The sequence below is a fragment of the Platichthys flesus genome, chromosome 12 (genome assembly GCF_949316205.1).
Source record: "Platichthys flesus chromosome 12, fPlaFle2.1, whole genome shotgun sequence".
Classification (NCBI taxonomy): domain Eukaryota; kingdom Metazoa; phylum Chordata; class Actinopteri; order Pleuronectiformes; family Pleuronectidae; genus Platichthys; species Platichthys flesus.
Genome location: NC_084956.1, coordinates 10,445,058 through 10,696,268, shown reverse-complemented (window position 1 = coordinate 10,696,268; position 251,211 = coordinate 10,445,058). Strand labels below are relative to the sequence as shown.

Genomic DNA, 251,211 nt, shown 5'->3' with positions numbered 1-251,211 from the left:
GACCTACAGGTCCACACCTCGTTTGGATGTACGGCAAATGCATCAAAAAAGAAGTGCGGTAAAGGGAGGAGAGAGCAGCAGGAGGGAAAGGAAATCAGTGCCAACAGGAGATGCTGTGCACTCTTAATGGGCCACTGTAGTCAACAGGAGATGAGCTAAATAAAACATTAAAGCCGGTATTATGTCATTTCCACCGCGCCTTCAAACCTCTGCGTGCCATAAGACAGTGGGCGTGAGGATACTAGGCCACCGCTCCACTTAGCCCACAGTAGGGTACGATATCTTGCCTCGTCCATATTCATGACCCTATCACTGTAACCCGACATTCTGCTGGGATGCGTTTCTGCAGAGGTAATGTCTCTACAGTAGGTGCAGTTAACCACTGGGCTCCTTGAACTCGTTGTTTCGAAACGCTCGCATGCGCGACCTCGCTGTGGCGTTCACACCAAATTAGCTGCGATAAGTGATTGTGCAATCATCCCCAAAACACACGCGAAGGAGGATCCGTAAATCACAGTAATTGTACCGAGAGAGCGAGTAGATGGGAGTTTACGGCTTCCTGTGTGTGATACTCGCACAACCGCATCATTATGAGAAGCATTTGTTGAAAATGTCAGCGAGTAGATTCGTCTTCGGCTGACATTTTAAAAAGGACGGAAGGGGGCTCAGGGGTCGCACAAAACAAAATCTCTTCCACAGGAGATAGTGTGTTGTGATGATTTCATACTGTTCGGCACGGCCTCTAAATGAGTACGAGGCACTTGTACATACTGACTCACCCCGCCTTACAACTGGTAGATGAACAAACAGGGACGGCTTTCAGAGGAGAAACAACACAGGCTGTTCAATGTTCTAAAGTTCCCTATGATTCAATTGTGCTTTCATTTAGTAGAATAGCAACAATGTGTGTGTGTGTGATGGAAAAGGTTACAGCAGAGTGGAGGTAGAGAGAGATAATAATTTAGAAAAACAAAAAACCTCTTGCACTGATCACAAAGAACAAAGAGACAACAAGCACAGCACAATGTCTCTTTTTGTCTCGCTACCAGGGGCGTACAGTAAAACAGCCGGGGCTGAGCCCAGAGCCCAGGGGCCATGTATCATAACATTACATCATGATGTACGTTTAGAGAAACCCAAAATACCCTACGAAGACGAGTGTCAGTTTCACTACATTCCAATGTCAAAATAGGTCCAAACTATATGCATATATAACCAAGAAGTAAACCTTGATATTTGCCACCAGTATATTGATAATGGTATTTCTATGATACTTTGTCCCACCCCTACTTGTTACATAAATACACAGTTCCAAGATAGGACAAAAGACGTATAGTTTAGACTTCCCTAACTCCACCTGTCACATGTTGTGTCTTCTCGCCTCCAAGCCGACTGTCATGCAACAGTGGGGATTTAACCGCAGACAGCCCCGGTAGCGACGAGTTTCCACCGCGCCGCTCTGCTCCATGCAGCAGGCTGTTCATTGTCAGAGACTGTCAACGCGTCACTGTCAGGAATCATTGTCGCCATCACGATGTTCAGCCCCACAGCCCCTGCTGGCATTTGAGGCAGTGGATCGCATGCTGCCGGGTGGTGACACAAGCAGCTGCAGACGCACATGCAGCACTGAATGCATCTTAGTTCCCAAACGAACATCATCTTATTAACACAAAGTCATGATGGGAATGGATCGGAATCTTTCCTCCCGATTTTGTTGAGATTATCCAAATGTGAACCAGACAAAAGACGATTTATTGCGTTGAGGACACTGGCAGATATAATGCATCTGAAACAACACTAGCTCCTCAATCACATAGAATGTGTCCACCTCTTTCAAAGGATGATATGTTCTTATCTACATTTGTTTGTGTATTGTTTAGCAGAATTGCACAAAATCGACTCAACCGATCTCATTGAGATTTTGTGGCGAGACGGGCAATGGCTCTCATAAGAGGCCATTCGATTTTCAAAGCACATCGTGGTTTTTAATATTTTTCACTTTTTTCTAACGCGGTGAGATAAAGCTTTAGCCTTGACGGGAGGTATGCGCTCTCTTGTCACCCTTCAACTGATTTGTCTCATTTTTTATTCCTCTAATGTGTCAGTCAAGGATAAACTGGATATTTGATATTCAGCTATTTTCTAAAGTTAATGACAGAATACTGTTAAATTTCCTGACAGTTCAGAAATGAACCAGCTCCAAGTTAATAGAATGTTGGTATAATTTTGGTTGATTGTTTTTAGAGCTTGTTATTTAACAGAAGTTGCAAAAATTGTGCCAATTTCTCAAACATATTGGTATCTGCCTTTCTTTGCCCACATAAAAACAAATTCAAATTCCACATAATTGCTATTTTTTTATTTATGTCATTTATTTTAAAGTTCATATTAAAACTGTAAAATATTAAGCCTCAATTATTAATAAGGACATCATAGGATTCATTTAAAAAATGTATATTAGCCAATATATTGGTTTCATTGTTTTACTTCCTATTATCACTTTTATGAAAAATATTATACATTGCAGTCACTAATAAAAGTTAGACTTAGAGTTCAAGGTAAAAAACACAACAAATTAGTGAAACAACACTTATAGTGTTCAACAGTGTACGTGGACATCCCTGTTGTAAATTGTCATACTATCTGCTTCTGTGACCGAGACCAGTGGTTAGGTAATAATGAAATTAAACCATGAGTAACCCTGGCAGATTACTCCATTATTTTTAACCTTGTTTTCGGCTAAAAACAACAAGGCCGTAGCTCCAGTCAAGCAGACACAGTTTGGCTTCTGCTTTAATCCAAATATGTCTCTTGCCGTTTTTCCAAATGAGGGAGCTTTGCCAAGTGCCAAACACTCTTTCGGTAAAAAGCCTTTTGCTGTTTATGCTCCACGGCCGAAGATTTAATTAAAACTCTGATCCGACACGATCGTTGTTTCAGCCCCTGACTGCACCAACATACAGAGGGGAGTGTGTGTGTGTGTGTGTGTGTGAGTGTGAGTTTGTGTGTGTGTGAGAGAGAGAGAGTGTGCACTTACAGGTGGGTGTTTTGCAAACTGTAGTGTATATGTAGATTTATCTCTGTGTGCATTTATGTTTGAGAGATTTATGTGAGTGTTTTAGCAAAAAGTGTTTTACGGTGTGAAGGAAACCAAAACGATTCATTACACCTGGAAATCATTTCACCATCTGGAGACATTCACGGCAAATCAATCAAAAACGGTCATTCAATTTAAATAAAATGGTTTCTCTTCCCAAACTGCCGGCAGGTTGACACTTAATTTAAAAACATGACATTTAATTTGTGATTTATCTGATGTAGTTGCTCTATTGCCCCATTTTGTAGAAACAACATTCCTACGTAAAGTGGATTGGGAGTGTGAAGGGATGTGAAAGGGATGTCCCACAATCTCTACACTGCTCCTAACTAGGCTACACACAAACTGGGCCAGTGAGGCAACATTTGGCCTAATACCGTATGTATCTGGGCCTCAGCTCAGGAGGGGGACAGAGAACACATTAAGCCTATCTGTCCGCTGACGGCTACATCTGATGCTTCCCCCCTCTGCGACTGCTGTCATCTCAACATCCTGCTCCCTTCCTGCAGAGCACACCCCACACCACCGATCTAAATCTGTAACCATGCACACAAACACATGCACGGACAGCAGGCTGCAGCTGGAATTGGGCTGTCAGAGGCAGCAGGTAGCAAATCGGCTGCGGTTTTCCCCCTCTCCTGTCAACCGACTGCCCTGCATGTCCATTTGTAATGAAGAATCAATAGCTACCACTGCTGAGGCCAGTGTGCATCGGCCTTATGTCTGTGAATGTAAAGGAGTAGATTGAAGTTGTGATGGAATTCATTTTCTATAGGTCTAATCTCCTGTGCGACAAATCCAGACGCTACTATTCTGTACAAAACACTTACTTATCTTTATATTATAAATGATGGAAGATATGCGTTAGGATGTGCTTTGAATTACACTTATTTCAAAAATATCAGGTTTTTGAGTCTTGATGAGGCTGTTTATGAAATACTGCTGTATTGCAGCCTGTCTTCATTTTTTCAACAGGAAGCCGTGCTCCATTTCCAGTCTTAATTGCATCTTGAGAGAATAGCGTCAATCAACACCAGACTCTAGAGCCTGAGTTTGCATATAAGCACGTCTTTAAGTATGCTTCATTCTGTCCCTTTTCTAGTGTTGGCACGATAAATCCCAAAATGTACAGCTTGAATTGGGACACGTCTTCGAGTGTTGAACATCCTATTTTTGATAAATTAACCTTTTTTAATTTGACACATGCAAGATCTACCTAATATATCTAGCTAAGATCATATTACTTGGAGCCTACTCTCTCTTCTTCCACTTCTGACTGGTTTTCACACCTGGTAAAAGAAACGGCAACAACCTTGATACTGATAATGGCAAGTTTTAATCAAAATTTGAATTGAGCAATGACACAAAAACAAATCGAAATGAGTCGTATAATGTTCTTATAGGTTCTGTTCAGATATTTAGCAACCGTTTTGGCAGTGCTGGCTTCCCCAAAGGCAACCCTAACAACCCCTACCCCCGACTCCATACTATTTTGCAGAGGCACTGTTTGTTGAATCCTAGATTTAGCATTGCCCAGGACAGTTGTGATTGGTTAAAGCCACAGCCTGTATTACTACAAAAGCAGTGTGATTATGGATGCAGCCAGACCACTGCCGCCAAAGCGCTGAGGAAATGCAAAAGTCTTTGCTCCAGATCATGTCGAATGTCAGAGAAATCAAAACGTAAAAAAACTGATCCTCGAGCGGAAACAAGAAATCTTGTGTCTCAATTAAGAGTTTCAGCTAAGCAGAAAATTACCTTACATGAAGGAACACAGACCAAACCAAAGAAGAGCTCAGTACCAGAACAAGACTGCAACTTTGGAATGTATCAGCATCATGGGAGCGTGTTAGAGAAAGAGAGAAAAAGGACAATGTTCATGCATAGAATGAGAAGGTCTGATTGTATAATAAGTATAATTTGAAAACTTCTTATTTTCAAAAACAAATACAATGAACTCATATAGTGGCATATTTTCTCCTGTTTTCAAGTTTGCATCACAACATAAATTGAATATAAATATTTTATGTACTGCATCAGAACTGTGAATTAAAAGAGAAAGTTTGCACTTTAACCGAAGACTAGTTTAATTAAATTTGACGTACATAGCCATTGGAATAAAAATGGTGTCATTGTTTCTGCTCCTTTAATGGGCATTTTTACCATGACTGCAGAAAGAGCTTTGTTTTAGTCCCTCATTCTTTATTTGTGCGTCATTGTATTCACTGTTTTGAAAGGTGCCATATAAATAAATGTATTTTTAAAAAGCCATTCTATGAAGCATAGTGTATAGTCCATAAAAGATTTAGTAAAATAAATCATTGCAGTGAGTCAGTGTGACGCCCTATACAATGTGGCCCATATGTTTAGGGCCTTAAAAGTTGCATGATATGAATAATTAAAGAGTAAAATGGATGAACCCTGGTCACCTCCTCTAACGATACACAACCCCACTCCTGTTTAAAAGGAGAATATCAATGGGTCTTGGCCGTAATCAGTCACTGTTGTGTAAGTGAACAGGATGAAGGGACGAGTATAATACAGAGCCATTACAACACTAAAATGCACTTAGCCTTCATTAGAGGAGGAGAAGTGGGAATGAACGCCTGCAGAGCAAGCTCGTCTTTTGTGCTGTAGAATGTAAAAGGCCGAGGAGTTAAGTGGGGCTGCGGAGCGATATGTAATCTTTTAGGTCACAAACCAGAGGGCGGCTGTCATCGCAGTCACTGTGGGGTGAAAAACACTGCGAGGGTTTGAATGGGCGGCTAATATATCTCAGATCCCAAGGGGGGGGTTGATGCCATTCGTCCTTAAAATCTGCGACCGTTTTTGACGTCCGTGCGAGGCAGTTGACAGTTTGCACATGTGACTCAGCACCCCAAACCAAAACAAGATGGTGATTCTGTTTGGGACTTTATTAGGCAAGAAGTCTGCAAAATATCTTCCTTCAAAATAACGGCAAATGAAATCAGCAAACTTGCACTGGAACACACATACACACACACAAACACACACAAACACACACTCTCTATGACAGGTGCCCTCTTTCTCAGTAAAGAGATCCTCGGAGAGCAAATCCGACCGCGTCAGCTTAGAGGTGTTATGGCAACCTCGCTGTTCAAAGCTCCAGCAAGGTCACCCCCACCTTGAACAGCAGCTGCACTCACATTAAAGTAAGTCTCATTTGTCACGTATTCTAAATCCTCTTGTGACACGATTCAAATTTGTACAATAGCGATCGTCACTGACAGCATGTTGATGTGATTAGATCCTACTTCCAGCACACACAGGACTAATGGCAGGTATGTTTGGCAGATCAGCTCTTTCATTTAAAAGATATCCGTTTGTCAGGGGGCAGTAAACAGATGCATTAATCTGGATAGAAACACGGCCTCTAATCTGCTCCCCAGTCCAAACCTGCTTAAGAGGCTGATCACACAATTGGGGGAAGTTGCATCACATGCCGAACGCCTGACAGAGAGACACGGAGTCAGATGGATGGACGTGGACGCCAGCGAGCCGCCAGTGATTGGGCCGGTTGTCCTGCGGGCACCAACAGTAGCCGGGAGCGAGCCTGCGAAGGGAAAAGGAAAGTATGTTTTCGCATTTCGGTCTCGGGCCACACGACGGTTTTCTATTAGAGGACAGATGACACGCTTCACACCCTGCATACCACAGATATCACTCAGCAAAGCCTTCACCTCCTCCTCCACCTCCCTTCTCCATCTGGCTACTGCCTCATCCTAATTTTACCCCCTACCCACCACCGCCGCCTATACACCACCCCCTATACACGCATCCGTACATAGTGTGTTTCTTGTGTCGCTCTTTCCGGCAGTGAAGCTCCTGACAGGTGTATTGATGAAAGTAACCGGATTGTCGCCTGCAGGGACGCAGCACAACTTTCAGTGAGTTCCCGGTTAATTTTACCTTAATTCAATCAGCAGCTGCCTGTCTATCTGCACTGAGTGTGTGTGTGTGTGTGTGTGCTTGTGTGCGTGTGCGTGTGCGTGTGCGTGTGCATGGCAGAGCACAGGGTGTCTGAGTGCTCGTGTCTATGCATTTGGACGCGTTTCTCTCCCGAAGCCGTTTTACCAGCAGTTTTGCAGAAATTAGCGATTATCGTATTAGCCGCTCTCCCTCCTCATGTGCCGCGAGCATCAATACGGGACAGAATTAGCAGCAAGTTTCCTTCCCAGTTATCTCACGGCCGTGATCGACTCTCCTGACAGACACAGCAGCCTAAACGAGACCTCTCTCTCAAAAGGTTGTGTAAGCGCTGAATTTTGACACTTGAATTTAATACCACTGAACTGGCACTCAAGCCATTTGAAATCTCCGATGAGATGACCTTGTCTGGGCCTGTCACCGCAGCCAGTCGGTAATGACATGAAGATGTCAGAGGTGACGAGACGGCGGCATTAACGCCGACACGCTGCCATACATCGCTATGAGGGAACAGGACCCCTGTGAGGATAATGTGGCCGTGAGAAATGGGTGTCACATATTTCAGTCAGTCATAGGTCACCAACAGATCCACACAGCATACCATTGTCTCACCATGGTCCTTCACCCTGTGGCCTTGGATTACTGTGTGTGTGTGTGTGTGTGTGTGTGTGTGTGTGTGTGTAACTGAGGGAGTTCACAGCTTGCCACAGATTAGAAGCACAAGCAGGTCCCCCCATATTTATTCTCCACTGATGGTGACATTGCTGCGCAGCCTCCACACTGTCTCCGCCTCTGAAGTGAGAATGCCAGCGCTGTCGGGCACACACACTCCTCACCGTCCCCCGGCGCCACCTCAGGGAACATTGTAACGAGCTCCGTTTTGGCAATATGGGACAAAAGACTGTCTTTAATACTGTCCTGCACCACGTGAGAATAGACAGTGGTAGCAACTTCAGTTCAGCTGATCTGTAGATGAGCAAAGAAAGAAATTAATTTTTTTGGAGTAGCACAATGGCACTCAGAAGAACACATACCGCCACCAGGGCCCAACAGTCCCCTTGACCTCAATCCAGCTCCACCGAATTGTACTCACTGAAAAAAATCAGTAACCTAAATATGGCTTGAAATTATGGAAAACAGCCATCAATGCTATAGAGCAGGGGTGTCCACACGTTATAGGCTTGTGAGCTACTTTTGAAATGACCAGCTCAACAGGACCGACCGTTTTTTTCGCTGCCGCCTTTCATCCAGGCAGAGGCGCAGAGAAGACGATGCAATCTGGCGAATGAGTCTCTGGTAGTCAATCACAGAGCAGGATGATCCTTGGCTGCAGAAATGAATAAATAAAAAAATGTAATAAAATAAATTTGACAACATCGGAGCAAGGATTGTGAGTCATTTTAGAGATTCATACTTAAATCGAAAGAGCTTTGGGTCTATCTGTATTAATGGTTTGGGAAAATGTGAGAACCATATAAAAACGGTGAGCCCATTGTTAAGAAAAATAATCTGCTGTGTTGAAGATGATGAAGATCAAGTGGATCCAGTTTCATCAATTGTGATTTAGCAGTTTAGAAAAAACTGTAAGGATGAGATGTATTCATACAGATCTGTTAATAGAATAGCATTAAAGTTTTGTTAGAATCAAGTCAGTACTTTATACAACAGCATCAGTTGTAGTCTTAGTGCCTCAGTGCTTAAGAGAGAATATCTGAATTCATTTTCAGTGGGTATCAAGTCAATTTCCGAGGCTGAGTGAAGTAGACTAAAATTCAATTATCCTTATTCAGATCTGAACTTAGTGCTTACTACTTCTGATTGAATCCCTCTGGGTGGATGTTAATACCTTTGAGGGCCCCAACATAAAGCCCCCTACTCTGATCTAAACCAGAAACATGGCAGCCAAGAAAACATCTAGTTTTTGTCCATTTAAAACCAAGGACAGGCAAAGTGATAACAACAAATTCAAATTCAAGTTTCCCTTTTTCCTGTGAACCAAGAACGGGCCAAGTGCTGATACTGAAAATAAATTAAAAATCAAGTATCCATTTTTCCTGTTAACAAAAAGGACAGGGAAAGTATCAGCAATAAAAACATCAACAAACAAAACTTCAGTCTTCTTCGGACTGCATATTTGTAATTAACAAAGACGTTTGTCAGGCAATAGGATAACATTACGCTCTTAAACTTGTTAAAAAAGTTTAAACCATATTTTTGAAATTGATTCTAGAATCCTGCGCACAGGTATATAAGTTTATATAGCAAGCTAGCTAACACGCGCTATGATGTAACCAACGAATCATTGATGAGTAAAATCGTCGGCGACTATTTTTGTCATCGATTTTTCACAACTTCTTTGACTAATTGTCGCATCCCTAGTCTGTGTGTGTACACCTGTGTAATACTTACCGGAAAAAGATCTGCTCTGCGGAAGCCAGCAAACACTGTTCCACAGCCTCCTCCACCGAGCTGACCCAGCTCCAAGTATTTGGCCTTAAGTTCAACTACGCGACACAAATATTTAGATTAACTACAGTTGTAAGCAACATTAAATACACGTGACCTAATTTGACTTATTAATCTATTAATCACTTCCTACTCACCTCTTGGGTTGTCTCCTGAGGCATCCGGGGTCTTCATCTCCACAACCCCCCTCTTTCTGTCTCTCACTTTTACAATTTTCTCTCCCTGCTTATTCGACTCACATCAGCCTCCACTAAGTCGTGTTCATTCGAGTCAAAGACAGGTCGTCTCTTCCTCTTTTTGGTTTTCCCTCTTCATCATCTCTAATTTGCCTTTCCCTTACCCTGCCAACCTCATAACAGGGTTCACCTGCAACTGAGATAGTCGATATCATCAGTTTCTCGGGATTGAGCTATAAACTGAAACAACTGCCATTTTATCTGATCAATAACATTGGTGAAAACAGGTTCTTGCCTGAATTTACTCACCTTGATGTTTCCTGAGGACCATATAGCAGACACGAATCATCTTGGAGAAGTCAGCACAACCAGGGAAATGTAGTTTAAATCACGAATATCAATCCATTGCTTGTAGGTGTTCGTATCTTGGACTTATGTATGCCATCCAACCAGAGTGGCTGACATTTGGCAGCCGCGGTAAAAAAAAATGAGGGGGTACGTAGCTGCAGATTGAATATCTGCAGGGGTACGGGACTGTAGACAGCTCTTGTGAGTATGGTGTTACGGGCGCGTTCATAAATTAGCTCTGAGAGCTCCGGGGCGTCCACGTGACTGCCTCTTGTCCAATCGTGCATGCATAATGCGATCTACCCACACTACCTTTGCGATCGACCGGTAGATCGCGATCGACGTATTGGGCGCCCCTGCTAGAGAGTGAAATAAATATTCCTGGGTCCTGCCCCTGATCCAGATTCGCTCCATTATTTAATGGGTTCATCCTTGACCAGGCGCATTTCTGTCAGTACTAAGGAAGAATCAAGGTTTGAAAACCATTCCAGTGCTGCAGAAAAACATTTCCCTTATCTGTCCACTTTTAACTGAAGTTTAATTTGTTGTGTCCTTTATTACTCAGAGTTTTGCTGCCAAAAGATGTTCAGAGAGACTTGGCATTGGAGCATGTTCATGGATCTGCAGCAACAGTGAGATAGTTGTGCCAGCTGTTTGCAGTCCAGGCATACTGAAAGACAAGCTTTCAGGGAATTAGTGGTCACACTGGCATAAAACGCACACACGTACACACACACAGAAACATTCCTCACAGCAAAGTCTGAGACACTCAAAGAGGATTAACTGTTGCTGTGTCAGACCTGCTTCCCTTTCCCCTGAACTTTCTACAATCTCACACATGAACACACACAAATCTCACGCATGCTCACACCCACACGCACACACACACACAAACACAATAAAAACTGCATCTTAAAAGGTGGTCGATCAAACATTTAATTTTCCTCCAGTGCTGACAAAGGCCTCTCACTGGAGAACAGAGACAAGCTGCTTTTATCGACTGGCGTCCACAGGGCCACAGCAGCTATAATAGCAGCAATGAGTGACTGGCCCAGTCAATAGACTTTCTATTAGCGGACTGTTCCCTCAGTCCCATGCCAGCACGCACACATGGAGAGTGAGAGAGAGAGAGAGAGAGAGAGAGAGAGAGAGAGAGAGAGAGAGAGAGAGAGAGAGAGAGAGAGAGAGAGAGAGAGAGAGAGAGAGACACTTGGGAGCTGTATGAAGGTCAGGAAGGAGCAGCATGTGCCCTGAGGGAAATACGTTGTGTGTGTGTGTGTGAGAGAGGACCAGGAGTGAATCAATAGGAGGAATAAATAGGCACCATCACCAGGCTCAGATATCAGAGACACGGAAGCTTGTATCTGCTAAATACGTGGTTAGTCCTTACTCATCACACATGCATTTAAAAACACTAATTATTCAGTTATGATATAATAGATAAATATATTCATCCACAATATCATGTATTAGAGTTCCGCAACACCAACGACCTCAGCTCTTATATATATTTATATATTTATATATAGCACACAGTATGCAAATGTGATGGCAAGGCTTCAGTGACCTTGGTCTAGCCAGAGGCTAATTTAGACGGATCTAGTCTCGCTGTGAGGTTCTCATGCTGCTCCGCTCTAACAGAGGGAGTAATAGTCGAGGCAAACACCCTCATTCATCTCTGCACATCTCAGTACCACCTATCATCGATGACGCTACACGGCTTAAACAGACTGAGATTAATCTGACAGCACCGGAGAGAAAGAGGAAGTAACAGAAAAACTTCAGACTTTGACTTTGCAGTAGTGTTCAAGATATTTTCTGTTTGTTTGGATAATTCAAGCAGTAGTGTTTCAGTCCACGTGGAGATAAGCTGGCTACAAGCACTTGTTTACTAATCCAAAGAAACGCTGCAAGTTCAGCATCAAGCTTCTTCCCTTTCGCTCCACACGCCAAGAGCTGTCTCCGGCTGTGGAAAGCAACATCATTTGTTTTGCTTCATATTTGATCAGCTCTCTTGAATTTTTATTTATTTTTGGGCCATTTCAATGCCTGCAGTGAAGGACAGAAAGCGAATGAGATCAAGTAGTCTGGCCGGCCGAGAGTTGAAAAGCAGAGACCTGCTGCTCAAGGCGAATGTGCCCATATGGTCTACGCCCTAACCCTTCGGCCTTCGGGTCGCCCCATCAACTCATTTCATTGTTGCCAAACACGCTTTCTTGCCGGGACCAGGTGGTGATGGTGGTGCCAATGGTCCCTTGCCAAGCGCTTCAGCCATCATTTAATTTACAAGCAAGAGGTTAGAGTATGGCCTCTAGGCAAAGCTTTGTCTTCCTCCTCTCATGTTGGACTGAAGCCACACTGGACGCTAGAGAGACTCACGAGAAGGAATTCACGAGAGACACAAGTCCCAGTTATAATCCTGGATATGTACGCCGCCATCTTTGATATTTCGAGCCAGAGTCTGGGCAATCGGGGGATGGAGCAGCTTGAGATCTAGCCGGTACACATGCTGGCCCAATAGTGAGTCAATCTAGGCTGTCAATCATGACTTTTTATCATGTTTTTAATAGCATCCAATGACTAATTACAGCCAAACACCCCCCAACCATCATGAGATAAATTCGTTTTGACATGCATTTTGAATTTGTAATGTGGTCCATGTCCCATCCACTAGCATGGAGGAGGCATTACTGCAACAAGCCAGCAGGGGGCTACATATTTGGGAAGCAGTTATGCTGTCATCTTTACCAGCTCAAACACATAACAAACGTTATAATATACAGTTTGAAATGTAACGCACATTAAAAAGCCAATCTAAGTATTAGAGAGGCACGGAAACATGACTTGTGAAGTAGATGTGAACATTTGGAAAAACACAGATCGGCTGACTCCTTGTGACACTGCCGTCTCTCTGCAGCTTCTTGATCTCGCTGTGTTCAAGACAGATGACTAAAGTCTGACCAACGCTTTTAGTCTCTAGCTTTACAATGTCGAGGGGATTAAGATACAAAGACACAAGCATCTTGATCTCCTTGTAGTTCCCTTCCTCTCTGAAGCCTGAAACTCCGAGCAACGAGCACTGAGATGTCACAAAAAGCCCATTTCTTATCATTTCTTTATACATTTTAACCGCTGCTTACTTCTGTGTGCAGTGTTCAGTCTAGTGCCGACAATGGGAACACAACGACGATGTTGTTTTTGATGTAATAACAAAGAATATGCATTTACTTTCAAATGCCATGTGTGTTCCTTTCACGCATAATCGGTTGGGGCAGCAGTGTGGCTGAACACAAGGACAAAATAAAAACGAGTGAAATTAGGAAAGACGTGGAGGGGAAAGCTTTCACTTTCATTTAAATTTGTTGCGACAGCCACCAAGAGCTGAGAGGCTGTGCATGTACAGCTACACTCAGGCCTCGCTCTATTCTAAAAGAGCAATTCACCATCAGAATAAAAGGCAGTCATGCGTTTACTAACTATCCACAGTGAATTAAGTCCACTGAACTTTATAAAACCAATAAATGGTGCCTTGACCCGCAACATTTGATCGCATGCTCTGAAACTCAAGCTGTAATGAGGAAACATCTAAAGTTCATCAATATTACATGATAGGTTTTTTTTTGTTGTAAAAATATGAGATGTCTGAATAAATCAAATCATCTTTTTTTGGGGCTTATTTGGGAAAGTGAAACAAAACCCCAGTAGAAAACATTGGATCCAGCTTCCGCAGCATCGACTAGTATACATTTCTACAGGTACTTTTTGAAAACTTCTGTGCTCTTCAGTGTCTGTCAGATAGTGAAACCACAAAATCCACATTTGCACAGCGCCTGAGGGGAGCTGGGGGGGGGGGGGGGAGAAAGAGGACAGGAAACACGGCCAAAGGTGGCAGAGACCTGACAAGTCTGTCACAGCCGAAATGCTGTTTTTTTTAAACAAATCATTTCAAGGGCGCCACAAGGTCATTCATTAATAACGTGTGATTGTCATCTGACTGGATTTTTCCAAGTTGATAAACTAAATGCCATTGATTGTTCTTCTGGAGATATTCCACATCCCTGCTGCCAGGGGAGCTCTGTTTGGGTTCAGAGAAAGTTCAACACGAGATCACAGACTCACAGAGGAAGAAGTGAGTCTGTTTACCGAACTTATCTAGAATCCCCAAAACAAACACGCATTCCAGCTTCTATAATGACTTTCCTGCACATGGTGATTTGGCTCCGACTTAGGGACGGCGGAAGAGTGGATATTAGGTACGTGTCTAATTAGTCAGTCAAACAATTAAGCATGGCTACTGTTGATAGTAAGCAATGGAAATATGTCCATAATGTTTTTACCATCCCTGACTGTCTCTTTACATCTACCTTGCCAGCTCCTGCATATAACCAGCACTCACAACACTGGCACATGCATGTACACAAACACAAACTCCAACCAGCATTGTTCAGAATGTAAGTTGTGTTTATAGTTGCCCCACTGATACAGAAATGGAGCGTAGACACACAGACAGAACATATAAGCTGGCTTGCATTTCATTTTTCAGTGTTGTAAATATCGCTTTTGCTCCTGATTGCGAATGAATGGGCAGTAAACAAGACAGAGAGACAGAAGCCTTTTAATATTCTCCACCAATGAGCAAAACAGAGACACGCGATAGTATCAGCTATTTTCAGCTATTTGCTGTGTGATGATAGGAGGATCGGACTATGGAGAACATTGCTTTTAGTGGAACTGTTTCACAGGGTAATTCCGCATTAGCTCTGAGCTTGTCCCAGTTCAGGAGCATAATCTTTATTTTTTTTCTGTTTGTCCTTTACTTTCAAAGCTATGTTTCAAGACAACTGTGAAGCCATAACATAATGACATAATAGGGACATGTTTATCTTATATTTTCATTTTATTTTAACTTCTTTTTCCATCCCGTTGTATGTTGCACTGCCAGGATTTTTTTTCTGGCTCAAAAAAGCTAAATACAGCAGGGAGAAATGTGGAACTGGGTATTCATCTAATCACAGAGGTGCCAGTTGGACCGCTCTGTTGTGATTGGCTCAGGTTTAAAAGGAAAAGGCAACAGAGGAAAAGGACAGATGAAGATGGCTGACCAACACAATGATGTCCTCAAGGTTTTGTTCATTCAAGTCACATTACTCTGACGGATACGATGGTAAACACACACACACACATCCGTACCCGTGAGAAAAATACAACCTTGGGGAAAGTGGTGTGATTGTCAAGACATAAAATATTCACATTCAAATGTTTTTCACATCAATTCACAGGAATAAATCGCAATGTTTCAAACACAATGTAGCTCCGAAAGGATTGTGTTGTTGTCGTTAACGAGCAGAAAGCCTAAACTCTCACTCCATTTCCTCTTTTCTCACAAAAACTCACTTTCACTCCACCGTCCCTCTCTTACCCGCGGTGTCGTTTCTGTGTGTGCACATTCCTCCGGGCGGAGACACTGGCAGCAACTTTCTGACAGTCAAGCCATGTGCACACAAAATCTGACAGACTCAAATTTCAAGGACAAGCCAGGAACACAGGACTTTTCAACACGTCAGTTGCTTGCGCTTCATTAACACAGGCACTTTGGCAAATGACTTTCACACACTTGCACCACTCGCTCTTTCTTTGAACATTTACAGCATTTGTCTTGTCACTTCAAGGACACTGAATGGAGTCTTTTTGTCCTGAGGAGGTTTAGAGAGCTCAGGGTAAGGATTGGGGTTTAGACTTATTGTACTTTAGAGGACTACTATGATTGTCGAGTACGGAGAAGGTGATTTCTGACCAGGACGCCATTCAGTGACAAATTATATCGAACAAAGCCATGCAGAAAAAATGAGGAAAAACGTTTTTACTTTTTATATATGAAATAAAGGAAATTCATAAAAGCCCAGGGGGTGAAGACGAGTTCCCGATGTTCTTGCTAGCACAATGTCAAGTCATAGCACACCTCATTACTTTCTCCTGCCTTAAGGTTTTTTGCAAAGTCATAATTTTAAGTGCAAAGTCAGCACATGGAAATAACGCAGAGCAGGCAGTTTGGAAATAAAATTCAGGGATAGAACATTTTCGGTTTAGCATTGAAATAATTTTGAACAATTGCAGACAGTGCAATACAATATTTCTCCCATCTTAAATAAGTTCTTAACCCCAAAACAATGAGTGGGGGGGTTATATCTCAGGCTTTTGCAGATATCAAAAATGTTATAAAAAATGTAACTGACGAGGAGGAGTTGATTCAAATCTGCAGTATACTTTCTATCTAGTCTATTTAGAGGAGAGTGGTCGTTCATAACCTGCAATATGATTTACACAAGTAAGATAATTATTGTGGATTATCTTAAACCAACACTGTGGTGAGTAAACACACAGTTTTGATTGGAGAAAGTCTCTCGCGGTTTTCTAAATTGTCTCACAAAGAGGAGAGAGGTTAAATTAAATGATAAAACAATCTTGAAATAAGCGCATCAACTGGGCTGAGCGAACTGGAGACTGTGCACGGCAGTAATCAAATTAAAAAGCCGATCAAAGGTAACAATCAGTATTCAAAGACCAGAGATGTCAGCTGTCCCTCAATCCAGTCTCAAAACCCAACTTGGCAAGCTGATGAGCGTTGAGCAGTCATCATTGCCCCGTTCTTGTGGGATCACATTTGAGTTTTGAAAACAATGAATGCCATAAAAAACAAGTTGAAAGGTTCATTTGGGCAATCGAACCCTATGAGGCCATGGCCATCATCTGCAGGCTGCGTTGTGTTCAGTGCAAAACAGCAGCCTCTCCCTGTAACAGCTGATCCCAACCACTGCTTGATCAGATCTGTTATCAGTGATCAAAAACACGAACAACAACAGCCCGGCCAGAAAACAAACAACTGGCCGACACCGGGGGCTGCCATGGAGAACACAAACACACGGTCCAGAGTGTCGGACCGCAGGGCCCCCTCTGGAGCTGGGCTGTGACCGCGGCACATTTAACAGAGATAGCCCTGCGCTTCTCGAAGAGGCAGAAAACACCATCGCTAATCATAAGTCCCTCCTCAGCAGCTCAGCAGCTCTCTCATTATGGGACACTAGCAGCTTTTGTGCCCTGCTCGGGAAAGTTGGGGGTAATAGCTGTGGGTGTGGGGGTAATCCTCGCGCTTTTGAGCCAGTTTCCAAACCATGATTGGCTTGGCAAAGAGACAGAGACAGAGACACTGCGAGCAGGGTTTGTGTATGAGTCTGTAAGTGAAGGCGAGGAAGCGAGGGCAGGGAGAGCGAAAGAGAGGGGAGAGAGAGATGGGAGAAAGATGAAGCCCGGGCTCCAGAAGAGAGAGAGAGAATCTTAGAGAGGTGGAATAATGGAGGGATGAAGCATCAGCCAGATGGAGGGGGAGAAAGAAAAATATGAATAGGCGGAGAGAGCATGTGCCGCACACGCACGTGCCAGTGCATGTGAAGTGTGTTAGTCTGCGCTCGCTCGCCTGCTCTAGTGTGTGTGTGCACAGCAGACTGAGTAAACCTCCCTTTATTTGCTGTAAGGATTAAGGATTCGGACAGCTCCGACACATGCACATTCCTCGGTTTAACGCCGCGCCAGACTCACAAGCAAGGGTGTGTGTGTGTGTGTGTGTGTGAAAAAATAAATAAAAAACTGTGCACACACACACACACAGCAGCAGAAACGATGAGCACATTTAAAAGCTCTTGTTCAAGGCCGCGGCACAGGATCAGAAACGAGAACAAAGGGCAGTTTAATCCTCAGCGGGCGGCTTTGAAGGCCGAGACATACTGTTAACATTTCGAGAAGACTGATGTGATAAACAGCGGCGTCCGGGCGGAAATTACGTATCTCCGATTTTGAAAGTGGCGGCTGCAGAACAAAGTTTCTTTCATCGTCTCTGGTAATTTCGGTGTTTCCCTGAGGCAGACCTGTGTGCTGCCGCTGTGGAGATGGAGCTTAACCCACTGTGGTCACGCGGGTCAAACGCTATCATATCAATTCCCCGGGCTTGAGTAGCTGCTAATCTCAGATAGCTGGGGACTGGATTATCCAATTAAAAAACCCTGACCCCTGAAAGGACCCATGCAGCACGCAGAGCCCAGCACAGCGCCACATGTGACTGCCGCCACGAGCGATAAAAGGGATAACAAGTGGATGTCGGGGAGATTTTCAGTAATTACTTTCAGACAAAGTGGGTGAAATTGCACCTTAGTTTGTTTTATTTTGATTCTTGTCTTTTAATCTCAAATCAGTTCATTGCCCCCATTTTTTATCAACACCCCCTGGTCTCAGTTCAGTTAAATTTCATTTAAAAAAAATTCCATTTCAAAAGATACAGTGCTGGATTAAAGCTTTGAAATAGCACAGTTTGTTTGTTTAACTATTATTTTGCCAATAATTTTGACAATTAAAGTATGAATTTCAAGATTGCTGGTTCCCATTGGGGCAGATGGTTTTCCCTCTTTTTTAATTATATCATTTTAAATTGCACTACAAACGTAATGTCGTAAAACTAAGAATATGAAGATGTCACTTTAAGCTTCACTCCCCTTCAATTAAAACTGCATAAAATTACAAAAACTCATAGATATCAGTTCCCTAAATGTGCCTGACTGTTTTCATCAAGATCCATGAATAGTTTCCTGGGAAATTTATGAAAATGTCTGAAAAGTGATTTTCAACAATCCTGCATGCAAAACGAACAAACCAACAAACAGGAAATAATAAAACATAAACTTATTGGCAGATGAAATGTGCATGCATCACATCTGCGTCCTGAACTTGAACTCCAAATGAAAAAAAGCCCAAACATTCCTCTGCAGCAGATCTGTAAAGACACGAGCTGAAAATGTGGCAGCAAATCATATGCAGCAAACGTAATCAAAGAAAACAAATTCCAACACACAAATGCAATCTAGCTCTTATTGAACACATTAAGAAACCTAGATATCTGTGAAAGTTACTTCAACTTATTTATTTAAACAATTTAAATTCCATCTCTTCTTCAGTTTTTTTTTTAGTAGACAGTATCAGTCATCAGCTCTCACTTATTGGATCAGAGGAATTTGTTTTTCCATTTAATAATCAAAAATTTCTGAAGCCACCAACAGATTCACAGCGACGCTAGTGCACATCTTCACTGAGCACTGATGTTTGTTTACCACGCACACATCACAACAGAGATTCACCCCACTCCGTCAGTCGCACGCACGCACACACGCACACACGCACACGCACACGCACACGCACACACACACACACACACGTTATTTATATATAAACACAAACTCATGTCCCTGACCTACATATGAGTGATTTGGCGATGCAGCAAGGCTTTTACTTAAGATTCCAAACAGACTGAGGCAACGGCATCTCTATTTATAAAAGCGTTTCTGATAGTAACTTAAAAAGACTCTGGAATACACACGAGTAAAAGAGAGTGGTAAACACTATCAGTGTTTCCCATTAATTACCAAAACTGTGGCCGTCTGCCAAGTCTCATTTGTCCCACCAGTTTCATAATGGCCCAAAAATGCTTTTTACAACTCTCAGATTAAATAGAATCTCTCCAGCTTAGTGTTTTGTCCCATTTATTCTTTGTCGAGTTGTGTTCAGAATTATTTTCCCTTCTCTCTCTGTTTCTCTCTTTCTCTGTCTCTCTCTCTCTCTCTCTCTCAGCAGCACCAGGAGAAATCCTGCCATGTCTGTGGGCTGTCAAGTCAAAGTTTGTACCATCAATCTAAACACGGCACAACAATGATCAGATCTATAATAGTCCTGAACAGTGGTGACCAGTGATCAGCACTGACCCCTACTGACAGCAATAAGGTTCTCGGTTCAAATTCCAATGTGACCGAGAGTCTTCTCTGTGGGGTTTGCATGTTGACCCTCGCTGGGTCTGTTTGGCTTCTTCCGGTACTACGGCTTCCTACCAGATCCAGATATATTGTTATTCAAATATATTTCATGTCCAATTTATTGGAACTTGATTTTTGGAAAAAGTGAAAGTCCTTGCCCAGGGTATACCACCACACTTCCTTTCATAGCATCTTCAATCGCACAGGAAGTGCGGCAGCTGCACCGCCCTGAACCGTGAGGCTTTACAGAGGGTGGTGAAGTCTGCCCAGCACATCACCAACACAGCGCTATCATCCATAGAGGACCTCTACACCCAGCGGTGCAGGAAGAAGAGCAGCCGGATTATTAAAGACCCCTTTCACCCCAGCCATAAACATTTTTGCCTGCTGCCATCTGGCCGACGGTACCGCAGCATCCGGGCCCGCACCACCAGGCTCAGAGACAGTTTCATCCCCCAGACTTTTAAACTCCTCTGAACTGCAATAACCCCACCAAACTAGCACTGTGACATATTTGCATATTTGCACTTCTGTTGTTTTATTTTCTCCTCAGCTGTTTATATATATTTAGATATATATATATACATTATTTCCTATTTTGATATTCTATTTTATTCTATTTTATACTATTTCTATCTTATTTTATTGTATAGTGTGTAATTACTTGAGCATTGTTAGAAGAGAGCCTGAGACTCAAGCATTTCACTGCCAGCGACTGCTTAATGTTATTGTTGTGCATTGGACAAATAAAAAATCTCGAATCTTGAATCTTGAGGAAGTGGCGGTGGAAAAAAACTCTTGAGGCGTTCATTACATTACATTCCTTCCTGACTGTAATGAAGCGGACACCCCAGGATACCTTATTAGCACCCAACTCTACCTACTTCCTCTCATCACACATGCAAATATCAACGCCCACATGTTGTTCACTCAGCCCATATATGCAAATAAAGTTAGAAGGCAGTAGGGAGAGCGCAGACCTGCCAAGACTGAACAATTCTCCAGCACAACATCCCATAACTATTCATGTGTGTTCACCGTGTGTTTTCATCAGCAGCCGGGATATTTCACAATGTCAAACGTTTTCCCCGGCACCACCAACGCAAATAAAAAGATAACCAAATAATAGCAAAGATGCGGGATCCTAAACTATCAAATCTGGTCCGTTTCTCTTTCACACCAGCACAAACCGATGTAAATGTATCTGTTTTGTTTGTGAGCACAAATAGAAACACAACTGAGAAAAAGGGTGCGCACACAAAGATTGACCTCTTTGCTGCGGTAGACTGAGCGAGTGTGTGCGAGTGCGTGATGCAAGCGGGATGTAACCGGATCGGAAGAAGTTTGCTCTAACTCCAAGTATCATGCTGGCTTCTTGTCCCGCACCTTCTTGCATCAAAGACGAGCCAAGGAGAACAGACGCACGAGCGAACAGGGACGAGAGCCAAGCTGCAGAAAGACAAAGAAAAAAGAGGCGCTTCTTCCCCGTGATGGATAGCTTAACCTCCTCCTGTCACTTCTGCCAATTTTAGAGACAGACATTGCAAATACAGCTTCTCTTCATCCTCAAGGTCGATGCAACGGCTGCTCCATAACAGATGTGAAAGAACAGATATGTATAGTCTATTGAAGGAACAGCTAAAGTCGACCATAAAGGATGGAAACATTTTCTTCGAGCTGCTTTCAGACACTCATTGAACTCTGGATACTTGCCTGATAGTTTCCAGAGGGGCTGAGTGTGAGAATGCAAATGTCAGCGCTAGTTGATCCGAACATTTATCGTAACCTTTCCCGCCAGCCGCCCCGAGTAAAATATCCAGAGATTATCAGAGTGAGCCCATGTGAAAATAAAGCAGAAAAAACATCTGGGAAATTTCAAAGGAAGCAAGTGGGCATGTCGATGAAGTTTGTAACACGCTGTATCAGGGGAAAATGTGAAATGTATGAAAAAACAATGAGCATTATGGAATCTACAGCGCGTGTCGCCATTTTCCATGCTGCTCACTTCCACCCACACAGATTTCAACTGTTACATTGTGGTGGATGCAACATTTAAATAAAACAAATAATGAAATTAATTTGTCGCGATGAAAGGCAGGTGGCATGTGCGTAGAATATGTGACCTTGGGAAGAAGAAAAGATTAAAAAAACAAGACCTGACTCCAGTGTCCATGCGTTATACACAAAAAGATGAAATTTCCACAGCAGAACTTATACGTCATGTTGGCTGCTCCAAACGATGTCCTGCTGCGTTTTTCGTACGTGAAACGCGAACTTGTACGAACGGCCGACGAGAAGCACAAACAGAATTTTTGATTAAAGAGCAAGGCTTAAAACTCACAGGGCTCTCGCCTTCTCTCGAAAGGTCCTTCCATGCCTTTGAATTTGGACCTCTATAATAGATTATTATTGTTCTGAACGGAGCTCGTCACTTGCTTTCAAACCACTGGTCCCAACTGGAGGATTCCTCCCAGTGCTTATGCCTTTAACTCGCCGACTTTCAGTGAAGGTCACAGCTCTCAGAATGAGTTTCCACCACCACCTCACAAAGCACTCAAATGAAGTTATGGTTTCTCTATTTTTGGGGTCAGTGCTTTTATGAGCGCAGGTCTTTGGCCTGGAGAGAGAGACCCGGGAAGTTGGTGGACGGGGAACAAAGGAATGGGAGAACAAATGAATAGAGGAGCTGAATAATTTAATTTGGAGAGCAGAAATGTCATCTCAATTAGACCGTGAGATGAACTCGTCACCTCGCGGGGGGGGGGGGGGGGTAGAGGTGACCAGAGAAGGTGGAATAGATGGAAACGGAGCGAGCCATCTGCCTCCTGATTTAGTGCATTAGAAACTGCAGACTGGCCCCAAGAGAGCGGCGAGCAAAGATAAAACAAACTTTACACACTCATCGCTCTCCTCTGAGCCCCCCATCCAAATCAGGGAACAAACACACACACACACACACACACACACCAGACACAAACACATTGAATGACCCATGAAAGCATGTCTAGCCCTCCAGTAATAAGCCTCTATTTGACAGCTCGAAAACCACATTTACACCATCTCAGTCACTCCCTGCATCCCTGCCTGGCTCACAGAGCTCGGTGCTGTATATTTAGTCGGAGGGATGAGAGGAGCGGCCGAGGCTGAATCCTCTGATTAATGCAACTCTCATCCGCACTCTAATCCCCGATTCAAGCACCTGTCAAAACAGGAGCTTTCACATGCACTTGTGAGAACCTCCACTTGATTGCACACATAGGAGGCGCACGAAGGCCACGGCAGAGTTACTCAACCGAGATGCAGGGTTGCACAGAAGGCCCAAGTTTAAAGGCTTTGTAGAACAGAGACGAAGATGACATTGGATCCACATCTTGAGGCTACAGAGTTGAGTCCAGATGTCTGATCCAGCTGTTTCTTCCCCGACCCGTGGTCTTTCTGTGGAGCGTTGCTTCGTGAGCAGGTTCTGACACCGTCGCTTCCATCCCACTCAAGTCAGGAGGTTGCATGTGCAGAGCCCTGTGTGAGAGCGGGGTAACTCCCGAGCTCAGTGGCTGCTTATGTTGGCACGTCAGGGAGAAGACACAGAAAATCTGAGGCATCCACAGCCCAGCTGGCACATGTCATATCAGCCACGGCCTTGCACGAGAATTCGTCTGTCATCCAAGGGTGAATCATCGCCTGGCATCACAACAAGCGACAGCCGCCACCCACGTGAAGGCGAAGCTCATGGGGACGAGAGCAGGACAGGGAACAGAAAGAGGTTTGGAAGTACGAAAAAACCTGCAGTGCATCAAATGGTTAGTATCTCTTAAATGTCATGTGGAATTCAGTTTTATTTGTTCTGGTTAAAGGATCAAGAGATCAACTTTGGATTTCTGCTGGATAAACCTGTTCCATAAAGCAGGTTTACCAAGTTATCCATGTAACTCCCTACACAGCTGGAGCCTTAACTGGTATTTGAAGTCTCAAGTCAGGGCTTCATGGTGACACAGTGTATTGACAAAATCCCACAGCGTTGGACCGCCGGCCCGACCGACATCACCCCGATCAAGAGTAATGCAGACTTTTAGGGATTTGGTTTTACACTTAATCATAACAATAATTGGAGTACTCAAATAGCATAGAACATTACAGAAAATAATAAATAGAATTGCAATTTCTGCTAATAGACAAGAAGAAAACTAATTTATTAGCTGTACAAACCCAGAAGTTATATAATCATTTTGCAGGCTACAAACAGAATGCTCTGATTAGACAAAGGACAGAGATATACTGAATCTCAAGGAAAGAATGACTCATTTGATTCTCAAAACTTCTGTTCTGGGTATTTTTGTTTGTTGTTGTTGGGGGGGGGGGGGGGGGGGGCGCGGGGGGTTGTTTTTTTCAGATTGGAGCTACAGAGATTTCAGACCGGAAGTTGAGAGCGAGGGGTTCTTCAGAGAGGGGGATGAAGAAGAGTAGAGGGGTTTTATTTCATGACTTAAACAAGCCCCCCGGCCTCTCCAGATGCCTCATCTGAATAAATGAGTCCTTTTTATAAATAAGTAATCCACCCTCTGTGAAGAGTACTGCGGCTACACAATCATCCAAGACAAACACACAAACACATCGATGGACCTGCCTGCATTTAGACACATAATTACTTGTGAGAGAAACGGGCGAGAGAGAAACGCTGATTGGCAAAAACAGCGAAAAATTATTCTATCACGTTAAAAGCCTCAAAGATAAGGCTCCTATTCTCTCGTCTGTCTTTTATCTTTCCTCACGAGAAAAAACAAATCTTCAAATGATTTTAATCATAATCAAACTTTGTACAGAGCGTAACAATGGGCTCTGTTTATTTCAGCTGGAATTAGATGTGTATATGTACAGAATCATTTCACTGCCCCATGAAAAGGTTCAAATGGGTTGTTTACAGGTGAGTTCGAGCTGTGTCCGAAATCATAACCTCAGTCACAATATCTTGTATTTAACAGACACACAACACACAAGGGCAACTCATTTTCACATCTCTACAATAATCGCATTACAGTGTGGAATTGTTAGTAGAAAGAACTTAATTTCAGTGAAACTACTTTTTAACTCCATTGAGTAAAAGTTTGAGAGCACATTGTAAAATAATATATTGCCAATATATTTGTGTCAGTTCTCCAGTGAGATTATAAAGTACTATGTTAAAGTTATTGATCAGCAGTTAATAGATTATTCTAAGTCAAATTAAACTCAACTTTAAGATTTAATTCGACTTAAACTTTATATTGATTCGACTTTAAAAGTGAGAATACTACAAGAAATCTCGATCTGAAAGTTCTCCTGAATATATTTGGCTTTAATCAGACTTCAGGGACAAACAGGTGAAACACAAGGCTCTGAATGATCCCAGCAACAAACAGCAGCCAATCGCTGCCGGCCTGCCGGTAGCTACCATCAGGCTAATTAAAAGAGATGTGAGGATATTTACAAGGACTAACATACATTAAAATTAAAAGCCCCAGAGGATGATAAGGTCAAAGGTCTGTGAGAAACGAAGGTTTGGAGATAATGCAGTTGTATTAGGCTGGATACAGTATAACACGCAGGCGATGACAATTTATTTATTGAATTATTTTTTTCAGCCAGTAAAAAATATGCTTAGCCCATGAATCTTTTTAAGCCGAAAGCTCTTTGACATTTTATTCACCTTCAATGTGTCTGCCAAGTATTTTTCTCACTGCCATAGAGAGATCAACAGCAGGGCTAACGTCAAATTCGCCAAAAGAAACACGCAAAGAGGGGAAGAGGAGGCGAGAAAAGACAGAAGAGACGGTTTGAAAAAGGAGGAGGGGTACGAAGAGCTGGTCTGTCACTCGTGTTGTTCAAGACGCCAACTGGTACAAGAAGAGTCCGGCTGTCCTGAAACATCACAGACGGATGGAAGCTCGCGTCCAAATGACAACTGTTCTCTTCCACGTCCTCATCTCTCTCACTCAAAGAAAGCTCTCCATCGTCATGAATATTTCATTTTCATACTTATGTGCCATTTGTACTTCCGCTGCTCTGCATGCTAATGAGAAGCTCTTCCCCTTCCCGGGAATAAAAAATGATCTTGTGAAGTAAATGGACGTGATGAGGGAGGAGTATGAGGGATAGAGTACAGAAGAGCAAGAAGGAGCCTCATCTGTGAAAACAAATCTGCAGGTCGCACCGCTGATTGAACATCTTTGCAGTATTAATCTAATTTTATTATAAAGGGTTAGAACGTTTCAAATGGAGATTCGAACCTCATAAATCTCCCAGACTAAGAACAGTCAGCGAGGCTCTGAATGAGGTCCAGCTATATCTGTGCCAAGCACAAAGATGCTGAGGTGAGTCCCCACTGCAGTGGGAAACACTATTGAAATAGTCATCCAAAAATTGACCATGAATATATTTAAATATGTGTAAATCTCACATGTTTTAAAACACTATTGCAGCTATAATTCACATCCAGATTTCGTTTAGGCTTTAAAAATCATAAAAGGGTTCATTTTTAAAGATTATCTTGCTGAACAAAGTGGAAAAAAAAATTAAGCATTTGTTTGTCACAATGTCACAGCGCTTTTTTCTGCAGTAATTCTAAAGACAATGCCTAATTCTGCATGCAGATGACCGGACATGTTTAAATATACGTCATCTGCATGGAGAATTATTTAAATACCTCAAAAAGTGGTAGGAGAGATCAGATCTGAAAGTGACCTCACTGACTCTTGGATGCAATGACACCTGCACTTATCGCTGCCAAAGATGCCTTTAACACAACTGACCAGAGCAGCAATTCACCATTATTGTCATTATTGATAGAAAGTCTTCCAAGAGTACCAAGACCAAAGAGAAAGTTAGAGAAAAGCAACACATCCTAATAAGTGAGAAGGAGAAAGCAGAGAATTTGGCCCTGATAATCAATTAGATTAAAAAAATTGCTGAAAATAGAACTGGGTGTTAGCCTCATTGTGATTGAACATATGCAAGTGGAATGATTGGCAACGCTACCTTATCATACTCAAATGTATGTCAAGGTGCACAGTAATCTGAAGCTTGGCCTGTAACAACATACAGTTCCCTTCAGAACTATTGGAAAGGCATGGCCAGTTCCTTTGTTAAAGATCAAAGGACGAATAAGAAAAGTTCACAATCTCAGTTTTAGTTTCCTTACATTTACATTTAGTTAAAGGTTCAGTGTGTAGAATGAAGTGAAATCTAGTGGTGAAGTTGTAAGTTGCAGCTGATACCCATCCCTTCAGCCTCCCCTTCCGAACATGAAAGAGAACCTGTGGTAGACTTCAGTTGCCATGAAAAACTGAAACGTGTTTAGTTTGTCAAGTATTGACGACTGGCAGCCTCCATAGTGAGGACCTGCCCCCAATTTTGAAAACAACATTTCGATGAAACACACTAGTGAAAACATCACTAAGCTTATTATATATCAATTTCTGCGAAAAATCCATTTCACCTTAATCGTATATACTGCACCTTTAATGAACTTTCTCAAGACCGAGGAAATTGCACATAAATAGGAGATAAGATAAAAAGTAAATGTCAAGTGCGAAGCATTGTCCCTTGAATGTTTGATTACATTTTTAAAATCCAGTCCCAAAATATGCATAACTGCTGAATTTCAATTATATGAGCGACCAAAGGGTTTGATAGTCTGGTTTAAGAGGAGCAGCTTTTATTTTGGCTTTATTCTGCACTCTTTGCTTTGTTCTGTGTTCTCACTTTGATCCCCACATTTTACCTCCTTTATTGCTTTAGAAAAAAAGAAAAGGTAGAATGGAAGAAAACAATAAATATCTAACTAAAAAGAGGCATCGGAGTGTAGATAGAGTATTTTCAACATGCACAGAAAAACTGCTTCACTTTTATTAATTTTTTTAATGTATAGTGCATGTCGCAGGCCTCCAGGTGGCCAAGATTAATAAATGTAGTGCCACCTTTATCGGGTCTGACATAGCTCTGCTCCACTCACCTCTTTCATTGCAGACCAATGATGTAATTTCACATTTCATCCCCACTTTCTTCCTTCTCTTGCCGTTCACCATTCTTCGATTACTCCCTCTATCGTTCTGGACCTTAACTCCGGTTTTTCTTTTCTTTAAGTCTTTCATTTTTCTCTTTTCTTTTTTTCTTTATCTCTATCTACGTCTTTTGTCTGCACACTTTTCTTGCCAAGCACCCAGTTTATTCAGTTTGATTTATAAAACCTCCAAGGACATCACTGATCCTGCAGAGTGTTTGTGTATGTGTGTGTGTGTGTGTGTGTGTGTGTGTGTGTGTGTGTGTGTGTGTGTGTGTGTGTGTGTGTGTGTGTGTGTGTGTGTGTGTGTGTGTGTGTGTGTGTGTGTGTGCATGTCCAAGGAGAGGACCAGCGTGGTGCCGCTGAGGCCTAAATCTGTCTCTAACTCTTAATTAAACCCTGGGCTCCAGTGGCCCTAACTTATTATTAAAGATCCAGAGTATATAGCAGCCACAAACACACAGCGGGACACACACAGCCCCATGTGCTCACATACTTCCTTTAAGCTCACAACAGCCCACCTTTAAGCTACCAATGATTTAATGCATCTCAATATTTCACCTTCCGCAGCTGCTTAGTGACCCACTTGCAGAGAAATAAATTATTTCCCACACTCTTTCAGCTCTTGCTCGAAAGTACTGGAGGAGATCTGGCAGGATGGGTACCGAGCGGAATTTAAAGTTTTAACGGTAGATTTATTGGAATCTGTGCTTTATCACTTGACAGTAAAACACAGTTGGAAAAAGTGGCCAAGAAGTTTAGAAGAAAGAAAGGAGAACTGCTGAGTATACAACAACTGCGAGGGGGGGGGGGAGGGGGGGGCGCTAAACCAAAATGTCCAAAAATGTATAAATGTAAACTGAATGGTATAAAAAAGGAACAGGAGTACAACCCAGTTTGCTCTGCCTCTCTCTCGCGCACAAACACAAGGGCCACCTTTCACAGTCAGACTTACCATCAGCAGCACTAGGAGAAATCCTACCAATGTCAGTGGCGGTTAAAAAATCCATAAATATCTTTCTGTCCTGGGCACTGTAGGCAGGCTGGCGTGATTCAGCATAAACTTGGTCTACGTCACTGTTGCAGTGATCTTTCACAAAGGTTTACAACACTTCTCATGTTGCTGTATGATGAATTTCTCTCTGCGCCTCTATTTCAAAGTGAATGATGCCATTAAGGTAAATACTCGTGTCTGACCACAACTCACAGTGTCCTCTTTAATCAACATACAGAAAACCCACATAGCTGCTGTCATAAATACTGTCATACGCAGCATGTTATATTAATTTTCCCTCTGGGGCCACAGTGACGCAACATGTCAAAACAACACCAGCCTTACATAGATCATCAATTCCCATGAGCAAGGCATCAATAGTCATTTAAATATCATGGATCACGACAATCGGTAAAGACTGATTCCCCCATGATGTATCCTCCGTGTGCTTCTTGAGGGTTAGCTCTTCAGAAACCTGATACGTTTCCCTGGGAAATGTTTAGACTCTGGCGAACCGGGACTGAGAACCATTCAACATTTGTCTCATCTTGCTACGGCTTTTTTTCTGGGAGAAAATGTTCATAAGTGAACAGAGGGAGAAGGTTATATATCAAAAGAAAAACTATATGAAATAAAAACAAATATTTATTCAGTCACTTGGAGATCTGAGTACCAAAGTGTGAAAATCCGGAATCACTTGCCCAAACTTACTGCTTGTATCAATATTGTTTTGTCACAAAGACAAATTAATAAGCTGTGTATCAGAGACATAATTCAATATAGCTTTCATGATTCATAACACTGAAACAAAAGATGTCGATCACAGACTGTATTGAAGATGGACGACGCGTCTCCACGTCCTTCATTGTCCAACAAGAAAACACACACTCTAGATGTCGGGTGTCAAATCACACTGTGTGTATATCAGAACAGGGGAAGCTTCACTCATGAACACTAGTATCTAACACAGGATGTAAATGATAACTAGCTCCATGTTATAGCCACATCCATCAGTGTGACACCTGTAAACCTCAGGGACACAGACACCTGTAAACTATTTATCAGAGTTCATTACAGAGGCAGATTCTCCAGGACTCATAAAGCAGTAATGTGGCTGAGACACAGAGTGAGAGATTAAGCTCTTACCTGAGATCAGGTGTTGGCTCAGTCTGACTCTTCATCCATTTCTAATGTGCACGTGGTTGTTTCTTCACGTCCTTCATCTGAAATCAACCCGAACAAGAGGGTTACTGCTTAGCAGCGCCACCGTGTGGTGGCGGGGGGAGAATCAAACACAGGTGGAAATAATACATGAGGTCTGAACATGACTGAGTCTGAATCTGAGTTATCTTTTTGTTTATAGTATCAAAACAAGTTGTACAATAATTCCCTCAAATTAACTATTTTACAAGGCCAAGATAATCAACTTTATCATTGGATCACCTGCGAAGAAAAGAAGAAGAAGAAGAAGAAGTAGTAGAAGAAGAAGAAGAAGAAGAACAAGAACAAGAACAAGAACAAGAACAAGAAGAAGAAGAAGAAGAAGACTGTTGGAAGGTTTGTAGTTCCATTACTTTAATCCACAGACATCATCTGACAATCAGGTGTTGTCCTGCTACATTAAACAGTAAGTTGCAAAATGTCTCCTGATGGCTGCCTGCACTATATGTTATAAAGCTGCCTCCTCCATGTTAACATGACAAGGACCAATCTGAAAAGTAAAGATGGTTTCTCTCATTCACCAGATTTTGTGTAATTCTTTATCATCAACACTATTTTATTGTGAAACCCCATGGGGCTCATACAAAGCTAATTTGTGTTTGACAGGCCATACACATTGAACGCTCAAAGGAAAACTCCAATCTCTATTCACGAAAACAGGCACATTTTAGATCCCATTTAACTTCAGACAGATTTGCAGGTTCCCTGTTGAATTTCACTTTCTCAGTTAAAAAAATCAGAGACCCCAGAGAGAGCGGAGCCGCAGGAGGGAGCACTGAGTCAAAGGCCGAGGAGGAGACACACACACAAGAGATGAGTCCAGAGGGGAAATTGACAGACACCCAGAGACAAATCATCTTTGCACTCAGAATGAATTGACCATTTAGCTCTGTGTATGTGTATGTGTGTTTGCGTGTGTATGTGTTGAGTGGAGAGGTTGTTTCTATCTTGATGTGTGTGTATATGTGTGTCATGGCAGTGCCAGAGGAGACAGCAGCATTTGCCCTGTGACGAGATGGTGCAGATTGGTGTGAAGTGAGAAGCCAGTTCGGATCTGCATAGCAGCACTGTGCATGTCACATTGGATCTGATGGCGGCGAGTTAAAGGGGAAACGGCGGCGGGCCATCACATTTAACAGCCCCTCTGTTCTGCTGATGATGAGGGAAGGACGAGTCTCCCCCCCCTCCCACCACAACCAGGACAAGCCAGAGGTGTCGACTCCAGGTTCTGCACAGCACAAGGTCACGTCCATGGAATGAATGAGGCAAAAGACATATAAATCTATAATGGCTTGCAGTAAAGCACACACCTCTGCCAAGGCTCAACAATCGATATGCTGGATATTAATAATCAGGATCCATTAATTACTCCTTGAGAAATTAGTAAAATGTCAAAAATAAATCTTGCAATGTGAAGCGCTAAATTTGACTGGGTTCTTCCTACGCGTTTGTCCCATCACCAGGTTTCGTGGAAATCCCCCAAAAAAACTATAATCTTAATGGGAAAAACAAACAAAAGCATTAAACAATAAGTTAATTTGGATGTGTTTGTACTTTTGTAATTCTAGTATTTCCCTTTTTATTTTAAACTATAGAGAATATAGGTATCTGTGTGATGCTCACTACACACGTCTCAACACAATTGGAGCAAAACAGCCATGTTATTAAGTGTATAAAGTGATTTATGTCTTATCTCTGAATCTAGTTTTGCGCTGAGAACTCATACCAAGTGCAATTCTAAATGACAGATTATGATATAAGAGTTGGAGATTTGAAGAAAAACACAGATAAAGACGGGTAAATGCACATCTACGGTATTTATTTAAAGCTTAGCAGTCTGTGGGGATGGGCTGGGAAATTATGATGCAATTATTTGAAAGCTCACAGCTGTCAATCAAACCCGCTGACAGAGAGAAGATGAGTTTGAGCTGAGGTCTGAGAGAAAGACAGAAAGACGGAGAGAAACTGATTGAAGGGGGCGTAATGGAAGGTGGAGGGGCAGAGGAGAGCAGCAGTTGTTGTGATGACCATTCAAACAAGGAAAGTAATAATAGAATGTGAGGGTCTGAAATGAGGCAATGAGGCCTGGAGTCATTTCCTTCACGCTGGTGAAGGTAAAGCAGCGGCGCCGCTCTGCTGGTGTCGGTGATCGGAATTTGAGAGTTTAAGATCTTTCAAGTACCAGTAAGATAAATCACAGACTACAAGGGCAGACCGATCGTAGCTGCCAATGCTTCCCTTCGTCTTTCCTTTCTTTACGTTGTTGTTTGTCTGATATCTCGCTGGTTACTTTTGCTGTTTAGACCCATCAAATACCGACGTGAATAATAAAGCTGTGGGGGGGAAGGGGGGCATAGACCTGGTTAAAGTACCCACCCACATAGGACTCACAAAGGAGTAAAGCTAAAAAATGTATTTGTCATCACTAGGGATGTAGAGGGGTGGAAATTTCCAGAAACTTATTAAACACAAATTAAACGCTGAGCAATAAAAACATCATTCAATACTCTATTTTAAAGATGTATGGAATGCAGCACATGCTGCACGTTGATTTTCAACCCTCCACTGTGCATTCTTCCATCAAATGCACAGATAATTCCCAGCATCCCGCACACTACAGCAGGGCTATTGCATTAGTGTTTTTTTACAAGCTTTTTTCTCATCTTATTTTACAGAACAATGCCACGTGCACTATCTCATGTGTGGAGACATTTCAATGTCAATGTAGAAGGAAAGGCTGTGTACATTTGCAAATACTGTGCAAAGACCTATGTTAAGAATGACACAAAGATTGAGAAGCATATAGTCAAGTGCCCAAAGTTTCCTCAGGGCTCAAATCAGCCTTTGACAAAACAAAATGTTTATATATATGTCTTTATATGACACAGGGATTTTGACAGATTTGTTGTACAATAAACGTCAAAGTGCAGAAGAAAAAATCCAAAAGCAGATGTTTGACGCTCGCACACAAGCAGCGTCAGGGCGAGGAGGAGAGCTGAGGCTGGAGCGCAGGAAATCTGTTCAGCAACAAGATATCTGAGTGTAGGGGAACGGCTTGAGCTCAAGCGGAGCGCACAGCTGCACATATTGCACTATTTGCATTATTTGAGTGCACGTGCAGGGTTTTGTGTGAAAGCACGACAAAATCTGAACGTTAAATCGATTAGTCCTGCACTCAAACTGAAAGACGACGCCTTTGAATGAAGACAAGAAAATACTCAACATCATCATATTTTTGTCGTGTGCCCTCTCTGCCGTGAATGCACAAGCAAAGGAATGAATGAATGAAAGCAGCTTGTGAGTGGTTTTCATGACATCATTTTTGTGTGAGGACCCATGATGATGCGTGCCCTTCATCCGTCATTTGAAAACATCAGGGCCACTACCCAGACAGGAGGGGGGGGGGGGGGGGGGGGGGGGCTCTGAGATTTCCTGCTGTGCCCACAAATGTCACAGAAACCCCAGAGATTTAATTAAGCCTCATTTCCCTCCTGCTGCTTAGTGCCGTGTCCCCGTCTCTCTCTCTCCCTCTCTGCAATGAGGAGCAACGTCCTGCTGAGCGAGGCTGACACTGTGTGCGTGTTTGTGTGAAAACGAAACCAGCCTCCGTGCACGCATGAGCAAACCGGTGGGTTCACAATCACTGGCGTTGCGAGCATGAGCCACGAGTGGGAAGGAGGCAATTGAACCGATGTCTCCGACATAGTTACTTTACAAAGAACTATGTCTGCTCACAAGAGGAGAAATAAACAAACCTGTTTGTACGTTATTTAATCCTTGCTAACATAAATTGCACCTGTCATCCGAGCACAGGAGTTTAGACGTGACAGCGATATGCATGTAGCTCTCAGGGCTCTCCGGGCTTCCCATCACATTACAAGAAGAGGAGAAGAAGACGTGCAGGGAAACTTTTACTTTTACCACAAGTTACCTCAGTTGCTTCGACGCCTGCTGACCTCCAGCACCTGAGATACTAAAATATACTGTGATTTACAGTCAACTGCCCGGTGGCTTCTCCCCTGCATCCGTCTCTCTCCACCCTTTTGGCCTGTCGCCGCCGTCTCCAGCGTGGGGCCAGACTGAATAATTGAACGAGTGAGCGAAAGATTCATGAAAAAGTTTGGCTGCCAGAGCACTCGGGGGGCCTGCTGCTCGACACAAATCGGCAGAAACTGTGAGGGAGAGCAATAAACTCATCCATTTTTACCATCTCCTCGCATCCCCGTACACTCGGGGAGGGAGAGCGTCCCGCGCTTCAGTGGCTCGATGAACACGCAGGTGTTCCGGAACACAAAACAAGGCTGTGGTTGCTTTCGCGTGCTGCTGTGTCTCCAGCTTCTAGGATAAAACTGCTCACTTTACAACAGAGGGCCAATGGTGTTGAGAAAATGGAAATTTTATAGGCGACATGAGAGCAGCATGGTCAGAGTGAGAGACAAGGGACAGTGATAAAAAAAAGTGCTACAATCAAGAATGGCTCTTTGAAAACACTACATGTTCAATCAATGTAGTGAATCCAAGCATCTCCCTCTATATTATTGTCTGTGGACTTAAATAATGTCTTATTTGCGGAATTTACTTAAATAAAAGCAATAAAGTAAATTAGACTGGTGTAGATCTGCCCCTCTGGTGGTTCAACATAATCAGTGCAGACGATCGTGCATGGAGAAAGTTTCAAGTCCTCAGCTATACTGTTTATGTTTGAAGCACTGAGAAAGAGGTGGTGATACGATGGAGAGATCGTAGGGAAGGAGAGGAAGGGACTGCATGTGGAGCGAGAGAAGGCGTTAATATATTTATCGTCTGAATTCTCCTCCTTCAACCCCTCTCTCTCCTCCCCTCTGTTTACACCCCACTGGACTCTGCATAGAGCCCTGTGATCAAAGTTCAGCCCCCTGAGTCTAATCCACACACACACACACACACACACACACACGTACACACACACCCACACGCAGCATGAAGACCAGATAAAGGCCCTGAGCTTCAGCCAGTTTCTTCTGAAAACTCTGGTCTGATGAAACACAGTTGGTAACACTTAGTCACTCACAACACACTCGCTCACACACTAGTGGGTGGTACAATGGTCTCGCTCTGTGTAAATAGAGCAGATCTGGTTTGTAATTCCAAGGTAAAGTGAAGGTGTCTAAAATGGGGACACAGTTATTTAATCCTGCCAAATAAAAAGAACAGCATAAGCCAGACAAGATCATCATGTCTTAGGTGACAAAATATCGACATTGTTAAAAAGCCTCCAGTTTAAAATTATTTTAGACATTATTAAAGTGAGAAATCCAGTTTGCTAAGACTTCTTTTAAATGATTTGCAGATCAGTGTTAACAGATATTTCTAATACTTCCAATAAACCGTCAGTGAGTGAGCACATTCAGTGTTGCTCAGGCTCAAGGACACTTCGACTGAACCGATCGGCCTGAATCCCATTGTGTTATTGTTAATTCTGTTTGAGGCAAATAGCACAAAGTCCCCTCGCTTCATTCCGTTCATTTTTTGTGAAGTGCAGCGTGAAAATCAACAATTATGAAGCCACAAAGGTGCTATTAACCCAATCAAAACACTTGATTTTTGTTGGTTAATAGCACAATGTGTGTGCTCGCGTCCTGCTCTTCAGCCGCCCACTTGTTACTGTGTGAACGAGGGCATCAGTCGCACACTATTGTGTTTCACCCGGCAATTCAACAGAATTCAGTAACCATCACAAAAGTCTCCCTGGAGGTTTGACAGAATGAATTAAACGTGATTTGTTTTTTTGCTTTTTGATTGTCTGTAAAATAGAGGAATCTGATTACTTTTCAGCGGCAGAACAGTCAGGCGGGGGGGGGGCACAGTTATTGCTTGAGTTGGTATCAACACAACAATAAGAGATTTTCACAATAAGGTCGAATTGATGCTGCAAACAGGAAGTGAATAGAGACAAGAGACGCTGATAAATGCACATGGAGAAAATCGGTGAGCCGTGACCCCACTGCGAGACCCCCCACCCCCCACCACCCACCAAACTCTTCAGTCCCCGTCTCACTCCGTACATCTCATTACTAATGTCCTGATCAAGTTTAATATTGATGTCACTAAGAGCTACAGAAAGAGTAAGTAATAGTCATAATTAATGCACCGATCCATTAGGGCCGTCTTAGGGTGTCATAGCACATCATGACAGTCCGGAGATCTGGTGCATTAAACTGGGTGACGCACGTTGAAGCGCGACATGGCTCCCTGTCTGTTTCCGACTGATTCTCTAAAGCTTTCCTCGAGCTCCCCGATGATCCAACCTCGGAGTAAACCAGCCGCTGACGCACAGACTTTCTAACAAGGCTTCTCACTTCTCACAGGTTGAGCCCTTGTCCGTCAGTCATTTATACAACCACCGCTTTTTTTTTCTCCTCGTACCACATCAAACCCCTCACAACCGATTACCACTCTCCGGTACAATGCGTGACATTCTGCAAAGCGCTGCCCTTTTTCACCGTTGGTAAAAAGCCATTTTTGGCCACCAACAGCCCCCCCACTAGTGTCGTGCGCTGCGTCTCAAATAAATTCCCTTTCCCCAAAGTGACAATGTCTGTGGGGAGCCGTGCTCAGACATATTTGCATCTGTGGCATTTGAATTAGCCCCTTTTTGAAGAGACTGGTGGGGATGCAAAGTGATGGGATGAGGGAGACGTCCGCCAAGGTGCCGGAGTGTTTTATCTGCTCCACGCTCGTTCTTTGTGTCCTCACATCGGATCAGGGAGAGTAAAGAGGGCTGCAGGGGCCTTTTTTCCATTAAGGATCTCAGTCGGTTAAACCCGCCATCGTGTCCTCCCAGACAGATACCAACCGACTTCAAAGGTGTTGCTGGAAACAGCTTCAACAGAGTGCTTTTCTCCCTCCTCTTAAGAGCTGGCTGAGCATTTAATACAAAACACACACATACACTTACACAAATACACGTCTGTGAGTCTGTGGGGGGTCTAATTTATTAAATTAGTGGACAAGTATATGTAGCTACCGCCCCTGTAATTTATTTACAACAAGAGTAAATCGACAGGCTCATGTTAGCAGCTCCGTCAGGTTGTATTTAGGTACGGTGGAGACAGATGGTAGCATTTGCATGTTAATATTTGCTAATCTGCACAAAACACAGCTCATGCTGATTGGAATGTGATGAGTTTTATAGATAATGTATTTGTGTCATCATTCTGCCTGTGTTGTGCTTTTGAAGAGACTTTCATGGTCCTTATAAGATTTGTCTTTGTGAAACTTTGTGTTGGACAATTTTGTGTTGGACAAATTGATGGTATTGTGATATTTAGTCGGACCTATAATGTTTTTGTGTTTAGACTTGGGTTAAGTATCTTTTGATATTTACATTGTAATCTTCAGTAGTCTGTCCTTGTGCATGTCTCGTACTTTACTTCCTGTCTCTGTGCACCTGCCCTAATGTGTCATTCCTGAGTTAATTTATCCCTGCCTCCTTCTGAGTGTATAGTCTGTGAGCTCCACACTCTCTTCTGTAGTTTGGTTCTCAATTTCCCAATGTTTCAACCTCCCTGCATTGAGGTAATAGGTAACTGGTTTTCTTCCTTCTGCCTGTGAGCTGGTAAAGCCGAAAGATTAAGAAATTCATCCAGGGAGGAAACCATTTTTTAGTTTGTACTAATACGACTAATGCATCAAGTGATAATTAAATGATTTGTTTATCATATAATACAATTCAAGACTAGAGTCTGCTTTGTTCCTTTTGTTTTACTTCTTTAGTTTTTTTGCTCTACTTTATTTGAGGAGTTTTTAAGTTTGGTCTAAACAATAATATCTGTTTTCATGTTTGATGATCAGTGGCCTGAGAATGGAAATACGTCAGGCAGAGAACGGGGGTAAGTGATAGAACAAATATTTGAGGAGCTGCTCTTTGTGCCCTCCTTTCTTTTTGTTCAATAAAGTTAGATTCCAAAAATGAAGGAGAAGACAAGGCAATGAAAATGAGACACACCAATATATATCACTCGGGACTGCCAGTAAGCACTTTGAGTTTCAATTATTCAGCGCCACTTTTCCCCCTCTGAAAAAGACCTAAATTCTTACACCCTCTTAAGCAGTGCAGAGATCTTTTTGTACTTGTGTGTTTAGGTCAGTGCGAAAGCGTTTGCATCTGTGCACTTTTGTATATTTAGTGTTACAAAGAGTCCCCGGCCCCGAGGATCTGTGGCTGTACCAGAGTCACGGAATTCAAAAAGGTCAGTGAACAGACCGTGCGGTGCTGTCTCACATGCTCCTCTACAGGAGAAATCAAAGCTTGAGCAGGACTGAACCCTCACATGCGGCGTGGGGCATTGGCTGCATAATTTTAAGGCTGTGCACCCATGCATGCTGCTGCATGCGTGCAAGCAAGTCACAGATTTTGCATACATGGATGCGTGTCTTCTCACCACCTTCTATATTAACTCTAGGTTATTCCGAAATTTGTTTTCAACTGAATTATTCAGATGTGCTTCCCCTCTTAGTTCCAACCCAGTGGTACATGTAAATGTGCAATTAGTCCCACTTTATCCCGCTGATCTTTATGTGTACATGCTGCTATTACACATCACAATAAACCAACCCCTGCAACCGGATCTCTGAATAAATCAAGGTTGCATCAAATCAAGTAGTGCGAGTCAGCGGGATACTTCTCCTGGTGTCGCTCAACACAATTTGCACTGATTGTGCTGCATCAGCTCTGTGTGCACACACGGTGAAGAATGTTAACTGTGGTTGAAATGACCACAAACACATTAATGCATACATTAAACCAGAATAATACTAGGTACCGCTGCACTGCACTGCATTACAGTGTTCACAGACAGACTCTCTGCCAGCTCCTTTTAAGTTTAGCTAAAACAAAAGGTGACGAAGCTGGCACAATGTGACTGAATGTTTTTTCTGCCATTTCCCTAATTGAGCAGTGACATCTAAACCATTAAACACCTTGAACTATCACCAGAACTGAGTGTTTTAACGATATACCCCTTTTTATTCTTTAGTGTATCTTACACATGTTGATGTTTCGTTTTTACGGAAACTTTGCCTATTGCTACAAGAACCATGTATACGGCGGCGGTTCATTTACAGCTGTGGTTTTGTTACATGTCGTTGTTGTGATCAACCACTAGCTCTGGGCTGGATCTGACGTTTTTCTGTACTGGACGTGTCCTTCAGGCGACACAAACTATATGCAAACCTCCATAGTTATAAATCGTTAAAGGAATATTTCCTGTCCCAAGTGATGCCGGAGGCTAAGAATAATAAATGTGACACATATTTGCATATCTGCACATTGTCACGCCATTGTTTGGTTTAAATTTTCCAGTCATTGTACTTTGCACATTTGTGCTTTAACGCACCAGCACATTTGGACTCAGCCTGAATTTCTACTCCCTGTTCTAATGTTATGTTTTTAGTGTTTTTAGTGTGTTGCTGTTACAGTTGATGTTGTGTATTTGTGGAATGTTAAACCCTGGCTTCAAACATATTACAGAAAGAAAACAGGCCCCTTTAAACAGGACCTCCATTTGCCTGAAAAAGGAGGAAAAGTGGAGCTGGTGCAGCTCCAAGTCTGTTAGTTGTTTTAAAACTGTAAATTATTAGTATAAACCAAGGCATGACACATAAATTGACAGTCAGTGATCTTACAAAAACAAACTAGTTCTGTAAAAACCAAGAAAAATGAGGATTCTCTAATGTCGGTTCATTTAAAGGACCGAGAACAAAGGCGTGACATAATGATCTAACATCTATTCAATCTTATCTAGGTCTATTTGATGTCATGTTTAAAATCCTTTCCTCTCCTGCCTGTGTGAATGGTCCAGGCTGCCGCTGGTGTCGCCCTCGTATTATGATGTGATGTGAAGTCGGCTCAACGTGTGATTCTCCGCAGCCGGGAACAACCCTGGAGGCAGCGAAGCTTGTCAGCCAACAGAAAGGTCTCAGATGTGGAAGGCAGTTTGACCTTGTGTGTATACGGATTAAAGGCACCAGGGGTTGGTGTCCATTTTTATATTACTTACCCCAGAGAGAGGTTCAACTTTCATTTCATGACCGGCGCCACTAATTCATCTTGCAGCCGAAGTCTTCTTCTCATAGTCTCGAAGAAAAATGATCCGTCTTCCACCTCAATGAGGCAGTTTTTATTTTCCAAAGGCTCACTAAAAATAAAGTGCTGTTTGTACTCGAGTGCCTTTAGATAAAGGAAACGGAAAAGGTGCTGGCCCCGTGCAGCTCAGTGGGACGCTCTTGTTAAATCGTGTTTGATGTTCAGCGATCAGCTCAAAGGGGGCAGGGAGGCAGCGGCGGGCCTGTGCTTTGAGACTGCAGAAGCAAGCGTACAGTACTGAGACGAAGAACAAAGGCACACAATGACACAGAGGAAGGAATAACAATGAGTGCTGTGCCGCAGTGTTGTGCGATTCTACAGCGAACAAAGACACAAAGTGTGTGTGTGTGTGTGCGTGCACGTGCGTGTGCTTTTGCGTGTGCGTGTGTTGGGATTATTATCAGCAACGAGAAGCATGAACTGTATATATTATTTCACTAATTACAATTCCCTGCTCTAATTACAATGCAACAAGGACACATTCAGCGCGCAGATCCGTGCTCATGTAAAATGTCTGTAAGTCAATCATACTCAGATCCAGAGGCTGGGAAGAGAAAGTTTGCTTCTTCAGTCTGTCTCCTCTTTGAAACTCTGATCTGAATCCGGTCGCTCGTCTCTTTCTTCATCTGCTGTCAGCTTGGGCTTGACTTACTCTCACTAAAATGCCTGGAAAGATATACCCGAAAAAATAAAATCCAGAAAGCTGATTTGAAATAAGTTTCTGCTGAAACGGCATCATAAAGAAAGTTGACGTCCATCCGAACGACACTCATGAGGCTGATTTAGGAGACAGGCGGCAGAGTTAATCTACTTTACGATCGCCACAGAGGAGGATCTGATCAAGATGCAGAGTAGATCTAAAGTTGATGGCTGACTGAAGTTTATAAGGGATGATATGGAAAGCGGGCCGCCATCTGACCAGAGAAATGGGGCTACATATAGTTATGATAGCAAACACCATGAATGGTCCCAGCTCTGCTCAGAACAACAGAGTTCTGAGCGCAGTTTGCTAATCTGTAGCAGATTCTGGACAGATCAGATATGCGATATGCAACTTTGTAAGGTTTACATTGAACCATCTTTTAAGGGGCCGCTGTGGCTCAGTAGATAGAGAGGGTCGCGCACTAACCAGAATGTCGGTTGTTCAATCCCCAAAACCTACAGTCTGCAATCTGAAGGGACTATGGAAAAGATACTGAATATCCAGATACCCAAGTTTCCCCTGACGACTCTGAACGGTGTGTGATACAGAAGGTGCTGTGTACATTTGTATTATCAAAGCACTGTGTGAATGTGTGTGTGACTTGTGCTGTTAAGCGCTTTGGGACTTTTTACTTCAAAGGATACAGATTGTGACATTCACAAGTCCCCTGAAACTAAGAAAAGCCTACCTCTGTCAAATTCCGTTACTAATATCAACGGAAACGAGTTTGGTGAAGTATAAAGAGGATGATTTATATGCATATAACTCAGAAAACTGCTATGATGTGCATGTTTTCTCAAAGGCAACAATACATCAGCACATTACCATTGTTCCAAGAACCTAAAGATGATAGCTTCAAGTACAGCAGTCAGCGTGATTGCATTTTTCTGCAACTCTGTTATAATTTGACCTAGATTTAGATGCTAGCTTTGAAATTCAGATGTCTTAATGCAAGGTTTTCATTTGCTCCGGACCAATAATGTGATCACTACCAAGCACCACCAGGTCTAAAGATGATGATTCTAGAAGGTATGTGTCCAGTTTTGCGTATTCAGACTCAACCAAGGGTCATCCAGAAGTCACGTGCACACCTTCAGACTGTTTATAAAAATGTATATTGACTCCAGGTTCAGAATGTGAAGCCAATGCAGAACTGCCCTGAGGCCTACGTTCTCTTCAATGACCGTGAGAGGCGGACTCTGCCATTCTCTTAAGAAGTCTGTTTGAAAATGGACCTACATCTCACTTTGTTTATAACATCAGTGAACATACAGAGATTATGATCAATCTTTAGGTTCAAGTCTTCTCCAAAACAGCAAGATGTTCAAATCACCATTCATGGTCCAGTCTATAATAAAAATGGAGGATAAGTCATAGTATGCATTGGAGCTTAGTAGTGGCGCTGGCCAAAATGCCAGACTCAAAGCAATTGACAAACCAATGAGTGATGTGACTGTGGGTGTCCACTTGGTTCCCACCCCTGACTGGCTAAGGTGTGGGCCCCAGGGTCTTTTACTGGATCTGGGTCAGAAACCAGTTCAGGGGTCCGTATCGTGTCCAGGCTGACTGAAGCCCTCCCCTCAAGCCAATTTGCCATAACTAGTTGTGGTGGAAGTATTAAGATTCACTTGAGTAAAATCAACTTCTAGCAAAAATAAAAATACTTCATAACAATATTTTAATTTTGTAAACTTACCTCAGAATAAATATTCTGATTTACTGTCCACCTCTGATAATAATGGTGAAGAGTGAGCGCAGCCGCAGGCCAAACCATCTGGCTGCAGATGAGTTATTGATGGATCATCTCTTTGCATCTCATCTGTAGTCATACGATTCATGGAGTGAATGAGTGGTCCAGGGAATGTATAGCCTATAGACTCTGTAATGAGGTTTTCTGTGCGGCGAGTTTACTTTAACACAAGGTGACACGCTCAGCGAATTGAGGATTACCTCAGAGTCAATCTGACGCTTTCTCTGTATTCAGCGAATCAGCCGAGGTTTCAGCACACACCCCCCGTAAAGCTGCCCTACAGGTGCCTCGCTTTTTCTATCACACCACCAGCCAGGCACTGCTGAGCACATGCAGGAGACACAGGCAGGAATTTTTCTGCAAGGTGACCTGTCAGTTTCTTGGCATCACCCAGGAGCTGGAGGAAATTGATGGGTAGGAGGGCACCTGGAGGAAGGGCAAAGCTGGTCCACACATTCCACTTTAAATGTCATCAGGAAAAAAAAAAAAAGACTGTCCTGTCTGTCCCGATGTACTCAACGGTGTCTGGCGTCATAGTAACCTCACTGGACCGTAATGAACGTGAGTGGAGAATGGATGAAGCTATATTCATGGTGTAGCTATACTGCAAGTGTGAAGACAGCACCTCCATGAAGTCTGATGAGTTTCTCTGTTATGCTGTGACACTGCCTGAGGGAATTAGAGAGGGAAACTTTACAAGTCATCAGCCTTCACAATATATTCAGGTAACTCGGCAGGAAAGAAAAGTTTATGTTGATATAAACTGCATATAGCATATAAATATATATGGCATATTCTGAATAATAAACTGTTTTGGTCTTTGGTAAAAATCTGTCAAGTGTGATTTCTCCACTGACTTTCAAAATAAAACCCATGGTGCCATCTAGTGACTGCACGTAGGCCCACAGCTGATTGGCTCATGTATATAAACCGCCAGGAGGGCAGCATTTGTTTTTCAGACAGCTCTACCAAACTTTATCTGTTTATGTGAAAAGTAAAATGTGTGGAATATATGTGGAGAGGTGTCGTTTACATTTTATTCAAATCAATTTACATCCACACAAAGAGGGAAATGACTTGTAGACTCAGCTCCAGGCTCCTGTTGACTCATCCTGCAGCCGGTCTTTACTCGGCTCAATTACTGCAGGTCATTATTACAATTCTAGAAAAAAAGTTGCTACCAGCATCACCACAGAATAAGTAACCAGCCCATTCCAAACAGATGTTTTTTGTTTAACTTATTGTTTAATAATGAAAACATGTTTCATTTTTTTTTTTTTAAAACATCACTCATGTTAAAACCTTTTCAGTAGGTCTACTGTGACGGTCTGTGCCTCAAAATCTTCACTAACCTAACATGGTCATTGTGTTGTTGTGACTATATAGAAAAAACAACAATAAAATACAAAGACTCTTGTTTACTTTACTTAATGAGCATAAATCTACATATGACACATCAAACATTGTACTATCAGAAAAAGTTTCATCAAGTTTTCTGCAGTCTGATGAGGTTGGTGACATAATAGTCTATCCTAGGCACAGTGGCTTCGCACACTGTCACCATGTACATACATCAACAGCAGTTGGATTTCCAGTTCTTTCTTTCCCTGATCAAGTGAAGCTCACTTTGACTTTTAGGTTTGGTCTCAAGACAAAGTTGATGTTAAACTTTCACCTGATGAGAAACAGCATGAGAAACAGAGGGCGGGTACAGACGTCAATCAACATCTCAAAATGAGGAGTAGTGTATATAACTGGACGAATATCTAGCTCTTATTGTGGTCTTCCCCTTGTATAGTGTTGTGTAACATACCACAGACATAGCCAAGGACACAGTGGCTAAAATTATATCAGTTTTGGTACTTTTTGTGACTCGAGCTAGTGTGAATACAAAACATTCAAGAAGATAACAATATTTTAAAGCTACAGTGCATCATCTCAGTCATGTATGCACACATACATATGGCTTTGGGTATGGTACAGGACATAAAAAAGTACAGTATATGTCCACAGTGTAGCCATATATGACATTATTACCTGCAAGGAGGAGGTTGTGTTTTCATTAGTGTGTCTGACTTTTACTCCAAAGCTACTGAAATGCAAAGACATTTTGTGATGAACCCCGGGAAACACCCGTCACATTTGGATGCAGAAGGGGCCCGATCCAGGAATGTTTTTGCCATTGTCTATAGCATGACGAGATAGTGTGAGTGGTAGGAAACAAATAAGGCCATTTTTGAGAGCAGTAACCAGAGTGTAAAGTTGCGCAAACCCAGATTCAGGTCAGATTATCATGCTGTCTACATTATGTAGGTGGAGATGTGTTTGTGCAGCATCGTTACCATCTGTTCTGAGCCGTTTAAAGGCCAGAGTTTGTGTCAGTATTCTATTCTTTCAACTGCGACCGTTTCGGTGCTGAGAGCGATGTCGCTTCTCACAGGAGTTATTGACCCTCGCTCTAGCATCTGGACACTTCAGGACAGCGGTGGGACAATCCGGTTGTTAATCGCTGGTTAATACTCAGTCACGCAGTCAATCAGTGCAGTATTCGATGGAGGTATTTCTCTGGGTCCCTCTCTCCTCCTCTTCTCAGTCCTGAGCCGACCCTGACCGGTCTCCCAGAAGTCCCTGCTGGGCTGTGGCCCTCACCAAGTGCCCCCGTGGCCCCCGCAGCTCTTCCTGTGGTCCCTACAGGGGAGTGTAGATGTGGGTCTGGACTGCTGTGTGCTCCTGCCTCAGAATCAATCTCCTCTCCTGCTTCCTTCCCCTGGCCGCTTGCCGAGCTCTCCCCAATCCTTAACAACAATGATGGGTTTGTTAAAACAATATACAACTTGTAAAAGTATAAGAAATATGTTTTTGAAAGCAGCGTTTCTACCTGAGGTGATTGAAGGAGCGTAGCCAGCGTGACTCCAGAGCATCCCTCCCACTGCTCCTCAGCCCTCTGCGGTGGGTTCGGGACCTCAGTCCCATCAAGGCCTGAGCCAGCTCAGCCTCATCTCTTTGGCCCCAAACCAGCTCGGCCCTCTGCTCCGCATCCTGGTCCCCTGCTGCCCTGAACAGTCTCTGGAGCTGCCACAGATTCACGTTGCTGAAGATGTTCCCTGAACCGGTCTTCCTGCTCCTCCTCTCGGCCAGCCTCCACAGTGGGGGGGGGCCCGCCACCCTGGAGGACGGTGGGGAGGCGGGTCCAGTATCCATCCGGAGTAAGACAGGGGGAACGTGGCATATAAAGACTCGACTCTGTGCAGAAGAAGAAAGAGTTTCAGCTTGTTAGGATTGGTTTGCGACGGTGAAAAACACAAAAACAACATAAGAAGCCAACACGCGGTGAAGAGAACAGCACTGGGAAGGTGGGTCACCACACCAGCAGGAAACTGTCACAATGAAACACGGCCAATCAGCCGCAGGCCCTCTGCTCTGATTCTTTAATCCCACTTAAGGCAGCGCGATGAGCTGTGCTTCAAAGCCTATTAAACTGCAGATGGGAACGTCATCTCTCATCTCCCCTCAGAAGAGTTTAAGTGAGACATGAACAGAGACATTAGCTGAGTGACCATCATCACACTTTGATCATTTACACAGTCGAGGATGAACCGCTGTTCACATGAAATAAAATAAAACTGGAGACACTGAGGATGTAAAGCCATTGATTGAAATGAATGAATCTTCTCATGGGATCAGCTTGACATGAAGCCAGAAGGGTTCCCATGTCTCAGATGAATTTCCCAGGTTATTATTTCTACCCAACGTGTTCTGAACCATTTCATTAGCCCAAACGTCTGCCTCGGGATTCCTCCAGTTTTGCAATACGAGTCTTACAGCCGTGGTAAGGCCATCTTTAAAAACACTGACTTTGCTATTCATTGTATTAGGTATTATCATCAGCGTATCGATGTCACATAATTGTTATTTTAAGTTTAAAGACAGATTTTGGATTCAGAGTGAAGGTTGCTTGCAGTTCTAAACTCGTCTGTGTGAGCGGAGAACGACAAACACCTGATAAACCTGAGGTCAGTCATGTGTTATCTTTCCTCACTGCGCTCACACAATGAATAGGCATTAAACCAATGTATATACTGGACTTTTGTTATACTGCTATTGATTAAAATAATACTACAATAATTTCTGATATTGTTTTATCTTCCGGTCCAAGCAAAAATTCACCTATTTCCAGGTTACATATTCTTTGTTAGATAAGCCTCAGCCTATACTATATACATTAGCACAATTTGTACAGGTTTCATAACTGTTATGTTAACATCCCAGAATGATGTTAACACACTTCTAATACATATCTATATCTATCCAGCAATGTGAGGGAAAACAAGACAATCAACCTAAAGGCAGGAATTGATACGCTAATCTGGTTACTAGATGTCCATGCTTGTTTTGTTATAGCACACAGCCTGACACCCATTCCCAGACCGATTCCTCTGCGTCAGAAGTAGGTTAACACTACAAGTGAACGCCACGGGCTTCTCCATTCTCCCCCTCCCGCTGCGGTTTGGTCAGTCAGCTGTTTGCTGTGAGAACTCTACACAAACCCGATCCCCTGCAAAAAATAAGAATGTGCAAACAATCTCTCGAATGTTGCAGATCGTTGCATTTCCGATTTAGAGACATGCACCGATTGGAACAACTCACAGTAACCTAGACACTGCCGAGTTCCATTGTTCTGCGGATAAAAGGCACAGAATAGAAATCACGTGGGAGTCATGTGAGGAATGGAACTCACCCGAGGATCGAGCGATGTCTCCGGTCAACTTTGGTCCTATCGCATGGCCGCTTCTTCTCCAACACGAACCGACGGAAGAGACCAGAAGGTCCGTGTGTTTACCTGCAAACACTTTCTGTCCTTGAGTCCTCAGTCGATCACAAACCATGGTCATCGAATCACCAATCAGGAGACGGCTGCCTCCTGGTCCCACCCCCTGAGCCTCGGAGAGACGCTTCATTTCGACCAACCACGGACAGGGATTGGAGGAGGCGGGGTTTGTGTTTCTCGAGCACGTAGGGCGTGCGCGCGCTCTGCAGTCGCTGGAATCTATTGACGTCAATTGGGCCTGGGCTGGCACGAGGAGCGTCTGTCAATTATATGAGAGGGAAACATCACGTGAGCATCCTGCGCTCACAGGATGACGCACGATAGGCCCTGAACCCACCACTGCTGGAACAGAGCTCAATGTATTTTATAATAGTAATAATAAGGGCTTTATATTCATGTCTATTCAAAACAGCCATTACATCGATGTCGGATAAATAGACATAAACAAAACACCAAGAAGCAAATCAATACAATGCTGTTTTAAAAAAGACACAAATTATATTATAGAAAATACAGAAGACAATGTTTAATTGATTTGATTTGAATTATGAATATAATCTGGCCCTGTTTTCCCCCCCTAGGTGCGCCACTGATTTTCAGATATTGTTGCAATTTGAAATCTCAACGCTTGAATTGAGTTAATGTCTCATATAAAGTAAAACACTAAATATATATATATATATATATATATATATACCACAGCCCTCATGTTATTAGGACACTTGGCAGATGTCACAGTGGCGTTTGACACGGTCACTTCCCCACTCTATGCAAATTAACATGTATGTCATTAAGCATTAAGACCAAACAATGTTGTTTTGTGCCAGGCTGAGTTCACAGATGTGTCCGATGTCACTGTGTGAGTGTGTGTGTGTGTGTGTGCGTGTGCGTGTGCGTGTGGTTGGGAGACTTATTGAATCTTGTGCAGCTGTGAAGAAAGGTTTTACCAATTTAATAAAAGTATCGATCATCATGTGGTGATCAGTGTTATTGTGAAGGTGGTCACAAACAAATCAACGAGAAGAGAAAAAAAACGCTTGTTCTGCAGCAGCTCAGAGGAAATAGGCAGCTGAGTAGGAAGTCCTTCATATGTGGCCCAGGACAGATTTGCATTCACACTGCTAATAGAATGTGGACACATGTGGCCCAGACCACCTCCGAATGTGGTCTGACGTGATCGGATCTCTGTCCGATCTGAGTGCGTACCCACCTTTAATTAGATCTGTCAGCTTGTTATCGGATCACAAAAAACACATGTTAATACCACATGTCTACAGGACCTTAGATTGAGCCCTAAAGTTGCCCTGGCAGTCGTCTGTCATTGTGCATCTAATGGAATTGAGCATGGATGTTGGACGTTTCATTGGCCCCTCTGTGTAAATTGTGGCCCCTTTGCGGCCCCTGATCTAGAAAATCCTAGATCCGTCCCTGAAAGTCATATATTTTCTTTTTTCTTTAAAAACCATATATACTACAGATTTCATGTAATTTTGACTCTTAGTTTTGTTTTCACTGTGAAGTGTGAAAACCATTAACCCCGTGTTTTGTCTTGATAGACTTTCCCCATCACTTCTTACTTATTTACATAGAGCTCAGGAGGAGGGTCAGCACAGCAGCAGAGGAGGAGGAGGAGGGTCAGCACAGCAGCAGAGGAGGAGGAGGAGGTGCAGGCTTCAAATTACAGGCCGCCCCCTCTCTCTCTCCTTGTGACCCAGCCCCCCCAGCACACATCCAACAGAGGAAACGGAAAAGACGAAACACACAAGAGGCTTTTTCATTTCAAAATCCCGGGGCTGTGGAAAGAACAGAGAGTTCATCCTTTTCTTTTAAACCCAAACGTGTCCACTTTTAAGGAGGCAGGGGGGCTTCATCGTCAGACCTCAACCCGGACCCTTCCTCTGGCTTATTTATTTTCCCCACATCTGTTTCTTTTTCCCCCAGCTGTTTGCAGCTGGCAGAGCACCCGCCCTGTTTGGGAGGAAAAAAAGAGTGATCGGAGGAGGAGAGAGAGAGAGAGACAGAGATGGCACCCCAACCTCCCCAGCCTCCCCAGCCTCCGCAGGTGAGGAAGAACATGCTGAAGTTCCTCCGGAGCTTCTTGGGGATCAGCCGCATCCTGCAGATCGTGGTCGGCGCCGGGCTGTGGGTCACCATCGCCGCCAACAAGTACGAGGGCTCCATCCACTTCGTGCTCTTTGTGGCCGTGCTCTTCTGGCTCCTCACCCTCGGCCTCTTCTTCATCACGCTGCTGGACAAGCAGGACCTGGTGCCGCTGCTGGGCGGGGAGCGGTGGCTGTGCACCAACCTGGCGCACGACGTGGCCGCCGCCGCGCTCTACCTGCCGGCCATCGGCGTCATGATCTACAAGACGGAGCGCACCTCGTACTGCAACATGGATCTGTACAAGCACTTCTGTCTGTACAAGGTCTACCTGACGGCCTCCGTGTTCGCCTGCCTCTGCTGCGTCTCCTACCTCCTGTCGCTGGTGTACGGGGCGCGCAGGAGGTGCAGCGGCGAGCAGACGGTCATCTGATGCTGGGCCTGGAGAGGTGTGATGGAGGAGGGATCCACACCAAGATGAGGAATAGTTCACTTCACTGTAATTCAACCCAACGGCTTCTCCAAATCTCAGATCCATCCCTTTTGTCTCCCCGCAGCTCAGTGATGAGGCAGCATCAGCCTGTGGCCTTCTGTGTTTCTGTGTTGCTGACATGATAACATTCCAACATCTTCTGGTAAATGGGGCCTAGATACCCAGGATGAGAGGCTGACTGGAGTTAGTTGGTCAAAGTAGAACTCTTTTGAAATGTTTGTGTCCCCTCTTGCATATTATCGACTAACTTAATGTCTCCCCCCTCTCACAGAATCATTATAATGTTCCTGTCGGTATTTATTAGAGTTTTTTTATGCAGTGAGTTTACAGTAGAGCGCCTTAACACGATGTGTTTTGTAGATAACTCCTGGAATCCCAGGTTTCACACTTTAGTCTCCTAACACCAAACCTTTATCCTTAGTGATGTGACAGCATCACCCACAATCACTCTGTGGCCTTAAAGTCTGTGTGTTTATGGGTTTGTTGACTTGTAAACAGCCAAGCAGCTTCTGGTGAAGAGTCCTCGATACCCAGGATGGGTTTATGTAAGGAGGGCAAAGTATTCTTCTTCTCTGTGAAGGCACAAGTCTTTGTCCCCCAGTCGTTTATCATTACTTTTATCGACTAATCTAATCTCTATCCCCTCTTACAGAATCATTATAATATCTCCGTTGGGACTTATTATAATGTGTATGCTGTAAATCCACAGTACAACGCCTTTACATGAAGAGTTTTGTAGATTTGTGTTGGTACTCAGTAGTTTTCGCAAGGGACTATTTTCGATATCTTTTTTTAAAGTATATAAATATATTTTGTATCTGTTTATATGTTTTGTATGAAAGCAATCTGAAGTGAGATGGACTAATTTGCGAACATCCCGTTGACCACGCAGCTCTGTTTTTGTTTGGTGTCACTCTCTTGCCTACAGTTTTATCAGTGTCTTCTGTTAGAATGCTGTTTATCAACAAGGTTGTGACGACAACAGACAGATAACATGGATGGGACTGGTGCTACGATGTGTATGCTGATCCCAAAGTATTTATCATGTAAAGCCAAAGAGCCAAAAAGAGCAAGAATAAAGAGGAGTAAGTCAGAGACAGTGAGATTTTTCTTTGGCCATGACTGTGTTTTTATTCTTAAACGTGTTTCAGACAAGGAAAATGTTTTTTGAATCCTTATATAATCCTTCTTTTTGACTAGAACTTAAACAAAGAGCTGGGCCGTGTGTACAGATTGTGCGTTTGGTGGCTTTTCCCAAATGAGACACAGATTTAGAGCGACGGAAGCCCTCGAGCCCTTCCTGTTGGGAGATAAAAGCCCTGGCCAATCAACACAGATCATTAGATTTACCACTTAACCACATGAAAGACACAGATCCTTTCAAGTAACCTGGGCTGCAGACAAGGGAGTCGCTCACACGTGCACATGCACATGCACAGACAACGTGTACGCATGTGCTCTATGGTAGAATATGTCGCTTGAGAGTAATCAAACGTGTGTGTGTGCGTGTGTGTAATCTGGGAAAGGGCTTGTTCTTACCGGAACAGTCTGTTGGGGTTCTGGAGGTGGTCTAACTCGCAGCCAATGAAAGCAAAGCCAAGCAGCGGAAGATGATTCAGTGTCTCATCTACTCCAGGCAGCGTGCAGCTCTGAAGAACATACAGCAGGACACGTTGCTGTGCAAGCACCCGAAGCCAGACGGTGAAGGCTCCATTTGATCACCTTCAAAAAAGTACCATTAATGTGTGTGAACGGCTGTGTGACATTGTGTATCTCTGCTCTGCACACTTGTTGCTGGCATTGGGAACAGGATTGTGTTGAAACAGGATGCTGATTACAAAAATAACAAGTGAGCACACATTTCCTTTTCGGGGCATTTGTCAGCCGTCTTTGAAATGGAGTCACGGGTTAAAGAGTTGCATTATCACTGCTCCAGAAACACACGCAAGAATCTTAGCCGGGGAAACAAGCAATAATACAAATATATGCAAGATAAGTATATCAGTATGATTACAGCTGCCCGACAGCAAAAATAGGTAATTTTAGTGAGAGGTGTAGGGAAATAAAAACAAAATACAGGCTTTGATGCTTCCAAAATAATTGATATCACAAACTTATTTAGTTCCACATTTTAGCCTCTAAAATTGACCAAATACAGTTTGTTCAGTTTGTTCTTCAGTGATTAATCATGCTGAACCTTACATTATGTCATCCCTTACAGATAAATGTTGTCTCTATGCAGTGAAGATAGTAGGGAAGTATGTGTGTGAGTGTGTGTGTGTGTGTGTGTGTGTGTGTGTGTGTGTGTGTGTGTGTGTGTGTTGAGAGCAAAGTGACATCTGTGCCTGGATTTACAGGAGTGGAAGGGTTAATGTCAACCAGCTGCAGCTCCACGATATAAATCTAGCACGTCTAAAGGAGGAAAGCAGCCTTCCCCCCCAAAAGGCTCACACACACACACACACACACACACACACACACACACCCTTTCCCCCTCACGCACCCTTTCCCCCTTTGAGATTTCCACAGAAGTGTTGTCCCTGTCCACGTGTCGGTGTCTGCAGAGACAGCGCTGTACACAGCCAGATGGAGACGGCTCACAACAGCCCTGTGTGCAGCATTAAGACAACACTGGATCCAGAGAGTTTGATATTGAAAGTAGCCAAGGGGGCTGAATCATTTTTTAAATGTTTGGAAAGCTCACAACAATAGCATGTGCTGACAATTAAGACCAGAAAATGATTCTCCACATTAAACCTGAAAGTCCTTCTGAGCGTGCAGGCTCCTCTATGACCAAAGATGCCCTGTCTGATCAGGTTTGTCAGTTTGCTCCATGAGCCCATTTCAAATTGAACACTTGAATTTCACATCAATAAGAAACTTTCACATGGGGCTGAAATCTCCTGTTGCCTCCTTACTCCATAAGAAGGGTGTGGGCTGAAAGTGAGGCTGTTTTTCCCCTCAGCGAAACACACACAGTAAAGAAAACTCTGATACTCTAAGTTGGTGTTAGGACATATAGAGGCAGGCGGTTCTCTGCAGTGCCCACTGTGTCATATTTACTTTGGTTACTCAACCAAAGAGACATTTCCTGTGTGAGCTCTCCCGCCCGTCTGCAAGAGCCCAAACGTCCAGCAGTCGTTGTAACTTCTTCAAATGTTCTCACTGGCTCTCAAAGAGAATAATACTGTTGCCATGGATTGATGGGAAATTATAAAGAAAAAGTCAATTCAATTCAAATGTCCCTGGCGGAAAATCGAAAAGTCAGTTGCGAGGTCTAAATGGACAATGACACGACTGTGACTCACTGCTTTAATTAAATGACTGGCGAGGTTGAGAAATGGCAAGAATGTCTCTGCTTCTGCTCCCGCAAAAGAAGTTGTGAAAAAAAAAAAAATTCTACTTCCTCCCGAAATAGTACACGACACAGTATGAACTGCAGAACAGCATCAACAGAGCTGGCAGACACAACACGTTTGGCTCAGGTTTGTTTTTCTTTTCCAAGGAAAGATGGGGGCCGTGAAAAACTTAAATAATAATTTCATAACCATATACACTGGAAGGGTGATTGACTGCTGTGAATTAATCTTTTCCTAAGTGATTCCAGTCTAAGGGATGAGGAACAAAATCCAGAGCTTTTGTGCCAAATGCTCTGTGTTCCTCCCAAAGATAATATGAAGCTCACACAGTCTGAATTAGTGAAATCCACATGGTTATTTTAATTTACAGCATTAATTTGTGCAAGATTTCCTTTTTCTCTTTCTGTGTCTACACTGAGGTCCAACAAGAAAACACTGTGTGAAGGTACAGGGGAGATTTGCTTTGAAAACAACTAAAGCTCTGTACGTTTTAATGCACAGAACCAGGACTTTGAGTTTTATCCCAAATCGCTTAAATTTTGTCAATGACGCCATTATTTTGAGACATCTATATATTATATAGAGCTGTACTACCCGAATGTATGACTTATACTACAAATTAAAGACAGGGTAAATATTTTGTGGATTGAATGAGCTCAATATTGCTCAGAATGGAATTTGAAGTTGAAAAAACCACACATAGAAACTATAATCCCTGTTTTAATTTGCTTTGTTTTCAGCCAGAGTCTGTTGTTGCACACAGTTTACTGAACCAGGTGAGTTAGTTGGTGAGAGCCCACTCAGCCATATTGGACTGGAACAGCTTGGCCTTCTTTAGGATAGAGCACTTCCACTGGAAAATACCCGCCAGGAATTTGTGTGGGTAATTCCCAGAGGAAGTGCCCCATCCTTCCCCAGAGCGTCTGGCTGTTTTCCTGCTGGGAGTCTGTGTCTCTCATCTCGTTTTTTGGGAGGCCAACATGTAGGCACATGAAACATGAAAACACAGACGGGCTCACGCAGCAGAGCTCTGTTAACCACACTTTCGTCCCATACTGCTGAGATGCACATTCCATTAGAGGAGAGAGGGGCTGCATGGGAAAACAGATGCAGACTGGCAGAGCGAGTGAGGGGAAGATGTGCAGAAATGCTTCATCCCAGCAGGAGCTTGAGACATTTCCTGTCTGTGTAAAGGCATAAATGGGTACAGTGTTCCAGTAGTTTGGCTCTGACACTGGTCGGTTTATAGTTTCCTAACACGGTTACTGGGATTACATATGCTCGGATGATACTTCTGAATAGGCACAGTGTTTAAAGGTCGAGGCGGCTATGGTGGTGAGAAATCATGATGGCTATTTATAGAGCCTTGAAAACACCACAGCTTCCCTCACTCTGATCATAGCCAACATGTTGAGAGTGTGTGAGTGTGTGAAAGAGTGTGAGAGAGTTAGAGAGAGAGACCGTGGAGGGAGGGTGTGTGTTTGTGGTCATGTAGTGGATGAACTCACATATTTCCTGTCTGACATTTAATGATTGTTGGCATGTTATTACAACCTACGTTAGCGCCACCTCTGTTATTCATCACCTGTGAGTTAAACCTCACTACAACATGATTCTAAAGAGGGAATTTGAAGTGATATGTAAAAACCAAGATGAGGCTCATGTCAAAAAGGATAAAAGTCTTTATGTTGCAGACATTGCATCTTCAGTCCAGTACAGACAGACACACACTGGAAAGTATTTCAAACATTCTTCCCCAGCCTCATTGTGCAGCTTCTGATAAAACCTCTCGTGGCTCTGAACTCGTTCCCACCAACACTTTTTCTAACTCTTTACACACAGGAGCCCAATTCCTTTATTATACCGCACTGCTGTTGTAAGGCAAAACAGACACAGGCCTATTTTCTCTAGTGCATGTCCCCTTACTTTAATATGGCAAAAAAAATAAGAAAATGGGTCTAAGACCATGACACTATAGAAAATTGAAAAAAAAAGGCCTCTGTCAGGAGAAATAAATCAATCAATCATTTCTCAATACCATAACAACAGTTGCATCGTATTTTAATTTTATTTTCATCACAAATTATACATTTTTTGCCACATTCTTATAATATTTTTTGTCATATTTCTCTTTTTTTGTCAATATTTTTTTAATTACTGCCATCATATTTTATTTGATATTATATATTTATTTGTTGTATATCAGGCCTTTTTCATACTGCACCTTAAAATGACAAGGCTAATAATTTTCATACTTTATCAGTTTATTGCTATAAAAGTATATCAGTTAGATTATACATCACTATTTCTCACATCATATTATAAGGTATTGGATATAATTCTGATAATAACAGCATGATTTATTTAGGACCCTTAATAAACTCAAATTTAAATTAAATTAAATCAATTTAGAATAAATTAAATTGTTTATTCAATTTAAAAAAAAATTGTTATATATATATATTTTTAATGTTGGATTCTATGTTGAGTTACTGTAACTTTTATTTTCCTTGTGTTTACAGACTTGATGGGTGTAGAATACTTGTGATGAGTGGGTGGACTGGATGTATGTTGGTCCATCTAGGATCGATTAAACCGTATAACACTAACTGTAAAGTAAAAGTACTTTTAAACCTGCTTGTATTAAACAAGTATTTATACAGACAAGATGCTTATACATATACTTTAGAGCACATTAATTGGAAATTCTATATCATTATTATAATGATATATAATTCTACATATATAGAATTATATAGAATTTCCAATTAATGAATGGGCTCTAAAGATGATACAGTTATTCGTCCAATACATTTAATGCTATTGTGTGAATTTCTGTTCATCAAGCGACCGAAAGTTTACATGAGGCTTTCTTTTAAACACTTTTATTAAAATACATATGTTCAAAACTCCCCACAAAAACATGTCAAACAAATTAATCTAATTTCCCAGTGGCCATTTCAATCTGTAATATTTAAAAATGTAGAATTAAAGAATGACCCTGACTGCCCCTCACTCACACAGCACTATGCACATAGACCCGGCTTTCAAATATATGTAGTAAAGTTGAAAATATTTTCTCTGACGTGTTTATCAAAAGCAACAAAAATGACACGTTAATTTGTCCATCCTCTTATAGTGTTTAGTTCCTCAAGTCAATCAACAGGCAGTGTGGCCTGGTTGGTAAAGTGTCTGTTTGCTGTAAAGAAGGACCTGGGTTCAAATCCCACTTGTTCCCTTCTTTAGGCTGGCAATATACTGAACTCTTAAAATTGCCAAAATTTCTCCAATTAAATGCAAAATATCTTACACTATATAATATAAATTAATTAAATAATAAATAAATATAAAAACAGGGAAAAATTTAATTTAATATTAAAAATAACAAAAAACTGCGCGCGCAATTCCTGCGCAATGGGCTTCTGCGCAGGATGTGCGCAGTGGGCTTCTGCGCAGGATTTTTTTTTTTAATTTAATTTCATTTAATTAAATTTAATTTTGTACTTAATTTTATATTTAATTTTATATTTCACAGGTGACTGACCTACGCAAGCCTGTAGCCGCCACCCCCCACAGGAGATTATGTGCTTTTCTGTGTGTGTGTGTGGTAACGGCGCTTCCCGGTTCTTCCAGGCACTAAACTGCCGTTGCGATCAACCCAAGTATTTAACATGGACGAGGAAAGGAGGTGGACCGCTTTTCGCAGCGCTTCTACCTCCGGTCTATCCCCGGGGTTAGAGGATGATGGTGTGACGGTAATGTATTGTTTTACACTGCATGTGTCACGTCATGATAAATCAGTCTCCTGTGTCGCCTGTACCAGAAGCCGTCCCGTCACTGGTTATCTTGGCTCGCTGTCTGGACGGTTTCCAGCCGTCCGGACCGCTCCGTGAATAAGGAGGAGGAGATGTTTCTTTACTTGGAATGCGGCCACTTTATTTCTAGGATATACAGCAGGAGCAGCACTCGCGTCACCTCTAGATGGTCCGTCACTTCTCGTTATACACACACTTTGAGTGGCTTTTCCCACAATACCCTGGTGCACTACGTCACACACTACAAACTTTCCTTAAAGGGGCAGGCCATACTGCAACACAACAGCTCTGGTCTCATATACAGATGGCAAGAGAAAGCAGAGAGGGATTTTTACACACTGTCTGATGAAGATACTGATAGTAAAGGCAAGGGGTAGTGATGGATAAGGTTTTCTTTAACAAGTTAAGTCCTTCATTCTCACTTTCCACCTTAAAACCATGAAATGAACTGAACTATGAACTAGTTCAGAATTTAAATGGTGAACTATTCATGTTGACTTGTATGAACTGAGCTATATAGATAGATAGATAGATAGATAGAGAAACACAAAGAAAGTCAATAAAAAACAACCACAGTGTGAAGGTCGAGAGCGGTCCGGGAGGTGACGCCCACCGCTCTCATTGGTAGACCAATGCAAATTTGCCCGAATCTCATTGGACGTAAAAACCAGGAAGTGAGGAGGCAACCAATCTACTTTATAAAGTTCTTGACGGTTTTGACAGCAGCGAGTGGACCTGACTGCTTCTCTCACCGGGATCTTAAGAGTTTAACTACGCCAGGAATCAATCAAAGAGTTATTCAGCTCATTCCACACAGTATTAGGATCCATCATGACTGCCTACAAACTGGTGCTGATCCGCCACGGAGAGAGCAGCTGGAACCAGGAGAACCGGTTCAGCGGCTGGTTCGATGCCGACCTGAGCGAGACCGGGGAGAAGGAGGCGAGGAGAGGTGGCCAGGCCCTCAGAGGTGAGCAGGACTCGGGTCACTTTTCATCCCGTTCTCCGATGGGATATCCCTACAAGCTGTGGACCATGCACACGTCTGTGGTTACATAACCGACCCCGCATGAGACCACAGACCGTCCACCCTCCCCCCTGAGCCTTTAGGATCATCAGGTGCATGTGGAAACGTGCAGAAGTGATGATGCTATATGGATTCACTGGGGCACTGTTCAACCAGCACAGGCCGGTGGTCTGCACAGGAACCTTACACAACAAATCTGTGAACTGTATGTGTTAGATGCTGATGAATCAATCACCTGCTCGTTGTTCATCAGCACAACAGGGAGGAATCAGTGAAGGAAATATATCACACAGGCCCATATTATATATAAACCTCAATAAACCAGACTGCAATGTAGCCAGATGGGCAAGCATTGGGTGAGAAATCGATTAGTGGATTGAAAGAAATTAAGCAACTATGATATAGCTACTCTACAAAAAAGGTCCACAAATATTATTGTCATTTCAGTTGTTTATTTATTTTCTGTCTCTGATCTTACTGTCTATTTTGATCATTTTTATTTTATTATTATCTTTTTTTTTATTTCTCATATGTCAGGTCAGCTATTTTACTGTTAATCAAAGCATATATGAAGATATCAAACCTTATGAATACTGTTTTTCTTTATTCTCTTTTATATTTCATTGACTAATATAATAATAATATTAAGTATCTGCAAATTCATCAATATCTAAAGCACTTGTTATCTGCAGAACTAAGTGTTATATGTTTTCAGGGCTTTTAGAGCTTTTTCTTTACCCTCTTCATGGCATGATTTATATATTATTTTGAATCCAACCTGTTAATACTTGTTGCTCCCAGAAGGCGTGGTGTGAAGGAATTTTGTCTGAAAGAACACACCACAGAATTTAAGTCGATTTATCTTTGATCTATTATGGTCTAAGTGCATTCAACCCCTGTGTCCCCCTCTCTCACAGATGCTGGCTTTGAGTTTGACATTTGCTACACTTCCGTGCTGAAGCGGGCCATCAGGACACTGTGGCTGGTCCTGGACGGCATTGACCAGATGTGGGTGCCGGTGCACAGGACCTGGCGGCTCAACGAGCGCCACTACGGAGGCCTGACGGGTCTGAACAAGGCAGAGACCGCTGCCAAGCACGGAGAGGCTCAGGTGAAGATCTGGAGACGCTCCTTCGATATTCCTCCTCCCGTCATGGGCCCAGATCATGACTACTACCCTATCATCAGCAAGGTAAGATATGGTATCTGTAGCACAGACACACAAACAAGGAGCTTTGTTCACCTGTGGGGAAACAAATGGTTTTGGACACATTGACCGACTGGATCAACTAAGTCCACATGTACAGAACAAAGAGGAGGCATGACGACAACAGATCTCTGCAGTCAGTGGCCATGAATGAATGAGACCTGAAGAATGAGAGATTTAAGGTCAGGTGTCTCAGGCTTTTTTGTCTGCAGCATATATAAACAAATGTGTTAGACCGATGAAATCTCACTGCCACAGTAAAGATTCAGCCGCACACTGTTTGCTGATGCTATTACCTAATAGTGCCTGCAAGGTGAGTTAATATACGACTGGCAAGAATGAACTGCAAGGTTCAAGTTCAAAGTTCACATGGTAGAGCTCAACTTATCACATGTTAATCTCCCCTCACAGAGGCAGAAGACCTTAAGGTGTAATAACCCTGTAGTGGAGGTAGTCTATCAGTGATCATGATGTGTTATTATAAGCTGATTCTTTCATACCTCCAAATGACAATGATTGAAAAAAGTGTCCCCAGCATAGACAGTGCGTCTCCACTTCCTCCTGTTGCACAAGAATAAAGCTAAAAGATCCCTGATATGAGTGCGATTGTGGAGCGGATTCAAAGTATTCAGGTACAAGCATCCGACCAATCGTGAGTCAGTCTCAGCTGTCCATGGGATTCATAGGATCACATTTATAGCCTCAAATTACTAATTAAAACCAAACCTAATCAAAACTATTGCTTGACATGTTTTTCAACATTTTCCTCAGGTCCACTTTCCATCAGCTAACATAGACCAAGATGATTTGGCTTGACCTTTGAGAAACTGTCATCGTGTACATCTTCATATTGTTTCTATGGTCGCCAGATTGAACATTGAAACTATTTGCTGTTTAAACAATATCTTATACACAGCTTTACTTTTCTCTCAAATACATCTCACATTTGAGCATTTATTTATTTTCAGAATCACAAACAGGACACAAATTACTAGATTTCAGCAGAGCATCTCTGTTCTCAAATAGGTGTACAATAACTTTCTGGAGAAGAATACGTTTATATATTTACAAACTGATTGTCGTCCATGCAGGATCGTCGCTATGCGGACCTGACTGACGAGCAGCTTCCCTCCTGCGAGAGCCTGAAGGACACGATCGCACGGGCGCTACCCTTCTGGAACGACGAGATCGCCCCTCAGATCAAACAGGGCAAGAGGGTGCTCATCGCCGCCCATGGAAACAGCCTGCGGGGGATTGTTAAGCATCTGGAGGGTGGGTGGCACTCTGATTCCACTTTACTTGAGATGGTGATGGAGTGCTGTTATTTCCAGAGCTGTAAAATACAGTTTATCATCATCATGTTCTTAAACTCCGGCACAGAGACGTTATATTGTAAAGAATCTTGGTAAAGAAAATGGTTAATGCCACCAACTGTTCTAGTGACATCAGCTCGATGGAGCCCCACAATGTGTAACTATTGTGATTGTGTGCTGCCACCTGCAGGAATGTCGGATGAGGCCATCATGGAACTGAACCTGCCCACTGGCATCCCCATCCTCTACGAGCTCGACAAAAACCTGAAACCTGTGAAGCCTATGCAGTTCCTGGGAGACGAGGAGACCGTACGTAAGGCCATGGAGGCCGTGGCTGCTCAGGGGAAGGCCAAGAAGTAAAGTAATGGGAGAGCAAACACCGCTCTCTGTGGGTTCGAGTACCGACTGGCCTCAGATTAGTGTTTTCGTTTCCAAGCCCCAATTTATTTTTGGATGATCTACCGTAGATTGTTGTCAGAGACGACCTCACTCTACATGAACAGTGCAACGAGAGTATATGGTGAAGGGATTGGAAATATTAGAGAGCCACAGTTCTCAGGAGTTTGTTAGTAACAATTTGTGCTCTTCTTTCTATGTCTCACCAAGTTTGGTCATTTTGAACCACTACTTCACGATCAGCATTCCACCGCACAAGTGTTACATTTATTTGGATTGTACTCCACCTGTTAAAATCATATTTAACTGATGATTTAAAAAGTCTACATTTACCACCTTTGGTCTGTCCTTGCCTCTTGGTGTCATGTCATGTATTCCTGTGCCTCTGCCCCCTCAAGTAGATCACTGCATCTGGCCTCACAGAATTGTGAAGCAGCAGAGGTGGTTTTAGGTGTCTGTGAATGGAGCATCGAATTACTGTGTGTCTCTTACAATATTTTCATTTTACCTTAGGAAATGTACTTCCCTCTGTGTTGGTTAAATGAACCCGGGAAGCTCTAATGTAATAAATGTGCACTTGTCCAATTCCAAATCAATACTTGTGTTTATCTTCTTATTTGTTATTTGGTAATATAAGGATAAAGAATCAATAAATCAATCAAATTTTAATTGTATAGCCCATATTCACAAATTACAATTCGTCTCTTAATTCTCTGTTAACAGGCTAAAAATACGTAGAAACCTCAGAGAGAGCCAGATGTGAGGGGACCTCCTCCAGGACGGACGAAAGAGGGGAATTATAATATTACATTATAAAATGTGTTAGGAAAGACATCAAGGAATATACATCACCTAATAATAAACGACTTAAGAGAAACAGGACTAAAGAAAATATTTAAATTTAGTTTCGTTTTGACCGTTGCCAATCTACTGCTCCACACTCCAGTCTGGAATGTGGCGGTACTGAGAAGAAGAGAACAAAGTAAACTGAGAGAAGAAGAAGAAGTACAATGAGAAAAAGAAGAAGAAGAAGAAGCAGAAGCTGGACTCCAGGTTCCATGATGCCTAGCGACCGACGGTTGGTCAGTGCGGTTGCAGGCGGGAGCAGGTTCCTGTCGTTTATTTAGATGTTAACGTTAGAGCTCTTCCTCAGTCGGTTGAAGTGTCTTGTCTGTGGTTATGGACGGACTTCTGGCTCCTCACCATGAGAAAAACAACAGAAAACCCCGGAAACGTTCGGTGAGAAGAAACACGGACTTTGTTAGCGCGATGTTAAACTGTTAGCGTGTTAGCCTGCTAGCTAAACAGCGGACTTCCTGAAACAACGTCCTGCTAACATTACATTCTGTTCAGCCACACGCTGTAAGGTAAAGGCTGGAAACTCTTCTGAATCTGTAAGCAGGGCTGGTGGTGGTAGTTCACAAACCCAGACGAGCGCGTTGAAGTTAAAAAGTAAAACCACCAGCCTTTATTTTACAAACACAAACAAACAACAATGTAAACACGTCCTTAACGCCAGTTCGGCTGCTAGCATCACCTAGCTACTTTGCCTCTCAGTAGAATGAGCGCTGCAAACACTCGCCGTCACCGTTGGTGGTTTGTTATTTATTTTTAACTGACACAGCTGAACAGTGGTGCCACCTTAAAACTGACTGATCACATTCGCTGCTGGGACTCGTGTTGTTGAAGTGACGTTACGTGCTGTGACTGGTGGGCAGGTGAGAGGCAGGTGTCGGCTTTTTGTTGGCTGCGTCTAAAAGACTCCTCCGTCCAGGTTTCACGTCCCTGCGACATGTGTGTTTGAATCCATCTCGAGATTCTGCCGCTGATACATCGCGTGGTGACAAACACACAATGAACGGTTCATCCTTGTCTTGCAGGGCACCTGCGGAATACATGTCCCCGAGGAGTAAAGGTGAGTCAAGTGTTTCTTTAGAAATAACCAATTAGTATGTTTAGTTAAAGTCACCTCATGGTGATGATCAGGGTGCATTTGATATCGAAGTAAGGATAAACCACCGATAGCAAGCTGCACTACAAATACAACATCCATGCTGGTTATTCAACCTGCATGACTGTTGCCATGTTTGTAACTGTCATACAGAATTATAGTAATAGTAGTTTTGTCCATGCTATTTATTTAATTGAGTGCAAACACTGAATAACTATTTTAATACATTGACATGTCTTATTTGAGATGTCAAAATATTTAATTTAAATTATTTTGAATTCTCTGATGTACTCAACTGAAACCCTAAAAGAACGCAGCACACACACACACACACATATATATATATATATATATATATATATGTCTGCCTGGTTGTATGATAGTGTTATACTTTCATAGTGGAAGTGAAATCTGTCACCTCCATCCTCATACATTACATCTGTACAGCACCATTAGGAGAATAGTGCCTGTGTCATTCCACAAATAATCCCTTCTCCAAGCAAAACACAAGGTCAGGCTATAGATAAAGGGCCAACTAGCAGTACAGTGTAGCATCTACACTCGCGAACCTTCATACTTAATTCGGATTCCACAGACAAAGAAACCTACTCCAACACATTTGCATATTTCCATAGTGGCAAAAGGTAAGGACACAATGTGATTTAGGAATTTGCATATTTAGATTTGACTATCCAATAGGATGCGAACACCTACAGGTAACATAGAGAGTGACAGCAGTTCTAGCCGTTAATGGATGTGCTGTTGGAATTGGGGACGCAGGGTGAGGGAGATATATTGGGATGCTATGTGAGACATCTTCAGACTTGGTGTTGACAATTAGTCAGGTTACTTTGTTAACGTTGGTATATTGTTCCACCTTCTGTTCTCCTTGATGCATCAAGTCAACATTAAACTCTTATGCATAATACATCAGCTGCTGCCTGAGTTCTCCATTCACCAGCTTTCAGAAAACCTCGCCATGATATTTGTCTCAGACTTTGCACTGTGACTACTTGAATTTGATATTTTAAAAGGTTTTGGAACATTGTGCGCTAAAATAATGAATGAGCATTTATTTGTAGTGAAGGCATATAGCCCCAAGTAATGCTGGAAGCGTTTCAGATGCATTAATGTAACAGGAGTAATATCTTTGTGTCAGGCCGAACTACAAAGAAAGGTGTCAAGTGCGCGATAGATAAGGCATAGCTGAAGGCATAACAGGCCCTGGAATGACAATATGTTGCTAATTTTGTCACTTTGTGTCTGTCTTTCAGTGAAGGACCTCACAATTCAGCAACATTCCACTCCCCATGACGCGTCTTTTCACCAGGAGACTCTAATGAAGCCCTCTCAGATGCCTAATCAGCTGTCTCACCCACCACCCAAGAGAGTGTTGCCACCTCAGAGCCCTGAGCTGTACCAAATGGATAGATTGGGTCCACGTCAGCCCTCTTCTCATCACCTGGGACCAATCCATGCATCAGACAGCCCAGCTAATGTTGGAAACCCAACAATTAGGCCCCATCACACGCCAAGGGACCGACTGGGTCCACCACAGCCCTCTGCTCAACCTCCAGGGCCCTTCTGCTCATCACATATTGTTCCAGTTAGCCCAACAGACGGTGACATGTCAGCAAATAGTTCACAGCCCGCGCCTCCTGGTATCTTTCACCATGCTTCCCCTCACTTTATGAGAGATTTAAGCAATTACACTCTGTCCTTCCACATCAGGAGAGATGAATTATCTGAAACCAAGGCCAGGTTGTCACATTCAGGAAGCAGAAATGTCAAGAATCAAGAATCAAACAAGGTATATTTTTTCTTATATGGGGCCACTAAAGCCTGGTTTTGCCAAGTGCCTTATTTGTGACCTGTACATTCATGTGATGCTGAATTGTTTTGTACTCGTTTAGGCTCAATCCAGTGACATGAAGAGTCCCGTACCAGCTGTCAAGCTGAACAGGCGCCCAGTGACCCCATCACTTAACACCAGAACAGCTGAAGAAGTTCTCCCACAGCCCGTCTCAGACTCAGTGCCCCGGAGTCCTGCTTACAGCCACTCAACTCCACATGGCTACCAGTCTTCTCAGAATACCCACTCTTGTGAAAGAAGTAGTTCCAGTGTATCGATCACGAACAGCCCTGCAGCCCCTTGCCAGGTTGAGTGTTTTACATGTTCAGTAGCGTCTGAAATCAGTGTCATGTTGGTTTTTTGTTTGGGATGGGTCGTCCCGCAATTTCAGAATCAGAAGGGATGATTGTATTCATTCCATTATCACAGATGCTGCAATGTTGTTTGCTTGGAGCAGTTTACTTAATGTCATGTGGATCGAAGAAAGTCTTATACAAGCAAGCAGTTAGCATTGATGTAGAGTCTGAAATAGGCTGGTTGGTTGGGCAGTCTGATACAAGTTTAAAGGCAGTTAAAGACTTAAGTCAATATACTGATACTTATTTAACTGGTCTCTTGAAAACATGCCAGTGTGAACAGTATCTGTGGTTTTTAAATTATCCGTTGAGCCAGGTGTAACTCTGTCCTCATAGTATTGGATGCAAGGCGTAGGTTTTGTGGCTGTTGAAAACTCACCAAAGGAAACCCTGCTTCTGGGCTCTAAGACTTTGTTTTCTATTTTAGGACCAGCAACAAAAAGAAACGCCTTCATGTATTAAGTTACTTCCAGGTAAATTACTCATCTACTTATTCATACACAAATTAATGAATGTGCATTTTTCTCCTTTGGTAATTGTAGGTCTGTACACATTGCCTTCAACAATTAGTTTTTTTGTTTTGTACTGTTCAAATGTAGATTCTTACAGCTCATTTCCCTACGTGTAAGCCCTTCATTTGTTTCTTACTCATGTTTTATATTTGAATCTTTACATGGCTCATATTATTATAATTCAACTGCTGATAATCCTCTTGATTAATTGTTTTACTTTTGAACAGCCACAGGTAATTGTCAAAATTGTCTTCAGTTAAATTATTCATAAAAGTGTTGTCTTGCTTTTTTTCTGTCTTTAGTATTCATCTGCTCATCATGGAAGAGGTCCAGAGAGCTTGAGGACTGTGACCACAATGCCAAGAAACTGTGTATTCCGGGTGGAAAATCTGGAGAAGCACACACACCAACACCCACTGATAACAACTCAGTCAGAACTCCCCCAGTGTCTCCATCAAGGCCGTCTTCCTCCACAGAACTGCCATTTGAAACCACAGATAACCATCAGTCATCAGAGCTGGCATGTGAAGAGCCTTCTTGTTTGGAACTGTCGTCGACATTTACAACCACCCAGTCATCCTGTGCATCAATGTCACTCAAACGACCACCAATTGGGGCAAAGCAGGCTAATATAAGTTCCACTCAGGATTCTATTCTGAAGTTAAACGAGTTTAGGTCGCCTTCAAATCCCGCTGAAGAGAGTTTACAAAAAAATGAAGAGAAAAACAATAATACAAATATATTGGGCTTTTTATTATCCCCTGAGGTCCCCCAAAGGCTCACTCATAGTTTACCTCATGTGCACCGCAGCAACTCAGTTTCATCAGTCAAGACAGGGAGAAGCAAGATGCACAGGAGCTCTCCCAAATCCGAATCGAAACTATATTCAGGTTATGGTCGCTCGGTAGAACGAAATAAAATTGCCCGCTCACGAAGGCCTGTTGTAATTATTGATGATACAGTTGAGCTCTTTACCCCCGATCCAATGACTTATGTAGTCAGTGCTAAGCCCAAGAAAGATGGGGAAAAGATCAAATCACCCACCTCAGAGAAAATTTTGTCATCCAGCTCTGCAGTAACTGGATCCTTGTGTCGCAAGACTCCAGAAAGTAGTTTTACTCATGCAGAGGACACCAAAATCTCTTCTTCAGGAGGTAACCCACAATTCGCCTTGCCCACTGTAGCTTTAGAGCGATTAAAACTTGAAAATATAGTCTCCTCTTGTCCTAAAGACAGGGAACTCAAAAACAGTTTTATCACTTCCTCTGGGAAGAGGCTCAATGAAGAACCTGTTAAATCTGGTGGGAAACGCACCGTCAAGACTGTAACTACTGCTTCCGAACGAACGTCTATTTCCCATTGTTCTCAGCCTCCACCACTGGAGGGGCAGGAAAGTGAGGGGAATAGTAAGCAGGAAAATGAAGAGGATGCCGTAGATGTGGAACTGGACCTCGGCCTGAGCTTTGCATTAGATTTGGATGTAACCGAGAGTACTCAGAGCAGTGAGGAGGGGTCGCTGCTTTCACTGCAGGAGATGATGAAGCATGCTACCAAGCTTCCAGATACGCCAGAGAAGGGAGCTCTCTTAGAGCCGAGTACACCTGGACACCACAGAAGCAAGTTAAAATCCGTAAGCTCCAAATACATGGCTTTATTGTACATCAACTTATGAAGGTGTGATTATCAGCTCTAATGTCTCTGTTTGGAGCTTAAATGTCATCCGTTGTGTTTCCCACTCTGTCCCACAGCAATTACCATCCTCCACTAAGCCAGGTTTCTACAAAAACAATCTTGATCAAATGCTGAAGGAAATAAACACCAATAAAAAGTATTTTATTCTGTTGTTTTTACACCCATTACATTTTCAATTTGAAATATAGTTGCTGTGCGGATTTCAATGTCTCCATGTTCTTTTTATCTCTCAGAGCTAAAGAGATTGAGGTACAGCTCCTGACTGCATGTCAAGAGGACCTGTTGAGAATAGCTGAATATGAGACAGAAGAGAAACGGGAGGAGGGCATCTCCACTGAACAACAGTGAGACCACATTTTACCTTGTCATCAGGACACAGTCCTCATACAGATAAAACCTGTAATTTGCATTTCATGCTCATTTATTTTCCAGGGAATTTCTGCAGCGCTACTCACTGACGTCCAGTGCAATCAGGGATGTTCCCCCTGGAGAAACAGTGTTCAACGTGGAGAAATTTGGTCAGATTTTCAACCAGGACACACTGCAGCTCCGACAATGCATGGTCACCGCGCAGGGGACAGCAAAGTACACTCTTCTCTGGTGAGCCATGTGTACATGTGAAGGGTCAGAGCAACATATTCTATCTTGACAACAAAATACTTAATTTGATTCGCGTTGTCATATTCCAAATGGAGAGATTCTTTATCATTTTAGTGACCCTCGGACCTTGTTGTCTTGTGTCAGCTAAAACTTTGTACAATATTTTTGTCCAAACAAGTCTTTAAAACTAGAGGACATTTTTGGTGATTCCGAGAACTTTCTTAAAGTTTTTACGCCACTGTCTGTCCCCTATTTCTACATAATTAATGTAAGAACCAACAATTGGCAGAGCACATTAATGCTCCCAATAGGATGAACCCATTTGGATTGACATTTGGCCTCGCCTTTTGGCAACCCTCAGCACAAATTATAATTTTTTTATGTCCACACTGGAAACACATGTCAACAAACATGTTAGCTCCCTCCAGAACTGTACAGTGGTGAATTTCTTTGGCATATATTTGTTGTATTTACTAAGTAATTAATTATTTGTGTCTTTATTCTCTCGACTAACATTCCCCTCCTTCCTATCAGGTCCAGTCCTGCTCAACTGAGATTGCATGTGATGATTGGATTGTTCCAAGAAGCTTACAACTGTTCCTCGCCCTGTCCAGCTCAGATTACCCGTTTCCTGTTCAAGGTGGGCCCCACAAACCTGTAGCATTTCATCAGTATTGTCTGAATGTCTGAGCAGTGATAATGATCGTTTGTTGAATGTTGTCAGATGATGTCAGTCCATAGCGAGAGGCTGGTATCCAAAAAGATATTACAGGCCCTCTGTGACATCGCCTGCACTGCTGTTAATCAGATAGGTCAGTGTTCCCATCACCATTATGCTTTTTGTATGTCTTCTCTATAAGTTGATTAGACATGTTAACATTTGTTTTTTTCTATGTGCATAATTCCTCAGTGAAAAATGGAAGCCAGCAGTTTAAACTGTGGGTTCCAAGTTTGGCTGATGTGACGCTGGTCCTAATGAATATGGGAGTTGCTTTTGTGACTCTCTTCCCATTCGAGAATCTGCAACCTCCATTTACAGAAGGAGATTTGCTGTAAGTAGCACTCTTTTGAATTTATCTGAAATAAGTTGTAGGTCGTGAAATCGGACTTTTCGAATGTCTTAAATTAGAAAATATATGGAAACTATTGTCGAATAGTTTCCATATATTTTTTCACATTGTGTTTTTGCCTAAAATGCCTGCTCCAAATGTGTTTACATCTGTTTAATTTCATGCAGCCGAATTTCTGTGTGTTTATGTAGGGAGGACATTTCTATCCAATGTGACATTGCTTCCAGCGACAAGGAACGAGGAACTGTCCCCGAGCACAACTACAACAACATCTTGAAGGTAAGAAAAAAGTTTAACTATACTGTATGTCAGCGTTTGACAGAGACCCCAAAAATGAACTTTAACTCTGATCATTCACTACTTGTTTTTTCGCCTGTGCTCTTGTCTGCAGTACTTGTCTTTCTGTATGGGCCTGAATCCACGGGCGTACAGCGACGACGAGCTGCTGCTGTTGCTTACTGTGGTGGGAAAGGTCTGCCTCGACACGCAGCTCATCCTCCAGTCCAGTGTGGAGCTGTTTTCTCTACAGTATAAAATTGTCAACAACATCAGGGACTGGGACACTATGGTTAGTGCTTTTGTGCCACTGATTTTTTTGATTTGCTGAAATTTTCAGCAGACTGTGAGAATTAGTCTTCATATTGCCATTGGAGTACAAGAATGTATGTCTGCTACAGTAATGGCCTGCGTTATATTGCTCTTGTCTCTTGTGAATTTATTTAGTTACTGACTTTATATTTATTAAAAATCTCTCAAGCTGCCCAGAATCTGTCAGGCCCTTACTGATCTGACTAAGGACCACCACAACATGTGCCTGCTCGTCCAACTGCTGCCTGACAACACACGTGGAAAGTAAGTCTTTATAACCTTCTCCTTCAGATCACCTTGTCTCTTTTACTCTAAGGAAGTAGACTTTATTTATAACAGTGCACCATTGAAAGTAAAGATGTGTGTTGTTTATTTGTGAAGGCAGCTGCGTCAACATCTGAGCCTGTCTATGATCTCTAAGCTGTTGGGTGGAAAACGCACTTCCAGACCTAAACAAAAAGACTTTCAGGTAATTTCTGACAGTTTCTTTTAGAGGCCAGCACTTGAATTTTGTGCATTACATTTACGGTCCTTGAATTCACTAAATGACTATTGCAAAGTAATGAATGTCCGGTGTTGTGCGTAGCTCTCCATGCTGAGGCCATACCTTCGCTCTATGCAACCATCCGCCATTTTCCGAAGAATGCTGAGCTCCTCCAGCATTACTCAGAATGAAAAGGTGGACAAGGTCACACTTGACCAACAGGTGAGCACAGGGTTAAAGCCTTAAGATTCAAAATTCATGAAATTTGTCTGTCTTGTCTAAATATCTTTTTCTTATGTATAAATTCAGGATCTTATATTCACACAATCTTTTCTCATGCAAATGTATTTCTGTTTATGAATGTGTTTCAGTCCTACTACCTCTGCTTTAGCCTTCTGACATTGACAAGTGAAGCCTCCAACTTTCAGTTCTTCCCAGCCAATCAGAAGGTATAATCCTTCCATATAATCTTCCATATTCTATCTGATCTCTCATTTGTTGGAAGAGCTGGAGGTTTAAATGTTGACTTATCTTTTTTTGTTTTTTTCTGTCGATCAGGGGCAGCTCCTCGCTCTGTGCTCTGAGCTTGAAACGCATATTAAGAGTGACATCAGAGAGAGCGAGAAATGTCTTTACCGGAGCAAAGTGAGTATGATTTCCAAAGGAACTTAAGAGTGTTCCGATGTGGATCCAGATGTAATATAGACACATTTTCAATGGCTAAATTTATAGAAGCGTCTAGTGCTCTGTTTAGTTTCAGACTCCTCAGACTGGGTAAAAACAACAGAATTTGTACAGTAAACTTGGTCAATGTTTGGAGGATCGGAGGAGATGCCAGGGTGGGATAGGTATGATAGAGACACAAGGAGTACATTTCTGACAGAGCAGGTATAAACCAAAATATAACCTTTTTACTGTTCAAACATTCGAAATGAATCCTGTGGGCCTGATCTACTAAGACCCCAAGTAAAGAGAGCTAAATGACTTTGTAAATCACAATGCGTGTGCTAAATATAAGTATTTGCATCTACTCCTCACAATATTTTGCGCAGTCGGGTAGAGACGCCCCATATTGTCAATGAATGATCCCAAGCTTTTTGATCCATATAAAAGGTTGATCGCCATATCTGTGATCTGGTTTCCACTGTACATAAACATTATTTTATGTAAGGGCAGTGATTGTTTAAATGACTTTTTGCTTCTGAGATGTAGTGTGCTACATTATTCTGTCTGACCACCTCTACCTTCCTGTTCCTCCTCAAGGTAAAGGATCTAGTGGCCAGGATCTACACCAAGTGGCAGATGGTGCTTCAGAAGATCAGGCCTCTCCATGTACAGTAACATTATTGTAGTCACATATAAACTTATACTTTATTTCTATCATACAATTGGCATTAGACTATCAAAAGTCTTCCAATAAAAAACAAGTGTGGTTCTTATTGGCTATGCTGTTTTTGTCCACTAGGGCAAGCTGTATGACTACTGGCAACCTCCGTCTGTGGATACATTGGTCTGTAGACAAGAAGAGCCGAGTGGTGATGGAGAAGGAGTCGTGATTTTGGAGAATAAACAAGTGGAGGAAACCAACCGAGCTGAAGAGAGTGAGGCCGAACTGATTGCTGAGGAGGATGAGGCCATACTGATCGCTGAGGAGGAACAGAACATGGAACTGGGTGAAACTCATGGAGGAGCTGAAGGACTCAAGCGCATGGAGAAAAAAAATGAAACAAAAGATGCAATAGGACCCGTTCCTGGGGAGCTGAACCAAGAGGTAGAAGATGACACTCTGGTTCATACAAGACAAACTTCTGACTATAACCTGGTACCAGCTTGTGATAAAGTCTAGAAGTTATTTTAAAATTGTCCAGGCTTTAATAGCTATTTTCTTAACAATATGCTAAATTTGCACTAGTACCTTTCGTCTGTTCCTCTGTTTAGTGTGATTGTTGGTAAAAAACATTTATTGTATATTTTTGAAGTAAATATTTTTAAGAGAGCTCACAATGTTTCATCTGCATTTGGCAAATGCTGCACAATACAATTTGTTTTTTTTACAATTGATGTATGTTTTTGTTAATTAATTCATTACAGTGCTGCTGTTTTCAGATATTTAGCTGTATAAATTAATGTGTGTGTGTGGGGGGGGGGGGGGTGAATGCTTACAACAACATGTGTTTCTTCAGAGAAACCCTGTTTTCCTCCAGCATTGTTCATTTGATACAATTACGTAATGCCTCAAAAACAGTGTATGTATGAGTGTCCATGTTTGTGTCTCCCAGTCTGAGTAAGTTCCTGAAGTTACTCTGTGCTGGAAATCAGCTGGAAACCAAAAATATTTACAATGCAATGAAAAAACTTTCATGTTTCTGTTGTTACAAAGTCTGTGATGTTCAACACTGGCCTGTTACAGTTATTTGTGGAGTTTTCAAAATCTTCTTGACCAAGTAGTCCTTTGACTTAAAAACAGCAGCTAGTGAGGTTCTCAGGTGTTATTGTTTTGTCACCTCCAGTAATTGTCAGAAAGCTGCAGTTGGCCTTATTAGCAGCAGGTCATAATTGTAAAAACAGACATTTTTAATAACATTAATGACCATTTTTCTGTAACTATGACCATGACTAACTTCATTTACACTTTGTATAGTTGACAAATTTACTCTGTCATTTATTTTCATACACATTTTGTTGAATTATTTTCATGTTTACTGTGTTGAGTGTGTGTGCATGTTGATTTTTTTATTGATTCAAAATATTTTTATATCTTTTGCCAAATGAAGAAAATAAAGTTTATTTACATGTAACAGAATTCTGTCAGAAGTAATTATTGTATTCATGAATCTCTTAACATAAATACAATGAAATCACTGGTATATTTGTAGAAGCATCCACACAAATCCAGAGGGCTCACTCGGTGAGTTCATTCCTCTGCTGAGGCCAAAAACTCCCTTCACGGAGCCACTATTAAAGTCTCTAGATCCAGAATTTTATCTGCACCAAATTGCACACACTCTTAAATATCAGTCCTTTAAATATGCCCCATTTTAGAATCTTGATCAATCATCTTCCCACAATGTTTAAGACATTGAGGAAAAAACCTTAGTTGCCCCGTGATCCTGACCTGCACCAAACTTTTGTGGGGTCTTCTCCGAGTCATTCTTTATCTCTGCTACAAAGAAATGCCGACAAGCTAACTGATTTTGATTAGGCCAAAAAAACTGTTGCACCGGTTGTGTCCCTAACATTTCAAAAGACAGATTTGCCATCTCGACAGTATTCCGAGAATCTTTTCAAATGGAATCGCGCTGTTTGACTCATTACTGTTAAACCAGCTTTGTAACTTAACTTTCACAATTCGATCTTCAAACACATTTCACGCAGTCTTTTTAGTTTGTTTTATTTTTATTCATTTATCACCCAACAATTTGCAGGCACTATTCAAAAGCATAACTGAATCCAACTCTTCCTCGTTTCCTGGAGATAACGGTGCATATTCTCAAATGATAGCAGTCTTATAAAGTAGTTCAGTTTACAGCTATATAAAACTGAGCATAATTCCGCCTATCCTGAAAAAAGGGAATATGTGCATATGTCCTGTATGATTGTTTGATAGACCTATAGATTGACTTCAAAACGGGTATTACATGCAAATACACAGGTGACAAGTCTTTATCCTCAGATCAAGTTGTCATTTAATTTTAATTTGTATTTCTTTTTGTATTTAATTAAGTTAAATTTACATATTGTAAGATATTATGCAATTAATAGGTGGATGAAATCCTGCACATTTTAAGGGTTCAGTATATTGCCGGCATTAAGATGAGAAAGAGTGGGGATTGAACACGCAACCTTCTTGTTGGAGAAAGACCACTCTACCGACTAGTCCACACCGCCTGCTCATTCCCACAAGGAACCAAGCACACTAAGGAAATGGAGAAACTATTATGTGTGTGTCTGTGTCATTTTATGCTGCTTTTGATACACACTTCAGAGAAAATATTTTCTATTTTACCACATATATTTGACAGTGTCAGGCGTGTTGGTTTATCCTAAATATGAGAAGAGCCGGACTGGTCCAATTTAAATATTTATTGAGATGCAATGAAAGTTGAACAACATAGCTATGGACAATTATCACAGCCTAGGCTAATTAAGTTAGCAATAGGTAGTTAATAATGGCCCCGAACAAAAGGGGTTTGATATTGTTATAACAGTAGATATAATATGATTGGTTATGAAAGATTGAAGGGGAGTCACCGCAAATCAATTTGGTTCTCCCTTGTTGGTGCACAGGCATGTCCACGCCTCTTGGCACAGAAATCCAGGAAGTGACAAGAAGCCGCTCTCTGTGACGCTTCTACTACTCTGATAGTTGCTAAGCAAAATGTTCTCTTCATGAAAGGCCTTGACACCTCTGGTGCCATGTGGGCCATTGGAGAAAGGAATATGATGTTCCTGCTATATTCAAACAATGTCCTGTTGATGTAAACATTAGGATCCTCGAAACCAAAACAACGAGACAAAACAATGTCAACAAAGTCACTGTGTCCGACCTCCAGAACTTTATCAGACAGCTGCTTGAAACATATTTGTGAATGACTCTATGGGAATAATAGTTTAATACCAAAAGTTAGAATTCAGAACAATTATAAGATTCATTATTAACAATATGCAGCAAGGGTTATTTATAAATCATTTAAATAAAGGCCTTATATCTGGTTCAAACTGATCATGCTTCCCCCCCCCTTTAGTTGCAAATAGTTTCAGTCAGACCCAAATACCAGCTAGAATTTGAAATCACAACACAGCCTAACTTAAAAGTTACTCTTATATTTTAGATACTGGATGATTTAACTTGCTTTAAAAACCTATTGTTAGAGAATAACCCAGAAGTTTCCAACCTTGTCTTCTGACGCCTTACAAGAATCATAGTCTGTGATGTCCTGAGGCTGCCCCCTGCTGGCTGCGGGGTTCCTCTGTTGCTCTAGCTTGGTTTATGCCGCTTATGATTAATTAAAGTTAATACTTTTAGTAGTTACTAGTACTTTTAATTTCCTGTTGTGTTTCTAATAATTATTAATGTTGGTGACATTTCCTTGATAAATGTGTGGAGGTTTTATTACCTCTGGTAAAGAGGTTATGTTTTCACGTCTGATTTGTCAGTCAACGGGTTTATGTAATAAACTACTGGACCAATAACCACACAACTTGGTAGAAGGAAGCTCCCTGGATCAGAGATGAAGCCTGCCAGTCTAATGAAAGAATCTGGAATCTCTACCAGTACAGCTGATTTCAGAGTCTTTTTATATTTTATATTATATACTTTTATTGTTTTTTATAGCTCACATTTTGTCTGCCTGTGTGTGCATCTGTATAAAGTCCGAAGGTTCTTGGGAATGCATGGCAGTCTGCGTGTGTATGTTGGGAGGCGCCAATTTGAAATCTCTTCCAGGGCGCCAACATTGCTCGGGCCGGTTCTGGTTAAAGTGGCTGATTTCAAACGGTCCTTCTCGGATCTGATCGACGGTCACAGGGAGGTTAGTGTGAAGGAGAAACTCACTCAGACGAACAGAGGACGCCTGTTCCCTCATCCACCGTCATCCTCCTGTCTTCACCGAGGTCCGCTCTCTCTCTTTCTCTTTTTTTTTAATCCGCTCGTTGTTGGTTCGTTCCACTCCGCCCCGATCTCCCCGGGTTGCTAGGCGACGGCAGTCAGGTGACTGTCTGCAGACAGAACATGGCTGACCTGTCAGAAGACCAATGAGGGAAAGGCCACATTTAGCATAATCGATCTCGTTTCTTCACGTCGTGTGTGAACCCAGTCGAGCGTCGCGGCCAGCAGTGGATTCAAGGTAAGAAGGAGCGCGCGTGCACTGCGGTGGATTTATGATTCTGCGTTTGCTCTCAGCAGCGGGAGCTCACGTCGGGGTCGGCTAGCTAAGTGGAGCTAGCTGCTAGCCAAACAGTCCCCCGCTCTCTGCTTTCAGACGCAGCTCTGTTCGAATGCTAAAGCTATGGGGAGGAAATCGCATCCCGGTAACTTTACACGGACTCAACAAGTTGTCCTCCGCTCGTGTGTCAGCGTGTGCGGCCAAAGGCAAAGCTAGCTTGTTGTGTGTGGCGGGGAAACGACGTTAGTTTGGTGGAAGTGAAACCTATCTTGTGCTATTCACTATCTACAAACACACAGAGAGAGAGAGAGAGAGAGGAGAGAGAAGAGAGAGAGAGAGAGTCTCCATGAGAGCAGGAAGTCAGAGGATCAGATCTGAATGTATTCTGTCATCAGTTGGTCAAGTGACCTACAATCTGGTTTTGAAGGGAAGCCAAGTTTGTTTGTTTATCACATTTCAACACCAGGGTAATTTAAAGTGCTTTACATGATATATAAAAGGCATCATGACAACATGAGAGATCACATTCACTTCTATTAAGAATGAGACACTAACATACACAGTTTTGCAAACTTATTGTACAACAACACATGATATATTCACACAGTGGCGGGGAAGCTTTTGTCCACGTAATGTTTTCTAGATGTTCTCCAATTCATTCAGTAAAATTCAGTCTCCCAGCTAAAGCAGAGAGTGGTAAAACGTATAAGGATTATAACAGATATGTGGGCAACATCAGAAGAAGAAGAAGTTTAAAAGCCCTTTCAAGTCGTTCATGCCATTCATGACACCATGTGATTTGATTGCAGATGAGCGGGTTGCCTCAGGGAATGGCAAATGGCCCAAGCCAGAGTGAACACTTCGGGGAAGATGCTCAGATCTGGGAGAGACCCTGGACTCTCGAAGAAATGCGACAGAGCAGTGCCAGTTGGTCTTTAGCAGCTGACTCAGGGGTAAGTTTGAACATCGTCCCCAGCTTTAAGGGAAGCCAAGTCAAATTGATTGTCTCTCGCATGGTCAGAGAAATGCCGCAGGATCTGTATTTTTAGAAAACCGAGTAGCTGGGGGGGTTGTGAAATTGTGTCCTGCTCTGGTGTGATGAAAGTAACTGTGAAAATGATACTGTCTCAATAGCAGTTTTTTTTTTCTTCTTCACAGCTCTTCCTGTTTCTTCAAGACTTTTCCCAGAGGATGCTGTCAAAGACCCATGAGATTGAAAAGCAGCTGGACAGTCTGATCCGGGACACCAAGGCCACAGACAGCTGCCTGAACTCTGTCTTTAATGACTTCCTTATGCTCTCCAACACGCAGTTTATAGAAAATGTAATGTATTTAATTGAAATAAGTTATTGGAACAGAAAATAGGGGCGATCAAAAAAATCCAACATCTCTCTTGTTTGTGTCCTGTTGCAGAGAGTTTATGATGAAGAGGTGGAGGACAGTGGACCGAAGCCTGATGCGTTGGAGAAACAGCCTGAACAGGTACACAGAATTCATTCTACCTGCTCTTAACATTTACCGGCATTAAAACACAGACAGCTATCACTGAATATTGCATTTGGGTATTCTTATTACCAGGAAACCATGTTGTCACAGTACCCCCCAGCCTTGCATTGTCCTGTGACTATCTTTTATCTATTCCCCCCAGGAGAAGACTCGAGAGCAGAAAGAGGCAGAGTTGATCCCTAAGATGCAGGAAGCTGTGAATTATGGTCTTAAAGTCCTGGAGTCAGCCTTCGAGCATCTGGACATTAAAGCAGGAAACTCTGACTCCGAGGACGAGGAGGCCACTGACAGAGTGGAGGCCATCCTTGAGCCCAAGGTGTGCTCCCGAGCTTAAAGTAGCACAGATTACTGCAGAGATACTCATGGTAATGCATCTTTCAATGACTGTACTTCAAACATTTGTCTGTTTTTTTGTTTTTAGGATCTTTATGTGGACAGGCCTCTTCCATACCTGATTGGTTCCCAGGCTTTCATGGAACAAGAAGACGTTGGACTTGGTGACCTCTCAAGTGATGGTAATATACTTGTTGCAGCCTCCTCGCTGTACCTCACCGTCAGCACTCACACAACATAGTGTTAATTTGTAAATGTGTGTGTGTGTGTGTGTGTGTGTGATTCTTCCAGAAATGTCAGTTGACAGTGACAGAGACAGTGTGATCGAGAGTGAAGATGGCAAAGAAGCAGATGTAAGACCATGTTTCTTATTCTTTCACGATATACGATTTTGATATCTGCATCTTAATCAGGAAAATGTCAAACTTATTAGTTTTTTATTTATTTGTTTTACAGCATTCAGATGAGGACTTCGATCAGGATGAAGTTGAAGTTCACAATAATATTAAGAAGGTAAGCCTGATACCAGAACTCCAATGAAAACATCTAAACGGAAAATATTCTAATTTTAGTTTCTCCTCACGAACTCTGCTAGAAATCGTCCATGTTGAGTTATGACGACGACGATGATGATGATGATGATGAGGAGGAGGAAGAGGACGAGGACTCTGACATATTTGGAGACTCGGACAAGGAGGATGATGATGATGATGGCACAAAGGTATTTATTGAGATATATTCTTCTACGGGGTGTATTTGTCATTTAGGCCTGAAAACATCCAGATATGTCGCTGGTAAACAAATATACTGTGGTTGTTTTTTTTATACCATTCAGAAAACAGGCCCATCATCCTTTGCTGATGAGCTGGCAGCTCGAATCAAAGGTGAACCAGTCAAAAAAACGGAGGGAGATCGTGCATGTAAGTCCCCATCATCATAAAACAACTCGTGGTTTCTCATGTTATTTCACTGTGGTTTTTCATTTGTTGTTCCTCCCACTCCTCATATATAGTTTAAGTAAAAGTCGGACCACAGATTTTTACGTTTGGGATTTACACTGAAAGCATTTCAGGTCTATGTGTCATCACTGCATGTGCATGTTTATGGATATTTTCTTTCCACCATGTCATGGAAGCACTGGCATCTAAGAAGAAAAGTAAAGTCAGAAAAGAAGCGAAGCCTTCAAAGTCACAGGGTAGGACTTTCATTCATCATCAGTGCTATTCACACTTCTTGTTCAACTTTGCATCAGTTATCTCCACAACGTGCCTGTTTTTCTTAGCGTGCTGCTCAATACTGTTTATGTGCATTTCAACAGCAGCTGAAGACGACAGTGATGACATGTTCAAACCACCGAAGATGGATTACGATGACGACGAAGACAACGATGACGAGTTCTCTCCATTTGGAGCAAAAAGTGGCCTCTTCAGTGGAGGGAAAGGCCTGTTTGACGATGAGGATGATGTAAATTACACTAAATTACTTTCAGTGCTTTCTCGAATTCAGTCTTATTTCAACACCACATAAACTCTATAGAATAATTTGAATTGATGTTGTGTTATGTTCTGCCATGCAGGGTGATCTTTTCGCTGAGGCACCAAAACCTTTTGTGCCTGAAGAGACAAAGGTGATGAATGAAAGCACAAAAAACAAAGCTCAAACTCCAGGTAAGACAGCATTACAGATAACATGTGTACAGGCATATAGAAAAATGTGGACTAGCAGATTGTCACCTATCTTTTCTTTACTCTCTAAGAATCTGCCAAACCTGGAAAGAAGATTCCAGCAGGTGCCATTCCAATATTCCCAGGTAGCAGCAGCAGTCTCTTGTGTGTCAGCTAATGTCACTTGTTAACATTAGCTGTGTCTTCCTGAAACAAATCAAATGATTCCCTCTCAACAGATAACAGCCTGTTCAGTTCAGCGAAGGACTCTGATTCTGTGGAGAGCAAGGTGAACGGAACTCCAGCTCCTAAGACCAGTGCTCCGTCCAAAGCAGTTCCTGCAGGAGCTGGTGCTGGTGGAGGAGGGCTGTTTGATGATGATGAGGAGGATGACTTTTTCAATGGTAAAAGTTTGTAAGAATGACCTCAATCTGGCTACAATTCAGGTTCAGGTGAGATCCTCACCCTTATTATTTCATGTTTTTCCTTTTTTAGCTGGAAAGGAGAAACCCAAACCAAAGACGGCTATTGACCTTTTCGATGAAGATGATGAGGATGTTGACATATTCGGTAATAAGCACAGTGCACCAGTTCCAGCTCCGAGCAAGAAGGAGGCTGTCGTAGAGCAGGCGAAACCTCCTGAGAAGAAGGTAAAGATCAACATTATAACAGTTAATTTGGTTTATTTACAGTGTTCTGTGGCTTGTTGAAGATTCCATACTCTAATAATCCATTGGTATGTTTAGATGCCAGCTGGGGCCGTCTCCATGTTTGGTCCTGGGACTAAAAGCTTGATCAGCGAGGGCCGGAAAAAGCGACAGCAATCGACCAGCGAGGAATCTGAGAAGTCTGAGGTCTGAATGGATCATTGCTTAACAATGTGTCTTCACAAAATCCAATTTGGTTTGTCTTTTGACCAAACAGGTCCCCACTGGGGTTCAGTAATTGGCAGTATGTGCAGGCTATCTAGCTTAAGGTTTTGCTCTACACAGCTGGCCCCCGTATTAACAAAGTTACACAAGTATTAGTGTAGCTGTGTTTATCTTTTGGTTTTTGAGGTTGTGCTTGTTCAAACAGTAACTCACAAGATCATTTATCAAGCGTGGATCCCGATAAACAACCTAGTCGCAGTCAGGTCATGATGATGTTGGCTCATAGTCAAGTGCAGCATGAGAAAAAGACTGATTTAATTTTGAGTACACTGCTAAACTTTATTCCTGTTGACACTTGCTCCACACCAGCATTTAAACTGTTAATTAGATCTAAGGAAGATGTTTCTTTTAAATTAAATTTAAATTAAATCTTCTTTTTCTTTTTTTTTCAGAATGGGCCTACACCAGATGTTGGGAAAACTGCTGTCAAGCCTTCTCCGATCCCCAAGACCAGAGGTCTCTTCTCTGATGATGAGGAAGATACACAAGTAAGGCTTCTTAACTTTACTGGGAGAAAATCTATAACTGACAATCCAGAATTTATTTACACTATAAATGTGTTTGTCTTCTGCAGGTCTTTCCAACCATTCCTAGAAGTCAATCTAAACCTGAACCAATAAGTCAGAGCAAAACCAACAAGACAACTTTGTCCTTTTTTGATGACGACGAGGAAGAGGTAAAAAAAACGTATCAACATTTAAAAAATAAAGCTGAATTAGGTTTGACTTTTTACTGCAAGTACATTACTAAAATCTGGTTCTTCATCTTGCAGGATCTGTTTGCATCTGCAACTAAATCTAAACCAAAACCAAATCAAACTAAAGCCCCGACACTGCAGCCCACTAATACTGTGTCCAGCTCCCTCTTCAGCGATGATGAGGTATGACATTAAGAAAAAAAAATGTCTCTGATTCTTAAATTTCATTGGTAAAACATGATGGATGATTGATTTGAATAACAGGACCAATGGATCAGTTCCAAAAGTAATGCTACAAAGCCAGAGTCCAACACAGCAGGGTTAAAGCCCAGTGCCAGCGCCCCCTCCAGTCTCCCCGGTGCCAAAACATCTCATAAGGGCAGCCTCTTTGACCACGATGAGGTAGATGATCTGTTTGCTCCAACAAAAGAGTCAAGGTATTTACAGTTAATGATTTTGTTCATTCTGATGGAAAAACACATGTTTCTGTCTTATCAATCCTCCTGTTCTCTCTTTTCATATAGTCAGAAAAAGCCTCACAGAGTTGCGCTCTTGTTTGAAGATGAGGTCGATGATAATGAAGAAGATAAAGGATCCTTCTTTCGCAATAAACCCACTGTCAACTCAGATACTGCAACACCAGCTGCTGCTAAAGTGAGTGCACAATTGTATGTTTACTACTTCACATTTTTCATGGAAAACCATCATGGTTTGAAAATTGCATAGAGAAGTGATTTGATCTTTTTTTAATAGACGGAAAAATAAAAAATGTAGACTTTGTCACGCCACTTTATTATTTAAATAGTGATAATTCATTCTTTAAATTGATTATTTCGCATTATCTCCCAGACTGAGGTTCAGTTCTCTTTAATACTTTTAATAATTTTTCAGACACCTGAAGTCCCCTCTCAGTCATCCTCCCAATCACAGAAATCTGAGGAGGTCCCATTTTCTCGGACGGTGGCAGAGGACAAATCTCCACAGCCGGACAAGCCAGACGCAAACACTCCTGAGCTACTCCCATCATCAGCAGCGGTGTTGGTGAATAGCGAAGTTAAAAAGAAGCCCGCTGGAGCGGTCAGTCTCTTTGGAGGCATTAACGTCCTCGACAACAAGAAGACAAAGAACCTGTTAGATGAAGATGAAGGTGATGACGACTTCCTCTCTAAAGCCAGCCCGCCCCCACTCGTTAAGAAGGAGGACAAGGAGGAAGAGAAAGTCATGACAAAAACTTTTAGTCTGTTTGAAGACGAGACTGAAGATGAATCCAGTTGGAGCGATCCCATCTTCACTAAACCTACAGGCGGAAACACACAGAAGGTTTGTATTTACCGTGAACTTGAGAACAGTACGTTGAGTTGAATAGTTCCTCCTCTAGTGGAGATATTAAAATATGTGTCACATTTGTACAGCCCCCAGAAGAGCGACCACAGACAAAGAGCACGGGTGTGTTCCAGGACGAGGAGCTGCTGTTCAGTCACATGCAGCAGAAGGACAACGACCCAGATGTTGACCTCTTTGCCAGCTCAGGGAAAGCTGCGGTCAGTATATCCTATGGTCACACCTGTTTGTTTCTTTTCTCTTTACACGTTACATGTTTAACTCAACATCATCACTTGTTAGTAAGAATATGGGCCTGTATTTATCTTTTAGAGCTCCAAGTCCACTTCAGGGAAGCCAGCAGCAGAAGGTCTGTTTGCAGACGAGGATGAGGATGACCTCTTCAGCTCCACCAAGCCAAAAGCTCCACCTCCGGTAGCAATTCGATTATTTTTGGTTGTTAGAATTAGATGGACTCTTGCTTCCCAGTGCCATATATAAACATCATCTTTGTCTTATTTTTTCCTCTACGTTTTTATTTACTGAAGATTGCAGAGAAACCCGGTAAACCTACTGATAGACCTCCGCTGGCAAGCCCGGAATCTGTGTTGGAGATTCAGGTAAGTCTGCTGTCACCACATAATGTTTTCAGAAGTGCTTTATTTTGACGCCATGAACAAACTTGCCTGGATTTGATAAAAAAATATTTTGCTTTGGTAAACACATCTTCATCATAATTTACTGCCATTTAAAACATGGTTATGTTTGATGATTAACCCAAACAATGCCTTTTATGGATTGAATTTTGATCCTGCTGTAATGTGACTACACAGAAACCTGCTCCAAGCCCTGTAAAACCTAAAGATTCTTCATCAAGGATTGGGAAACTTCAAGTAATTTTTTAATTTCATTGAATCAATAGTCTTCCTTCTCTAACATTTCCCTCTGATTCCTCCTGAGGACAGACTTTACTAATCCCTAATTCAATTTCTCTTATAAGGTTTCTTTTCACGTTCCACTTCAAAACCTTTGGCTATAACTCCACAGCATGGCTATCAAAATGAAGATAATTCTCTATTGAGATTTTGCTTCACAGGAAGAACTTTCTCGCTCTTTCTTTCAGTTTCACTAGATGTTACTCTTGTATCTTGGTCTTGCCTCATTTCTCTTCGTAGTTCTGGTTTCGACATTTTTCTCTGAATGATCTGCTCCGTAGAGCCACACTGAGAATCTTTATGAACAGAGATTAGCTGAAAGTAGTTTTGAGAGATAGAAATGTATAAATATAAGATATCTTGATTAGAAAATCAATTTAATCAGTGTTTCACACTCAGGATCCATGGTGTCTTTTTCGTCTTGATAAATATTTATACTGGTGCATCTGTGCATTTTACATTCAGGCAAATCTGAAGATCAACCCTGTTGCATTGCTTCCTGGTGCTGCCCCTATTAAGCCAGGGACCATAAATATTCTCCCTGGCATGGGCCCCAGCTCCTCCTCTGGGGTGTCCAGCTCCAGCCTGAGTCCCAGTCCTGCCACGACTCCTGTAGGACCCCGGAGGGACAGTGAGGAAGGAGTGAGCTTTGACACCCCGATCCAGGTTTCAATGCTGCAAAGCGCACATAAGGTAGACCTTCGATTCCTTGTGTATAATATCTGTTATCTTGGATTCTTTCTGTGTAAATTCATCTCCTGCAAATGTTTCCTCACGCAGAGTCGTGCCAAAGGTGCGGTTCATCGCAGACCCCAGTCCAGAACGGCGAGACAGCAAGCTGCCCAGAGATCTGTGGGGGGTGAAGAGGAGACCAAGAGTGGAGATGTTCCTGCACCAAACCCCCGTCCATCGGGCTCAGCTTTACCAGACAAATCCAGCCAGAAGCGAGCCAGTCCGACACTACCTGACTCATCTGCACTTCCAGCCTTGCCCACCTCCTCATCGTCTCAACCTTCACTCCCTGAAATCTCCCCCAGACCCTCTGTACTCACGTTGCCAGTAACTACAGACACTGGAAAGAAAGACTCTGGTAAGAGCAGCCTCAGCACCAAGGTGTTGCCGTTGTCTGACGTGGATGACCTTTTTGGCGCCGACAGTCTGTTTGAGGCCCCTTCAGTCACTAACACACCCTCCACCAGAGAAACCACCAAGATGATACAACCTCAGGCCAGTAGTGGGGTGGGACAGAAGAAGGAGAACGACAAAAGCACATTCCCATCCCTTTTTGATGGAAATACAGATGACCTTTTCCAAAAAGTCAAACCTAGGTCGACTACTAAGAAAGCCAAGGCGTCGTCCTTCTTAGAAGATGACGATGACGATGACATCTTTGGAGTGAGCAACAGCTCCACGCCCTCGTCCACCAGTAGTAAAGAAATCAAGAGCAGCAGTAGTTTTTCAAAGCAGGACATCTTCCAGGTACCTTTGTTTTACATCGACAGTAATACGATCAAGTTTTATCTGCGCCATCATAATTTGTTCTGTTACGTTTCCTAATTGGCTGATTTTTCTTCTTTTTTTTTTGTCCTCAGGATGAAGTAGCCACTGTGCCTAAAGTTCACAAGAAGCACAAAGAGAATCCACTTGATGCCAGCTTGTTCGACGACGACGTAGACATTTTTGCTGACCTTATGGACACTTACAAACCAAAACAGAAATCCAAGACAAAGGGAGAGGCCAAGTCGATATTTGATGATAAAATGGGTAAGAAACAATAAAATGCATGCAGGTATTTGTGTATTTTAATGCACACTTTTCATACTGTGTATCCTGCGGTCTACTTTTTTATGCCTGGCGTATTTAACCAACTATTGTCTCTCTATTCTTAAAGATGACATTTTCTCGCCAAGCACAGTAAAACCAGTGACAAAGGCTCCCACTAAATCAAAGAAGACGTCCCCGTCACAGGAGACCAGTGCAGCAGCCGATTCCAGCGACATATTTGATGATCCACTTAATGCTCTCGGTGGGAACTGAACTGTTGTCTCTGAGTGGCCCGATTTGTACACTTGTGGAATGTGGATACATCTTTTTGTCATTTGGATCGCTTACAGATTGGAAGATCAATATACTGTTCATAGAGTATTTATTCATATAAATCCATATAAATACTGTGGCTCATCTTTTTGGCAGACAAATGAAAAAAGATTCCAGTCATCTTCTGGCAGCATTTAGAAAAATCCTTGTGGAATCAGATCATGTTATGTAAGAGTTATTATATACTGTTAATCTTTATTTTACATGATAGCACTTTATAAGCATACTGTATGCTTAGCCTCAAAGCCTGCAGAAATTAACAGTAAATTGTTTTGTTTTGTTTAAATTGTTAAGTAAATTGTTTTGTTTTTGAATATGTTTATCCTTTGGCTCCGCCTTGTTCAGATTCCATGTCTTTGGGTTTGTTCCATATCATGGTTATGAGAAATCAATGTGTTTACTTACTGTCTTAGGCATTTTGACAATGTTTTTAATAATAGATAATAGAAATTCATCAGTTTCTTAACTATGGCTGTTATGAAAAAGGAAATTCATTTTTAATAACTAAAAAGGATACATATTTTATGCTTTTTTTGAAATGTGTGTGATTATTTCTGATTCTGGATTGTTTTCATGTTCACTCTGTCTGTCTAGACTCAGATATTGATCAGTGTTTGATATGCGCAGGGAGATGGATCAAAAGAAATTTGATTTTAGATCTGAGTCAGTAGCACAACGTCTTTTTCCTTCTTTTTGCTGTGGTTAGTAATAATATTTTTCTCACATATAGGATTGAAATTTATTCGCTGACATGGCTTTACAAATTGACAACAGACATTTTGGACAGAGGCATTATTTGATTTAGAGTTATGTTTTAGTCTGCGTTGGTCCCTCTGTTAGTTCATAATGAAGATTATGCAAAAACGATTAGATGGATTACCACGCAGATTGGTGGAAGGATGCAATCAAATTTTTGGCAAATCCAGATTAGGGGACAGATCCAATTGACTGAAGTCCCTTGACTGCACAACATTTTATTAATTAACTTGTGGCTCTAGATGAAAAACAGCAGTTATGTTTATATGTATTAGTGTATTCAGGGATCTAATGAATTTAAATGTGGTTTTATATGGGCATTGGTACTTCTGTCTTTGAAGGAAAGGTTTAGACTTTGTTTTATCATGTTAGAGACTGCTCAGTTCTGTTTTAGGATTCAGTATTTTTATGTTTATTATTTACTTCTACACAGAATATTGATGTATATGTGTTAAGTCAAATGATTGGGGTATTGTTTACCAATTAAGCCACAGATTCTTTGAGGTTTTTTTAAGCCTGATATTTATAGTCAGAATGACAGTTGTATGCAACGTTGTATTTGTGTGCATCATATTTTATATCGTACGACTTCCTGTAACTCAGCTTTTTCAACAAACACTTCCCTGTCCCACCCACCTCGCCTCATCCGCGATGCCGGTTGGCTGCTGCGCCTGTCGATCACCCGTCGTCACAGAGGTGTTGTTCGGCAGGTACGATGATGTCGCCAACAATGGAGCAGCGGAGACCGACAGTGACAGACGGTCCGGTCCGCTCCGGGTGCAGGTTCTAGGGGGATGAGTTCAGCTTTGGCCGCAGCGTTTCTCTGGACAGCCGCACCGGACGGGACGGGACTGAGAAGCCCTCTGGATGCAGCCTAGCAGCCTGCTAGCAAAACCACCGAGAAGCCTAGCCATTGTTTCGGTTGTCGGCTATCATGGCAACGAAAGCTAGCGCTAGCAGAGTCAGCTAAACGGGCTCCGCCGCCGCCGCCGCCGCTGCCGACGTATAACAGCAGAAGTTCTCGGTAAGCAGGCTCCAATAGCTACTGAGCAGCTTACATCGAGTGTCTCGTTTGAAGTGTGAGTTTTAAATACTGAGTGTGTGAGTCTGCCTGTGCTAACGTTAGCCGCTGGAAGTGTGTGAGGACATTTGTCAACTCCATTCATCCCCGTTGTCAGGCAGCTCGCGGCTCACCTCTGTAGCCTCTGTGGGGTTAGGGTTAGTGTATTGTGATGTTACACGTGGCCTCGTATTTTACTTGACAAGCTAAACGTCTTCTTCAGAGAATGGCCTGTTCTCACATCTCCTCGGTCTCTGGATGGGTTCACCTCGGGCCTCGTTCACTCACAACACAAAGCAAACAATCACCAACTTGATCTTCAGTGCTGGGAGTTCTTACAGATCCGCCAGGAGCCCGGTGAGGTGCGATATCTGTGTTCAGAGGAACGGTGTGTTCCCAGTGTCCTGGACTCAAAGACACTGGGAGTCAGGGTGACATAGAGGAGCCATCAGAAAATACACACTGGCTCCAAGGAGGAACACAGGACCACAACTGAACATCTGTTGTTTCTGTGTTTAAGTGATAGAAGCTCATGTGCACTTAAACCAAACAGTCCAGGTTTAAATGACCCAACATGAATTGAGATCTTGAATCCATCTTGTCTTCCTCGTCGGTTTACCCACATAAGGAAATTGTAGAGGTGTGTTTGTGCATTAGCAGAAATATAAAAGTAGGGAACAGCATGTGAATATTTAGAACCCCACACAAAGATATTTACAATAATAACTTGAAATATGTACAAGTTGAACGTTTGTACAGGACGTATATGCACTGAATGCTGTCAGAAAAATACTAATCTTATTGTTCTAAGTTTCGGTCAATTGGATGAATTTGCCTCTCGTTCAGATTATATTTTATATGAAGTTGGTGAGTGAAGTGACACAGGAGGTGATCTGTCAGACACAGGACACCTCATACCGCCGTCGGGCTTATGTAACACACCTGATCTTGAATTTTGGCCGGGGCCTTAACGCTGTGCTGAATGTTTCATTAGATGGTTGCACATGTCCGCAGCAGCCGATGCATGTCCCGGTTCCAAGCAGTTTCTTGTCAATTTTCCGTTTACTGTATTAACTCAATCTCAACGACAGTTTGTATTGCCCTCATGGAAATACTAACAGAACTACTTCCTCGGGTACATGTCTAAATTGTTATCTCAGTTATAGAATGAATGTTCCCCACAGCTGTATGATGGTTCCTGTATTTGGAAGTTGTACAATCTATCTAATTAGAATATTCACCCTCCCTAAAATAAAAAATTGCCTAAATTATATCGCACTTTTCACACACACACATTCATACCGTGCATCTATGTGCATACTCTGCTCATACTTTTGGCCCAGCAGTCGGGGGGGGGGGAGTTTAGGGTTCTCTATCTTGCCTGAGGATACTTTAGTGACACAGAATGAGTTTGTGTCTGCCGTTGAATACATGGTTTGATTGAAGTGTCAAAATTATGCATTTTTGTTCAAACCAAATGACTGGCCACCAAAAGCTTTCTTGTGAATACGATGCGATTGCTGAGTCAACTTGTTAAAGTCAAATTTCAAACTGTTGGATTGTTGAAAATATATTCTCAACAGTTGGGAAGCACATAGTTAATGATAATCATGGAATGCCTCTGTTTCTACTTAACAGCTGTGGTCGTCCTGCAGGATGTGTGACGGTCGTGAGGCCAGTGAGCAGTGCCTGTCCCTGCCGTCTTCATCCTGGGCCAGTTCTCCCATTTCACCATCTCCCTGAATCTGTCCCCCAGTCCACCAAGATGACCGACAGGAAGGAGCCGCCCTTCTTTAATGACGACAGTGCGGGAGCTTTTCATTACAAGATCCCTTTCTATGACACCATGGAGCTCTTCATAGAGACGTTGACGGGGACCTGCTTTGAGCTGCGCGTGCTGCCCTTTGAGGCTGTCATTTCAGTCAAGGCAAAGATCCAGAGGCTGGAAGGTACAAAGCACACCGATTTGTTGTTTCCATGTTGTTCCGTATTAGGTACCATATTTTGAAAGCAAGGATATTGCACAGACTATGACGAACTATATTAATGATTTTATAGACTTAGAAGGCTACATAGAGACCTCCCGTGGAATACTAAATATTGTAGAGCCTGTCATACTATTTGTTATGGGTTATTCAGTATCCTGAGGTTTGCTGCGTTGCATACATCTGCTCTCAAATGTTTTTTATGTCAGCGCCTTTGACTTGGATCAGAGTTTCATTCTTGGCTGAATTGAGCATAAAGAATATCATAAATAAAACTTACATGCATCGTCCCTCCCCACTTTGGTCAGTGAGTAGTTGAGAGGTTATTTTTTTATTAAAACTATTATCTTCTGTTAAAAATGTAAATATTACATCTTTAAATGAATTCAAATTCAGTGGTGAATCACTACTGGACATGTTTGTGCTCAAGCAGTGGGTGCTTGTAAAATGGACCAAAATGACTCGGACCCGTAGCACACATTGCTAACCTTGTTCTCTTGGTTCATACAAAATGGAAGAAACTGGTGACCCATGCTGAATCACAGTCTGAAGTGACATGTTGGTGGATTTTGGACAAAACTCACAGAATTGTGGAAATAGATACGTTCGCTGATTTTATGTGAAATGCAGCTGCCTTGTAAGAGAACAACCACAACTGGTAAAATCTGTGGACTCACGTGTTGGCTTGTCTCCCAAAGGAGTCACAGGAGGCCAAATCTCTTGGACAGTTTAGTTTAGGGTTGGAGTGCGTGGGTTGTGTTGGAAATCAAAAACCTTTTCTTGTTTATTTTGACCTTGGTAGTCCTCTTAGGTTGCTTTGTTTGACGACAAAGATGACCTTCCACATCTCAGTTCTGTGCAGCTGTTTTTGGTTTTGGTCAGAACGGCCTCTCTGTGCTCTCTGTGCGGAGGTGTGTCAGCCAAGTGTGTGTGTTTGTGTTGGAGCATACCACTCTGCGAGGAAGGGACCACTGCTCACTCACCAACACTGGTTCCCCTCCAGAGCCGGGTCGGAGAGTTCACTCACTGTGGGCACAGAGAGCTTCCTGACTATGCATACACTCCATCTCATTCCAAGGAGGAGCTGTTGAGAGCCTTTGTGTTCATTAGGCTGTCTTCTCTCTCTAATGAAACCACATTGTTTCCATTTGATTTGCAATGTTAAACAAATAGATGGCGTAGTCCAATCCACCTCATTTTTGGACACTTTTAGCTGTTATAAATGTACTTAAACAACACATTTTTATTTATTTTAGCTGTAAGTGCATGTCTTCTGTGATTGGCCTTTTTCCAGCAGTTACATATTTCTGTCTTTAGGGGGCAGACATGAATCATCTTTAGCAGCTGTTTCTGTTGTCAGCCTTCTCCTCTCACCCGTCTGTCAGATCAGAGAAGGTATTCCATGAAATATTAACAGCTCCTTGTCAACTTCGGTTGTTTTCTTTCTCCCTCTCACTGTCTGTTAAGGTATCCCTGTTGCCCAGCAACATCTTATCTGGAACAATCTGGAGCTCGATGATGAACAATGTCTCCATGACTATGGGTAAATCTATTCCTCTGACCCTTTCTGTCCTTCAGAGCGCTGACACCAAGGCGAATTCACACATGGCTTGTTTGAGCAGTTACCAGCGACATTTAAAACCACATTCAACACGTGTAGCGTAATTTGCATGTGATCTTTAAAAGCCTTCCTCCATTGGTGGGGACTCAGCCTTAATTTAACTCAGCAAGCTGTAAATGAGCCAGGCATTTAGAGATGGATAATCCATATGACACACTGATCACATTTAGAGAGCTCAACCCTCCACTCCTGTCACCTACTGAGAAACAGACCTAACCCTCCGGTGCACCGCCGGATACAGCTGGTGGTATTGTTGTGAATGCTTGTCACTTAATTTTCCACATGAACACCCCGGTGACATCTAGCCTATCTCTCCGTGGCATTTTAGAAGCAGAGGGGTAGAGTAGGCAATGAAACGTCTGCTGACATGAAACTAATGTTGCAGTGGAATTCCCAGAGGCAAAGAATTTTACCATAAATGTAAATATGTACTGTATGTCGCCTACTGATACTTCCTTTGCCCCTTTTACAATATATTCGCGGTTGAGTGGGTTTCAATACCGCTCACTCATTCTGCTTTTTCTGTTTGCAGCATTGCAGAAGGCTGCACTTTGAAACTGGTCTTAGCCATGAGGGGAGGGCCAATCAACACCAGGAGAGGTAACTAAGACGCCTGCACAGTCACATTATCACAAGGCATTCGTGGTTTAACATCAAATCAAAATCTAATCTTTGGGCCAAATCTCCAAACACATTTCGAAATTGATATAGATTGCTTCTTGTTTTAACCAACAGTAACGATAGAAGATCCTATCAAAGAGGTGGCTGACTTGATGGAGAGCACCAAGGAGGAGGGTTGGGAGAAGAGCACGACCAACAAGCAGGTCACGTTTGTGGTTTATCGAGAGGGCGACCAGCTAAGTTTCTTCAGAGTGGTCGACAGGGGGGATGGCACTCTGACCCCTTTGTCTGAATCACTGAGGTAAGGATATTTTCTGAATTATCTGCCATATCGAGGGATCTCACGATACCAAAAATGCATCAGTCGAAATCAACACCAGGAAATTTCCACGATTCTCCATAACCGATAAAATACCAGGGGCAAAATCAAAAGAATAGGTCCCATTTACTTCAATCCTTTTATTAAAATATTTGAACATACAAAAAACAACAGTGGCTATTCAGCCTTCAAGTAATACATGCAGAGAAAAGACTATTAACAGTATAAAACAAAAAGTGGCGTGTAGAAAAATTGACTTTACAGTTATCAGGTATAACTCAATGACTGTAAGAAAACAGCAGAGGCTGCACACGGAATGTGCCAACACACACGCACAGACACCCCTATATACTCGAGTGCCAGAACCTCTGACCAGTGAAGGTGTCCACCGCAACGTGTAAAGTGAGCGCAGGTCATAGATGATGCCAGAAAAAAGAGAGACACCAGTGTGAAACAGAATAAATACTTATTTTAATATAACTATGCAATCAGTGTTTATTTTTCGGTGATGGCTATGGATCGCTGCTGCTTTTTTTAAGTTTGCTAATTGAGTGTTTTTCTCTCTCTCATATTTTCCAGTGGTGGATCAGTGTACAATGTGTACGCAGAGGAGGAGGAGGATGGAGAGAATTCTTCAGCTGCAAAGCAGAGCCTTGAGAACTCCATCACGATGAACAAAATGAAGCTTCTCAAAGCCAAGATGGAGGACATGAACCTGAACAAGAAAGTAAGAGGCTGCTGGCGTCGAGGAATCCGTTTTACCGCCTGTCAGAGAGTAAATGTGACAGGCTATTAGTTTTTACCCCACTTTTAAGATGTAGACTCATAGAATACTGTTACTAACAATTATCGAGTAAAATGATAGTCTGCAGCCATTTTACATTATGCATGTGTACTTCACAGAACACTAATTTGCTGGGTTATTGTTTGTTCGAGGAGAGAACTTTTCACTACATTAATTTCACTGGCTCTGTAGTGTTTTTATGCTCATAATTTATTTATACAAGCGTCTTCAAGAGATGAGACAACCACTATCATTTCAGAAATTTTTAAAGGGTGAGGAAATGCGAAAAATCTTGAGTACATTTGATCTGATTATAATATGAACGCTTGTGTCTCTGTTCTCCAGCCGAAGAAGTCAGCGAAGGCGAAGCCGCGCCCCCCTGTCGGCCCACATCCCTGCGGCGGCTCCCTGGGACCTTCCAGCACACGACACCATCATCGCCTCTTTCGCTCACTCCCCCAGACGAACCAGCCTCGGCATTCAAATGCACAACTACCTCCAATTGCTGACCATGAAACCACAGACCCCTCACCCTCTGCTGCAGCCAGCGCCGTCCACTTACCCATCCCTAGACGACCACCTCCCTCTTTTACCTCGTCCTCTTGTTATATGCTTCAGGAGGAGGAGCCGTGGGAGACGTGCCCACCATTTGCAAAAATACGGCCCCCTCCCAAAGTTTCCCGGCTGGACATCGGCAGCACCAGATTGATGAGGGACTGTGTGTACCCTCAGCTGCCTCCACTGTGTACAAGGGGGGCACCTGAAACCATCTTGGACCCAGCTGAGGCTGCAGGGGAGGCAGTGAGGCTGGGCTTGTTAGATGAAGCGACTGGGCTGGTGACGCCAACACAACCTGGAGCTCCATTTGGGGAATTGTCAGATCCTCTGAGTCTGGATGTGTCCGCCCAGCCAGAGGGAGGTTGTCTGTCCCTCGAGGTTGGCGCTCAGCACCAGTTACCCCTCTCACCCTCCCCACTTAGTACCTGGACACTTGGGACAAGTGATACTCTCACCAGCAGAGCTGATAGGACCCAGCGCAGCACGTCTTTTCATATCAGCCCTCCCTCTCCATTACCCACATCCCTTTCTACCAGGCTGCTGCATCAGCCTTTTGATTCCACTCTCTCCTGTTTACAGCCCAGCCTTCAAGCACAATCCTCTGCACATGTGAAGTCCGGGAACACATCCCCTCACACCCCCACCTTGTCAGCTCATCCCCCACGCCTTCGTGGTGTTATAGTGGAGTCGTCTGGAAAGAGGCCAGAGCTGCTCTCAAACAGGGAAGCAAGAGGCATCACTAAGTTGGCCAACCAAGCCTACAAGGAACCCCTGGGACCTCTGAACAACTCCGAGCTCTTGCCCTCTCTCTCGTCAAGGGCCCCAGACAGCAGCAGCGGCAGGGATGACCGTGGAGAGAGTGTGGGACTTGCACTGGCACTGCCATCTGCTTCTGCCTCAGGACAGGGCAGTCATGGCTCCAGCCTGCCATCCATCCCAACTAACCGGCTCCTTCAGGATGATTTCATCAGACAAATGTCACCGTTGCCCCGAGCAGCTGCCTCTTACATGGTGACATTGTTTGCTGTTATTATTTGTATTGCTCAATTTTGGCTTTGTGCTTTTTGAAGTGTGCAATTTCCTACAAATGGTTGTCACTTTAACTTGAACTTATTGTATCCCAACCTGCAAATATAGCAGAGGCTTTAAAACAAAGTAGAGGGAAGCTTAGTGAAATATTATCTTACAATATTATCTTTTTATTATATTGTTAAAATTCTCATCTAAGATATGAGATTTCATCACTGTTATTTATTTTGTTGGACCAAAATAATAGATATATAGAAGTGTATAGAATGAAATGATTCCTAGTGAATTTTACTAAATTAAACTTGTAAACAGGTAAGATACACAAAGTAAAAAAATTTAATATTAGTCATCATATTTTGAAAACCGCTATGGAAGAACTCCCACACACTGTCGGACGTACCATGATTTATCCGCCACGTTTCAACTTCTGACAGAGAGAAGCCATCTTAGGTGGGGAGTGGCTGTTGTTTTGCAACCAATTGCATTTCTCATGCACACCAGGAAAGATCAAATATCAATTGGCTTTATCACATTCTCTTGTCCAATACAGAAAAAGAGCTAAATACTGTGTATAGCATGTTCTGAATATAGAAAACAGCTCAAACATCAGAAATCCGAGGTAGTGACTTACAATCATTTTTAAATCAGTCTTTGTTTTGTTCTTTCCTTATAATAAGTATACAGCTTCTCCTTTACCATATCCGTACTTTGACCATCTCTTTGTCTCCTGCAACTGTTTACATTTAGAGTTAATGAAAAGAATGTACAGACTTTTCTTATTTGGCCAGTTGAAAGGCACTAAGCTCTTTTCCACTACATCAAATCAAATTTTCTTGAGAGCTGAGCACTACAGGTCGTTATATTGATTTGTTCTGATACATTTCATGTTGATGTTTTCACAGACCACCAACACTATTGCATCAACTGGAGGAGTCATGGCCTCATTCGGGAGAATAGGTGAGGGAGACGCACGTACACCTCCATGTTAGGACTAGAATACACTGTGAGGAAAGTGTTGCTTTGTGGTGGTTGGTTTGGATATTTGAGTTGTGGGAGAGAGTTATTGTATAGCACTGTAATTTTAAAGTGCCGTTAGCCAAGCCAGAGTGCATACATTACAGCCATACAGTGCCATGATGCGCTTGTTGACATGTTGTCATGTGAAAAGCCTAAAGTACATGTTGTATGAGGGATACAACAAAGCACCAGGGTTTTAAATATTCAGTATTTCTACCACTGCAGAAGCAGCACAAACAACAGAAGGCGGTGAGCCTACACACCAGCACTCATTTATTTATGTGAGCCACTGATACGCTCCGACTGCTCACAGGGAATATAACTAAATACACACAGATCAATACATTGAGTCACGACTCTCCATGTTCCTCGATTACTATACATTTCAGTCGCAGCAGCAGTGTTTGTTGGTGGTGCTCCAAATTTACAATAGGCTCCATTTAAAAACTGAATAACCCAAATTATACATCTTTAAAACCAAAGGTTTTTTAAACAGCTAAAACAAGGTGATTGACTCCCTTCTCTTTGGCAGTAGAAGAGTTTGCTTCTGTGTTTTTTTTTCCACCACTGAGTAAGGATCTACGTCTCTGCACTGAAAACAGAGGCGCTCTCACGTCACTGTCTTGCCAAATTAGTGCGTTCTCGTAGCCCATTAAAACCTGTGTCCACTGCAGAGTAATTTGACCCGGGAGTGAATGACCTGTATCGATTCCAATAGCAGACAAAAGGCATCTAAAAGAACTTGGCTGGAAAGGCCCTGAATTAAATGCGATCAAATTCAACTGAAGTCCATTCCAGAGCAGAATGTTGGAACATGTGAATGGTTCTGAATATATTTGAATCCACTGCATGCCTGTATGGCAGCAGATTAAAGTGCACAAAACAAATAAAAAATCCAATCCCACGCCCAGCTGGTTGACAGAGCTCCATGTACCGTCAACACAGAGCTGACAATTTTATCTGTGTGTTCCCGTTTCCTCGCAGCTAACAAACCTAGCTGAGCCGCGAGCTTCCACAGACACGATTATCATGGGTATGAGCTGACAAAAACAGTGTTCCCTGTTAGGAAATGAACTCGGCAAGGCTGGCAAAGCTGTTGTCCTGAACACTAACGTATGTGACTTTTGTGGAATTTTCAGGAGTTTCACCAATATGCTACAGTTGGATCCAGTTTAATTGACTGCTCCTATAAAAAAAAAAAAACGGTGTTATAACCAAGCTTGAACTGTCGGAGTTCACAAAGAAACTCTAGATAATAAGACAATAATGTGACAGTTTTAGACTCTGTGGGTTTCACCTGATGGATGTGAATCAGACAGAGTACATAGTATGAAAACTCTCTGACGTGACAATGAGGTAGAAACATGGACACGATGAAATAATACGGGGAAGACCGACAGGTTTCAGAAAAGTGCAGAGAAACTTTTAAGCAACAAGCAAACACTCCAGTTCGTAAATGCCTGATCATTTTCACAGTTGGTGAAAATGGCTGCTTCTGCTCCAAGAGAGGTAGAACATGACTCTTATGTGCTCAACGGAGAGAAATGCTGTTCTACCTCCCTCAAGTGATTCAGTGTTGTTATGTCCCTAATATCTCCTCGGCTGTGTGCAGACACCACAAATACAACATATAAACTGTTTCATTTAAAGACGAGAACTTGCTACAGGAACATGAAGATTCTTGTCAGACATTAATGTTTCCTCTCTTCTCTCAGGCACCTCAACCTACCACCTACCTCCAGTCAAGGCTCCCAATGGTGGCAAGAAGAAGAGCTCAAAGCACTGCTTCCTCTGTGGCAAGAAGACCGGCCTGGCCTCCAGCTACGAGTGCAGGTACAACTGCCTCCAGCGTCTCCGCCCGCACTCACTCTCTGATTCTCTTCCTATTTGTCTGTCTATTTGTCTGTGGAGCAGGAGTAAGAAGTGGTTTCTACCCGGCTCATCGTTTTGTCTCTCGGTGAAAACACCCCTTTGTTCACTGCTTGGTCTGCCACAAGTTATTAGCTTTATCAGAGTTTCTCTCCACCTCATCCATCCAGATCACCTCCCTCTCGGGGGTCCTGTCCAGGGCAATACACTTTGGATCTGATGCAACAGTGTGTACATCAGGTGTCTTAACATTGGCCACTAGAAGAGGTTGAGGCATTTAAAGGATAAAGCTTCTATTGTGTTACCTAAAAGATGAACAGATACCAGATTAGTCAAATGGTTTTTTGTGTTTTTGTGTATGTAAAAAGTTCCGCAAACTTAAAAAGCTTGAAGTCTGCAATAGGGATGCCGCACTAGTCAGTGTTACAGTGTTCAGGCATTATACAACTTGCTCGCCGCAGACACTCTGTCTCTTTCACTTTTATAGACATAAATTATGATTGGTTCGTTTTTGTGTATCGGTGGTAGTGCCCACGTCCCCAGTTATCAGTACTTAGTCTAATGCTGTCTGCAAGTTAGAGTGTCTGTGCTGCACAGCAGCACAGACACTCTGCCCGACGGCTGTTTACATTGTTCTGATTGAACCCGGTCCGACTCGTCACGTCAGTTTCAGGTCAGGTAGTTATGTTCTGCAGCAAAGTCACATCACAGAGATACTGACTTCTCACATGAGGAGAGGAGAGTTGACCGGTAATGAGGATTTTGGTGTCAAAATACATTTGAACACATTTTATCTGGTTTAACCATTAACACTAGCGTTGTCATAAGTTTATTACCCGGTGTGACATTTTCCACACCGTAGCATCCTAGACTGGGTTTTACCGGGAGGGGGGCCTTAAAGAGACAGGATCCAAACCAAGCGTTTTAAGAAGGCCGCTGAAGAACCTGCAGAAGTGGACAGCGTGAAGAAAGTGATGCGTTTTCTAAACATTAGAGCATATCAAGCTTTCAAAGTAATAACCAGGATTTAATTATGAATCTGAATATGAGCAGAATATGTCTCGTCTAAATTTCTAAATTTCCCATGGAGGATATAATATGTCTCAGCATTCAGTCTCAGCAGAATAACCACATGATTGAGCAGGTGATGTTTGCTGATAGATACATTTAATGTTTCATTTGCTGACTGTTAAGTTTTGAGAGGAGTCTTATTTCCACATCAAATTTCTTTATATACCTAACGTAGCGAAATGTGTGTTAAATATTTCAGGTGCAGTCACAACTTCTGTGCCGCCCACCGCTACGCAGAGACACACGACTGCACGTACGACTACAAGAGCTCTGGACGGCGATTTCTGCAAGAGACCAACCCTCTCATCAGTGCTCCCAAGCTGCCCAAGATCTAGAACCCACAACCCAAACCCTCTAACCGGGGGACGACCAAAACAACCACAGGTTAAAACGACTGAACAGAGGAGAATTTACAGACATTTTAAAACAGAAAGGAGGCGCTTATTCACCACCGTGTGCTTTTTCTTTTCAACAGCCAAGTTTGCTTAAAAATGAAAAGAAGATATTCTGTAAAGCCAAGTGTGAACAAAACAAGAGGAGACTGAAGTGGCACAGAACTAATTATCACCTCTTGACAATGTGAACTGTTTATCCTTTTAATCTGTTACCCTGCCGATTTCCACTGCGTGATAACAAAACAAAAAAAGAACCTGTGCATGTAAGTAGGTAGTTTTTTTTGTTTGGGCTAATTATATCTGCTGCACGTTCAGACATATCTATTTTTAGTTTTTGTAAACCTTTTTTTAAACGAAATAGGACCACTGATGACTTCTCATTCGACAAGTCTTTGACAGATGCACTTTAGAACTATCATATTTATACATTTACTTTTCCTTATTGTGAGGGGGAAGGATACTTATATCTCCGTTTGTCTTATGAAGGTGTTGTCGTCATCGTCAAGATTTTTATATTCTGCGTTTTTCTTACACAGGCACATATACATAACAACATCACTTTCTTAAAAGAGTACAAGACACCGACTTAACAATGAAATGCTTAATATTTATCAATGAATTCTACTTATTTAAATTCCAGATTGGTTTTGAAATAGTAAGTATGCAATGTGTGTAGGTGTGAATGTCAGTTGTAATCCACATGCCTATCACGTGAACTGTATTAGGATTTGGGGGCATGGTTATGGTATTTATGATGTGTCTACAGTACAGTGGTTGCCATAAAAAAATCTTTTGTAAGTCTTTTTTATTGCTCAGCTGTTGCGAAAACTTAAAATGCTGTTAAAGTATCTACAGGGGTTTGATCTAATAAAGTTTCTTTTAAGCGTTTGGATCCAACACTTGTCTGAGATAAGATTTCCAATTGATTTATTCCTGATAAGGAAAAAAGCGAGTTCACATCACTCTTGGTTGTGTTCTAATTTCCTCTCACTCTGCAGCGTCCTGTCCTCGAGGCTTCTCATGCACGTCTTCATTATTTACTCACCGAGGGTTTGACTTTTCCTGCTGCTCGACCCTTAATGGCTCTCATCTCAATGCTGTGAAGAAGATGAGAAACGGATTCTGTTTGCCATCACGAGCTCAATCTCGTCACTTTGAGCACCAGGTCCCCCCCCCCCCCCCCCCCCCCCCACAGACCCTTGGCCAGTTCCTTAGCAACAAGTAGAAAACATTAGACCCCCACTCACGGCCAAGGAGGTTGTGTGTTCATAGCTGTTTATTTGTTTATACAGGCATATTTCAGGGCCTTATATCTCCGTTTGTGTTCAATTCGTTGTGGATGCAATTAAAGTAGATGTAGATCCAGATGTAGTAGATTATATTGTTGTTTCATAATGGGAATGTTGGGCTTTGGTGGAGATTTGTGCTTATTGTTTTTGAGCAAGATTAAGAGGAAACTTGGTGGAAGGATGCAGTTTGGATCAGGGAAGAACCCACTATCCGGATCAGAAAAGGATCCGGGGGGGATTCCTATTCTACATACTGCTTCACCCTCTTCTAATCCCAATGACATCAGGGATCTAAAAGACTGACAAAACATAACATCGAACTGTCAAAGTCTCTCCCGATAGGTTTTTTTTTTTACTGCAGTTACACTAACTCTGGATAAACCTGTGATCTTCATACTTAGCTACGTATCTGCTGATGTGTTATTGTGTGTGTGTTTTTTTTTTCACTCATTACAAAAACATCTCTAACTGGAAAACAAGAGCGAATGTGTGAACCAGTGTGAACTGGTAAATTGCTCTCTGAGTTTATTGCTTGAATGCAAATGTTAAGGTATCGCTTAAGAAAAACAAAAAGCAGGATCTTTCTGCTACTGGTTCACATTTTCAAATGCACATTAATAATTCTGTCCAGGAGAGCACTTCAAAGCTGTTTCAAAGTTGTTTATTTACACACAGACAACAGCAAAGTAATCCTGGAGACTTGAGTGCAGAAAACACATAAACACACTAAACACGTTCGTCTTTCTTTGCTGGTGAGTCGCTGAGGAGAGGTTCAGAAGTGGAGGCAGCGCTTATTATTATTCACTTTGCTTTAGCCATGGATGCTCTTCCTGTGCAGCAGACAGACCCTGACCCGACTCACGTCTCAGTGTTTTCCACACTTTTCCTCCTTCATGTTAACTGGCTTTGATCTAAGATAATTGGGCTGTGCAGCAGATACAGCTCCAATGCTTCTCAGACTCTCTCAACAAAGAAATGATCCACAACATGAAGACGGATGAATTTAAATACATAGTGTTAAGTTAATGGGCGTTAGCTACATCTCTATATGCTTTTGTCAAAATAGGTTTTAGATATTTGGGTCACGTAACCTACAAAAGCTCAATAGGCAATATATATATATATATACTTTTAATTCTAGTGGGAGCACTAAAAGGTAGTGGTACTCATGGAGACCATGGACTCCATATAAAGATGTACAATGCGACTACACTTCTTCACACTATCTAGAAATTAATCCGAATATACATATGTAAATCATCAATAATCAATCAAAACCAAATTTATAAGAAAAATGTACACTTGTACAAACACCGTTGTTGTATAAGTAGTTGTACAAGTTTACTTTTTAGTTTGGTCCATGTCTCATCTGCTCACACGGAGGAAGCAGGATTTATGACCTATACTGCAGCAGGCCACCAGGTGGCGCTCAGGATGCTTTGGCTTCACTTTTGAGGAGCTGTCATGTGATCAATCTTTAAATTCAGTCCTGGTGTACAACAACACCAGATCCAGTTTGTCTGGAATTTTTGCCTTTGTGTTGATCTACAAATGTTACAACTGTTACAAAGTGCACAGTGTGACATAGTTTTGTTGAGTGTTGTACTGATTTCCATGTTCTACTTAGAGTTCTTCCTTTCTCACATAATATCCTCAAACGCTTAGCATCAACATCCTTTAACCTCCACTACATATTAACTTTTAAAACACTGTTTAATCTATTGAGGGATTTAAACTATAACTCCGTAACTGCCGACATTGAACACTCATTTAAAACTGCTGCCTGCATTAGTATCTTAGAGAGTGACCCAAAATGTATGACAGTGCACAACTGGATCTCTTTCAAGAGTCGATTCTTTTTATTTTCATAACCGTGATCCTTGTGGGATTTAGTATTTGATTCGGTTCACTTCAGTCGCTTCTTCAGCGGAACAGTCTTCCATTGCGGCTGTGCTCCATATCACATAAACACACCAGCCAAAGGCCTGTTTTCTCTCTCAGGATTATTCAGCTCGCCTCCTGCAAACTCTGCCAAAGACTGCGAGTTCAAAATTTTGCACAGACTGGAAAAACAATGCTTTTCCTTTCTTTCTTTTTTTTTCTTCTAAACATGGCTTCCGGGGGGAGAAATCCTGCTCAGGCAAAGTGGCAGTGGACAAGAAAAGGACACTTTAAAACATCAATTACAGCTTTCTGACAACTGTGCAATACGGTCTGACATTTATGGTTGGTGTTTCAGTACTTCTAAAAATTCAAAACCACACAGCTACATTATTCTGTTCCAGTATATATGCTGGGGTTTATTCTCTTGTGTTAGATTTGATGTCTGCAGCCATTACAAGACAGTTTCCTATTAAAAAAAAAAAACCTTCTCTCAAACGTGTTCACCTTTGCATGCACTGGCATAATGAGGAACCATGATCACAAGATGATACCACGGAAATGTGAACACATTTACAGAACGTGGACTGAAATGTGCTAATGCGACAGAATACGATACCTCAAAGTCATTCATTGTGTATTCATGGTAATTGTTCCAAAGGTGTCTGCACACAAACATTTCATCACCGCTCTGGTGGCGTGTTGTTCTGAATATCTTGTTTCCGAATCTTAAATAACACCATCATCATCACATAATGCTGAGCCATATGTCCTGAGGTCTACTGAGGCCAGGGATCCAGCACAAGAGGATCAGGCACAACCAGCTTGACAGGTTCATTGTGTCAGGTAAGACAAAAGACACTATCCCAACTATTTGAACACAAAAAAGGGTCAGAAGAGTGCATATATACCTCCAAGGCCCAACAGATACTTTAAATTCTGTCCCGCTGCACCAAATTTCAATTCCTGGATCTTTACCCTGATCCAGATCTGTGCCAAAGTTGAATGGCCGAATCTTTCCACCAAGTTATGGTAATCTGTTCAATTGTTTTTGTTTAATCGTACTTACAGACGTACCAAACAAACAGGGCTGAAAACATAACCTCCCCGGTGGAGGTATAATCAGATCGTTTACCACCTCCTGACCTCCTGCACTGAACTCATCTTCGTCTACCTCTCTCTGATTCCGGCTTTGTTTTTCACCTGCTTCTCCTTCCTGCCTCCTCTTTGCGAAACTTGTCTCGTTTACTTAAGGAGATTTTTTCATGTTGACCAACTCAGCTCCCATTTAAACACACACACCCTTTTCTTATCCGTTCAAGTGCAACGGGAGAAGTTTGTCGGCAGTGCTGCGTAGCCCAGTCAGACCCAGAGTAAACACCTCTCTCCGGCGGCCTTCCCCCTGTTGTGAAGACCAAATTTCGGATTTCTAAAGTCCTGTTAAACGTTGGGAAATGGCCGCCTCGCCAAACATTTCAACACACGTCGTAATATCTCCACGCCAGGCGACAAGACGGCCTGTATCTCTCCAGTGCACGCGTGACAAGTTGGCCGCCGCACTCCTGAGGTGCCCACTTTGTCCAGACAGAGCACAGAGGCTCCGTTGTCCGACCGCAAAGGGCCCAGTGGCAGACTGTGAATCAGTAATAAGCTCAAACACAATGACAGGTCTCACAGAGAAGGAGCCGAGGCTTCAAGGCAGCGGAGGATTCAGTCCCTCGTTTAACAAGTGATCCTCTCCTAACCGACTGTCCTGGGATTGATGCGGAGTTGCGGCACATGAGTGATTCACCCCGGCGTCATGTACAGTACACTGCAGGCCATTCATAATCTGAAATAATGACTTCTGCACCAGAATATATGAATACAGGCAGAATGGGCCTATTTCCTACCAGTTGTTTTGTATGGGCTAACAATAAATCATATAAGAGCTGACGGTGTAAAACAATTATAGAATTATAAATAACAGAAATGGTCATATCTATATATCGTTTGGGGGAAATCTGTTTATTCATCTTCTGTCGGAGAGTTTGATAAGAAGATTGATGCCACTCTCTTATCTGTACGTCACAGCACCAGCCAACACTCTGTTAGCTTAGCTTAGCACAAACACTGGATACAAGCCACGGCAAAACCAAGATAGTGCCCATTCTCCATTTTTTGTGTCCCGCTAATCTAGAGCTTCACATTTTATGAAAAAATATGAAACACAATAAGAGTGATATTAGTCTAATCATCAAACTCCCCAATAGCAAGCAGATAAACTATTTCCCACATAAACTTTAGCTTTAAAGTTGCAGAGATTGATTAGCCTTTGTAAATCAAGATGGCTGCTCTGAATGTAGGCTAACATGAGACTGTTGCCGCGTTCCATTAAACCTCAACCGACCCATACTTTGAAATCTGAGATGTCTATTAGCACTTCGGTCATTAAACCTATCGTACACATAGCACTGTCAAATTACTGTCTGTGGACGTTTTACCAGAGCGTTAGCATATGTGGAATGCTGCTTAATGCTACATTATTATGGACTGTTTGTGCTAACGATGGCTAGCTGGCTGACGGAAACATTGTCTAGTCAACTCAGGTTATACTGGGTGTGAGGGCCCAGGTGTAATGGAACCCTAGTCCAGTGAGTGGTTCAGGATGCGGCTGCTAAACTGGGACACGCCCAGTTCCTACAAGCGGCACCTGTGAGGCTAAACCACACATGGGTTCACTTTTAATTGAAAAACACTGATAAGTGCAGCTTTAATATCACAATAATCCGACACCATCACAATCATCATCATCCTATTAGCAGAGTGGGATCCATTTCCCACCATCATCATCATCATCATCATCATCATCAACAACTTCTTCGTCATCCTCGTGCACAGCCCTCTCTGTGCCCGCGTGCGCCGCCTGTCCTTTAAAATGATTTTTTTTTTTCGTTCTCTCTCCATCACGCGGAAGTCGGTGACGCACCATCGCGCACAGCTGCAGCCGCTCAGCGAAATAAACACGGCGTCGTCATTCGGCGTCAGACAGCGGTGCGAGCCGGTGAGCGCTTCCCAGTCACAGGTCCCAGTCACAGGTCCCAGTTATAGGTCCCAGTGTGTCGGTTCTGTCAGCGGGAACATGGAGCAGCCTTCGGTCCTCTGCAGCGGCGCGTCCGTCCACACCGGGGCTCCCGTGTCTCCGAGGCGCCGCTCGCTTCATTGAGTCCAACCCGAGGCGGCTGGTGGTCGGAGGGACGGACGGACAGAGGGACTGACGGAGGGACGGAGGGACGGACCAACGGACTGCCGGGCGTCTGTACTGAAGCTGTGTGAGAATTTGTTTGTTTCCCCCCATCGTGAGAACCGACGGCGGAGAGACCCAGACCGCAGTCAGTGGTGATTTAAGGTATGGAAATTCATTTTTGGTGCGCTCTGCAGCAAAACGCCTGTGTGTGTGTGCGCGCGCGTGCGTGTGTGATTCAATGATGCCCCCCCCCCCCCCCCCATGTGTTTGTCACTGGTGGCTGTGTGTGCGTGTGGTAGTTTGCTCCTCAGCCAGGTCACAGTGATGGGACACCCTGGGTCATGATGAACATCCAGCCACAGGATGAGATCTTTCCCCCCTCTGCTGCTCCTGGAGGTTTTCTCCTGATGTCAGCAGCTGACCCATCACCTCCGATCTTATCACAATGGATCCCTATTGATCAGGATGTTAATGGTCCTGTGTGCTTGATGCAGACTCCACACACAGCCCCGCTTTGTGTCCACAGATTTCCATGTTTGGCTCCAGGTGTGAGGTGCACTGTCCTGCAGATGATTCCTCATCAAGAATAAGAGAAGCCTACATGGCCTCACTGGTTCCACTGGCTACAACCAGAGCCCGACTGATGTTCTGTTTGGCCGATATCAGCCTTTCACGTGACATATCGATTGGCCGATATGCTTTTTGGAACATAGGACAATATGGTGAATAAGATGATCAGTTGTCAACCACCAGCAGGTATTAGCGACCACCAGCAGACATATCTTCAGTTGCGTACCTTAGCTTCAACGTGTGTTTAATCAAGTCACCCTCTGTGAAGACAGGCCCACCACAGAGGGATCAGACCCGGGAGTGTGTTCCCCTAACACGTTAGGGCCCATTCGGGTTCTCTCTCTCTCCTCCTGAGCCAGCGGCTGCAGCCTTCTGCCATCTGTCATGCCTCTTTAATTGATAGAGAAAACAATGCAGAAGGTTTATTGGTTAAACTGTAAAATATCAATACTCGCCTACATTTATTTGTCGTTACGGTTTATTACAGACCTTGAGAATCATTTCTGCTTTTTTTAAATATATATTTGCATCCTGATCATCAGCTGATTAGTCCCACAACACTCAGAAAAGACAGTAAAGTGCTGCTTTGCCCGATATAGTGTTGTTGTTCTCGATGTTACGATGAATCTCACATTACACTGTCTCCTATAGCTGCAGGATCAGCTTTCCTCCCCTTGCTGGAGCCTCCTCTACACACCAGTTCTGCTGTGTGTCATCATACCTGCTTCAAAACATTGCATGTGCAGTTTTGTCTATGTGTTTTAAAAAAAAGATGCCAACAATGTGTGTGTTTGTGCGGGTGTGTGAACGATTTCAGTTCTTATTTCCTGCCTGCTGTGGTATTTGGTTTGTCACTGGGAGGGTGAACTGCTCACTCATCTTCATTTTGAGGAAGCGGGTCCTAGTTTCCTGTCAAACACAGCTTCTTATAATACCACATGCATGATGATGAAGATGATGATGATGATGCTGGCTCTGCCGTGGTGCTCAGCTGTTGTTGGGGCGAGATGAAGAAGAAGCAGCTGCGTCTGTCTGTGCCCGTTACATCACTGTAGCCTTTAGTTATGTCTTAGCCAGGGTTGCAGAATAGTGAGGGCTTGTTGCGATAAGGAGCCTCATTGTGTTGCTGCAATCTGTGGAGAGTGCATGCATACACTTGCAGATAACACAATGCTTATTCTCTGCTGCTGTCCTGCTGTGGAACTAATCCTGCCTCCTCACATGAGATTACTGCGTATGGTTTCCTTCTTCTCCACACGAACACTGAAGGCGTCTGACGCAGCCGAGTGTTTGAACAGTGGCGACGGACGGTGGCCGTTCCGTGGGCCAGCAGCCGGAGCACTAGTCTTGGTTTCCTACTTGAGCGGAACAAAGGAAATATCTTGGCTTGGGGGGGGCAACGTTTTCCTGTAGTGAGTGTGCAGATTTGATATGATTAGTTGAATTATAGCAATGATATCTAGTGTTCAGGGTTGATGTGAAAAAATAACTAGGACACCACATCAAATGTATCTTTCTTCAAATCCATTTGAAAAATGAGGGAACTCACAGAGTTAATGGGAGAACGCACACGCTACACGATCCAGTCGAGACGCAGCACCACAACCTGACGATGTCTCAATGGCGATTCCACACACCTCGGAACTCGTGTGGTCAAATATAATTTCACTTGCCCCATGTTTGTCCTAAAAGTCTGGTTGGTGATGCTTCCCAGTCAGCTCTCTCATTGGCTGTTTCGGGTTTCAGCTCATCGAATACCAAACCTGTTTGATACTGATTATTTGGAACCGGGGGGGGGGGGGCTAGAATTGAGTCAGTGATGTTGAGGGTGCTTTTCAGACTTTTCATTTTACTCCGCAACCAAAATAAAAGGTGTGAAAGGTGACCAATATTGAGCCTGACCAAAAGAGACGGCGTCCGGCCGGATTAAACAAAATGATCGCCCAATTCATTTGCATCAGTGACAATTCAGAAATTGGACCAATTGCAGAAAGTGGGACAACACAGAAGAAGAAGAAACAGAAGTGGCTGCCAGGATTATTTGAAGTCTTTGTCTTCCTCATTCAAAAAGAAAAGACAACTTTTTTTCTGTGCACGTAATTCAAAAAGGTCGGCGAATACAACATCGAACTTTTAAATACAGGTAGATGCCACCCACGTCGATGACGACAGGACGTCTATCATATGAAAGTCTTTAGTTCCCATCCTGAATTGCAATTTGAAATGTGCCCTGTTATCGTCCAGTGTGCAGGGACATTACTTGGTATTTTCCCGTATAATGTCCTTTGGTGGTCGTCTGATCACGTCACACATTTAAAAACCGTCTGCTCCTCCCTCTGCTTTCCTCTCCCCTGTCCTGGTCTTCCTTCATGACCAGCGGAGTATGTGCCCGCTGACAATGAGGGATTTTGCCGGTAGCAACAAGCAATCTGCAGTTATGAGAAACTTCATCCCTCCCAGAGTCTGGGCTGTCACCGGACTCTGAAGTCGTCAGTCGTCCTGACAGGAAAGGCTACAGGAAGAAATGAGAAAGTAAAGCTTTAATCATGATTCCAGACGGGAGGGAGAGGGCGACTGAGTCCAGACACTGTTAAGCTGCTGAAGCTGCCAGCGAAGGAGCCTGCGGTCTTAATGAACTGGGCCATTGTGCACTTGTAAATTAACTCATACTTTGTATCTTCAGAGATGAGTTCTGAGGAGACTAAATTGAGGGCGAAGAAAATTGAATCAAAAATATCTGAAGGCTTTGATAGTAGAGCTGCGCCAATTAACTGCCGTCATTGTTTGACACCATTTGCCTTCAGACGATGGAACAGAGGACGGGTTTGACAGCATCTATTGTGCTGCTCTTACGTTTTCAAAGAAATCCATTTTAACAAACAGCTTGACTTGTGAAAGGGGTTTCCGAGCAAGGTTTTTTATTTGTGCGTTACATTGTCCTCATAATTAGTTTGTTCCAAGTGTACAACAAATGCTCTTACGCATCACACAATGCATGTTTCAAAAGGCGTACAGTTGAAAGAAAAAGGCCAATATGGCTTCTTGTTGCCTTGTAAAAATACCATTATTATGCAATAACACATTTTTGATTTCGGCGCATGTCTAACATGAATGCAGTTACTGATACTTCTGTGGAGGGCTCACAACTGCCAATTAAAAAAATGAATAAATAATTCAAATTGTTATGGGTAAACCAATTCATCGTTCGTCTCTTGTGTTGACAAATTTTGCAAACCTAATATTGTAAAATTGGTGAATCCCTTTGTACAAATTTTTGAACAATAGCCGCCATGTTTCACATCACTCGGAAGCACACACAGTTCTTTTTTTGATGCCGTACTTCCTGTACAGCAGTGTTGGGGGATGTGATAATGTTCTTGCTAACCATTCCACTTGTGATCGTGTCTAACCAGAACTTATCTTCATCCTAACATGTTTCAGTTTTAGATGTCCACCTGTTTTAAAATGGCCCATTGTTCAGTGACTCGTGCTGCATCTTCGTGTCTGCTGTTTAGCCCTGTGTCCTCACGCTGGTGGTTAATCCTTAAAATCCTATTGACTGCGTTCTGCAACAAAACGTGAAATGAATCCCGGAAATCACTCCAAACATGTATCCTGTCCAGTTTGACAGGAGCACGTACACATGCATTATTCAGGATGTGGATCCTCCTGTGACTGTGAGGAGGCTGTCAGTCATCACCCCACACTTGTACTTTTGCGAGTTTCACTTTTAATGGATCTTCTGCTGAACTAATTAAAAGTATATTAACAACCCTTCCACCATATGGCAGCTGCAAATGCACAACAAGCTTCCCAGTACCCTGTAGACTTTGTGCACCTGGCTCACGCTGCCTGTGTTACCTGATCTGATCATATGACCGTGTCCCCTGCTAGTCTTGTTGCATCAGCTTCAGCCGGTCTGTAATGTAATGACTTAATAAAGGTATCACACTGTGTCGTTGCTCTTTGCCTCCCGTGCACTAACTCAGCCCTGGCCTGCGCTGCTCCGGTGTGCCACTGTGGCTCGTCTTCATCCTCGGGGAAAAGAGTATTGATCCAATCTAATGACTTCCTCCTATGGATGATGTCATACACCCTCGTGAATTCAACCTGGCTGGACGGATCCTTATATGACAGTAGTTGAATAATGTTGGTGATGGGACAACAGGATGTTGCCTGCAGATCTTAATCAGCCCTTATCATTCACTCTTACGGCCCATCCGCATGTGCAGTTGGTATGTTTGTGTGGGTGCAATGAAATTATAATGTATAGGATGTGAGGGGGGGGCGCTGGACAGCTGCTATACATCAACCGCGCAGAAGTGCTGGCTCAGCTGAACGGATCGTGGGATGGCACCGCTGCATGTGGCAGGCAGTGGTTGATGATGTCATTAGGGATTTCATGATCTCACAAGGTTTCTGTCGGCTTGTCCAACGAACAGGGAGAGGGCAGGGCTTTGTGTGACTCAGGATACAGCGCATGTCTGCGTCTCATTCAACAGTTATACAGTAACTTATAGCTACATGGGTTTTACCGTGATATTTTTCGGGGTTGAAACTGTCGGCCATTTTGGAGGCTGCAAGTTGTGGTACCGTTTAACTGTAATGTCCTAACGCTTATTTACCCTCAGCGCTAGATATGGTTCCACAATACTTGTTCCATTTGTTTGCTGATTATGAAATGTGTTGGTGATACTAAGCAAATGATCAATGGCGACTGCAAAGGCCATAGAACAAAACACACATCTATTTCATATGAATCCTCTCTAGGACCCCTTGTGTGTTCTTCACTATAGAAAAAACTGCATTTATCTGCATTTATTAGTTCATGGATGGAATGTGTCTCAAGCTGCTAGGTTAAGGACAAAGGCCCAGTGTGTTTCATTCATATGGAGGTCTTTCATAAGTGTCTGTCCACTGTCTTGCCAAAGGCAATGTGACGACAGTATATTTAGATGTGCTGTGAGTAACCTTCTTCCTATTATAGGCCATTAAATTTTGCATAACGTCCATCATAAGCTATATTCTTAATGACTGAACACACACAGACCTCTCCAATGCGATGGTTGGAACTCCTTCTTTTTGGTGAAGTCTGACGTCAGATGGTAGTTATAATAATGCTACCTGCAATACAACGTGCAAAATAGTCTTCACCTTGGTATTGCTGTGTATGGTCTGCAAAGACAATTATTCTTTAACTTATATACACACCTATTTGGCTGTTAGTTTGTTTATGTTGTTTGATCAGTCTCTTTCACAGTATTTATTTTTTCAATACCTCGTGCCATATGTTATCTGCTTTGTGATGGTTCCTGAAGACCAGCAAAAATTCTACTTTGTCCAGTTCCAGCCAGGCACCACAACACTTTCCCCTTCTGAGTAAGGTTTCCTTTTCTTAGCTCACTGACAACTAATCTTGCCCGTGTGATCTTGTGAAAGCTTGTTTAGCATGTTTCCAACTGTAATGACTCATGAGATTTGTCTTTATCTGGAGTGCAACCGTGTCCTCGCAAACTAGACACAACTGCTTGTCTTATATTACAACAAAAATACATTTCTCCATTTCATCCATTTCTCCTGGAAAGCCCCAAAGTTTTGCATCTACTTGCATTTTTCCTTCTTTTCTTCTCTTGACGGTCATGAAATGCAATAGCTCTATGTAAAAGTTGTTCACCCTGACCTTGACCTGACAAGTAAACAGCCAGAGAGATCAATGCAGAGTGTCAATTTAATGCAGACTGTTTGCATGACAGCATATCAAATTATACTTGATGTAGTTTAAATTTTTCCATTGTAATAAATCAAGCATGGCAAAGCAGAAACCATACATTTTTAAGTGTGGAAAGATTCTTTTTTTCAGGTTCGGCTAATAACGTTTTTACAGTAACTTAAAACTTTTTGAACCTGACTTTTCAGGCCTGAGTTTTCTTTTATTATAGCTCAGTTTGTCTGTTAAAGTAAAGCAGTGCACCGCGAAGTGCTTTAAGTCACTATCGGCAGTTTTTTTTTCTGAAGGCCAGTCGGCCGTCCGTTTTCATTACTTTTGCTGGAGAGAAAAAAGTCAAGTCGCAGAAACTAGTTTGGAAGGTAATCCATCACAGCACATGCTTCCAAATTAATTTCTGTCAAAACCTCAACTTTATTGATCCGTGAATTGATTGCAAAAGTTTTTAAGCCTACTGGTGCGTTCACGTGGTGGTGGGACCCTGACAAGTGTCATGTGCACATGACACATGTTTGTCAGGAAGTCTTTTGAGTGAATAAGAATCAACATAGTAGTGATGGTATGTTATCAGAAACTACATCCTGCATCAGATCACATTGAGTTTGAAACCTGTCAGAAATGCAAGACAAGTAGACTCTTTTGTTCCATGTGCCATCAAAATGCCAAATTTTGACATGCTGTATTTTATATTAGGCCGCCGTGGTGGTGGCACTGTCGCAGCTAAAAGGTTCCCGGTTTGAATCCCAACCTGGCATACATATCTTTACTTTTGCATTTATGTACACTTATTATATAACTGTTATTATTACTACTGTCCGGTTTTGTTGTCTTTTATAAAAACATGACTGCGATCCAAGTTTCCCACCAGGGATAATAAAAGTCTGAATACTGAATATAGAATCTGATGCACTATATTTCAAATTCAGTTGAAACCACAAGTTTATGATCCGTGCAAGAAGTTGCAGAAACCAATATCTGTCTTTCTAAATCGTAACAATCTAAACAAGTCTGATACGATAAATAATTATCTATGACCTTTCTGGTTAAATGGATTTTTTTTTTTTGTTTTTTTTTACTACTGTCTCCCTGATATATTTAACAGCAGTGACTAACTCAGTCGGCATCTCATAACAGATTCTTTATTTCCTTTTAAATGTGCAGGACCCGTAGCCGTGTTAAATCTTGAATTACTAGAGTATAAACCAGAGCAAATTGTCAGGCAATCTTTGTCAATCCGCCATTTGTGTGTAATGTAAACAGTATGGATTTAATCAACACTGTTTAATGTGGAGACAACCACAAAGAAAGTTCCCATCAGCAGAATGAGTTTCTACTGTCATATTGAAAATGAAATGATTATTGCTATTGACTTTTCCCCTGTTCCCAGTCTTGCTGCTTTTTGCATTATTACTGGAAGAGGTTTGCAGCTTGTAATCTTTACTTAATTGTATTCATGCTTTAAATCTCATCAAAAAAAACATCCATGTCTGAGTGTCCCCCCCCCCTTACATCAGCAGCAGCTCTGCAGTAAATCCCCTTTATGCCTAAGAATTCCCTGCGACTCTTTGATCATTTCCATTCAGTCCCGACTGTGTTGCTATTAATAATAGTGATTTATTTTAATAATCCATCCCTCCTGCCATCGCCTGTACAGATTGGCCTTGTAGTCGCTGAAGTAGGTTTGAATTGGTTTTTGAACCACTAAATGTGTTTGTTTGACAAATTAATTCAGCTGTTTGGATGGTGTCATGTATTCTGGTGGTCTGGTAGGCTAACTGGATTTTACTCCAACATTTTGCATAATCTGCTGTGCAGGGAGGGATTAAGATACTGTAGCTGATCTGTCAGGTGTCTGAATAAAGTAAACATGACTCTACCTGCTGTTTGTGTCACGATCAGGACTGTACACAGGCAAATGTGGTAAGAAGGGTTATGGAACTAGTTTTAGTTTGAAATGTTTTGAGCTAGATATTTGGAGTGAAAAGTCTTGTCACTTCAGTGCTTGTTTAACCAACACCTTTGTTTGTGTCACATGCAACTTATGCAGATGTTGTCAGTCACACGTGTTTAGATTTGTCAGAAGGTGAAAAAACTCCAAAAGGGTTATTTTGGATCCTTGTACTGTAAGATTAAGACTAAGATATGAAGATATGTTTATTCATACCAAACACATGCACAGACATGCACAACACACCCATGCAATGGCAGGCAAATTCAACCTCTGCATTTAACCCTGTGTGCAGGACACACAGAGCAGTGAGCGACCATGTACGGCGCTCGGGGAGCAGATGTTGGGGGAGTAAGGTGCCTTGCTCAGGGGCACTAGACAGGGTAGGGAGACTCTTGGATTTTTGGATAGATCAATCCAGGTTCGTCTTTTGTTGTCTCTCCGTGGAGTTGAACCAGAGACGAACCAGAGACCTTCTCTGCCCATAGTCCAAGTTTCTGCCACTAGACCACCGCTAGACCACCGCCTCTCCTCAGATTACAAAGAGATGAAGAGAGTATGAAGAACAGGCTGGGTGTCTTTGTCAAAGCAACACAACATCTTTATTTGTTCCATTACCTTGGATGTGAGTGATGTGAGGGACGAGGCTCTAAATCATGACGTCTCTTTGTATTTTATAGATTGTATGATGAATAACCCACTCTCCATATGTGCACCGTGATTCCTCATCCCCATTCCTCATCCCCAGCACCCGCAAAGTTATTCAAGAAAGTAATTAGTTTGTTTAATTGTTGATTAAAATAAATGCTATTTTTCAGTGTGGTGTTGTTCTCAAAGCATTGAAAACTACTCGCAGGCAACTTGAAGCCGCCTGGACATATTTTCCTTTTATTTATGAGGAGAATTGTGAGTTGACAGGAAATGAGGAGGGGGGGGGGGGGGGTGGTATCATGGAACAAAGTTCCCCGGCTGCAAGCTCGAACATTGCTATTACACGATCTGCCTTTAAACCCCTGGGCCATGAGGAGGCACTGAAATATATCTGTAACACATTATTCCTTTGAAAAAACATCAGTCGTCAATGGGAAAATACGTCTCAATTGCTTTGTTTTGAATGTGACACAGGTGAAGAGACCCTTCTAGATTAGGATTGATTTAGTTGTGGCAGTTGTTTGTATTTTTGGTCGAGTGTATTAGCTGGTTAACTGCGGTGTGATTGATTGCTGAAGGCCACTTCTCCTACTGTCCGCCGCCCTGTCACACACTCATTTGGCTGCTTACTGCTGCTGCCGCTGAGCCAACCACCGGCCAGACCAGCAGCTGCTCATGCTGCCTCTCAGTGTGGAGCCCACTGCAGCGTCCACACACTGAGCATGCACACACACAACCACATAACGTCTGCTGCAGCTCACAGACTTGGGTTATTCCCTGAGGTTTTGGGAACATGAACACTTCCCCGAGGGGCGGTGTGGTCATTGTGTTGAGGAAACGCACACTTACCAGTAATAGGAGTGTTAACTGGTACTATGAGAACAGATTTAATGAAAACAATGTCAGTTTCTGTTCTGCTGCTGAGTACAGTTTTCATTTCCTCATTCCTGGAGCAGCGCACAGCACGATACCTGTCAGCAGCCGCCTGTGCCATTGTCTGCGAGTTGCACGTTTGTCCACCTTGACAACATTAACCAGCTGCACTGTCTGAAGGGGTGGAGACGCTGCCGCCTGTTTTTGAGCCGTTAGTTCTGCGTAATTTCTAGTGAAACTGAGCGTTTACAGTTTTGATTACAGGAATGAAGTGAGGGAATTCTTTAAGACATGACCATCTATAACTGTCGGTCGATATTATTGGCTAGACGGTTATTGGCCATATACTAAAATTGAAAAAAAATGTGCATCTATACTAATACAGCTACTAAGTTTGTGGCTGTATCTGCATGTATTTGTATCAACTATTTAATAACCTTGATACTGGTGTTTCTCCTTCGGCTGCTACAGCTCAGTGTAAAGACTCAGACTGTAAATGTGTTAGTTTTATCTTAAGATATAGTGTATCTAGGATTTGGTTATGTGCATGAGAGAGAGCTCTTTTAAAAACTAGGCTTTCTTCGTCTGCATACATTAAAATCTAAAGGCTTTGAGTTCCTCTATTCTGTGTTTTACTTCCCTCTCACAGTATCTACTGTAGCAGAGAGATTACAAGAAAGCTGCACAGTCATTGTGTGTGTGTGTGTGTGTGTGTGCGTGTGTGCGTGTGTGTGCGTGTGTGCGTGTGTGTGTGTGTGTGTGTGTGTGTGTGTGTGTGTGTGTGTGTGTGTGTGTGTGTGTGTGTGTGTGTGTGTGTGTGTGTGTGTGTGTGTGTGTGTGTGTGTGTGTGTGTGTGTGTGTGTGTGTGTGTGTGTGTGTGTGTGTGTGTGTGTGTGTGTGTGTGTGTGTGTGTGTGTGTTGAAGTGTCTCAACATTGTAAATTACTGCCCTGTTTAACAATTTCACTTCCTGTCTCCACATTCCGAAGTTTTGATGTGTTTGCACTTTTCTCCCTGCTCCTGTTCTCCAGATACTGAATATAATTCTGCTCTTCCAGCCAAATTAGCATTTTATCCACCGTCTGTTTACCCCATCTTTCTCTCTTACCTTCCCATCACACATCAAAGAACTCCGCAGCGTCTTGTGCAGCTTTTGAAGTTATCAGACAGAGAAGAAGATTCCTCTCTGGACAGAACAGATTGTTATTCTTGGAAAAATAACAGAGTGCCACTTTTCATCTTGACATGCAGCCGTACAGTCGTCTGGCAGAAACATTTCTGAAAACTATATTTACCTGTAATGGGAAGGGATAGCTGCTGAGCCCGAATCCCTGAATCTATTTAGGTTCAGCGTTCGCCATTTGTTCTACTTAACAACATTTCAAACACTCATCTGAGACCTGTGATCACCTTTTGTGGAATGAGGAGGCAAAAACAGCCCAGTGTTGAATTGCTAACAACAGTACCTTTTCAGTTTTGCCACTGGGTGAGGTGATAAGGGAATTACCATTAATTAACAACAGGCTTCATCTGATATAATCTGCTGTTGGCAATATTAGAGATTTCCACCACTAAAACCATAGTGAAAAAATAAATGCAGGGCCTGTTACCTGCTTTGATATTAAAAAGAGAGATAAAAGGTAAAAGAGGTTTGTTTGAACTTTATTTAAGTTTGAATTAGATTTTTTGTTTGCATAATCACATAGTTTTACATCAAAAGCACATGAGTCACAGGTAAAATGTGTTTTCATGTGATCTTTTTATTATCTAATTGAGAGAGGATTAAGGACACGGTCACACACACACAGGATTGCAAGCCAATGACGATCTCCTGCCGAGGCGAATTGGGTATCATCGCTTGCTGAATGTGGCCAGTGCAGACTGTGATGCACACGGAAATCAGATGTGCGATCTGTTGATTAGGAAGAGGTGATGGGTTATATCCGACAAGAGGAGGATGTGACGTCATTGACAGCCAAGTGGGGTCAACCACACAAACGTTGTTGCTATTGGCCGAGACCGCAGATCTGCTTCGCCACACGCATAGAATAAAAGCGTTAAGCATCACCACATTCGCTCTTGTGTGACTGTGCCAAAATACCACTTTCATATAAATAGAGTTGGTCCAGATGTCTCGACTTACTCCCATTGTGCAGAAAGGAAGTTAAAATATCCCGGTAACATGTCATTTTACGTCATTTGGAGCCAGAGTCAATTGGGGCCACAATCATGACATTTCACCCATTTCTTCAAATGACTAATTACTGGAAAACAAGCACTTGAACAAACATTAGTGTGAAAAGAACTTCCTAGAAATGACAGACACGACCTCTTGTGAAAAATGTACCAACTTGTGCTTTAATTAGGAGGCAGGGTTTATGACCTATACTACAGCCAGCCACAAGGGGGCAATCAAGATGATTTGGCTTCACTTCACGCACTTCTCGCTGCACTTTTTTTAATCAAATTGAAGCGTACAAACGACACATAGTGGCTTTTACGAAAATTTAAGGGGAAGCAGCGTCTCTGCAGGTTATCTCTGTCAAACTGATCCTCCATGAGAGAAAACATTTCACACATCACAAACTGTCACAATGTCATTTCAAACTTATTCTCTAACCAACTAGATGAAACTTTAACACTCAGAGGCATAGCATCATTTTAGGGCTCAGCCTTGGTTTGGATGATAACCAGAATTTTTATTCTGAACGTTATTTCTGCAAAAGGTAAAATAAGAGTTTGACGTTAAAAGGGTCTAAAAAGACATTTCTTTTCTAACATGTTGACTTTAGCAACAAGGTGAAAGTCATTTCATGTAATTTCAACTTGAAACAGAATGAATGAACCTTCTCTTCTTGGTAAATCCTTGCCTGTTGGTAAATCGATGGCAAGTGGGAAGGTCGAAGGGAGTTCAATATATTTCTTTTTCCATTTAATTTTTTTGTCTTTATGATGCATCTGACATTTTAGTGATAAGGGTTTCTTCACATCGCTGCTCCGAGCCTAAATTAAGTGTTTGACTGAAGATTAAATGTTTCACTTCTGTGTATCCATGTCAGACGCTATTCTTCCGGCCCTACAAAAAATGATACATATACTGGAAATGAACAGATCCTTCTTCATTTGTTTTAATGTGGTGAAATTTGCTGGAGAGGAAGTTTCATATGGTGTTGGATTGTGTGTTAGCATCTTTCTTATTCAGTCTCTTTTAGCTCTGGTCTATCTCGCCTCGTTAAAAGTGCAAAAGTTGTTAACATTTAGGGTAATTTTTGGTAAACGTTGACAAAATCCCAGAGAGTTTAGTTTGTTTATATGAAGCATTAGCTCTTTGCATTTCATAGACAAACATGTCTGTTTATCCCAGATGTCTGTTCAGAGCTCATTTCACCAACCACCCAATTAATCACATCCAAACTGGGACTCATTAGCATATAATCAAATGGGACAGCTAATGTGACGCTTGAATATCATGGATGCCTTTGATTAATCTGGCAGGGAGGTTACTCTTGCAATGTACTGGGACTGATAAGTGATGAGTTGACATTTGTTTAAAAAAAACATGATATTTTATTCCCAATATGTTATGACGCTCACGTTTGTGTGTATGCTTATCATAGACAATTGGTTCTTGACATTTTACGGACTTTGCCTTTCACATATCAAAAATGCAATGGGAGATTATCCGGGTCAGAAGCGTTCACAACAACAGGATAATGTCAGGATCCTCTAGTGGAGGATGTATTTGTTTCGACACAGTCATCGGCCCTTATTGCGAAAAGCTCTCAAAACTATATGTTTTTTCAAGTTAACATCCCTGTCTGTGTCTTCTATATGTATGGCTCCTCTTCAATCAGGAGAAATTCCGGAGCAACTGACTCTGACATTTGCTTTCTCAAGGATAATCACGGTCAATTTCAGGAGAATATTCTGATTTCATTGCAAGTCTCAAGGCAGCATTAGTTTAAACCTTTTATTCAATTTTACAAACAGTGCAGTGCAAGGTCTTTCTCATATGTGTGTGGGTGTGGGTGTGAGACGAAATACGCTGGAGCAGGTTTTATCAGAGGAGTCCATCAGGTTTTACTGACGCTCTGTTAATCTGTGTGTCTGGGAGTTCTGGCAGGGTTTAAAGTCCAATCCTCACTGCCAACACGGCTTTGGCATCTGTGCCTTCGCTGCTCTGACTTGTACCTTTCAGCAGTGGCACCAGTCGAATACACAGACGTACTGGTTGTGTCAGTTTGTCATTTGCATAAAGGTGTATCCTTCATAAAAAGGATTTAGTGACTGTAATTGCAGGTAGGAACTAGTAGGCCTGTAGCAGAGGGCATACCTCCATTGAGGCTAATGCCCATCCCCACCATGATAAAGAAAAGAACTTGATTATCTTGATTTGCTCGAAATTTGAACGGCTTCATCCTTTGATCATTCTCCACCCTTCTGTAAAATGTCATGAATATCAGGTCTGTAGATTCTGAGCGATATTACTGATAGACAATGAAAACATAACGTCCTTGGCGGAGGTACTAATTACGTGCAAGCATCACTGTGTACCTGCTAAATGAACACTGTGGAAGAACAACTTCTGTCTTAATGAGCAACACCTCATAGTCAACAATTACTGCATCTTCCATCTTCACATTTTTTAACCAAATTATACACACTCATATGTATCAGTTCGCTAAATATGTTAGTTTTAGATATGAAGGTCCTTGAATTATTCCTTTTTAAATTGGTAAAAATGCCAAACGGCCTATTTTGCAATGTTAAAGAAAGGGGCGGAAAAAAAATGGTTAGCAGCATCCTCTCAAAAGGATTTCTTCACTCCATATACAATGTGCAGGTCAAAAGTATAAAGCTACAACGTCTTTAAGATCTGATATGTGTTGTAGGTCTCTTTCATAACCCACCAGTCCTCGGGGAAGACTCCTCTTCAAATATAGACTGTAGCTGTAGCACAGTAATGTTAGGACTGATTGATACAACACCTAGTTTTTCTGCCTGGTTGAACATCAGAAGTGAAGAACGGGCTCTCAGCCACGTCTCAGGTCTGATTCGACAGCAGGGACACCGAGGGGCTTCTTGGCAAACTGAGTAAGAGCAGAGCTCAGCTGAGCAGAACGTGCAGGAGACAGGCCTGTGATTTACCAGGAGCACGGGCAGAGAGGTGGACTGTGTTTGATTTTTCTTTGACATAAATGGACTTCATTGGGATAATGGAGCTGGATTAATGACACAATTGTCTTGCCTCTACAAAGAGCCTCTACTGGAATTATATATTAAAAATAACAACTTCATTTAACAGTCAAAAACTCGTCTGTAGTTTTTAAATACTAAGACTATTAATTTATGTCACATGATTTTTGTTAAACATTTAATCTGTTCTGGGCAGCATTGTGGAGCAGTGGTTAGCACTGTCTACTCCCAAGGAGACAAGGGTCTGAATCCTGGGTTTCAGCCGGTGTCTTTCCTTGTGGAGTTTGCATGTTCTCTCCATACCTGTGTGGGTTTTCATCAGGTGCTCCATCCTCCTCTCACAGTCCAGAGACATGCAGATTGGGATGAGGTTAATTGTCTGTTTTTGTTTGCCCTGTGATGAGCTGCTGACCTGTCCCGGTGTACCCCACCTCTTGAGCCCTTTTTAGCATCAGAGGTGTAGATGTATGGATGGATAACCATTTCAACTCTAAACAAAAGTATTAATAAACTCATAGCAATGCATACATATTATTAAATAAAGCATAATAATAGTGATGACTTCAGCACCGGAGCCGATTGCATCAAGAAAGTTCAAACTCAGCCTTGTACTAAAGTGAGTCTTTACTAAGTGGAGTTTTACACCTGCAACACAAACCAGTTTTCATGTAGCGGTTAGTTATGTTTACACAGTCTGATGTAACTGTGTAACGAATGGGAACACCTGACAAGAAGCAATTGTAAGCTCTTGGAGGGACAGTAGAAATGTCCAGCGGCTGCTTGATTATTTTTTTCTCTTTATTCAAAGTTTTTACTCCGTTCTGCTTTTCCAGCAGAATCTCTGGTCCTCCAGCTTGAACCGTATCCTGTTTACCCTGTCTGGTATCTTCCAATTACACACCCTTACTAAGAATTCAACCGGCATTGCCCAATGCCGTTTTTTCTTTTACACAGATGTCATTCCAGTTTAGTAACTGCCTTGCCTTCTGGCTTAAAGGCGGATCACCAATGCCATTTCCCCGTTCTGTTTTAGTTCCTTCACAAAGAATGGCGAGGCAATTAAAAGGCGCAAGCCCTGAACATTGTCGCTGTCTTTAAACTATCTCACTACCTCACTGAAGATTAGAATCTTTCTGCCACTTCTTGATTTGTATGCAGTAAAAATATACACAAAGACAAGGCAACATTCGAGAAGATCGACAGTTGTCTATGATTAAGACAGAAAAAGCCACGATCGCATTCGCAGGTGGTATATCAGACACGTTGTGAAAAAGGCGAGCTTACTTCTGTTATTCTGCCCACTTGCCCTGTCAAAGACTGCTGCCTGACCTTTATGTAGGTATCGAAGACGACAAAGAAGATGTCCACTTGAGATTTCAAGGATTTTGGTGATACTGGTCGACACCGGTGTTGATGTGCTGTAAAAAAAAAAGGGAATGTATACGTAGACATATCCTGCCTTCTGCATGCTCTACCCAGATTCATCCCCAGGCCTGAAAGCTCCCAAGATTTCCCTTTGAGTGTTTGTCATATCCGAAGGGAGTTAATGTCGGACAGAGTAATAGCGTTAGCTGTAATTGCTTATTTTATAAATGAAGTCTAAAGTGCAGTACAATGAAGGACAACCACTTTTAGGGATTCTGTAGAGGTTTGGGTGGGAGGGTGTGGGTGGGTGGGTGTAGGTGATGGTATAACCCCGCCTGTCAATCCAGCAGATCTCCTGACCCATTACTGCGGCCTCTCAGTCCAACAAAGACCGTGGGCTTGAAACACACAACCAATTAAGAGGAGAGGAGAATCTTACTGCAGTTGTTATTCTTTGGTTGTCCACTAATGAGCCGGCTGCTGCAGCGGCCCTCTCTGTTGTGGCCACAGTGATGGATGCTGCTTGTTGTTTCAAAACTCTTGAGCGAACAGACGCCCTTGAAAAGTAGCACACAAACCAAACACATGACACAGGCCATCTCTTATTTACTTCCTCTCATAGCTCGGGGAGAACGCCTGCTGTGTTATTTATACAAACATTTGTGACTGAAATGAAACGAGGCTTTAATGATACCATGTGATGATGCCCTCCAGCGGGTAACGTTGCCTCCTGACTCGCGCTCATTAGCTGGAGTAGCCTCAGCTCAGCGACATAGTGACGTCACATAGCAGAGGGTGATACAGACGCATCGACTGAAAGGGTTTAAATGACTTAACTGCTGCATTCAAGTCACAAAATCCTCTTGACTTGGCTTCAGAATGAAGCAGTGCACACGGGCGACAGGTGGCGGCTGCATGTAAACACACCATCCTGGTTTTTTTAATAATGTCATCCACAGCCATAGGATCTTTTTAAAATGCAAAATGGAGGTCCACGTTTGGGTTGAACGCTCGTTGAAAAAGATGACTCATCTTTGAGCAGACATCCAAGGAACTCGCCATCTCCTTGACCGACTTGACCTCACCTCGTAGCTCGGTAAATTGTGCAGTGAAATATAAATTGTTTTTTTTCCGTCTCGGAAGCCGGTGATGTGCAACTCTTTTTATGATTTCACAACACACACACACACACTCTCCCTCTGGCTCTTTGGGAGTGAATCGGCAGTTAAAGACAGAAATATCACTCCTGAGTGAACTCTGCTTCTTTGAGTATTTTTTTTCCACACTCTGGTGTTGAGTCAATCTTACTACTGTAAAAACTCATTTAACAGCCTCATCAGGTAGGAGCAGTTAAATCTCACTGTGTGAGATCAAATAATCATCATCTGGGTGGATAAACAGCGGGAGTGCAAAGCTGGTGACATACAATATTTATCACATGACCAGAAGGCACTGCCTCCTATAGTAAATCAGATTTTCAAAGGGAGTTTTTTGACAGTTGTTGTGGAGATATGATATGACTCAAAGTTCCTGCCTGAGGTCAAAGAGCCAGGTACATGCTGGGGAATATAAAATGAGGGGAAGTAAAATATTGAATTTTGGCAGCTTGTCAACACGGTCGGTGTTTGAAGCAGCAGCAGCGACTGTGACACACAGCTCATAGAGAAGGGCTTAACAGAAAATACAAAATATTAGAAGTAATCAAGGTAGTAAAGGTAATTTGTGTCACAACATACCATTTACTAATAAAGCAACACAGGGTCCAGATCAAATAATAATTTAAATATTTTTTTCAGCAAAAATAAAATGCAAAAGTTATCACGTTTCAATAGCAGTTGCAGTCATAGCCTATCCGCCCCTTTTAATCAATTTGTTTTCACATCTGAAATTTGTTTCATAACACAGTCGAATCTGAACAGACAGATTTTTTGTAACCTTCACTGCCTGTTTCTTCACGTTTGAAGAAAATGCTCTTTATTCTTTTAGATTTTTCCTGACTATCATTGTTTTTTTTTTCTTCAGTTTCAAAGTGGAGAAAGAATACTAATGACAACGCGTGACGAAAGAAAACAGTTATATTACTAAGAAAATGTGGACGAAGTTGTGCGTGTGTCATGAACCTCGTGTTTGTGAGTTCATACTAGTTTAATCACCACTGACAAGTCAACGTGATAACAGACACAGTGCAGTGATGAGCTGACGGAGCGGCTCTGGCTATGTGCTGGTGTGTGTCTAAATCTTCTCTCCTCTCCTCCCTGAACCTGTGTGGCATTCTCAGTCAACACCCCCAACCCCCCTGTTTCAACACTGGTTTTTCATTACTGTCATTTAAGTGACCTTCCATCTGTCTCCTTGCCTTTTGGTTCCTTAATCCTGTCATTTTCTGACTGCGGACCGTGAAGGATTGCTTGGCAGACCGACAGGCGGTGCGAAAAACTACATGCGGCCCAGGGATGAGAAGGAGTTGATGCTTAAAGGCTGTCGGCGGCTGTGCAGATGGCTGCATTAGCCGAAGTTAAAATGACCCATTTGTTAAAGCCTCTTGTGTAACTTGTGGAGGAACTCTGGAAATAAAGAGCAAACTAAGAATTTGTATATTTATTAAGACAAAGTTTTTTTTGCTAAAAGGATCCACCCAGGTCTCTGCACAGCTCACTGTCAGAGTTGATAAGAAACAGTCTCTATTATGACATACAATGAGAGAAATGACCTTGGATAAGGCAGGTGGTTTCACTACATGTCATAGGGATGGGAGACCAGATAAGAGCTTACTGGAGTAAACAAGTTGTACCAGAAATGTTTTTGAGAGTAGCTGAAAGAGAGAGGTGATGTCAGGGGGAAATTTCCATGACCAACTCCACAGGATGCAGCTTCATGCTGCTGCTGCTTTCACGGTCCATCCTGATCTGTCAGAGAAACACACGCCCAACCACTCGGTCTTAAGTGGAAATCATTGTCCAGGTCTTTTGTGGGGTGAGAAAATAAGTGAAATCTCAGACACAATGGATCATCTGTAGTGATTTATAGCATTGTGTGCTGGTGCTATTCCGAGACAACCTCCTGCTCCAGTGAAGAAGCATCACCTGTGCTTTGAGAATAGAACAAAGTTTTTCCTAGAGTGCAGTGTTTTTGTGTAGGTCAGCGCAGTGTAGGTCAGCGCAAAGACAAAGTCAGGAGACTGCTGTTTAAATCCATTTTAAAGACTCAACTTGAATAATTTAAGCACAAAGTCTTCTTCAGTATAACTCTTTTAGTTTGACAGCATGATGAGTCAAATAACAAAGCTGTCAAGCCACAAGAAAAATAATATTATAGTGAGTCTTATAGCAGTTTATGGTTGTGAAAATGTTTATTGCAGACGTCTTATTATTAAAACTGAATTCAATTCAACCCGGGCTCTGAAAAAGTTTGAAGTGGCTGAAGAGGTCAGTCAAGTGTAAACACACTTCAAAATGCAGCTGTAATGCTTCAGCACTTCCATTTCTTTTTTTTTATCGTGGCCTCCGCGCTCCAGTGGTTTCAGTGATTTTTATAACTTGCTGTGGCCAGAGGCCTTTCATAGGTTAACTGTCTGTCTTTCCCATTCTTGTAATAATAATAATAATAATAATAATAATAATAATAATAATAATAATAATAATAATAATAATAATAACAATAACAAACTTATGTTCATAAAGCACATTGCTAATATAATGTCATTGAAAATCAAAGATGGCAAACTATATGTCAACTTGACAATTTAAGAACGCCTTAACGGAAGTTCTATAAATTTGGTATAAATATTCAGTGAGACTAGGAAGTTGAATTGGGTGTTTGAAGGGCAAAGGTCAAGGTCACAGTGACAAAGCAGATTTTTTTGTGTTATGAATGCATCATCTCAGGAACACCTTGAGGAAATTGCTTCAAATTGGGTTCAAAAATTGACTTGGACTCAAAGATGAATTGATTCGATTTTGGTGGTTGAGGGTCAAAGGTCAATGTTACCTCACTAATCCTTTTGTTGCCTTGTTGTGAATGTGTTCCCTAAAGAACGGCTCAAGAGAATCCTTTCAAATTTGGAACAAATTTTTACTTGGACTCACAGTTGAACTTGTTGACCTAAACTGCACTGGTTGTCGGAGGCATACGACCAGAGGGCAGAAACTCTAGCTCTCCTTAATAATGTTGTATTCCCTTGTAGCTAATCTCCATGTGTCCTCTGTGTGTCCTCTGCAGGGCGCTGTGGGCCAGGTGTCGCAATTCAGACCATCATGACCCTTGCTCTGGCAGCGGGACAGGACGTGTGTGTGTGAGCTTCCCTGGTCGGCTCTGCTGGGATGAACATGCCACTGCACCAAATCTCTGTCATCCCCCGTGATGTCACCTCATCACGGGTGTCAGGCAGCGGTAAAGCGAAGGACAAGGACAAGCAGGTATGTGATGAGTTAAAAGGCCATTTCAGGTCACACTGCTTCAGGCTTAGGACACAGCTGAGGATTATGGGGCAGTTTTTATCCTACAAAGTGTAGTTTTGAATCCTACATTAGCAGGGCTGAATTCTCATCTCAGCACCATAAACAGGATTTTCAGACTAATGTACCATATATATGATATTTAAGGCCGTGCATTTACACAGTTTCAGTGGAGAATCAGAAAGTGAGAATATAGAGTATAAGGTTTAACATCAGGTTCATGGTTATTGATAAAACCTTCTCCATTAAAACAAATTAAATCATTATATTTAATCTTTTTTGTGATTGAAAACAAAAGCTCAGTTTGGTTTATTACAGCGTGTTTTATCATTGATCTGCTCCCTGGGTTGATGTTTATTTATTTTATTTCAGCACTGTATTAGGTTTTTTTCCATCATACACACCCACAGGAAGTAATGTTTGCCAGAAGCCTTAAAACATTAAATATATATATATATATATTTGTTCCGATATTTTATTAATTGCATTATTGTTTTGTGTTAACAAAAACAACTAGAAGAAAATACATGAACATGCTGAATGCATTGAAAAGGTTTCTGGATGCAGAAAAGAAGCTCAGTTGGTTTTATTTTCTAAATGAGAGAGAAAGTGTGTCGAGGTGGCCGGTGGAGAAAGGGATTCTGCAGGTTTCCCATAGTTATTCATCAGGAAGAATCAGGATTTTTTTTATGCCAGACGTGTCAATCCCAACCCAGCACAATAAATGTCTGCATTACAGCATTTCTACTCTAATTAATTCGTTTTTTTTGCTGCCTGTGGGTTGAGCTGAGGTTTTGCATCTAATGAGGTTATTCAGAGTTTGTAATGTTTTTCCATTTGTTGTTACACCCGCCTGTGGGCCATCTGCTTGTGCAGTTATGTGGTCAATTCCCAAAGGTACCACATTTATGGTGATTCATTCATTCATTCATGGTGTTTTGTAAAGGGTGGTGCACGAAGGTTTCCGGTTTGAATCCCGGCTTGGCTAGGGCCTATCTGTGAGAACTATGTGGGTGATCATAAAGGCTGGTTTGTCTCTGTATAGCTGCATTCAGACGTGCACTGAAATCTGGAAAATCTCCTGACATTCTCCATAGGGACCTTATATGACAATGAGTCAGAGGCTCTAGATATTTTCTGGAGTTTCTCCTGCAAGCGCCTGAGTAAAGACTCTAGATGATGACAGAGTGTGATAAAACAGGATTCTTCTTATGTCTGAGTTTATTTTTTTAATAAAATTTGTTAGTAATAAAGCAGAATCCTGTTCTCAGTTCCACATGTTGCTTTATCTTCCCTCCTCTCGTTGTCTGTGCCGCAGCAGCAACAAATATGTCAACAGTGAAGTGCTCTTAGAGTGCAGTTGTTTCTTTTGTTGTTGTTGTTGAGCTATCAAACCAAGTGAGGTGCTAAGACAATATGTCTGTGGCGTGTCTTTCTCCTCTGCCTCGTCTGATCACAATAGCCTGTAAGTGCAGCAGCCCAGGTGTTCTTGAGAGGCTTCTTCACGCTGCATATGATGCTGTGTTTCTATGGAGTTTCTTTTGTCTGTGTTCAAGAACCTGCACTCGTTCACTCATGTTCAGATTTTGAAAAGCCTACCCTCAAAATCCGGAACTCTTTCAATCATCACTTCTCATCTGCTCTCAGATATTCTGTTGCTTCAGTTTAAGTCTCTCTCAGATTTCCGCTCTCGCTCTTTATGTTTTCTGGTTTTTGTTCTATCTATCCCACTATTGTGAACGCCGTAATTCAAGAACAACTTGAGGGAATACCTTCAGATTTGGAAAGAACATTCAGTCGGACTCAGAGATGAACTGATTAGATTTAGAAGACCTTGCAAATCCATTTGTTGCCTTCTGAACGCATTATCCTGCGAACCCCACTTGAGAATGCTTTCAAATTCCAAAGTTGAATTTGAAATTACTCACAGATTAACTGGCTAGATTTGGGTGGCCTCACTAAACAGGTTTTTCCTCATGATCATGATATCAAATCTGCCGTTAGGAATTCTCATAAAATTTTCACTACTCGATGCAAAGATGAACTCTTAGAATTTTTGTTTCTGTAGTAACCGCTCTGTGTAGCAGAGGTGTACAACTGCAGGGAGGTTTTTCTACCTGTGAAACGACCCTGATGGAATCCCAGATAGGACATTGACCACATCTTCACTGTATCATTGTGGGCACATTCACTTTATATCTCACTGCATCTCTTACGGTAGATTCTTTTTAAACCAGTATCACAGGATCAATCACCAACAAAGCCAAAGACCTCAAACGTGTTTTGATTAGAATTTTATTTATTTTTCAAATTTAATTGGTAAATCACATAAAAACTTCTAAAGCTAAAGGACCATGCTCTTGAATATAGATTGAAAAAATTCCATATGTTTCACCCTCTGTGTTGCACAAGTTAAAGTACACACAAGCTGTAAATCGACAGTGGTATATGTTTTATTACTTGCACGCACACACACACACACACAAAGACATACACACACACACACACACGCTCACACCTGATGATTCTTTTTTAAGCCTCACAGTAAAGCTCAAAATCCGGCCTTGGTCATTGCAGAAGTGAAAGAAAAAGCTGTTTTCACGTTGTGCTGTTAAATAAAGGTGTGGGTTTATTCTAGATACATGCACCTTTTCAAACAATGCATGCTTAACAGGATAACGGAGTTTAAACTCTGAGAGCAGTCATAGCAAGGTTACATTTGTCGTCTGGGGAATACAAAATGTAAGCTTTAGCATGTCCGTGGGGGAATCTGGTCTCCTTTGCTACCAAGAGTGCAGAGATCGCGCCCTGCACCTCTGCGGTCAACACTAATATGTCCTTCTGTCCGTCTCCTGCTGGCTAAGCCTCCTTTCCCCCCTGGGGAATAAGTGGATAACAGCAGCGAGTCTCATCCTCCCTGTGGGACCATCAGCACATAACCGAGTGGAGGAACAGGGAGAGGAGCATTTACTGTGAATGCTGATCAGAGTGAGGGTCCGGGAGGTGTGTGCTTGCGTGCGTGCGTGCGTGTGTGTGTGTGTGTGTGTGTGCCCAAAGCTTAGTCACAAAGCACAGGCCCATCTGGCCCTCTCGACAACACCACTGGTCTTTTTGCACCTCGAGAAAAAAAAAAAATCCAAACTTTTCTTCTACTTAGAATTCAGAGTTAGTCAGCTGCTCCTTTAGAGAGCAACACATCTTTAACTGTTGTCGGCCCCTCGCTGGCCGCTCTCCTCCGAGCTCCACTCAAGTTCATTTGTCTTCCTCGAAATCCTCTTTGGACATGTGCTTGTGGGCATTTTGTCCAGGTGCTGCCCTCCCCCACCTGAGGACTCATATATTGGGGGATATATTGAGGGTTAGGAAATATTTTTGGAGAGGAAGACTTTGATTTCTTGCAAAAAAAAAAAAGGAGAGACAATTTAAATTCCCATACAAATTCTCAGCTGTGGAACATAATACGGTCAGGTTTGCTTGAGTCTGGGCTTTTTGATAAGGCGTGCAGCGAATGGATTATGCATGAGTTTATAATAAAATAAGCCTTGGCATAGGTATCGAAAGAGAAAAGGGCTAACTTATTTAGCTGTTTGAGGTTTATTAGTCTTGTGTAGTTTCTGAAATGAGCCGCCTGTGTTTGTTTGCTGATTTTTGTGTTTCTTTAACCCCATTTGCATTGTCACTTGCTGCTGTTATTTACATGAGCAGCTTGTTATAACACCCAGCTTTTCACAGTAAAGCTTTGGCGGACGCAGCTGCAGCAGCTTCCCTTTTCACAGGCACACACACCAACGACCAGGGCCTTGCTCACGCTAGTATTATATTTAGCAGTGTACATGTGTGACCGTGTGCACACTGAACACTGTGATACTTGATATCCAACGCTTTTGATGCTGCATGTATTTTTTATGAAAGCACAGTGCCCTGGGAGCTTTGTCCTTCAGTAAGTGTGTGTGTGGGAGTACAGGAGGACAGAGTAGACTACCTGTCTCCACTCTGATGTTCGGCGGTTTGAGCTCCTGGACTCTGATAGAGTATCTCTGGGCTTTGTAGAGGCCGAGATCAAACACTGACCGCCACAGTGAAAAGTCCCAGTCGAGCCTCGGGGCGAAACAGGGGCTGTTTTGTGTGTCTTTCTTTACTGATTTAACAAAGCAGTTCTAATACAGTGACACAACCTTATTTTGTTAGTGCTTCTCCACCACTGAATCTGCATTCTTTCAGGTTTGCTGTTATTTGAAGTATTTTGGCTGAAACGACAGGTAGCGTCCTGTTTAGCACTCAACTTAAAAATGTTGGTTTGATTAAATTCCTCAAATGTGTTTAAAAAATGCTAGAAAATAGGTTCCTCAGCCTTGAGGCAGGGAGACATTTTCCAGACATTTGGTGGATCTAAACTGTCCAAATCCTTCCCCTCCAGATTGTGCTGCCGAGGGGCAAGCAAATGGAAATACCATGATTATTACCCAGAAAGCCTCGGGGCTGGGTAAACTGGGCATGAAATCCTGAATTATCAGGAAAAGGGTTGTGTTGGAGTGTTGTGTAACTGAAAGCTATAAAGATTTAACCCAATCTGGTCACAACATGTTGGAAACAGTGAATGTGATTGGTTTATTCTGCATGGATTACAGGTGCAAGACTGTCATTTTCCAAATATGTGTTCCCTCTGGGATGTACATACACGCACAAATTGTCTCCTTGTGACACAGACACTGTACATATGCTACTCCAGTTAATATTAAGGTCACACAAATGCACATGTTTTTGCTCACGTACATCATATGTGATCACACATACAAGCTCGAGCCCCTGCGTTCAGCCTGACACACACAGCAGAGGCTGGGCAGAGAAGATAACTCACAGGCTGAATGGGATTCAAACCATATTGGTTGCAGTTTTTATAGAGGTATGAATGTTGTGAGTCGGCAAACTGACCTACTTCACATGTGCCACTGGTGGAATCCAGAAAAATGTCAAAAATTGGTGAACATCTAGATTGAAAATACAAATTACTGTCTGAGTGTTAGCTCTGTGTAGTGGCAGTATTAATTAGCTCTTTTATGCCAGATTTGGGGTATTTTAAATGCGAGTAAACTTTGAGTAAACCTTTCCCCTTACCAGAAGAGGAGTTTGCCTGTCACAAACGAGCCAGAAGCTGAGGCGCTTCTCCCCTTGCTGTTTTACCAAATTACTGTGCTCACCAGAGTTTCACATGTCCATCACAGAGCCGGGACTGAATCCTTATCGTTAGTGGGATTGTTGACCAGTGGAAAAACGGGCTTAAGTTGATTTTATTGATTCTTTTTAAAGCGTCTGAGGGATCTGTTATATATTTTTTAATCATATTTTAGTACATTTTATGTCAAAACATAATGAAAACACAAGTTCTCAAAGTCACACGTCCCTGTTTTAATCCAAAGCCCAAAGATATTCATGACAGATAACGGAAAAAAGCAGCAATTTATTATATCTGAGAGTCTGAAGCCATTTGTCATTTTTTGCTTGATAAATGATTTAAACTCCGGACTTTTTAGTTTTTGATGTATGACTCACTACCCACAATGTCTTCACTGCGGGCTGTAAAGCTGCTGCTGTTATTTTTCTGCATCCTGTCTCTTTCTCTCTTACTACCTGAGTCTCTCATGGATGTGCCCTCATCTAGCAGGTACACACACACACACACACACACACACACACACACACACAGGCCAGAATCTGGTGTTGTTAGCAAGCGTCTCCCAGAGGACCCCACTGTGCTGCGTCACTTGAGGTCGAAGTGCTGAAAAACATAATTAAATGTGGAAGAGCCGACATGGTGCCAGGGCCTTTTGAGGGCCTCGACTGCTGTGAGGAAGGACTTTGCCTCACTTTGTTAAAGATTACATTTCATTAGCTCCTGTGACGGCTCTATGGGTTATTTTTCTTTCTTTTGATAGCTGTGACACCCTGTGCTATGTAAAGTTTTAAATACCGTATGCGATTACAGTTGACCCATAGCAGGAGGAAATAATTAGCCCCCCTCAGCTGCTCTGTATGCGAGCAAGTGCAGAGTGGAAAGAGTTTGCTTTGTCTCTGGTGTGAGGGGGCGCGATCCTCTCATTGTGTGGATATCAGCTATTAGCAGTGAGCCGTTCAGAGGAGACCATCTTTACTAATGAACCCCCAGCTCATCACCCTCCACTCCCTCCACCCACACACACACACAGCTATATCCTTGTTAGCACTTTGCACTCATTATGGACAACCTAAAACATTATTCCTAACCTTAACTGTTTCCATCCATCCTTAACCTAACCACAATTCACAACTTGCCCTGATTCTTAACCAGGACCATTAGAAATAAGTGTTTTCTGTCATTAGGATCAATACTTTTTTTGCCTTATGGTTTTAACAGCAGCAAAATGATCATCCTCATTGTTAAAACATTACATCGTCCGAGGCGAAGGTTACAAGCAATCCTGTGAGCCTTCTTCTTCTAATGTTTACTGCTGTCTCAACTACATGCCGTTGGTGTGAAAGTCCGAACCATAAGAAAACTTTTTTCCGGTGCAGATGATCTGGTCTGAGGTCTGAGGGACCTTTTATACTCAGGTATACTTTGTAGTGAACTAGACTGAAAAGTCTGAAGGTCTGGACCAAACAATGCAGGTGTGAAAGAAGGTGTTTTGTACTGTGAACAAAATAGGGTATTAAAAATGAGTATACACACGCATACATAATAAAACTTAACTGTTATACTCAGAAAGTAAATATATCTTTATCTCTCTATGCGGATGTTTCCTGTGGAAAAAAACATTTTCAGATGATATAATTTACATATTCTGTGACCTGTACTACTTTGACAGATATGGCTATTAACCCACTAACCTATGGGGATTTGCTCAGCCTGTCACACGCGACAGGAACAGAAAGTGCACCTGAACTCGAAAAGCTCTCAGCTGTAAACCACCAATTTCGCCAGAATGCATTTTAAGGAACTGATAACCCAAATTTTTGTTGTTTCGATATTTGAGATGTTTTATATCCTTGTTATAAAAGTGACCGTGCTCAAAGACTCAATTGAAGAGCCAGGAGATAACCAGAAACTGTCGGTGCAGACAAACAGAGATGAGATGATTCGCTTGAGGGAGACGTGAAATCACCACATGACATGTTTAAAGCTGGTTGACTCTGTGGCTCCAGTCTCCGCTCTGTTCTCCATCCAGAGCTTTGCGCCGCTCTTCTGTTTTGTCGGGTGTATCCGAGCATGCTGTTTAATTGCCTGTGACACCTTTGAGTTGACTCCTGTGACTGACACCGCCCTGAGTAATCAGCCACTTCCGGCCAGATCGATGGTGGATGCTCTCACACAGAGCCCAGATTTATCTTCCTGAGGAGATGCTGCAGTTGTTTCCGTCTCTCCTGCAACCCGTGCTCTGGTTCTGTGGAGGCTGACGCTGCCTGATGCAGAGTCTTCATATGGAGCCACACGTCCCCAGGTGTATAATGAAAGTGTGTTAGCCCTCACAGCTCGGTCATACTCTGTCGTGGTCACCAGTATGTCGCTTGCACAGCCCCATAATTAGTCTCCTGTGCACCAAGTATATGACGGTGAGCAGTCAGATGCTTGTCTGTAACAGAGGAGATAATAATGAGAAAGTTGTAGGTCATTTGGAGGGATCGTTTATTTCATTGTCTCCCATGCTGCGAGGCTGCGTCTTCCCGATTCTCTCATCCTCTTGATCCAGCTTTCTCCACCCCTCCTTTTATTTTCATACTCCTCCATCATCCTCTCATGGTGTTATCCAGTGGCAGATTAGTGTAGTTAAGCTCTGGGCCTATGGACTCATACTTGTGACCACACAGTGAACTCCTCTTTGTTGGTGTCTGGCTGTCTGGGGAGGCACACAACTGAGGACATATCTTTTGTAAAAGACAAACGCTAGGACTGCTCATACTGTAAATCAGCACCTCAGATGGGGAGTGAGGTCATAAACCCCTCCTCCTCAATGTTAGTAAATGGGACATAGCCAAAATTACACAATGAAGAAAGTCAAAATACACATTTCGTATTTTTTCTCAAAGATTTGTTTGTTATTTTAGCTTTTAAAACACTAATGTTTGTCCGAGTGCACATTTTTCTGGTGAGTTTAAATTTTTGTTTTTTGATGCTATAAAAATGGGGTAAAATGTGATTGACAGCTGAGACTGACTCATCTAACAACAAGACCTCGATACTGCGGCTGCACACCACGATCACGACTGTGCAGATTCAAGATCATAAGAACAAGATGGCTTCACTGATATTTTATCAACATTTTTGAATAGCTGGAGCAAATGGGGACTTGTCATCCATCTTTATTAACACTATGGTTAGAATTCACAAATATAGCATGTATTTCAGCTCAGGGTTGGTTCATGGATTAATAAAGGTGTTTACAATCCTTTTACCCTTGACTTTTGTTTCCTCTGACTCATTTCTGGTGACGTCCCCATATACCCTTAACTCCATTGGGGTGAGTGCAATGTGATTACAGAAAGGAATGATGAGCAATACAATTAATTAAAACTCAAGTTCAACTAATGTGGTACATTGACAAAACTGTTTCTGTCTTTATGGAAGATGAAAGTAAGTTGACTTTCATCTTCCATGACTGTACTTAGGGCCTTAAATGGCAGCGTGACGTAAACAGTCATTACCTTAATTTGGGCTTGGAGAACTTTTTCTCGGGATGGAGCCTGTGACCCAGTGTATTTCAGCTTTTCATAGTGTAGACAGAGGAGTCAAAGATTGGAGGCTGTAATTGACGTGTCCAGAGTCAGTCTGAGACACTGGAGTTAGATATATTTAAATTTGAAAAGTAGTGATTAGATTTAGCCCTATTTAAATCCTGTTCGTCAGATTAAATTGCCACGGCACAGTCGGTCTGTGTCACATTACCCACAACATGTGTCAGCAGCATGAATGTTTTCAAAAGTTAAAGTACAGTTACAATCTGCCGTATGGAGATATTTTAAAATTAAAAACCCATTTGTTATATTTGAACACCCAGTTTTTAGAGAGGTGGTGATGAAGCTACTTACAAGTTTTCATCTGTCACTGGGGAAAGAAATCTGTTGTTGCACACATGGAAGAAAGGAAATTTAAAGATTAACAATTTGTACCTGTTTTTGTTTTACACTAAGTCAGCGTTTTGAAATCAGTGACATTTTGATGGTTTATGCTGTTCCAGAAAAAATAAAAACATCGTAGGTGCAAAAACTACAAAACTCATTGAAGCACATCTTCAATAAACTGAATTTCTGCATATTGAATCTGTGCGATGTGGGGAATGGAAATCAAATGAAAACATGGTATTGGAAGTGGTTGCAGAATGAAACGATCTGGATCAGAATTGATGTAATTTCTCACGCTAACTGCCTGCATGTACTGTAGAAGCAAACAAAATCTTGTATTACTGATTCTTTTATACGCTTAATTATGTTTGTATTTCTATTTATTGTTATTGGTCTGCATATATTTCAATTCTTGGCTGGAGCGACTGCAACAAAACCCAATTTCCCCCCCACTGGATCAATACAGTATTTCTGATTCTATTCAAATCAATGATGAAAAGTCTCTTCTCAGATGTTTGCTGCCCAACTGGTGCTGCAGTGATTCTGTGTCAACGAGTAACAAAATGTTAAAACCTTGTGAGATCACTTATCGTCATAGAGGAGCTGCACCGGAGCCAAATTAGGTCACAAATGCTGTTTTGAATCAAACGCTGGATTCAAAACAGCCATGTTTCCAAATCAGAGGTTGGAGTCTTGGGGTGGGGGCAAATCTGCTGCTTTAGCCTCATTATGCTTTACTGCTTGGGGAAGAATCTGCGCTTGTTAATGTTTTAAAAGAAGTGCAGGATATACAAACAGCTTCTATAGGCACAGGGAAATACCAGATGTTTGCTGCTTGTAAATATCAACAGTCTGAAAGGGTTTTTAAAATCTTGCAGTCAATCTTAAGTAGACAATACAGCTTCTCAAAATATCTCAGCAAAGCTTCATCCTGTACGGCTTGTGCAAAGTGATAAAATCTACTCGATCTCCAGGTTGTGTCTTAGCCTGAAGGTAGAGGACATTTTTTCTACCCAGGTGAAAAGTTTTATATAAAGCATCTTTCTTGAAAGATTTAGGATACTTGGTACGTTATAAATAACACTCTATTATGCCTTTGCATATATTGCCCACTATCTACTAATATTTATAATTTCTTTGCTACTATTCTTTTGCACTTTTTGTACAGTGTATATATATGTGTGTGTGTATATATATATATATATATATATATATATATATATATATATAAAGAGCAGCTGATTTGCACTCACTAGAGTCGTGGTGAATTAATTTACCATCTGTCAATATTTGTTTATATTGTCTATTGTTGAGAGCTAACCCAGAGTCACATTCCCTGTATGTGCAAACATACTTGGCCAATAAAGCCGACTCTGGTTCTGAACACATGTTGCCTCTTGATGATTCCATTTATGGACGACTGGATCAGTTTCGAATGAGAGCAGGTTACAGATCATAGGCAGCATGACTCACGGGTCATCTGCCACTTTTTAAATCTGTGAAATCATGTTCTCATTGCTCATTTTGTAAATCCCCTGCCTGTGGATGATTCAGCTGCATGAAGGCAGAAGTACCTGGTTTCCTGATGAGGCATTGTAATGGAATTTATAGTGTCTTGTTCTCTTTCTGCTTACTTAAGAGAGAGAAACTGCAGGGGGCTGCCGTAGAGTTGACCAATGCTTTGTAAGTACAAACAATCATTAAATCATTGTTTGAGCAGCCTTATCAATGCTGAGGACATCTGGTTTATCTCCAAGATCATAACAGCCTGAGAGAGATGGTTCATCTCTGAACTACTGTTTCTTTATTGATTCCTTTGCAAAGGTTAAGCTTCTTATAATGATGGGGTACATTACATTCAGCACATCTAATGCAGTAGTCTTAGAGTACCACATTATAGAGATAAGAGAAATACATAGAGGTGGTGAGAGTAGATGCTCAAACACAATGCACTCAAAGACGGATGCATTGAGTGCACAGCTACATTCACACACAACCAAACGACAGATGTTTCGATATTTTCTATTGCACACACACATAATTGAGTACATTCAAATAACGGCCACATGCAGAAGCCTCTATCAAAATCTTTCAGTAAGTGGGCAACTCTTTCCATATTTATCCTAAATAACCTCCCAGCCATGTCTTCCCTTAAGAAGCAAGTTGGTTTATGTGTTCCTTCCAGTTGGGAAACATCAAAGTTTTTTATTAACACTCCAGCAATGTGCTACACTAACTAGTCAGTCATTTACCATGAAGACACTGGTTTGCCCACCAATCGTCTGCTCAGCTGTGATGGGTACTCTGCTACATGTGTTTCAGTATTGTATTGTAAACAGAAGAGTTGGATGCTCTCTGCTGGACAAACAATGTGACGACATCACCCAACATTATCTTTTTCTGTAAAAAAAAAAAAAAAAAAAGAGTCATATCAGACAACATATATGCCAACACCAACATATATGATAGGCAAGTATGACCTGATGAAGTCTGCTGTCTCATATCGGTCAGGCTCGATGCTCTGTGGTCCGGCACTGACTCTACCCAGAGGGGAAATGTAGAGCAGGTTCAACACGTACTGAACAAGGCCCAGAGACCGGCCAGGTACGAGCATAAAAAAGATAAGGGGAACGAGAGAACAATTGTAGTCCGTTGTATACATGAAGAAAGCAAGAGAGATAGGAGCATGCTGTTGCCGTAGAAACGGAACAAGGCCTGAATAAGAGCACATTAGCAGGAGCGAAGCAGCAGAGGCAGAATGTGGAGGAACATTCGTCTGTCGCTCACCGCAGACGTGCTCCAGCTTCTGTCAGAGCTGTCAAATGTTGTATGTGCCAGCCGTGCTCAGAGCATTATGGGTAGCGGGCTCTGCGAGGAAGCATGGCGTCCGCTGTCTAACTCCACGTTACTCATCTCAAGACTTTTGGAAGAGCTCAGAAAAAAGTGTCTCCTCTGTGAAAGCAAGAGCAGCAGGGGTGGATCCTCGCTGTCACTCCTCTGTCGTTTGGATTGATGTGTTCATTCGAACGCGTGGCACCTGACACACGAGCCCAATGAGGCTGGTGGCTGCTCCGGTATCCATCGCCACAGGTCACGCTGCCAGCGCTGACGGCAATCAGGCAGTTTCTTTTGAATGACTGTGTGTATGAAGGCAGCTTTACCCCACTCTCCTCCGTCCTCTGTCAGGCCTGTGGCCTTCCTCTGGCTTTTCAATAGATTATGATGCTGCTGTTTGTGAAACGTGAAAATCTCAGGCCCGTGAAACAAGACGAGCATTCGGGGACAGTCAGGCAGATCAGCCATCGCCATGGAAACCACCTCCCAAGGACTTTGAGCTTCTTCCTAAACCAGAGTTGTTTTTGTCTTTTCACGTCACTGCACAAGGACGCCTTGTGTGAGTGTTGAAGGATCAGACCCTCCTGTCTGAAACACCATTATCCAGTTTAAGGTTAGCAGATTGATGTGGACAACAACCATCAATGTTGTGTGTTTCAACACAGTATTAGGGCCATGTTGAAGAAAAGCAAAACTAAGCTAACGTGAATAGAGCAGTTCTTCTACAAAATTGTAATATTATGTTAAGTTTACCAAGAGCCCCGGTTAAAGTTTCTGATGGGCACTTATTTTAATCAGAATTGACACAGTTATGATACGTCTGATAATGTGGTTAATAGTTGAAATATGAGTAATATGAAAGGTCAAAGGTCTCAGTGGACTCTTGAATGTGATGTCTGAAGACCAACTGGAGGGATTTCCTTCAACTTTTTATCAGTTGTCACTCAATTCGGATCAAGTGATCAGATTTCATTGGTCAGAGGTCACAAACACCTTATATGACACTGGAAAATGATAAAGAGAGAAACTACACTGTTTGATGGCGGCATACAACTGCAGTGCAGTATTTAGTTGTTTGTATTCACTGATTTTTAAATTGTGTATTCGATTTGGGAGAGATGAGTCACCACAGTTATTGACGCACAGAGCAGAGGCTGCTGCGTTTCAGGCTGCACACACGGACAACAGGCAATGTGCAGATCTGAGCAAGAGAACGGTTTCAAACTTTGACTGGCAGCAAACCCTCTGAGCGAACTCGCAGGATCGAAGTACATGCAGTACGTAGGAACAAATCAACCACATGACTGAAAGCTGAAACTTACTACGCTACGACACACAAAGATGTGATGACACAGGGCTGGGCCAAGACAATGGTGTATTAGTGGCCGGTGGAAGAGGATCTGATGCGTTTCTCCTCGTGAACCACTCTGAGTACTCTGGCTGAATACAAAACATATAGGCCACAGCTGATCTCCCAGGGAGCGGGATCACTCCGCTGAACAAACGGCTGAAACCCGAGCTGCGAAAAAAGGGAGCGCTTTGTGTTTATCAGGAGAACTAGTTCAGTGTCTGTTGTAAAGATGCCTGTTTGGAATGGGCTGTTTACTTGGTCTGTGGTGAAGCTGGCCGCAGCTTTTTTTTTTCTGACACTGGTACTTGCAGTAATTGAGCCGAGTAAAGAATTCAATCTGCAGAGCCCCCAAGCTGCACCAACGCTGCTGCACTACGAGCTGTTCACCTGTTTATTCAAAGTTTCCAATAAAAGTTCGACTCTGTGGACAAAACCCTGGACCAAAGAATTAGTTACTGTTGCTGTGAATACTCTGTTGCTGTGATCGAAGAATCCAATTACCTTAATGAGCCCCTGCTGTCGCTGCTAAAGAGCACTGGTAATTGAACGGATCACGGACGTAAATTTGCATCAAATTCAATACTAAGATTAAGATGCATTTATTTGTCCCAAACACATGCACAGACATGCACAGGCACACTCATGCAGGTAGGGAAATGTAAGGGTTAGGGTTGGGCTTTTGACCCATCTGGTGCAGGACACACAGAGCAGTGAGCGACCATGTACGGCGCCCGGGGAGCAGATGTTGGGGGAGTAATGTGCCTTGCTCAGGGGCACTAGACAGGGTAGGGAGAATCCAGAGACAAACCAGAGACCTTTTCTGCCCATAGTCCAAGTTCCTGCCACTAGTCCACTACACTTTATTGGTCCCTTGACGATACACATGCCAAGTGTGAAACCAATAAGATAAACATTTCTGGAGATATGCGAGTCACATGGAGAAGGACAAACAGAGATTTCTGGAATTATCAAATAGATATATAAACGATGATGCCAAGTCTTATTTTTACAAGCCAGCTGCCCTTCTCCCTGAGAGGCCTCACATACCTAAATAGGGTGTTATGTCTCTGAAATGTGCAATAAAAAAAAAAAAATTGAAAGAGGAATGAATATCTAATCACCAGCTAATGATGGTGATGTCTCCGCTTGTGTAGGTAGCTGCCAGAGACTTCCCTGTATACACGCTATACGACTATAGGCTGAGATGAAGGAGTGAGTGGCTCATTAGCTATAAAAACTTTAAGGAAAGGTTGTTGTTGTAAAAGGCCTTAAGTGTGATGGGAGAGGGAGGAGGAACGAGCGGTGGAGAATTGCTGTTTAAGCCAAAAGATGTCATTGGGAAAGCTTCACCATCTGCTCCCTGTTTGAGACTTGATTTCGGTCCCATTTCGTTCGGAAACTCTGCTCTTTACCGATGACATTTTCCGAGCTGACCGGGCAAACGTTGACAGGGTGGAGGGGCGATCGGAGCAGCGGATGGAAGGAGGTTTGACTTAATGGTGCGTTGGTGGAAAATGTTGATGAAGAGAGAGGAGGTAGAGGCGGATGGGGAATAGCAGAACCCGTTTCAGATGTGGGAGCTGAGTGTGCGCCAGCTGGGAGCGATGGGATATTAACTCCATGTTTATCATCTCAGATGTTATTCACGTCACGCTGACTCTCTCCTCCTAACCTGAGGTGGAGCGGATGATTTCAGAGAAAGCGAGGCCTAATCATTACGGTGTGAAATGCTTTGCAGTTTCCTTTCACTGAGGCAACCTTAATGTCTTGGGGAGTTGGAATGCTGCATGCAGGCCTCCGCTCTGCCTTCCTCTCTGCTTCCTGAGAGCGGCAGCGGTCACGGAGCACAGCAGTTTTGTAGTGTGACATTGTTGCTGTTACAGTCGAAACAGCCCTCCAGGGGGGGAGCAGTCAATCAAAAATACGTTCAATGTAAATATCGCTTTGCGCCTCTTATTCATCTTGTCTCGTTGTGTCGTAAAAAATGACCTGAAGCAAGTCACGTCAGCTTCCCGCCATCTCATTGTGAGTCCTTCGCAGCTGTGTCATGTGACATGGAACAATCCTGTGCCATTATGTCCACATGGAGATGAAATGGAGCAGACACGGGGCTAGTTAGCGATAGAAACCGCGACCTTGTCTCCTGCCGATCCAGCATCATGATCTTGATGAGAAGGGGGAAGGATGTTGGAGGCTGCGTTCTGCATTAGCGGGAGTGCTGTGAGGGATGTTTGCAGCTGAGCAGAATAGGGGAGGGACCTGTTACCTTGAGGTCGAGGTCACTGTGTGCAGGGAACCGTCACATCTCATGTGTTGTAAAGATGTCCCCATGACTCACCAGAAACCCCCGCTGCTGCGTTTAAACACAAATACCTGAATAGCACTGTGTTAATCATTGCAATGCACTGTTTTGCTTGGCCGTGTTATTGCTGCTCATACTTTGATAAATGCCCAATAATTAATTTGGAGGAGCAAACTTTTTAATTTGGAAGTAATTATAAGGGAAATAGAGGCGGTGTAATTACGACAGATGCTGCACTTCCAGTTCATTTCCAAATGCTAAGATAATTTAACCATTAAAAAGAGTGAAACTATTCTAGGCAGCCAGTGCACAGCAGTTATTAGTCAGTGTTTAAAGAACACACACAGCGTCTACGTTATTAGGTACACCAGTAAAAAATTTTAATTAATATGCTTCAAAAAAATGTTTTGCACTGATAATAATCAAAATCGATGTCTTTCAACCCTTGTAACTTACTGAAAGAGTCTGTATCCCCTGTAACCTTTTATAGGAAAGAAGGATCCAGTCCTTGGGTCTCTTGGAAGTTGTTATATAAATTCAAGCTGTTATTATTCACTACATAATGTGAAATATTCACTAAATCACATTTAATGGTTGATCATTAATATGATGGAGGTTGTTATACATTTTGATATACTGCTTGTCTACCCTTGTGGAAGAAGTTGGGACTCTGTTTTATGAAAAGAGCAATATAGTAGTAATGCATTATTATTGCAATAAAGATTATGATTATTGTGTTTAATGAATGGCTATCAAAGGCATCTGGCATGCGAGAGACTTATTGCCATGCGACATATGGAACAAACTTTAGCATAATGCATTTAGAGATGTATTGAATATACAGTTTTCACTTGAGAAAAGTGCATCCTTTAGGTTTTCCAAGGAAATTGTAAAATGAAGTGTTTACCCAAGAAAAGTTTTTGTTTTGAAGTTGATTTATGGTATATGCAGGAGCATGTCAGCAGGGGGCAGTAGAGATGAGACTCGCTGTCCCTTTATTGCAAATTAATTTAATGCTTCTGATGTGTAACAACATTTACATTCGTTTAATCTGTGTTGTCTTTCAACCTTTTGGGTATAAATAGATAGAAACCTGCCTTTAAATCAGTACTTCAGTCCTAATAAAGTTATCATGTGTCCTTTTGTCCTTTATGTTTCCTCCAACAGTGGATAATAAGTGATCTTCAATCTAACTAGTTATTTTTTATCATTGCAAACAACTAAAGCAGTTATATCCCAATATATCTGAGCTCCCTGTTTTCTCCCTCTCATTGAAATTTCAGGCTTGTGGGTTTGAGCCTTCTCAGCTATTCAGAATGCAAATGTGAACCTCTCAATGAATTGCTGGCACAAGCCAAGTTTAGACGAACAGCCTTTAAATGCAAATTGCTGCCGCTACTGGTCCGGACCGTGTTTATCCGGCAGCCAAATGAAACTGGACCTTTTAAAATGTGGATTGAAGTGGGAGGGGAGGACAGATTCATGGCCGCATCCTTCATCCATCATCAGTGCGTGCAGGTGGGTGTAGAAGAGGCTGCAAATAAATCCAAGGTTACTCGCTCCAGGTAGCTGCAGTGGAGTGAATAGCTTTGGATTCCACTGGTGCTTGGAGCGTCAAAGCTTCTAATGCTACAAAGAGGCCGAGTTGAAGAAATGAAAACTGTCTGAGGAGTTTGTGTTTTCTGTAGCCTTTTGTTCACTGGCACCACAACACACCGCTGAGGAAGCTGTTCCCCTGATGGTCGGTCTCAAAGGAACCATTCATACTTCCTCTGTGTTTGGTCTTTCGCGTGAAGCTACATGCCATGGAACGTGCCATGTCCACGTTCCATCACCACTGCTGTTAAAGATGGGCTAATACATTTTCCCTGCATTTTCACTGAGGATACTGGCCCGTGGTTTGAAGGCATGGACAGAAGGTAGAGATGCAGGAGAGTTGGCCATTGTGACCTCAGGGGTGTTTGTTTGCCAGAGGCGCCCCCCCCCCCGCTGAGAGATCTCTTCCTGCAGGGAAGCTGCTCACGACCTGATCAGATCTGTGAGGGGAAAGTAGATTTATAGGTGCAGCTGCGGCTGAAGAGGATATTGTTGTATTTCAAGTGTTTGCATGTGTTTCTAATACCGTCCCAATCAGTGTGTTCGCAATGCAGACCTCTCCACCTGTCTGGAGGTCACTAATGGGGCGCCATCTGTTCAGCAGCAGGTGATGACTGATGATGTCATAGCTAGTGGCCTGAAAGGAGCGAGGCGGCTGGAAGAAGGGATGCATAAGTGTGCATTTGTTTTTATATGACATACTGAGTTTTTAGAGAGATGGCTGGATGTTTGTGCAGTCTTTGAAAAATCCTCCATTCTGCTTTCCAGCAAAGGCTGGGAAAGTCTGAGAACTGACCTCAAAACAGTTTGTGCTGCCGTCTCATTTGAGAAAGACATGATCGTAATCTTAATTACCCTCTTCAGGCGGCTGATGCTCGTAGGAGACAGCTTAGACTCTGCATTGATTTTACTTCAGACAATGCATGCAGCCGTTGTAATTACTCCTCATGTCAGGAAGCGAAATTAACAGGTTATGTTTGTGGTCGTTAAGTTTACATCTGAGCAAAAGAGGAAGCCAGAATGGCCAAGAGTTACCCCGACATTCATTCAGGCATTCACTCAACCTTTATTTTAACTTGGGAAAAACTTATTAACAGCACAGCACAGAAAATTATTAACAAAATTCCAAGACGAAATAGAAAGGAACACGAATAAGAAACAGAACGCAAATGAATCAAAGAAAGCAAATGGATAAATGCAGTAAAATAAGATTAAAAACTAAAATCGCCTCAAGGATATACATTTGTTGAATTAATGATGTGCAACACTGACCTCACTGGAGACTGGTATAAACATGCAGATGCTACTTTGATCCATATGTTTTGATCAACACTCCCTTTTCTACATCCATTTTGGATACAAATACACCCTGAGCAAAGTTTTCAGTGATTTATACACATGGACTGGAAACTTGAATTAAATAAAAAGTAGAATTTTGCTCAGGCCAATCGTCCGATGCCAGAGATGTCAGATCGTCCAGGTCGAGACTCGATTGTTTGAAAAGCACAACGAGCTCGGCCGCCGTGACTCGGCGCCGCTGTCAGCATCAGCTTCATGATAATAAGCTAAAAACAGGCTTAATAGCTTTAGATGACTCATCTCGTCCAGCGCACACTCACATGGAGGTTTGATGAAATTGAAAAATTTCCTCATACTTAATCCTGAGAAGCATTCAGCATTTATTCATCCACCCTGAGTCGGTCGTCAGCTTCTTGTGTCGTCTGCCCTGCTGAAATACTTATCTAATTTAGAAGGTTATCACTGGCCCCAGGTGCTGATGTGGATACAGATACAGTTAATGCTTAAGCCTGCACTGTAATCGCTGTAGGTGCTTCTTTTTTTTTTTTTAGACCATTTGTCCAAAGGCTGATAAAAACCAGACTGAACAGACATTAAAAGCAGACATGAAAGAGGAGAGCTGTTTGGCTGCTGGCTCGCACATTTCTTCAAGGTGAGGTGTGTGTAGGACTGTGGATGTTTTTTGCCCATGTGATAACAAACATGAGCTCGCATCGCAACGAGTTAGGAAATCACTTACGCCTATAATTAATGGTTTGCCCATTTATCCCTGGGGCTTCAGCCTCCATTGTCTTATTTGTCAGAGAGGCAGGTTTGTGATGGGAGATGTCCACATTTTTATCCCTGAAGCAGCAGAAAAATTATTGATGTTGTCTCTCTTCTAAAACTGCAAAGTACTGGTTAAGGACAAATCTGAGCGGAAATGGGTCATTGCTGCTAATGTGGAAAATAAACTTGCACTTCAACTGTGGTTCTCAACAACCGCAGTTAAAGTAATGAGCCTTGATCATTGCTTGATGCTCCAGAATGAACTCAAAAACTAGACTGGACAAGAGAGAGGACATTTGTATGTGTGTGTGTGTGTGTTACCCAACCTTTTATTGTGTACTGCTGAGATCCACAATAGCAATTTAGTGAATAGTATCTATTCGGATGAATGTATTCTTCTCTATTAAATTAGCCAAACACTGTGAACTTCCTTACTTTAGTGAACACTGTCATTTTAGCTCATTTAGATTTCATTAACAGATTTTACAGCTCAGTCACACACAGTTTCTCCTCTGTTGTATTCTGCTATAACTGTTGTTCTAAAAAAAGCGCTGTGACCCTGTCTATTACCATATTTACTTTAGGTACAATGTGTTCTTCTCTGTGCCATAACAGTGAGTCACTCACTTTAGTGATACACAGCTTTTTAGCCTCTGCACTGAAGTCTGCAGCCGGAAAAAAATAATTCTGCATCACGACTGACGTTTGTAGATTACGCGGCTTCAGAGATGAACACTGTTCATGTTTTCATCAGCGTGGACAGGTTGGTTGAGAATTCAGTGAATAAAATTTAACGTGTCTGACATAAAAGTGGTAGCTCAGACTTGTTTAAAAGGAGACATTATGATTTTTTCAGTTTGTCTTTTTCCCTATAGGTTCTTTTGTTTATGTAAAAGGCAATGCAAGGTTACAAAGCCCAAAGTAAACAAAACACTGTACCTGAAGCTCATGAAACGCAACGCAATGAAATGATATGAAAAATTTGGGGCAAATAAGGGCATGTAAAAAAAAATTCAAGGAAAAACCCGAATTAAAATGATGAACCTGAATATGAGAAGAACATGTCTCCTTACAGTAAGTCCACCTTTTGACATCCATTATCATCCACCTGCTATATTTCAAGCAAATCAGTTTTATTTATTAAGCCTAAAATCACAAATTTATAAAGGAAAAACACTCACATCGTTTAAAATGGCAAATTATAAAACCTGAATAAAGGACAGTGTTTTATTTTTATACCTCTGCCAAGGTTTGTTTGTTTTTTAGCAGAATCCGGCAAAAACTACTCAACTGATTTCCATGAAACTTTTTGAAACGGTTTGTGATGACCTAAGAAAGAACTCAGTAAATTTTAATGCAGATCAGGGTTTGGATCCAGTTATTCTTTTTAACTTTCTTTAACATTGCAAGTGTTTTCTTACAATTTTTGTGGATTTCTCAGGGAATAATTCATGAATGTTATTGGAAAAAAATCAGGCATGTTTAGTGGACTGATATTTATGATGGAGATCTAGTGAATTTAAGTGTAGTTTCAAAAGGAGACTGTTGGGCCTTAGTGGCGACATGTGTTCTTAAACAGATCAGAGTTGTTGTTGTCACCAGTGTGAAAGTCCTATGAAAGAGTTTAGTATGTCAAACACAGCCGTCCACATCCCTGTTGGCAGCCTCACAGATAACTAGAGATAAGAGATAACTGTTGCCCCCAGAAAGAGGTCACTTTTAAGTCTGACCCCACTCTCCGCTTGTTCTTGAGGGCCCTGTTGATGCCAGCATGTACTCCCAGCAGGAGCCCCCCCCTCACAAATCTCCATCATCTCTCACAGGTCGAGATAGATGAGCTCCATTGGGTGTCAGAATTGAAGGGATGGCGAGACAGGGGGCAAGAGGACAGTGGGTGTTTTCAGAGCGCTACAGATCAGTGAAACTGCTTCAGTCAGCCACAGAACAGTGAATTGATGGTGTTGTAGTGCGGACGTGCTGCCGCAGTGACGGCCCACTTAATGTTTGTGTTTGTGTGTTCTTGTCTGAAGCATAAATATACAAGTCTCGTCCTCCAGTGCATTACAGAGATGTAAATGACAAGGCAGCGCTCCAGATCAAAGCTGATGTGCTCCCACTTACAGCAGATAAGCAGTGAATGATTCCAGTGTCTGTAATATAAATACATTCTCAAGAGTGTCTTTCATTTTGCTTTTAGGCCATCAGTCCTTCTTCCTCCTTCTCCATCTTTTGCTTCCTTCTTTTCCATCCCTCCCTTCCTTCTAATCCATCTCTAGTCTCCTCCGACTCTCCCCTCATTCTTCTCCATTTATCTTTCTCCTTCTCCATCTCTTTTCCTCCTTCTCCATCTCTTCCCTCCTTTTTCTCATATCACCCCTCCTTCTTTTCCGTCTCTCCATTGCTTCTTTTCCATCTTCCCTCCTTCTCCAACACTCTCTCCACTCACCCTTTCTCTTTAATTTGAAGTAGATTTGATTTAAAAGTGCAGCAGGCAGAAAAGCTGGAGTTATATTTATCAGTATGCATGATGAATGTATTTGAATTTAAACTGAAAAGGCTATTACTGCTCAATTTCACGCCCATGGGATATCTGACATCTCTCTCAGACTGTCAGGTCTGTCTCTGTCCCTTCACATTTTGCCTCAAATTTCTGGTTTCACCCACCAACCAATCCTGCAACAATTTCTTTGTCCTCTCAGGAGACGTAGCCCCACTTTTAGCATTTAATCAGGACAGATTTTCACTTTCCTCAAGTGTGATATATGACTTTTGTAAAAGTCTTGCAAAGTTAAATTAGCTCCTTGCCTCTACAGAAAACTCTAAAGCTCCTGAAACCCCTCGTCAGTTGTCTGGCTGAAGGTTCTGCATCATTGTTATGTCATGTGACATCACATTTGCATAATAAAAACCTAGCCACTTTTTCCATACCCCCCCTAACAATTTGGCTGCATTTCGTTATACAAATATAAATAGGTGCAAAATACTTAACAAATTTACATTATAAAATCATATAATAAATAAAACTGCAATTATTTAACATTAAGTTGTTTTCAGTGTTTGAAGTAGTTGACCAATCAGGACAGAGTAGTCCAGCTTGGCAATCAGAGTAGACTGGGCTTTATTGGGTGGACGGCCTTAAAGTGTAGTGGGGTACAAGTCTAAAGTAATCTACTAAACTAACTATTGTAATTATTTACACCGGTGAACGTTGGATAAACCTTGTGTCAGGTGATGAATGCTGTTGCTGTGGCGGTGGTGGTGGTGTTATGATAAGTCCATGAGCCGGGCTAGTGAACCTGCTCTTAGTCTTTATTTAGATGCTAAAGATGTTAAGCAGTGTTTCTCAATGAAAGTAAAGTGCTGCTCAGCTCATTATCCAATGGAAAGGGCCTGATGTGTCCTCCGTGTGTAGCTAGAGAACACTGTGTCTCAGTGCTTTATCAAAGATTTCCTCTGTGACTTTAACAACACTACCACACTTATACACACTCCCACACTCGCACCACACAGATGGTGCTAGTTGTAAGAAAAATAGCAGAATATCCACAGATATATCTCTCTGATAAGTCTCCTTTTTTTAAGCTTTTGGTCTCAAAGTGATATAACAGATATACACAGAACATACAGTCTGTCATCTGAATACATTTTATAATAGAAACATATAAAATAAAATGGGAGTGGTCTGACAACAAATGATTTATCTGCTAAATTAAATGGGTTCTTCCAGGTCCAAGCTCCATCCCTCTACCAAGTTTGGTGGAAATCGGTTTTAAATAAACGCGTGAAAACATAACTTACCTGGCGGAAGTTAAAAAGACAAACAACAGAACATTATATACAACATATATGTCAGTAATATATCATCCATTGTTACTACAGAACCTTGACTCTATATAAAGATGGATTACATCACAGCCCCCCAAAAGTGAAACCAAAGGGTCTCAGTCACCGCCTGGTGGCCGGCTCCAGTATAGCTCATACACCTGCCCTTCCAGCTCAATGTTTTCCTAGAATATAGTTTCTCTTAATTCATACAGGTATGGGTGTTCAAGTGCTCATGCTTCTTTTACTTGTTTTAAGTTAGGTATTTGAAGCTGTAAAGCACAGTATGCATCCCAAAAGTTCCCTTTATTGTTGATATTATTATTAGCATAGCATTTACCTCTGGAGGCAGACTAATGAGGGATTGTTCACTTACAGTACATGTACAAACCGTGTGCCAATGACAGACCAGTGTCTTGCTCCTAATTGTTGTGAGTGAATCCCGGCCTCGTTAAAAGTTTTAAATGCAGTGTTTACTAGTGAACCTCAGCCTGCAGTCATCTGAAGTGTTGTCCAGCACTTGAGTGATCGTAGTTTTGTAGCTTTGTCCTTGAATACAGTTGTGTGGATATGTGCAATAAATAACCCGCTTGTAAGTTCTGCTCGACCTCACATCCCACAGAGTCTGCAGGGGATTGGTGGAGACTGCAGTAATGTCCTCTCCGATTGGTGGATGCTGAGAGTGGGTTAGAAGAGGTCTGGCAGCTGCCTCTTTGTCCTTAAACAGTCTCAAATTCAGAGCGAGGGGCCTGTGTGTGGTGTGTAGTCATTGCAGGACAGGCTTAGATAGGGTTAGGAGGAGGTACTTTTAGGGTTAAGCCGGGTGTGGAGAGCAGAGTGGGTCTATTTAAAGGACGCCACCTCCATCTAATGAATGATTCAACAACATGCAGTTTGCCCCTCCCCCCCACATCTCATCAAGATCAGCTGGAGGAAGTCGTAGCTCGGCCAATGGGATTACAGCACCGGATTGACACTGTGTGTGTGTATTTGTGTGCGTGTCTGTGTGTGTGTAAGCCTGGGCAAGCAGCAGCAGCAGCAGCTCTCTGTGTTTGTATGTGTGTGTGTCTGTGTGTGTGTATGAAGGAAATGTAGGGCAGTCGATCGCTCTCCCTCCCTCAGCCATCTCTCTCTCTCTCTCTCTCTCTCTCTCTCTCTCTCTCTATCTTCTCCACTGTCTTTGTTTCTGTGCTGCGCTGCCGAAGCTGCAGTCGCCACGGTGACGGCTGCTTCTTGCTCTGCTTCCGTATTTGCAGAGGCTTCTCTCTCTCTCTCTCTCTCTCTCTCTCTCTCTCTCTCTCTCTCTCTCTCTCTCTCTCTCTCTCTCTCTCTCTCTCTCTCCCTCTCTCTGTCTCGGCTGACATCAAGGATTTACAGAGGGGGCATGTAGCCTCCCTGACGAACCATTGTCTGCGTGACGGTGTATGTGTGGGTCTATGTGTGTGTGATTGTGTGTGTGAAGGAGAGGTGGAGGTGGCTTCAGGATCCAGACATGAATTCCTGCTGGAAAATGAAGATTCAGGTACAGAATTACCGCTCCCGATTGTTGATGCTGTGCGGTCGCTCTTGTTGTGCCTCATTGATGGTGCTGTTGTTGATGTTGTGGATATTTAAAGCGTTGCAGCCTGCACCCACCCAGAGGTGTATGCTCTACATCCTGTTTTAAAAAATACCCAAGCCTCGACTTCTATCTACATGCTTAGATGATCGCATTCAAGACGTGTGCATGGAGAAGAGGACGATATTAAAAGGAACAGGCGGCTCATCGTAGTTTCCATTCAGTGGTTGTTATGGTGAGGCCCTCTGTCTCTGTGGTGATGGCAGTGAGCTTCTGCTGCAGTAGCCCAAAGATGAAAGAGTTGCCAGGAATGTGTGGTTTTGTCTTTTAATGTGTGTGTGTGTGTTAGTCTGAGAGCGAGCAGCCACTAAATGGAAAGCAAATTGGACAGAGACAGTCAGAAATGTTGTGTCTGGTCATCCTGTCAAGCAGACAGTATTATAAAGTGTGTGTGTGTGTGTGTGTGTGTGTGTGTGTGTGTGTGTGTGTGTGTGTGTGTGTGTGTGTGTGTGTGTGTGTGTGTGTGTGTGTGTGTGTGTGTGTGTGTGTGTGTGTGTGTGTGTGTGTGTGTGTGTGTGTGTGTGTGTGTGTGTGTTATGTTTGTTCTGCAAGGCTTTTCATTTGTTTTCCTGTTATCTCCCTTGCATTCTGCACCTTTCACATTCAGTGCATGTTCCATGTTATGTGCATGCATGACATTTTCCATGCAATGTTAGTTTGTGTGGTTCAGAGAAGCATCTGCCACCTCTTCAGTTTGAAAGGTTGACCCACTTTCTCCTGTGCCTCTGCCCTTTGTTCAGAATGAGTGGGGGGGCTGTGCAGAACTACTGTACATCATAGGCAAACATAAGCTTGAACTTCCTACAAACACTGTTATCGTGAGTCAGTTCCTCTTTAAATGAACCCTCTGTGTTTCCTCTCTTCAGGCATCATGTCACAGTGTTTGGGTATAGATCACTGCACTGCACGAGATGGCAATATACCATATCTCATCAGATTAAGTGCATGTAAACTCAATCACCCCCCTCTACTCCGAGATCTGTCTGTTTTTCTCACTGCTCGCTCACTGAGCCTCTTTGGTGCGAAAGTGCAAATGGAAGCAGCGGCTCCTGCACAGGGCTGCTGGTGCTCTGTTTGTTTACCAACAGATGCACATAGACTCATATAGAAACACATATTTCGACCACTCTCAGTCCACGGCTTAGCATATCGCATCATCGACTGATGCACCAAATCACAGAGCTTTGTGTCAAATCTGCAGCTGGGAGGGAGGGAGGGGGAGATTAATGCAGTCACATGTCATGGAGAAGCTTAAAAACTGTTGAACAGGGGAGACGAGGAGTGGAGGGAGGGACGAGGTAGAACTGAGGGAGAGATATGGAAGAGTGAGATGATGGCAGTTGCACTCAAGCATCATTGTCTCTCCTTCTGTTTCTTTTTCCCATGTGAAAAGGCCTGTTTTTAACCTATTAAGACCCAAGGTGCCTGATAAAGAACATTCCTAAACCTAAGTGTCGTTAGAATACCACAGATAAAGCCCCAAGGCTCTTCGGAAGAGCTAACAGAAATGCAAACGTTAACAAAAACTTGAATATCTCAGCCTGACATTAAATCAAAATTATTTGACTTTCATCGCCCAGACCCCCCCCCCCCCCTTCTTCCTTCTCCTCCTGCCTAAATATCTGTCCTACCACTTCGACTTTCAGTCATAATCGAAAATACTGCTTTAAAAACTTTTCTTTGGCCAAAAAAAAATATTTTCAATAATGTATCAGTGAATCATGAAGTATTTTAGCATTCACATTATTGACACAGGAAAAGCTTGTAAATGTAAAGCTATGTACGCGTTTATGTCGCCTCTAAACATTCGACAGAGCTGATAGCTGAGGGCAGCAACTATTCATTTCTCACGAGATATTTTGTTTCAAAGAGATAGTGTTTTTTAATTCCCAGATGGCACCAAAGCTAATGCTCCCCCAAGCATCTGCTAAGTGCTACCAGCTATAAAGAAGCTATTTGCTGGACTCAGGCATCAAGCTGTTATTGGACCCTTGTCTTTAGAGTCTGCACTACAGTCTGAGTTTCCCCATCTTGACTACGGTTTTCCTGGATAAATATTTTATTCCAGTCCTTCAATAAAAGCGCTGGTCGGTATTTCTCTTGTTTCCCTTGCTGAGGCGACGTTTTGGATTCTGCGAGCATGCGTCAGCTCCTGTGAGCCTGCGATTGAAGGATTACATCACAAAGGACCAAGGGTTCACACACACTAATGACGCTGCTAATTAGAACGCACTGCGCCGTACTAATTAACTATAGCTTGACTTACTTCACACAAACCGTAAATAAAACCCTGTGTCATGTTGAAGACTGCGGCTAGTGAGAAAGTCTGGTTTAACAGCACAGTCAGATAAAATGTATCAGCGTAGCTTGGGATCTCCTAACTGTGTGGTTACTCTCCTTCATATTTTACTTTTTCCAGGACTGACCTCTGGTGCCTCTCGCTGTAGGTCTCATTGATCACTTTATTAGACACAACAGTCAAAACTTGATCACGCCATGCACATGGTCCTGCACTGATCATGATGGTCACTGTCACTCCTGGCCACATCCTGTTTGGACATGTTGATGTAATTATGGCCAAGATGAAGAGCTATGAGGGACAGATGGAGAGGAGGATGATTAGGAGGAGGAAGAGGAGGAAGAGTGGAAACCACAAGCTCACATCCTGTTGATGAGCGCATAGATGCAGACATGCATGCTCACACAGAGGCTCATGTAAAAGCTCGACTTGTTAACAACCACAGACTGTGCAGGTTTCCTGCCTCTCCTGAGGTCTCACTTTACATGACACACACACACACACACACACACACACACACACACACACACACACACACACACACACACACACACACACACACACACACACACACACACACACACACACACACACACACACACACACACAGTTTTCCCTATTTGGGCTCTGCATGCATTGACTTCCATTCATTGTGGACAGTCTAATCAAAACCTTAGCCCGAAACCTTAACCATGACCAAATATTATGGCATCTGCAACAGATGGTGAACAATGCAAAACGCCCTCATTTTGTGCTAATCATTACACACTTCACCTTTAACAGTATTTAACCAGTATTCCCATCTTATCCCTCTAACATTCACCAGTAGCTGGTTTGCCTCAGGCTTTGGCTCCCATGAGATGTGACGGGCTGACATTGTGGAGCTGCACTATTTCTAATGCCTATTGTGTAAAGGAATTTACCCTTAAAATAAGACACAATGCCTTGTTGGACAAAACTCTATCTCAAAAGAATCTCAAAAAGGTGGTTAAGTCTTAACACTTTTACCCATTGGTTTAAGTGCATGACCTTTCTGTATAGCATCAACCGTTTCCTCTCCAGTGCACAGTTTTCCTCTAGGACCTGTGAGATGTCTGTGGTCGTCCCAGCTCTTGATTGATTGCCCTTATCGTGCATAGTTGAGATTTTTTCATCTGGTTCTGGTCTCCTCCTGCTCAGCTGCCCACTCACACGCTGCCTGCATTTCCTTCTCAAGTGGCCACTGGATGCTGACAGAGACAGGAAACCACTTACAGGCCGACTTCCTCTCCTGACAATGGCATTCTGATATTGCTTTATTAACACGGATGTCTGGCTGTCACCTTTGAGGAAGGAGGAGCCAGTAGATGCATCGTTTCCTCTGACATCTTTCCGTTTCTCTAATATCCCTGTGTGAGCATGTTTCTGAATGGCAACTGTATTTTTCATGTTAACAAGTGTGTTTGTAATGACCCACTTGACACCGCTGGCATTTGATTTGTGTGATTCGAGAGAGATTTCTCTGAGGAGTTGTGGCTGTGCAGAGGAATCTCAGTCATCTCTGTCAGGAAAGGAAATGTTGTGTCGGTTTGTCTGCAGCGACTTGTGCATTTGAAAAAGAACACACAAAAAAAACAGTGGCCTCATTTTTAGATCTGAAGGATCAGCCCTAAGCAGATCATGGGATGCTTATGCCATTTATTTCAGGGAAAGCTCTTCACATGTAAACACTGTCCTCTGCCATCTTCCACAGGCTAAAGCCTCGCTCGCTGTTGTTGTACCTGGAGATTCTTACGATTTAAATTCCCCTTTCGTAGCTTTATGGTTATTTAAATGAAGACAAAGTGGTTAGGGTTGTGGCTGCTCTCTCCTCTTTCCTGTTTTCCTTTCTATTTGTCTAGTCGTGCTGTCAGGAATGGCAAAAATATTCTCTTAAGCACTTCAATCATGCTGCTCATTTAAGAGTAAAGCCTTGAATTAAAGATGTGGGCTCTGAGTGCATGCATGCATATGTTTTCCTGACACAAGAGAACATAAAATGCAGCAAGCGGTCTGAAAGTGAAATCTGGCGTGCAATGTAAACCCGTATTAATGGTTTCATACCAAGTAAAAGCCGACATGATTTGCAAAAGGCCCTCACCAGAGAAACAGAGTTTCCTGAAAGTTACACATTGATTTCCAGCAAATTATCACAGAAGTACAACTTCCCACTTCTGTCACTACAGAAATAGCTCAAAGGCTCCGTGCACCTCACAGAGGATTGTCACTTGCCCCGGATGATTAGATGTTGCTCAGGTTGAAAGAGGGAAGAGCTATCGGTGGTCATTATATAAGGTCACCAGACTCCATGCACTGATAAAAATGACAAACGTGGAACAGGTCCCAGCCTGGCAGGTACAGCAAAGCTAAAAGGAGAGTGAGGACAGAGTGTGCACATGGCCCACACACTCCTGGAAGAGCTTTAATCATCCAACATTAATACAATCATGTGTGTGGGTGTGCGGAGGCTGTATCACAGACCTGTTTCAGCTTTCCATGCTTCCAGATGCTCTTCATGTTACATCGAAAACTCATATAGGCAGGTTTTGCTATTTGGCAACTACTGCGGGTAGTTATTTTGAACCACAACAGCACTTTCAGTGGTAAACAGGCATTTCAAACGACATATTTAAAATCCCTATTCAAATCTAATAATAACAGCTTACAAAGTTTGCTGAATTTGTCTGATAATAAGCTTTAAACCACTTTTTTTGGCCACAGTTTCTTCTTCCACTGTGCCCACACAATTGTCCGTATAGATACCAGTGCAACAACATGATAATTGGGTGCAGCTCGGTTGTCACAAAGCAGAGTATTGATTTATTGGGGGAAGGGCCTGGATATGTGTCATTCAACTGCCCCCTTTTTTATGTTAGACTTTTCTATTCAGGATTGACATCGATTCTCATATAACTGTTCTGGTTGCCTGTACATGCACAGTATGAATGTTTTTATGTATATTTTTTCTGTTTCCTTTAAGATTTGAGAGTTTTCACTTCTGACTTTATTTTTTCTATTTTTCTGACTTTATATTATTTTTTTGCAGCATAAGGGAACCATGAACACAACAAACAGCCCTTGATTCTGAAGAAGCTTTTCGAGACGAAGGTGTAGTTAAGCTGCTGTACGGTCAACTGTGATGATTAGGGAAGGAAAAGCTTCTGTTTGATGGAAGAGTTGTAGTATGTAATGAAGTTACAGAGAATATAGCAAGAGAGGAAAATGGAGAGGGGGGAGTTAATTTAATTCCTACAACAGTCACCTCATTACCACTGTCTGAAATCCATCGTTCATTGGCTCGTCGGTCTCTTGCTTTGTGTGTGTGTGCCTCTGCAGCGTACGAGATGATACAGTGAAATGTTGGCCTTTTTTCAACAGAGTCAATGCCATATAAAACAAATCTCAGTGTTCAGTAGACACAGCAGTTTATTGCCCTGAAATTATTTTTGACTGGTTCTATCCGTTCTTGGCCATGCTTCTGTTCTTCCTCCACCTCTCCTGCATGATTTACCCAGTTGCCATCAGCTTAATATACTGGAATCTTTCCTGTTGTTGTGAACAGACACTCTCCTGCTGGGTTCTGTAAAAGATAAACTCTTAAATGTCTGGACATGTTTAAGATGTTTATGTTTCATCACTCTAAACATAAACATCTTAAACATGTACATGCATATATAATACAAATGAGAAATATGTATTACACTGAGCAATCTGTCATATGTTTGTTAAGATTCTCAATCTCATGAGAAGACAATGTTCCAGGTGAGGGGTTCCAGTCTTGACAAGCAGTTCTCATTTGTGTCCCTGACCCTTCGTGTGAAATCCAATTTTGAGTCGGTGCAGGGACACAGAGTGCTGCTGGTACAGGCGAGCACAGATGGTGCTCTGAGCGGCCATGTCTGACGAAGAGTCTCAGGTTCATACTCTGAGAAGCTCTTGTCCTTAAAACACAAACATATCTTTATGCCCGGCCTCTGGCATGACGCTTGTGTGAAATGTTGCAAAGACCGAGTGGAAGCATCTGTTACAAGAATTCACTTCAATAATACAGAATGAGTAAACAAGGTAGGGCTTATTTAATTGAAATAACACATACATTGTACATTATATGTGGTTACATTTAGTGTTTGTATGTATAATCACATACATAATATCAGTATCCCGGGTCTGAGTCAACTAATCAGTTTGTTGATCCGCAGAAAATGTATACTAATTGAACATTTTCAAAAGTTTGCCTTTCACGTATGAGGAACATAGCAGAGGACTGATCGGGTCAGGTGCATTCACAACAACAGGGAATTTGTCTGGAACGTTCAGGCGAGTAGTTGCATCTGGGTAGAGCCTGCAGGAGGCAGAGCATGACTTCTGCTTCATGCAAAAAGCTCTCGGGTCTTGTTGTCTTTCCAAGTTGACATCTTTGCCTGCATCTGTTATAAGTCTCTTTCCTTCTGAGAAACCATTTGATTATTTTTCTTTTGCGTTTCTTGTTTCAAACATCACCAACACACCCACTCATTCGCTGTGAGCCTTCTAGACAGTTTCCTCCTGTATTCTCGTATGGGATGTGGTGGAAATCTGAAAATGAAGAGCAAACAACAAAATTGTTATAGTAAATTTATCAAGAAGAAGCTTTTTGCAAAAGGATCGAGGCAGAACTCTGCACAGCTCAACCTCAGAGTGTTGATAAAGATGTTGATGACAAACAAAGTCTGTTTTTCCGACTTATAATGAGAGAAATGACCTTGGATGAAGCAGGTGGTTTCACTACCCGTCATAGGGGGGGAAGGGACACCAGATAAGGAACGAAGAATCTCTACCAAAGAGCCTTTTGAGACCAGCTGAGAGAGAGAGAGGTTACGTGAGGGTGAAACTTCCACGACTTGGACATGCTACTAGGGGTCTGGCAGGAAAAGTTTCCGAAAATATCCAGCACAACTGACTTGGACATTTGCGTTTTCACATACAAGGAAAAAGGATTTAAGTGAATGTCAAAGCATTTTTCCAAAACCAACATATAATTGTGGATTATACAGAGAAGATACTGCACAGTCCAGTTGATAGAAGTGATATGAAGAACAGACACATTTCAAAGAGTTGAGGTTAAATTTGACAAAGGTTTTATCTTTTGAGATTCTTCCATGGAAGTAATCGTCCCTGTGGGCCGAGAACAGAGCCCTGAAGGACAGAGGAATCCCTCTCACTTTGACCTCTCCTCCTCTTTCGTTCTCTACTAAGCTCCTTTTATTTCTAAACTTCAGGTCTTCAGGGTCCAGTCTCAAAGTTGTGTTATCCAAGGCTGGGGCTCTTAACAGACCCTCCGAGGAGGTGGAGAAACCAGACTGTGAAACCAGAGCCCTTCTTTATCAGAATTATGCATGAGCCCAGAGAAAAATACAGGTCCTTTATAGTCTACAGTCCCGGTGGCAGCGAAGGTGACTTCCAGACCTCTTACTGTCGTTAACAGACTTCTGGAGAGAGGATTTTTTGAAAAATGGGGTTAGAATGAAAGAGAGGACACATGGAAATGGTGTTGATCTATAGTCCCGCTTTATCTCCTGTAATCTGTCTTCAGCCTCTGCGCTCTAATCACTAGTATCTATGAAAGTCATCGGCCCATTTGCGACCTTGTTATTTCCAGAAACCCTCAGTCTGGGCAAATCTGCTTGTTACTCCAATTTTTTTTTTTATTAATTTTTCCAAGAAAGAAGGATTAAGGGCAAGGATCATCAATTTGGTTCTATTCTTTAGCTGAGCCTGTTATCCCCGGCAGTCATCTCCTGTGAAAAGTCACTTTTCATCCTCTTTGGCAAACTGACAATTGGTTTGCTGCACAAATTGCACCCATTGAGAGCTGCATTTACCATTTTGTGACATTGTACTGAAGACATTGAAGATACAATGGCAGATATAGGATTCATATTAATCCAGTATAGAACGAGGCAGGGATTGGCTTCTACTTGCTGTCTGTGAAAGTACGAGTGACAAACTTCAGTGGTCTTTATGCTCAGGCATCGTTTTTCCTTTCCAATCTTGAACACAATATCTCAAACACCTTGGGTGAATTCCTTCCAATGAGGAACAAACGTTCAAGGATAAACTAATTAGAATTTGGTTGTAAAGGTCAAAGTGACTGCAGCATCACAAAGCAGGTTTTGGGGCCGGTACCCAAAATGTAATGTGCCAATTATAAATAAATTGATACAAATGTCTGAAATGGATAATGATTTGGTGACATTTAATATCCAAACAATCAAAGGTCAGATTTACTGTGACATCATATTTATCTGCAAAAATCCTTTTTGAGCTGTTATTCAACAACCTTACTCAGAAATGATGATTACCAAATTCCCTGCAACTCGACTGGATGGTAGAGACATAGAAGCACAAGGCAGTAATTCAACTGTTTACTTTCTATTCACATTTATATAATTTTGCTAGCAAATTCATGTTTCTTCAGAAGGTGTACTTTATAAGACGTTGGCAGATTCAAACATGAGAAGAAAATAGTTTGTGACTGAAGAAAACTTCCCTGCATCTGACATGATATTTAATCTAAGTGCCGGGGAATTGCTTGCAGAGATTTATTCAGAGATTTGTTGTCCTCTGATAAAATGTCAGTGCTTCACCTCATCAGATGCTGGAAACTTTTACTTGTTGAGGAGGCTGAGGTTAGGCATTAGAGATGTCTAATGTGTGCACACATTAACAAACATGCATGCACATATTTATCGCACTGAAACTCAGAGGCCTTTTGTGAGCGCTTCCTGTGAACTTCAAAACTCTTGTGTCTCTCGAATTGATTTCACAGTACTGAAATAACTGATTGACTATGGATGGATGATCACAAAACTTTAGCACAGATATTCCTGCTTCCCCTGGGGGATGACTTCCACTCCTTCGGTGATCAGTTGAAAGTTTTAACTTGTTTTTGCTTAATTACAAAATACCTGAAGTTTTCTAGCATGGAATTCCCAGCAGCTCTAGGCCCGAGTTTGTGTTGAGCGCCAATTAGCAAATGTTAGCATGCGGAACATTAAATTTGGATGTTTACATTGCCACTGTGAGTGTGTTAGAATGCTTTGCGCTTTATGAAGAGGTGAAAGCCCCAACAGTTAATTTAGATAGATAGATGGATACTTAATTAATCCAGTGGGAAATTCAGATGCCCAATTTATGCCCAATCCATGTCTTAATTTGTATTTACAGTGAAATCACTCTCCCGATTTCCATTTGTAAGGCTGGTGTGACCCCAGCATTATGTAATTAGGATTGATAACTTATAAAAGAGCCACACACGCCCTTAATATCAGCGCTGGATATATCACAACACACCAGTGACTGTTTGCAGAGAGCAGAGAGTGGGAATTGAGGATCATTACAGCCTCACAAACAAACTTGACTTCGCTGAATTCACACAAATATTGTGACGCCGTTGGATTTGGAGTTTGATCGGATGTGTTAGGTAATCAGCTTGTCCTCATTTCGTCTTGCGCCAGAAGATACAAAAACGTTATCTCTTTAAGATGCCAAACGGCTCAGACTCGCTGCTCCCTGAGATATGTGCTCATTAGACGGCATGAATCAGTCCTACCTTTCCCTCCTACAGCCTATATCCAGATTCCTTAAGTTGTATTCATCTTTTGACACTGTTACGATACAAACTGAACTCTATTTGACTCACTAGGCCAATTCACAGGTAGACTCCATGACAAGGGAGGTTATGGATCAATAAAGTTTTCAGTCGTGCCAGGCTCAAAGCTTGGCCAGCTGAGACGCTGTCATATGGTTTCAGTTCAGAAGTCATGGGGGAAGTGTACCTGTGCAAAGTGACAAAGTGTAGTGATAAGAGTCCTTGCTCTATGTGGCTTGATCCAAAGTTTTTGGATCGCTGCCCACCGTCAGCTGCACCTCTACACTGTATGGCCTCTCCTTCTGGTTAAACACTATCTATGAATGTCTGCTCTGTTCCCGTTGGTCAAATGTGAATTATATGTTTGTGTCAACTCAAGCATCTAGTAATTGAGCAGGACCAATCCTTACAAATAAAATGCAATGCAGATGATAATTATAGGGCTTATGTCAGCATTTACTGTGGAGGACGCATGTGCAGATTTTCAGCAATTCTCTCGTGTGTCTGAATGTTTTCACTCACTGGAGCTTCGGTTTGTTTTTCTCTTTTACAGAATGAAAAGCCTCTGGGTCATTCTGCAAGCAGGTCCAGCAATATATCCAAGGTGAGCAAAGCACAAACACAACACAAGTGGAGAAATTACAATCTATGTTTACTCTGGAGGAAGATAAACAGATAGAAGTGCAGCTGATAGACCCGCCTGTCTTGCATCAGATCGTTTCCTCTTTGATCGACCTCCAGAGAACAGACGTGCCTTTTATACCTCAGCTCTTCAGCTCAACACTCGCTCTCAGACACACTGTACAAACCGCTGTTCTCTTTCACTCCTGGCTTCCTTCATCTTTCTCCCTCCAGGAGGCGAAGCTGGTGCCTGTGTCAAATCTAGCATCAGGGTTTCAGTCCTTGTTCTCCTGAGCCTCTTACAGGATAAACCCTTTACTTGTGCTAATAGATGTCAGGGTCACTTCATCACCATGAAGCGCTCCAACAGTAATGTTTGATCCACGAGCCCGTCGCACTTAAATAATAGATGCATAGAAAAAGTGATGACACTAAGAATGGCTTTCATTTGTTAAAACTAAGATTTACAACTGAATGAACAATAAACGACTTTACAGGAATAATTTGGAGTCATATGGTTTCTACTACTGCTTTTTATTTTTAGCATTGGTCTACTATTAGCAGTCAGCTAACCTTGGTTTGGCAAAGATACTTAAAGACCTTTATGCCTCTGCTAACAGGTGAGCAAGCACTCGCCCTGCATATTGAGGCTTTAGTTCTTCTGCAGCAGCTACAGGTTTGGTTCTGAATAATTATCGTCGGCTCGTATCAGACTGGGACCAGCCATACGAACACTGTGGTTAGAGAAAATCAAAAGCATATCTCAGATGCATCTCAATCAGAGTATTAAGTATATACTGTTATATTTCGAGTTTTAATATGGATATGTGATTAACAAAAACGAGTTAATTTTGGATTACCTGAAAAACTGAATGATGAAATTCATTCACTGCAAAGATATAGAAACTAAATCTGAGCCAGGTCACCTTTGACCCATGTTGTGTATCGAAGGGTTAAGTTTGACAGCTTTAATTAATAATCCACAGTCTGCCTGTCAGCTGGTGTTTCCTGCTACTTCCTAAAGGGAAATACCTTCCACTGACAGGTTTAAATCTGAAGTAATTCTCTGGACGCAACAAGTCTGCGGGGTGTCTGAGGTTAAAGAGAGATTTGAAGCCCTTGACCGGTATGAACCAAGTGAGACAATAGGTCCTCTCCGAAGACTGGAGACATTGTCAGAGACTGAAACCTCCAAGAATTAACAGTGAATTATGTCAGATGTGTCATATATTTCCAGGAACGCACCCTCTTCCACTTTCCCTGGAAGCTGCTTGATTCTGAATGTGATCTGTGAGACCACAGGAGATGTTATGCATATGCAACACATTTATATGTTTCTTTGACTCATCAGCAGCATGAGACGGATGATTTTCTGATTTCAAGCAATGACACAAATATTCAATTTTTGCTGAAAGAATATCAAATGTTGGACAAATTCATTAATGTTCCAAAGCTAACAAATGAAAGATAAAAGACACTTTATGGATCATAGTAAAATGCACATCTGATAAGATATTCACTTGATGTGTGTGTGCACAGCTGATGACTGGTTTAATGGATCATCTTCTCCTATTGTTTTCATTTATTTTCACATGAGAATGAAAAGAAGGACACTAAAACAAACCCACTGCTACACGTGGCACAGATTCAAGCTGATTCACATCGGCTCCAGTAAGATCAGATAAAAAAACGAAAGTGCACATATTCAATTGTTGACCTATTTAAAAGATATCTCTCCAAATAAATAACCACAGCATCAGCCCGACGATTTCATATCGTCGGCAGCTTGGCAGGGCAACAGAGTGAAAAACCATCGAAGAGTTTGTTCAATCTGTCACAGCACCTGCTCCAGTTTTCTCTGAGATCCTGGTAGGATACTTGTCATCCTTTCTTCTTCTCTCTCTTTCTAGCTTCTGTCTTTTTTCGTGTAGACTGTCGCTCAGCTGATGTTTATTCTTTTATTTAACAGCGCTGTTCTTTTCTGAGGACGACTCATCCTCTTTCTAGGTATCCACTCCCACTTGGACACCTGTCATGAGACACACAGCTGTCATATGGTCTAATAAGAGGAAAACAAGCTGCAGCATCTAGCCAGTGGGTAAATTGTTTCATAGAGTGCTTGTCACTGTCAGGGGTTTAGTAGTATGGTCTTAAATATAAATCTAGATGTGAATCCAAAGTTAAAAATGTCTTCATCTGTTGTCTGCTTTGTTGGTTAATTTCTGAAGAAACTCTTTTATCGAGCGGCCTCGAGAGATATCGTGTGATTTATGAAAGAGAGGTGGAATTCAGGCCTAATAATAAGCATTTGTTTGTGCTGAAAATTGAAAAGCAGTTGTTGTGTTTATCTGAGTGCAGAGTGAGTGCGAGGATCGCTTGTTGATTTGGTGCGAGTCAAGTTTCCGCTCGCAGAGGTCGGTAGGCTTAGCTGGAGCTGTGTCTCTCCGAACCACGGTGCCAGGGAGCCGTGAGATAGATGCCTCCCACACTGTCTGGGGAGGAATTAAAGTATTACGAGTCCTCACAAAGACCAGAAGCAGTGACCCGTCTCCCGGTGTGCCTCTTTTTGGTTTTCGGCCAAACATCTGGCACTCTCAAATTCGAGATCCTGCCGTTTTGCATCGTCTGCCTCAGAGCAGAGCCCGAGTCTGTCCTCCACATCTGAGCAGGACCAGTTCCATTCAGCTCCTCAGCTTTGGTAGACCGCTGATGTTAAAACAAGGCACTGAGCCAAACCACTATTCAACAGAAAGTGAAGTTAATTGTGAATTTCTTTGAACACACCATAATTTAATGGTTTTCTTTGTTAGATTACTCCATCTGCCAGCATTGCTCTTTTTCTTTCTGCTGAAGTTGGCTCTCGTCCTGGGAGAAACAAGACTTGTTGGTTTCATTGTAATTTGTGTTTTGATGGAAAGTGCCATTATTATTGACAAAAAAAAACAACACCTATGGAGGGGAGGCAATACAATAAGAGAAGAATAAGTATTGAGATATACCATGTATAATTTCTTAGAGATCAAGACGATTATGATAAAAGTAAAAAGTTGCTCCTGTAAGGCCTTTACCCAACAAGTCTGCATTCTTCAGTCCAAATTGTTGCACGTTTAACTATAAATGTGTGCTTGTGTGGTGTCCATCAGTTTTTAAACACAACCACTCTGACCGTCATTCAAGGTTTTTGTTTTTCAGTGTGCTTTCACTTTGCAAGGTTTCTGTTTAGTCCTTAAGTCTGACCAACATCCAAACACATTCCCTCAATATGTTAAACTATATTGTAGTTTTTGACTTTTTCAACTCTTGTTTGACTCTTTTTTTGATCTATAGTCAAAGAATCTTTCCCGTCGAGGCTGCTCCTCCCTTTATGTCTTATTAGACTTGAAACAAGAGAAGTCTCTTTACGCTGCTGATTGTTGGAACCTTGTTTAGCTATGATGAAATGCTTGCAGCTGAATTGTAATGCTGCAGCAATCAGTACAGTACATTAACAGTACGATGTGATGGTGCTGTGGGCTGTTCCAAAATAGTTTAGTCTCAAAATGTGAAAATATTCCTTTAAAGTGCATTATTGATTGTGAAAATATTCCTTTAAAGTGCATTATTGATTATGAAAATATTCCTTTAAAGTGCATTATTGATTGTGAAAATATTCCTTTAAAGTGCATTATTGATTGTGAAAATATTCCTTTAAAGTGCATTAGTGATTGTGAAAATAATAGTTTTGGACAAAACCGTCCTACCTCAAGGATCTCTGACCGAGCAAAATATCTTACAATCAAAAGTGATGTTGACGAGGAAACAAAAACTCTGCGGCATCTCTGGGTCTTTTTCAGTTTTCAAGGTTTACTACAACCTTGGATGTTTATTTTCTGTGATGCTTTATTGTCAACATCTGGCCCGTCCCTGCCATCTGTTCAGAAATGTGTCCATCTTGTTAGAGGCTTCTCACCAGGAGTATGTGATTCATTGTTCCTGTTAGATGTTGAAGGTTATTACTTGATCGGCCCCGGTGGCTAAAAAAAACAAGAGCCTTATTTCTCCCCCCCGGTAGAGGAGGTAGCAGATGAATAGAGGCCGAGGTGATGACAGATGTGAGAAAATAGGTGTTAGAGGGAGACGAGGACGGTAAAAACGTGGATAAGAGGTTAATTTATGCACCGATGAAGGATGTGTGTGGTCTGTGGTGGTGGTCAAGGAGAGAGGTTAAATAAGTGTTTATAAGAATGATAGATTGTGAGACATTTTCACTCAGCACAATAAAAAGGTTATTACAGTGAAAATATGCTGTGAGGGTTGAAGATGGCAGATGGGATTTATCAGCTGATTCTCCAGTTGAAGGTTCTGGGTACTGAGTAACACCTCAGTGAACTTTGGATACACAGGTGAACAGCGGTGGTGCAGCTTCTGGGCTCTGAGGCCTGAATCAGCTGGTTCCTGCTCGTTCAATTACAGCACGTTCATTTGACCGTTTCAGTAAGAGCTGCAAGCAACTGTCCAACAGGTCAAGCAAGTAGCCAATTACTAACAAGAGGGTTTAGAACAGGCGCTGTAATAGAATGTAACAATTCTTAATTCAGATGTCTAAAAACAACTTGACCTCCTTATTTTGTTGACTTCAAAATGTTTACAACAATGTTCAAACACAGAGACATCCACAATTTTACTCAAGGTACGTTACCATCCTGTCAACTATCAAACTGGGTCTTTTGTTAATGTTTTGATTGAGAGACCGTTGGCAGCAGGAGTTGCATATCGTACATTTAATGTCGACCTTATTGCTAATGAAACACTCAGATTTATATACCTATTAATAGAGTGTGCTGTGACACCATTGCAGCCCTCTTCAACCCATGATGTCTAATTAGCAGCTAATGATATGCTTCTTAACATAGTCGATAGGTTCTAAAGTAAAAGGCGAAAAGTGTCGAAGCATCCAACTCGAATCATCATAATAAGCAGTCTTTGAAATGAAAACAGATTAAATAGTTTCAGGTTATCCATTAAACTCAGAGACTCATTTAGGTCAATCAAAGGTCCTCGTCTCAGGCAGTGCTGCTTTTAAAGGAGCTGTGTGATTGAAATCTGATGAGTCACACAGGCTTTTAGGAAGTTAATCAGTACGGTTACGACTCCGTTATCATCGTGTCTCTCAGAGCCAGAGGGGGTTCTCTGTTGGCCAGCTCTCATCAGATGTTAAGCAGAGGCACAGGAACATCATATCTACACAGCTGTAATAAAATATAAGGAATCAAGATGCTGTCCAGTGACATGAGTGCAGCCACCTTTGATTTTATCCAACTATTCCGGTTCAGGTTTCACTCACATGAGGCTTTAGCTTGTGTGACATACATTTATTTTGTTTTTAGTCGAGCTGGTGGATACAGCCAACAATTATATCAAGAGACAAAAATGTCATATCAGCCATCAATTCATGTCAAGTTAACTTATGTTTTTATTATCCGTCCATAAAGTTTATAACTGAATGACCAGAGGGGAAAACAACAGTGCAAAATGAAATACAATAACACAAACCCAGATTTCTGTTATGTTTAAGTTTGCTCCTGAGTGAGGGTTGTGTTTTTAAACTGTTCTTCATCAGCAGAGGACATTTTAAAAATCAGTTTTGTGTTACACTTCCTCACTGTGCTTGCACAACGCATTAACAAGATATCGATACATATTGGATTTTTGTATTTGCTATCAAGGAAAATTATGTTATATAATTATAGTGCCAATATTACTGATATAGTTTTATTGCCCAGTCCTAGATTTCAGTTGTTGCTGTGTAACTGCAGTGCTCGAGCAGCAAGTTTCACCTCAGTTGTGCTCCTTGCAAAATAATAATGAATTTTTCCTGTGATCTTATCTCTCACGCCAAGCTGTCTCTTCTTATTACATTTATATCCCAGGCTCGTGCAGCAGCTGCCAACTTAAATGTGAACAATGAGAGAAACAAAAATGAACTAATATATTTTCGAAATGTGTGTAAACTCAGGTTATAATAAGCAGAGAGAAAATGTGTGTGAGAGAGAATCTCTGCTGTTCATGTAGAGTCGGGAAAACCAGGCTGAGGGGGGGAACAGCTGAACATTGAATTCTCCATCGATTTCTGTCTGGCCAGGATCAATACATTTCCCCATAGTTAGAAATGAAATCCATAGATAATTAGTTTCTCATTGGAATTGCCATCCTGCGCTGTGTCTTTACGTTAGCAATCCAAACACTATCTGATCCCATTCTTTATGTCCCTGTCCGGTCTGTAGCCGTGACTGAGGGGAACAGCAGCCGGACGTCGTGACGGGAGAGTTTGACATTTAGGAAATAAGCTCATTCACTATCTTTTTGTGAATTAGCTGAGAAGAGTGATTTTATTATTTATATGAAGCTAGAATCACATGATGATTTGCTTTGGTGTCATTTTCTTCTAAGTGTGACCATCATTCGCGTTTGTTATGATAGCAGTGTATGCACCATGTTAACTGCTGAGATCTGGAAAGGGCTAGGGGTCAGACGATTGTACCAGAGCGCTGCGGAGACCTTTAGATGCTCGACGTTAAAGAGGCACTGGAACAAGATATTAAAACACCTTACATCAACAAACACATTAATCCTGACATCAGAACTGAAAGACAGAGAGACAGCCTTTGTTAATTATGCCACAGAACTCCCTGAAGGGCTCGAATAAAACTGTAAGACACATGATTTTATTTTTATCATTTTAACTATTTCCTTTAGCTGAATTTGCTATTTCTATTCAATCTTTTGTCTTTTATGTGAAGCACTTTGTGTTGCATTGAATGCGTTTATTGTGTTCTATAAATTAAGTTTATTGTTGTTATTGTAGTCATTTTCAGCATAACCTATTGAATTATAGATGCCCATATTCAATAATTAACCATGAAATCTTACAACAGACCACATCATAATTACATACTCAGGCTGCAACAGAATTTCCCCTTCTCGCTCTGAGCTCATGAAAGATCATGATGTGACGTAAATGGGCCGACGGCAGTCAGGTCATTTTATTTACAGCTAAATTGTTGTCAATAGTTAAATGATTTTATAGATGAAGGCTACTTGCAGGCTCCCAAAGTCCCCATCTGCATGTTCTGGATCAGAGACACACAGTCACAGTTTAAATCAGATTCAGGCCAGAGTCAAGCATTTGTACTTGTAATTCCAATTGGGAAATATCTCCCACTGGTTAAAAACAACAACACTAAATGAAACACCAACCCGATGGTAAAACTGACTGAAAATCCACCATTGCTGGCACTTTAATCCAGTTAAATCCGATATTAACACTTAATCCAATTGTTTCAGATAATTTAAAAAGGAGCTGTGCAGTTTGGATCTTTGCTCACTAGCAGATTCAAACACGGCAAAATGATAAATATTTTCTAATTAAGTGATGTGACTACAAGTCTACACAACATTAGAATCATGCATGAACGTGTGAGTTGCAATAATAGGAGGTTTTCACTCTCAGCTTCATCACGGTCTGCTCCAGCCACTGTTGATTTGTTTCCGGTTTCCTCATCAGACGTTTTCATAGCAAATGTGAGCAGGAAAATATGATCACCTCCAATAGATATTACAGTCAAAGGTTTCTTAAATAAAACCCAAGTGGCAATAAACCCAATGTTTCCCTTCATCTCATCCTTTGTTCATGGTATTTGTATCATAATGACCTTGTACCTGCAGGAGCATCTTGTAAAAAATTCTCCTTGGAGGTTGAACAGGTCTCGGGCTTCACATCCTCCAGCTGTGCCTTTCTTAGCGCCTCATTCTTCATAACTTGTCCCCGTCTCTTGCCGCCTGCCACCCTCCATCCTCTGCAGTCTTGGTGTTTTCGGCTGCTCCACCACAGGCTGACAGATTTCACCCGGCACTACTTCAATCAGATAGATTAACCACCAGCGCTGTGGTCTTCCTTTTTATCTCCTGTTGACTCATCTGTGACATGTTTTACTCTCTGTCTGTGAAGATCACATTCAGATGTTGACAGCCTGATGGTTCTCACTGAAAACAACCTACAATGGGCCTGGACCCCGTTTGTTGAGAATAGCACTGGGATTATTTCACCTCAGGGTTTCACTTGCATGTCTCGTTTTTTTAAAATGTTTTCTATCCTAACCGTAATCCTTTTGTGCTTTTGTTGTGTTCCTCAGGCGGGTAGCCCGACATCTGTCAACGCTCCGTGCAGTTTCTCCAGGACGTCGGTTTCCCCCTCAAGCCAGGACATCTGCAGGTACGACCCCCTGCAACATCATTTCCCTCTGAGCGACACATTGACATGTACACCCGAGGACAAATGTTATTTATCAGTCCTTTTAGTGAAGATGCTTGTCAGTGGTTAATGTCGGTTTACCCTCTGGCAGCTCACTGTCACTCTGTGGAGGAGCCTCAGTTGCGTGTAATCTGCTGTAAAATGGATTTGATTGTAACATGGATCATCCAGTGTTTAGTTTTTTTCCAGCAGAGCCTCTGAAATCACTCTTTTCTCTAACTTCCTCCTAGTTTCAAACACATGATCTCTTTTCCATTTTTCTTTCTTTGCCCTTTCCCGTTCCTCTTTCATCTCCTTCATCGCCGCCATCGGTCACGTGATCCTGTCATAAACGCACACTTTCGCACCAGCAGTCATGATCAGGACTGTCAGAAGCAGACCGCTGTGGTTCTGTTGAATTCGAATGGTAAAACCTGTCAAGGCTCTGGAGGTATTTCAGTGACCACCCTCTGTGCAGACGCCAGTCAGGCCTGCAAACATGCTAAGCAACGCGACTGGCTCTCTCTGCTCCGCCCCTCCTCCGTCAACCTCCGACCCGCCAGCTCGCTCAGGTTCTCCATGTCTCTGAACGACGTGGGCCAACGCGTGGACAGTCTCTGCCGGGGCCTGCACTTCATCGATCGCACCTGCTCGGAGGGAGAGCTGGAGCTGAAGCCCGAGGCCGCCCAGCCGGCCAGCTTGAATCGAAAGGCTAACACGCTCAGCGGCAAGCTGGCTGCATCACCCCCGCCCCCACCCCCACCCCCGAATCCTTCGGCCTTCTCCACAAGCGCCCACACCCACCTGGTCCCTTCCTTCACCAACAACTACAAATACATGCAGGGAATCCCTCCCGCCGATTGTTTTACATCTGATCCTGCCATCGTTGCACCTCCTCCTCCTCCTCCACTTTCCAACGCCCACCCCCACCCGCATCACTCCCCGAGCGCCAACTTCCTCCGTCTCCTCCTCCCCTTTTCTCGATCCTCTACCTCGGCCAGTCTGCAGTTCTCCGAGCTAGGCAGCTATGGCTCTCACCTCCACATCAACAAGTCCTCCAGTGTCATGCTGGAAGCCAGCGAGACGGGGTTTCCCCCCGAGAGAGGTCTTCCCCCCCAGGATGCACTGGGAGATGACAGCATGTTTGAGGCGGCGTGGTCCAGTCCTGCTCTAAAGGGAACAGGCAGGCTGGCTACCCAAGATGCAGTAAAAATGACTGGCCCAGGCGCACTTCTTGCCCCACTGTGCTACATGGATATGGATGAGGACAGTGACTTGGACCGCTGCACGTCCCCTTTGTCGTACAAAACTGGGCCAGTGTCACGCTATTCGCTCTCTGGGGACTGCTGCAGGTGGGTGACCGTCTGGATGGTGTGCTCCACACCCACCCTTACTGTGACTTGGTAGATCCCAGACCACTCCCTCACCGTTAACATGGCAGTCAACCCCCCAGAGCCCTGTGGAGTATTGGAGAGCTTCTCATCCTGTAGTGTAAACACCCAGCAAAAAGCTTACACCCCAGCCGTATTTGTCCTGAAAACCCAGCTCTCAGTGGAACCATTAATCAGAAGAACCTGAAACTTAGACGCAGCCCAATAAACCTCCCTCCAGTTGCCCTGATTCAACCCCTCCTGTGTGTCTAGAGCCGAAATCTGGTTTCATTTCCCTGGTATCGCTAACCTGTTTTACACTGGGTTTTACAGCTGTGTTTGTTTTTTAGTTGTTTTTTTATCAATGATGAATGCAAGTGTCTTAACATATGCTGCAGAGATTCATCATTGATTTCTGGCTACAAGCTTTTAAACTTTGCAATAAACGCAGGTACAGAGGCCATGAGCAGCAGAAGTTACTGCAGAAAATGTATTAGCATTGAGAGCTGGAGTGTGTGTCTGTCTGTGAGTGAGTGGAGCAAAGGCAGACGTGGGATAATAAATTGAAAAGGCCGGACACAGTCTGTGAGATTGGGTCAACAGAGCCATCACAAGTGTTTATCACTTGACAGTGCGTGTACAATCAGAGCCATGGTGCGTTAGGACGGGCTGATAGTGAGTAATGTTTGATTATAGACCATGTCATGGCTGCGTATGATGCTTGATAGCGGTAAATTGCCAAGAAAAGGAACGTTAAGATCTCTCAGATCACTTGTCCCCTTTTGGTCTCAGTATCTATGTCAGTTTAGTATAAAACACAGAATATGATCAGTTCCACAGGTCTGCCCCCGTTGTCTCCTCGGCTGTGGTCTGTGCTCGTACTCTGCTCCAGATTATGCATCTTACATGCGTCAGCTGTGAGCTGATAGAGAAACATGAGCTTAGACATGGCAAGGTGAAGGCCAGAGATCAGGAGGGAGATTATTGGCTTCAAATAGCTTTTGTAGTCTCTGACTGCACACACACACACACACACATCACGTCAGGTGGCTAGAAACGTGAGCTGTGCACTGTAGTAGCTGACCTCACCTGTGACAGTGCGTGTGTGTTGGCGGTTGTTGTTTTTACAGACGAATGACGTGTTAATTATCCTCCAGCTGGTTTATTGAAATCACTTCAGAGTGTAATGGTAAAACGTCTGATACGATGTGACCTGCTCTACTTCCTTATCAGAAATGTGACCTTTGAGAAAAACACAGAGGCACAAACTAAATTATGTTTGCATTCAGTGTTTTTCTACAACAAATATAGAATGCTTTTTTCCAAAGATGATTTATTTTATTATTTTTGAAAAACTTTGTATTAACTTCTACTACTAGTTTGCATTAATGTCTGCTGATATGAGTAAACATGCAGAAAATAATGAAAGATTTGGTTTATCTTTGTTTAGAATCAGGTTCCATACAATAGTTTGTATTTGTGTATTCTTTCAATTTATAGCGATTGATGCTATAGTTTATGGTTTAGCTATAACTGTACCATTTCTTTAACACAAGGGTGTTTTACTCCCTAATATCCATATGAGCATTTGCCCCGAAACATCTGCATTGGCCCTGCTCTGGTTTCCAGGTTCACGTTTCCAGATGCATTATATAGTTTGACACATAACTGCTATATGGTTTTGATAAGGAGAAAGCCAGATAAATGATGATGAGATGTAATTTAGTAACAAATTGCAGATACAGTTAAGCTTGTGTCTCTTTTCTTTGCCTTTTCACCTTCTCCGGTTCTTGATTCGCCTCTTACATTAATTTGTTTGTGCTCTGATTGCTTGCACTCTTTACAAATTTGCATTATCTTTCTCATGAGTGGACTGGTAGAGTATTAGCTCCAAACCAAATATTGCCTCCACAGGGACCCTTTTGAAGCTTCAATATGCAGTGTATCCTTGGTGTATATTTAATGCAACCAACTGGAGTCCATGTATTTCCTTAACATTCCTCCAAAAGTGAAGTGAAGTGAAGTTCCTCTCAGGAAATTCAATATTCTTTTGAACATTTTCGCCCACACCGAGAGAGACAAGTAACCTCTTCAGACATGCAGAGAGGGCTGAGGAGGAACAAGGTAGACGGCTCCTGGTCCTGCTGCTGTTGCTGCTAATTCAATTGTGTTCCTCTGTGATCAGTGTGTCTCTGGCAGAGTGGGGGAACAAAACGCCTCAGATGTCCCACTCTGCCCCATGTTACCCCCCTGAAAATCAGTTTAGCAGAAATACCCAGGAAAAAAACGCAGATTGGTGCTAAAAAATTCATTTGAGAATTAATATCCAAGCATCTCCGGATGCGGGCAGGACAAGGAACAGCTGGAGGGGAGGGGGTTTAAAGTGACACGCTGCGAGAGAGAAGCGAGGCCACCGGAGAAAAGTATGAGGAAACAAACAAACATGATAACGGGGAGAAAGTGAACATGTCAGCCAGGCGACCATGTTTCCCTCTCAGCTTGTGATTTTCCCCGACTATTACTGTGAAACATGGGAGTTTTTTGACTGTGCGGCAAATTAAATTTTAATTTCAGCCTCCCCTTCCTAACAGCGCTGACAGAGATACACTTGATTTAGCTGTAAATTTGCATTATCTGTTTAATATATGGATGTTTGCTATGTTGAATTTTCTGTTTGCAGGATTTCTGCCATGAAAGTGCATTTTCAAGCAATATCCAGGCTGTTATAGCAGTAAAAAAAAATCCTGTCCTACGCTTTAAGAAAAAATACACATTAGCATTAGAACAATTAGTTAAATCAGTCCATTTCAGCAGGCGCCAGTTGTTGATGCGAGCACCGAGAGAGTTCAGGTCCTGAGGCTGATTTTAAGAGAGGGATAGAGGACAGTTTGTGCGATGGGAATCTGCAGTTCATCTGCAAACAAACAGAACAACACAGCCATAAAACACCCTCTTCTCAAGATGTTAATTGTGCCTCGTCTATCCTTTAATCCCCCAATTCTCCTTCCGCTCCCTCCACCTCCTCCTACATTTTGAGCAACGCATAGAAAACGTCCTATTTTTATCATCCTCCGTTCGCTGGGTCTCTTAATCTTGTAACGCTTTGGCCAGATCAGCGCAGTCTGAAAATAGACGTTATCACGCTTGCTTACTTTCTGACACGTGCGTGTGGTCATGTGTCCTCACCCCCACACACACCTGAACCATGATAAAGACAATCCCATTCGAAAAGCCTGTTCTCTTGTCCACCAGAGCCACAGCTGTCTGTTCTGCACTCTGGGGAAAAGTCTTTGCTGGTTGGAAAGACATAGAAAAAGTGGATTTGAAGATATAGGTTGAAATACTCTCCCCCCTCCACTGTGCTTCATTTATCTGTGGAGCCTCTGCAGGGAAATCATGTGCACTTTGTTCTACACTGCAACCATTTCTCCTCCGAGAGACATGAGCCTGAACTTTCATCAAAGTTTAGTATTGGTGGAAGTGACAGCAGCTGATTTTTGGGGCTTATTGCTCCTTTACTCAGGACCTGAACAACAACAACAATGTCAAAGACCTGATACTTAATTGTCAGCCTCTGCTTCCTCCAAGTAGGGGTGTGTGTGTGATATTTACTTTGTGGTTTACATCATGTCCCTTTCCTCTGAAACTAACTGTACAGAGTCTTACTCTCTTACTGGTGAAAGTGTGTTTGTGTGTTTATAGTCGGCAGCAGCTACACAGACACACACACTCACGCTGAACAGGCCAACGCCGGCAAATATAGTCGTCCTTTGTGTGGGTGACTAATAGCTGCTGTCCGCCACTCTGTCAGACAGGGTCCGATATATGTCATCGTTTGGACGAGAGGGGGGGGGGTCTGCTTCACTCTGATATTAAAAATGTCTCACTGAGGAAAAAACCTGTCCAACAGACGCCTAATAAAATGTCCCAGTTTTCTGCAGCTGTGCCCAGAATACCGAACAGAGCAAGCCATATTTCACAGTGTTACAAAATGCATCCTTTTCATTCATCCATTATCTTATATAAGGGCGACAGAGGAGCTGGAGCCAATCCAATTAGACGAGAGGCCCGGGTGCAGGACTTGTTGCCAGCGCATCACGGAGCTGACACACACAGACACAAAGAACCGTTACATGCACTCGTTAAAGCTCATGCACTTGCAACAAATAACAGATTTAAGCTTGGAAAATTCACAGAACTAATGTTTTGAATGCAACTCTTTCTTTAACTGATTCTTCTACTTACAATTAGCGATCGACTAACACAACGATCATTACCGGCAATCAGTTCTATCAGTTCCCCCGGCGCTGAACCAGAGACTGCTGCTGCCACGTCCTGAAAAGTATCTCAGATTAGATGTGCTGTGTTAAATTTTATACTCCCAACGCTGCAAGAACACGGAAGATTGGTTTCTGTAAATGTTATTTTAGTTTGTAAAATTAAACACTTATTTCATTTGTCTAGATTGGGTTTATTCATGGGACATGTATTGATTCCCCCTTCTCTAGCTTGGGGAAATATGTGTCAGCTTTTCTCCGCCAACTCGTCTCTTTCTGATATCTCCTCTCCCCTTGTATTTTTCTTCTGTTAAAGCTGTCTTGCCTCTAGCTCAGTATTGACTGTATCTTTTTTGTGGGGGTGCTCCCGTAGGATTTGTCACTGTGAAGGGGATGAGGAGAGCCCCTTGATCACACCATGCCACTGCACAGGGAGCCTGCGCTTCGTCCACCAGTCCTGTCTCCAGCAGTGGATCAAGAGCTCTGACACTCGCTGCTGTGAGCTCTGTAAATATGAGTTCATCATGGAGACCAAGCTCAAGCCGCTGCGCAAGGTGAGACACAGTCTGTGTGGGAACATATTTGTCTGAAGCTATTGTTAATCCGTTACACATATCACCTAAAGGTAGGGTTGGTAATTTGTTTCTGAAAATCTATTTTTTCCATATTTATAGAAATCCTAAATAAAGTTGTCTGGAAAAAAGTGTGTATTATGCAGTGTTACAAGTACTTGCAAAGTGTAACTTACTCCCTAATGTGACGGAGTACTACGTCAGAATGGCTGAGTCTCTGCGGGGACCTCTTCCTCTTACAGGTGTTTCTTCATCAGTGCTGCGAAGTCTAAAAATATTAAAAAAGATTAAGATGCATTTATTAGTCCCAAACACAGACATGCAAAGCACACTCATGCAGGTAGGGAAATTTAACCTCTGCTTTTGACCCATCTGGTGCAGGACACACAGAGCAGTGAGCGACCATGTGCGGCACTCGGGGAGCAGATGTTGGGGGAGTAAGGTGCCTTGCTCAGGGGCACTAGACAGGGTAGTGAGAATCCTCTTGGATTTTTTGGACAGATCAATCCAGGTTCGTCTTTTTGTTGTTTCTCCGTGGAGTCGAACCAGAGACGAACCAGAGACCTTCTCTGCCCATAGTCAAAGTTTCTGCCACTAGACCACCGCCTCTCCTAATGTTACCCACCCACTCTGATTGGAGCAGTGGACCAATCCCACTCTTATTATTGAGAACATTTGAGAACATAAAGAGCGTCGACATGAAACGACATTGTAAAAATGTAGTTGGGTGGAATGTACAGATAAATGCTGAAAGAAGTAGTGGATGAATTTAAAAAGAAACATGAAAAATGTACTTAAGCTCTCTGTATAATGTATTTGTTACATCCCACCTCTGGTTACTTTGTTACAGTTCAGCCTCAGTTAATAAATGTAGACCTGCTCCAGAAGCTTTATCTGATCCATCTTAACCGACGCATGACACTGAGCTTTGAAGCTGTTTTTATAAGCGGTACTTTATTTTATTTTTTTTTGGGGGGGGGGGGGGGGGCGATGCGATTCATTTCAAATGGTTTAGAGCCAGTTTGTTTCCATTTAAAGCTCTTATCAATCATTGTGGCCTGGAGATAGCAGGACACTCTAATTAAAATCCCGCCACCCTTCATTAGCTGCACAGAAAGGCCTTAAACAAATGCTGCGCCGGTAATAGCCTCTGAATCCCAGGGGTGAACATCTGGGCTGCTCGTGTGTGAGCGTGCGGTCGTAGCGTTGATCAACGCCGTTTCGTGTCACACCCGCTCGTTCTCACCTTCTCTTAACCCTGCACTCAGAGCTGAGCTCAGAGTGATGTTTGGATGTTGGGAGAGCCAGTACAGCTTGTATATGCTGATGTTGTGTTTCCTGGGTTTTGTTGAGCTCATTTCCTGCTGTGTTGTGTTGTGTCGTGCAGCCAGCAGCAGACAAGGTGCTACCCAGGGTTAGCTGAGCTGGCTGGCAGGCGGCAGGGCGCCACTTTTCTTTTCTATCTTACTTCCAAGAAGCACTTTGTCACACTGGATCCCGATCACAGTGGCACATTCAATATTTAGCTCACGCTCAGAGCTGCTCCTGGAATCGGTCACGACAGCCGAGAGTGTTACGTTTTCTGTATTCTTGTGTTTGGTGTTGACCTCTCGACCTCCTCCAACATCCTTCCTGTGTCCCCTCTGCCTCAGTGGGAGAAGCTACAGATGACGGCGAGCGAGAGGAGGAAGATCATGTGCTCTGTGACCTTCCACGTCATCGCCATCACCTGCGTGGTGTGGTCGCTCTACGTCCTCATCGACAGGACAGCAGAGGAGATCAGACAAGGTCAGCGCAGACTCGCACATGCACACACACAACCACACACGTGAGGATGATCATGACCACACCGTCTGGTGTTTGATGTGCCGTTCGTCCATTCATCCGCCGTTTCCCGCCGTCTCCGGATCATTTCATGCATCGTGTTTAGTGACAAATCTGCATAAGTGACATGTTGTGTGAGTGGTGAAGAGTGAGAAATGTTCCCTTAGATTGGAATATACCTGGGTGGGATTCACATGCAGCAGCAGCAAAGTCACGGCCGAGACCAAACAAATGTTTAGAGGAGTTTTTCAGTCTGTGAGGATTTTCAGACTTTGAGTTCAATTCAGTTCACTTTGAAAGCGAAGGTTAAGAGATGAAAGAGATGAAGGAAAGAGATTAAAACAGACTTTTTATCTTAATCAGATCTCCTTTTAGATTGAAATCTCCACAGAGGTTTTAATTGCAAAGTGAGGTGATGTCGGTTCACTCTTACATCTTGAAAGGGGGTTGGATCAGGCTGCTTGTGTGTACTGGGAATTTCAATGACAGTCAGTTCATGGTAAGTCTTTTTGTTGAAGAATATCTAATCCGCACAAAGTTGTATTGTCTGTGTGCTTGTGTACATGTGACGGCAGTCTGGGAAGCAGTCTGGGAAACGGACACAGCCGCCAAAAGATAAAGATCTCAAGACACAATGATCCTGAATATCTTATTTCCTTGAAGCTACTTAGAGGAATAGTTTGAGTCTGGCTTTTTTCCTTCAGATAAAGAGAAGAAAAGAAAAAGATTGGTACCGTTCTCATGTCTAAATGTGAGACAGCCTTGACTCTCTCGGTTCAGTTAAGTTAAGTTGGGTTACCAGTAAGGTGAAGCAGCCGTCGCTAGATTTTGAATAATGCGAGAATTTAAAGGACAAAAAATGTCAGTCCCTTGGTCCGCTTTCAGCTGCGCAGAAGTAACCACAGACCACCAGAAATAAACCACACACAGACTTGGCATTTCAAAACGACAATTCAGCAATTGTGCAAATGCAACAACTTGACACTAACCACCAGTAGCAGTTATGGTTAAAAACAAACATTTCCACTGCCTCATAACAGTCATGCGAGGACTGCTGCTAACTGGGATATTTGTGTGTTTACATTTAGTCCCTTTTTACCGTTATTGATGCTAAAAGACTTGACTGTGAATAAATTCACAAGTTCTGCCATGAGGTGTTTTTTGTTAATATAACCGGCTTCACGCTGTGGCTTTGTGTTGATGCCACTATCGTGTGGCTTTGTGTTGATGCCACTATCGTGAGATAGTGGCATCAACACAAAGCCACAGCCACAATCTCCTTTAACACGAGGTCGGAGTCCATTTCAACAGATTCCAGAAGTGACACAGTGTTCTTCGAAGGAGGCTGTGAACACGTAGCCTGCAGGGTCACGGAGAAGATGGCTGCTTTGTCCCATGATAAGCTTCCAGACTAACTAATTTTCACATTTATATTTGCCAACCTGTTGCTGAGCATGGATTGTAAAAGCCACAGGCAAAAACCAGTCAGTAGGTCATTGTGATCTTTAAAACCTCCAAATAAAAAGAACATTTACGAGTTTAAAGGCCTCTGTAGCGGCCCCTAGAGGCTGTGCTGCTTCTCGCACAGGGCTCAGAATCCCTTTGCCACAGAACGATCGGCAGCACCGTCGTCTTTAGAGCCCCGCGGTCTCACCCCACGGCTGAAATCAGACTCTGCAGACGCTGCTTCTGAGACAGTGTGCAGATGGAAGAACAGCCTGTGCCTGTTTAGCCCAACCTGATGATTCAGACTTGTTAGCATCCTCCAGGGCTGTCGGGTTCAATCACCATGGTGATGCCAAATCGTTCCTCACCAGTACCGGTTGTCCGTCTGCAAAATCCCTCACAGCCACAGATCTGTTCCTTGTTTTCCTTGCCGACGACTACAGACTGGCTGGAATACACCTTGAAATGTATATTCTATTGTGTTCTTTGATGGAATGTGTGTGATTGTAAGATGCATCTGTAATCTCTGACTTCTGGCTTTTCTATCAGTCTCTTTGTGTGTCTTTGGTAATACATGATACTAACACTCTCTCTACACATGCAGCCGGAAGAATCCCAGGTAAACATTTCACGTTTGACCTTTTGACTTTCAAATTGTGTTTTCCCTGTCAGCCGTGTCCAGTTCTTCCCCCCCCCGCACTTTACACCCTTTTTACTTTACCCTTTTCTGCCATGATGTCAGGACAGAACCAATATTCACAGCACCTCACTGAATGTTCCAACCCAACGAACGCAGACAGATACAAGGGCAAGGGGCACACTGTGATTTTATATTATCACTTGTCATTTATAGTTATATAGTCTTTTAAACGTCATAAAATTAATCAATTCAAATTTAAATCTCTCAGACATATTCAAGTACATTAGAGGAAATAGGTGCAATGGTTGAGTAGGATGCAGATAAATAAAAAAGCATGGTGAGGAAATCAGGATAGAAGAAAGTGAAAAGAATCACCTCATGTATTCACCTTCAAATTCAGTTATTCACTGTGGACACATGCTGAGAAATTCACGGACATATAAGACTCATTCAACTCTTTCATTCATACGTGAACCCACTTGATATATAAAAGCCAGAGTTGCAGCGCTTCAGCCTTGTAACTTTTTTCTGTTTATTTTTGAAGGTCCCTTTCCTGCCTCTTTGTTTTTGTTTTGAACGAGGCTGCCGCTTGTTATGAATATTCACACTTGCTAAATTTGCAAATTTTTTTCTTTTACAACCCTTGCTTGGAGCCTCATATTTCAGGGGTTAGCTATTTGCAAAAATGCTGGAACTGCCTCAGGGGCCGTGGAAATGTTTTTGCACTATTAAGCAAATTAATGAAAACTCACACACTGCACATTACTGCTAATCACTTTGTAACGCTTGCTGTTGTACTGTGTTTTTTTTTCATCTTGTTTCTTTATTTCTTATATTCAGTTAGTTTGGGGGCATTTTTGTGCTTTTATCCAACTGTGACATTAGAGACATGTCAGGGACTGAGAGGGGAGAGACAAGCCCAGAACGTGGGGCGATGCTGAACCCCTCGGGCCACTAGGCTGCCCCCCCCCCCCCATTTGTTTCTATTCATGTCATTTAAACCTACTTATGTTAGATCGCTGCACACTTAACGCCCTGAATGATCTGACATGCAGTGATTGTTTTGCTCTGCACAATATAGATGAAATCCTCTGACACAATAATTGAAAACTTTTGATCTGGATTTTAACGATTAGCCCTTTTATATTTGCCTGATAGTTTTCATGAAGATATTTGCATAATTGTTTGAGAAATTCACAAAACTGTCAAAGGCCCTATCGCGCAAAGAAAAGAAAAATCCTGGACCTCCCGCCTGAAGTGAATTAGCTCCAAAGGTTAAAGAATTCTTCCTTGGCTCGTACCCAAACCCCTACCACCAAGTTTCAATCAAATCAGTTGTGTAGTTTTTGCATAATCCTGCTAAAAGTCAGAAAAACAAACAGCATGAGGAGGAAACTAATTCATATTTCTCTTATTGCCCTAACGTGCTGCAGTGCCACAGAATAATAATACGGGTCAAATCTCAGGAATATTTCAAATAATGCAGAGATTTCTATGAAAAAGAGTTCTATATCATAAAGAGAATAGTATAGTGACAAGGGGGGTTCTATAATAATAAATATTCTGTGTATCATTTTGTGAAACATCAGGGTGAACATTCGCCTGCTTCTTTAAAAATATGCAGCACATTGAAACACTGTCCTGTCAGTTTATCCTCCATTCAACGTGTGTAGTGTATTGTGTGATGTGCACCACCCAGCCACATACCTTCCTTGTTAAAGTCAAATGTAGTTCAAGGTTAATCTGTTCAATGATTGACTGAAGCACCTTTTGAACTCGCAGCAGCTTAATGAGCCATTCTTGTCATTCCTGGTTTTGTTCTGACCTCCTGAACCGGGCAAACAGACCGTTCACGTACGCGACTGTAGACTTTCCTCCACAGGCTGGTCACTGATTGACGGGTGCCCATGTGTCCCTCTGTGTTTGCCCTCAGGGATCCTGGAATGGCCTTTCTGGACCAAGCTGGTGGTCGTGGCCATCGGCTTCACGGGTGGACTGGTGTTCATGTACGTCCAGTGCAAAGTCTACATACATCTGTGGAAGAGACTGAAGGCCTACAACCGGGTCATATACGTGCAGAACCGGCCGGAAACATGTAAAAAGCTGGCGCTGGAGAAGCCGCCGCTCATGGAGCCGAGTCTGGAGAACAAGGAGGCGCTGGTCCCCACCCAGTCGGACACAAACTCCTCCCAGTACACAGAGACAGAGGACTACAGTATGGAGGTGCTCCATGTCTGACCGCTCAGGCGACGCCATCGGTTGTCCCTCGGATGAGACACACACACAAACAAGCCCACGGTGGCGGTGGAAGGACCAGATCCCAGACTGACCCGCTGTCGTCCTCTGGTCATCTTATGTTTCTGTAGAGACAGACAGACGGACAATGACTGTCCTCCTTTGTCCTCAACCCTCCATCCTCCTGCACCCTTACTCCACACTCATTTCCCAGGACTGGACTGTTTTTACTCAGTTCTGTAAATGTCTGGAGAGGCCTGGAGTTTACAAATCTACACACACACATACACACACACACACACACGCACACACAACTTCTTGTATGTTCCTCTGGAGGAGCAGGACTGAGACAGATGGACTCACTAACGGCTCCGGAGGTTTACACATCTCTGACCCGTGGTTTCTTCACTCGTGGGTTTGTTGGAGTTGTTCTTTTTTTCCTGCTGTCTGTGATTCTACTTGGGCTCACCCTCTGTGGATCAGTCTGTAGCGCCACGCATCGGATCTCTGGAACATTCCAGCCACTGCCGTCCCTGTCGCCGTGGTCTGTCAAGTCCACGCTGGTCTGCTGATCCGACCAGCGTCTTGATCTGGACACGCATTGATGCACTTTTCTTTTTTTCTTTCTTTATTTTCAAGTCTTATACGTTGTACATGGGGGAGAACATACTCACACAACCTTGTGTCTTGAAGATGTTTCCTGTTTCATTTGACGTTGCATTTCTTTAAACGCACATACACGTATATATATATATATATGTATATATATATATATATATATATATATATATATACTTTATTACTTTATATATATATATATATATATATATATATAAACGCTCCTGTGGATGGCAAAAAGGAATTGGGGTTGAAAAATGGAACCAAGCTGAAAGAATCATGTGAGTGTTTTAGTCGATACTAAAAAACGGGTTTTCATTATGAAACGTCAGGCTCATTGCTCTAAAGGAGATTATGGAAAAATCCAGCCACATGACTTCTCTGACCCAACAGCGACTTTGTGAAGGCTTCGAGAATGTAAACTTTTTAAATAATGGTTAAAATAAAATATAAAACATTTCAAAAAAACAATTTTTTTACCAGCCACAGGAAATTGTGGGATAATTTCCACATCCCTCACAAAGTAATGTCCCTTTGGGCAAATCCAACATCGCTTATGTTAGTTTTTTTTATCATGTGACTGAGACAGTATTTACAGTGTGATATTCCATGTGCAGGTTTCAAAATGTTTGTTTAGTCATGGGATTTGCTTTGAGAAATTTGCAGCTGCCTGTTTTCAGTCTGTGTCGCTTAAATTTTAAATAGCTATGACTGCTCTAAATTGGCTTTTTGCTCTGCAGATCTGGACCCACACACACACACACACACACACACACACACACAGACACACAGACCTACACACACGCACACGTTCAGGATCATTACCAGCGCATGTGGGATGAGCAGGAATCTTATTTTCAGTGAAAGTGTCTTGTCTGTTCTTCTTGGCGTCTCTCACATGTCCGAGGACGTCTACTTTAGTACTAATCACACGGCGGCCGGCATGTTCCGTTCATTTGATTGTTTTTCTCACTTCTGGCCTTATGCGGTTCAAATGAGAAAAGTTGTTACAACACCTGTTTTTTTTACTCCTCTGCAGAAGCACAGCTTAAACGGTGTCGCTGAGTTAGTCCACTATTCTTCACAGCAGTGTAACGTTTTCACTGTAGACATTTATTTTGCGTTAAAAAGCCATTATAAAACAGACCTAGGTTTTCTTCCTGAGCACAGCCAGCCTCATCTGTCATTGATGAGCTGACTGCAGCGCCACCTGCTGGTGCGCAGCTGGAGGCGCAGTCTGAGGCAGGCGGCTGCTGGTTTCTGAGGGGATGACGGTTGTTGTCAGGGCTTTTGTGTACGTGGGAGCACAGTGATGCCAGGGCTCATGTTGAGCCTCATAGCCATTCCAGCAACACACACACACACACACACACACACACACACATTTTTAAAAACTGTCTTTGATACCTGTGTACTGTCCGTGAACAACGAAGGTCCAAATATACCTGACGATTACTGCTCAGCAGCAGCAGCAATAAAGGAAATCAGTGCTTTTTTGTTTTTGGAGACAGTGCATACTGTACCTGTGTATATGCCCCATGGTGACTTGAGATCTGGAGTGTAATATAATTCTGATATTAATACGAGCCAACGGAGCGGTTGTGTGTCAAGTTGGACTTAGACCGAGGAATGAGACGCTCAGTACCCGCGAGGCTCAGTGCAATTAGACAGATAAAAAGTGCAATTACCCCTTTTCTTGTTCTTCTATTCGATAGTTCTGTACTGGTGTTAAATGTCCAGGGAGTCCTCTGGGTATGAAAAGATTAATTTCTTCATTTTGTGTTGTATTTATTTTTAAAAGAAACAGAGTACAATTTGTTCATTTAAAAAAAAAAAAAAAAAAACTTCATTAGTAATTTTATGCAACTTACACTTCTCCCCCCCCCCCTGGCATAAATACCAGAAAATAACTTGCACTCATGTTTAGTCATTTTAATGTGAGGGTTGTACAAAGCTAAACGTGGGAATCTGCTCCAGCCTCAACAATTTTAATGATTTTAAAAATGCAGAATAGAGACGTTTAACCACAGCATCATATTTGAATTTTCCACAACAACAAAGAAGAAACAACATTGGATATTTAAACATTTAATTTCCTTGATCTGGACAGTTAAAAGTTTGACTGTATATTGTGCACTTTGTTATTCACCACTCATAGGAGCTGGCTCCTCTCATGAAGTCTGACACAGAAGTTTCGATGTGGTCTTGATGAAGACTGAAGCCTCTAAAGGCACTCGAACAAGCAGACGCGTTTCTCTCAGAGCAGCGTCTTCTTTCAAAGTGTCTATCGCCATGAAATTATTCTTTTTTTCCACTTTACGATCCCACTGAGCAGGAAATCGACTGAGAAGAAAAGGTACTTCTATTTTTCTGTTTTTCTTCCTCCTCTCTCTTCGATTCTCTTATGTCTGGGAATAGTGTAACTTGCATAAAGCTACATTTGTTTACTACTGACTGGACTTGAACATATATGACTGTTCCCCTGTCTTATAATATCATTCCATGAGTTTGTCTGTGAATTTACTTTGGAATAGTAACTGTAAAGATTTGGTAAAAGTACATATGTTTTTAAAAGAAATATTGATGTGTTTTCAGTTGAAGTTCCCATGTTTGAACAAGTATGTAGAGTTAAAAAGAACAACCAAATAAAAATTAAGTTACTTTTAACGCTTCGTGTCGTTGTCAGTGTTCAGATATTTGTGTTCTTTAATTGTCACAATATTTGTGACACTGTTACAAACTGTTAGTTTTGCATCAATGTATTCAGTAGCACAACATTTTAGTTTTGCACAATGCCTCTTCACTGATGACAGCCAGCGGCAGGAAGCATTATGTTTTCTGATTGTCTGTACGTCCGTCCCATCCGTGTGAACATGATATCTAAACAACACCTTCAGGGAATTTCTTCAAATGTCTCGCAAACATTAAAATCATTTTAATTTTGGTACAAATGTTAATTTACACTCATGTAGTAACTGATAAACTCTGGGTGGTAGAAGGTCAAAGGTCAAGATCACAGTGCCCACACAAAACGTGATTTTGGCGTTTTGAACGTGATATATTCAAGCCAGTCTTTGCAGCATTTCTTCAACTTTTGTCGAGCATGAGTCTGGAGAAAATGTACGGAAACTTCACTGGTTGGTGGAGTGATGCAACTATAGTGAAGTAATTTTAGTTCTCTCTGTTTTGCTCTCCTGAAAAGGAGCAGGTAGTTGTGCACACTCTGAAGATCAACATGAATTTAAATTTTTTACCTGAAATAACATTTATCAATTTTCACCCAAAATAAATGAAGAGGTTTGAAAACCTGGGTTTATGTTGTCTTATCTACATTTCCATATACAGTATCATTAAACTTGTATGCTCTGGTGACAAAAGCATATTTGTACAGTGCAGGAACATCAGCAGAACCTCAATGTGCTAATATTACACAGAGACGTGTGTGTTTTTCCCCTCAAACAGCGACACTGTTGGGGATTTTGTTAGGGGACATGTTGTAGTACGGCAGCTTCTTTCCCTCGTTCCTCCTCTTGATGGAGCTGGTGATCTCTGCCAGCTGCGTCCTGAACTTCTCCATGGCCTCCTTCACCGGCTTCTCGATGAAGTGCTCGTCGGGATACATGCCCAGGTAGAGCTGTGGAGGGCGAGAGAGGGGAAGGGTCATTCAGCCGGGAGGCACGGAGCAAGGTCACAGGCACATGTCGAAGCAGAGGGAAGCTTCAAAGAGATCACTGGTTTGTTTGGTCATCAAAGCAACACAATCTTTAATGAGACCTGTGTGTGTTTGTGTTTGGACCTGTGGCCCCTTTCATACCTCGCTCTCCTGGTACTGGCTGAGGGCCCACACAGCGCCCAGGTGCCAGCTGGAGCGTCCGCGGTCAGGGAGGCTGTCGAGGATCAGGTTCACATCTGCCACGCCCTTCTGGTTGGGCGGAGGCTTCCTCATGGTAGAAGGAGCGTTGGGGATCCAGGAACACCAGTCAAACTACACAACACACACAGTGAAACCCTATGTGCGTGTCCTAGACTTACAATTCTGAGGAGCATGTACTTTTCCCTCTCCTACAAAAATCGACTTCGCAACAGTTTTGTCATTGTACTTGAAAAATATTAGTTTGTTTGTTTTTTATCTCCTTCAGAGGAACTGGAGGTTCTGGTGAATCTGAAGTGTTCCAGAAATCCCATTTCTCAGTAAAGATGTTGAAAAACACCCTAATCCTCAACCTTTAAGGAAGTTTAAGATTGGCCTCCTGATCCGGATCCACATCAAGTTTTAAGGGGTTATTTTTTTACCCTTACCAGACGCTTCCACTAAGTTTCATGGTCATCTGTCCAGTAGTTTTTGTTTATTTGTTCTCACAAACAAACACACAATCCAACCAACAAACAAATTTAGAGGGGAAACATAACATCTTTGGCAGAGGTAAAAACAAACCAATCACAGGATATTTCAAATACATTTTGTTGACATATAGTTTAGTCTGTTGTGGTTATTTTTAAGTCAAGGAGGATTCCTGCCTCCATCGCTGTGTGAAAGGGATCATAACACAATCTATAAAAATCCATCCAAAAATGACGTGTATTTCTATTTTAATCAGTTCTATAGGATGAAGACATTGATTGACAGGTTCTTTTATATACGTTGTGTTTATCTATAACTCACTTGTCCAAAGTTGACAGCCGCGTGCTGCGATGAGGCGGAGAACACGACGACAGTCAGGTACTCTGACAGCTCCTCGCGTGTTTTCAGGGCCTTGGGAAACTCTGGGCACAGACAGACATCACAGTGTGCTTCAGTCGTTAAAACAACAAACCGTGCGAGGACCCTTTCACAACAGATTCAGATATGCGATGGTGAAATGCAGGAAGGATATTAGAACACAGGGCCTCCGTCAGTGACACCTTCAGACTCCTGTTTTCACCTTCAAACCACTCGTCTGTGTCAGATCTGAATTTATGATGCTGTCTGTTCCCAGTCGTACCTGTCTTCTGCAGAGGAACCCGGAACTAATGAAATACTGACGGCTGGCGAGCTGCTGGTCTCCACCAAAGAGGAAGCTCATTGGTTAGCTGCTGCAATTTGTTGTGCCAGAGGCAAGACGAAACATGTTGCAAAGAGACCAGCGGTGTAACGTTCTCACCCACCACAGTGATCGAAGTCCTGCATCCCGAAGCTGCACGCGTCTTTGACGAAGGCCTGGATCTCCACGTCCTGCTGCACCGTCTCGTCGCTGGTGTAATAAATATGCACCACATCAGACAGGAAGCTGACAGAGGGGAGAGAGGAAGCAGGACAGCAGTCACGTACAGAGGAAACGTGAAATGCTCCAACTTCCATTTCATCGGTTTCACCGTCCGTGCTTCTTCCTCTCTCTCAAACACACACCAGCCGATCCTCTCCACAAACCTCTTGGTGGCCTCCCACACGCTGTTGCCGTCGTCCCTGTAGAAGTAGGTGGGCAGCTCCTCCTTGCTTTCCATTCCACGGGCCTTGATCATGTCGGGGAAGCACAGAGACCTGAAGGTCAGGGTCTTTGTGGCCTTCTGAATCAGCTGCACATGGCCGCCTCCACCTGTTGCGTTGGCCTGGAGGAGGACGGGGAAGAAGCAGCATCATCACCCATTGCTCTGGCAGCATGTGGTCTTCACCTCTTATTTGCATGTGGTGTCAAATAAACTGAAATATATGCATATATAACTATTTGTTCTTGGAGCTGATCTCCCTAGAACATTATTTCCATGTGATACTTAAAGGTGCAGTGTGTAGAGGGGTCTTTTGGCAGAAACCGAATATAAAAGGATCTTAGTGATTTTTTTTCGATAGTGTTTAATCATCTGAATTGTTGTTTTCTTTACCCTAGAAGTATATTTAAATGCCTTAAACTTACATTGTGAGCAGGTCCTCTCTATGGAGGCCGCCATGTTTTTTCAGTCATCCAAACTGGACAAGCAAAACACCTTTTGAGTTTTGACGACGCCTGAAGGTTCTCTTTCATGTCTGGAAGACTAGGGTGAGGTGAGGGGTATTCAGATGTATCATCCAACTTCACCACTAGATGTCACCACATTCTACACACTGAAGCTTTAATGTCATTTGTTTGAAAGTGCGATACAGATTAGCAGGTTTCTCTCTGCTTTTCATTTCCTCGGTCATTTCCATTTGTTCCTATTTATTTGCATCTTTTTTTCCTCTCCCATTTAATTTGAAAAGAAAAAGTAAATCCACTACTCTCCTCTCCATCCACGGACTCACCTTGTCAAAGATGCCGTGCTCATTGATGAGCTGGTCTCTGGCCTTGGTGTTGATGGCGATAGTGAAACGAATGTGTGGGATAAGAAGCTGAGAGGAAGGAACATCAGCCAGTGAGCTCACCGGTCAATCCACTTAATCAACTTGCCAATAACTCAGCAGGAGTTTTACCTTATAAACGGGGTGAACCGCTGGGAGCTGCCTGAACATGGCGATCGCAAACACCTCTGTTATGAGATGTGTCCTGAGCAGGTGCGTGATGTTCTGGTGGTACTGGAAATCAGCCGAGCGCACCCAGATCTTTGCCAGCAGCCAGTCATACTTAGCGTCAGTGGGCAGGAAGATTGGGGTGTCTTCACCTGGAGTCTGCCCAAGCTGGAAAACAATTGATTTGTGGTAAATTGTAATTTGTAAAAGGAAACATTAACCCCATGATATAATACCTGCTCAGCGTCACTGTACCTGTATGGCTATTGGCATGATCTTGTTGAGCGTGTTCTTGTAGAGCAGACAGAGGGGAGCTGCCAGGTACTGCAGCGTGCACGGGTCTGTGCAGTTTGCTTTGATGCCCTCTAACACCTCAAAGTCCACTATGTAGACGTTACCTGCCTGGAGCCAGAGCATCGCTTTGTCCATCAGAGGGAGCGTTGGAGGGGGACACAGCATTGACACAACAAAGACAACAAGACATCAGCCTGTCTGTACCTTTATTTCCTCGTCCAGAGTCAGCTCCCTCTCCAGGCTGGAGGAAACCATCTCGTGGGTGACGGGAAACTTGTCGGGAAGTTTGGTGCATTTTTGGATCACTACTGGGTTGCAGCCGTTCAGAAACTGGTATCCAAACATGAAGTCCTCCTTCCAGTGTTGCATCACATACTCTAAATGATATTATATTATATAATATCAATAGTATATTATATGAGAATTAATACGACACAAATGAAATACAACAACATGCTTATTATAATAATAATAATAAATATATATGAGGCTGACCTGAGATTGTGTTTTTGATTCTTACAAAGATCTTCTCAAAGTCAGCAAATTCGGTCCAGGAGGACTGGAACATGTGCATGAACTGGTTCACACACAGATTCTCTATCCTGGAAAACCAAAGTTAACACCATCATAATCACACGCAAAAAGTCGGGTGCATTTTTGTGTAATCTGTCAATTAAACACTGCAGATACAATGCATTCTGGGAAACAGAATGTAAATATGAATCTGCGATTATTTATTCAGCAAGAAACTGAATTATACATCATTTGCCTTCTTTCGAAAGAGCTACATCCAAACTGTCCTGCTCGGGATCTGTTTTGCATCGTTGCGTGCTGGTTTCACGTCCTCATGAGAGGCGGATGCAAATGCCCCTGGCGACAAACAATTACGCGTCTGTCTTTCCAGGTAATCCACAGGTGCAGTAAATAGAAGCATGTTTCCAGCCTGAAGCTCAACATCTGATCACGGCTTTCCACTGAAGCAGTGCACGTCTCCCCTGACTCACTCCGCTCTGTCCTCGGGGGCCTCCAGCTCGACTCAAGCAGCCTGTTAGAGGGAGCACTTACGCCTTAACGTAGTTCAGCACAAAGTCCACTCCTTTCTCACTGTCGAACTGGATGTCTCGAGGCAAATCCTGGTGTCTTTCGGCATCTATGCTCATAGGAAAGCCCGGCTGCCACTCCCTCCATCTAGAGGAGACAGCAGAGTTATTACTGAGCTGTCCCAGCCTCCTGCAAGGGCCAGAGAGAAATTGCACGTGTAGAGTGAACTCGCCTGTAGTTTTTTTTCCTCATATTCAGCTCTTTTTGTCTGTGCTGTTTGACCAGGCCGATCTTATCGTCCTGAGGCAGATGTGCTACAACACACACAAGACAGGCGCTGCAGACTCTGACTGATGAACATGAGGAGTCAGGAAAACTGGGAGGCAAACTAACAGATGAGCCGAAGTCTACTCATGTTTACTTACTGGGTTTTATTTCCTTCCTATTTCCCATAAATTCTCTGCAACAGTTATGTTCATTGTATGTCTCAAACGCCAGGGGCGGATCCAGGAGAAGGGCCAGGGGGGGTCAGAGGCCCTGGCTAATTTCTGATTGACCCCTGATGTGCTTGTGTCCTGTCAGTAGTCTTTTTTTAAAGAAACTTACTGACGATACTGACAATAAATGTGACAGTTTTTTATTTTTCAATAAAGTGCTCAAAGTAATAGAACAAGGAGTGACTTAAACGTGCACCTTGGGCATATAATTGGCTCCTCTGTGTAAAATGTGGCCCTTTAACGGCCCCTGATTTAGAAAAATCCTACATCAGCCACTGTGTAAAGCGTTTTGAGCTGCATTTCATTTATGAAATCAAAAAGTCACATTAAATCGTGTTTATTCTTATTCTTACCTTGTCCGTCCCGCAGCACCACCTCCTTGTCGCCCACCAGCCAGCGGAAGCAGGGAAACTCTAAATAGTCTCCAGAGGCGGTCTTGACCGTGATGTACTTGCAGTACCAGTCGTCCTGCACCCAGTACTTCCTCTTCTCAATCTTCACCAGCACAAGTTCCCCTAGGTCCTCCTCAACTCTCACCTCATAGGAGTCTACCTGCAATTTAGTTAGTGGCTAAATAAAGAGAGCGTATGCTGGGGGAGGAATGTGTCATTTACTTAATTGGGTATGTGACATTATTTCAATTTCACCTGTAAGTTTGGGGTTGAGTGATACCACATAGCAAAGAACATGAATCACAAGTATTATTATTTCATTGATTTTTAAAGGGCTCACTTTTTCTTAGTCACATGGAATGATGTGTAAGTTGTAAAAAGCTAAATTATACGCAACGTGCATGATGTTGTAATAAACATTTTTTTGTCAGAGGTGGCTTGGTACAGATGTACAGAACTGTTGTGTGTGTGTGTGTGTGTGTGTGTGTGTGTGTGTGTGTGTGTGTGTGTGTGTGTGTGTGTGTGTGTGTGTGTGTGTGTGTGTGTGTGTGTGTGTGTGTGTGTGTGTGTGTGTGTGTGTGTGTGTGTGTGTGTGTGTGTGTGTGTGTGTGTGTGTGCGCGTGTTGTTCGATGGTTTCTGTTCCTCTTTATGTGAATTGCTTACATATCGTTTTTCTTGTGTTTGCATAAATTGGCGTTGATATTTATAGTGATACTATTCTTATATTTAGTGTTTTTTTAAAATGTATAAAGAATAGTATAAGTGGATGTAATATTTTATTTAGAAAACTCCCTTTTAAAAGCAGCTATGTAAAAATATTTTTACTAGACCTTTGATTTACTTTATCTCTAAAGTATTTTATTTTTATAGTGTGTATATTATTTGTGTTTCCCTTTACTGTGAAACCCTGAGGTCTGATCTAGAAAAAGTTTTATGTAAGTTAACTCAAATTTCATTTCATTTACTTCTAGCTGATTATCATTGGACAAAATTTGTAATATGAATCAAAAAGTACAGATAAACATGATGGCATCAGTTTGAGAATGAATGTAGAAAGACCTTTGATTAATTTCCACAACACAAAACAGTACACATTTTCTATTGAACAGGACAACAAAGGGCATTATTGATTTTTACTTTACTTAAAAAAACCTATTTATGTGTCTATTTGCAGGTATTGATGCTCATCATCCATCATAAGATGAAGATGACCTCCTCACAGCTCTGCAGCAGCGCAGCCTCACTTACCGCCCCCCTCTCAAAGTCATTGTACAGAGGTTTGTCCAGCAGCGTTCTGCTGCTGCATTTCTCCGTGCCCACCAGGGTGATGTAGATGTAGTCGTCTGTCCCTGCGAACCACTGGTCCCCTGTGGCAACAGTCACCGTATAAGAAGGCATGTCGAGGTAGAGAAATGTCCCCGAGGACCAAGAAATCTGCAGAAGATCTGTTCTGCTCCCAGCCACGACAAGCTCAGGTTGCAGCTGAGGCAACTTTCCTCTTCTTGCTCAAAACTGTTTCACCAACTGTGAAGAGGACCAATACCACGATGATGTGTAATCAGGCAGAAGAGGGCGGTCCCGGAAGGACAGCAGTCAGTCTCCAATCGGCGATACGAGGGATTTCAAGCGTTACGCTGTGAATGAGGTCAGAGTACAATACGTCCATGTTTCCCAGGTGTGTTATCAATACAGACATGAATGAAGGAACAGGAGAAGAGATCATATTCGTGGAAATGATATCAGATGAACAGAGGGACGTTTTATAAAAGAAACAATAGCAAGAATCCCAGTGATAAAGACAAAAACAGACAACAGCATTTTCATTCGGGTTGCCTGTATTTCACAGATGATGCGGTGATGAAATTCATCAAAGAACATTTGTACGTACATTGTTTTGCTTTTTTTACACATCACATTTACCAGTCAAATCTGTGTGTGACATCAGACAACAACAGGTAGTATTTTCCAGCTGCAGTGAAATTAATGCAAATGCTTTATCGTCCGTTAGTGGTTTTAGAGTCCACCGACATTAACAGGGGTTTGAGACACAAAGTGTGAAATGCATCACTATGTTTTTCTCTCGGATATTATTTTCTAAAATCCAGGTGACTGCACCTTCTCGTTCAGTAAAAAAAAAGGACGGTAAGATCATTCTCATATACATAGACAAAATAAAGATGCAAGGCTTGAAGTCGTTTTTACACATGTCAAGTCACTGAAACAAAAACTGGCATTTTATCAAACAGAAAATGAAGCTGTACAGCGAAATGATGTACATTTCTACGTGTGATTGTATTGAACATCCCTCGTCTTATAAAACAATCTGTTTACAGTGAAGCATCAGGAACGGAGCTGGTCTGATACGGATGTGTAAAATGACAATTACAATGAAAGACCATGTATTTGAAACCAAACACAGAAATGGATGAACAGTGAGTGGAAGCTGGTGTTTACAGCACTCACACAAAAGTAATGATCTCCTAGGCTCAGACAGGTGGAGAGCATAGTCGTATGCTGCAGTCCTAATGCTACAGTTACATACGTCTGCAATGGACATTTTCATTTGAATGGTTTGAAAGGTCATTCGTGCCAGTTGCATCAAAATGTGAGTATGTTTTTTTTAACTGCTTGATTTCTTATTCTTCTCTTAAGTTTATCAGGATCAGATGTTGGTTGTTTTTTTAAAGCAGGTTGATGAGTTGCCTTTGGACTGAGGAGGGCCTGAAGCCTTTTTCACACCAAACCTCTCGCGGTATGTCTGTGTGAATTCAATTTGTATTTGTATGATCTAAGGTAGTGGTTTCTCCCACCTGGAGGTCTCGACCCCTTTCAATGGGTCACACAATGATAACTGAGTAGTCACAATATGGTTGAACAGCAACTAAACTGACCATTTGAGCTGCTGTGGCTCAGGGGAGAGAGTGGGTCGTCCACTAACCACGAGGTGGTCGGTTCAATCCACAGGTCCCCAGTCTGTATGCGGAACTCCAAATTGTCCCTGAAGGTTGTGCAGATAGTGTATGAATGGTGTGTTAATAACGACACAGGCCATACAGGTTGGAAACCACAGTTCTAAGGCATCTACACTATACAGCCATCTGAAGGCTGAAGCAGCAACTGAAGTATGAGGATAAACTCAACCTCAAACACTCCGGCATAGTAAGAGGTTAACGCAGAAGAAGGCAAGAGGCTCAAAAAATGAGGCTGCTTGTTCAGCAAAGTGATGTGAATACACAACACTCTCATTCAGTTAATGTTCAGCCTTCCTAAATGCAAACAGTGTTTTCGCTGCAAATGTTATGTTCAATATCTGACAACCTTCTTTGGTTAAGCAAAACCAAAAAAACTGAAAATGAATCTCAAAGAGCCTAAAGTGTATTTGATAAGAGAAGAGTGAAATATGTGTGAGTGTTCTATCAGCTCTGATGGTAAACAATTCAATCTATATTCAATACTGCCACCCGGTGGCAACAAGTCCCCAATGAATAAATACACAAAGAAAAAGCTATAGTCGTGAAGGGCAAATTTCTCCTGAGATCCCTCCAGACATGTCGGAGCTACATCCACGTCAAAACATCTGAAACACTCTCAAACAACTCATTCTGATCACAGCTACACACTAAATGTCGGAGAGCAGCAAAGTAAAACACTTACAGTTCGTGCCCAATGCAATGTTTGGCAAATAAAAGGGAAGTTGCCTCGAGAATAAAAACTGAAATCATGTGCAACACAGGACACTGCTTCTTTCACATCTTTAACCCTGAAGCTCGTGTTTTATATTCATCTTCTCCAAACGTTACAGCTATCTCAAATTCTAAAATATAGCAAACCACAAATACCCAAAACATTATGACACATCTGAATATAATTACTGTCACTATTATTATTTATGATTATAGCAACCTTTCAACAATAGCCAAGTCCGTAAAAATGAAGACACATTAAACAATAAAGACAACGTGTAGCTTTAGAACTGAAGTGTTTACTATTTCAATAAATACATAGCTAAACTTTGGGGTGAGGTGAAACCGATGGAAATGATGATGGTTAAATTAGAAAGAGAGATCTCTGTGTGTGTGTGTGTGTGTGTGTGTGTGTGTGTGTGTGTGTGTGTGTGTGTGTGTGTGTGTGTGTGTGTGTGTGTGTGTGTGTGTGTGTGTGTGTGTGTGTGTGTGTGTGTGTGTGTGTGTGTGTGTGTGTGTGTGTGTTGCTGATGTCTGAATGAGGAGGGGGCTGCTACACAATCAGAGGGATGCTTCTGTGTTGTCTGCAACATTGTTGAAGAGCAAATCACAGCCTCAAGCCGTCCAAACCAAAATCAAGCCACTTGTCGTGTGGTTGAGTTAATCAACTCTTAAGAGCCGGCAAGTCACAGGAAGTAAGAGGGCCTGGAACAGGACAGACACAGAATACCTTAATGTTTGATATCCGATTTCCTTCGTCGGCATTAAGTGACTTCCCTGGTGCCTTCAGTGAACTCAAGGAAAAAGGCAAAGCCCACTATGAAGAGTTTAAGCCGTAGCGGGCGAGTCTCGGATCACTCTGTGAAGAAGCATTGAGGCTGAGCTGCTTAATGTCTCGGTGCGGGCCCGGGCGCAGGGTCTGCAGAGCTGGACGGTTTTAAAAACAGCGGCTAGTTCAGGTGGAGGGTCTGCTTCATGAACTCATAGGTGGTGAAGGCCACAGCTTGGGAGGGGACACAGCGGATGTAGTTGAGAGAAAGGCCTCGGTACAATCCCTTCTTGACCCCGTACCCATTATACACGTACTTCAGGGTCTTGCTCAGTGATCTGTGTGATACAAGATATTTCACATGACAGAAAAAAAAAACCATTTGATTAAATAATAAAATGATGATCCTGAATATGAGCATAATACGTCTCCTTTAAAAGACAGGCATATTTGTTGTTTTAATGATCCAAGTAAATTTCTATTAACTGTGTTGAGATCAAGTATTAAATCTACAGGAGAGTTCTTATTGACATAATCGGTCTTGTTTGTTGTTGATGCTTGTCTGTGCTATGAGGAACTAAAACCTGTTTATGGACAGAAGCCATACTAACATGAAAAAAGTCCACTGGACATGGGACAGATTACCTTGTATGGTGTTGATGTAGTGACTGGACACATTCTTTAAAAGAATCTTGAATGTTTAGGCAAAGCAGGTAATGCAGGAAATGAGCGATGCCTGGACTGGTTTGATGTGAACTTACACAGGTATAAACAGTATGTTGCTGAAGTCTTACAGCTGGCCTCAACCTCTTCTCCTTAAAGGCTTTAGTATTTTATCTAATGTAAACAGCTCTCTTAGCGCTGGAATTCGCTTTTCCTTACTTCCAAGCAAAATATTCACAAAACTCTTCTTTCACAACCGAAAGTGGAATCGACTTTAAGTGGAAACTCGGACAAATACTTTTAGAGAGGAGCAGAGAGCAACCATGACTTATTAAGGAACCAGAGTGTGCAGACCAACTTGCCTGAGGCAACTATAAACAGGTTCATTTTTAAACAACTCCGCCATTTAGAGACACAGGCCAACTATCAAAGAACTCTAAAAGTCCAAAATTTGTCTAGTCTTTATTTTATGACATACACTGCACAAACTGATCGATGTAATCGAAAGCAGAGCATCATTGTATAACACAACATTAAGAGTAAGAACATAGGTTCTACTTACGTGCATTTCTCAGAGTCAGGAAGCACGGCTCCTAACTGCATTCTTCTCCTAGCAACATCCAACGGGTACCTGGGGAGAAGAAACACAATACGACACGTCCACTGCCAAATAAATCACACCAATCAATGACACGCAAGAGCTGTGAGCCACAAATTAAGCAGCCACATTGTCAGCTCATAAGTCCTGTAGTCCCGGAGCTCGTTGTTTGCCAAGTTAGCGGTGTGCACACTCACGATATTGTCTGAGCGATGGCACCAGCAACGCCTCCGCAGAGCAGGTTGACGTGGGTCTTCAGGACGAGGACGTCGGGGTTGTCCGAGGAGGGGCGTCCCAGCCGTTCTGGGAAATGCTTCAAGCCGAGGGTCTTCAGGGTGCCGTAGGTGAAGAACGAGAACCCTGGCGGAGAGAAGGCAAAGAGTAAAACTACATGAAGCGGCATGAGGTCAATATAAAACAGACACTACCATCAGTCTATGCAAAACAATCTCAATGGTCACCTGCATAAGGGGCCATTCCAATAAGTGTTGGAGTAAGTCCCCTGTAGAAACCCAACACGCCCCCCTCCTGTATGGAGGAAAGGAAAAAGAAAGGGCATTGCAATTAAAATCTGAATATTTGATTTTTTGTCTCTTTTTTTTTTTAAAGCCATCAATGTCTGCAAAGATCACCTTAAGGTAGATGGTGTGGAAGGCGTTGGCAATGCCGGTGTAGCGATGCTCTCCTGTCACCTGGAAGGCCAGTCGGGCTCGGATCACATCCAGGGGGTAGGTGAATATCACCGCGGTCATCCCTGAAAACACGGCAGAAGGATAATAATAATAAAGTTATTGCTGTGGTTATGCTTCATTGTGATTCAACAAACATATCTTAATTCAAGGTTTAATAACCTCATAAGGTGTGACTTTTAAGCTGATATCAGACTTGAACTCCCAATTTTACAGAGTTTCCCTTTTAAATTAGAAGAACACACAACACTTCAAGTTGATTTGTCTGTGTTTTCTCCATTTATATGGGTCATTCCATGTCAATCATCAAACCTTTGGGATGCACAGTATTAAATATGAAATTTGGCGTGCTGATTTGTTCACATGGGAAACATCAAACAGAAATTGGAAGTGTCGCTTCTATCACCCAATTACGGGGGAGATAGGGGCTAATGAAGTTTGATCGTCTTGGGGGGACTTTGACCTTATCTTAGAGAAATGGTTCCCATATCGTTGTTAAGTTCTTTTCCAGCTCCTATTTGTCTAAACAGTATGCTATCATTAATTCCAAAAACAACCCTATTATGAGTGATTATAACAGTTAGAGGGGAATTGCAAAAAAAAAACTATATATAAAAGCTGCTTAAAGTTTTACCAAGGTTAGTTTATAATGTCACAAAGACCTGCAGAAAGTTTGGTGTTTGGTCTTTGAGTCGTTGCTGAGATATCATCACCTATTAGAAATGATTCTTAACAATGTAACTGAACAGCAGTTACTGATCAGTGGGAGGTCACACACATTCAAAATATACCAATGCACAACACTGTTGCCACTAGATAGTGTGTTTGAATAAATACAAGATCTAAGGAATCTGAATTTAAAAAAAAAGGTAAATATTAATTCATTTCATTGCAAAACTACACTTAAACATCACTGTGTGACTGTTGAGAAATGAGAACATTTGCACTCGGTTCACAAATGTAAACAGTGTGTGCTCAGCCAATAATCCAATGGGTGGAAGAGTTGCCGGTGCAGTACATGACATCCAGCCGTAATGGAGTGAAAAAGGGAATCTTATCACTCTGGAAGATGAATTACCTGCCATAGAGCCGGCCATGAGGCGGTGGATGTGTCCAGAGATTCCCATCTGTTTACGTAGCAGCTGTAAATCAACAGGGAGGAGACAAGGGTCAAGAAGTTCACAAATCAAAATTAACAAAATCCAATGCATTTCACTTCAGATGTAGCAGAATGTTTCTATAAGCAAAAACACACCCAGTGACGACTTTAAAGCAAATCACGTTTCTATAAACAACCACTGTCACTTTTGACACTGTACCTTTTTGTATTTGTCAAAGGCCATGAACTGGATGGCTCCATACGGAAATATCCTGACCATCATTGCCCCGTTACCCTTGTACAAGCCAAGGAAGCCTTCTTTCTTTGGCACAGCCTTGATAGTGGAAAACACTCCTGCAAAGACACAACCACACGTTCCGCTCATGTGGCACAGACGTGTGAAAACTCATTGGCTTTTCAATGTTTGCCTGCTGATCTTTTACCTAGATGTTTGTAGTGGGGGTTGTGGGCTTGGAGAAGAATTTTGACCCTGTCCAGAGGAGCGATGGTGCTTTTGGCACAGCATCCTGCCACACCTGAACAAAAACAAAAACAGGAACACATGTATTATTAAATGTGTGGTGACACTGACTTAAGTCGACATGAACTCTGGAGAATGTCCCCACAGTCGGTTGCAAACATATTTTGAAGTTTGCCTTTCACATATAGGGAACACAGCAGGTTATTACCCCGTTTGGATATATTTACAACAGGAAACTGTCTGGAGCGTTTAGGTGAGGTGTGGCGCCCAGGTCGAGCAGACAGGAGGCAGGACATGACGTTTAAATTCCTCTGTGGAAATCAGGTGTTTTTGTTTCGAGCATTTCACCACTGCCTTCAGCCCCAAACACCAAAAGCTTGCGAATCTCGTAGTCTTTCTTCCACATGTATAGCACCTCTTTTTCATCTAGAGATAATGGTTTTTAATAATATATATATATATATACATTTATATTTTTCAGTCCGTCCGAGTTAGGCAGGCGTGTCGTCATCATTTGCTCGCAGTGAATCTCCAGACATAGTCAAGCTGTATTCTGACTAGGAGAATATCCAGTGATTTTAATAAGGGGGCTGGCCGCAGGAAATACTCTGGAAATGTCTTCAGCAACTGACTCGAACCTTTGTGTTCTCACATACAGCCCCTGCAGATCCTTTCAGGAGAATATCCACAGATCAGTGCATGTCTGAAAGCAGCCAAAAACATGGAGCATCTAGCCTCCTGGCCTTTTTATAAACAAAGCTTCTATCAAGGCGGACATCAGATTCTAGGTCACATGGTAAAGCAGCGGACAGAGAAGCAAAGGAGAAAGTGTCTCCACAATAAAATGATTCAGTCCTGCAGACAGAGTGTCAAATTCCAATGTTGTGTAAATCCCTGCAGGCCTGACAGTGATAGTACAGACTGATGAGTCAGATCATACCTCCAGCTACGAAGGAGCGAAGCCAGTAGTAGTCCCTCTTGGCGGGTGTGCTGCTAATGGCAGCAGGTGTGGAGACCGCGGCCTCTGATGTCATCCTTTCTGCTCAGGAATCTGCCACATCCATGACTGCACCGTGTGGGGGAAAAGACAGTTAATGCACATTTGAACAGGTAGCCTATGTATTAATACAAGTACCAGATCCTTGAATAAAAGTACTAATAGCACACTGTCATTATAAGTCATGTATAAGTAAGTATTAACATATTACATGTACTTGATCACATATAGATTCATTATTACTAATATATTAATGTGTAAGCCGCATTGTACATGTTCCAACTCATATCGACACTATTTTATATGGTGCTGCAACTAATTACAGCTTTCATTGTGGTTTAATCTAATAAATCTGTAAAGCACTTGACCAACCAAGTGGTTTTTAAATGAGCTATAGAAATAATCACTTCACCTCTAACTTCTTATACTGTTGTATCGCCCACACCAGTATATATTGAATACGCTATCGATATGTGTTATGTGTATAAACCTAACTAGTAAAGTAAGAGCTGTGCAGTGTTTCCCTTTGCAGTGAAATGGAGTAGAGGTATAAAGGGAATGAAGATACTAGAGTCAAAGTACAAGTACCTCAGATCAGTAAGTAGATCTAGCTCAGAGACAGCAGTTACCCCAGGCTGTGTGTTGACAGCAGATACTCACGGTACAATGTGAGCGGTGTGTGGATGAAGAGGAGGTGAAAGCTGTTTCTCCTTCGCACCTCAGCTGCAGCTCCTCTGGCTTCCTTCCTGCTTGTCTGTTCCAACGTGGCCTCATGGACTCCGGACCAGACCCTGTCCCTCCCTGTTTCCCCTGAAGGAACAGACCGACAGAGAGAGGAGTTTGGACTCAGTATGAATGTTAAGAGGCTGTGAGATTCATGCTCTTAAATAAGTGTCCTTCGCTTCCGAGTCGACTGACGGCTGCTAACAGTCGCGTGTTACTGACGTAGGACGACGTCATCAATGTGGGTGTGTGCGCATGTCTTTTTACAGTTATCGGCCAATTTTGCGTCAATACCGTCATTGTGAGGACATTTTGTGCGTTTGAGGGTTAAGACTTGGTTTTAGGGTTAGAATTAGATTGAGGTTTAAGGTTAGGCATTTAGTTGTGATGGTTAGTGATTTTACCAGTCTAAGGGGCTGGTAAATGCTTTGTGCCAATGAGTCCTCACAACTATAGAATGTGCGTGTGTATTTGTGTGTGAGAATAAATTACACAAATATATAATATATGCGTATATTAAGGCAAGTACATATGTAGATATCATCTGTCATATACTTCAATATATAACTTGATCTTTATTATTCTGCATTTTGTTATATATGAGCTGTATTATTCTGTATTTTGATCTGTATATGATCTGTATTATTCTGTATATGATCTGTATCATTCTGTATTTTCTTCTGTATGATGATCTGTATTATTCTGTATTTATTTTCTTCTGTATGATGATATGTATTATTCTGCATTTTCTTCTGTATGATGATCTGCATTATTCTGTATTTTGTTCTGTATATGATCTGTATTATTCTGTATTGCTATCTGGAATTTATCTCAATTGATTTAATGTAGAATGCCTATATCTTGTCTATTCTTTTTCTATTCTTTCACGTTTGCCACTGATTCTAACGATGATCATACATTGTCTTAATTATGACCTTTGTATTGTAATTGTTTTTACTACGGTACATAATCAACTTTCATATACACTTGACACCCTTTTTACAAATTATGAAATCGCTGTTTGAACTTTATCAAGTGTCACAATGCTGTCAATAAAAATAACTATGTACATTGTTAATATATAAGGATACCATTTTGAGACTATAATGTTCAATTAAAGCTGAATGATCTTTGATTACCAGTTCTTTCTGAGTGTTTTCTCACAGGGCTGAGCGAAAACGACATAAATGATCTAGTTAAACAGCCTCCACTTTAAGAAACACAGTCTAGCTGGCGCCCGTGTTGTGTTGAGTCAGGTGTATACCAGTCATTACGGTAACAGCGTGTAAGAATAGATTTCACACTAAAAGCAACATCCACTCAATTGTTGGACATTCTAATGTAGAATTTCAAATTTAAATCACTATAGCATGTCATATTTGACCTTTTGTTTCCAGTTCAATTGCACTTTAGATTAGTGATTATGATTTACTTATCTGTATCTACTTATGGAAGACATTTTTTTTTACCCCGCATAAAAGTTTGAATATTAGAAAAGCATTTGTGTAATTATTTCAATGCAAATACAAGTACTGAGTGGAGCAGTGTAAGTCACTTGAACAACTAAAGAAAGGAATGGGATTTACTCCACATTAAAGTTAGAAGATCGGACAGAATTTTGCTCAAAAAAGGGACTTTGACATTGAATTTCTCCAAAACTACTCAGTAATCTTTGTAGCAATGGTGCAAGTATTCCAGTGTCTTGAACTATAAGTGGGGGATATAAACTGTATTATTCATAATCTCGAACCGTCTTGAACTAGTATCAGACTTTAAATCACCAAGTTAAGGTTGTGGAATTCAAACTCGCAATTTTTCTAAATTAATGCGGTAAAAACGCTCATGTTTAGTCGTTGTTGTATATGTGGAAAACGGGTGACACACTTTCACACTTAAATACATGAAGCTCATGTGAATATAATACAATTTCATACCTAGCACTTTGTCTATATCAAAGGTCTTCAACAGGTGGTCAACAGGTTTTTTTTTTTCCGAACCAATTTTATTTCCACAAATTTAAATGCCTTTTAATACACATTAGCATGAATCCAACATATTGTAGCGAATGGATAAATGGAGGCAGAAGACTATCTTTTAGTTAGCAATGCACATATTCAGCGGCGCATGGTAGCTCTCTGAAGCTGGGCAACGGATCACTCCCAGCATGAGACTAGCCAAGACCTTTCACTCCAAGCCTCCTGTAGGCAAAGAGGAGGACCTCTTAAAATTGTGTATAAAAACACAATTTTATACGATATATAAAGTAGGGTTCCCTGCTCCATATCTCCATCAGTTTGGGGGTCCTTGGCCTGAAAAATGTGGAAGACCCCAGGTCTATATCAAATATTATTTTATTTTGAAAGCCGGAAGCGGTCGTTTTCTTATGCCATGGCTGAAATATATTTAAAGTTCATTGAACTTGTCTTGTTTGTGTTCGGGGGACGCACATATTGCTGTTTCCTTCTTTTCAGAGGAGTTTCCTCATTTAGCGAAACGTGTTTTCAGAGAGTGAGAAAAATAAATGGCGGCTAAAGCAGTGCTGTCAACCCGTACCGTAGAACTTAGCACAAGGGCGCAGTCGAGATCTAGGGGGCGGCTCGTTGTGGACCACGCAGGGACGACGGCTCTTCTAACCGCAGTCCGGGTTTTCCAGCGCACCCTCCTCCCTCCCTCCCTCACTCCCTCCCTCCCTCCGCAGCCGAGGACGGGGTTCGTGTCCAGCGGAGACCGAGGGCTTGCGTCTCGTGGAGGGAGAGAGAGTGAGCGGGGGGGGCTGGCCCTTGGGTGGATTTGACACAAGAGGGATTTGCGTGGTGAACGGGTGTCGCGCAACGCTATTAACAAAACGAGCGGCTGGGTGCGTGTGGCTCTTCTGTGTCATGTCCGTGCGTCAGCGTCGAGAGAGCAGCGAGCTCGGTCTATATTTGCCGAGGAGGGAAGCGGATCCACGGTGTCGCTGGTGTCCGGCCGGAGCGGAGTATTATTAGCAGCTCGCACCGTGTGTCTCTCGCTGGTATGTCAAGCATTTGTGCCGTCAACGCGTGTGTGTGTGGGGAGAAAACCTCCCGGGCAACAACACAACACGCACCAAAGTCAGGTTCCCGCTGGTTTGTATCCACGCGGCGCTTTGAACGATAGCGGTCAAGTGCAACAACAACAACAACAGCAAGAAAATAGCAGCAAGCAGCGGCAGCGGCGGTTTTTACACGGTAATAACCTTCTTCTTCTTCCGCCAGTCAGAGGCACGAGACCAGGATCCGACCTCCGGACAGAGCCCGCTCCTCAACGCGTCTGCCCTTTAAACCGCTGCAGCCACACGGGAGGCTGCGGGCTTTTTATGCGCTTATTAGCATTTAATAGATATATTTACTGTTATTAATTTCTCTACAGACACATTAGATTGTGTTTTCGACGTTAAACCTGCAGCCCTTGCTTGGCCCGATGATATTTCAGGCGGGGCGAAAGTGTCATTCACCAGCAAAGTCAAGAGACATTGTGTATATTCAGCGTTTTAGGTTCTACTACAATGTTGTCAAACCTCAAATTGTACTTAATGTTTTTGAGTAACATTATTAACATTAACATTTTGGGGTTGATTTATGTGTTAATTTTGAGTAAACTACACTTATTATGGGTATTACTCCAAAAGTCTAAAATATATTTAAAGGGGCTCTTTGTGTTTGAAAATGTTGTCATTCATTCTGAGTAATGTAGTTTTTGTTATTATTACTCTAAATCTACATTTTTAAGAAACGATGGCTATTTGTAGCTATTGTGTGTTATTATTTCTCTGTTAATACATTTAAAGGTGCTGCGGCTATTTCTATTTTTGATTTTTGTCTTTTTCCCCCCTTCCTTTATAGGTCATGCACTGTCATTACACACCAACAGAACCATCCTGTTCTTCAGTTCAGGAATAAAACACACAATAAAGGGAGCTTTTAAAAAAAAAAAAAGGAAAACAAACTTGTGTGCTGACCAAAAGATTAATATTCAGTTGGCTCCCATGCTGGCTTCCAGGAATCCTCTCCTCCACACCCTCAGCCATGCCGGCCACCACCAAATCCGCCAGGAGGCAGACACCTGCTCAGAGAAAAAATGCCCAGAAAGTGATCAGCACAAAGAGGAGAACCTGTAACTCAAATAAACCCCAGGGAGCAGCGGCAGAGAGACCCAAGAAAACACCTGCAGAACCCAAAAGGTCAACACCCAGAGCACAGGCACAGTCAGGCCAAAGCACCCGTGGAAGAGGAGTCAGTGGGCCTGCTGGCCGTGGCCCTGGGGGGTGCCCTGGCAGAGTTAACTATGCCCTGAATAAAACAGGATCTGCAAGGCTTAGACAGCAGAACAATCTGCCCGACCCGTGTGCTGAGTTACAGCACCCCCCAGGGCGAAGGGCATCCCTGCGGGGCGCACGGCCGTCCGTCCCTCCCTGCCAGCCTCCTAAACCTCGTGGAAAAGGGAGGAAGAGCAGGGGGGGTGCTGGGAGAGGAGCAGCGTCCCAGCTGAGGAGCACAAGAAGCCGGCCTTCAAGCACCAGCATCAACGATTCAACTCCAGACGAGGATGAGGAGGAAAATTTGAAACCGGACACCTTTGATGACGATGAAATCCTTCCAGTTTCTCTAAAGACAAATTTTGAAGGTCCTGCGAGTATCAAAGATCAGGGTCCAGGGGTCAACAATGCAAAAGAGGGCAGCCCTCTTAAAGCCGACTCGCCACCGTGTCCCGACACACTGGAGGATTGTGTGCAGGGCAGCTGTGACAGTACTAAAACCCAGCAAGACAAAAAGACTGCAGATGAGGGTGACCTGCTGTGCATGACTGGAGAACCTGTGTGTGATGATGTTGACGGACAGCTGAAACTCTGCGATGACAGAAGTAAAGACAGCACCTCCAAGCCCTCGGTGCTAACCAGTACTGGCTCTCCAGGGGGTCAGGGGGGAAGCGACGGAAACGACACTTCACTCGTCGTTGGACACAAGATTGATAATCTTGGCAGCGATGGTGAGCAAGACGACGCGTTTACCATCCAAGAGGAAGGTAACACGTTGGACTTGAAAGAGAACAGGGCAGGTGAAAGAATGATAGCTGTCACAGAGAGAAAATACGAGGGAGGAGAGAGTTTCCAGGCAGATGAAGCCTACAAGAGACTTGATGAGACTGTGGAAGAGATGGAGGAGGTCAATGAGAGGCTGGGGAACGGTGAGGGAGAAGAGAGCGGGATTAAAGAAAAGGAGAATGATGTGTCTGTCAAAGCTACTGACCTCCACTCCGGCACTCCAGCCTCTCAACCTGTAGATCCTCCTTGTTCTAACAAAGGCCAGACAGCGCTGTCAGAATCACCTGCAAGTGTGCTACGAGTCTCCAACACAGCTACCTCAAATCCATCCAAAGCCCCCTCCTCCACGTCAGACTCCCTTGATTTAGAAGCTCTGAACAAGGGAAAGATAGACATGCAACCTACCACTTGTGGTGCTAAACCTTACATCCCAGAGTCCTCGGCGGTCGCTGAAACCGCCATGATGTCGCAGACTGTTGTTGTGAAGAGAAGCATGCCGGTTATTATCCATAGTGACTCCCTTAAACCAAGAAGCTTGAGGGACTTGAGTCAGGGGGAACCACATCGACTGCAGAGCCTAGACATCCCTCTTCCTCAGGGAGAAAGACGAGTGTGCACACCAGCGGAGACGGAGACCAAAGATGGTGAATCCAATCCGGAGCCATTGGATTTCAGCAGCCAGAGAGGGACATCAATGTCCGTGGTTCCTCAGTCGAGACCGGGTGACCTCACGGCTGAGTGTGAATCAAACCATAGCAAGGGCGGCGTTGTGGCCGCAGCAATGGAGCCGGACCTGGTGCCAAAGATCTCAACTCCCCCTCTGGACAGTAGCTCCACCTTGTCCTGCAGCTCGGAAAGCACTCGTTCCTCTTTTTCATTTGACACCGAATCGGACGCAGGGTACGGAGAGCCCAGCCCCTCGGTTCTACGCAGAACGTGGGGGCCAGATGGGGCCTGCCTGCCCTCCTGGACTGCTCCTAAACAACACCGGAAAGAGCGGCAGAAGCGCAGCAGGTGTGGGATGTGCGAGCCGTGCCTGAGGAAGATCAACTGTGGCCAGTGCAGCTGCTGCCTCAACCGCAGGACCGGCCACCAGATCTGCAAGCTGAGGAAGTGTGTGGAACTGAGGAAGAGGAAGCCTTCATCTCCGCTCACGCTCTCTGCTGCACAGGTGAGGCATACATTAATCTGTACCGGTGACTTTGAATTTCACTTAACAGGGAGAGTCAGAACCTTGGTTGTTTCCCACAAAGGGGTACATTTAGTCAACAGTCTGAGCATGACTACACTGGAGCTCCCTTGTGCGTGTGCAAACAGCTGATCTGAAGCAAGTGAAAAGAAGAGCAATTGTTAGTGTCTGACATCATTGCTTTTGAAGTCTTCCCAGTTGTTTGGTGTTAGCAGCTATAATCGAGTGAGTCAGAGGCGAAACAGAGGTTTTCACTTTCACGACGTGACTCCTCTCTACTGGTTTGAACAGAGGCTGCACACACTACTTGATGGTGCCTTCCTGTTATATGTTGATAAATGTTGTACGAGTGGAGTCATGAAAGGGGAAGTACTTAAGTCTTTGTGTGTGTGTGGAGAAAAGAGATCAGGTATGAATGCATGCGCGACTCGTGCTCCATGTGAGACTGGAAGGCGCTGTCACATGACCGGCAGCAGGTCAGCATGTGTTGAGAGTAAGAGTCTGTTTGTGTTAGTGTGGATGGGCTTGGCCATGTAAGCAAATTTGAGCCTGATGTTTTTGCTCAGTCGCAATGAATGTCTTTGTGAACGCATATTTTACGAGACAACCCAGGAAGAAAATTAACATCCATGACCCTGGTTTATTTTTCTCGGAGTCAATTTTAAATCTGCTCCACTTTTTTCTGACAATGAGGCAGTGTCAGTGGGACCGCGTAAAAGGGGACTTTTGTAGTAATGAACCCAAAGAGAATTATCACGTGAATTTGCAGCTTCCCTTGGCTTTAGCTGTTCGAATTATACCTTATTGGTTTACTCTTACTTCTCCCAAACACCAGGTTTCAGAGAATAAGATCCATAAACCCAACATAAGCAGAAGTGGCATCTAGCTGGTGGAGCATTTAGTAGCTAAAAAACTGATATCCAGTTAGGTAAGAATGCTGCTCCCTCTAGGTAGCATGTGTAAGAAGGCAACTGTCTGCTTTTTAAATATTTTTAAATGACAGACTATTGTTTGGAAATGTTTTTTTGGGACTCTTGGGTTGTCAGCTTGGAGTTCTGTCTGGTTTTTGTATGTTTGTTGGTCTGTATCTTTGTCTGCAGGATTACTCAAAACACACCAAATGTATTTCCGTTTAAATTGGACATGGATCCGGAGAAAGGGGTGCATCCATCCAGTATTCTTTCCTTCCCTAAAGAGGTTATGTTTTTCACCCCTTGTATTTGGGTTTGCTTACTTGTAAGCAAGATTACACTAAAACAACTGGACATATTATCACAAATTGTATGGATCAGAGAAGAATCCATACAATTTTGGTTTGGATCTGGATCAGGGGGAGGATCCAGACATTTTTATCATGGCTTTCATTAACATTATTTTTGTTTGTTTTTTTTGGGGGGGGGGGGTATTTCCGCTGATTTCCCAGGGAATAATTAACCGATCTAGATGAAAAATTATATTATATACATATTTAGGGAACTGATTTAAAGTGTATGCAATTTGGTGCAGCTTGAGGGAATTTTCGGGTTAGATTTCATTATGCTTGGGTCTATAGGAAGCAGTTTTTAAATATTTGAGTTGCTTAAAGCATGTGCAGTTTCTGGTTCTTTATCAATTACATACTTGTGTAAAGTCAGCACAAAGCAGGCCAAGAGAGATTTTGGAAATAATTTTGGTCAGTGGGAATAAGTGTTTCTCAGGCAGCTGCATGGCAACTCGAGCTACATAACCATGTACATGTGTTCACTGGTGTCCATGTGGCTGGGGGAGGTATGTGTGAGTGAGGGTCCATGTGGCTCTACAGCCTTGCGTGTGCAATTGTGTATGCATCCACTGGCAGAGCGCTCCGAGTGGTAGCAGTGGCAGTAGCAGATTAGGGTTGATTGACCTTTGTGCACTATTTCTGAGCACACAAGGGGGCAAGGAGGGAGAGATCAGGACGGTCAGTGTGTGTGTGTGTGTGTGTGTGTGTGGCTCAGACTCAGAAACTTTTACACTGCACAGCATGTGGTTGTGACTTTAGACAGTGTGTTTGTAGGCTGCTGTTAGAAAGACAGACAGGGTAAAACAACTAAACGTCTGATCAACTATCGTTCACACAACAGAGCCTGCTGTCACTTCCTCATTTGTCTTAACTGACATCACGTTGGTCTACACAAATATGTAGCAATAACATATTTGTGGTCTGAGAACAGGTTTTTGGGTTGGATTCTGTCTGTCTAAGTGCAGGGTTAAAGCAGGTGCTGTCAAGACAGATGGTACGATGCTGTCTGGCAAATCCTCAACTTCATCCTTTGCTTAATTCTCTGATGCAGAACAGGTAGATCGAGGTTGCCTTTTGTCTTGTGTTTAAATATATAAATTAAGACAGCATGCTGTCAGTGTATGTGGGTTACCCTTTTGTGTACTTGTAGTGTGAGTAATACGCTGACTTGCAGGCCAGTCTTGCTGATCTAGCTCACACACCCTTCAACGAACGTTTATAGCTCTAGGAGGACTTTTTTTCTTCAAAAAGGTGCAAAGGCCAATGAAGCGTTTACGTAGTGGCACATGAGTTGTGTTTCTGGTTTTACAGCAGTGAGTGAATGAGCAGTCACACCAAGATTGGTTTGGTCATTAACACATACATTTCAGATTCAGCCGTGCGTGAGTATGGGCAAAGCCGAATTCCAAAACCACTCAGAACTGTTTAGATTGTGTCTGTGTGTAAGAAAGTGAGTGTCAAACACACTGCGATTGGAGCTTTCCCCTGAAAAATGTCTGGTTTCACTCATACTTAAGGCCCCCCTCATAAACTTGCATTGTATAGGGGCCAGGACGACAAGGCTGAGATGTAGCCCTGAACACACACAAACACCATGTGTTGTAGTGGACGTGATACACAAGTATACGCCGTATACCTACGAAGAAGGTTTTGGGATTTCTGTATATCCACTTAAATACTGGGCAAGGGAAGACATCGTTTTACTTCCATTAATAAAATTCTCCCTGTGTACTTCTATGATGCGAATCATGGACCTTGGTGTACCACAATACTACAATGAATTAGCCAGCTGGAAATACACACACGGCCAGAACACACTAATGCACAAACGCTAACAGTTCACAGAGTGCAAAAGCTCCTGTATTTGTCAATTGAATTTGACCTGACATGTTTAGAGCTCAAGGCTGAATAACTGACTCCATTTTTTATGGACTCACTATGGTTATGTTAGGATACATAGACAATCTAATTAACATGTCCTTTTAATACGGTAAAAACAAACATATCAAACAACACACAACCATTATTAGTGTTTGAACACTGAGGATGTGACACTTTGTTGCCCCTCAGTCAGCCGACAGTTCATTTGACTTCTATAACCAGTCAAGGGTTAGCGTTATATATATGAATTTGAAAAAATGCAAAAGGTTTAGCACTCATAGAGAGCATTGTTAACTATTATCTGTGCATGCTGCTGTCTCCTTATCACTGTATTTATCTAGAACTAGTGAGGTGCACTTAAGGTGAGGTTGAGGTGCACCATAATTACAAAGCAAAGCACAGTTCAGGACAACGCAACTGCAGGTGCAATCTACTTCTTACTTATAGTCCCATGCATACTTGAAGTCAGCTCAGCGCAGCTCCTCCTGCGAACTAATTTATCTTCCGCACTTCTTGCTCTATTACCTTTTTTTCTGCTGCAGTGCGTTTACCAGAGGAGTAGCCAGCTGTGATCACACATGTATCAGGAAAAAACTTGTGGGTCCCTCAGACAGAGCTCTGGTAGCCAGGACCGGCAGCCTGCAGCACCCAGCAGTGACTGTTTACTTTGGCAGTACCGCAGATATTCAAAGCGATGTGTGTGTCTGTGCTTTTTTGTGGAAGTGTGGTGTTCACTTATATGGCTCTATAAATGTATTTTTTTGTTGCCTGTAGCTGAGACCATCATGCAGCAAAAACACCCTCATTGTTCTCAAATGGATCCAACTTAACATAAGTGAGAGTGATTTTGTCCCCTAGAGGTCCCTTGTCAGCTCTGAACACCGCTCCCCTCTCTCGCACACAAAAGTGGAGGTCTTAAGCGCCCGCCGTTGCCATGGTGACCTCATTGTCTGCAGCTGACCTTTGACCTGCCTCGGTTGTCTGATGGAGTATTCTCAGGGTCGTAATGAGGATTAGTGGAGATAACCAACGGACACACACTCTTGTGGGTTTAAGGCTCTGAACTTGGTAACCTGCATCCAGGTATTAATGTTAAACTGCGCAGGTTGTCCTGCTCGTGGTGGCTCGGCAGGAAGCTGTCTGCCCCAAACGTCACATTCAGTGACATAATTGCTAACTGCCCTAATACTGATTCAAAAGTACACATGAAGACACATGAATATTTTGATGTGCTGTTGTTTGATATTCTCAATGCTCTACTTTTACATTTGTTATGCAGTTGCATTGTCACTATGTTATCATGTTGTGTTTTGCTGCAGTGTGAGCAGCTTTATCCCAAACAACAAACTGAGCAATGACATTCAACGATCTTGAACATTGATTGATAGTGTTAATCCAAATTATTTCAAGATGCTGTAGCGATGTTCTCAAACAAACATACAAATCAAGTATTTCACTGAACATAACAAATAGGCGCCCACAATAATATCACCGCAACACCAACACGTATAAAAGTGGAGATCATTTTTGGTTTGATGCAATATCTCGCTTAATCATGATTCAATTCTCTTTAGGATGATAATCATTCTAAACTGAAGAGAAGTGGGACACTTGGAATATAAGAAACAAAAAAAACAAAAAACTCTTTCTAAAGCGTGATAGAGTTTTGTGCGTCACTGTGTATTCTGTTTGTCATTGAGAGAGAAATCATATCCTTTCACAAGAAGGAGTCCAGGATCCCCCACATACGCACGTGGGTACATTGGCAATGAGCTGAGGGACGGCTGCACATCCATGTTTTCAACCCTCTTCATTACATAAACGTGTGGGACAGAAGGGGCCGAGGTAGCGAGGAAGATTCGTGAAATGTCAGAGATGCTGCCAACATTTGAACAGAGCTTACTCATTATGACTGAGGGGAGTGTTTGTTGTGTTTCTGCCTCTGTGTTTCTCCTCTTCTTTGGCAAAAACACGTGTTTTATGACATGAGCCTACCTCTGATGAGGACTGCTCTGTATTTTCTGTTAACCTGATCCACACCAAATAAAAGTGAAAAGACCCTGTGAGGTATTAATCTGTCATGGCTGCAGGGTTAGCTGGGTATTGGACCAGAAAAAAAAGGAGAAATGGCTCTTTTATTTGATTTAGTGCTCAGTTGCTTTGCCAGAGCCCACTATCAGAGCAGATCTAAGACCCAGACTGTGCCCAGCTGAAGTTTTACATCAAACCAGACACGGCCATAACATGGGAAGTCACGAAGAAGCTGCTTACTTTAATGTTTAAAAAAATATATTTGTACACATGGCAGTTTGTGTGTTTTATCTCTGCAAAATGTGTAACCCTACAAATGTTTACAGAGTTAAACTTTAAAACCGTTAGAGGTCTGCTCCTAAGACTTTGGGTTTGTTCTCACTGTTGTAAGGCTTTAAGTCCCCGGATAAGCTTTGAAGTCGTGCCACTTGGTTTCTCTGGGTGAAAAAAATCCTCATTTTGCCCCCTAAAAGAAATACCACTCAAATCCCAGCAAGGGCACACAATGGCCTCCATTTGGAGAAACCAGAGGTTATTCATGCATCACCCTGACTTAGCCTGTGCTCTTGAAGAGGATATAAAATCTCTTATTGCCTTGTTCCTTCCTGTCAGTACATCCAAAGGATCTGCCCCAGAATGCCACTCAGTCAAAACTGATTATTGTCTCTATGTTGCAGCTTGCGAGCAGTCTGCAGACAAGTATGCCGATGTGTGCGTGCATGTGCGTGCATGCACACGTGTCAACATGCTTACTCAGCATGTTGCATTTGCATAAACCCAAGTACAGCTCTCGTACTACGACTCAATGTGTTGAAAGCAACAAGAGCCAAACTCTTCGCAATACTGGGCATACATTGTATGTTTTTTTAAAGGCTTTTGTATAATTTCAAACTCATACTGTAGGTTAATTGCCTGGGATGTGACGTTGAAGCACATTTTGTTGAATGAAGGTTTTAAGTTCATCCCTCCCCTCATCGATTGGTTAGGGATGTCAAAGTTGGAGTGACCCAATGTCCTTGCATATTGACCATCAGTGCTGGTCCCTTAATCAAGTCCATGTGGGTTTTGGGTGTGGTGTTGAATGGTGTACATTTCCTGCCAAGAGAGGGACTGTAGTATGTTACATAACGGAGTCTGTGTTTATGTGTGTGAAATGGAATTTTGAATGTGAATCCATTGTGTCCTTAAAATAGCCTCATCTGTGGGCTACACACTATCCATACAGGAAGTATGGGTGGGTGTGTGGGTGTGTGTTTGTTTAAAGAGGCACAGAGTGTGCAGAGGAGAGTGCGGAAAGCTATGTTGTGGACATGTAGATGTTTTGTTGTAGCCTCGAACTTTGCTGAATATGAGCCTCAGTGCTGCCTCCTCTCAGGTGACATACTTAATGGTTCCAAGGTTCTCCTCAAGGCCCACACGTCCTCAGTCTGGCTTCATTAGATCCAAATGTAAATGTGGTCGTGCATGTAGATTAGTACCCATAGTCTCTAACCATTGGTTTGTATTTGGTCTTTAACTTGTACGATGAGGTGTTTGAGTGTGAGATTGTGTGTGAGGTTGTGCATGCATGGGCTGGATGTGCATGAGGAAGGCTTCAAGCACAGAGTCATGTTTTCCCATAGTTGTCATCACTCCCTTCAGCAACCAATTTCATCTACACATTTCACACTCAAAGTTTTCTGCATTTGTGCATTTGGTATAAAAGAGGTTTTACATAAAGAACTCTGAGTTCTCATTCAGAGCGCTCCCTACTTGACTGAGTAGTTTAAACTGTAATAAACACATATCTTTGGATTCTAATTACCTAGATTCTTTGCTGCTTATTGGATTTTATTAAATGTTAATATTGCTTTATCGGCAAGCAGCCTAGATTGGGCAATAAATTCAGCCCACTAGTCCCCCCACAGCAGCTTGCTTTTCTTTATATGACGTTTGCAGGATCGTCATCATCTACCTTTAACTGACCATGAGCGGTAGAGAGTTACAACTTTACTAGAAAACAAATAACAGCTGTAACTCATGCCAACTAACCGCCAGAGATTTGTAGCTTGACCAAGCAAATGGGGGACAATTTTTCATTAGCGTGCCGGTCTCCAGTGGGTCAGCCTCCAGATGTGTCAGAGACAGTTTACGACTGTGTTGCAGAGTGACTCTCATTACCTCTTTGCCTGCATGCCCGTGTACTGTATAGCCTCAGGTGATTAATGCTCAGACTACTTGTTTCTAACGAGAGCTGGGAAATTCGTTTAAGGGGAAAACATATGGGACACTTAAAGAGCAAATTAGGGTGTGGTGAAATATTGTTTGTATTTGGTCGTGGAGTATTTTTGGATGAAGAAAGGGAGTGGCTTCAGGAGGAGGAATATTGAAGCTATTGCACTTTATATATATTTACATTTGAAACTATTATCATTCTGCAGTTTTTTTCAATGTGATAAAGGTAGTTTAACATTGTAGAATAGTGTATTTTGTGCGTTTTAATACCTGATTTGATGAACTGCAAATGATTTGTTTGATGTATGTTTCGTTATATATTGATATTATATATTTCATATGGCTGTTGTGTAATCCAAGTCCTTTAAACCTGATAACCTTATTAATGCCTCAGCAGCAAACTCGTAGTTTACATTACAGTGGTTGGTAGGTGTGTATACACAAGGTTTGTGGTTATTGTTTAAGTGGTGTAACCTGTTTAACGGTAGTGTGTAGGCTGCATTAACGTCTAACCTGTAAGACTGCCTGTTTCATTACCATTAAGAGAATATCTTCCTATTAACTGCCATAATGAATCTGACAACATTTATGACAACTCAGGTAACCTTCTCCCCAAGTTGGCAAAGCCCGGAGAATGTCCACACAATTGACTTTGCCTTAGCTATATGAAAAGTGTGTTGAAATATTTACACATTGCATCTGTGTTTGTTTTACAGTGTGTCAGGGAAATGACTAAACATAGAATATGAGCATTACTAGATGCAAACAACATCTTCACCTACCTGCTTTACAAATGATGTGCTATCTTTGAACCTTTACATTCAACAAAATCAATCGGACTGAATTAGAGACAGACAGTTTTACACTTCATAAATGCTGGGCATTTGTCCAAGGCACATATGTATGAAGCCACACCATGCAGGAGTTTGACTGAGATAAGCTTGAAGTGTCTAACTGAACAATTGACTGTTGAACTCAGTCGTTTGATAAAGACAGTCGTGCAAAAATGGGAGTAAGAACACTAATCTTTAACATACTTTAAAAAACTGCAACATGGTGTTTCAAAACACTATGGTTACTTTTTCAGATTGTGACACACAGGAAATTGTTCTCATGAACTGCATCTCTCACCATGACCTGCTTTTTCCTCCATTTTTTTCCTCCTGAAGTTTGTTGCTGGACAAACTACACAGTTACATGTTTTCATTGTTGTGTCTGCACTAAGCCCCACACTCCCTGCTTCCACAATCAAACACACGGTTGACGTTGGTTACTAGAACAGGCACTGGCTGGGGCTGCCTTCATGTTTTTGTGTCCTGGCGTGACCTCAACGTCTTGGCCACATGGTTGCCTTTAAAACAGGGGGAGTGTTTTACTCACGCTTAACATTTCTCTCTCTTGCTTTCTCTCTTCTTGTTTTCTCTCTAACCGCAGCTTTTCTGCTTAGAACGAGAGGAAAAGTTTTTTTTGGGGGGCGGTGGGCGAGAGATGGGTGATGTGAGAATCCATCCATACTGCTCGATCATGTGGGTGCTGCAGAAAATCGTGGAGCCACGCGGATGACAGTGTTTGTAACTGTTTAAAAGGCGGGGGCATGATGTAACACGCTTCACACCGTGTCTAACTGTGCACCGCTTCCTTATAATGTAATAGATCACATGCCTTACAACTGTGGGGGGGAGACACACTCACAAACATCTGCAAACTGGCTAGTGTCACCGTCATGTGATGTGTTGGTAACTGCTTTAACAGAGTAAGTATTTAACTCATGGCTTTAAAATTTGTTTATTTTATTTATTAATCTGTTGTTTTTTTATTAGCTGATGAATTATTTTTTCTTTAAAATTGATGTGTAAAAAGTTATGTATTATGTATGCCTAAAACCCCCAAAACATGGGATTTAAGTTGATATAAATATAGACATATTTTTTTTATGGGATCTATACAGTTTGTGTCAGTTGTGTATAGTTTCAGAGAAAATCTCCAAGAACTCGGAATACGTGCTGGAGAGCACCTTCAGGGGTTAATTTCTCAGTGGTGACGGATTTGTTTTCCTCTGATCCCGATCCAGCAAGTGTGCAGTATCCGCTCCACAGCTTGCCGCCTGTCCATGTGCATAGGGCAGGAGTAAAAAGCCCACATAGGGGATCCTTTGTTTAGGAGAGTCTAGGCATGGAAGATAATTTACAAGCCGCTAAGGTCCTCACGCCATTGGCTGATGAGGCTCTGTCTGCGTCTGCAAAAGGCATCCCGTATGTGTGTGTGTGTATGTGGGTCTACATGTGTGTTTGTGTGTATGCACGTCTGCTGTAGCAGCACTTTGCTACAGCGGCTCACAGTCTCCCTAGTCATGACACCAAGGATCTTGCCCTGCACACGGCTACTGTAGCCAGCGTTTTCTTTTGAGGCTAAGGGAAGCCACAGCAAGATGGCCACCAGCACCTTTTAGGGATATACTGCCCCAAACCAGAGGCTGAGGGGGGGGGCTTCCTCTGAGGACAGACAAGGTAATAGCAGCCGGAGCATTCACCCTGGGGTCTTTTGTCTCGCTGCAGATGGGTCAGCTTTAGCAGAGCTCATCTCGAGGTTATCATCTGTTGTCTGTCTCTCTCTCTCTCTCTCTCTCTCTCTCTCTCTCTCTCTCTCTCTCTCTCTCTCTCTCTCTCTCTCTCCTCCACCCTGGATTTAGCTGATTGGAGCGCTTCATTTAGAGGCTGGTGTTGTTATAGTTACTACTGAGCCACTGAGGATCCGGGCTTCTGTGTGTGATTGTGGCTTCTGTGAGTGTTTGTGGCTTCTGTGAGTGTTTGGCTTGTCTTTTCCAGGTGGGATTAGAGGATGTGACAACAAAGTCATCAACAAAGAGGTCAGTCAGTTTCCACGGTAACAGACATCCCTCTTCCATTTTTCCTGTCGCAGATCCTTTCTTGGCTGTTGTGTTGTGTGACGAGCCCCTTCGCGCCCCCTTTTCGTCCTCGCAGTGTTTTGGACAGCCATATTTATACACCTGCTGTTCTGTGCTTCACAGAGAAGTGGAGCGTGCGTAAGCCTTGGGTCCTAACTTGTAATTTGGCCGGCTTTACTTGTTTGGCTGCATCAGTGACGGTGTTATTGTTATTTTGCAGTTTTTTGAAGTTGAAGTTCCCGCTGGTACTGATCTGGTACAGTCTTTATCTGTGTAATTTCATAATTTTCTAAGCTCTAATTCGTGAGCGAGCTCCTTCAAGTTTGGTAGGTTTAAGCTGTTGAGGATGTTTTGTGTTGTTAGACTACTCTGTGTTACGTTGAGCGCGATGCACACAGGAAACGCTCTCTGAATGAATGAAGGAAATGTTCACGTGTTGCGAGAAACAGATATAAACCACTACTTACACTCAGGAAGGAAGCATGTGCCTATTCAGTGTTTAACTGTGAGGAGACGCAGATAAAGGTTGCGCGTGAATAAGGGGTCTCTCTATTTTCAGTTTTTGCACACACTGTGTGTGCAGATGTTTTTATTTACTGAATACAAGTGTGTGTTTGCTTTGAGAGTGGATACACACTTCTTCAAACCCCCACAGAGATTTATCTCCTGAGAGAAGGTTGTTAGGATTCAAGTGACGGTCACACTTCTGTTGCCATGGCAGGTCTCTGAACGCTTAGCTACACTTTCAAGCATATGTTTTGTTTGATTTCTTTCAAAGCTTTGACGGGCGCAACAGACGAGCACGTGTTTGACTCGCACAAAAGCAAAGGACAGCGTTTGCATTTTTAAAACGCCATGGTGCAAGCGTGAGTGACTCGAGACGCCCTGAGGCAGACACAGCGCGCACAAACACAAAGACACAGCCCTTACACATCACAGGCCCAGCGTCCTCTCCCCCCAGAGACCCGGGGACTAGATGAGATCACATGACTTTGCATTTACATTCTGCATTAGGCTTTTTGCTGCCACAAGATTAAACAAAATGCATTCAAAGAGGGGCTGCGTTTTGACGTTGGCCTCAGATCATGAACACTTGAAAGGATGCGCAGTCAGTCACACGCGTACGCATGCATAGAGACACGCGTGTGTCTGGTGCAGTGCTGGAAGGCGGCCAGTGGCGCTTTGTCACTGAAAGCAGTTTATTGTGACAGACACACTGCCTCCCCCCCCCCTCTCTCTCTCTTTCTCGCTCTCTGCTCCCCAACTTATTCCCTCTTTATCTCTCTGCCACATTTGAACTTTATGGTGCCTCATTTCCACGTGTTTTACAAAGCAGGTATCTTGATGCCTGGTTGTATTGGTAGCCCCAGTATTGCTTCAGTCTGAGCTTTAGATATCTGTTGCATCACCAAAGTGTTTCTAGTAGTAAGGCTCTGTCCTGGCAGTCATGGATAGACAGTGGAGTGGGGAGAACGAGCCAAGGATCAGAGACAGATCAGATCAGTGAAAAGAACCTTAAAGCAGTAATCGTTTTATTGATCATGAACAGCTCTGTGGTCACTGCAACTCTAGCTTGCATTGTCAAACAAGAGCTGAACTTAGACCGAATATACTCCCTTCTGCTTTTTAATATTCTTCTTCAATACAGCTACACTGTAGGTAAATACATTTTCAGCTACGTATCTCTAGCAAACGGCATAAATATACTTTTTTTCCTCTGGCTTTAATCAGTTTATCAACATATTGATTTTTTGTTCTCTGAAGAATCATTTTGTTCACTTTTTGGTCTCTACATTTGTATTCACTGAATTCACACAACAGTCTGGGATCTAGAGTCAGGAGATTGTTTGGTATTAATCCTCTTAGAACTCAGCGCTGCCTTTGACACCTTTTAATTTCCTAATTCAGTTAAGTGTTTTTTGCTCTGAACTACTTTACCTCTTATGTTTCAGTAGCTTTTTTCCTCACATAGACCAGAGTTTATTCCACTGCTTCACAGGCCTTGATTCTTTCTCTTTGCATTTGATGAACTACATATCCATCTACTAATTCCCGAAATCCCCGTCTGTCTGTCTTAACAACCGCTCATCTTATCGGCTTCACACCTGGCATGTCTATTGTTAAGTGCCCATAGTAGTGCATTGTCAAAATTTTTGTGCGATTAGGCACAAAGCACAACGTGTGTTTTGTCGCTGCATTGCTTTATATTGAGTTTAATTAGAGAGCTTTTATTTAGAAAAATTGTAAATTTGTAAATATGGGTCCTCGGAAATAGCTGACATACATACTTTTGGGAAAAAATAAGTAAATACTTCAGACTTGAATATAAGCCACACACGTCAACAGTGGAAAAGCTATTTCAGTTTTCGTCTTGTGAAACACATTGGCTATATCTGAAGTAGCTCTGGATCGCTACCACAGGCAAAGCAAACAGCCCATTCAAAACAGTCGAGTTTATAACGGGCACTGCTCTACTGCTTGAAATTCTAAAATATTTTGTCTGAGATATTTCAGATCTCTCAGAACTGAGTTGGTCAGGTTGATTAATTTTTTAGCAGCAATGTGACTTGGTAGTTTTAATTTATTATATCACAGTAATACATGTCCAGCTGTGGCACAGGAGGCAGAGGAGCCCTGTCAGTAGCTGCAGGGTTCATGGTTCAGTTTCACAGGTGTCCTTGCTCCCAAAGGTTTGGCCTCTGCCTTCCATGTGCACACTGCTGCCATGTTTGTGTGGATTGGTAAATTAGAGACACTTTGGATAAAAGCTACTGTTCTGCTGCTGAAAAAGATACCTTTCTTCAGTCAATACAAACAGCGTAGTGTTATTACTCCAGTGTAACCTAGTTCATGTCTGAACGAAAAAGAGAACAAAGTGACCAGAGCACATGTTACTGATAAACCCTGTTTGGTCTGTGGCTTCACTGGAGTCTGGCTTATAATGAAGTGCTGTTGCTGCTCTTGATCTGTGAAGTCCACATCTCCTGCTGTACAGTGCATTAAAAGCAGTGTCAGTGATGGAGTTTAATGAATGCTTCTGTAAGGTAAACAGCGATAAAGAATGTATCTCCAGCTCCCCTGCGGTCACGTTTGTTCATTAGAGGGAAAAATTGGTTGCCTCTCAGACAACACATGCAGTCTCAGTCATAAACATACAGTACACACAGATCACATTAATGCACACATGCCCTGCAGGTCGTGCAAACAAGTTTGATATACTTTTGTCAGCTGAGTCCTGGCACAAAGCACTGTCCTTTATTGCCATGGGGGGAGACGTTATGTTTTCCGGTTGTCAATCCATAGGTACTTATATCTTTGGTGAGCTTGATTTCTCAGCAACACTTTGAGGACATTCCTTCACTTTTGACCTCAAGTCTGAATGGACGTGATGTGACTTTCTTGTTAACGCAACAGCTCCGCAACACCAGGGAAAGAAAAATGGGCACTCTGAGAGCGCATAGTTTTGCCATGGCTGATTGGCCACTTTAGCATTATATTCAATATGTATTGCGATGGGATACATTTGGATCCGCAACTTGTTTCACCTGTTCATAGATATTAGCACTCTCCACATGCCTGATTTTGGCTTATTTATTCAGAAATGCCCTATCTTACAATGTTAAAGAAAGTAAAAAGCACAAAAATGATCTCCTTGTTTATGACAAAAATTCACGCAAATATCTGAAGGGTAAAGTAATGACATCTTTTATGCAAAGATCAACAACTTCACACCTTAATGGTCAGCACAAACACTTTTCTACTATAAACGAAGAACAGATTGGTATCATATTCACCATCATCACATTTTACTTTCAAACTGCCTTCACTTCTGTTTTACCCTAATGACTAATGGCTATGATTGTCAGTAGGGCTGAATGATTTGGACAATATCATGTTAGTCGATATTAATATTTATTAATTGACAGCACTTAAAATCACCAAGGAGTGTGTCACTGATGGGGTTTTATCACTATGTCACCAGTCATGAGGACCGTTGGATGGTCGTACCTCGACTGACAGACAGAATCAGTATTAGCCTAAAGGTCAGGCAATGCTGTAGCGCAGCTCTGAGTGGATAAGAACCCTAGTAGGTTAATCACTGAGTCAGCTGTGTGAATAATCACATGTGCTTGCATGCACACACACATATGCCAACTAACACACCTACAAAACCAGCCCAAACACAACATGTATATGCACGTTGCACTAATGCCCTCAGTGACCCACCGGCAGTGACGCAATATTGAACTGTGCATGACTCCAAATGTTTACTCGCTCTCGGCTACCTGTGGGTCTGTGGCTCTCAACGCTCCACAGCACAGGCAGTAATATGCTTCTGATTGAAGCCTTGACCAAACTAACACTGTATTTATTTTATTAGCTCTGTTTAGAGATCAGTTTCTGCAAGATTTATAGAAAGCAGATTCTTTGTTTTCACATGTCATAATATTTTCCACAGCCTCGGCAGTGGCTGCGGCAGATGCTCAAGCCCTGCTGGGAGGCAATCTGTTGTGCTGTATGCCGTGACTGCTTAGAACAAGCTGAAGAAGCTGTATACTGCCAAAGCTTGTTGAGTCACTTCTCTCATCTTGTTTCTCTTTCTGTCTCTCTGTCTCAGGTGGTTCCAGAAAGTGGGTCGTTAAATGGCAAAGGCACAGCACAGATGGATGATACCCACGCGGCAGCAGAGGAGGATGAGGGGGAAGAAGGCCACATACCTCATACGCAATCTCCACCCGTCAACCACCTGCTCACCCACAACCTGGCCTCGGACCAATTTGGACGGCCGGCTGTTATTAAACAAGAGCCAGGGGTGGAGCTGCCCAGCTTTGCACTTCACCAACACGTTAACTCTTCTGTGACTTTTCAGAATGGTTCTGCTCAGAACCTGTCGAAACCTAACGGTGCTAATATGACCACTGGGTCAAACTCTGATCTGAAGCCTGCATTTAAAAGAACTATAATGGCATCAGAGGCTCAAAGAACTATAATAGCCTCAATTCCTAAGGTCTTCTCTGAAAACGGACCCAAGACGCCTCCAGATGACATGTCAATTCCACTAAAGAAGATCAAGCTGAATGAGCCATGGATGTGGATCACTGAACAGGCCACCACACAGCTGAGGGATGAAGAAGAGGTCTGTGAAGACCCGCTGTCCACGCTGGCAGCTGTGGTGTGTCTGTCTGTAACAGAGAGGAAGGGACTAGAGGAGACACTCTTCTGCTCGCGTTCGTCCATTCTTCGCACCATCAAAACCGAGCCACCAGATTTGCACTTTGTCAAAAAGGAGCCAGAGGACTTGAAGAACGACTTGTATCAGAAAAGCACTCCTGTTTGCCTGCAAAGGACTCCACAACCTATGAAAAGTGAACCTTCTTCTAGTGTCTTGCTACCGAGTGTGCAGTCTTTGGCAGAGAGGAAAAATCTAAGTTTTGATCAGGCAATTGCTATTGAGGCCTTGACTCAACTGGCAGCTATACCTGACAGCACCCTGAGGTCCATTAAAACTGAAAGTAAGTGTGAACATCCCATTTCTACTGTTGCCCCATTTTCAACCCCTTCTACAAATACAACCTCGCAAGAAGCCAAACCAACTGGGGCTATCCACTACAACAAAGTCTCGGTCATAAGCTCACCACTACACCAGACGTCAGTCATCCGCCCCCCAGTGGCCAGACAAGGGAATGTCATCCAGCGCTCTTGGGGGACTAACTCTTACTCAAAGCTGTCTCTGCAGGATCTTTTAGAGGCCAGCTCGGACAGTGAAAAAGCGCCCTGCGGGAGGACAGAGCAGCGTTTTGGTTCTCACATCATCAAGTCTGAATGTAGCTATAAAGATCCCTGTGAGATGAAGTTTAGTAAAGAGCGCGAGCGCTTGTTTGGGGATGACAGAGACAGGGTTGGTAAAGCAGGTAGAAACAGAGATGAAGAGGAGGTGGCAGCTCAGCTGGCAGACTTGGCCTTCATCATCCAGGCCCGACACAGCCAGCGGTCAGAGAACAACCCCCCGAAAGGAACACCTGTTTCAGCAATCAAATACAACTATAACTCCCAGATGACCCCCACTCAGAAAAAGACCCCCATAAAAAAACCAAGGGCTACACCCGCCAAACCCAGAAAGAAGAAAGTAGCGGACGGACAAAATGAGGGAGTCACTCGCAGGACCCCCCTCTCAAAACGCATGGCCAACGGAGAGACTCCCCAGAAGGGCAGAGGCCAGAAGATTCTGCCACAGGGAAAATCAGGCCTTCACCATAAGAGAAACCTGTTTCTGCCTCAGACTCAAATTGACCTGAAGAGATACTTGGCTGAGGCTCAAGAGGAAAGCAGACAACTCATCCATCACAGTAACCCACACAGTACAGCCCTCATAGGGCCACAGACCCCGAGCTACAGTAATCTCACAAGGATCATGCACACTAGTGTTCAAGAAAACCAGCCGTGGTCCCACTCAAATGGGTCATTCCCCCAACATCATCCATGCAACGGTCATGTTGCAGGACCGGAGTGCGAAAGGCATTTGTTATCTCAGGTAGCGCAGCCCTGTGGTGGGCTGCAGCATGGCGCTCATCCTAACAACAGCCCAGCCAATAACGCTTTCCTCAGCCACAGCACTGGGCACCATGGTCTTGTTAATGGCTTCTCCGGGGCGCCGCAGTCGCCTCCTCCAAGCCAGCAGGGCTACTACAAACTGGAGAGGTCAGGACCTGTCACTGTCCTGTCCACGGCTACTGAAGCTGATATGGGCCACTCTGCAGAGTCGACTCCTTCCAAGAACAGCATCAACAGCTTCCTGGAGTCTCCAGTGAGTTTTATGGATACCCCGATCAAGAACCTGCTCAATACACCTTCCAAAAAACTGGCTGATCTTCCATCCTGTCAATGCATGGGTGAGTTGACTCCCTAAGATTTCGCATGTGAAAGCACCTTAGCAATCCTAACAATCACCTGTGCTTAAACACACATGCTATGTACACATACACTCACATCAAAAAGCTTATGGACTCTTTGTCCTCCTGTTTTAGAGGTTTGTTTTGTCTTTGGAAAATTACGAGTCATTGGGTTCAGCACCTTTGCTCCTGCAGCTGTCAGTGTGTTTCCTCAATGTTGACGGCTTGTGGCTATCAAAAGCTAAAAATTTGGCACTTTTCACAAGCAGCAGAGCCAGACTTTGTCCGTTTGGTTCAGTTTTACCTATGCCTGTGTTTTTCTTTGAATTTCTTTTTAATGCATTACACAACTTTTATGCAGGTACCCAACCTGTTGCAGGACTAATCTGCACTGGTTGCACACTGGATGTAGGCCACATAGTGACTAAATCAGCTCTTACACGACCACAAACTGACTTTCATTTTCCATTTTTGTCTTTGTGATGGAATTATACGCATACACACACACACACACACACTAGCTGCGTCCTAATTCAAGGGCCAATTCATGCAAAAGGAGGTTGATATTCTCTGCCATATTTGTGTAGACTTGTAAACTGATATGATCTAGTTGGTCTTGAAATTTGGACTATAATTACTGCCAAAATGTTCAATACTCTGACTTAGTCATAAAAGAAATATGTGTAATCTGGGTTCATTTTGGTCATTGTGCAATTTGTCATAAACCCTATATCTAATATATCTTTTTATTTTATCCACAGAACAAATCATTGAAAAAGAAGAAGGCCCTTACTACACTCACCTTGGGGCAGGACCTAGTGTGGCTGCAGTGAGAGAACTGATGGAGAACAGGTAGAGTGACTACTACCATCGTATGTGTGTTTACTACCAAACATGAGAGCCTGCTAGTCAACCACAGGATTGGTGGAATGGGGTGGGTCACAGCCCGAGAGTCTGTCATTAAAAGGAGGCATGGCTGAGCTAGCTCAACACATGCACAAACACTGTATCAGCTACACGCATGAACACTCACACACACTCTCACACACACACACACACACACACACACAGAGCATGTTGAAACAGGAAACCCCTCGAGCTGAGACGAGGGGCCCGTAAACCGGAGATGACAGCCTGTTTAAAACAACTGGAGGACCATCACAGTCCCTCTGACAGCCGATCTTAACGGAACAATTCCATTCTGCAGTTAATGGTTTGCCATTTACACATTTATACTGTACGGGACAGTGTGGACTACTATGCTGCGCTGTAGTGCATGTTAAGCACTTATTACACAATTACAGTTTGTGAATTTTGCTATTATCTGTTGTGGGCACAAGTGTTGGCTCAGTTAGTAACAGTTTAGATTAAGTTCACCCATTAAGCACATACATAAACATTTAATACATGGTTCAGAACAAACTATAATGTAGTTGTAATCAGCTTTCAAATCAACTTTCTAATTAATGTAATGACAACAACTGTGTTTTACTATTTTGTTTTCAATGATCTATTTATAGCCTCCACATGTGAGTTAAGCTGGACGTTTTACTGTTGTTGCTACATACATGAAATAATAAAAACTACATTATAGTGTTGGAAACCACATATGTATTATTTCCTGCTGATAAATGCTACATAAGGGAAGATAAAATACTGGATTGCTCATTTGTTAATGCACCAGGATGTGTGTTGCCATTCGGTATGTGTAGAAAGAAAAACTGTAAGATTTGTGCTGTCGGTGATGTGTTCTCCGTGTCACTGGCACAAATTAATGCTTTGTCTTGTGTGTGTTGTCACAGGTACGGTTCCAAAGGAAGTGCAGTGAGGGTGGAAGTTGTTTCTTATACTGGGAGAGAAGGAAAGAGCACCCAGGGGTGTCCAATCGCTAAATGGGTACGTGGCTGCTCTTTGTGATAGAATCCTGAATACATATTTCTCTATACTGTTGTTGATCCCACTGCAGTATATTTCAGGGCAGAATTCAGATTCTCACCCTTATTCCTGCAACACAATAAACTCTTACCTGCCCCTCGACAATTTTATCATAACAAGATACTGATTTCCAACATCACACCTCAACAAAGATGTCAAGGTCTTCACATTAACATTTACCTTAACTGTTAATGATTGTAAAAAACTCTATCTCATGTTCTGGGTGTATGTGTGTTTCCAACAGGTGATCAGACGTGGCAGTGAGGAGGAGAAGCTGCTGTGTTTGGTCCGCAAGAGGCCCGGGCACTTCTGTGACGCTGCCGTGTTGGTCATCCTCATCCTGGCTTGGGAGGGAGTCCCCCGGCCGGTGGCGGACCACCTCTACCGGGACCTCACCGACTCGCTGTATAAGCACGGCTCCCCCACCAGCCGTCGCTGCGCCCTCAATGAAGAGTGAGCAATTCTTGATGTGCAGTGAAATTACCTCTTCCCTTAGCTTTGTTCGGTTTCTTTATCTTTCTCCCTCCTCTACATCTCCACAGTCGGACCTGTGCATGCCAGGGTATGGACCCAGAGACGTGTGGAGCTTCGTTTTCCTTTGGCTGCTCCTGGAGCATGTATTTCAACGGCTGTAAATTTGCCCGCAGCAAAGTGCCCCGCAAGTTTCGACTGCTCGGAGACTGCAAAGAAGAGGTGAGGGGGGTTCAGCGTGAAGAAATACTCAGTAGCAATCAATCAAATTATGTTTTGCTTAAAATCAGGACATTGTTTGAGACATTTTATATTGTATTGACAAATATTTTCCTTGTGGCAATTGTTGAATCACTGTCTATAAAATCAACTATTCTCCACCCCAAAACTCTCAAATCCATCTTTTAATTCTAGGAGGAGAAAATAGAGAACAACCTACAGAGTCTCGCCACCGACCTGGCACCTCTCTACAAACGACTGGCTCCTGAGGCCTTCCAAAACCAGGTATGAAGCATTAAACAGCCACGCTTACCTCTGCTTTCCTTGGCTAGTATTAATATAATTGAAATATAATTTCCTCTGACTGACATTTTTTGTCAGGTGAAGCTTTACTCAGTTCTTCTCATGAGTTATGCTCAAGTGTTTGTCCTTTTACTTGTCACAGGTGGATTTCGAGGAGTCAGGGGACGGATGCCGGCTGGGAATGAGGACGGGACGTCCGTTTTCCGGAGTCACTGCCTGTGTGGATTTCTGTGCTCATGCTCACAAGGACACTCACAACATGAATAACGGCAGCACTGTGGTAAGCCAGTGATGAATGTGACACCATGTGGTCTACTTCTTGTTTAAACGCACCCCCAACCAATTTCAAAGGTCATTGCTTCTAGTTTAGGTTCAGTCTCTTGATTTATTGATTGAAGGCAGCCTTCTGTTTGCTTGAACAACTTTCCCTTTGTCTGTGTCGTTTTTTCAGGTTTGCACTTTAACCAGGGAAGATAACCGTGCAGTGCGTAGCATACCAGAAGATGAGCAGCTCCATGTTCTGCCACTCTACAAGATCTCTGACAGGGATGAGTTCGGTCAGGCTTATGGCCAGTGGGCCAAAGTCCAAAGTGGTGCTCTGCAAGTTCTGTCTTCCTTTCCCCGAGAGGTGAGGGAACAGGAGAGCATCTGTGGCTATTTGTTATGTTGTTTTTCTCTGTTACAGAGAAATGCAGAAAAAAAACAAGAATGCCAATCATGTTTTAAATCATTGACTCTTGTTATTTTTGTATTTATCAGGTGCGTCTACTGGCCGAACCAGTGAAATCAGCCCGTAAGATAAGACAAGAAGCTCGATTGAAGTCTCAAGCAGATAAAATGAACAAGAAGCTCGGGCTGACTCCTCTCACTCCTGGGAAAGTGAAAAGCGAAACCCCCAACAAAGGTAGTAAATCTAGTTAAATTATTTATGCAATGCTAGAATGGCAATCGATAGAGTGCATACCTCCATCAAGCTCCCCTAAGACTACATCCATACAACGTTTAAAATCGACTGAAGTTTTGAAACGCTGCTGGCACCATTTTAGTCTAGTGTTGCGAACCCTGTAGTCTTTGCTAACAGCTGCTGTGCAGTTAAATTCTGCATTATTTCTCCATTGCAGCTTCTCGTTTGTAGCCTAGCTCATTCTGCAGCAAACAACCAAATGCTTCTTGGTTATAGCGGCTGGCACATGCCCAGTGAACATGAGTAGTCTCATGATATGTGTTTTCAGGCGTGTTAGAATGGATTTGTCATCGATGTAAGTCCCCTAAAATTGTTTGAGATATTAATTATAGTTCTCCCCTGACCCATAATGCATCTTTCCACCAGGTACTGTGGTAAATCATCCAGTGGTTTTTGCATAATCTTGCTAACAATCAAATAAACCAACCAACTGGACAGGGGTGAAAACATAATCTCCTATTTTCTTCCTCCACAGAGCCACAGGGCTACCTCAGCTCATGCAGACAACCACCCAGACCTGCCAGCGTTGGAAGATATCTACCGGGGGGTAGCCAACACAGCACTTACAGCCAGAGCAACAGCAACTACCCTGCTCCAGGTGCAGGGGTCACACCACAGAGGGAGGTTATCCCCCCCGGCCACCCCGGCCTGTCTGGGCTCCGGTTTGGACCGAATGGCCCAGTTCTCAATTATAAGACAATGAGTGACGGCATGAACGGTTACTCCCAGACACCTGGTGACCAGAGTGTCCAGTCAGAACGTATACCTCTACATAATGCCCTTAGTGATTACCCTTCTACCTTTAAAACTGAGCCAAGCGATGTGCACTGCTCTCCTCTGCTCAGACCCTCCCCCAGTGGGAGTGCTCCTCCTCCCTCCTCCTTCTCCCCGAGACCTACCTCTGAGGGCCTCTTCAGCAGGCTCAACGGACTCCACAGGGCTGCAGGAGATGTCGCGGCAGAGGTCAGGGGTCATGGCTTTCCTGCCCTCTCAACTCTCCCCCTCCCCCTACAACCTCCCGAAATTGAACCAGAGGAAATTAAGCAGGAGGAGGTGTGGTCAGACAGCGAGCACAACTTCCTGGACAATGACATAGGCGGAGTCGCCGTGGCACCGTCGCATGGTTCCATCCTGATAGAGTGTGCACGGCGGGAGCTCCACGCCACCACCCCTATCCTCAGGCCAGACCGCAGCCACCCCACCCGCATCTCACTGGTCTTCTACCAGCACAAGTCTCTGAACGAGCCAGGCCACGGGATGGCCATGTGGGACGCCAAAATGGCCAAGAGGGAACGGGAAAGGGAGGAGGAGGCAGAGAGATTGAGGATGGAGGAAAGTCTGGGGCAGAATGGCAAAGGAGGTGGGGAGCTGGAGGAGGAGACGGGGGAGGAGGCAGAGGAGACGAGGAGGACAATAAATGTCCCCACACGCCGAGCACTGACTCTCCCGAGGGACGGGGTCGTCACCGTGTCCCCCTATGCTCTTACTCAAGTTACAGGGCCGTACAGCCACTGGACTTAGTCGACATGTTTTAAAACGCACACACACACACAGACACACATACACACACACACACACACACACAGAAAACTCCCTGTGCTTCTGCCTTACCTCAACCAACTTCAAACTGCTACTCTCATTTTTACGTTGTTTTCATTGTGCTTTTTCTAATCTCCGTTTGTTCACTTTGTCCTTCTTCTTCTTTGCATCCAGAGTGATGGAGAAGACCAAAGTCTGTCGGCTTTTTAACTGTGAGTTTCGGTGTCGGTTTTTATTATAAAGGAAATGGTGCTTTGAAGCATTTTAAAGGCGTTTTTAAAAATGTTTTATATACATGACTAAGAACAAAAAAAAAAGATGTGATTATTTATTGTGATCATAACGATTTCTATTTAATTCCTGGTGTAAGCCTGTTTACTGCAAGATGATAACCTGCATTATTATGTGTTGGCGCTCAGATTTTATGTTTTCACCGTAGGACTACGCTCTTTATTTCAGCCAGTAGTTCTCTTCCTCTGGCTTTTACATCGGTGCCATGTTCACTGTAACCTTTGTTAAGCAAACTCATTACACCACATCATGTAGAGAACTAATATTGTCCATATATTTACTACAGAGTGTCACATGTAGCATCATTCTTTTCCCTCCACTGCCGCCGACGTCTGCCGGCACCGGAGGAAGGAAATGTACTTGTTTGGTTTGTTGTTTTTGTTTATTTTCTCTACGTCTGGATGGTTTGTTTTTTATTCACAGACATGTATGGCATATTAAGAAGCACTTTTTTTATTTTCTTAACTTGAAAAAGGTCCAAATCCATAGGCCTGAATATGTTTGTACAGATAGAGATATATTGACACTTACGCATGAACCGTTTCATTTTCTCAGTTTTCTTGCATCCATTAGATTTTTCATTCATTCGGCTGAAAATAGCATTTAGGACATTTTAAACTTAGCAGAACGAGGAATCATGAAATGCTGCAACAATGAGCTGCTTATCATTACTGGCACTTATGTTCAAAGGTCTTTCATAAAGCACGAGTGGGATTATAGGATTTTAAGAAACTGTGCATTTGAATGGTGCTAAACAGACATCCATATCTTCTTCAACAGGTTCTCAGATGTGTTAACAGAATATTCTTACGTCAATCCTCTGGATTTGAATTTGTAAAACTGTGTTAGCCAACGCTGATTCATCAAACTATTTTTTTCCCTCTGTTGTGTTAACCACTCAAACATCACGATCCCACACAGACACTTACCTAAGACGATTTTGGGTGCTCAGCCCTCATGAAGACTTTGTTTACAGATATCTTTTTGACAGGGTCTGAAAAAGGGGGGTTGGTGTCAACTCCTCGTGAATCAGGTGTTTTTTATTTTTACCCATGAATCTTGTCATCAGTGAAATTTCAGCACAAGAGATGATGAACTTTTCACTTGTTGTCACGCTAGAAAGCTGTGGGCTTTTAAACACTTTGACTTCTTATTGGTGCTAATCAGACAAGATGTCGAGGTACATGCATTTCACATGGTTCTATTCTGAACAGTGGTGGCGCGGTGCTTTTTAAAATAACTCGGCACTCACTGATTTGATATATGAATGAATACAAATGTAGTTTTGTCATTTCTCTGGATGGTTTCTCAACATTAATCCTGTTTTTCAAGTATCAGTCAAAAATTATTTTGCAGATTTGCAACTAGAGCTCAAATGTCTTCCACAGATAAAAGCGACCCTCCAGCAATTATCAGAACTCACAACACAACTGAAAATGAATGTAAACACTTTTAAAGATCAGTTTATTTAAAAGGAATATTTTGGAAAAGTTACAGTTTTGAATCTTCCTTTTTATTTACTGTGTGTGGAACAGTCCACACTCAACCTCTTTGTATCGGCAAGAAACTAACAACTAGCACCAGCATTCAGAAATCTGAAAAATACAGCAAGTTTTAATGAGTAGAAAATGTGCAAATATGTAGGTGAACCATATTGTTTTTACTGTACTGTTAATGGTGTTTAGACAATGGATGATCTTGCTTATTTTCAAATGGAAATACTGTATGTTACTGAAAAGTATATCCAGTTTAGACTTGAGAAGAGACTCAATTTAGCATTCCTTCTACGGATGGCTGATCTCTTTTGGGATTGTGAAATAAAGTCATATTTATATTTTGGACCTGATCATGATTTTCTCTGTCCTGATTTTTTGGTTAACAAACAGCATGAGTGTGTGATAAAGATGAAGAGCCAGGTTACGCTTGACTTCAGGTGCAGTATATGTGTGGGCTTTTTAAAGAGCTGTTCCTCTCTGACAGCTGATTATTTGATCTGTTTTATCCACCTGAAGATGTTTAATTTTTTATTCATCCGACAAGGGTGTTTTATTTTAGTCTGAGTTTGTTTGAAAGTTTGTATGCAGGATTACGCAAAAACTACAGAATGGATTACCACGTGGGAGGATATGGAATGAGTCAGGAGAGAATCCGTTAAAGTTTGGTGTGGATCCAGATCAGGGGTCGAATCAAGGAATTCTCTCGCACCTTCTTTGACATTGCGTGATGAGGCATGTTTCAACATCTGCGTTGATTACTCAGAGAATATTGAATTGACCTTGATAGAAATACAAAATCTGCTATTATTTAGGGGACTGGTATGAGTGTGTGCTATTTATTGCAGCTTCATTGAATTTAAGGAGACCGTTGAGCCTTGGCTCAGGTATGTGCCATCCTAGTTTAAATTTATATTCTTTTTTATTTCTCGACATCCAATAATATGCACTGTACCAGTCACTTCGGGGATTTCTGTTAAGTAATGTTTTCTTAGCCAAGATGATTCACTGCTTTTGCACAATTTCCATCCAGATCTATTAACATGATTGTGTTGTTTTTCTCTCAGATGACATAGAGGGTGTCAGAAAATAACTCACTCGGCAAGATGACTCACTTAAGTTAAACAAACACAACTCGTCTTGTCATAGATTCTCTGTGCTATATTTGAACCCATTATCTCACAACTCAAGCTTTTTGGAGAAATTGCATCACCATGCTGAGCTCCACCTCTGGAAAGTTTTCTGAATTTTTCCCATAAATTTTAAGTTTGAATGAAGCTCCAGTCATTTTAATTTTAGCCACTTACATATTTTTACCACATCTGCCTGTCACTGCTGTGGGTCTGGGCTTTTTCCTCCCGGCCTGTGCTACTTTCCCTGGCCCTTAACAAACAGTGCGATGCCTAAAATTATGCAGATACAGGCCAAGAGCATCAGTCAATGTTTACGTCAAACAACAGAGCGTGGGAACATTTGATGTCTCTGGGATTTTGGCTGTGACTTTTTTGTCAGTATGAGACGGGCCGGTCTGAGTACTGTATTTCTGACACAGCTGATCTCCTCGCATTTTTACACACCAGCTTCCAGACTTTACTTTGACACTTTCTGAGCTCAGTGGAAAATGGTCGAACTGGCCGGGCCCTTTTTAATACCACTCAAATATCAACGCTTATTTGAGTATTGTTGCCGACCATGTTCATCCCATTCTCGTCACAGTTTTCCATCTTCCAGTAGATACCTCCAGCATGATAATACCCAATGTCACATAACAGACATTGTCTCAAACTGGTTTTTGCTCACTGTACGTCAGTGACCCCACATGAATCCAGGAGATCACCTGTGTGATGTGACAGGGGATTGGCAACTGACAAATCTGCAGAAATTATGTAATCAATGGAATCCATGCCAGAGGACCTGAGGCCCGAATCAATATAGGATATAATATTGGTATGGTGTTTGTAACAACGTGCTGTGTGAGTGGGTGAACTCTATAATTACTCTAAAGGTTAAACCACAGCTCTCATGTTCAGCTCGGGATCACTTTGATTACAAGATAGTAAAATGAACAGTGAATGAACAGTAGGTCTTATCAAATAAGTGATAATAATAATAGTATATAATGATTATGATGATGATAATAAACTTTATTTTTTAAAGCACCTTTCATAAAATACTTCTCTACAAGAAATGATAGATGGAAAATAAAAACTTGTTGATAAAATGTTGGTAATGGTAATTCATATAAGGGAATTGATTTTAAATAACACAAGAACACGTTAAATTGAAATTTAAAAGAAATAAGATTGAAAAATGCTTTAAAACAGAATGTCCTAACATGGCAATGTGTTTTTAAATCTGGAAAAAACATTTTTCATTGCTGTTTAAGGTAAAGTTGAAATTCCAATAAAATACCTGAGGGCTCTGTTTGCTTGTTGTAGTTGTTATAAGTTCAGCATAATGTGAGTGAAAATGAATCTTTGGTTTTGTTGCGTGATGGTGTCGACAACAAAATAATTGATGGCCAGGCAAAAAGCACATTTTGTTACAAACGAGAACAATTGGGAGACATACATGGCAGATATTAGATGTACTTCATATTCAATATTGGCTCCTGATTTGTTCCACTTGTCACGAATCAGTGATGTGATTGTGTCGAACACTGAATAAATCCAGCGATGCTTTGTTGAGATGCTTCTTGGTTTCAAATGGTTCCACGGTCTCTCCCACCCTCACGTTGGACAGACGCGGCTTCCGTAGCAGTGTGAGTATTCGGGCGGTGACGCAGACGCGCTGAACGGGCAGAACATTTCTACTGTCAAGATGGCGACATCGGAGCCGGTAAGAGAGACAAGAGCGCGGGGGGAGAAAAGCCCCGAGCAGCGTGCAGGGAGGGATGGAGCTGGTCTCCACCGGGTCTGCTGTTCGCAAGCATCGCCTCCGTGGAGCCGCAGCTTCCTGGTGGAGACGCCGGGCTTCTGGTGACTGATGCGCCGGTTTGGCGTGGATCACAGTTAGCGTTAGCATGCACGGCAATGTGATGCGTGAGTCTGTGTCGGCAGGGAGGGACTGACCGGCATCCCGTCGGTCATCCAAACTGCCTGTGAGGCTTTTAAACGCTTCGATGCGAGTCGGTAACACGTCGGTCGCTCAGTAAACCGTCAGTGAGTGTAAATGCTCCCAATGCGACTTTATTAATGGTGTTTTTTCACAATCCGGACACGTGTGTATCTCGCTGGGAGCTAGCATAGCTCAGCCCGGCTGAATAAACTAATGCTAGCAGGCGTTAACTCATTAGTCTGAGGTTAGCTTCGATTTCACTTCGCCCTTTTGTCCCTTCTCCTGTAGTATACGAAGCTAACGCTAGCTGCTAGCGCTCTGTGAGATGCTTCTATCTGTAGCATCAACGTTGTGCTGCCACTCATTGAAGTGAATCGATAGTGTTTCACGATGTTTAACAGCGTGTCATCGTCACATAGATCTGTGATGTGGCTGCAGCACTGATGCAGCTCCCCGACTTGTCAACGTGACCTGAAGACACCGCACAGGACCTCATCTGCACTGTGATAGTAATAGAGCAGGAAAATAAACCGCGATAACTGATAATAAATCGATCAGAGTTGATGTAAAAGATGTTACTTGAAAATAACACATATTCGTGTGCTTAATTAACAAATGGACAATTGAAATCATGATCTTTGCTTCTGCACATGTGTATTTTTTTGCAAGCTAAATTATTATGTATTGTATAACAGAAAAGGGAATGCCATATTTGTGGATATAGAAAATGATAATTAGTCGTAGCCCTGTAAATGTAACCATCGACTGTCAAATCATGACACTGATAAATGTTCATTTGTCTCCCATCATCTCCCCTTTGCTGAAAGCTGGTCCCCTCCTCATGATCAGCACACAAAGTACATAGATGAGACTTGATGTATTTTTTCTATATACATCTAATATGTTATACGCTGTGTTTCTCTCTCTCTCTACAGAAAGCACCTGAAACTGAAGATCAACCGACTGAAAGCCAAGTCGTTGCAAATCCCGAGCAGTACGTCAAACACCCTCTGCAAAACAAGTGAGAATATACAAAAACACACACACAGCTGCTGGGTTTGAAAGGATATTGCAACTGAAAGGTTTTGCTGCCAACATCTGCTGCAGTGTTCTCATATTAGTGAGGTTTAGGACTGCAACACTTGCTCAACTAAACACCAATGCATCACAGAAATAATGACTCAAACTAGAATCGCACACTGTAGAGCATTTACTTCCGCCAAGGCCCAACAGTTCCTCTATGAAACCGCATTTGAATTCACTAGGTTGAGTTTTATGTGACACATACATTTTTATTTCATCAAGATCCATGAATGATTCTCTGAGAAATCACTGGAAATTATGAAAACATTTTACGCCTCTGGATCTCCAACAAAATATCATGGGTTCTTCCCTGATCCGTACCACATCATTCCACTTAGTGTCGTGGTAAACTGTCCTCTAGTTTTTACGTCATCTTGCTGACTAACAATTAAACCGACTGGTTTGGGGGGGGGGGGGTTATAACAGGAAGGAAGAAACAATGAACCGAACACAACATGGAGGAAAGTCTAAAGTCTAAAACAGGTTATGCTATGATGCACTCCAAAGGCAATAAAACCAAATAGCTCTATTTAAAAAAAAACATGTAAAATGGCTTGACTTCAGAGAGAAGAGATCTTTGTCTTGTCTGTGGGAAGGTCCTCATTTATTTTTCTCTCAGGCTTTGACCCAATTCAGACGTCCGGTATTAATTTAGCAAGTTGTTAATGTTTGTCACTGCCATGTAGTTTTAACGTACGTGCTTCAAATGATTCTGTACAGTGTCTGTGTAGAGGATGATGCTGTGACAACAAAGTCAAAATGCTTCTCTTTAGTTACCCTTGTGTGTTACCTGAAATGTGCTCTGTATTAGTTTCTTTTTTAACAATCGTATCGCGTGAAAAGATGTAATATTGCCATAAAAATGAGAAGAGTCACAAATGTGTTGTTCACCATGTTCTTTTAGAAACACTATCATATAGGTCTGTGGTGGCGACGACCTATTCAGGAGCATTGTTCAGTTGGTTTTTACGAAATGCTGAAAAGTCCCTTTCTAGGCCATTCTGCTTATTCAGCCCAGCTTCACAGGTCAAGGTGGTCCCCTCCTCTGCTGCTCTCATCTGGCCCACGTTATCCTCACATTGGGCTTGTATGGGCCCAGGTTTTATTGAGAAATGTTATGGTAGGGATGCCCTTAATGGTGGATGACTCAGTTGGAGGGATGATGTCGCTTCTGTCTTGCTTCATTGACTATTTCCCCACAAGGAAAATATTAATATTAAACATGTGTTGTAATGTTTGACGCTCCGGCAGTTTGCAGGAAGAGACATGTTCTTTAGTCAGAAAGCAACAAGCAGCAGCTTTCAGTCTGAACTCAAAGCATCACTGCTTCTGTGTTGATACATGTTTTCACGTCGCCTTAATTTCACAACACAAGCCCACAAGTAGCTGAAGTAGCTACACCTGTGTTTACTTATCCACTTCCCCGGCCACGCCTGAATATAACCATTAAACTGGATCAGGGTTTGAAACTGTTCTTCTAGTCTGGCAGTATTGAGTAACTTGCGAGGAGCAGGGCCCACGCGAAATCCTTCGCTGACTCTCATCTGCTGGCCGTCATGTTTGTTGACATACGAGTCATGTATACACCCTGCGTGCTCAGCCGGGGTCACCAGAGGAGAGCCAGCTCATATCTCCGCCTACGTTGTGGAATTATGTCAGTGGAGCAGTCTATTTTTATCCTCTGTTTGGTTGAGTTTATTAATATCTGTGTTTATGACACGAGGGTCCGGCTGATGGTTGGTTACTGCTGAGTGAGGGTGGGGGGGGCTCATGGGGCCACAGGGTTTAGCTGTTGTCCTCTCGTTGCCCTCGTCCGTCCCCTGCTAGCCCCTTCCTGGGAATAGATGAAAGAATTATAAACAAAGGCTGCGTTTGTGGTGCCGCTGATGGCCACCGTTCACTGTTCTGTTGCACTGATAATGTTTTGTGACGAGCTGTAGTGTTTTGCTGTGTATCTGTCATCAGGACATTTCATTCATTAACATGTCATTCTAATGAAACTTCCTGATCCATTTTTTTTTCTCGCTTTCCAATATACTCGCACGGTTTCCTCAAAATAAAGAAATCTCTATCCTTCTGTTCTCGAGTCATTTCTCTACAGTCCTGTGAATATTGACCGTGTTGTGATTGTTGTCCTCCTCTCTCTCAGATGGGCGCTGTGGTATTTCAAAAATGACAAGAGCAAAAGCTGGACAGAGAACCTGCGTCTCATTTCCAAATTTGACACAGTGGAAGACTTCTGGGCGTAAGTTTGCTCTAATTATCCTGCAATGGTTATCTCACTTTATAGAGGTTATAAGTGTTTGCCAATTTTAAAAGTAGTTGTGTATATCTTACACATGACAAAGCCACATATGTAAAGCTACTTTAAAATGATGTGTGGACAGCATGAGTTTGCAATATCTTTGTTTATGCGTCTCATTTACCTCTATCGTCTGCTTTTCATTAATTGCATGTTCATCTGCAGTACATCGTATTGCTAAAGCTCTGAAGCCACGCAAATTAGAGGTATATAAATTATAATATGACGCATTTAAGAGTGAGCGAAAATATAAACTGGGCCACTTTAGAAGTGACTGACTAGACTTCTCAGATTTAAGTGATTCACTGTGTCTTTTAATGTGATGTCAGATGAAGCTAAAGTCATGTTTTATTCTGTGTTTTCTATAGATTATACAACCACATACAGCAACCTAGCAAACTTGGCTTTGGTTGTGATTATTGCTTATTTAAGGTAAGAGTTATTGTTTTTTGTTTGTTTTTTATAAAATCTGCCTTTTATTAAGAAAGTAGAGTTGAAACTAAACCATTTTCTACTCAACTTGTTTTTTTTTTAAGTGATATTTAATAGCCGTCTGACTTTGTGTGGTAGGATGGGATTAAGCCAATGTGGGAGGACGACAGGAACAAACTGGGAGGTCGATGGCTGATGACTCTCAATAAACAACAGCGACACAATGACCTGGACCGCTACTGGATGGAGACGGTAAAACCACTGTTTTCATTGAGCAGCCAAACAAACCAACATTGTCCTATGAATCCCGGCCCCCAAAAAAAAGATACTTAATGTAGTGAGTCACGTTTTGTGTTTTCCAGCTCTTGTGTTTTGTCGGCGAGTCGTTCGATGAGGCAAGTGAAGACGTGTGTGGTGCTGTGGTCAACGTCAGACCCAAAGGTGACAAAATAGCCATCTGGACGAGCAACTGCCAAAACAGGGATGCCATCATGACGATAGGGTAGGTAGTGATGTCAACCTGTTCACAGGAAATAAAACACAGAGTGCTGACTGCATCGGACCACTAGATGGTGACACTAATTCACGCAGAATTTAACTTCCATCTTTCTTCCACAGGCAAGTTTATAAAGAGCGCCTGAGCATCCCCAACAAAGCCATGATCGGCTACCAGTCACATGACGACACGTCCAGCAAGAGCGGATCCACCACCAAGAACCTGTACACCGTTTGAAACCACCCCCCCTGAAACAACCACCCTTCCAACTTGCTGTAGATTTAAACAATTACCAATCCGCATCATCACATTAATAATTTTTTGAGTTGTCAACTACTGTAGTGTCCTTTTCCTTTTACTGAGAAGAGAATTGTTCATAGTGTGTACAGTTGGAGCTTCCCCCATCGTGAGAGATCCGTGGAGCAGTTTTCATAAGTAGAGGCCGCAAAGAAGAAGAAGAGGTCGTACATGAGCTTCAGCGAGAACACAATGATTTCCTTTTTCGAATTGAAACGTCATAATACCCGTGACCGCCCCGAGCTTAGATGAGATCAAGCTTTTTTTCTGTACTTCACGGCTTTAAGTTGCAAAAACGAAAGTTGCTTAATGAAAAGGCCTCGCGTCGTTCTCGCTCCTTAATCAAAGTGTTCCTCGCCCCACAGGAAAAGAAGGTTGGCAATTTATCAAGTCACTGAACCAATTTTAAGGGCAATTTTTAACTTGATTTATCCAGTGTTAAACATACGTTGGACTTTCAGGCGCACCCGTTTGAAGAATCTACAGTATCTTAAAGGTTTGTTAGAGCTGTGGTCACACTCCAAAGTGTATGGTTTGGATTGAGGCCACTTATTGTTTCAGCCATGCTGGAATTGTGGAATATTGCTTGTAGTACTATTTGAAATTTTTTTCCCCCCTTTCCCTTTACATTTATTTATAATGTATGCATTGCAGTTTGAACTACTTAGTTAAAACAACCATGGAACTCTTGTTTTTTCAAATTGTTTTTCTTTTCTTATTAGTTCTCTTTTTGTTATTGAGGTTCATGTGGACTACTGCATATAGATGGCATTTTTTTTTACAGTGTATCATGCAGTAAAGATGCTGACAGACTTAGGTGTGCTTTTCACTGTTTTCTTCCTAACAAAACAACTGTAGATAATGTTGCACTCCTTTCTCGGTTGATGCGAAGGAAAGATGATATTCATTGTGAAATGACTGCTCATAATGTATCTTTATTATCTGTAATTCCAGGATGTATATTACCTTCTTTCAAGTAAAGGTTAAGTGCTTTGCATTAAAACCAGAGACCACGTTGCCTCGTTTTGTGAGAATTTATGGATTCATAGTGTCTGTAGTGCAATGATTTATTATAAAGGGACTTTATTTACTTTTCCTCAAATGCAGAAATCAGCAAATATCTACTTTCTACTTAAATTTATCTTTACCAGGCATTGTTCCACACATTGTTTTAAAGTAATCAACCATTAGAGAGGAATTGATCTGATCAGGGCAGGTAACATTAGACCCCGCCTCCTGCAGCAGGGGCATCACCGGCGAAGTAAAACTTGACAATATAAAAATGAAGTATTTACAGTAGCATCATCTGTAGAATTCCCTAATAAGTCTGTATTATTGTATAAAACAAAATATACATTCGGCACAGTTTATGGTGTTGTAGACAGTCGCATTATAGGAATACACTACACTTGGCAGGTACTTTTTATACTTGAAGTATATTTGAAAGGGTTAGGGTTAGAAAATGCCTCGAGGACATGTTTGTCTCTTGACTTCTGTAAAAACCTTTCAGTACTTTCACCTTCAACAGTGTAGAATCACAGTGGGGCAGTGGGAATAAGCACAGTTTCAATGTGATATGGTGAAGTTATTTATTTATTTACACATCCAGCTGCATTCTCTCTGAAGCTCTGATTTCTGTGGTAAGCAAAACAATGACGAGACCACAACTGCAGAAATACTATATCTTAAGTTGAAAAAGAAGCAAACCTGCTCATAATATATTCATGTTGGACCACATAGTTGCAGAAAGAACTATTTTCACGGCCTTTGAAGTGACTTTATATAAAAGCGCCTTAAATTATTAGTTTTATTCTCACAACCACTAAAATACATTAATAGATCACACCTTAAAAGTTTGTAATGGGCCGCAGAACAGACAACCCCCCCACTATTCTGTACGTTGTCACTGCTGCCTGGCCTTAATACTTATGCCGTTTAGTTTTCACCCTCGTTTTTAGTGTGGATAAACTGTCCAATCATATTTTTCTGACTCGTCGCTCTTTAATCATTCAGTCAAACAGGATCTTTTGCGCTCATAGGAAACTTTAAATCTGAATATTTCTCACTTCCTCCTCCCGCCTGTTATCTCACAGTCAAATCTATGAACAGGACCTGTCGGTGTCATGATTTCCTTGAAGTCCCGGAGCTCAACGTAAGTCCTTACATCCAACCTTCATGTTAAGAAACGATCAGAAATAATGAAAGTCTCCACAATAATAAATTCTTAGGTCATTGCTGATTGTGCCAAAATCCATAAAAAAAACCCAATGTAAACAAGGATATCAGAGTATGATACCCCAGGTTAGTTGAACTTTGGCAGCGCATCAACATCGCTTGGAAAAAAATAAATAATTGCATCTGATGTATTTTGCTAATCCCGCACAAATGGTCTTGTTCCAATAAATAATAAAGATTTGACCTATGCAACAGATTTACCAGGTGAGTAAAATCTAACTACAGTTTCCAGGGGGAGGAAAAAAAGTGCTCATCTATGAATGGATTAAAAATCCATCTTTGCAGGATGATGAAAAAGATAATTCCAGGTTCCCCTGCCATGTCCCAGTCACTGTCTTGCCTTAAGTCCATCATTTGCCCGTGTGATTCATGTGATGCCTCACATCAGGGCATCGTCATCATGAGAGGCTTTTCTTCTTCTCGTTTGTTCAGCAGGTTTGAAAGCATGAAGGACGAGAAGAAGTAAAACTCCACGGCGAAGCTGAACTCAAACAGCTCCAAGTTGGCGCTGATCATCCACTCAAATATGGCAGCTAGGTGGACGTAAAAGTAATCACTCTGGGAAAACAGAATCAGATCTGAAGGTGTGCGAGTTAAGGACATTTGGAACAGTTAGTGACAGAGTTGTGGATTTCTTTTGAAGAGACTACTGAGGACACTAAAACACATGTACATCAACAAAGCACAAATACAGATTTATAAGTCAGAGGCAGTGACAGGCCTCCCTGTGTGAAGAAGCCTTTTAGGTGCTGGGTGAATATCCTCAGGAATGTAATGCAAATCTGTCTACTCAATCTGTTTCCTCTCATCCTATGACCTAAATGAATATTCGCAGACATGCGTTTAGCCCAATGAAGTGAGTTTGCGCTCACTTGTGAGGAAACGTGAAAATGATTTTAACCCCTGAGGAAGCGTGAGCTGCAGCTCATCCTGTAACACAGAACTTCACCTGCTTGCACATAAGGGGGGTAGAGCGCTTCGTGTAGTATTCTCCATTCCAGGGGTGGAAGTGCCCTTGGGCAAGACACTGAGAGAAACTGGTGTATGGAGATACCCCTGCGGCCGTGCCATTAGTATGTGATCGTCATTGTACGTAAATGCACTTTAAGAATGTGGGTGTGAAGAGGCCATTAAGAATATAACAAATATAAATACATTTACTTTTGGATGTCCGCAACTCAGTGTTTCTGAGTTTTACATTAAACACTGTAGCTTCCACATGTCAGAGTGGGACTTGTGAAGCCAAGCGATACAGGAAAACACTGGTTAAAGATTGATGTGGCCATAAATGCCACTTATACATTCTTAATCTGCTTCCTTCAGGTGGACTGTAGTGGCCAGTCCCACTTTGTCAACAGAGCAGCCGGCCGGATCCAAGTGCAACACAAAGGGTCTGTGGTGCTGTATAAAGCAGCTGGAGAGTGTTACACCGACGTCACAGCTGAAGCAAACTGTCCACACCCCCTGTATGAAACCCCACCAATAATGTTTACCATCCATGGATTATGAAAGGATACAGCAGAGGGTGACGATGGCTTGAATCACGGTGGAGGTGATGCGGAATGGGTAGAGGATCTTCTCGTACCCAGTCAGCACACACTTCTTGGTCAGGACAGTGAGCAGGATAGTGTAGAAGCAGATGCATATGAAGCTGGTGGCAGCTCCGAAGTAGTGAAGCAGTGACAGGTAACCAGCCTGTGGAGGAACAGTCAGCAGGTCCCAGGGTCAATGCACGAACACCAGGTAGAGACATGGGCACAGATCGTTATAAAGACTACTATAAGTGTGGATCTGTGTTCAGGAGTTATATCAGCTGAGAAAATGTCTTTTGTTTTAATGGGACAACCTTAGGCATCGGGGTTAAACAGCTCATTACTCAGTAACATTACGGTAAAAAAACACTTTAATTTAATTCATTTTAATCTTAATAAATTTTATAAATTTGAATAGTTGTCTACTCTGGTAATGTCAATGTTTATATGGTCTTTTTCAAATGTTTTGACATCATACGATGACATGAATGTTTTTAACAAATTCTAACATCCTATGATCACCTGGAAAACACCATATTTGTTTGGAAGGGGCTTTTTAAGTAAACTTGGATTGATTCACTGAAAGTTAGAATTTGTCAAGTGCTGCTGTTGCTATGGGCTCTTGAACGCACTTGATATTATCACTTTAATAGAAATCGCTCAGTTTACTTAGCTTCTCTAACATTATGTTAAAACACTGGATGGAGGATCCGTGCCAACCTGTGCCTTAAAACAAACATTGAGACATCTTGAATCTCATGCAGCAAAAACCCATTGTGCAGGGAGAGCAGAACTCACGTTGCAGTTTCCAGCAGCGAAGGCCCCCATGGACGCCACCGCGCCAAATACCAGCGCAAACTTGCTCAGCATAGAATGACATGCGTGTTTCTCCATAACATGTGCATGGTGGAATATGCAGAAGAGCAGAACTGAGGAGGAAGTCACAGCTGTCAGGGCTACAACATGGCACTCATATCATGTGTGTGAAGGTGTTCGGCCTTAAGCAGGTAAACTCACACAGGATGGATGCAGCGTTGATTGTGGCTGTAAAAAGGGAATTTTCCGGTAACAGGGTTCCACTTGTGCTGGAAACATTTGTTCAGATTAGTTATCAGAAATAGTTTCATACACCAAGCTGTTAGGAAGCTAAATTCTCTCCCCTCACTCCCCCCAGCCATATCCTCTAGTCTGACTGGAAGCTGAAAACGTCGTATATATTCCTTGTATGTTTTGAACATGTTAAGAAATTGACAATAAAGCTACTTTATCTTTATCTTATCTTTTATCTTTATCTTAGTTTCACCTTTTCAAGAACAAATGAAAAAAATGTTATGACATTTAGTAAACTGTATTCTTACCTTATGGTAGGAACCATGCAACATCCAGTGGAATTATCCCCTGTGCAGAAGTTGCTTCCCTCCCTTAGAAAAAGTTCAAAATGTTTTTTTAAGAGAATCTGTCACATCCAGATGTTGATGATGACATTTTCGTATTAACAACACACGACTTACCAGTCACTGAGGGAGCACACGTGTTCATTGGAGAGGGCCAGGCCATATCTGGATAAATAAAAGAGAAGCAAAGATAAAGTGACACAAGTTGGGTTCTGTGACATAATTGATATGACGGGGACCAACATTAAACTGCATGACTGGATTTTTGTATTACTGATGTAACACTGCATCAATATTACCATCACCTTTCACTTTTTTCAGAATTAGGTGAGATCATTATCATTATCAGCCTGTCATTCCTGTGGACCGATTTACAATCAGTTGGCTCCAGTGAGTTTTTCCTGTACCTGTAACATTTGGATCAACACCTGATCACTTCCACCAGGGAGCTTATGTTTTCACCACAGGCTGTGTTTGTTTGTCAGTGAACTAAAACAAAAACAACCAAACAGATTCCACAGAACTTGGTGGATGGGTGTTGTCAGGAAGGAACCCATTGGATTTTAGTATGTTTATTTTGACATATGATAAGTTTCCCAAAGTGTTATTCGTGAATCTTAACGAAAACAATCAGGCAATGTCAGAGAACTCCTGTTTATGAGTTTGTGAAAGAGCATTTTGAATTGAATTCAAGGAGACTGTACAGCCTTGGTGGACCAGACCGGGATCCATAGTTCTCTCCTTCAATTTAGCTAAAATTTACAAAGTGTAACATCTCAAATTCAAAATCTGAATATATATGAATACACATATATATATATATATATATATATATATATATATATATATGTATATATGTGAAAGGTGTTTTCACAGATTGAGTAACTCAATGTGACAGCATGTTTAATGTCTTTGTTTTTATCCATTTGTCGTTTTGTTTAACCACAACTGTCGTTGTTCACACCCGGCAGCACAGAGAAACTTGACAGATCACATTTTTCAACGGGTTCGCTATTCACAAAATGTTAAGCAACAGGTGAGTTTTCAAGAGCTTTTAATTCAAATTGAAAGACTGCACTGACCACCTTTAAATACAATGACTTAAAAGTTACCTCTTCGGCTTTTAATGTGTTTTTTTATTTTATTTGGCTTTCAGTGTTTTTCTCTGATTAACCTATGTGAAGAATGTCTAAAACAATAAAAAGGTACAAAAAAACATAATAAGGTAATTATTGTGTATATATTTTTCGCTGATGGCCCATATAAATAGGTCAAATATTAAAAACTAAAAACATGAAAAGCAATAGTCAATAGTGAGACATTAACTTATTCAGGATGTTCATAGATCAAATGTAAAAAGTGGCCTGGTTCACTTACACACTCCATGTTCCTATGAATGACACCAGCGAGAGGGCGATGGGGAGAATGATCCAGAGCACCATGTCTTGTTGATGAGGACGAGAAAGTTAAAAGTCAAATTAAATCAGGGATTTCTTGAGTCCTGGTTCTTTTCACAGCCTCGAACAGCAGACTTGTGAGTCGAGTCTTTGCGGAGTCCGCCTTATAGCTACACACCGAGATCAGGACGAAAAAACGACTGCCTAGCCTAATGATGTAAGGGTTGTTCAGGTTCTTCCAGTACAGACTTTGCTCCTGACGTTAGTTTTGACACCACCGCCTTTCAGAATGAAGCTCCTTTGTGAGAGAGTCACTCATTCTATGCCACTCCTCTTAGTCACTATCTTCTGCTGTCAGAAGAAGTGTTGGGAAACATGGGGTTGGACAGCTCGAAACCGAGCGACAGTGTTTGTTTTGAACCAAGCAGACTCACCTTCATGCGCCACTGCCACTGAGTTTCCTCATACTCGATCAGGTCGGTCTGGATTTGTTAAAGCGATGGTTTAAATGGATTATTTGAGATGAACTTTGATTTTGAGATACATCAGTTGCTCTGTAATCAGCGTTCCGTAACAAACAGGGACAAGCTTCCTTATTTATTTTACATCTTACCTCACAGCTCTGACATTTTGTACATTTTTGAGGATTATGTCGTTTTTAATCCAGTACATTTATTCAATGGCTATAATTACTTGTTATTTCAATTCATAAAAGTGTGTGTAATGAACAAACATAGCAAATTGTGATATTTTTATAAAAATTAAACATAAGATTTTGTTAATATGGAATTGCTACAAATAAAGGCAAGAAAAAAAAAGGAGATTTCATAAGGGAATTATATTGGTATACATACCACATATACCTGTGCACTTAAATCATGTTCGTGTTTTGACTGACCGATCAAAGGACAGTACAGAGACTAGACAGAGTATTGTGCAGCAGTCCTGCAGTTACAGTACAGAAGTCACAAACCATTAATATTTAATGGCCTTTCTAATTTCTCAACTGTGTCAGCTGAACACTGTTTTTATGGCCCTTTATTTGACAGAACAATACAAAGCCAAACACAGTCATTCTTTCTAATTGCACACTATGGTCCAAAATCAGGTGTGTCCAACACTTACCAGGATTTGTTATTCAAACAAAAAGTGGATCCACTCAGGAGCCAAAGAACAAGGCACGGAAGTCCGATTTTCTTCTGGGTTCTGACTCATAAACTGAAGGTGTCTGAAGAAATGAAAATGTGCACATAGGAGCTAAGCAAGCACTTCATAAAGTAAATAACTATTCAAAGCGAGGCTATAACTGAGAACATGACCAAAGAAGATGTGTGATCAGGATTATGTTTGCTTGAGGTGGAATATAACGATCACAATGATGCATTCAGACTCTTGTTCAAGCTTCCAAGTTAAACAAGTACAAGAAACAGCAATGTCCACATCGTTCTTACTGTGCCGAGGACTTGTATGTATAAATGCGTGTCATGTAAACTGTGATGATTCCATTTCTATACCATTGTTCTGTATTTTTTCGTTTGAGTATTTAATTTACCTGCGGATGTTGTGTTTTCGTCTGTGTTTGTTTATTTCCCTGTTTGCATGTTAATTATCAGGATAAGGCGAAAACTACTGGATTGAATAACAGGACTGTTGGTGTAAGGATCAAGGAAGAAAGTGTGAATAATGGTGAGGATCCGGATCAGTTGGCATGTGAAGTTTCTTTTTAATACATTTCACTTTCTTTAACATTGTAAGAAGGTTTTCAAAATTTCTAAGAGAACATGTCACGGATCAGGAGAAAAAAAAAGACAATCAGGCATATTTAGGGGACTGATATTTATGAGTGTGTGACATTTGGTGTGGATCAGAATCAAAATCCAGATCTCGTGAACTTAAAAGTAGAAACACAACATGCAGGATGGAGATGGAGCGTAAACAGACAGGAAAAGATCAGGCAAAACACCAACTCAAATAAATCACTGCATGTGACTAGAAGGACAAATAGAAGCTCTGACAACATCAAACAAACAAACACGAAGCATGTTACTTACCCACACATGGCGCTCAAAACTATCTTCACTTCTGTAGATGATGTTTTTTTTTTTAAGATCTGAAAGATACGGGCAAAACGACGTCTCTATATCCGTACAATGTGTACAAATAATAATAATATTGCTGTGTTTGGTCTGAGGACAGGATGAGAAGCCCCCTGTCGACCACACGAGGTCCTCATTTTCAAAACAAACAAAATGGCGGCGCACATGAGATGGGGTCTCCTCCAGCTGTTACGAGCCAGGAACAAGAGTCACATCAGGTTTGAGCCTCTGCATAGATGTGACATGTTAATTTGTACGACGGTTATTACATGTTCTGATGCTCGTGCGTTGCATTATAAACAAACGACGTGTTGATGCGATGCTGTTCGTTAGCTAGTTAGCTAACAAGTGAACTGCGACGCAGGGCAAGAGTCCGTCATTTATCCGACCCAGGGATACACATGTGGACACATCGAACAAAACTTGTTTAAGTTATTTTAGTTTAGCTACTCTCGTGTTTTAATACCTTTTTATTTCATTGTATGTGTTCCTCGTGACCCCTGTAAGTAGTGTGTTAGCAGCTAACGTTAGCCAGCTGTACTCTTCTCAGTCAGTAAAACGATCAGACATCTCTGTAATTTGAAATTTTGGGACAAATCCTTGAGTTTACAGCCAAACGCGTGCTTTCAGACATCGCGTCGACCGTTCTGTTTAACACTGTCGGTGAACCGTGGATGAGCTGAAGTCCTGTGCTGATCCACAGACCGTGTGTGCATCACTCCTCTGTATATATTATAGGTTTCCAGAGCAGATCAGGAGCTCACATCTCTCACAGAGCACGACCCGGAGCTCCAGAGGACTTGAGTCTCATCGCAGGACAGCAGGAGCCACGTTCTTCCCAAGTAAGGCCAGTGCCTGGACATCCTCAGTCAAAGCCCAGGGCCCCTGGATCCACAGATTTATTCCATGTTGTTTAGGTCTAATATAAGATTAGATAAAACACACCGGAGGAAATCGGGAGCACCCTAACAACCTATTTTTAAAAGTCACATACATTTAAATTCTGGGATCTAGTGGAATTCAAAACCGCACAAAGCATGTGCAGAGCAAGAAATAATTTACTTCCTGGCAACGTACAAATAATGTGGGGGGTTATAGATTAAGAGGGGAATTAAACATTTAAAAACTCTGTTTTCTGAAAAGCAGGGACATATCAATCTATGGGTGATTTTGTGGAATGCACTGGATGATGAAAGCAAACAACGAATATGAGTTTACTACCATAGAGCCTGAGGAAATTTACATTTAAGTGAGGTAAACTGTTGAACTTTATGTTTAAAATGACAAACACTAACTGAGCGATCAGAATATTAAATTGATGAAAAATGTTGTTTTCAATTTTTTGAATGAACAACTTACCATTCAGCTAAAAACTACTGGTTGGTTTCTAGGTGCGAGGGGAAATTATATAACTTGCATGCACAATGGGGGTGTATTGCATTCAGATCACAACCTTAATAGAGCCACTAACACTCTGTAATCTTGCGCTATAATAATTCATATATCATAGAAAAGAATAACACACCACCTATTGAGAAATAATTTTGTGATATTTTTCAGTGAGATACTTCTCCATCCAGACTCAAGACACTCCAAACCCCAGGAGCTTGAAGTTTCTCCCTGGTAAACCAGTCCTAGGAAGTGGGACACTTGACTTTCCCTCTCCAAGCTCAGCGGAGTCCTCATCTTTAGCCAGGTTGGGTGTCAAGTTTACTGTCGAACTTTGTCAAGCGGACGTTGTACAGTTTCTAATTTAACTAAATAGACTTTAATAGGAACATCTGTCTCACTTAGGAAAGGGTTTGTGTCTGTATGTGCTGTGTGATTCATATGTGTGTCAGTGGAATGAACTCTTTGACTTCTACATTTTTTCTTCATGACGTAAGCAACGACATTTTGGGGGAGGCGCGGTCGTCAGGGACGCTAAGACCAGCACAACCGGATATTGTTAACATTGAATGAACGCCAACAAATTCCAACTTCTAACTGTCATTGTGTGTTTTTTTTCTTCATGTTATTGAACATTAACATGATAAAGTGTTTGTTTCAGGGTCTTGTTTGAGATTGAAGGAGTGAAAAGTGTGTTTTTCGGCCCTGACTTCATTACAGTCACTAAAGTGGGTATGAACTGTAATTTTAACAGCTTCTCTGTGTGATTTTATTGCTATTAAACCCTGGTAGAGAGACAACATGTCCATGCAATCTTTGCTGTCCTCTCAGGCAGATGAAGATGTGGAATGGACAGACATCAAGCGTCATGCTTTGGACGCCATTACTAAGTTCTTTGAGAGCGGTGACCCCATAACAACAGGCACAGTTAACAATGAAAGCAGTGAGTTGTGAAATATGGCCATTTTGTTTATCTCAACATTCATGTATATTTTGTCAGTTAAATTGTGCAAAAAGTAAACAGTGCTTTTTCTTTATTGTAGGTATTTCTGAAGATGATGATGAAGTTGTATCTATGATAAAGGAGCTTCTGGACAACAGGATTAGGTACAAACAAGTTTAAAGCCTTTCTGGTGGTTTTTGTAGTGTCTAGCTGTTTTCAGACCTGCACCGAACTCTGGATAGTTTCCTGACATTTTCCAGAAGGGCTGAATAGAAATGTCCCGAGTTAATTGCTCTAGACTTTTTTGTCAGCCCCCTATAGTAAAATGTCCAGGAAATGTCTGAGTGAGCAAATGTGAGAACAAGGCAGGAAATTGTTCGAAAAATTCACAGCAACCAAGTGATGACCTTTCTAACATTAATGGAAGCAAAACGTAGAAGACGAAGACTTGGAAAGACAATAAGATTCAAGAGCTTTTAGGGATAAGGGCCAATGCTGGTGTTGATGTGCTGTCAACAAGTTTTTTATTATTCCATAGAAGAATTAATACGTCATATCCGTACTCTTGCATGCTCTACCCGGGGGCTACCACTTATTTAAATGTTCCAGAAATGTTCCTGTTGTTGTGAACCTGTCTGACCTGGGGAGTTTTCTTCAGTAATCTTCATATGTGAAAGTCCAGAAAATGTCCAGACCCCATTTTACAGACATTTTACAGATTTCACGTCTGAAAACAGCTTATGTAAGCTCATTGTTTGATAAATGTTTTATTATTTCAGGCGATGAGATATTTCCTTAATGAAATTGCTCTGCTCAGCATTCTGTAGTGATGGTTAAAGACAGCTGTACTGAGACATCAGTCTTAACCCTCTGTCCTTTCTGTTGTTTTGTTCTGTATCACATTATTCAACAAGGCCGACGGTGCAGGAGGATGGAGGCGATGTCATCTACAAGGGTTTTGAGGACGGCACAGTCAAGCTGAAGCTGGTCGGTTCCTGCACAGGGTGTCCCAGCTCTTCAGTCACACTGCGGAATGGGAT

At 42.4% G+C, this 251,211-nt stretch overlaps 13 protein-coding genes across 20 annotated transcripts in view; 9 read left to right on the top strand and 4 right to left on the bottom strand.

Moving 5' to 3' along the window:
* Window positions 1-44,112: 44,112 nt before the first annotated feature.
* On the bottom strand, window positions 44,113-47,601 carry avpi1 (arginine vasopressin induced 1). Its single transcript, XM_062401150.1, has 3 exons — window positions 47,448-47,601; window positions 45,588-45,952; window positions 44,113-45,504 (listed from the first exon to the last, which is right to left on the bottom strand). The coding sequence occupies exons 2-3, from the start codon at window positions 45,908-45,910 to the stop codon at window positions 45,246-45,248; spliced, it is 582 nt and encodes a 193-aa protein (XP_062257134.1). The 5' UTR covers window positions 45,911-45,952; window positions 47,448-47,601; the 3' UTR covers window positions 44,113-45,245.
* Window positions 47,602-49,278: 1,677 nt separating this feature from the next.
* On the top strand, window positions 49,279-51,225 carry marveld1 (MARVEL domain containing 1). The gene has a single exon (XM_062401718.1). The coding sequence runs from the start codon at window positions 49,561-49,563 to the stop codon at window positions 50,068-50,070; it is 510 nt and encodes a 169-aa protein (XP_062257702.1). The 5' UTR covers window positions 49,279-49,560; the 3' UTR covers window positions 50,071-51,225.
* A 6,767-nt stretch (window positions 51,226-57,992) lies between these two features.
* Window positions 57,993-61,843, top strand: LOC133966021 (phosphoglycerate mutase 1). The gene is made up of 4 exons (XM_062400703.1): window positions 57,993-58,274; window positions 59,249-59,523; window positions 60,630-60,810; window positions 61,042-61,843. Exons 1-4 carry the CDS (start codon window positions 58,136-58,138, stop codon window positions 61,209-61,211), a joined length of 765 nt encoding a protein of 254 aa, XP_062256687.1. The 5' UTR covers window positions 57,993-58,135; the 3' UTR covers window positions 61,212-61,843.
* Window positions 61,844-62,273: 430 nt separating this feature from the next.
* On the top strand, window positions 62,274-73,149 carry slf2 (SMC5-SMC6 complex localization factor 2). 2 transcript variants are annotated; one of them, XM_062400702.1, is made up of 21 exons: window positions 62,274-62,486; window positions 63,128-63,162; window positions 64,473-65,008; window positions 65,112-65,357; window positions 65,834-65,879; window positions 66,221-67,548; window positions 67,667-67,746; window positions 67,844-67,954; window positions 68,043-68,195; window positions 68,745-68,850; window positions 68,935-69,022; window positions 69,121-69,262; window positions 69,472-69,559; window positions 69,672-69,848; window positions 70,038-70,132; window positions 70,250-70,337; window positions 70,455-70,574; window positions 70,724-70,801; window positions 70,911-70,997; window positions 71,616-71,684; window positions 71,818-73,149. In XM_062400702.1, the coding sequence occupies exons 1-21, from the start codon at window positions 62,452-62,454 to the stop codon at window positions 72,196-72,198; spliced, it is 4,089 nt and encodes a 1,362-aa protein (XP_062256686.1). In that variant the 5' UTR covers window positions 62,274-62,451; the 3' UTR covers window positions 72,199-73,149. The 2 variants fall into 2 exon arrangements, with proteins under 2 accessions (XP_062256686.1, XP_062256685.1); XM_062400701.1 differs by having other exon boundaries at window positions 62,275-62,486; window positions 68,043-68,210.
* Window positions 73,150-76,072: 2,923 nt separating this feature from the next.
* On the top strand, window positions 76,073-86,377 carry washc2c (WASH complex subunit 2C). Of its 3 annotated transcripts, none has more exons than XM_062400919.1 (31): window positions 76,073-76,198; window positions 77,047-77,190; window positions 77,396-77,560; window positions 77,651-77,719; window positions 77,886-78,059; window positions 78,165-78,258; window positions 78,368-78,429; window positions 78,533-78,589; window positions 78,672-78,797; window positions 78,912-78,996; window positions 79,212-79,271; window positions 79,398-79,540; window positions 79,653-79,743; window positions 79,833-79,886; window positions 79,980-80,144; window positions 80,236-80,390; window positions 80,487-80,594; window positions 81,065-81,160; window positions 81,247-81,348; window positions 81,445-81,552; window positions 81,634-81,806; window positions 81,894-82,023; window positions 82,261-82,689; window positions 82,782-82,910; window positions 83,023-83,124; window positions 83,238-83,309; window positions 83,523-83,582; window positions 84,090-84,317; window positions 84,405-85,103; window positions 85,217-85,388; window positions 85,516-86,377. In XM_062400919.1, the coding sequence occupies exons 2-31, from the start codon at window positions 77,047-77,049 to the stop codon at window positions 85,659-85,661; spliced, it is 4,398 nt and encodes a 1,465-aa protein (XP_062256903.1). In that variant the 5' UTR covers window positions 76,073-76,198; the 3' UTR covers window positions 85,662-86,377. The 3 variants fall into 3 exon arrangements, with proteins under 3 accessions (XP_062256903.1, XP_062256902.1, XP_062256904.1); XM_062400918.1 differs by having other exon boundaries at window positions 79,395-79,540; XM_062400920.1 differs by lacking the exon at window positions 83,523-83,582 and having other exon boundaries at window positions 79,395-79,540.
* A 782-nt stretch (window positions 86,378-87,159) lies between these two features.
* On the top strand, window positions 87,160-99,703 carry zfand4 (zinc finger, AN1-type domain 4). Of its 3 annotated transcripts, XM_062401412.1 has the most exons (11): window positions 87,160-87,501; window positions 89,176-89,486; window positions 90,990-91,065; window positions 91,676-91,743; window positions 91,879-92,065; window positions 92,663-92,810; window positions 93,213-94,436; window positions 95,357-95,411; window positions 97,187-97,304; window positions 98,611-98,795; window positions 98,887-99,703. In XM_062401412.1, exons 2-10 carry the CDS (start codon window positions 89,303-89,305, stop codon window positions 98,744-98,746), a joined length of 2,196 nt encoding a protein of 731 aa, XP_062257396.1. In that variant the 5' UTR covers window positions 87,160-87,501; window positions 89,176-89,302; the 3' UTR covers window positions 98,747-98,795; window positions 98,887-99,703. The 3 variants fall into 3 exon arrangements, with proteins under 3 accessions (XP_062257396.1, XP_062257395.1, XP_062257394.1); XM_062401411.1 differs by having other exon boundaries at window positions 89,193-89,486; window positions 98,611-99,703; XM_062401410.1 differs by having other exon boundaries at window positions 98,611-99,703.
* Window positions 99,704-104,469: 4,766 nt separating this feature from the next.
* On the top strand, window positions 104,470-182,617 carry marchf8 (membrane-associated ring finger (C3HC4) 8). Of its 3 annotated transcripts, XM_062400566.1 has the most exons (9): window positions 104,470-105,364; window positions 125,748-125,944; window positions 161,168-161,218; window positions 169,407-169,486; window positions 169,876-170,856; window positions 175,525-175,705; window positions 177,376-177,511; window positions 179,598-179,612; window positions 181,567-182,617. In XM_062400566.1, the coding sequence occupies exons 2-9, from the start codon at window positions 125,849-125,851 to the stop codon at window positions 181,869-181,871; spliced, it is 1,845 nt and encodes a 614-aa protein (XP_062256550.1). In that variant the 5' UTR covers window positions 104,470-105,364; window positions 125,748-125,848; the 3' UTR covers window positions 181,872-182,617. The 3 variants fall into 3 exon arrangements, with proteins under 3 accessions (XP_062256550.1, XP_062256548.1, XP_062256549.1); XM_062400564.1 differs by lacking the exon at window positions 169,876-170,856 and having other exon boundaries at window positions 104,488-105,364; XM_062400565.1 differs by lacking the exons at window positions 169,876-170,856; window positions 179,598-179,612 and having other exon boundaries at window positions 104,491-105,364.
* Window positions 182,618-184,273: 1,656 nt separating this feature from the next.
* Window positions 184,274-192,853, bottom strand: alox5a (arachidonate 5-lipoxygenase a). The gene is made up of 14 exons (XM_062400567.1): window positions 192,417-192,853; window positions 191,129-191,327; window positions 190,511-190,592; window positions 190,303-190,425; window positions 189,733-189,839; window positions 189,442-189,614; window positions 189,199-189,345; window positions 188,908-189,111; window positions 188,740-188,826; window positions 187,894-188,072; window positions 187,632-187,753; window positions 187,150-187,250; window positions 186,301-186,471; window positions 184,274-186,120 (listed from the first exon to the last, which is right to left on the bottom strand). The coding sequence occupies exons 1-14, from the start codon at window positions 192,564-192,566 to the stop codon at window positions 185,941-185,943; spliced, it is 2,025 nt and encodes a 674-aa protein (XP_062256551.1). The 5' UTR covers window positions 192,567-192,853; the 3' UTR covers window positions 184,274-185,940.
* Window positions 192,854-192,985: 132 nt separating this feature from the next.
* On the bottom strand, window positions 192,986-201,084 carry slc25a16 (solute carrier family 25 member 16). The gene is made up of 10 exons (XM_062400562.1): window positions 200,808-201,084; window positions 200,091-200,216; window positions 199,113-199,205; window positions 198,890-199,023; window positions 198,649-198,712; window positions 197,514-197,635; window positions 197,343-197,409; window positions 197,079-197,241; window positions 196,846-196,914; window positions 192,986-195,958 (listed from the first exon to the last, which is right to left on the bottom strand). Exons 2-10 carry the CDS (start codon window positions 200,182-200,184, stop codon window positions 195,802-195,804), a joined length of 963 nt encoding a protein of 320 aa, XP_062256546.1. The 5' UTR covers window positions 200,185-200,216; window positions 200,808-201,084; the 3' UTR covers window positions 192,986-195,801.
* A 2,499-nt stretch (window positions 201,085-203,583) lies between these two features.
* Window positions 203,584-231,871, top strand: tet1 (tet methylcytosine dioxygenase 1). The gene is made up of 12 exons (XM_062401009.1): window positions 203,584-204,079; window positions 204,734-207,103; window positions 222,032-224,303; window positions 225,065-225,155; window positions 226,106-226,199; window positions 226,483-226,691; window positions 226,781-226,931; window positions 227,124-227,213; window positions 227,374-227,511; window positions 227,683-227,859; window positions 227,991-228,135; window positions 228,671-231,871. Exons 2-12 carry the CDS (start codon window positions 204,917-204,919, stop codon window positions 229,714-229,716), a joined length of 6,600 nt encoding a protein of 2,199 aa, XP_062256993.1. The 5' UTR covers window positions 203,584-204,079; window positions 204,734-204,916; the 3' UTR covers window positions 229,717-231,871.
* A 2,342-nt stretch (window positions 231,872-234,213) lies between these two features.
* On the top strand, window positions 234,214-240,195 carry eif4e1c (eukaryotic translation initiation factor 4E family member 1c). Its single transcript, XM_062401652.1, has 7 exons — window positions 234,214-234,356; window positions 235,511-235,596; window positions 237,808-237,903; window positions 238,329-238,392; window positions 238,531-238,644; window positions 238,755-238,894; window positions 239,011-240,195. The coding sequence occupies exons 1-7, from the start codon at window positions 234,339-234,341 to the stop codon at window positions 239,123-239,125; spliced, it is 633 nt and encodes a 210-aa protein (XP_062257636.1). The 5' UTR covers window positions 234,214-234,338; the 3' UTR covers window positions 239,126-240,195.
* A 565-nt stretch (window positions 240,196-240,760) lies between these two features.
* si:dkey-228d14.5 (uncharacterized protein LOC796266 homolog) lies at window positions 240,761-246,006 on the bottom strand. Its single transcript, XM_062400405.1, has 7 exons — window positions 245,724-246,006; window positions 244,464-244,511; window positions 244,311-244,373; window positions 243,970-244,037; window positions 243,751-243,881; window positions 242,938-243,115; window positions 240,761-241,998 (listed from the first exon to the last, which is right to left on the bottom strand). The coding sequence occupies exons 1-7, from the start codon at window positions 245,786-245,788 to the stop codon at window positions 241,805-241,807; spliced, it is 747 nt and encodes a 248-aa protein (XP_062256389.1). The 5' UTR covers window positions 245,789-246,006; the 3' UTR covers window positions 240,761-241,804.
* A 1,924-nt stretch (window positions 246,007-247,930) lies between these two features.
* The window catches only part of zgc:110319 (uncharacterized protein LOC796111 homolog), a 4,312-nt gene continuing 1,031 nt past the window's right edge, over window positions 247,931-251,211 (top strand). The window contains exons 1-7 of the mRNA XM_062401472.1: window positions 247,931-248,057; window positions 248,578-248,681; window positions 249,400-249,535; window positions 249,890-249,956; window positions 250,060-250,171; window positions 250,272-250,335; window positions 251,086-251,211. The exon at window positions 251,086-251,211 is cut by the window's right edge and continues 49 nt beyond it. Coding sequence (XP_062257456.1) covers window positions 247,993-248,057; window positions 248,578-248,681; window positions 249,400-249,535; window positions 249,890-249,956; window positions 250,060-250,171; window positions 250,272-250,335; window positions 251,086-251,211 — 674 coding nt within the window. The 5' untranslated portion in view covers window positions 247,931-247,992. The remainder of the gene's footprint in view (window positions 248,058-248,577; window positions 248,682-249,399; window positions 249,536-249,889; window positions 249,957-250,059; window positions 250,172-250,271; window positions 250,336-251,085) is intronic.

Excerpts from the sequence above, each read along its gene's own strand:
- avpi1 (XM_062401150.1), bottom strand. The coding sequence starts at position 45,910 with ATGGATACTGGACCCGCCTCCCCACCGTCCTCCAGGGTGGCGGGCCCC. Across the intron at positions 45,505-45,587 it reads CGCTCCTTCAATCACCTCAG|GATTGGGGAGAGCTCGGCAA; the intron begins GTAGAAACGCTG and ends ATTGTTGTTAAG.
- marveld1 (XM_062401718.1), top strand. The coding sequence starts at position 49,561 with ATGGCACCCCAACCTCCCCAGCCTCCCCAGCCTCCGCAGGTGAGGAAG.
- LOC133966021 (XM_062400703.1), top strand. The coding sequence starts at position 58,136 with ATGACTGCCTACAAACTGGTGCTGATCCGCCACGGAGAGAGCAGCTGG. Across the intron at positions 58,275-59,248 it reads AGGTGGCCAGGCCCTCAGAG|ATGCTGGCTTTGAGTTTGAC; the intron begins GTGAGCAGGACT and ends CCTCTCTCACAG. Across the intron at positions 59,524-60,629 it reads ACTACCCTATCATCAGCAAG|GATCGTCGCTATGCGGACCT; the intron begins GTAAGATATGGT and ends TCGTCCATGCAG.
- slf2 (XM_062400701.1), top strand. The coding sequence starts at position 62,452 with ATGAGAAAAACAACAGAAAACCCCGGAAACGTTCG. Across the intron at positions 63,163-64,472 it reads CATGTCCCCGAGGAGTAAAG|TGAAGGACCTCACAATTCAG; the intron begins GTGAGTCAAGTG and ends TCTGTCTTTCAG. Across the intron at positions 65,880-66,220 it reads ATGTATTAAGTTACTTCCAG|TATTCATCTGCTCATCATGG; the intron begins GTAAATTACTCA and ends TTCTGTCTTTAG.
- washc2c (XM_062400918.1), top strand. The coding sequence starts at position 77,047 with ATGAGCGGGTTGCCTCAGGGAATGGCAAATGGCCCAAGCCAGAGTGAA. Across the intron at positions 77,720-77,885 it reads TGGAGAAACAGCCTGAACAG|GAGAAGACTCGAGAGCAGAA; the intron begins GTACACAGAATT and ends TATTCCCCCCAG. Across the intron at positions 81,553-81,633 it reads CCCTCTTCAGCGATGATGAG|GACCAATGGATCAGTTCCAA; the intron begins GTATGACATTAA and ends TTTGAATAACAG.
- zfand4 (XM_062401411.1), top strand. The coding sequence starts at position 89,303 with ATGACCGACAGGAAGGAGCCGCCCTTCTTTAATGACGACAGTGCGGGA. Across the intron at positions 92,811-93,212 it reads ACATGAACCTGAACAAGAAA|CCGAAGAAGTCAGCGAAGGC; the intron begins GTAAGAGGCTGC and ends TCTGTTCTCCAG. Across the intron at positions 97,305-98,610 it reads GCCTCCAGCTACGAGTGCAG|GTGCAGTCACAACTTCTGTG; the intron begins GTACAACTGCCT and ends TAAATATTTCAG.
- marchf8 (XM_062400566.1), top strand. The coding sequence starts at position 125,849 with ATGAACATGCCACTGCACCAAATCTCTGTCATCCCCCGTGATGTCACC. Across the intron at positions 170,857-175,524 it reads CTCTCTGGGGACTGCTGCAG|GATTTGTCACTGTGAAGGGG; the intron begins GTGGGTGACCGT and ends GTGCTCCCGTAG. Across the intron at positions 175,706-177,375 it reads AGCTCAAGCCGCTGCGCAAG|TGGGAGAAGCTACAGATGAC; the intron begins GTGAGACACAGT and ends CCTCTGCCTCAG.
- alox5a (XM_062400567.1), bottom strand. The coding sequence starts at position 192,566 with ATGCCTTCTTATACGGTGACTGTTGCCACAGGGGACCAGTGGTTCGCA. Across the intron at positions 190,593-191,128 it reads GGTGCTGCGGGACGGACAAG|CACATCTGCCTCAGGACGAT; the intron begins GTAAGAATAAGA and ends TGTGTGTTGTAG. Across the intron at positions 190,426-190,510 it reads ATGAGGAAAAAAAACTACAG|ATGGAGGGAGTGGCAGCCGG; the intron begins GCGAGTTCACTC and ends TGTCTCCTCTAG.
- slc25a16 (XM_062400562.1), bottom strand. The coding sequence starts at position 200,184 with ATGACATCAGAGGCCGCGGTCTCCACACCTGCTGCCATTAGCAGCACA. Across the intron at positions 199,206-200,090 it reads TCGCTCCTTCGTAGCTGGAG|GTGTGGCAGGATGCTGTGCC; the intron begins GTATGATCTGAC and ends GTTTTTGTTCAG. Across the intron at positions 199,024-199,112 it reads CCCCCACTACAAACATCTAG|GAGTGTTTTCCACTATCAAG; the intron begins GTAAAAGATCAG and ends GTGTCTTTGCAG.
- tet1 (XM_062401009.1), top strand. The coding sequence starts at position 204,917 with ATGCCGGCCACCACCAAATCCGCCAGGAGGCAGACACCTGCTCAGAGA. Across the intron at positions 226,932-227,123 it reads TCGGAGACTGCAAAGAAGAG|GAGGAGAAAATAGAGAACAA; the intron begins GTGAGGGGGGTT and ends TTTTAATTCTAG. Across the intron at positions 227,214-227,373 it reads CTGAGGCCTTCCAAAACCAG|GTGGATTTCGAGGAGTCAGG; the intron begins GTATGAAGCATT and ends TACTTGTCACAG.
- eif4e1c (XM_062401652.1), top strand. Across the intron at positions 238,645-238,754 it reads ACCGCTACTGGATGGAGACG|CTCTTGTGTTTTGTCGGCGA; the intron begins GTAAAACCACTG and ends TGTGTTTTCCAG. Across the intron at positions 238,895-239,010 it reads GATGCCATCATGACGATAGG|GCAAGTTTATAAAGAGCGCC; the intron begins GTAGGTAGTGAT and ends TTTCTTCCACAG.
- si:dkey-228d14.5 (XM_062400405.1), bottom strand. The coding sequence starts at position 245,788 with ATGGTGCTCTGGATCATTCTCCCCATCGCCCTCTCGCTGGTGTCATTC. Across the intron at positions 244,374-244,463 it reads GTGTGCTCCCTCAGTGACTG|GGAGGGAAGCAACTTCTGCA; the intron begins GTAAGTCGTGTG and ends ACTTTTTCTAAG. Across the intron at positions 243,116-243,750 it reads TCGCTGCTGGAAACTGCAAC|GCTGGTTACCTGTCACTGCT; the intron begins GTGAGTTCTGCT and ends GTTCCTCCACAG.